The sequence below is a fragment of the Motacilla alba genome, chromosome Z (genome assembly GCF_015832195.1).
Source record: "Motacilla alba alba isolate MOTALB_02 chromosome Z, Motacilla_alba_V1.0_pri, whole genome shotgun sequence".
NCBI lineage: Eukaryota > Metazoa > Chordata > Aves > Passeriformes > Motacillidae > Motacilla > Motacilla alba.
In genome coordinates, this window is record NC_052046.1 from 62,965,909 (window position 1) to 63,254,266 (window position 288,358).

General features: G+C 40.9%; 5 protein-coding genes across 20 annotated transcripts; 3 read left to right on the forward strand and 2 right to left on the reverse strand.

Moving 5' to 3' along the window:
• Window positions 1-10,350: 10,350 nt before the first annotated feature.
• Window positions 10,351-12,358, reverse strand: FOXD1 (forkhead box D1). Its single transcript, XM_038125839.1, has one exon. It carries the CDS (start codon window positions 12,249-12,251, stop codon window positions 10,986-10,988), a length of 1,266 nt encoding a protein of 421 aa, XP_037981767.1. The 5' UTR covers window positions 12,252-12,358; the 3' UTR covers window positions 10,351-10,985.
• Window positions 12,359-21,608: 9,250 nt separating this feature from the next.
• Window positions 21,609-29,108, forward strand: BTF3 (basic transcription factor 3). Its single transcript, XM_038125511.1, has 6 exons — window positions 21,609-21,754; window positions 22,039-22,107; window positions 25,227-25,340; window positions 25,539-25,740; window positions 28,212-28,268; window positions 28,753-29,108. Exons 2-6 carry the CDS (start codon window positions 22,039-22,041, stop codon window positions 28,797-28,799), a joined length of 489 nt encoding a protein of 162 aa, XP_037981439.1. The 5' UTR covers window positions 21,609-21,754; the 3' UTR covers window positions 28,800-29,108.
• Window positions 29,109-44,683: 15,575 nt separating this feature from the next.
• Window positions 44,684-53,939, reverse strand: ANKRA2 (ankyrin repeat family A member 2). 2 transcript variants are annotated; one of them, XM_038125509.1, is made up of 9 exons: window positions 53,803-53,939; window positions 52,921-53,309; window positions 50,856-51,014; window positions 49,396-49,461; window positions 47,942-48,039; window positions 47,656-47,781; window positions 47,192-47,258; window positions 47,020-47,100; window positions 44,684-45,476 (listed from the first exon to the last, which is right to left on the reverse strand). In XM_038125509.1, exons 2-9 carry the CDS (start codon window positions 53,207-53,209, stop codon window positions 45,421-45,423), a joined length of 942 nt encoding a protein of 313 aa, XP_037981437.1. In that variant the 5' UTR covers window positions 53,210-53,309; window positions 53,803-53,939; the 3' UTR covers window positions 44,684-45,420. The 2 variants fall into 2 exon arrangements, with proteins under 2 accessions (XP_037981437.1, XP_037981438.1); XM_038125510.1 differs by having other exon boundaries at window positions 52,921-53,303; window positions 53,803-53,934.
• A 64-nt stretch (window positions 53,940-54,003) lies between these two features.
• Window positions 54,004-64,641, forward strand: UTP15 (UTP15 small subunit processome component). The gene is made up of 12 exons (XM_038125507.1): window positions 54,004-54,195; window positions 54,519-54,611; window positions 54,697-54,881; window positions 56,030-56,208; window positions 56,993-57,118; window positions 57,789-57,924; window positions 59,064-59,148; window positions 61,135-61,284; window positions 61,463-61,564; window positions 61,761-61,894; window positions 62,391-62,449; window positions 62,943-64,641. The coding sequence occupies exons 1-12, from the start codon at window positions 54,106-54,108 to the stop codon at window positions 63,164-63,166; spliced, it is 1,563 nt and encodes a 520-aa protein (XP_037981435.1). The 5' UTR covers window positions 54,004-54,105; the 3' UTR covers window positions 63,167-64,641.
• A 1,585-nt stretch (window positions 64,642-66,226) lies between these two features.
• On the forward strand, window positions 66,227-190,456 carry ARHGEF28 (Rho guanine nucleotide exchange factor 28). Of its 15 annotated transcripts, none has more exons than XM_038125501.1 (32): window positions 66,227-68,716; window positions 77,007-77,226; window positions 78,313-78,356; window positions 106,349-106,529; window positions 113,600-113,646; window positions 135,502-135,632; window positions 138,167-138,468; window positions 140,955-141,099; window positions 142,381-142,492; window positions 147,042-147,081; window positions 147,611-147,734; window positions 149,089-149,221; window positions 149,581-149,636; window positions 151,140-151,200; window positions 151,741-151,888; window positions 152,006-152,127; window positions 152,790-152,930; window positions 153,398-153,648; window positions 154,564-154,686; window positions 155,078-155,195; window positions 156,077-156,331; window positions 157,230-157,306; window positions 157,967-158,145; window positions 158,806-158,906; window positions 159,788-159,961; window positions 162,509-162,637; window positions 163,258-163,343; window positions 166,610-166,648; window positions 166,738-166,785; window positions 168,604-169,083; window positions 172,361-172,661; window positions 189,311-190,456. In XM_038125501.1, exons 6-32 carry the CDS (start codon window positions 135,582-135,584, stop codon window positions 189,469-189,471), a joined length of 3,957 nt encoding a protein of 1,318 aa, XP_037981429.1. In that variant the 5' UTR covers window positions 66,227-68,716; window positions 77,007-77,226; window positions 78,313-78,356; window positions 106,349-106,529; window positions 113,600-113,646; window positions 135,502-135,581; the 3' UTR covers window positions 189,472-190,456. The 15 variants fall into 15 exon arrangements, with proteins under 15 accessions (XP_037981429.1, XP_037981428.1, XP_037981430.1 ...); XM_038125500.1 differs by having other exon boundaries at window positions 77,010-77,226; XM_038125497.1 differs by lacking the exons at window positions 66,227-68,716; window positions 77,007-77,226; window positions 78,313-78,356 and adding exons at window positions 71,279-71,389; window positions 92,247-92,394; window positions 109,694-109,766.
• The last annotated feature ends 97,902 nt before the right edge of the window (window positions 190,457-288,358 follow it).

Sequence of the window (288,358 nt, forward strand, 5' to 3'; positions counted from 1 at the left end):
GCAGGGGCAAGAGACAAGCCTGCCTTTTAGACGGGGTGTGTGTGTGCCCTCTCTTACATCCTCAGTAAGGGGCCGGCGCGGCCCAGAGCCATGAAAAAGTCTCCTGGTCGTCCCCCAGGGGCAAATTCCTCCCTCTGACGGGATGGGGGGAAGGGGGGGTGGGTGGGTCTTCCCTCTAAATCCCGCAGGTGGGTGGATCTTCCCCCTCAATCCCGCAGGTGGGTCCCAAGGGAGTCTCTCAACCCGCGGTCCCCAGTGGAGCAGGGGTGAGGTCCTCCGAGAACATTTTATGAAGAGATGTGCTTTTTACAGCCGAAAAAAATCTGTCCTCTGAGCTGGACTCGGTTTTGGAAGGGAAAAAATATAAATAAATAAATAAATAAATAAATAAATAAATAAATAAATAAATAAATAAATAAAGTAGATTCTATGTCCCTAAGGGAAGTATTTGATCGGTTTTGTCCTTGGGACTCGTCCTGTTGAGTTCACTGGAATTAAACATGATACAGCGTGAGCAGCTCCCGTATGTTCCTAAGGGAAACATTTGATCGGTTTTGTCCTTGGGACTTGCCCTGTTGAGTTCACTGGGATTAAACATGATACTACGTTAGCAGCCCTCCGCCTGGCCGAGGAAGAGCTCGGCAGAGCCGGGACACTGCGGGAATTACCCCGCTTCCCACCTGCCGGCTCATCCGGGTCTCGAGCTAGTCCTGCCCCCGCTGGTAACGTCGCCTGACTACCGGGACGAAGAGGAGCAGATCCTCTCAATTATCTTCTGTTCCCCTCCCCTGCAGAGGATTTCAGGATAAGGTGACTCCAGAGGCTTGAAAGAAAAAGAAGATGTCAAGTGGATTTCTCTGCCTGCCACCCCGTACATCTTTCTCTCAGGAGATCCCACCTGCCAGAGGCTCAGAGAGGCTTCTCCTGGGGCAATACGGGGAGAATGGGATGCGGATATGTTTCCCTAGTAGATTGGACAGTTTATTCAGAACGCCCACCGCATCATTCACAACAAGAAGACAACAACAACATAATAATAATAATAATAAATTAAATCCCAACTTTATTGTCCTCTGTCGATACTTGGTGCGTTGTAATCACCAAAGGCCGAGGGGTGAAATCCGCAACACCCATCCCCTACCGACCCGATGGTGCCGAGGGGGCCGCCGCTGCGCCCTTGTTTGCTGCCACAAGGACAGTGAGCTTCCGCGGGTCAGAGCCGGCTGTCGCGGTTTCGTCGCCTGCCGAGTCATGAGTGTGAGCTCTTTCCAGGCGCTTTTGGTCATATCTATCCCTTAAATTGAATCATCTGTGTAACAGGCTTGTGTTAATGAAGAGAACATTTTCCTCATCCCATCCCCCTCCAGCACCAATCGTTGACTAGCCTTTATGAGGACAAAATGCATCTCTGCCGTACGGGGAAGAAACGGCACGGCAAATTCGCGAGGTGCCCGACACCACAGTGCTCGGCTGAGGCTGCCTTTCCCAGGAGCAGGGCCACCCGAGGGCTGTCCGCGCCCCTCCGCACATCCCGCGGGCGCAGAGAAATGCGCGTGTGCGCACTTAGGTGAGCGGCGGTGTTCTCGGATTGGAGATGGAGGCAGAAGGTACTCCAGGGAGGGATTTCCGAACAGCCCTTCCTTCACTCAGCCCGCTGGCCTGCTGGAAATTGCTGCTCTGCGTCGGGCTTCCTACAAGCAACGTCTGGGGGACAGAAGCCATCAGTTCCGTGGGTGACTTTCCCCCACCCTCCATCCTCCCCTGTTTTACTGCCCTGCTCTTTCTGAACAAGGGCAGCGGGGTACAGCGAGGAGGGCAGCGGGGCAAGAAGGGAGCCGGGCTACGCGCACCGCACCTGTGCGTGCGAGAGGAGGAGGGCTATGGCCTTTCCCCTTCCCCAAGATTGACTGGCTTGCAGCAGGCAGCGGAGAAGGAGCTGCCCAACCTTAACCCATCCTGACCGCTGAAGAGGAATCCAGGAAGAAGAGGCTGTGCCTGCCGTCAGGAAAACTGGGACCAAACAAAACACTTGGGGAGAAAGATTTTGTCCTAGCGCCACTTCTCTGCCCCATTCTTATAGCTCAGTTATCTTTTTCTCTCCCTTCCAACCGCCCCCCCCCCCCCCTTTCTCTTTTGGAGGTGGGGGCGGGGTTGTGGGGAGAGAAGAAATTCTGCTGAACAGAAAAGCCAAGCCCGGGAAGGAGTTCCTTTTGACTGCTCAGGGTGATCTATCCAAGCCCTCTAATTAGAGAGGGATCCAGGGTGGCATTAGTTTCCAAACATTTTAATCGAGCTTTAAGCAGAGCTCTTTTCAATAGCAGGAGATAAATGTAGCAACTGTTACCGTACCCCTGAATGGCCACCTCCCATGGCGGGCATTCAGCTTTCCTTTCAGAAACCCTAAGCAGTTTAGTCTATGGACCCAGCAACACTCCGCATATCTTCTAATTAGTCTAATTAGAAAGGTGGATTGATAGATACAAGGAAGACATAGTTAAGTTAGGAAGATGCTCAATGTGTGTGCTGGGAAGACGCTTGTTCTCAATGTGAGGAAAAAAAGAGATAAAGGGGAAAAAAGAAGAAGGGAAAAAAAAGGAAGCAAGAGAAGGGGAGAAAGAAGAAAGAAGAAAGAAGAAAGAAGAAAGAAGAAAGAAGAAATATCCCGGAGCCTGACAGGAAGAACAAGTCCAGAGAAATCCGACTGGAAGGAGTTGCTGTCTCCTAATTGAAGGAGAGACATAACTGAGGTGCTTCTCCTGGCTGATTTTTCCCTCAATCCAGGCTGGAAGCACTCCTCGCTGCACGGCACAGCCCCGGGCCGGGACGCGCCATCGGACGCCGCTCCGACCCCCGCTGGCTTTTTTCCTGGGACACGAAGCCCTGCGTTCACACAGAAACGGAGGGGTAGGAAGAGAAACAGAAGGGCCCGAAAAAAGGCCACTTCGACCCATCACCTCCCGTGCTGTCGCCAGGGAGACGTCACCCGCGGAGACCCGTCGAGGGGAGGCAGCACGGGTGGCTCGAGGAAGGCTGAACCTTTAATTGGGCGATAAATCAGGGAGAGGAGCATGGGGCAGTGCGCGCAGGTGTCAAAACAGAGGAAAAGTCGGCCGGTCAGCATGACAGGGCAGGGCCCCCCAGCTCCCCTTCCCCACCCCGTTAATGTCTCCGCGTTAACTCTACTGTCCTCAGACGGGCGGGGAAGAGGAGGAGAGAGGGACAAAGCAGAGCCCGCGGATCTTGAGTCATCTCGGACCACGGCGGGGAACGGGGCCGCACATGTTGTATTCTACGCTCTATGTTCCGAGCAGGCTTGCGCACCTGTGGGCCTTTTCTTTCTCTTTCTTCTGCCAGGCCGGTACAAAAACCAGCCAGAGAAGCTTGGGAAATGTTCCCACCCCTCATTTCGGCATTCTGCGGCACTCCTCTCCGTCCCGCTCTCCTTGCGCCTTCCGCCCCTACCTGCCTTTCTCCGTACTTGCTCGATTTATGGCAGAATGATTTACGGAGCAAATTATGAACTATTTCAAATTCGATACTTCTCTCGGGAAAAGGGTGTGTGTGTGTGTGTCTGTGTGTCTGTGTGTCTGTGATTACAATCCAGCCTGTCAAAGTCCCTAATCAAACTGCTGGCGAAAGGGGATTCGTAGACAAAAGGAAACAATGGAAGTCTCGTTAGATCATTTTTCTGGACATTGTTTATGGTCTGGAAGGGATCAATCGTTTCAAAATGTTACGAGTAAAAATGATCCTGTGTGGAATGCAGCTAATCCTTTTAAGTTCCTGTCAACTGTTTCCACTCAAAGAATCCGATTTTCCAAATCAAAGGTGCAGAACTCAATTGCCGAGGGATTTATAGCGTCGGCACCGGGCTCCCCTCACCCCACACGCCCCCGCGCGCCCCACGGTGGGCGTCGACGGCAGGACAGGACTGGGCCGAACGTTGTCCTCGTCGGGGAAGCCGTGAACCCAGAGCGCTCCGTCAATGGCAGCAGCGGTCTGCCCTACCGGCGGGCGGCCGAGACAGCCCTGCTAGGACGGCAGCGTACCTGGGGCCAGGAGGAGGAACAGAGCACGGTCCCTCCTGCCGGTCTGTCGGCAGCGCCCCCGGCTCCGCCCCGGTACGGCCGCGGGGGTTTGTGCCGCTTAACCGGGCGAACCACGCCGTCTTGCAGCCGCAGGCGCAGCAGCATCCCCGGGACCGGACTCAAAATCTTTTGTGGAAACTCTACGTTTGGCTTGCCCATGAGTGTTAGCAAGTTGTTGCGGACTCCTTCTCGGTAGGGAGGAGTCTGGAGGGGAAGAGAGTCTTTTTAAAAGCAAAAATATCCACTCCACACCTCTTGTCGGTAGCGCCGCTCCGGTGTGCGGGACGGGGCATCTGCCTCAGAGGCGGATGGGCGTGACTGGGGATTCCATCGAAAATCATGTCCCGGCCGGCAGATGTCTGAGCACCAGGAGGAAAAACATCGGCATGGAAGTAGTGCTGAAAGCGATTAAAAGCGGTTAATTTTCAGAGAAAGGCCACCCTTTGGCTTCTCATACAGAAGCGAAAAGTAGAGGGGAAGAGGTCTGCGGTGTGGTGTTAGAGGGGCCTCCGGCTGCCTAGCGCTTGCGGAACAGTGCGAGGCTACACACTTGGGTGCGCTGCCCCACAGGCAGTGGCGTCTGCACGGAGAAAGACAGGTTAAAGACTTCCATGAAGAAAGAAGGGATGTTTGACAGAGCCCACCGAGCAGCCCCAGACGGCACGTTGTGCAATCAGAAGCAGGCTGGAAAGAAAGTATAAATTATTTTTTTTATGGTCCGTAATTTCCGATCCCTCCACTTTCGAACAAAGTCACCTGATATATCTGTTCCTCCTCGCTCTGCACTGTACATATTTTTTCCTTTTTAATTTTTTAAAAAAGTTTTAAAATGTTTCCTCCCTCACCAGTGGTTCTTTTAATCGTTTATTTATTTGAAGAGGCTGTTCTTCTCTGCCCCCCTCCCCCCACGCCCTTGTGCAGCCGACAGGTGGAATTTCACGGCATACCCGTATATTAGAAAGCTATCTGTTTCGTCTGGTTGTTGCTGAATAAGCAGACGTGACAGTGTTTATTCAACGAAAAGAAAACCCAGGGAAGTCACCTCATTAATCTTGATTGTGTGTATTTAATTTATCTCGTGTATACAGGTGTGCATGTTCTCTTCTGCAATGGAAGTAGAGAAGCAGTCCTACGACCACTGTGGTATGAAGAGACACAGGTTTTAAAAGGTCTTACCAAAGCCTGGGCATTGGCAGGAGCGATGGCCGCAGCGCTACTGCTGTGCGGGCACTGGAGAGTGGTACCACCGAGTGCGAGACAAACACTCCTAATGGTTCACACGCGTTTCGATGCACTCACATGGTTTTCTGTTGCACTCAGGGGACAGAAATACCTTCGGATTGACCGTAGAAAAGGCTTTCCCAGTCTTAAGAAACGAATTATTGCAACAACGGAATTATCTAAGTATCCGTTTGCTTCTAACATAAATTGCATGGATCTATCATCTAAATATTGGGTCCCGCAGATTTCTTCATGCCGTTTTACTGTATCAGCGAAAGGGAAACAGAATCAATTCAACAGGTCTCCTGTGGCTTGGAGGAAGGGAAAGTTTAATTATTTTGATTAGAAAAATTAAAACCCCACAACCACAAATTTCCTTCTGAATTCTGCTCAGCGGTGGAATTCCTGAAATTGACGGGACACCGTGCTTAAAAAAAAAAAAATTAAAAGGCCCATTTCGTGCAGACCAGTCCATCTGTTTTTATATATTTTGAGCACTACGGTGCCTAGCCGATAGGTTTCTCCGTGGCGCAGAGCGCAGCGGGTGCCTCTGTGCCTCTCACCGCGACAGCTGGTGGAGCAGGAGCGCTGCGCTAAGGGCACATCTCCGTAGGCTATCCGTCTTCCGTGGGCTTCCCGCGGTGATTCCCGCCGAGACGCCGCCGGGTGCTCCCCCGCTCCCACGCGCGGGCTCGGCGGAGCACCGCCGCGGCGGCTCTGCCCCGCCGTGCAGCCGCACACAGCCCTCGGGGCCGCCCGCACTGAGGCAGCCGGGCTGGTCGAGAGTTTGGCCGAGGGGCTCCCCGTGCGTGCCCTCCCAACCCCGCAGCCTTTGCCTTTGTTGTATTCGGTCGCGCCGGTAACTGAGCGGCCAGCCGAGCCAGGCAGCTGGGAAGGGGCCGGCCTGCTTCCAGGGCCGGCTGCCCTCAGTACACCTCCAGGTGGGGACTGGCGGCCGGGAAGAGAGTTCTTCCTCAAGTGAAAAACAAGAGGAAGAGGTTTACCGACTCGGAACTCGCGTTCATTTCTCCATCTCCCCCCAAAATCGGCGGGCACTCACTCATCTGCACAATGAGGCACCGAGCACGGTTGTTGCCGCAGCGGGGATCTGGCGGCAGCTTGTTACCTTCTGAAGTGCCATTCTCCTGCACACACGTACACACGCTTCTGCGTGAATGCCTCCTCCACATCTTGGTCGTGCTTTGCAGCGCAGGAAGGGGCAGCAAACAGAGACCCAACGGCCGCTGTCTCTCACGGTGAGGGTTGCAAAGGAGGAAGGACTTTCGGAAAAGGGTGGAGAGGCCTTGCAGTCACCTGCAGCAAGTTACTGGGACTTGGAGGCGAGGAACGGTGGAGGCGGACACCTACCTGGTCAGGATACAGCCAGCTGCGGGCAGAGGGCAGCCAGTCCCCGCCGGTGCTCGCGTTCCGATGGTGCGTGCGGCCGGCCGTCGCCGAGGGAAGCAGAAGAAATACTACTGCAGGTGGGGGAGCCGCTGTGAACAAGCTGAAAAACGGATCTGCACTGGTTAGCAAGTTCCAGAGCAGAGAGGGCTTGGCCAAGATCATAATTTCCATTACTTCTGTCAATACGATATTATCACAGACTACAGCAGTACTTAGTGTAAGTACTGAGGAAAAGTATTACATACAGAGTGGAGTTTCCGGACAGTGCCCAGGGACAGTTAAATCAGATCCATTTTTCCACAGATCTCCCCAACAGGCCTCAGTCTCTACGGGGGCGACGGTGCGCTCTGCCCTTGCCACTAGCGCTGCAAGAAAGGGAGCAGCTGAGAGCAGGTGAGGGCCTCGCTCCCCACTTTCATCTTCCGGACTGGGTGATGGGGCCGGTCCTGGGTGTTTGAAACCAGCCTGCAAGGACGGGATGTGCACCCCGCTGACCCCAGGAGTGCTTCTCACTGCAGCTAAAATACAAAACAGATCGAAGGTGTGGTCCAAAGGAGGTGCGGATGGGGATGGTTTGGGTTGAGAGCAGCTTCAGGGCCGGGGAGCTGCGCACGGGAGCCACGGGGCTCGGCCGCACCCCCGGGCTGCGCAGCCCGTGGCAGCCCACGCCGGTGTCGACAGAGCGGGCACGATGTCCGGCCTCTCTGCACAAGGCAGCAGGAGCGCTCCAGAGGGAAGGGCGCAGTGTGTGGACGTGCAAACGAATCGTATTCTAAACCAGAGAGGGAAGGGGAAACCTCTTTTATAGGGGATGTGGGAAGGGACCTAACACAGTCCTGCTTAAGAGAAACGTTATACAAGATACTTGAAAAGAAACAATTTTTTAAAAACCTAATTAAAAGTATATAAATCACGCATCAGAAACAAAGAACTATGTGGAAGGAAACGTTTCTGGATAGAGACACTGTGTGTGGCATAAAAGACGATTGAATACATAAGGGCTTCATTAAATTCCCAATAGATAACATTTGGCTAAATCTATCCCTAGATTAAAACTCCGCATAATAGCACCATAAACGAAGAAGTTTCTTTTTGTGTGGTCCTTCAGGATGAACTGATTGAAACATTAGCCCCCTCATAGAGCAATCTCCTCCGAATTCAGATCCAGTGATTCGTCTCTCAGTCCAACGGGGATATGATGAGCAAGGAGACGGGTTAATGAATCCACACTTTGGGAGGAGAAGGAGGCGACTATACTGCGTGTCTTACCAGATTGTTTAGGGCCCAGACTATTTTGGAAGAATTGTTCGTCCGGGCTCAGTCCTTGCGAGGACTACGCGGTTAGCTTCTCTGTTAGTCTTGGAAGCCGCGGAGAGCACGGCGGGCCATTAGCATGCGAATGGGGCGCTGCGGCCCGGCGGTGCTGCGAGCTCATCAAAGGGCTGTGGGGCCGGCTCCTTTTCTGGCAGCACCTGCTCTGCGGCAGCAACGGGGAAACAGGGACCCTCGGGACCGGGACCGAGGCCAGGCGGCTTCCGCGCCGACTCGAGAGAACAGGCAAAAAGGTCCTTCACCAGGACCCTGGACCTCTTATTCGACCCCCTTTTCCTTACAGAAAAAAAACAAAAAAACAAAAAAACAAACAAAAAAAAAACCCCCAAAAACAAAAACAAGAAAACAAACTTTACCATCTACTACAATTTGCTCCTGTCACCTTCCCTAGCAACTCCCAAGGGAAAGTCTTGTCCCTTGTCCGCACGGGATGGAGGCAACCGGCGAAAAACGTGGAAGGAAAAAGTGGCCGAGCAGTTTGCTTGCCATATACCTCTGAGGAGACCTGAGGGACAGGCAGTGGGCACACTCAGACCCCACTGTCCACCGGCGTAAGCCGGGCTGGACTCTGCTTGGGGGAGGTCGCCGGGCTCTCCGGGGTCTACGGCGTAGAAGCCAAGAGAAACTAACACTTGGGTGGGTCGCCGGAATCCACCCTTCTCATGTATCTGCTCCTGAAGATCCCTAGGACTCGAGCAGACAGAACCCAAACTGAGGGCCAGCAGCATCCCTCCTCGGGGAGCCTCGCGAGGCCACAGCTGCCTTCTCTCCCGCAAAACATTTCCTGCTTGATTTTATCTGCCTCTTCGAGGGGAGCCTCAGCTTAGCTCAGTACTCCGCGCGGCATCGGCCCCTGTCGGTTCGGCCCATCCCACGGCCAGTCCCGTGGAAAGTGAATTTATCGATCTCTAGTGAAAAAGACTCACTCTCCCCGGAGAATACGTACACGGTGCGTCTGGGGTATTTTCCCTTTTGTTTTAGAAATCAGAACGGACTTTACTTCTTTTTCTGCTAAGGAACCTGGAACACTCAAAGAGGTCTTCCAGCTCCAGAGTGCAAATGGAGGCCAGCAGAGATCTCACGTCCCGTCTTTCTGCTTTTTGAAACCCACTATTTAAACACAGCATTGCTACAAACAAAACGGAGAATCACCACTTTTCCATCTACCAGAATATTTAAAACCCAGGCGACGAAATACTTCTACATGTAAAACCCCGCCTCACTCCAAAGAGAACTAAAAGGCATCCCTCCCTTTTTTTTTTTTTTTTTTTTATTAGGAAAATTCACAGATTTGATCCCCGAGTCTCCTAAATTTTTATATAAATACAGTCGTAGTTGAAAAGCGCCTCCCTGGTTTGAAAAACACGTATTCCTAGCCCACAACAAACATTCATGCGCCTACTCTTAAAACATGCAATTCTCTTTTCCATATATAAGCTCTGAATATTTGAGGCCGGATTTTTGGTTAATTTTTTTTTTTTTTTTTTTTTTTTTTTTTTTTTTTTAGTCTATAAAATAGATATCTATGGACCTTATGCTGTTAAAAAACCCGAGTGTTTGGAATCAGAAAAGCTGCTTTCATGATTTGTTTTGCACATCCTTACTTCGACAGCTTATAAACTTAATCAACTCATCACACGAGGATATTACAAAGCGCATTTTATATTTTATGTATTGAAAAGTAGAAACACATGCCACTATTATCATCATCACAGAAACATAAGTGTCTAGAACAAATCTCTCTTAAGTTCAATGTATGCCCTTTATTAGTAGTATTTTCCTTTGGGCCTCTTGGAAACCTAACTATGATGCAGTTGTGATTTAAAACACACCCAAAAGTATAAAAATAGTTTTAAACCGGCTTTTTAATCAATCCCCTGATTGGTGCCTTACAGAACTGGGCTTTACTCCCTCCAGAGAGACCTATTTCTATTTATCCCCTCTTTCGTTCCTGCTGTTTTTTGTATAGCATTTTTTTTGTTTTGTTGGGGGGTTTTTGTTGGTGTTGTGTTCGTTTTTTGTTTTGTTTTGTTTTTTTATTGTTTAGTTTGTTTGGGTTTTTTGTAATTCTTTATCTACTAGGGTTAACAATGCATTGACTGCAAAGATCGTATTTTTATTTTCTTCTTTGCGGTCGAATCTGCACATAATAAATTTCAAGCTAGAATATTCCTTGACTATTGTGCTATTAATCCCAAAGAAAAAAATAACAGTGTCCCAAAGAAAGGAGAAGTGCTAAGGAGGGAAGGATTCAAAGCCAATTGTTTGGCTGGGCTCCTTTGGTCTTTGGGCTTGGTTTTGATTTTTTTTTTTGAAAATTAAAAATTTTATTTTTGAAAATGTGTAAAAATTTTACATTAAAATGGTACAATAATACTTGCCAGTAATTTTAACAATATTCCTTGTAAAGAATACGCATAAAGTACAAAATAAAAAACTCCGTAAGTCTATTATAATACAAAACACAGGTTAAAATAAGAAATGATAAACTTGACTTTCTTCTGTGTAAACACGTTAATCTTTTCTTTTATAAAAGTACATGAGACAAGTGTACTAAATGAAAAAGTATTGCTCTGCTGTCCTCCCTCAAGCCTTTTTTCTCCTGTACATAACTGTTTTCAAGCTCCTAGACCTGAGAATCTCTGAACTTTAGCGGTTTAGAGACATTATTTATCACCATGTTTATTTCTTTTTAAGGAGTAGCGAGTAACTTTCCGATGTAGTGACCGCCTGCCCATGCAGTATCTAGATCTATACCTGGCTTTGCACTAGTGAAGGTCACAGGAGGTCCGTCGCTCGCAGCGGACGGCCCCCGAGCCCCATCACAATTATCCCCACGCAAAGACAGGCAGCCCCTGCGGGCAGCGTCCGCCGGGCGTCCGAGCGGAGGAGAAAGGAGATACCCCAGATCCTACCTTCGGAAATACTCCCAAACACTTAACAGTTAGAGATCCGTGCCGCGAAGCCGGGGGTGGCGGGCAGGGCGGCGGCGGGGGGCAGGCCGCTCCCGGCGCTCCCCAGCGAGCGAGCCAGCCCCGGCGCCGCGGTCGACTGCGAGGCGCAGCTGCTGCCCGCGCCGGGGCCGGGGCTTCCCCCGATGATGCTCTCGATGGAGAAGGGGGAGCGGGCCAGCGCCGCGCCGCTGCCGGGCTTGGCGGAGTGCAGCGAGGCCGCCAGCGCCGGGCCCAGCGGGTGCGCGTAGCCGAAGGGCGTCCGTGCCAGCTCCGCCGCCGGCAGCAAGGGGCCCGGCGGCGCGGCGGCGGCGGGGGGCAGCGCTGCACCGGAGGCGCTGCCGGGGGCGGCAGGGGGCTGGCGGGGCGGCGGAGAGGGGTGGTGGAAGGCGAAGAGGGCGGAGTGGGGGTGGTAAGGCTGGAGCTGGAGACCGTAGCCGCAGCCGTAGGGTCCGTAGGCGCAGGGCGGCTGCTGCGGGGGCTGAGGCGGAGGCTGCGGGAGGAAGGCGGCGGGGTCCACGGCACGCAGCAGAAGCTCGGGCGCCGGGAGCTGCTGCCGCTTGAAGCGCTTTCGGCGGCGCAGGAAGCTCCCGTTGTCGAACATGTCGGCGGATTCGGGGTCAAGCGTCCAGTAGTTGCCCTTGCCAGGATTGCCGGGCTCCCGGGGGATCTTGACGAAGCAGTCATTGAGGGAGAGGTTGTGGCGGATACTGTTCTGCCACGCAGGGAACTTCTCCCGGTAGTAGGGAAAGCGCCCGCTGATGAACTCGCAGATCTCACTCAGCGTCAGCCTCTTCTTGGGGCTCTGCAGAATGGCCATGGTGATGAGAGCGATGTAGGAGTAGGGCGGCTTCACCAGGCTGTTCTTGCCGCCACCGCTGCCCGCCCCGCCGCCGCCGCCGCCGCCCGCCCCGCCGCCGCCCGCCGTCGCCTTCTGCGGGCCACCCCGCGAGGGGGGCCGAGAGCCACCGGCAGCGTCTCCGCCGCCCGCCCCGCCGCCGCCGCCACCTACGCCTCCGCCGCGCACGGGCGACCGCGGCAGCAGAGCGGCGGCGTGGAGGTCGCCCACGTCCTCCTCGTCCTCTTCCTCGTCGTCGTCCTCGTCCTCCTCCTCATCCTCGGCGTAGGAGCGGCGGCGGCGGCGAGTCCGTGGCTCCTCCTCGTCCTCCTCGTCGTCTTCCTCGCCCACCACATCGATGTCTGTCTCCTCAGCCAGCGTCGACGCCTCGGACATCTCCGAGCTAAGGGTCATGGCGCGGCGGCGGGGCAGCGCATCGGTGGCGGCCGGCGCGGCGCGGCGGGCGAGCGGGCGCTTTCCCCGCCGCCGCCAGGCCTCCGCGCCGCTCCGCGGAGAGCCGCCCCGCCGCCGCCACGGGCAGGCGGCCCGCTCCGAGCCGCGCCGGCCCCCAGCGCCGCCGCCGCGCCTCTGGAGCGCTCCCGCCGCCCGCTCGGAGGCGGCGGCTGATCAGGGTTTTGTTTCGGGGTATTTTTTGCTGCCGTTTGGATTTCTCTCTTTCTCTTTTCCCCCTTCCCTTCCTCCCTTTTGGGGATCTTTTTCGGGTTTTTTTCGGTTGGGATCGGTTATTGTGGGCGCAGGGAGGTTGTGCCGTCTCTCCTGGAAGTCGGTTTCCCCTTCTTTCTCCTCACCTCATCCCCCAGACATTAATGGATGCGGGGCAGGAGGGAGCGCGCCTAGTCCTGGGAGGAGGAGAGGGGAGGAGGCTGACGAGGAGGGAGGGCGTAGGGGATGGCTTGCTGGGCCTTAGGAAACATGGTGAAAAGGCTGGGGCTTAGTCCCAGGGAGGGCAGCCTTCCTCCCCGCCTTATAGCGAGGGGGCCATCACATGGCTCCCAGCGTCAGAACCTGGCGAGTCTTTCCCCCCCCCCGGCCAAGAAGGGCGCCTCGCCACCGTTGAGCCCTCCCGGCCTCACCCCAGCCGGGAGGGGCTCTGGGGGGGGGGGGCCCACGGGGAGACCGGTGCCATATTTAGTGGAAAAGGGGGAAAATAAAGATAACACTTGACCCACTCCGGGGAAAAAAAAAAAAAAAAAAAAAAAAAAAAAAAAAAAAAAAAAAAAAAAAAAAAAGTGCAAGTCTGTCTCAAAGTTGGGAGCAACTTCCCAGAAACCCTCCGGAGGGTCTAGCAGCTTCGCATCTTCCGGGGATGCCCTCAGAGACGAGGTGCTGCTTCCCGTGGGAAGGAAGGGGGGAAAAAAATCAAACCAGAGAGGGAGATGGTGAGTTAATAAACTTCAGACTTCTGTCCGCGGAATGGTTGAGAGACATCCTTCTCTACCTCTCCCCATCACCCTCCAGAGTTTCATTTACTTTAGAATGAAAAAAAAAAAAACTCTAGCTGTCGACCTCACAAACTCTAAAAGAACAGCCTCCAAAACACACCACCATTCTCAGTTTAATTGTAAGGCTATGGTTATTAAAGAGAGCGAAGCAGCTCCCTCCATTATGAGAAACACTAACAGAGAATTAGCGTTACCTCCTTTGTATGTAAAGGAAATAATTCACTGGCCTTTAGAATGGGACTTTCGCTTTAAGTAGGAGCAACACCCCTGAGAAAGCGACAGAGGATTGCTTGCTTATTTAGTGGCACTGTTCCCTTTTTCAGGTGATCCAAGATACGACAGAAGACCGGGGCCCCCTTTATGTAAGGGCTGGCAGGGAAAAAAAAAAAAAAAAAAAAAAAAAAAAAAAAAAAAAAAAAGAGACAGAAACTCCACCGAAGAACCCAAGCAAAATAAACCCCCCAGAAATTTGGACAGAAATGCAACTACCATGGTCTTAAAAAGAGAGGCTTTGAAAAATCCCATCTTTCCCAGTTCTGTCAGGAGAAACCGCAATCAAGATCCGACTGGGATAGGAGTAAACGAGCATTTCGTTCTTAGGCAGAAATCGTCGTGAGAAGGGCGGATTGATGCATAAAATCTCATTGATCAAATCTCGCTTTGCAAACAAGGTACACATCCAATTTCTTGAAATACATTTTCGATATACTGTCCTAATGCAAAGCTACAAGCCACCCTGTTTCAAACCCAGTTCCATGGATTTACAACATAATCCTTTCTACTATTTCCAAATAATCCTATTTACATTTTGTTCACTAGTAAGGTGCCTGCAGGACAATACCACCAAAAGTTACAAAACGGGGGGGGGGGGGGGGGGAAGAAAAAAAACCCAACCCTCTAGACACAGCAAATGACTAATTTATTTTTTTTTCTGCACAAAAATACATATCACTCAGATTTACAGTTCCTGTAGTTCATAAAATCTCTCTTTGAATTAGTTTTAAGGTACTCTGGAAGCTACTAAAAGAAAGGTAGACAGGATTTTCCGTCTTTAAGAGGTTTCTCGTCTTTACAAAAAGTTAGTATTTTATCTTTCTGCTTCCTCCCCCGCCCCCCCCGCCATTCTTTATCTTCTCCTAGCCTGAACGTTTAAAACAGTCTTTAAAAAATAACGCTCTTAAGTATGAAGAACGGTGAAGTTTAAAAATGCACGGGGAAGAACGATTGTAGCGCCAGCCCAAAAGAGTCGGGGTCTGCCCGCGATCCTCCGCTAGCAGAACGCACGGGTGTTTCATTGATCGTGCGACATCGGCTCTTCCACAGCACCGAGTTCCCGCGAGCCTCGGCTGGGTGCGGGTCTTTCTGGACGTGGCCGATCGGGGTGGCGTCGGGGGGATGGCATTTCCCTTGGTAAAACCCGACCAGTGGCGGGGCCGCGGGCTTTGCCCTGTCCCCCACCTCGCGGTCAGTCCCGCTCCGTGCCGCTCCGCTCCGGGCATTGCTCTGCGCGGACGGGGGATGCCATCTACCGGCAAGGAGCGCCGGCGGTGGGACGCGCCGTGTGCCTGGGCAGGGGGCCCGGCGTGACCTCCCTATCCATAGCAGCCCCGAGAAAGGCAGGGTCGGGCAGGAATCCCCGGCTCAGCGACTGAGCGGGACCCCGAGACCCTAAAGAAAAGTAGAGTTTTAGAGCCACTCCGCGAAACGGCTGGAACTTCCTGGACCACCTTACCACCACCGTGACGGAGCTCCATGCCCACACCTCCAACCACCGAATGACCACCATTGACCCAGAAACTCGGGAGCTGTCTTCTACAGTTCCCTGCTAGTTGTGAATGATATAATATATCATGCATCTAAAACCACAGCTGCACAGGAGCAGGATGAGAAATACAGTTAGTTACTCAGCTAGGGTTTATATTTTTTTGTTTGGGGATATTAAAATCAATCATAAATTTTAAATTATTATTAATTGTAATTTAAAAAATATATTATACACACAATTCCTGCATGCATTTACAGAACATCCACAACCAGTGCAGCCCAGGCCTTTATTAAAAATCAAAGATTACCCTGAGCACGACACAGGGCATTTTCAAGCAGCCACACCGGCACACTGGCTGAAGTGCTCTAAATTTTCTGGAGCTGCAGAACTGGACTTTTTCTTAATGTATAGAACCATTTTTTAAATAATTTACATTTTCTGTGAGTGTCGTGTCTTGGGTCAAAGATTGGATGGAATTCTGAGCTGCTTGTTTCATAGAATGAATAAATGATCCAGGAATGACCTTGAAAAAGGATGGCGGTGTCCATGACAGAGACAGTAGTAACAGTGACAGTGATAGCTGTGGTCTTCTTTGCCCAGTATAACAGTGACCACCGTTTTATCTCCACTTTTTTGGGTGTTTATTTTCCTCTACTCTTGCTACGCAGTTTTGGGGAAGTAACACTACCTTCAAACCTCTGTGGAGGACAGGATTACAATGTCTGTGTGATCACAATGCATGAGAGAGGGTTGGCAGCAGTCACCTGAAAAACTGAAGAAAATCTGGGGTTCCAGCCATGTCTAGTGCTGAAGAAAGGTTTATCATCCTTGGAGGTGATCTCTACTTCTGTCAAACATTTTTTTCTCCTTGACCAGGTTGATTTGGTTTATTTGTTTGGTTGGGTTGGATTTTGTCAGGATTTTGTTTTGTTTATTGATTTGGTTGGTCTGGGGTTTTTTTTCCTCCTTGTTCTATAATTCTTGTGGGCCATGTACATTTGTTATGACAAGTGAAAGTGACTACCTCTAAGGCCCTCTGGGCTTTTAATTTCTGTAATATGTGATTTAATGTTCTGAGGTGGAAAGGCTGAACAGGGAAAGGGCCTTCCTCTTTCTGCAACAGCTAGCTGCTATTTCTGCTCAAGTCCTGGCAGGAGCCCATTACCTGCTGAGATCTGAAGAAGCATTTTTGCTAGGTTAGACCAAGACCCATCTAGCAGCATAAACTGACTTCAACATCAGCTGACACTAGATGTTTAGGGAAAAATATAGGAACAAAAAAAGTGTCTAAATTAATTCCTATCTGCCAGAAATCTAGGTTTCAAGCTGTTTGTTTGTTTTCTTTTAAAGCAGAGATAATATCTGAATTTAACAGCCTGTGAGAGAATTTATTCCATGAATTTGTCCAGTCATTTTTTGAAATCATGTACATTTACTCCACTAAACATATTCTGTAGAGAAATGCTCCTAACTTAACCATGAGTGGTAAGAAGCGTCTCTTTTCATTTGCTTTATGCAAGTCACCTGCTCATTTAATGTGATGTGCTCCCATTTTTGTAATGGAAGAAACAAGGAACAAGTGTTGTTAAACACTTCCTGCTGTTCATGACTCTGTAGATTCTATGTCAAAATTTTTTTCATTGGTCACCTTTTTTACATGCTGAGGAGTTCTCTCCTTCAGAATCACTGGAGTAGCACAGAAGTAATCATGTATTCCTGACAACCTTTGTCATTCTCTCCACCTTTTTCCTTGTTCATCTCACCACTATAATTTTCTTAACAGTCCTTCAAAACAGCATGAGATGTTTAAATTTGCTTTGCCAGTTTTAATTTCAACTTATTATTTCTACCCCTAAAATCCCATAAATATTTCCAATGCTGGTGGAAGGATATCAGATTTTAAAAATTAAGCACTGGCTGCTGGAGCTGATATAGCAGAATACTTTTCACATGAACAAATCATGCTTATTTGGGTTACCTTTAATTACATAAATATACTTCACCAACTACTGAAAATCTTTCTACCATTTTCCATATAAGCCCTTTTTTTTTTTTTGTTTGTTTGTTTTTGTAAACAAGCTTTAGCAAACTAGGAGGGAGATCCCATAATTAGTGTCTCAAATATATGAGATATTTTCTATTTCATTCTCTAGAGATGGAAGTAAGCCCCCAAAAGGAGGACAAACTCATTCATAAAAGCAGTGAATATTGGCAGGTATATTCTTGGTTCACTTAGAAATCCTTGGGGATAAGCTGTATTGTGATCAAAGACAAAGAAGATCTGTTTTTCCATCTAGAACTTAGTGGGTAATGGGTTCCTGCCAGGACTTGAGCAGAAATACCAGCTAGCTGTTGCAGAAAGGGGAAGGCCCTTGCCTTGTTCAGCCTTTCCACCTCTTGCTATGCATGCTCACAACTCCTGCAGAGCACCAGCTGGACCAGGAGGTCTAGAAAATCAAAGTCAAATCCAGAATGAATACAAATTTTGTAGCTGCCAAGGCATTAATCAAAGGTAGCATGATGGCACCGATACATCTAAAGTGGGCCAAATTTAGTCCTGATTCATCCTGGGCTAAATGTGATACATTACACATTTACATGTTGATGTTGGGTCATGTTGTCTCTACACTGTTTTGACTTGAGTTAATTGCTTAAAGACAATACAAAGACCACTGTCTTAGCAGAGATCAAACTATTTCTGTGATCATGGCTTGAAGGATCCAAGTTTTCTTGAATTCTGTGTATAGGATGCCTTTAGGAATAAACAGTTTGTCTAAGTCTCTAACATCCGTTAGGTATTTAAGGTATCGCCTTTTCCACACATAGCCAGTAAGGGATACAGTGATTTCTACCTCTTATTTATTTTCTAGCAAGGTATTTGTTATTGACTAAGACTAACAGGCAAGCCATTCTTGGTGAGCTTTTAGCAGTCTTATGAACTCAAATTCCCAAATATCCTGCAAAGCCCATGGTTTGAAGCATGTACAGTGAAGGCAGGGATGTAGCATTTCTCCAACTACTCCCCAGTAGGACTCTACAGGGTGTTACAGAGAGAGGCATCCTGGAAGTCGTAAAAAGCTTGTGATATGGTTGAAGCCCAGGTATTTTGGGTTGCTGAGTTTAAAAGCTACAGTCATGGTGAGAAAAGGACACTGTTCACTGGGCAGCAGCCTCTCTTTCTAGACATTAAAATCTATTACAGATCAACTCTGTGGCTCATGATATAACATGGTAATACATGAGATGGAAGCAGCACCAGACTCAGGTTGAATCTTTCTGGACTCCTATCAAAGTTTATATATTTTATATCCCTTAAAAAGTTTCTAATTCTCTGAGTGAGTCTAATGTCTAGATATCTAGAGATGATTTCTTTTCCATTCAGCTCTCTCTCTCAACATTTTTGGTTCTCTACTCCATAATGCTGCTGTTTTCCTCCATAAAATTGCTAACACACATGAGTATTTTCAAAATTACTTAGTGCTTTTCCCCTTATGACATGCAGTTAAATACAGCATTCTTCTGAACAAATATTTCCAAATGAAATTTTAACTATCAGATTTCCTTCACTGCCTAAAACCACATTTTTATCCCTTGTTGTTTCCGGTAATCTCTTTTTAGTTCCTAAGAAACTCTGTCTTCCCCAAACACCCCCTTCTCCTAAATCTACTTTTTCCCCCTCCTTCTGAATTATATACTGGGGTTGCTAGTTCAGATAACTAGCAGGCTTCCCCTGCCATCTTTTCTCCACAAACTGTTCATATTTTCCAGATACAGTGGACCAAATTTTTGGAGGTTCCCCCACCATCTTTTACAGTAGTTTGATCATCCCCTAATTTTCATGTGTGATTCACCTGGTGGGAGGCAGAGAGGCTGCTGCTCTTTGGCAGTACCTTTTGAATCATCATCTCCAGAAAAATTTCTATCCCCACCAGATGGAGTTGTCTTGGGATTATCACTAATTTTCACTAATTACAAAGGTCTCGATTTTAACAGGATCCGTATCTTTTGTACATATTATCACTCAGCTCTGGTGTAGTGAAAAGATAACATAAGAGCAAACTGAATTTACAGACACATGAAAAGTAGTTCCTTGGCAAAATCATGGCTCTAGGGATTACTAACAAGGGAGACAACGTTTATCAGTAAAGAAGGATAGATTAATTATTAACATAGTCTTACAGAAACAAGACCAAAGAGAATAGTTAACTAAGGATATTCCAGAGAAGAGTAAGTATAAAAAAGCATAAAAATACAGGGTGAGAAGGCAAGGTCAGCAGTATTTCTCCTGGTCCCAGTAGGGTCATCAGGTTCAGTTGTGGTGGTGACTGGGGCCATGGGGCAACAAGGCTCCTCCTCTCTTGCATCACTCAGTGAGCAGGTCTAGCACTGATGAGAATGCCAGACTTCTTCCCCCATAAATCTGCTCCTGCCCTCTGCTGTGCAACACAGCTCCTGCATCAACTGCTTTGCCTTCTGCTGGAGCCAGACATGAGTGTTCCCCACGGCTGTGAGATTAGTCCCACTCGTCAGAGTAAACTCAAACACAGTGCCAAACTTGTGGGGGACTGAAATTGTAGACTGTGAATGATCTCTGCCTCAGAAATGCCAACTGAGGAACAAGGTTTACATATACTCAAAGGCAGCAGCAACTGCATGAGTTAGGGCCTGAGAGGTGTGTGTGTTTGGCTCTCAGAATAGGACTTCGAAAACACAAAGACTGACAATACATAAAAAGGGTAGATTAAGGCCTCAGTGAGGGAAAACGGCTACAGGGGAACATCTCTGAGGGATCCAGCAAGGGCACACAGATGGCATCCAGTGACCAGCAGAAAGCAGCCGCATGTGGGTAGTTTATAAATTACAATAACATAACAGAGAAGGAAAAGCCACAGTGAAAAACACACAAAGTGGAAGAAATAAAAAGAACAAGGGCTGTTACACAGGCAGTGGTGACAGAAAAGAATTCAGTAGTTTGGCTGGGCAGGGGCAGCTGGGGGCATCGGGGGTTGGTTCACTTACGGGGTCCCACCACAGAGCTCTGCACTGGCCAGCTGGGAGGAATGAGGTGAGCTGCTGGGGGCATCAGGGAGAAGCACAGCCATGGGCTTTGAGAGAGGGCCTGCACTACAAAAGGGAGAAAGGAACATAATGCTCACGTTTTCTAGCATGAAAAATAATAAACACATAATTAGTGAGGCCAGATCTGGAGCACCATGTCCAGTTCTGGACTCCTCAGTACAAGAAAGACAAGGAACTACTGGAGAGAGTCCAGGCACACAAGCACAACTGCTGGGGCATCTCTCTTATGACAGACTGCAGGAGCTGAGCCTGTTTAGTCTAGAGAAGACTAGGAAGGGATCTTGTCAATATGTACAAATATCTCAAAGACAGGTGTCAAGAGGATGGTGCCAGACTCTTTTCAGTTGTGTGCAGTGACAGGACAAGGAGCAACGGCCGTAAGTTAAAACACAAGAAATTCCACCCCAACATGAGAGATAACTTCTATATGTTAAGGGTGGCCAAGCACTGGAACAGGCTGCCCAGGGAGGTTGTGGAGTGTCTCTCTCTGGAACCGTTCAAAACAGACCAGTATATGTTCCTGTGTCACCTGCTCTAGGTGATCCTGACTTAGCAGGGGCATTGGACTGGACAATCTCCAGACGTCCCTTCCAACCCCAGTGGTTCTGTGACTCTGTGATGCCAGACCATGGACATCAAGCCTGTGGCAGTGAACTTCCCTGGCAAAGCTGCAGGTAGTAGGGTGGGTAAGAGGGCAGCAAAGTAAATAAGGCATGGTCATCGGAGGCATGGTGAGGGCAGGCATGATGAGTGCTTTGCCACAATAACCCCAGGCAGTGCCAGAGGCTGGGCCAGAGTGGCTGGAAAGCTACCCAAAGGAAAAAGACCTGGGGGTGCTGATCCAAACATGAGCCAGCTCTGCCCAGTTGGCCAAGAAGGCCAATGGCATCCTGGCCCAGATCAGCAATAGCATGGCCAGCAGGACCAGGACAGTGATTGTCCCCTTGTACTTGGCACCGGTGAGGCCACATCTCCAGTGTTGTGTCCAGTCCTTGGCCCTTCACTAGGAGGACATTGAGGTGCTGGTAGAAGGCCAGAGGTGGCCAGCAAAGCCGGTGAAGGGTCTTGAGCACAAGTCCTATGGGGAACAGCTGAGGGAGCTGGGGTTGTTTAGCCTGGAGGAGACTGATGGGTGACCTTATCAGTCTCTAAAACCTTATCAGTCTCTCAATCTCTCTCTTCATGAAAGGAGGTGCAGCAAGGGGAGGGTCGACATCCAGAGGAATTTCTTCACAGAAAGGCTGACAAGATATTGGAGTGGGCTCCCCAGGGAGATGTTAGAATCACTATCCCTGAAGTTGTCTAAGGAAAGACTGGCCGTGGCACTGCGTGCCATGGTCTGGTTGACACGGCGATGATCGCTCACGCGGCGGACTCAACGACGCCGCAGGTCTCCCCCAAGACAGCACATCCCGGGATTCCAGGGCCCGCCAGGCCCGGCCCATCCCCAGGGCGGCAGGGCGCCCCCTGCCGGGCCCGGCGCGGCGCACGCGCGGCCCCGCGCGCAGGTCCTTCCTTCCGGCCGCCATCTCGCTGTGCCCGCGTGCGGATCCCGGCCCGCGTCCTGCCCGCCGCCTCCAGCCGCGCTCCGCGCCCCTCCGCTCGCCGAGGTACCGCGGGGGCGGCGGGGGGCGGCCGGGAGGGGAGCGTGAATCGGCCGGGGGCGGTGGGCGGCGGTGGTGGTTGGGGAAAGGGACGGCAGTTACGGGCCGGGCCTGAAGGGAGGCTCGGCTGGGCTCGGCGGCTCTGCCCGCGGTCTGACACCGTTCCGGCCCTGTGGCGGGGCGGGGCTGCCCGCGTGCCGCGGAGGACGCGTGTGGGTGTGTGTGAGGGGCGGCTGCGGAGCCCCCTGTGCCCACCTGGGTTCCCACACCCGCTCTGGTTGTTTCCGCAGATGAAGGAGACCATCATGAACCAGGAGAAGCTGGCCAAGCTTCAGGCCCAAGTGCGCATCGGTGGCAAGGTAGGAGCCGCCTCCCTGCGCTGCCGTCGGGATTGCGTGTCCCTGCCCGTATATCGGGCCTGGCACAAGGGGTCCCGGAAACGGATGTGTGGAGCAGCCCTGAGTGCTCTCAGCTTCGCTGGAGTGTCCTGAAGGGAATCTGTGCTCCTCCAGGGCCTCTGAAGTCACTTTTGTAGGTGCAATATGAAGTGGCTGAATCTCCCGGCGTTTCTCTCAGTGTATGTTTTGTTACAGCTGATTTAATATTCTGTATTAGTGTGAATGGGAATCTAATATTAGCTGGGTAATGGCAGCCCCTGGGGATGAAGAACAGGCTGGGGATGAAGAGATGCCCGGAAGGACTTGACTGTGCTGGTGGCTGAGAGGCTGGACATGACCCAGCCATGGGCACTCACAGCCCAGAGAGCCACACGTGTCCTGGGCTGCATCCAGAGCAGTGTGGGCAGCAGGGCCAGGGAGGGGATTCTGCCCCTCTGCTCTGCTCTGCTGAGACCCCACCTGCAGTGCTGCATCAGCTCTGGGGTCACAGCATGGGAAGGTCATGGAGATGCTGGAGCAAGTCCAGAGAAGGGACAGCAAGTTGATCAGAAGACTGGAGCTCTTCTCTTGTTAGAACAGTCTCAGAGAATTGGGGCTGGTCAGCCTGCAAAAAACGGGGAATGGGGCCTAATTGTGGCCTCCTAGTACCTGAAGGGAGCCTAGAGGAAAGATGCATCAAGACTATTTACAAGAGCATGTAGTAGCATGTCGAGGGGGAATGGGTTTAACTTGAAAGTAGGATATTAGGAAAAAATTCTTTACTGTGAGGCTGGTCAGGCACTGGAACAAGTTGCCCAGAGAAGCTGTGGTGCCACATCCCTGGTGGTATTAAGAGTTAGGTTGGATGAGACTCTTGAGTAACTTGGTGTAGTTAGAGGTGTCCCTGCCCATGGCAGGAGGGTTGGAAGTAGATGGTTGTTGTAGTCCTCTTGCAGCCATCCCATGCTAATTCTATGGGCTAGTTTAGAAAACGTGTGGGATTTGAAGAGAGTATACCTTACAGCAACTGAGTTTGGGTATAGTTTTCATAACAGATTGTATGCTACTGACTTGTCAAAAATACTTGTCAAAAACACTTAGGGTGCGCAAGGCAGTTTTTTGCCTTTCTGCACAAAGCTGAATATTCTATACTTGTTATTCTTCTGTAATTGCAGACTAATATAATCAGAAAAACTTCATTTTGTTATATCTGAATATATGTATTTGTGTTGTGTGTTTAGTTATAGTGTGAGAAAAGTATGTTTAATATAGTCATATGACAGCAAACATTTTAATTGCAGTGTCAGTTCTAATTCAGGAATTTTTCAGCAATCTTTCATACCTGAGGGAGTATACACAATGTTCTAGATAACAAATTATTCAACAGAACTCTTGCTGACAGAGTTTCCAGGAACTTTCATTCCAGTGTTTGTTTTTTTTTTTCTCCTTTTCACAAATTTCTGAAGATTTAGGCAGACGTAAAACAGGGTTTATGTAGTAATTAACTACCTTGCTAGTTTTACATATTCTTGGTATAAGTTAATGGTTAATTAGAGAACTCCTGTACTATTTTGTTGATAGCATGCATTCCGATTACAGTTCTTGCAGCTTGCTGGTCAGTACAGGGCTTTTATTGATATTAAGCAAACCTTAGAATGGTCATTTAGTTTTAAAATTGGCCTGTGAAATCGTTGGAATGCCTGAACCTGCCATATTATTATTTTTTATAATGGGAAGTTATTCCTAATATCTTCATTGCATTGTTGCCATGTAAGTTGAGACGGGTGTGAAGGAGGTACATATTCCTCCTTATTCCTTGATTCAAGACGTAATATTCTGAAATTTACTGAGAATTCTGTTGTCCAGAGGAACTTAGCATATGCCTTATCTAGCTCAATTCTTGGGTAGGCAAGGCACTAAAATAAAACATTTCAATTACTTGTAGTTTCCAAACCGCTGTGTATGCTAATCTGACAGTAGCAGGGTGTTTTCAAGTTTTCTAGACAAAATAACAAGTTTTCTAGACAAAAACTTGAATGTTTGAGTGGTAGTCTTCCAACTTCTTCTTAGTTTCATATGAATTTGTCACTAATGTTCCTCATTGTTGGTAACAGATTTATGTTAGAGTTGTTACTGTCCGCCAACTTTTAAACTCCTGCCAGTAAACTGAAAAGGAATTGCAGTTACTTATACAGCCAGGCAGCAACACATTATCTTCTTATTAGCACCTGGTAGGTGAGCAGCTGGAGTGGAAGGACTTAGATTAGTAGTTACATTATGTCAAAAAGTAGCTTAGTTTCACTTTTTTTACAGACATTTTATGTCAGATTTTCTTGAACCCTTGTGCAAGCAATTGGAGAATGACATTTTCTGCTTTTTCATATAGAAAGATGCATTCTAATCTGGAACATTTACTTCCCTGGAGAAATCTAGAGCTTTGGGTCTGTAGGACAACTTAACCTTTGCTGGTTTGGTTTCTAAACAGGGTTGGTCTAAAACACCAGAAGTATTCTTAAAAATGTATTTATGAAATATTTTGGAAAAGTAGGCATTCTTCAAATATGTAGATCTGTCAGATGAAAGATGGCTATTTAGAATAAAAATGTAGTATTTTGACTTTTCTCATATTCATTTGTTAATGATGTGTTCATAGCCTTATGGCCTCTGACTTTTACCAAAATTTGGCTATAATCTAAGAAAGATAATATAAGGAAAAACTAATAACTTTTGGAATTTGCTTGAAAATATTCATTCTTCAGTTTTATGTCTTGTGATGACTTGGGTTAATAAGGGTAAATTTGCAACTTCCCTTTTCTAAGATGTTGCAGTAAACCATGACATTTGTGGAATAAATATTCTCTGATGGCATTGCTTCCTAAAACTTTATGCTTCTCCTACGTGTACAAATCTTGCCTTAGTGAAAGAGAAAGACTGCTGTAGTGCAGTTGGGCAGCAGGGTTACATGCACTGAAACAGAGATGCAGTATGATAAGTTGATTTGTAGAGATTGTAAAGTAATTATGCAGCCTTTAGGGTTAGAGTTTGTGAGAACTACTTGAGCTTTATCGTGTAATTTTTTTTTTTTTTTTTTTTTTGCAAAGGGTACTGCCCGCAGAAAGAAGAAGGTTGTTCACAGGACAGCTACAGCAGATGATAAAAAACTTCAGTTTTCATTGAAGAAACTGGGAGTCAACAATATTTCTGGAATTGAAGAGGTAATTGCTTCAAAGGGAAAAAAAAGATATATTTAAATAGAAAATCTAATAAAATCAATTTTCTGGTAAGTAACATAGCTCTTAAACTTGTCTGTAAATGATCAACAGGTCTTCCTGGAGCTTTAAGAATTTTAATTTCCTGTTAAATTGAAAAATCCTGTTAGACTGCTTCAAATACTGGATTTTTTTTTCTTGCAGGTAAACATGTTTACCAATCAAGGAACAGTCATTCACTTCAATAACCCAAAAGTTCAAGCATCTCTGGCTGCTAACACTTTCACTATCACCGGCCATGCTGAGACAAAGCAGCTGACAGAAATGCTGCCTAGCATCCTAAACCAGCTCGGAGCTGACAGTCTGACCAGCCTCAGGAGATTGGCAGAAGCCCTACCCAAGCAATGTAGGTTGAAACTTGAATGTGTTTCATGCTGGCAGCTGACATGAGGCTTATTTCTGTAGCAGCAGTGCCCTCCTGTTGTCTGCAAGCATGTTATAAAATGCTTATAAAGAAACAAAAACCTTAAAATCAATTTTACTTATAGCTCAAACCCAATGGCAAGTATGACTCAGTAAAGCGAAGTCACCTGTTAGTGTGTCTTACAGCTGGGTTAGCACCCGAAAACTGTAGCCAGACTTGATTTTCCGGTACTTCCTTCTTGATATGGCTGCCATATTTTGACATATCTTGTTCATTATAGCTGGGTGGATTAATTACTCTGTAAGTGTTAGGTTTTAAAGAAGGATAAACTTGAATATATCTCTTGACACTTGGAATGGAAAATGTAATTAATGGGGAGAGGGGCATAACAGATACCTTCCGATTGCTTTTCTCCCTCACAGATGTGGTGAAGGTATTTCTTTGAAGGTGAAAGCTTTTTGATAACTAGGAAGAAATTACAGGGTATTTATGAGGAAGTACATTATAATTTCAGTACGTGTAAAACCATGTAGAGATCCGGGCTGATACGAGCATTTAGCCAGATACACCAACTTCCTATTCCATACTTTAAATAGTCAAAAAGTATGAACATTTGTTCCTTCTAAAACTGGGAGAAGTATAGGAAGGACTTAAATATGAAGTGTTTGATAAAGTTGCTGCTGCTACAGGATGAAAATCAGGAGTGAAAGACTTGTTGACACTGGGAACATTGCTTGTGTCCTGTGTGTACTTTCTGAAATATCGTAAGCCAGTTCCTTTAAAGATATGGAACAGCCTAAACATGGAAAAAACGAGATAAAATCATTGTGTCTGGTCTTTGGCTGTTCTAATTTGATTGTTAATTTATTCTTCTTCTTCTGCTTTGTTGCCAAAGCAGCCTCTATTTACATTCCTAAAATTGATGGTGCCCTCCTGGCAACTTAGCAATGAAAAAAATTTTGCTAGAAGCAGTCCTCAAGATGTGAGGTAAAGTATTCTTTATCATGATCCTCAAGTCCTCTCTTCTAATGTCACCTGTGTGATAGTAGTAGAGCTTGAAAAAAAGAGTACTTGGAAGGATTTAGAATGATTGCTGAAGTTCTGTTTGCTGATAACAATGAGAAACCAGTTTTAAGAGGCTAAGCTAATTTGTGGAGTTTTAGAAAGAGGGAAGCTTGGTTGAAGTGATTAATTTTATGTTCTAGTAATTGGCTGTTTCGTTACACTAAGAGGGGATGTCAGAACTAGTTGCACAAAACTTTCTCTTCAGCATTGTTAGCTAGATTTGGAAGCCTTAACATCAGTGAGTGAAGCATCTGTGATGATTGAGATGCTAAAGTAAACTGGGACTGGTCTTGGGGATGAGAGAGAATGCAGGTAATTTAGGATGAAATAACATGGTTTGCTTTTCAAATGTTTTTAGTGTTAAGACACACTTAAGATTTAACAACTTTCTGCTGATTAAAAAAAAAAAGGTCAGTGATGTCCTTGTCCTAAGTCCTTTCAAAACCAAGTTTATTTATCAGTTCTGGTTCTATGGAAATTAATATACAGATCTAGTAAGAAACCGTCTTTTTCCTCACGCTTTTCTTAAAAATGGAGAAGGATTAATTACAGGATTAAAAGTTAAGGTAGTAGAGAGTAAGAGACAATGTGACAGCACAGCTAAGAATAGTTGTAGAGTAGTGGCACAGGCGCCCAGACACTTGAGATACCTGTTCGTAGCATTGCACTTCTGCCCAGTTCAGCAGATGCTCACTGGTCTGCTACAATGGAGATGGTTAACTCTCACTACTTCTGTCAAATGCAGCAGGAATGGTTAAAGAAATTACTGAGTCTGCAGACATGTGGACTAGAACACTAGGTCACTTCAACTACCTAAGGAGCATAAAACTGCATCCAGTTCCATATTCCTCCAACTTTGCCTGGGAACAGTAATACCTTTTAAGTACTTCTTCTAGTTATGTCTCCCTTCATATGTTATGTCTCAGCTTCACAATTACACCTCAGCTTTCTTTGAATGTGTAGAATAATAAGATCCTTTCTAGTCCTTAAAACTTGGTGATGTAAAATATGTAAATTTAAGAGCCATGTGGTAGTTCATGGTAGTAGTAAACTAACCTACTTTTAGGAAAAACTGGTAAAATCAATCTCCACTGGTATTTGGAAATTATTGTTGTGCAGAGTACTCAATAGCTACATACAAGAGGGTGACTAGTATGCTGTTTAGCGTGCATCTTCTAATTTTATTACTGGGCTGTTAGAGCATTATCAGTAAAAAAGGGAATGTGAACTTCCTACATTAGATAAAGAGTTTTATTTACAAAACTGGATAAAGCATTGCAGCTTAGCCCAGAATCTTTGATAATGTTTTCAAAAACACAAAGCTAAACAATAACCCAAAATGCCTATGGTGAGCTTGAATGAAGCTTTTGAACTACTTGCTCTTGCAGCTGTGGATGGAAAAGCACCACTTGCTACTGGTGAAGATGATGACGATGAAGTTCCAGGTAAGAACAAAAATGCAGTGGAGGAGAAGGAACTGAATTTTGCTGAGAGATCTTACACATAGCATCAGATCAGACCACGGATAGTAAGAGTGATGTCTAGTGACTTCTTGTCACAGAATTTCTGTGGGCAGAGTATTTCATTAATTTCAGATACCATGAAAGACTTCACAGATTGAGCTAGCATTTTGTTCCTGTGTTGAAGTGATAGCTACGACTAAGATCATTATTTATTATTTCATGAGAAACTACCTTGTCAGAATCACTGCCCAGTTGTTGAAGTGAAGTTAAATGCTTTTAGAATTGTGCTTTTTAATGAACTGTCCAGAATTTCTTTGGTTGAGCAGTATTTGCTCTGTATTTTACAAGCTGTAAGTTTTTGTAGTAAAAACTTGATGTGAAGTAGGACTTATGAAAAAAATTCAAACCCAAAATGTTTGGCAAAGGGGAAGTGGGTCAAACTTTAATTCCAACAATCTTTTTCTAGATCTTGTTGAAAACTTCGATGAAGCTTCGAAGAATGAGGCAAACTGAACTGTCACCTCCTGAATAAAATTAAAACTTGAAAAAGCTATATGGAGCTGCTATTTTCTATTGTGACTGCCTTGATTTATTTCCTGATGAGATCTCAAGATCTGTGATATTTGGAAACTCCTTGAATCTACAGCTCCTTAGTTACTGCTTGTACACTATTATTTTTGTGGCCCAATTGAACAAACTTATGCTTTGAAATAAGTCAGATTGCTAACAAATTTCTGCCTAGACACATTTGTTGAGTAACTTCTATACAAGCAAACCCTCATCTTTAATGAACTTTGGCATACAATAAAAATATAAAACAAAGTTTCTGGTGTGACTTTTTGTCAGAAAATCAGGGATGAAAATATTAAACAATAGGTCCTAAGTATTAAACAATCTTAAAATATTTTGCTTTTCTGCAGAGCATCCTTCTTTTGCTGTGTCAAAGAACTGGCTCCTGAAAAAAAACTTTCTGTGCTAATGAAACCTTTTGGACTTAATTGGTGAATTTCTGGCATTGCAGGTTAGAGAGCTAGGTAGGCTATAAGTCAGGTTGTAACCTACTGGATTTAAGAAATAGAATTGTATTTTAGCAACAGTTAATGGTGGCTTAAACTAACACAAAACATGCAAGTCAAGGAAGAATTTTTACTTGCCAGCTGCTTGCTGCTGTTCTTTGTGGCCTTGGGGAGCTACAAGTGAGTGTTAAATTTTTATCTTCAGTGAGTGTTTAATAGATATTTGCATGGTGCAACTGTTTAATGGGTTAAACAATATACTTTTAATTTTATTTATCTGAAACCATCAGTTATATGGGGGAATGAAGCATGGAAAAGAGGAGAAGCATTAATAAAATTTATAGTGGCTCTTAACTAAGTGTATTTACCAGCTTCAGATCTATTAACTAATAATTTAAATGTTTCAGGAATGGGTTGTTTTTATTGCTTTTTGGGTTTTTTGTTGTGTTTCAGAGAAAAATATAAGTTTTTAGGGCACAAGAAAGACATTTTAATTTCCATTCTGATCTCTCTATAGCTAGAGTTTCCAAGGGTGAGAGCTAAATTTCATATTTGTGAGTCATTGATATTAATGATAGATCAGAAGCTTACATGACAGAAGAGCACCCAGCTGCTGGCCTCCTTTCTAGAACGGATACTTAAGAAAGTGTAGATTCACCATGAGTTGCTGAGGATAAAATTCAAGTTAGGAGTTGCTATACTCATAGAAAAGCTCTCCATGTGCCTGGAAAAGGGTGGGTCTGTGTCTGACTTGCCAAGCATGTTTGTCATGGTGTACATTGGGAAACAGTGGAGGAACTTGTTCAAGCCCTAAAACTCCTGTGGTTTGAGGTAAGACAGCGGACTAATGTGAGCATGTCATGGCTGAAGTCAGGTGCAAGAACTTTTAAGTAACCATTTTAGAGCTTGTGTAACTTGTCTTGGTTTACAAGTACTTCAGCAGTGAACTGTGCTTGTACCATTGAATTAGCTTAAAAAGTGCATTCACTGAATTGTGGCAATAAGGTAGAAAAACTAGGCCTATGTGAATTTGACTTTTGAAATAAGGATGGCAAATGTAATTACTGTATATGAGGGAAAAACCAAATTCTGCAGAATAGCTTGCCAGACTTCCTGTGACCTGTTGAATAAATAAATGACATGCTGGGTTTTATGAATATGTTACCTGTTCTGTGATTCAGATGTGCTAGTCCACATAAATTGCTTTAAGCCATTGTAGCCCTTATGAAATACTTTCTACTGGTTTCTGTCTTATGAAGTAATTTTGAGCCTTGCTTAGATGTTATAGACATCAGATGTTATAGACATAAGTGTTAGCCTTTTCCCCTCTAAAGACATACATTTAGTACTTAAAAAATAAGATCTTTACTAAAGCAGTGTCTTTGAAGTGCAATGTAAGTCTAATCTAGTGATCAACAGCCATGTGACATGCCTGTGGAAGTCTTTGTGCAAGGTATGCTCCCAGTACACTCCCAGTCAGGAAATACTGGCATAATCTGCATCTTCAGACTTAGACTGAGGATAAAGGTATAAGCAAAATATGTTCTTGACTATAGCAGAGTCTATATGGAGGTAAAGTATCTATCTGGTAAGTTTATAGTATTCTTCATGTGTAACTTAATGTTCAGTCCTGGACTCAGTGGTGTGATTATTTTTCTCTTGGTAAGGAGTTTACTTATGGTTTTCCTAATCTGTCATTAATTACTAGAAACTGAAAATAGTTGTGCTGATGTTTCTCGTGAGGTTTAACTTCTGGGTAACCATACTGTAATTATGCTATTACAGATTCGTATCTAGTTTTACTCAAGGAAAATGAGTAAAACTAAATGATTCTCCATTCCAAATATTTTGGACAATGGAGAAATAAAAACAAATGCCTGCGTTTCTACTGAGGTTTTATTTTTTAAAAGGCTAAAGGAATGTTCAGGTTCTGTCACATTAAGCTCTGAAATAGCTTTACTCAATGCAGTGATTAGTTGTTGTGAGGTTTTTCATAATGTTTGGAACAGATATTTGGAAATATTACCATAATTGTTAATCTTACGCTTTAAGGGCTTTGCAGTGTTTTAAAATTAGTATATTCTAATATCAGAACCCAAACAACAGAAACTTTTTGGGAGATGGTGAAGCTGTGTCTTTTATTAGTCGTGTACATATGAAAAGCTTCTAACTATGGTTTTAAAGTAATACTGATTTTAAAATGCTCAAAGCCACCTTGCATTATTATTACATGTTTGTTCTTATTATTAAAGTCTTGTGAGTCTGTGGTTGTGTCTCTTAGGAAAAGTAATTGTTGAGAATTCCATGTAATTTGTAGTGCACATTTAACATACATGACAAAGAAAGAACATGTGGTTTAAAATGTTCACAGCTCAATACTTAAAATTCAAAATCAATCACTTGTGTATCTTATATTGGAATAACAAGCTAGCCTCTCTTTTAAATGTGGGAATAGATTTGAACAAATTAGTAAACTGGAGAGTTAATATTCAACAGAGATATAGGGAAGGCCATGTTGATGATGACTAGATTACAGCCCTAAGTGACTGGCAAGATGGTGGTATATGTAAAAATGAGAGATTTCTAAGCCACATATTTTAAAATATTGATAAGTACTCAGCATGTCTTGCACTTAACTAATACATGCAATGTGGCTTCTAATTTTCTGAGCTATTCTTTCTTAGTTTTCTATAATTTCAGCCACATCTATTAGAGTTGCTGAAAATGTTTTCTACTGGATATGGTCGTTGTAAGATCCTGACCAGTAATAGAGATTGGACTCTGAGAGGAAGTCTTATTTTACAAAACAAGGAGCTTATGGTGCAGCTGAGCCAAGCTTACTTAGCTTAGGTGAACTGTCTGTAGCATGAGGAAGTACCTCGATGAGTTTGACTATGAGGTGAACTCAGTAACTTTAAAGATGGATGAAGAGTGGATGTGTATGGAAGCTCTGAGAATCAGGAGTATAATCAGGAGTATAACTATTTCTAATTGACTTTAAGTTGTGGTTTCTTGGCAATATGGTACCTACAGTTTCATCATGCAAGTTTTAACTGCTCTGCTAATACTCTGTCTTCATGCATGGATTATCATTATAAAATAATGTTACTGAATAGAAGGAAGACATTTTTTATAATACTATTAGTGTACTATCTTGCTGTAATCTGTTTTTTTTTAATAAGAGATTTAATAGATGTAATTGCCATTACATTTACATTGCAGCTAAGGTATCCTGGTAGTGAAAAAAAGCCATTTAAACAATGTTTGTGTAATGCAGGGATTAGTAATACTTTAACAGATGAGTTAACAGCCAATGTTTTGCGTTGCTAATGAATCCAAACAAATCAGAACAATTGTTGACCAATTAGTGTTGATTGGTATAGACTATAATCATTAGTGCCTATATCTGTAACCTCTTGCATGGGTAGAAGGCATGATATCTTTATGCTATTCAGATTGGTTGAAGCTCAGTTTGATCATGCAAAAGCTTTTGGTTTTGATACCCAATAACCAAGATTTGCAACATGTCCTCACACAAGGATTTGATGTGCACTGCAGGTAACTGACGGATAAACTGCAGGATATCTGCTGCACTTGAGATCCTTAGGCTGCAATTCTATCAATTCTATTGGACAGTGACCCCCCCCCCCCCCCCCTTTTTTTTCGGGCGTGGGGTGGGGTTTTTTTTGTTTCCTCTTTTTGGAAAAATGTAGTAATGGGTTGTATCTTACTCCAAATTTTTACAGCACACGTGAAGTTGAGTTAACTCTGTAAGTTGTACCTGAGTTAATGTCTATAAGGATTATGCTGGAGTCTCAAAAATTTCAGCTCTGCATACCTGATAAGTATCCTCCTTCACAGCCGACATGTAACTGTGGTAAGTGTTTGCACCTGCATGTTATCACTGGTTTAAAATGATGCAATAATATTAGGCAATGTTTGAAATTGTGGAAAGTATCAACTGAAACAGGGGGAGCTGTGGGTTTAAGCTGCCTCTTCAGGGATTGTGACTAGTCCTGCCATTCTTTCCTATTACTTCCAGTAACTGCATCAGGCAAATGCAGATGCAACTGAATATAGTCAGAACTCTCAAGAGTAGCATCTTGTGAGCTGCTGTTTTGTGATGGATTTCTAGTAACTGTGTGTAAGCAAGATTACACCCACCTTTGAGAACCCAACTGAGATGTACAAGGGCTTCTTGCCCTCTTGTGCCTGTAAAAAGAAAGATGGTTGCGTGTGCCAAAATCTGTTCTTGTGTGACATTGGTGTTTGACATAACATCTGTGGCATTACACAGAGACTGTCCCTGGTAGTCACAGTAGAGTAGAATGGTGTTAAAATGTATGGGGTGATGAATATGTTCCTTGTCTCTTCAGTATTGTTGCCTCTGCAGAACCAAGAGGAATTAAAAGTAATAATGCCTCATTAGAGCCACGTAGGTGAGTAATATAGCTAAGATGCATGGTGAGCAGACTTAAGTGGTTAGGAGCCATTTTTATAATACTTATAATGAACAATTGTGTCTTAAAGATTTCTGCATTTGTGATAATTTCTAATGTTTGGCTTCACCTGTCCAGGTCAGTCATCTCATTTTGTTGTGTTAGATTTAGATTCATCTGCCCCCAACAAGCATGAGCCTTATGTAAATATATGATGAAGATTATGTGAACATGTGTTTGAAGGATTCAAACCCAAACTGAAAATGAGATGAAGTGAAAAAATTGAACAATTGTGTCAGCAGAGTGGCAGGTTTATTGATTTGAGATGTCCATTACAAGTTTTTGTTCCAGGGACAGTTGGTGTTCAAAGCACCAGGGAGGAGTTAATTTGACAATTCCTTTTTTTTCCCTCCCAGCTGCTTTGCATCAGTTAGTGTTAGGAATCAGTAATGACTACAGTTCTTTCTGGTTTGGGAAAGCTCCTAAACAGTGTGAAACCAGCATAGCCAGCTCATGTAGCTGGGGTTTGCCTTTAGCATATGTTGGGGGCAACATTTGGATAAACAATTCCCATGTACATCTGCAGCATTTCATGCTCCAGTAATTACTACCCGGGGGTGATGATCTTTAAGATTTTTTGGGGGGGTTGCGGGTGGGTATGTTTTTACTGTGTAGAAGCTAGACTAGCTTACAGGTCTCAGGATTCACTGAGTCATCATCTTCCACCAGCATACAAAATTCAGACTTGCTCAGATGTGACCTTGTGCACGTATACACTGGTGTCTAGGCTGACCTCTGTCAGGATCTGTATTCTAGATGAATTGTCATTCTGCTTAAGTGCGTCAGCCCCTGCAATTGTACAACAGACCCTTTACTCACGTTATATTTGTTCCTTATATTTTAGCATTGTCTTATTTTAATAATTTTTACCTTGGAAATAGGTCATTATTTATTTCAAAACCTGGTGGTGTTTTTACTCCTGATTGTGTCCCACCTTGGCATTTCTCTGGTTTCATTTGGATATACACTATATTTGACAGACAAACTATGTAAGTAGGCTGTAAATTAAATTCTAGTGGGGATGCAAGGCTTCAAGGATGCACCGATACATTTTCCTGGGATGCTGTGGACCTTCTGGAAACAGTTTTGTGTGAACAGAAAATCATAATGCTTCTAAACAAAAGCCTTTTTGGAGACAATGCTGGTGTTGTTATGCCTGTGATTTTACTGTATATTTGGGATAGACATCATAACACGGTTGCAGAGTGGATAAGCAAGATATTTTTGTGATACATTTTCAGAAACAATTGTGTTGAATCCCTTAGATTGTAACATTTAAGACAGTCTAGATGTAGTCTAATGGCTACAAAAGCGGGATGGAAGGATCTAAGCAGTTTAGCTAAAGCTTGCCTGTTTTTCTGTGGTGCTAGAAGCCTGAGTAAGTTCTGGCACATCAAATGTGCCTGCAGACTACACATCATTCAGTGTCCTTTAGCTGACAATAGTATGCAAGGTTGAGTCCAGCCATTGGATGGTATGATAGGTCCTTCTGAAATGCTTGGCAATGGTGTATACTAGAATTGGTGTGAAAGTGATGCTGTTCTGTAAGCTTCATTTACTATTTATGACATAGAAATGCTGATGTGCTAGAAAATTTTGTAGGCTGTGGAAAGCATGTGATGTGATTGTATTTGCTGTGCTTTGATTTCAGTGCTAAAGAGCAGGTACAGTTGATTTACATAACGAATTAAAACAATATCTCCCACAATGCAGGTCAGGATTTTTTTTTTTTTCCAGAGGATTATTTAGGGATTACTTAGGTTTATTCTTGCAGGAAAATGATGAGCCATACAGTGCAGTCCCACAACTGTAATCCACCTTGTTGCTGTGTCCTTTCTGTTGGGGTTTGCAACCTTCCCTGCTGATTTCTGCATACATGGTTGGCCTCATCACTGCTCATCTGCAGAAGATGGACTGACATGCTTTACAGTCTTGTATGCCTGGAGAGTTGCTAGCTTAATTTGGTGACAAATAACCCTCAACAGAAAGATCTATTCAGACGTCATTCCTAGGACTATAATAATATATAACCCCTAACAATATCTTTGATCTTTAAAGTTCCAAGTGACTGGATTCCTAATTCACCCAGTTATACATTCATTGCCAGATGGAGCAGTGTACTTCCTGAAAGCATTATGTGCTGCACAGCAGGAGGTGCATGCAAGCGGAACTGCTATAACAATACTAATGATGATCATTCTAGTGATGGGCAGTGTCTGCACTCCAGTGATTTATACTGTTGTTGTAAAGGAAAAAGGCCTGGTCCAAAGTGTTCAGGAAAAACTACTGGAATGCCCCTAACATTAGCTTACTAGTTAAAAATGCAGAACATATTTGAGTATTTCATTTCAGTAAATACAGTCTGTCTTTTTTTTTTTTTTTTTTCTCATTCCTTCCAGAGAATATGGAATTACATCTGGTTGATGCTAGGTATAGGCTAGAGCTGTGAATGTGAACTGCTTAGCCAAAACAAGTCACCTAGAATTAGGATAAACTTTCACGGTTGCTTTGCTTCTGACATTTTTTGTTTCAAGTACTGCTATAAAACACTTATGGAAGATGAGTAATAGTTCTGGCATTGGTTTACAGCTGTTTCCTCAGGCTGAGCTAACCATCATCATCAGTGTTTAAAGAAGCAAGATTCAAGATTGTCTAAAGGTAGATCGTTAGACCAAGGCACAATGAAGTTGCTCTGGAAATGCAAAACTGGTGCATGCTGTAAATAAAAGTTTGTCTCATGTTGTTTCTCAGCTAAGAGTAAGGTCCAATGGCTGATTTTCATCTTGGAGTTGTGCAACATTATTTCTTATTGCAGGAATACCATTGGGTTAACAACTTGGGCGGAGGGGGGAAGTGTCATGGGGCACTTTTATCATGGCCCTTGGACAGAGTTTTCCTCTAGTGCCACAGTGAGGAGCCAAGATCATCTCCTGTGGATCATGGAAAAGGTGAAGAGCAGAGGCCCCGTCTTCCATCACTTGGCTTCCTGCTGTGGGCACCTGCTCCCTGTGTGGCATAAGGAAGTGTATGATACAGACTTTTTTTTTTAATGCCAAGGAAAAGCCCACAGGAGGGCTGAAGGGAGATTATGCTTTACCCTGGGAAGGTCTGGCAGGAGGTTGCTGCTTTCTGTAACTGTCTCAGAAATACAAGTGGGGAATTCAAAGTACAAGACAGATGAACAAAGAAGGCAACAGAGTGGAACTAGTAACAGCCCCAGGGAAAACCAGAGCAGACAGGGAAGAGTGTTACAAAGTGCTCATCAAATTTACATGCAAATAGTAATGCTAACATTGTACATGATTAACCAGAATACCCTGCAAAGTCAAACGGGAATGAAAAAGACAAAGACTTTGTGCAGCTCTGAAGCATTTGGCTGTTACTGCTACATGAAACTGCTGGCAATCTGCTTTGTGAGCAGAGTTCATGACATCTGTATTTACATGTTGCACATTGAATTTGGCAAAAATAATTTAGATAATCAGGAAAAGCAGTTTATTATATATAGATCTTAATACTCTGAAAGAGTGCATAATGTCATTCAAGTTCAAACTTTAAAATGAACAATTAGTGTAAGAAATTACATGGGCAGGAGCTTTTGGTAAAAACTTTGGAGAAAATCAGCTTGTAATTAAGATTTTGACTGCAGAATTTTCAAAGTCCTCTGGTCTTGGGACAAGGAAACACTGCTGCCTTTGGACCCATAGGTGTGGTTCAAAGATAAGTCTGTCTTAGTGTCTTCTCACTGCTATCAGATGCTACAGAAATCATTCACTAGAATGAAATCAGAAGACTGACCTTTCAAAACACTTAACCAATGCAGAACTTCCCACCACTTACAATTTTTGCCACTATAAACAAAGAAAAACAAAAACTGAGAAGTATTTACACCAAGAAAAACAAAAATTCATTGTTGTGCCTCAGAGAAACTAAAGTATGGGGAGTGAAGCATGCTGTTAATATTGCATAATCAGTAGTTGTCTGCGCGTTTTACATAGGGATTTTTTTCTTGGGAGTAAAGCTTTTTCTTTGCATAGATTTTTTTTTTCCGCTGTTTGCTAACTCTTGACTAAATTTTCCTCAGGGTGTCTGAATCATAGCTTATGAAATAGTGCTGGCTGGTCCCTGCAAGGTCCTCAGAAGAGCCACAGAAAACTTCAATTCCATGTTCCCTTAGCAGCGTAATGTTACACAGTAGAAAGGGCATATGATGCAGGAAACAGCTTCTGAAAAATTACCATCTTCACCTTTGTACTCACTCTTGTGGGAGGTGTTGTAATGACTATCTGACAATTACTTGAAATTCTGCAGCAAATACATGGAAGAAATTTAAATTGTGTTGTCTTAATCTACATTCCTCTATTCCAATGTCTTCACATATAATTAAAAAATGCATTTTTTGAGATATGTTTTGAGGCAATAGATAAGAATTAGTCAGTTTTATTTCCTATATGTTACCTCATTGCTGACTGAAATTCAAGACAAAATACAGAGCAGATATTGAAGGTTCATTATTTAGAGCAAGTACTTTCCTGTAACACAAATAATACAGGAAAAGGAAATTCTGTTATTTAAGCATACTGATGTAATTTTGTCTCTATATGAGATATCTTGCAATTTAAGAAAAAAATGGCTCAGGTTATGGTATCTCTAGGAAACACAGTATGCCTTTTATTTGCATTACTTTTCAACAAATGTGGAAATTCAGCATTTGTTTTTACAAAGGACATTAGATCTCAGTATTTTTAATATGCAGCTTTATAGTAATTGGCACTTCATCTTATTTTACTTTAAAATTACTTACAAGAGACATTTTTCTGGATATTGATTATGAAACATTTTTTCTCTCTTGTTTCCAAGGCATGCCAGATTTGTTGTTTCTTTCATCTGATTTAATCATGCATGATGCAATAAAACTGGTGTAAACGCTATGTAAGAATACAGTTGTCAAAGCCTGGGGGACAGATAATGGAGCAACAACACCTGCAAGGTCAGTTACATTTTTTTGCTTCACTTCCTGTAAGGCTGATTCCATTTCAGATTTCAGTGTCATGAAAGAAATGCATCTCTGCACTGGCTCTTGCACCCCTTTCAGAGGTTAATTCTGACCCAGTGTACACCTTCTATGTACCACAGATGTTTCAGTACATAGAGTCAGAGGGAAATTAAGCCAGAAATCCAGGTTTAATCCATGGAGGTTTGGAATTTTTTTCTACATTTTCCTCTTTTGTGTATTCAGTCACTTTGTTATTTCAAGGTTAGCATTTTTAATTCATTATTTCTCTGGCTCTGACTTGGAGAACCTGGCTGGCTTGTTCTCCAGCCTTGTTGTCCCTTTCATCAGAATCACAGTGTATATTCTTTAAATAGTACTCATTTTCTTTTTGTATGGATTTATTTTCAAATAGAAAAGAATTACCATAGTAGAGACACTGTACAAGAAATACAGGAACTTGGAGGTTGGGCTCACTACCCAGGGAGGAAAGGCAGGGATTAATGGTGTATGGATGTCAGTGGATGCCAGACCTCTAGTGGACACAATGGAGAAATGCTTGGAACTGTGAACATTACATGGGGAAAAACCCAAATACTGTTGGGGGAGAGCTGGTGAAAAGTCTCTGTCAAAAGCTTATCTGTTATTTGTGCAAAACTGTTAGTCCCATCATTCATTGTAGCTTTGAGTAAGTGCAGAAGTCCCAGAAAATCAGTTAACATTGTCTGATTTCAACTAATTTCAAAATCTTAATTGCTGTTTTGACTGAACAGCTACACTGGGGCATCCCCCAGACTGGAGGACAAGAGGCTGGAGAGCAGCCCTGCAAAAAGAGATGTGAGAGTTTGGACTGGGGACAAGTTGAACATGTCAGTGGTGCTCTGGCAGCCAGGAGGGCCAACCCTGTACTGGGGGGCATCAGGCACAGCATGGCCTGCTGGGCAAGGGAGGGGATTGTCCTGCTCTGCTCTGCACTGGGGTGGCCTCACCTCGAGTGCTGGGGGCAGTTCTGGGTGCCACAGGATAAGAGAGATACAAAACTATTGGGGAGTGTCCAAAGGAGGGCCCTGAGGATGGTGAAGGGCCTTGAGAGGAAAGCAGTATGAGGAGCAGCTGAGGTCACTTGGTCTGAATGTGTTTTTCACACGCTCTACTCCACTCAGAAGGATCTATCTGTTCATTATTCAAATCCCTATAGACTATATTTAGTGTGAAAAACACGTTCACTCTCCTGTGAAAATGTAAAAAGTTTAATAAAGGACAATAGGAGACAAGGACCATAGAGCAAGGGTTATTAGGGCCAGGTGCATCTTGGCACTTAGCCAAGAGCACGCTGTCACCTTCAGGGATACCCCTTACATACCTCTTCCCTTACATCAGCCTCTTCATAGACCCTTATGCATACCCATAAACTAGTTTACATTTTCAGGTACTATTTTACATGGCCCCTGCTCGGGTCTGCCTTTTTAGAGCATGCGTGTTTCTTAGCCGTGGTTTTGGCTCCTTCTCTTTTATCACTTCCTGTCTGGGCCTTGTTCCTCACTGTCCTCAGATGGTGAGTGCTGATAGCTGGCATATCTGTAGCAGGTGTCTTCATCCTATATTCATTGGATGTTATCCCATCCAAGCAGGCATTTTAACACAAGCATAACTATTTCACTACTATGTCTAAGCTTAATTAACAGCAGAAATAAAAACTGTATAGCAAACTTACTTTAACATCACACATATAAAATCCATTTTAATATTTGCAAAAAGCCAATATTATAATAAGTATCCATAACATTCAGCACAGTTAATTCTCTCAGATACTGTATACCTTTTTCTATAGCATTCCACCTGCTTGGGTGCACTACTAGATCATGCTTGATATAGTACTTTTCCTTCATGCTTGACAGGAGGCGCCTCCAGGGTCTGAGTTTCTGTCCTCTTCCCAATCCTCTTGTCAGTGCCCACATCCCAGCGTCAGGGATCCCAGTTGCCTGGCTTCACTACTGTCTGGTTTCACATCATGGGCTGCAATATCCCAGCATTGGGCCCGGCAGGTCATTAGGGGCTCTCCTGACTGCTGGCTGAAATCTTGTGCATCCCACAGCTCACCCAGGGATAGAAATGGGGTGATTATCTCTGGCCCTGTGTCTTCCTCCTGTTAGGAGGACCCTGCTTCCTCCTCATTCCTTCCTGCGTGAACTGATTTGATCTTGGATTTTTTCTTCTGTATAGGGGCGACTGCTACTGTCACACAAACTGTGAAAAACCAAAACTATCCGACAACATTTTTAGTGTTAAATAATCAAGGCATTACTTTACTTCTGGCCAGAATGTTGTTCTGGCCAAGATATGCAAGAGAAACAATTTCATCCACACATAGCCTAGGTGTGCAGATAATATAATTTCATGACACATGAATTTTACCAGATTTTTCTCAAACTTTATACAGTCAAAAAGAAAAAAAATCGTTGATTCAACGTTCATTGGTTCCAAATTACGTAGTTCTTAGTATTTGGTTTCTCATTGGTTACAAATCTCTTTGCCTCTGATGCTAATTAGGTCCTCATTCTTATCTCTGCTTGCCCTGACTAGGTGTCTCAGACCCTGCCAGGGATATTTGGAATTGATGTTCCATTAATGGTCCTTGATGGCCATTGATGGCTCTTATCTTTTCTGTCTTTTCTGTGCTGCTCCCAGTCTGTTGAGATGTTAAGCTCATCAGGCCTCACCTAGTGGGACAATGGCCTGAAAACAAATTATAGATCCCTTCCTCCGGGGCAAAGGCAAACAAATCTGACAAAAGTTATAAAATAAAAAAAATCTGAATTTATATATTATTCAACACTACCAGCAGAGGTTGTTCCTCTGGTTCAGCTGCAGTCTGAGTGGCCACAGTGCCTGGTGGTCTGCATTCTTCCCTCTCCCCTGGCTGTGTTGTTTAGGGTTGTAATAAATGTATGAAATTCGTGCTCATATAAATATATTTGTACTTAGGGAACTATATATATATATATATATATATATATATATATATATATATATATAAAATCACATTTTAGAATATGTTAAAGAAAGCACCCAGGTCTTTATAAATCTCACACAAGAGTTAGGAAACTGGTTACCTCACTAGATTGTAGCACCCACAGGTGTTCACTGAATAGGAGTCCAAATTAGCAAGTGAAGGGGGAGTAGCTCCTATGGAAATTCTGAGCAAATCTCTGAGCCAAGCCATCATCAGCCAATAATGACCGTAGATAACCAAGGACAGCTCAGTTCCCGTAACTTGACTAGCATGTCAATGCTCAACGTGTACCCGGAAGTATATTTGTCCCAAGGCAGCTTTCTCCAAGCAGGCGACAGGATTCCTCCAACACCGGATGGAGGACAGAGAACTACATGAGTATTCAAATGTTTCCCCGGCCACTGTTCTGTCTACTTGAAGATAGAATTCTAACACATGGGGGGATGAGGACTGCATGAATATTCAGAGAAAGAAACAAAAGAAACCTAGCTCCGGGCAAGAAAAATAGTATAAAACCTGGTGCTCACCAGACGGACTTTGTGAACTCACCAGATCTGATGCGAGAGGGGGTCAGAACTGTGTTCACCCAGAGTCGAGTCCCGGGCTCGGCTCTGTTCCTTTGATTTGCGTCTGGCATAGATTGTAATCCGATTTGCGAAATAAAATCTATTTCCTTTTTGTTAACTTTTAATTTGGCTTTCTCAAATTATTGATTTGGCCTAATCTGGTTGTTGTATATAACAGGGTCAAGCAGTGTCCAGGAAAGAGTAGCCAGGTGTTGCAGTGTGTTTTCTCTAGGTTTTATTAGCATGCCTACTGTTTATTGGTAATTTTATAATCCCTTTATATTGTCCTCCCCCTACCTTTTAGAGTGGTGCAGGTTCCCAATTTTGTATCCAATGTTCTGAAATTAATCTCGCATCCTCTTTGTTATTCAGTTCTGTTAAGCGTCAGTCCTTCTGTTTGTTACGGCCACTCCCTGCCAAGCTTCAAACTCCTCCCCTTTCCAGCTGTCAATCCCCTCTATCCCTACCCTTTTCCCCAGAACCTTCCTTGCTCCTCCTCCTGTTGGACGTCAGTCTTTCCCTGAACCTGCCCTGTCGTCCATAAACTTCCCTGTCAATTTTGTATCCCTTAGAACCCTATTGGTTTACTCAAGTTATTCCCCTCCCTGGTGTCCCTCCATTGGTTGAAGCATAAAATACCCTGCCTTAGACCCCTCCCCAACCATGCCCCTATTGGTTTGTTGCCCTAAACCCCTCCTCCCAAGACATGTTATAAAAGCATCTGTAAACCTTCAGTCTGGGTCTTGAGTGTCTTGGAATCCTGCACTTGAGGAGGCTACTGTGAAATAAAGCTACCCCCGTTCCACCCCAACACACAGGTTGCTGTTTCTTTGTTCCCGCGCCGGATCATCGCTGATAGCTGGGATCTGCAGAGCGTGCAAAGGGGTCTGTTGCGCCCCTGTTGGTGCCAAGCTGGGTCACCTTAACCTCAGTGCACCGCAACAGCCAGGGCCCAGCACATTGCATAACTTTGTGCCTCTCTGGAACTGCCACACCAGTTTTCCTCCACATATTATGTGACTTTATCACGATCTTGTAGTTGTTCAGGAGTGAGAGGAAAGATGCATGTTAATGTCTTTACAAACAATTTAATGGGTGAAGGTATGAGTGTTAATGTCTTTGAAATGGTCTTATTTTCTCTCCTAAATTCAAGGCAGCAGATTTGTTGCAGAGACTGGACAGCTTGGCCCGTGAGATAAACAAGAGTCTGCACAAGCTTGAACTTCTGAACTTTGGGGTAAAATGACAGGCTCACGGGGGCATATGGGGCGGGCGGTTTGGGAAGGCTGTACCTTCCTAGTACCTCAGCCAGTGGGGAAATGAAGAGGGAAATCTGCAGTCAGAAGTTTAGGATAAAAGGAGGCTGCGCCCTCTGAAACCCCAAGAGAGAAATCCCCATGGGCTTGTGCCCCAGAGGACTCTTCCCGCTTTATCTGAATAAAGTTGAAGGATTCCTGTGTCTCCTTTTTGGACATAAACCTCTAGTGTTTGTGGATTTTCCCAACATGGGTGAACTTCCAAACCACTGAAGCACAATAATCCTTCAAAAGCTGGCCCATTTTCTCCCACATTCCATGCCACTCATGACTATCTACCCTCAGGGCAGATGTCTGAATAACCTCCCTAACTAAACATTATGTAAACCGCACTGAGGAGACCTGCCAGACTTAGCGACAAGAACATGATCTTCTTAACTATTCAAAGGGAATTCAGAATTCTCAAAAGCTCTTGTAACAGGAGTGAAAAGATGGGGAAAATCATCCTCTCCAATTCTCCCCTGCCAGATTGGACATGACTATATTAATAGAATCCCAAAATGTAGTGCCTGAGGTATGGGTAGGAGAGCAGCACTGAATACATATCCTAAATGGCCCTCACTGCCCTTGATGTTAGTCTGCCATGAACTGATGTCACACAGTGCAGCAACAGAACAATCCTGATCCCTCTCCCTCCTCTGAAAAATAGCATCAGGAGGAGCACATACAGGAATATACAAAGGGTTAGGTACAACACCCACACCAACAGACGAAGCAACACTGTGACCAGTGGCTCCCCACCTAATATAGCAAATGCTCAGAGCTCAGATCAAATTTGTTTCCAATTCCCCTCATCTTATCTGTAATCTCAATCCTTCCTACCCCATAGTGGGTGCCAAACAAGACTGCTGTGGTTTAGGAATGGTACTGCCCAGCTTAGAGCTCCCACTGAGACGCTTCAAACGCACTGCCACTTGCTTGCTCACCCACTACCTCCCTTTCCCCCGGGGCGAGGTGGAAAGGGGAATGTGAAGCAAAAAAGGTAAAGAGCACAGGTTGAGATAAGAAAAATTTACTGGACACAGCAATGAGGTAAGAAAACAAGCATTAACAGGAACAATGTAGAAAAGAGAGAGCGATTCACATGCAAAATTGCTTACTGCAGAGCTCCAACGCCACTGCAACCAGTCCACCCTGGAAGGAACTCCTCCCTGGAAGGGACCACCTCCTTCTCTCAGCAATGAGGTGAGGTGATACAGAATAAGCTCTCTGTCCTAGACCCCTCCACTCTACTGCAGAAATGAACCCTGTTCTGGCTCCAGCCTGAATAAATATTAACTGGGGGTCTCAAAAACTTCACATACAGTCCACATTTTGGTATTATTAACAATACAGATATCTATCTTTTGTGGTGATATCCCTCAATATCTAAACACATTTCTTCCTGTGAATATGTATCAATGATGTGATGAAGTAGGACACTTGGCATAGTGCCTACTGCACTCAGTGTAAACATTTAGATGGTCAAAACTGGGTTTATTTACAAACAATTTCATGCATGACAACTGACTCTTCTAAAATTACATAAAATGTATTTAAGAAAAGGACGACATTGCACATTTGTATTAACAACACTGAAAGAAGAGGAAGAACACAAAAAAGCTTAACTAAAGCCAGCAAATAGTTGCACTGAGGTAAAGTTACAAAACAACCAACTCTTGTCACTGATTAGAGCTAAACAGCAGTTCAAATCTCCAAGCCAAGATGTGGCACTTGCAGAAGAGCCAACCACTATTCCTTGATATTTTGAAGTAGCTTTAATAAATGAGACTCAATAACCTGCTGAACTAAAGCAGAGAAAGAGATGAGGTTAGTATTTATTTTTTCTGTATTTTCAGTTATACTGTTTTTCTAGGAGATACCTGCTTGTCCTGTGCAATCATTTAATAAAAACCAGACATGTATAAATTCACTCTGTGAATAAGTCACATAGCATTCCTTCAGAAAATAAAAGCCTTATACAATGCACAAACAATGCCCCCAGATAGGCAAACAATGTTTTTGGGGGTCATCATCAGTTCTTTGGTTTGAATACACTGATAGCACATGGAAAGCAAATTTTTAGCCTACAAGCAGATAATAGGCAGAAACATTTATGAGAAACTTCTGTGAAACACTTGGAAATTGAGCTCTTGAAGCAGTCTTCTATGTAAACTCCTGTGAAGTGCTGTGCTGGTTTCAGCTGGGGTAGAGTTAATTTTCTTCTCAGTGGGTGGCATGGGGCTGTGTTTTGGATTTGTACTGAACACCGAGTTGATAATACAGAGATGTTTTTCTTATTGCTGAGCAGTGAGCAGGGCTTGCACAGAGCCAAGGCCTTTTCTGCTTTTGGTACAGCCACACAGGTGAGGGGACTGGGGATGCTTGGCAGGTTGGGAAGAGACACAGCTGGGAGAGGTGACCCAAACTGACCAAAGGGATATTCCAGACCATGTGGCACCAAGCTCAGTGTATAAAGTGGGGGAAAGAAGCAGGAAAGGGGGGGACATTTGTGGTGATGTCGTTTGTCTTCTCAAGTAACCACATAAGCCAGGTATGATGGGGCCTGGCTCTCCTGCAGATGGCTGAACACCTCCCTGCTCATGGGAAGCACTGAATTAATTCCTTGGTTTGTTTTGCTTGTGTGCACAGCCTTTGCTTTCCCTATTAAACCTTTTCTCTCCCTGATCTCTCTGGTGGGGAAGTGCGTGAGTGGCTGTGTGGGGCTTGGCTGCTGTCTGGGCTTAAACCATGACACTGGCTCATTCATAAGCACAAGGCTGTGCTCAGAGAAGCCACATATACAGTGCTGGGCTTACTTTTTGATTCTGTTCATCTCTGTAATTGCAGACATTTCACAGCTTTCAAAAAGACAGCAGCAGTGAGGGGAAAACCAATAAGGAGTCCCTTCTTTGCTTCTGGTTTCCATAACCAAGCCAGATATTATAATTCACTGATTACTGTCTGCCTCCAAGATAAACCAGATCTAGAGCTGATCTGACTGAAGGAGGCTTAGCGAACTACATAACATCATTCCAGTCAAGTAGGGTGACAGGTTCAGGAGGGCTGCAGGCCTTATCTGAATCATGGCTGCATCAACCCTAAATACCATTATTTGTGTCCAGTGATATAAAGCCAGGTCAGGGACATTTTCTTATTAAGTACCTGACTTTCTGAAACAAGAATGGAAGCTCCTACCCATTTGGCCTGATGCATTTAGGATTATTAAGACTTGCAGGACAGGTAACATGTCAAGAGCTACAAAACCTCTACTAGGCCATTGCAGCAGCTACATAAATGAGGAGCTGCAAAAATTAATTTTTTTAATGGTTTTACATTTGCAATACTCACCACTCCGATAGCCCAAGGCTACAGCCAAATCCATGGAATTATAGCCAGCATCTGTTTCAATAGTTGGATCAGCACCACTTTCTGTGTAAAACAGGGACAGAATCTTGTATTTCTGACAGTGAGAACTGATCGTACATTATTAATGATAATTTGGTTTGGACAGTCTGCTTACCGAGAAGAATTTTTACACATTTCACATGGTTCCCATGTACTGCATATAGCAAGGGTGTGCCTCCATTCTGCAAAAGCAGAGAAATGCCTGAGACACAAACGATTAAGCGTCCACAACTGTAATTCCTTAACAAACACAGATATGCTTCCATATACCAGTAAGAGACTTCCTAAGTTTTATAAAAATGAGGTTCAGTTTTAGATCTTCAGAACTTTGATCACTTTTGTATACAGTTCAAACACTAAGATCACACTTCTACAAGAAGTCAGCATTAGTCTCATTCTCTTTCTATCAAGAAGTCCAAACTTAGTAGCATCAACTTCTCCTATCCTATGAAAGTTTGTTTTGAAACTCTCAAGTATTTCAGAAGAGGTAGAACAAATTTTAAACTCAGGCCAGTGCTATGTCCTGCTTCAATTTTCTGACCAAAACACCCTCTGATTAAATTCAAGCTAGAATCTTACCCAGTCATACTCATTGACATCAACTCCACAGTCGAGCAGCATTTTGACAATATCAGTGTATCCTTTACTGCAGGCCAGTGAGAGGGCACTTTCTCGCCCCTTCCCCAGAATCTGAGGATCTGCACCCTGAAATAAAGTATCAATTAAAAAAAAAACAAATTCGAGACATAGACATAGAGCATAATTTAAAAACTTTTAAGCTTGTAGCAGCATTGACAAACTTAGGAATTCAAAACAAACTAAAGAGTAAATTAATTCAAAATCAATTGTGATTTTTTTTCCTTACATTCTGGAGGAGAAATTCCACTACTGCTATCTGCCCATGAGCTGCAGCCCACATCAGAGGAGTAAATCCTTCTTCATCCTTATGATTGATTAAATTTTCTGTTCAGAGAAAAATATATCACTTAGTAGTCCTTTTCTCACTGCACTGTATCAGCTGGTGAAATGTGTTGATGGTAACATTTATTCACCAGGAACCAGTGTGACCTAAATGTCACTCTCAACTTTAAAAACAAAATTCTGTCCCAGTGGTGGTGGTAGTATCTCTGTCCAAGAAAGAAAAACACATCCAACTGACCAAAGAAAAATTTCAGCCTTTAGTTTAATAGTTTTAAATTCACGTTTTTAAGCTCTATAAATCAAACTCTGTTTTTACTCATAAAATTGCAAGTTGTCTGTAATCTGGGCAGATAAGATAAAGATAAAGATTTTGTAAAGATAAAGGATGTTTGAAAAATAAAGAGGTACATCCTGTATTATACTGTAGACTGGTTTTTTTCAATAGAGTGAGCCACACAATTTTGTAAAGAATGAACTTGTACAGCAATATAGATAAAACAACTCAATTCCCCACAAAGTTTGTGTCATCAATAATTTGGTCTGTGAAAACAATTAAGGTCTACATCGAGTGCAGCTGGAAGAAAAGAACTTCTTTTAACAACTGGCTGACAAATATTTCAGCTGGATTTTATTTTAATATCTAAGTACTTTATAAATCCCATGCTTCTCAGAGCACCAAAATAAGCATTTTAACTGCTAACAACACTCCAGAGTTGATTTGCTTTTCATATACTTGGCTCATTACAAAGTATTTAGACTCAGTGACTACCTGTTTTCCAGTAAACATTTCAGTAAGGACACACTGAAAGCATGGGTGATTACTATTAGTCCAGTAAGAATATACTATTAATGTTACTAAATTCATAAATATGTTAGGGAGAGCTGAAATTTTGTACATGTACTATGGACACACAAATGCCACACTATTCAGAATATGTAATACTATTACACTGCAGGTGCAAGGCATGGCTTACATTAATGACATGCAGGTCTTTGTGCTGATTGATTAAATAGAATTGGAAAGCCACCATTAATAAAAGTATGTTTTAAATGACAAAATGACAAATTAAAAATAAAATTAAATAAACTGCTGTGACAGAACTAACATATTCCTTTCTTAGCACCATGGATTACCTATATAGCTAGAGAACAGGAAGAGAAAGGGATTTACCTACTGCTATTAACATTAATGTTTTATTTTAAAATGCAAATAATACAGGGAGTGAGTAACAGATTGACAGAAAATATTAGTCCACATTTGTAAAGAACAGATACTTCAAATGTCCTCCAATTTGTGCCAGAATTGAGGACTTTACAGCTTTGGTGAAAAGGTCAAACACAACAGCATACGAATGGCCCAAAGAAAAAAGGAAGGCATTTAACCTCCTTCTGTCTCACCTTGTTCAATACGTGTGGCCAGATACAACATTTCTCCCTGAGCAGCCAGCTGATGAACAGATAAAGCTGCAAAAAAGGAAGCAAAAGTCGTGCTACGTACACCAGTTTTCATTCTGCTCTATTTAGAGCTGAGCACACATGTCCATTGGATGCAGCCGAACAGAACTTGGAATCGAGAGTGTAGATGATTTTACCTTATGCTCTGAACTTAAATCACAATTAAACACTGAAAATTTTCTGAAGAGTTTCATAGATTTAGGTAACTTTTAAACCAATGCAGCAGTCATTCTTGAAAACAGGGATACTTTCCACACTGGCTCTTTACAAAAAAGTAACACGCTCTCTTCACTGCTGTTTGGTCAGCAACCCAAGATTACTTTAAGACCCATTTATTAAGTGAAAATAAACATATTTTGATAAATTAAAGGATGTTTAATTTAAAAATCACTCTTGAATCACTAGAAGACCTGTCCCACTAGTCAACAAAAAAAGCCTCTAGTGTGACTCCTACTCGCTACTAATGTGGAATAGATCAGACATTACAAAACTACACACAACTTGATATATATAGAGGCGAAAACAAAGATTGCAGATTTCTTTTGTTATTTCAGAGATTATGAAGAAATAACCTCAGATCCCACAGAAAACTGCATGAGTACCCACAGAAAACTGCATGGGTACATGTTTTTGATAACTGCAACTTGGAGCAGGCCTGAAATGTAATCAGGAGGCTAAATGTAATAAATTACCCACATGATGTAGTAACAAAATTAGCTAATGATTACATTAACTGTAAATGTTCACTGTCTTCCTCCAAGTCACCACATGAAAATTGAGTTTGTTCAGAAAGATGGCATATTTTGTTCAGTGGCCTACACTGCAGCTCCTGATTAATTTTTCCATGGAAGTAGCATTTTTCTTTAAAAAAAAGTGATTTGTAATTTATAGAGAAAATTTACTGACAAAGTAAATTACAGCAAATTAATTTAAAAAGGCAATGCTTGACAATTCAGAAAAAAACCCCACCAGAAATAATGCTTCCTTGATTTTCAAGATCTGTGACAATCATGACACTTGCACTATTCTGTATTTACATTACATCTTAAGTATCCTGCAGCATTTACCAATCATCTAATTTTAAGATACACAAGTTCTGAAAACACGGGCATGAAGTACATTAACTTACAACTTAGAATCTAATTTTTGATTTAAAAAGTACAGGTAAGGGTGTTTTTGGTTTTTTTCCTTCTGGGAAATAAACTTCAGTCATGAATTCCAAACAACAGGTGGATGACTATTTTATGGCTGGACCCATGTGAAATTAGACAAGACTATCTCAGTGGTTTTTTTCCTACATTTAAGTTCATTGCAACACCAAAGAAAAAAGTGCACAAATTTGTCAAGCATCCAACATATAGTTCACAAAACAATTATTAAGAGAAAGGCAGAAAGATACTTACAGTTTACAAGTAGAGGTGTTGTAGAGACTTCATTTCCCCTGTGTTTGTTAGTTAGTGTGGTTGATTGTTTTATTGGTGAGAAATGCTTAGTAGTTGATGGAGTATAAACATGTCTTACTTGGATACCAGGGGAAGGAGAAGTGTGGCTGTTGCATTCAGCTACATTGAACAAAAAACAGAGAGGATTTCAGTACTAATAAGAGCATTAAAAGCAAGACATAGATTCTAAGTCAAACTGTAAAGCACCAGTATCACGAGACCTTTAAAATCCATGTTAAGAAAGCTTTGTGACATGTGCTTTTCCCACTGTCTATTGTGAAAGCTGAATAAAGGGCTTCATTAATTTCTAGCATAAAACAATTATGCTACTTCTTAAGTTCAGTATGGCATAATGTCACCCAGAGACAAGTTAGTATTTAAATGAGGTAAGCCTCTGTCTTGATTTTTCAACATGCCTGGCATGTATATTACATAAGAAGGCTCTACTTGCCATCATCTTATAAAACCTCTCCAAGGCAATAACGTGATGCAGCTCTGGTCAGACATGCACTCAGGCACCTGCTCAGCCTTTGCCTGCTCCCTAACCAGTCCACTGCATGAGTGGAGACAACCTTCATTAATTTTCTTCACCAGGGCTCTTCCCACTCCTGGATAAAATTTTAACAGCATTATGAATGCCTGATGAGTACTTATCCAGCAGGAAGACAGGTTCCACACTAACTGACATAAAATGCAACAGCAGATCATCACTTAGAATTCAGTGATGTGTTCCTTCATACTAACTTTTCTTGCTTTCTCCTAGAAGCTAATGGCATTTTATTGCAGAATAAATTTATATGTTGTCTTGGCTTCTAATTCTCAAAAGTAGCTTTTGGTTTTGAGATTAAATACTTGGAAGACGTATTGAAGGATTAAACTCCATATTGGCTTAATTGATTTGACACCACTAATGACTTAGAAGCTAATTAACACACACACTGAATTAGAGAACTTTGTGATCATAAATGCAAGCACAAATTCAGGGAGACTAATTAAAAGAAGTACAGTGTAACAGGAAACAAAATTATGTTTTGTTTGCCAATCAAACAGATGCAGCTGACTGTACTGAATTAAGAGTCCTACCACACATTTTGACCTGAGGTCCCTGGATTTGCAGGTCTAAGGGACTGAAAAATGTTACCTAAGAAAAACTACCCTGTTGCTGATGGGTGTAAATCTGCCACTCAGACCTGCAGCTCTGCTAGTGAGCACTTGAGGCAAAACCAGAATTAAGTTTGAAAACGTCAATGGCTGAAATGCAGCCAAACAACACAAGTCAGTGAAACCATCAAAATTCAGAGGAGCCCTGTTTGCATTTGTTACAGGAAATAGGTCACATGGAGTTTGGGAAAAGGTGCACCACTACCGGTCTGAAATATGACAGCAAGGGCTAGAATCCACAATTGTCAAGGGGAAGTAGATGGCAGTCCTAATTTTGCTCTGTATCAATATCCTGAGCTGTGAAAAAGCATGGATCAATTCTGATGAAGCTGCCCAGCAGTGGTGGGATTAGCTGCAGGGATCCAGCCCTGGAGCAGCATTTGCTTTGGAGCAGCAGTGAAGCTACAGCGGCAAGCCCACAGCTAGGACCAGGGTCTTTGTACAGCCACAGTGACAGAACACTCGCGGCCTGTGCTGTCTTTCATCACCCTCATGAAAAGATACAAGTGCTGCTGAAAGTTACTGAACCGTTCATTAAGTGCTTTGTAAAGAAGCACACTGCTGTAGGACAGGCCATACAGAAACAGCTTGTTTTCCTAATCAGCATCAGCTCGTACTAGCTTAAAAGACTTTTTGTGCCCCTGATTTTTCAGCTGATATATATCTTCGAAATGTAGCATAAAAATTAATCTTGGAGAAAATGTTTATATTAGTAATCCATTAAGCATATGATAAAAACACTAGAGGAACACACCTTAGAAAACTGATCTATACACATATAACACAGAAGCTCTTTTTTTAGAAAACATAATAACTTAACAGGATGACACAGTACACAGGTAATATGTTGTACCATAAATTCAACCTTTAAATAAGACAGATGCCACTTCAAGGTCAGAGTTGACTTGATCTTGAATATTTTTACTGTCCTCCTCATTCAAAGACTTCACAAATCGCGAGCAGACATTCATATCAAATCTATTGGGCAAAATGAATTTCATGCCCATGGTGACACTCTGAGCTGGGCCTTCCTCTGTGCTGGTGTCAAGCTGATGCTCCACTTTAATGTCTGGCATGGGTGGAAGGCTGTAACTGGTGGTACATTCTTCCACAATTAACTGGGCCCCGACATCTAAGTTTGTTGAAGATGCCATGATCTCAGTCCTGTACAAGTTTCATGCAAAAGGATGCTTCATTGTTTCCAGCCAGGAGCAACTCTGGCTGGCCAAGCCAAATTTGCTGGACAACCTGCAACTGAACAGACATAACACTGGTTAACAACGTCCTGGTAAAACAAGGCATAAAAACACATCAAATTTTATTTAATCTTATGGCATTTAGTTTTGTCAGTCAAAACACCGGTGAAATATCAATCTTGTTGCTGTCAAAAGTTAGTCACCAAAACCTCCATTTATGTTTCAGCACCTGGATGTTTAAACCAAACTCCATTATTACGCCAGGAGGAGTTTCATCCCTGTGAAACAATGCTTCAGAATATTTGCCTAGTTGCAACAAAAAAACCCCACACGACAACCAGATTTATACAAAGCCAAGAACAAGAGATAATATAACTTTATTTCCCAGAAACATTAGATTGAGGGAAAAGTTAAAGCGACTTTAAGCTCCCGTGTGTCTTTTGCAACCTGAGTAAAATAAACTGCTTCTCCCACATACGTAGGATAAAAAACACAAATCCCTTTAAACCGATAAAGGCAACCCCAGAATACCCGTGGCTTGTTCACCGTACCGCGGGAAGTCTGGGGCGGTGCGGCGCTTCGCCAGCTGCCGGCACGTCAGGAGGCGTCCCCCCCGTGTCCCTGGAGACAGTCCGTGAGGACGGGCCCGAGGAAGGCCCCGCACCGCCCGGCCTGGCCCGGCCTCGCCTCTCCGCCGCCGCCGCCGGAAGTGCGGCCTCGCCGCCCCGCCGATTGGCCGGCGAGGGGCGCGCTCTGATGACGCGCTGCCGGTGCTGCCGCCCTGTCTCCTCGCGGCCGCGCGGCGTGTCGCGTGCCCCGAGCCTCCGCCGGCAGCCCGGGCCCGGCCCCGCGCCATGGCCGCCTACAAGCCTGTGGCCGTCCAGGCGTGCCCCAGGCTCGGCGAGAGGATCACGCAGGACACGCTGTACTGGCGGGGATACAAGGTAGGGGGAAGCGGCCCAACAGTCGCAGTTACTGCCCCAGAATGCCATATTTTACTACTTTCGTGCAATTATGATTTTTTTTTTCAACGCGTATGAGTTAGTTTTAAAGTTCAAAGCATAGTTAGTTGTAAGTTGTAATGCGTGAATTGTAAAAAAATTAAAAGAGCGGGAGTAGCCTATCAGAAGTGAAACTCACTATCATTGTACCTAAAAATAATTTTGATTCTAAATAAAAATATTCCAAAAATAACTTTTATTTTTCTCTTTTCATACTCGATGGTGTGCTTATGTGTTTTTAACGGTCTTTATCACAACTGTTTTAGACGCCTGTTCAGATAAAGGAATTCGGTGCAGTAAATAAAATTCACTTCTCTCCAGTCCCACCGTACAACTACGCTGTCACAGCATCCTCGAGGGTGAGTGGCTTTGCTGAGGCTTTTATGCTGCTGCTCTTCAGCTGGTGTGACACCAGGCGATGGTAATGCCCTGTCGTTCTGGCAGATCCACATCTATGGCCGATACTCCCAGGAGCCCATCAAGACGTTCTCTCGATTCCGGGACGCGCCGTACTGTGCCACCTACAGGGACGACGGGCGCCTGCTCGCCGCCGGCAGCGAGGACAGCAGCATCTGCCTCTTCGACGTCAGCGGCAAAGCACCGCTCAGGCAGTTCGAGGGTCACACCAAGTAAGGCCGAATTGGTTTGTTTTGTTGGCGCGGGAAAGCGTCTGTGCTGTATTTGCGCACCGCATGCTCATCGCAGACCGCATGGTTTCTTAAAGATGGTCTTGTCCCACCCCTTCTGCCACAGGGCAGGAACACCTACTGCTAGCCCAGGTTGCTCAGAGCCCCATCCAGCTTAACCTTGAATGCTGCCATGGAAGGGGCATCCCCATCTTCTCTGGGCGACCCGTTCAAGTGCCTCAGCAATATTCAGTATTTACTGAGTTCGATTGGAGTCGTATGTCTGCTTCACGTGCTGCTCAAAATCTGAGTAGAACTGATTTACGTTGCTTTTGACTGTCTGTTGTAGATCTTACTGAAAAGTAGATTTAAGTTAAATTTAAAATTGGAGTGAGTTTTAAAATAAAACTAAATATGAATCAAGTATATAGAAAAGTAAATACATTTTCTCTTTCGTATAGGTGTCTCTTAATATTTTGTGTAGATACTGTCTTGTGAGTAGATTGCATTGATAAGTGCATCTTATTTGATGCTGGTAGGAAAAGAGTTCTAAAATATGTCCAAACAAAAAAAAATGAAGAAATATGCCAGTAAAAGAAGGAATTCCTTAAAAAGTTCCAAAAACAAAACTGAAAAAGTGCATAATGGTAGCGCAGGGTGAGGAAGAAATTAGGAGTTCTGATGCATCAGTGAGGAGAAGACAGTGGTAATGCTTCAACAGACTTCTGTGCTATGAAAAAGCAATTTGTGTTTTATCTACGTAGAGCAAGAAGAATCCCCCTTTGAGTGGGAAATACCCAGACTGACCTTGAGAGTGTTTCTGTTTGAGGTCTGTTGGCTGATTGGGTGTTCTAATGGCTAGGTTAACTGCATACCTGTGCACACCTGCATTTGCCTACCTATGTGTTCTGCCAACACCTGTTGGGATATTACAGTGATAATAAAGACTTCAATAGTGATTTTAAAGGGCAAGAAGATTGTTCAAAGCAGCCATACTAGAAATTTGCTGTTATAAAGTGAGGCTTTGTACGTTCTGATATTAAACACTGCACTTCTAGGCTAGAATACTTTAATAAACTCTTCATACAAACTAACTCTTCTAGAAACATGAATGTATTTTAACTTTGGGTGTTGTGGACTTTGTTTTTTAGGCCAGTTCATCTGGTCGGATTCCTGTCTGATAAATATCGAATATTTTCTGGTGGTGATGATTATTCATCAAAACTGTGGGATATTCCAAGTGCCACAGAAATCATCTCTTACAGTGAACATACTGACTATGTGAGATGTGGTTGTGCCAGTAAAGTGAATGTAGATGTCTTCATAACAGGTTTGGTTTTATTTTTTATTTATACTTCTTTTGGATTGAATTGAAGAAAAATGCTGAAAGATAGTTTTTTGATACAGTAAGGTCACATTTATTGTATTGTAGTCATGAAGGATGAGTCTGCCTGTGCAATGCCTACTTTATTGTTTCATTTTCTTGCTTGCTTTTTGAGCTTGACACTGAAGTTCTAGGGGAAACTGCAGGAACTGAGTTTTAACATCTTTATGGTTTAGTCTGTTAGGGTTAACAGAACTTGTGAAAGAAAATAACTGTGAATGTATCCTTTGGCTGGGCGAGACTGAAATGTTGTACCAAGTTTCTGGAGCAGGACTAGTTTGTACAGCCCATAACTGGCACACTCAATAATGTGAGGTCATGTGGAGTTACTTGGAACCAGTTGCTTTTGGTTTTCCTAGCAGTAGCTTTGTATCAATCTGTGGAAAACTGTGAAAAAAACCCCTAGTATTCCTTTTTTCATGAGGCACAAGAAGCTAGGTTTGGTCAGGTTGCTTGATATTTATTATTGTAAGTACACTTCATTCATGGAAGTGAAATGAAATGAAAACAAATTACTTTTACAGACTGACATGTATCTAGGGCTAGAATTAGAAATTTGTTGCCCTAAGGCTATCTATAACTAATCAAGGTAAATCACAAGATGATGTTTTTACATGTATAATTTAAAACTATTGCTATTAGTCAGGAGCTCTTTTAGATGATAGGACACAGCTGTTTTAGTTCCTGAACTAGTTGAAATTATGAAACTGATTTATGCTGATGTTTGCAGGTTCCTATGATCACACTGTGAAACTGTTTGATGCACGAACAAAGAGTAGTGTCATGACGATAGAGCATGGCCATCCTGTGGAGAGCGTGCTTCTCTTTCCATCTGGTGGACTTCTAGTATCTGCAGGTAATTCTATAAAATCAAATAAATATCTTTTCTGAGGTCCTTTTTTGAGGAATACTTCAGCTACTTGCTTTTTGTGTGCTGTTTTAGTTTGATAATGAAGTGGTAAGTGATGTAATAATTGGATTTTTTAAGCATCTTCTGTAGGAATCTGCTTTTATGTGGTGGATGCCACATAAACGTGGAGGGTCTTAGGGGTCTTTCCTTTTTGTCTTTGTTTTAATATTCTTGTTGTTTCCACTTCCCTTCTGCCCCCAAAATAATTTGTAATAACAAAATGGAGACTCTAATTGGCCCACTTCTAAAGTGAAGGAATTAACATACTTAGGTTTTGAAAGGATGGAACTGTCTTTCTCATCATGTTGACAAGCCTTTTTAGTCTCCTGTTGCTATTCCATCAGAGGTACTATAACCCCATAGTTTAAAGATTTTTTTTTCTGTTTTGGTAATGAGTATGATTGGAGAATGGATGAATCATTCAGGTCCATTCAGAATGGCCTGAAAGAAGAGCAGGCTTGTGCCAGGAGACAGAATGGAAGAGGATGGTGAGTAGGTACAGAAGACTGTTAAGAGGTAAAGGTACTTGTGAAGAAAACTGCATCACTCTGTGAAAACTTCTTCAGAGAAGCATAAGTATATACATGCATGTGTTTTGTGTGCTTCCTCTTCACAGGAGGTCGATATGTCAAAGTTTGGGATGTACTAAAAGGTGGACAGTTACTAGTTTCACTTAAAAATCACCATAAAACTGTGACTTGTTTGTGCCTGAACAGCTCTGGACAAAGGTTATTGTCAGGATCCCTTGACAGGTTGGTATATTTTGTGGCTTCCTTATTCTTTAGGACTTTTTTTTCTTTGAAAGGTATTATTTCACGTCACTGTTAACCTCTGTGGGGTTTTTGGGTTTTATTTGAGAGTATGTTTTGGGGCCAAGGTAACTACTGCAAAGCTGTCCCTGCTTTTGCAGGGGCCTTGGTCTAAATGGGCTTTAAAAGATTCCTTCCAACTCAAACTGTACTATGATTCTATGATACAATTTACCCTTTTCCTCTCACTAATCTGAATATCAATATGGATTGTGTGTGCCATATGGGAATACATATGGGAAACTTCTGAATAAGTGTTCAGTTTTTTAAATCTCTAAACTGACCTTTCCAGTCTTTGGAAGTTAACTATTCTTAACTTTAATACAATTTAAATATCTGAAAGTGTACTAGTGTTCACTTTTTAAAAGCCTGGGTTTTGTGTCTCTCTGCTTTTGCTTCTTGTACCCAAGAGTGCTTGTGAACCTGACCTCCTTGCTTTTTTTCTTTGGTTTCAGTTGATGAGTACTGGTAGTTGGTGTCTTGTGTCTGAGATGTTAGACATTAGAAATATATAGTGATGTGAAATGATAGTGGATCTGTTTTCCTCCTCCCTCCTGTATTTCCTAGGCTGCCTCAGGCTTTACAATTACATAACACTAGCTTTTGCCCTTGTAAGAAAATATTTTGTTTTGCAATTCGTTAAATATTTTATGCTTCCAGCCAAATCCTTAAGGGGCAGCTGGATACAAGGGTATCTGTGGATTTACTCCCAGATATTGCTAGTAGAGCTTGTATTTAAAATTTAAGAACAAATTTGAAGAGATGCTGTCTTAGTGTTTTCCTAATACACATTTCTGAATTCAAATAATCACTATGCCTGCCTTCAATTTCTTCTTCTGTTCTCGCCCCATTTTCATTTTTTTTTGAGGTAAAGAGCACTCCTGACTTGACTTGTGGATACCTTTTAACAGAACGTTGCTGTTGCAAGAGTGATACCTAAGAAGCTCAGTGGTAGTCTGAGGAATGCATTGTATTAATTCTCAGTTTCCTTGAATGATCTGAAGATGAGAGTGATGAAGTTCCTGTAAGGTGACTACAGTAAATCTCTACTAACAATTTTTTATCCTTGCTCTTCTATGTAGGCATGTAAAGATCTACAGTACTACATCCTACAAAGTGGTCCACAGCTTCAACTATGCAACATCCATCCTCAGTCTTGCTTTGTCAGTAAGTGCATTAAAAGCCTTCCTAGACTAGAAGTGAATTCCTGGTACCTTTTAAGTCACTAAAATAAATAATTGTTGCTTTCATGGCTATTGGGTGTTCCAGAAGAATGCTATACGAGCAAAGTAGGGTTGAATATGTTTCTCCTGAGTAACAAACACTAAGAGGTTTTAAACATAATAGATTCAAATACCATGTTACCTGACTAGATCAATGCAATGTCTTGTGTTTATGAATGACAGTGTACATGATAGGGAAAGTATTCACTTTAGAAGGGAGGTCCTTTGACTTTAAGAGGATTGTACTCACCTTTTGCTATTCTGGAATGCTGAGTCCTTTCGCATGGCAGCAATAAAAAAAAAAAGTAGTTAATTTGTTGAGAAATTCAGAATAGGGTATGAACTTGATTTAAAAGGTGGTGTCAGGTTGGCCTGAGGAAGAAAGAAGAAGGCTGTGAGCGTAAACAAATTTGTTTGTCAAGGCATGCCTTGGAAGCAGACAGCAGAGACTCTTACTTCTCAGAAGCACTTGATTTCCAGTGGATAAATTATCTGCTGGCCAGAAATTTGGAGGCTAGCAACAGTTTTTAAGCAATACTGTTGTCATGTAGTACCCCCTTATGTAGCCTCTGAAGGACATGTGAATGGGCCTGTGAGGGATCTTTACTACCTTTGCTACTTTACTATTGTCCTGCTCTGCTGGAATGTAGGGGAAGGTATGTGTGGGGAGTGTCTTAATTTCCTACTGTATTACCTAGGGAGCTGAGCTAAAATAAACTTGGATTTTTTTTCTTTTGAAGTAAAGAATCCATAGCCTTTTAAGACCCTATGGCATCTGCAAAATATGCAATATCTGTAGTTTAACATCTATAGAGTGTATTTAATACATCTTTTGAAGCATAATCTTGTTTTCTGATGACTAAACCGTTTGCATTTTAAATGGTCATATGGGAACATTATAATACCTTTACTGAGTCAAATCAAAGGTGGGTCTAATTCCAGACGCTGCTTCCAGCTGTAGCCAGCCATAAGGAAATATGTATAGAAAACTAAACACAGGGCAAGTGTGTTGATATTCTCCAAAATTCCATTTTCAGATGAGAAATGAACTCATTGAAGTGTAGTTTCAGTGTAATTCAATGAATTACTATTGCATAAGCCTGTTCAATCTCTCCTTGAGCTTGATTAAACTTGAAACCTTGCCTAGATTCCTTGATAAGGAGTTCCACATTTCTGATACTTGTGTGAAGAATTGCTCCCTATTGTTCCACTTGAATCTTCAAAACCTTCAATTGATGCTCTTAAATGAGCCCTTCATCAGCTGATCTTCATCTCTTCCTGTCATAATTCTGTAGGCTTCTATTATATAATATAATCATAGAATGGCTTGGGTTGGAAGGGCTATTAAAGGTCATCTAGTTTCAGCCCCCCTGCCATGGGCAAGGACACTGCTAGACCAGGTTGCTCAAAGCCCCATCCTGTCTTGAACACTTCAAGGGCATCCACAATTTTTCTGGGTGAAATTTATACCAGCTTAGTTATATAAGTGAAATTACATCTACCAATGACTGGTGTCTTGAACAACTTTCAGTTGTTTCTCAAAATCCTGCTGTTCCATGATAGCTTTGCTTTCTCACAGGTTCTCTTCATGCCTCCTGTATGGTACCTAATAGCCAAAGGTACTTGTATGCTGTTGGAAAAAACAAAACCTTACAGTTACAGAAGGGTGTTATGCATAATTGAGCTTTATTCACTAGTCAATCTATAATGTCGCTTATGAGCATAGTCTGGAAGCTGTCCCTGCTTTGATCAAAGTATTCAATCGTGGAACCTCAAAGAGGTGCCTTCCACATTAAGTAATCTATGATACTGTGATTTGAACCTTGTCATGAAACATAAAACTATAAAAATGTGTATGATGGAGCACATACATGCATGATAGAGCACAAATAAAACACTTGGTCCTAACTCTGTGATTTCTTTGTGCTAGCCTGAGGATGAAACCATAGTTGTAGGCATGACCAATGGGGTGCTAAATGTTAAACACAGAAAACCAGAAGAAAAGAGTGAAAACTCTCAAAAGAAGAGACAACCAGCATATAGAACCTATGTGAAAGGAAGAAGTTACATGCCAAAACAGGTATGATGTGGTAAGAAAATATGTGCTGAAACATTTCTGAAAAATTGGTTTATTTGAATTGCTAAATTGGAGAAAGGGAAGGGAGGGAATATATGAAATTATTCATGGTAATGTATCAAATCCATTATGTGAGTGTCTGTGTATTTGTCTTACTCTGAACGCTTTCTTTGAATTCTAGGAAGATTTCTGTGTCAGTAAACCTGTAAAACGTGTTTTGAGAAAATATGATAAGCTGCTGAGGAGCTTTCAGTCTTCCAAGGCTCTTGATGCAGTACTGGAGGTGAGGCATTGGTTTTTCTTCTTGTCAGAGTTTTGTGCTGTTACCTGATGTTAATTTTCCCTCTGTGTCATACTAATTTTATTTTAGTGTATAACTCAACAGGAGTCCAAGTTGGGTTCCATTTTGGTTTTTGCTGACACCAGTGTTGTGTGCAAAGATGTTGCTTTGGTACTAAACTCTTCTTGTATGTGTCCAGCCACCCATCATGCTTCATACCCCTGAAGTCACGGTTGCAGTTATGCAGGAACTACATCGCAGAGGAACACTGAGAAGTGCACTTGCAGGCCGAGATGAGAAGCAAGTTAATCTCCTGCTTACCTTCGTGGCAAGGTATTATTTTAACAAGAGCTTCATGTGACTATTTTGACACTTCTGTTTCCTAATAACTTGACACAGAGTTTCAACAGATCACTGGTAGAACACTGGTACTTCTGAAATCTCATGTGCCTTTTGCATTCCAATACCAAGGTTTTGGGATAAGTTTGAAACAGTTTACCTGTTAGCACAGAATGGTTTTGCTGATGAGCTGTTCTACTTCTTTGCCAGACACTTTACCTTTAGTCTGTTATTTTCTGTCTCCTTGATGAAATTTGTATTTTTATGTACTCAAGGCTTTTTGACACTCCTCCACCCACCACTGGCTTCCTAAAAGGAAGAGGATAAATACCACATGTGTGGGTTTTTTTGACTTGCATCTCTGACTGCTGTTCTGTGATGTCTCTTCGTCAAGAAAAATTTGTCTGTATGCCTATGTGAGAAAGCTGCTTGTTGGTGGTGGAGCAAGTTGACAAAACCAGTAAAATAAGAATGTCTTCTAATTTTGCAGGCGTGTGATTGAGCCTAGATTTACTCCTGTGCTGGTGATTGTTGCCGATATGATCACTGGTAAGACAATACAAAAAAGATTCTCAAAGCCATATATAGCTAGCTTGCAAATTAGATTGAAAGTGCTACATTTTTAAGAAACCAAACCTTAATTGCTCTGTTTATATGTGTGGGCTTAGTGTCAAGAGAATGATCCAAAAAAGAGATATTTCCAGATAACTTTGACCTCAGTCAGAATTTGATTTGCATAGGCTGCAGGAAGCTCCTCGTGGTATCTAAGTACCTTTGATACTTCATGTTTCTGTGTTGATGTAAGACAAATAGCCTCCTCTTATTTAGTGAGGTAAAAATAATATTTGATGTTCTAAAAACTTCTGTTAGTTTGGCATACTGCTACTGTAAGTACATACAACCTGTGCTTTCAGAACAGACAACATTATTTTTTCTGAATGTTGGACTTCTTCTAGAATCCTTAAATGTATCCCTAACTGGCTAATATAATTTTTGCCTTTTTATCCATCCATGGATTTTTAACTGATATTTTTCTTTACAGACATTTATCAGCCTGTGGTTGGGCAGTCAGCAATAGTTGATAAACAATTCTTGAAACTCCAGCAAGCTATCGGAAAAGAAATTGACTATCAAGAAGAGCTACTAGAAGTTTTAGGAATGATGGATACACTGTTTGCTACTTTTACTAAGAAAAGAGATACGTGTCTAGAAGAGAACAAAAGTAATGGTGTCACGGAGATCATTGAAACAAATAGGAGTTACTGACACCCATCTGAACAAATTGGCACGATTGTGAACTTGAAAGACATGACCTGTTCTCCTTCTTATAATAGCGACTCCTTCACTTCTTATAATAGTGACTTTCAAAATAATCCTCTCTATGTTGAAGTTCTGTCTTTTAAACTGTGTTGCTGAATAGGCCTGATACTGAAGATAGAGGACATTTTCAAGATTGTCCCTGCAATATTTCTCAAACAGTTTAGTTTTAAAGTTTTATTTCAGAGTTAAATAACTTCTTACCTTTACATGGGGATTTACATGGCTTCATATTTGGTAGCAGCAGGGCTGCAGGGGTGGCTTCTGTGAGAAGCTGCCAGAAGCTTCCTTCATGTTTGGCAGAACTAATCCCTGGTTCCTCCAAAGATGGACATGCTGCTGGCCAAGGCTGGGCCAACTAGAAATGGTGATAACAAAGTTATTGTGCATTTGTAATTGTGGCCAGAGAAGAGCAGAGTGGGAACATGTGAGAAGAACAACCCTGTGGACACTGAGGTCAGTGAAGAAGGAGGGGCAGATGTTCCAAGTGCCGAGATTCCCCTGCAGCCCATGGTGAGACAGCCCTGCCCCTGCAGCCCATGGGGATCCCTGGGGAATGCAGAGATCCACCTGCAGCCCATGGAGGAGCCCATGCTGGAGCAGGTGGAGGCCTGGAGGAGGCTGTGACCCCGTGGGAGGCCCATGGAGAGAGGGGCCCTGCTCCAAGGCTGGAGCAGCCTGTCCTTGGAGGACTGCACCCGTGGAAGAGTGACCACACTGCACCAGTTTGGGGAGGACTGTTGCCTGTGGGATGGACCCCATGGAGAGGTTCATGGAGATCTGTCTCCCACGGGGGAGGAGCCCACAGTACAGCAGGGGGAGGACTCCTCTCCCTGAGCAGTGGGAGAAGCCACGGGTCATGAACCCCCATTCCCTGTCTCCCTGTGCCACTGGGGGAGGAGGTAGAACTGGGAAGGAGGGAGGGGTGAGGGGAAGGTGTTTTTAAGGGTTTATTTTACTTCTCATTGTCTTGCTCTAATTTTGTTTAGTAATAAATGTAATGAATGTATCTTAGTTGAGCTTGTTTTCCCCATCATGGTGTTTGGTGAGTGATCTCTCCCACTCCTTACCTCAGCCCATGAATCCTTCATTACATTTTCTCTGCCCAGTCCAGCTGCAGAGGAGTGGGGGGCTTTGGTGCCTGTCTGGTGTGTGGCCAGCACCAACCCACTACAGTTCTGTGTCCAGTGCTGTCAGCAGTCAACAATTTTCAGTTTTTATTTACCAGAAAATAATTGATGTTTGTGTAATTTTGATGTGTCACTGTCTTTATTTAAAGTTAATATCCAATCTCACATCCTTGAAAATACAAAGAAAACAGCATACACATTCAATAACACTTGATTACATTGTTTTTTCTCTCCCTGCTTCATCTCCATTTAAGATTTTCATGAAATCACAGTGCACAGCAGAATGACTCAAGAAGTGAATGCTTAGGTATATTGAAAAAGTTTAGTTTACTTTTTTGTAATGATGCGTATGTACTTATGAGTTACAATTTTCTAAAAAATAGGTAATATTTCTAAAGGGGAAATAATTTGAATTAAATTACTGTACTGACTGAAAAAATGTCAAGTTAAATATCGAAACTCAATTTTTATATAATTCTGTCACTTTCAATGTGCAGTAGGTGGAATTTGAATCTATTGTGTGAATGCTAGGGTAATGGTTTATTTTAACTTCAAGCAGGATTGGATCAGTATGTATACAATGGAAAGAGGTGTGCATGAGTACATGAGTATGTTGACTACATGTCGTATGACATTAGGGTAGGACTTTGTTCTTAACCTGTTCAATGGCTTGAATTCTCCCCCCAGGCCTGGAATTTGGTATGTAATAGGAATTTCTTGCAAAATTAATTTGCTCCTTTAAGATATTGAAAGGCAGATATCAGTGGTAGAAATAGCTAGAACAATTTTGAACTTCCCAAGTTCTACCTAAAATCTTAACAATTGTGACTGAAAAGCATGGAGTGCTGTTAGGTCTGCCCTTAAATTGTGATGTGAGCAATGTATGTTCCTGAGTACTACTGTTACTGGTTTTGAATACTTAGAATGATGGCAGGTAATGGTGAGGAGCAAACTTCAAACTTCTAGTTTTCTAGCTGCTTACTTAACTGTTTTTGTTTTTTATTTTGTTTGTCTTAATAGACTGAGAACTTCTTCTACCTTTTAGGAAATCAGTGTACTTCTTTTAATTGTATGACTTAATCAGGCAGTATCACTTAGATTTCACACAGAATTAATTTGTGGGACTGGGGATGGGAGGGGAGGCTTTTCTTGGAGCCTCCTTATTCTGTGAACTGGTATTGCTTGAAGGAGCACATTTCTCTTGGCAGCATAGTTTTTTTCCTATGGCTTGAAAACCACTAACCTTGACATAAAACATACTCTTAGTCCTTACTGACAGTATTCATGCCATTGTTATGTATCCATTTCGGGGCTTTAAAGTTTGATGTGTGGCTAGCAGAAGCATAGGAAAACATTAGACTAATAGAGAGAGATGGCTTTGATGGTTGGACTCTTAAGTGGATGAGAATTTGGTTGGTTGTTTGCATCCAGAGGGTAATGGTCAAGGGCTCAATGTCCAGTTGGAGATCAGAGATATGTCAGCAATGTCCCTTAGGAATTCATCTTGGAACCAGTACCATTAAATATCTTCATCAATCACATGGACAGTGGGATCCTCAGCAGATTTGCTGATGACACCAAGTCAAGTGGTGCACCTAACACACGTGAAAGGTGGGACTGCCGTTCAGAGGGATCTGGACAGACTTGGAGAGGGGCCCATGTGAACCTCATGAGGTTCTACAGGACCAAGTGCAAGGTGCTGCACCTGGGTCAGAGCAACCCTGGTACCAGCACAGGCTGGGGATGGGCAGATCACAACAGCCCTGCCCAGAAGGGCTTGGGGGTGCTGGTGGCTGAGAGGCTGGACATGACCCAGCCATGGGCACTCCCAGCCCAAAGAGCCACACGTGTCCTGGGCTGCATCCAGAACAGTGTGGGCCAGGGAGGGGATTCTGCCCCTCTGCTCTGCTCTGCTGAGACCCCACCTGCAGGGCTGCATCAGCTCTGGGGTCACAGCGCAGGAAGGACAAGGAGATGGAGCAAGTCCAGAGGGGGCCATGAAGGTAATCAGGAAACTAGCACCTCACCTAAGAGGACAGGCTGAGAGACTTGGGGTTACTCTGCCTGGGGAAGAGAAGGCTCCAGAGGGACATTACTTGGCTTTTTTTGGCACTTGGTGCAAGCTGATAAGGAAGATGGGGACAGACTTTTTAGTAGGCCCTGTTGTGATGGGACATGGGGTAATGGTTAAAATGTAAAGTGTAGATGTAAATGGAAGTTCTTTACAATGGGGCTGGTGAAATGTTGGAACAGGTTGCCTAGAATTGGTAATTGTTCCATGCCTGTAAGCATTCAATGTCAGGTTAGATGAGGCTCTGAACAATGTGATCTAGTTGAAGGAGTGCTCTGCTTATTGCAAGGTGTTCAACTAGATGATCTTTAAAGGTCTCTTCCAACTTCCAACCCAATTTATTCTATGTATCTGCATCTTATGGCAATTTGATGAATTACAACATTTGCTATTCATGTTTTCTTCCAAGTGAATTTGCCAAAGTAGATGTGGAAACAAATGTGAGATATTCTCTACACAAATCAAAATGGAATGAAAATACGAAAACTCAAATGCCATTTAAGATCTTGGTGTCTAAGAAGACTAGTAAAATGAAATTTGGAAGACATTTGGAATGATTAACCAGTTGTATTTTAAACTCCACTGGATTTCCTACCTCTGCATTGAAATCTAGTATTTGTTCAGGTGACAAACTTGCCAGACATATCTGTTCTTTGTGAATGTTAGTTTTTGTTCTGAAAAATAATAGCTTCTTTTTTCCCATTTAATAAGATTTTTTTACATTATGGAAGTTCTTCAATACTGACATAACTAAGTTACAGAGGAGCTAGGAAAAGATACTATTATTACCAGTGTAGAGCCAGCTGTTCATTTTCTGATATTATTTAATTACAAGATTAAAGCTTTACTTTATACAATACAATGAAGCTTTTTTATTTTCTTTTTGAAGTAGGCTGCCGCTTGAATAAAATAGGAAAAAAAGTTCCAGGTAAGAGTTTGTAGTGGTCTCTTGTGCTGGTGAATATTTGAAATGCTTTACAGCAGTGCCAAACATACATACTTTGGTTCTACAAGTTAAAAAGTAATTTATTTATATGAAAATGTAGTTATTTTTCCAGCAGTGCATTATCTTATGCCCCAGAATCTAGTATTTTTAAGTATTAGATGGAATGTAATAAACTGGAATACTTAAAATAGTTAAAATGCACTGTATTGCAGGGGAAGTAGTGCTGGCTGTCCTGTTTTGGGAAAGAATATTAATCTGCTTATATGGGAAAGAGAGCATTTATTGCACATGGCATCATCCTTGACTTGTAGGTCATTTGGAAATAGCCAGGTTGAGTTGTCTTTGAAATATAGTTAATAAATTACCTTGCTGCAGAGCAGTTACAGACAAAAAGCGTCTTTTATTATTCTTTTAATGTACTTTTCATATGGAACATTCTTGCAGCTCTTTGTTGTGAAGAAGGAATACATCCTTATCCCTGAGTATTCTTGTGGCTAAGGAGCATAGTGTGTAACCAGAAAAGAGCCTTTTTTAAACAAATGCAACCAGAATTAGACTGGAATTCAAAAAGAATAGTGAATTAAAACTTCCCTGTCCTGTGTTGAGGCATCTGAATTACATGGGAGAAATAGAGAGATGAGGTGGTTGGTCATTTTGCTGCTTTTATCAAGGCTTCAACTGAACATTCCCTGACAAAGATGGTGGTATCTTCCCTGGACTAATTCTGCCAAGAAGTGAAACTTTTATAGCTATATCATGTATACATTCTAATTTCTTGAGGGTACAACAGATAGGCTTGAAGACCATGCTGCTAGAATTTACTAAGTTGTATTGTTCTAGTTGTTCAAGGCTGAGTAACTAATGACATGAAAACTTTTAGTATTTTGGAAAATACTTAAATTCTTGTCGTCTAACATTATGATTAAGCTATAGAGTGTTTAAAATATAAGAAAGTGAAGCAAACTTGTAAAAAATGAAAATCAGAGATAACTGGTCCATTATTTGATGAGGCCAGTTACCTCACAAATAGGGATGTAGACAGAGCAGAGGCATTTAATGCCTTCTTCACTTCTGTCTCCAACACAGGTCATAGGCTGTGGATCCACAGAGGTGTCTCCAAGAAGGCCATGACTAGAGGGACAATGAACTCCCCAGCTGACTCTGAACTTGTCTGAGGCTTCTTCAGCTGGATGTGTATAAATTTATGGGCCTTGATGAGATTCATCTCAGAGTACTGAAAGAAGTGGCTGATGTTATTGCAGGATCTCTCCCATACTACTCAACTACCTTGGGAGTCTGGAAAGGTCCCAATCTACTTCAAGTGGCAAATACTGTCTCAGTTTGCAAGAAAGGTGAGAAGGAATGTTGGTAATTATTATGTCTCACTGCTGTGCTTGGTAAAATTATGGATAATTTTACCAAGGTAATCCAGGAGTTACTGAAAAACAATGGTGTGACAATGCTGTCATTGATCAGCAAGGGCTCATGAGGGGAAGGTCCTCCTTGACAAATTTAATTTTCCTTTATGTCAAGCTCAACCATCTAATTAATGATGGAAAGCCAGTGCATGTAAGTTCACTTGGGGAGGTTTCTCCAAGCTGTGGCACTTGGGGAGCAGGGTGGAGTTAGAGGAGGAGAAGTAGGAAGAGTAGTAGTAAGCAAGTACTAAGTAGTAATAATACTACTAAGCTCAAGAAAATACCTCACTGCCTCCTTGCTGATGATACTTTCCATTTTGTAACATTACTTTATGTGTGTGTGTTGAAAGCTAAGCATTCATCTAAACATTCAAAACCTTATTAATTAAGATAGTAGTTGTCAAATAAGATTCTTTTCCTTCAGCTGTTTAAATAGCCAATATATTCAAGCAGAAACCATATGGCACATTGTGAAAAACTGAGTAACATGACCCAGTGACACAGAAGCCCTAGGCAACAGTAATTTGATAGATGCTTCGATGTTTTATGAATCAGAAGACAGTCTCTGCAGTGTATATTTTTTTCCTTTGTTACTTGAATGTGATTTATAAAAATTTACTTGTCATAAGTTTTGCTAAATAATCCCAACACATACAAAAAGCTTGCCTAAGTCCTTATTTGCATGATAGAAATGCAGGAGGTGGTTTCCTCTGAAACTGAGGCCTGACAGTATCTTATAATAATATTATATTGTTGCAATGGAAACTATGTAAATTAACCTTTAGATAATAATTCTTGCATCTTTTTCAGTTATCAGTATTTGGCATTGACATCCTAGGTCTACAGCTGCTGCAGATGTGCCTATGTTTGTATTCTTTTGTAGGATAACATGCAGGTGGATAGCTTGCTATATTCAGCGGTGAGTGAATGTAGCATCTGAAGTAAAGCAATCCTTATCTATGCTTCCAGTAAAGTATGCTGAGGCTGGATGTAGAGGAAAGGTGCTGTAAGGTGGTTGCAAGCAATCCCTAACCTGCCTGCACCCCATCAACCTGTACCTCTTTTCCTTCTGGCAAGTTTAACTTTTCAAAGTCCTGATCACCCCATAAACCAGTAGCTTCTCTCTGTAATTTTGTCCCTGCTTCCTTGCACAGATGATTTTTTTATGTGATCAGCCACACAAAGCAAAAACAATTAAAAGTTTCAAATTTTAGAAAGGAACGCATACCTATGTAAAGCCATTAAGTTCTTGCTGAAAGACACGGGAAGGTAATGGGGTTTTATTGGCTTCTTTCTCTCCTTTAGGGTTTTGAGAAGTAACTCACTTTTCCACAGAAATGAGAGGGGAACACATCTTCAAAGCAAAAATATTCATATGAACGAGTTAGTTGAGTCAGGCAGGTTCCCCTCCTCCCGTAGATGAAAACACAACACACTTGGCTTCAATGGCAAACTTTTTACACCCTTTCGAGGCCTCCCCTGACCCGTTCCCCATTGGCTGGGTACTTAGGGACTTAACAGTCTCTCCCCACCGCCTACCCTTCTTTCATCTCCCCTTTCACCTTTCTCCTTTTTTGGTTTTGTGTTCAACATCGCTTCTTTATTGGTTCCCAACAGCACTTAACAGGTGCAATGAACAGATCAAATAAACCATACCTAAACCATAGGTAACAGCAAGTAGAAAACAGAATTAACATTTTTCCTTCATTTATCCGATAGCTCTTTTGGGCTGAAGGAAAATCCTATTTAATCTTTCACAGGGAGGTATCTTTTCGACCTCTGTTCTGTTACGGCAGTCTAATTTGCTTAATATTAGTCTAACATTGTTGTTACAAAGAAAATATGCTGTCCATCTACAGCAGACAGGTTATGAATTAAGTTAAAGTGCAGCAAGAAGAAACTTTCTTGGTTTCTACCCCCAGTCTGATACTCATAACCCCACACCTTCAGTGCTTCCCTGACCTTAACCAGTGAAACAGGTGGTCAGAAAAGCCTTAAGGAGTCAACATTAAATGGTTTTAAGGGCACGTGAAGTTACATATCATGTATACATGGCAGCTGAGAAGTTAAGATGTGGTAGTTTGTCGGGGTCTATGCACTATGCAACACGAAACACGCGTGGAAGGGCCGGGCACCAAGCTGATCAACCAACTCCTTGCGTGGGCGCTCCCTGCCCAGCGCCGGCGGCGGCGCCGGGAGCGCGGCCCGGAGAGGGGAGCGGAGCGGGGCGCCCCGCCCGGCCCCGCATCCCGCGCTCCGCCGGGAGAGGGCAGCGCTCCCGTCCCGAGGGCGCCGCGGGCTCCCCGACTCGTGGCCGGGGCGCCGTCGGGGCCGCGCACCAGTGCCCGCAGGGCTGCCGCCGTCCATTCCCTGTCCCGTCGAGCTGCCGGCGAGGACCTGCGGCGGCTGCCTCGGGGTGTGCTCCCCGAGAGCCTCCCATCGCCGGGGGCTGTCACAAAGCGCCTTTGTTGCCGCGGGCTGCCGGGGCGGGGGCGGCGCATCCGCGGCCGGGGCGCGTCCCGCAGCGCTCCCGCGGGCGGCTCGGCAGCACCGCCTCCCTCCCTGCCCGGCGGCGGCGGCGGAGCCTCCCCGGGACGCCACGCGTAGGTAAGGCGGCCGCTGCCGCGGAGGGCGAGCGCGGCCCGCGGCACCTGCTGCCCCACAGCCCCGGGGCCGCTGCGCCGGGCGGGGAGCGGTGGATTGTCCCGAGCCTTCGGGGCGCGCAGCGTCGAGCTCCGAGGAGCTGCGGCGATGTTCCGCCGGCCTGGACCGCGCACCGGCGCCGCCGTGCGCGGGGCGCCTGGGCGGGCTCCGCTGGTGTCCGCGCAAAGCCTTTGCGTGCCCTGTCTTTCGCCTTCAGAGCCCCAGAAGGCGGAGAGGGATTTGAGTAGGGCTTTGTTGTAGCTTTGTTCTTGTTGTTTTTAAATACGTGATGTTGCTTGTTGTACTGTTTTAAGTTCACTACTTTGCCATGAAAGCTGCTCTTATTTTTTTTTTTTTTCCTCCCTGGTTTTTGCCTCGGTGGGGAAAAGGTATTTGGTCTTATTCATAAAGGTGCTTGTCTTCTTCATACAGAGCAAAAGAAGTTTTTAACTACGTTACTCTTAACTTTTTTAATAGCCAAGAGTGTCAAGGAAATGAGGGCTTTCCTAATAGTAAAATTCTGAGAAACACCTTTCAGAGCAGTTCTTGTTGGGGCACTGCTGTGCACAGCTTAGAGATGTACCAGGCTCTAAAAATCCTTCTTCATTTTTAGGGACTTAACTCCTGCCTCTGTATCTGACCTTATACAAAAATGGATGAAGTTCTTCTCATAAATCTTTTAAGGCACACAGATGTTACTGAAAATCTACCAGATGTTTTATTTTACAGAAGTCATTTGCTCTTAAATGCACGTTGTGAAAATCGGATATCAGGGGGCATTTTACTAAGAAGGATTTTTCCACATAAGTAAAGATGGAACTGTATTCTGTAAACTCGGTATGAAAAATTGACAGGAGAGCTTCTGGTGGAAATATTGAACTCCTTAAATGCTTTTGTTTTTCCACATGGATTTGAATATTAACTGAAACAAAAAAAGTGATTGTGTAGGTGTATCTTGGTAGTAGGCAACTCATCTGGCCTTCTCAATTAACTTGCAAATTAGACATTTTTGCCAATAATTTACAGAATTTTCAAAAACTTACAGATTTTCCTACCAACTAATTGAGTTGTATCTTTCAGGCTTAGCATTTTTAAGACAAGCAGATAACACCAAGCTACATTAATAGTTAAAAGACGGCTATAAGGTGGAACTCTTGGATTATTAGAATTGTGTTTAATTAATTTTGGTATAAAATTTTTTTCTGGTTCTTAGTGTAGCGCTTGTTGCGCAGTTCTAGCTGTCCATGAAGGCGGAATACCAGTTACAAAAGTATCTTTAAATACATAGAATAACTTCTTGCTTTGGTAATTATAGCAGTTTGGTGGATGGTCAAGCCTGAGGGATGATGAGGTGTCACAAGATAGCACTGGAGCCCTCATTTGAATGTATTTGTAGAAACAAAAGTTTCTGGTCCGTTTCTTTGCTACCTTGTCATTCAGCTGTACAATTGTGCTGCATAAACTATTTAAAGGGATTGCTGCTGCTCTGATCCCATGGGTTCACAGTGCCCAAATTAGGGAGTAGTATATGGTAAAGCCATTAAAAATTTCATAATTAAAGCTACCGTCTCTTTCAAAACAGATGTTAAAAGGAGTGAGGTAAGACAGGTGTCCCACAACATTATCAAACATATTTTATTTGTTTGAGTAACCTTAGTAATACATTTGATTTTATTTTTGTCTTTTGATGATGTATAACCCACATTTCACATTTTTAAGGTTTCTAAACTCTAAGGCCCCATTTTCTTTTTAGTTGAATTGAAAACACTACATTAACAAGGTTAATACAGGAATACATAAAGAATGTATTTTGCCAACCTCAATAGCTGGCTTTTGTCAGAAGAGAATTTTTTTCTGTTTTTTAAAACCCAAAACTTTTCTTTAAAGGTGAAGAAGTATTGTCCTTTTTTGGACACTCTTGAATTCCCTTCTAAGGATCACAAAATGGCTGTGCTTTTAACAAATTAATTTGTATATATTTTGGTATTTCAATAGCCCTGAATGGGGGATTTTTTTTTAAAGAAGATTTGAGCTTCTGTTTGTCTCAAATTGTTGAGAAGAGTGACATTTTAAAAGGTGGTTAGCTGCATTTCTTCTGTTCAGTTGCCTTCAGGAGCAGCTAATGTCTGGTGAAGTAGTCAGCACTAGTGCAAACTGCTTAATGATAAATATGATAGGCAAAGGTTTATTTCACCTCTCCGTTTGAATAGTGTTAGAAGCCAGTAAATGAATGTGCTTGTGAAGCTGTGAGCTGAGACTTCTGCTTTGTCCCTTCCCTATTCCCCAATTCTCTAGATGTTCAGGAGACCCTTGGAAAAATGGAAGATCTTGTCAAAAACCTGGCTGTAAAGTTAAATCTCTGACTTTGGGAATGTAGTATTTATTATACATGCATTTTCAGCTGGCTGTTTTTTTCCCTTTGATTTATTTTGTCCAAGATCTTTTTGTCAGGTTCAGAAAAAAGATCTGTACTTAAAAGAATGTTCTGTACCACATTTGACCTGATGGCTGTGCAGTGTAGTTCCTGGTGCTGGGGAAGCTGTGAGCGAGCCTTCAGTGTACTAACATAACGTAACTCAGATGGAATCTATAAATTCAGGAACACAGTTTAGTTCTGTTACTGTGCTTTTATAGTGGGAGCTGTGGGATGAGTGTTGTTAATGGACACTGGCTTGTCTGTGAGCACCATACTGAAATCTCACAGGTTTTGGAGAGTATTAAGATCTGCGAAATATAAACAGACTATTTGCATGGTGAAAAATAATAAAATGGTGGTAATGGTTAGTTACATAGTCAACAAACAGAAGAGAGCTCAGTAGAAGACCTCTTGATCTGTGCTGCTAGACTTCTACAAGACATTTTGCTAAGACAAATATGTTGGATTTTAAAGCATTAGAAATGATGCTCTGAGGATTCCTGCTTGCCTTCCAGTGGCCTCTGGGCAGGATGCGTCCTTGTTTTATTGTTGTTTTGGTTGACCAAAAATAGCGATTTTATGTGTCTTTATATAGTGGTAATAAGACTAATTCTCAGCATTTTATAGGCTCGAGTTTCAGTGTGACCATGACTAGAAAGAAGCATAGTTAAAAAGGAAGAATTGAATTCCAGGGCACCTCTGCAGCATCATTTAGGGTTTATTTACATAGTATATTTTTGGCATTCAGTCAGTTGCTTTGCTGTTACGAACCAGCAGGTCTGTGGCACACAGCTGGGGGATTGTGATCTGAAAGGAGAATGTAGCAAACAGAGTACAAGCAAAGACCTTATGTTTTGTTACCTTTGAATTGATATATAGGAATATGAAATTCATGTTTTGTACCACTGCTTACACTTTGCGTCTGTCTGTAAGGCACAGTATTTTTGCACAAACTGATCTGGTACAGCTTAAGGAGCTGTGGAGGCTTGCTGTAGCAGCTACAGAGCATGAAGTTCAGTGAAGTTTGTACAAGTGACTGCTGGATTGCAGAGCAGCATCAAAGCCGGAGTCCTGTCTTCATCTTCTCTGTCTCTGTCTTCCACAGTGATATACTTTATTTACAGGGAAGAGGAGAGAGTCATGTCGCTGGTTATGAGCTGGGTTGCTATAGGATCAGGAAGTGCCTTTCTGTGTTTAGGAAAATGCTGTATAGACAGTGAGTGCTAGGACAGCCAATAGTAGTCACAGTGTTGGCTGGAGGGGTCACCTTGCCAACTGGTAGAAATGCCTTTCTGCTGATACTTAAATAATGCTTCTCCTTATCTAATTTCTTGGTCTGTACAGAGTAAAAATGTTTGATAACTGACATCTTACAATGCAGTTAAGTAAATAATGGATGTTTTTATTTTCTATTGGTTTATTTTCTTATGGTGATCCTTCTAATATATTATGGTAATTGAGGAACCCATGCTGTAAAATGCTAACATTTATAATGTTGAAAAAGTTTGAATACATGATGGTCCCATAATTGACAACCAGTAAATAAAATATTGGGTGAAGAAGATTGGAATTATATACTACAAATATGACTGAAATCTCTGCTGCAAGTCTTTCCAGTTTGTGTCACATTACAAGATATGATTCTGTTAAAATAACTACTAAACGGGATGCTGAGAAGGGTTTTTTTTTTTGTGTGTAGATGAATTCTGCTACTGCTGCCATTGGCAGTGTGGGCAATGCCTGAAACCAGACCTGTTTGTTAGATGCCCATCGTGCTGGTTTCTGTGTCAGAGGCACAGATGTCAGAGGAAGGGATCAGGTGTTGCTCTGTGAAATTATGTGCATTCATGATGTCGGGAGCTTGACGCTGCCCTTGCTGTGTGGAGTAGGACTCCGCCTTAGCACTGGAGAGGATTTGTCTGCGTGGCACCTTGTGTGCACTGGGGGCCCTGCCTTTTGTGGACGTGGGCAGTTCTTTGCTGTACAGAGGAGGTGAATGGTGAATAGTAAGTTGCATGTGTGTGGTGTCTCTTTCAGTCTCTCGATGTGAAACGGAGATTGCACAAGCACTGTGCTGTAGCCAGAGCTGAGTATTTCCTCCCTACGTGCATCCTCTTCTTCCTGCCTCTCCCAGCCACTTCCAGCAGCCAGGCTGAATTACTGTAAGCCCCAGACAGAGGAAAGAGTGAGCCATTCATGTGAAATTTTTTCTAAACAACCAGCATTCTTCAGAGCCGTTAGAAAAGCAAAAGAAGCCGCTTAGTGTGTTGATATTTATTGATTCTTCTGCAGAAAGCAATGAGTACCATTAGATACTCCTTTGCATCCAGGAATCCATTATGAGCTGGTTTGTCAGGCAAGTACGCAGAGAAAGTAGTGGTACTCTTTCAGCATGGTTCTAGTCAGTGCTGTATGAAAAACCTTGGTTAGTTCTGATGAGCTTATTCATCCACTCATGTTTCATGTTGAGCGAGGTACTTAATAGTCCCGATTGCTCAGGCTCCCAGGGATCCACAGTGTGATGCAAACAAAGGGTGGAGGGAAGCCAGGATGGCACCATCTCTCCAGTGAGTTGTGTTTGTATTTGCCAATACAAAACAAGTTTGTTGTGCTGGTGATGCAAGTTTTATCCTCCAAAGGAAGAGCTAAGTTGTTTTCTTGCTCACGCTTTCTGTAGAATAGGTAGAGTAGACTGGATACCTGCCTATCTCATCCTTGCAGAGGAGGTAGATGTTGAGATACATCTCTTAAGGCTTTGGAGGTCAGAATAATCATTTGAAAAATGCATCCAAGAGTAGTTCTTACTCACTTGGCATGGTATAATTATTGGAATGTGCTCATGTTTTCTTGCAGTGGAGATGTTAGATTTTAGTTTGGATGTGTTCCTTTAAAGATTGAGAACCGTTGTAGCTGGAGGAATTTTATACATTGGAATAGAGCTGTGGTGTCAGATGGCTGACTCATGTGTCTCTTGTTTCAAACAGCCATGAAGTCATGCCCACTTCAGAAGAGTAGTAGTAATTGTAAGGTCTGGGATGGATATTAATGTGTGTCCTCTATTCTGTCAGTTAACACTTGTGAAGGGCTCTACCTTAAACTACTCCTTGTGGCACTAATGTTACTGTTTCTTAACTTCTCTTGTAACCCTGTTTTCTTCTGTACCAGCAGGGCTGTGCTTCCTGTGCTGGTGCTCTCAAGGTTGGGCTCAGGATACTGCTGCTGGAAACTGCAGAGCTTTGCCTGTTGAAGTGAGATGCCTTGGAGTCAGCTGGAGGATACCTCCTTTCTGCATAGGAAATAAGAAACCCCTCTGTCTGAATCTTGCTGCTGAATAGGCTGGCTGGATTATTGTTCGCCTTGATATCTTCTATTTACAGTATGAAAGGTTTGGATGTTTTTTGGCTGAATCTTTGTGACCAGTGATTTTGTAAAGGATTTTGCCTTGTTTTAGAGCTGCAGGAATGTGTGGATTTGTGAATGTACTTGAATTGATGGGCCTCTGAAGATGAGAATTAACAAATTTGAAGTCTAAAAGGACTATATGCATGGATAGTAATCTTTGGTTTCAATTGAAGCCATGCATTTAATTTCTGTATTTGTAGGCAGGGAACTTCTCAAATCCTATCTGACTCATACAATGCTGTATATATACGTTAACATGCAATGAGCTGCACAACTGTGTTCTTGGAAACTATTCAGCTGTAAAATAAGGCCACATCTGAGCTGAGACAGCCCTCTCTTAAAACGGGCTTCTTGTTTTGTAGCTTGTTTCAGCAAATTGAAGAAGACTTGTGCATAATTGTTGAGCCTACCTTGCAGCTTGTAAAGGTGTTGCTTCTGGTATGCTTTTCCCATTTGAAAGGAATACTACTTTTAGACTATGAATTTTGAGGGTGTAGTGAATCTAAAATATAATTCTGGAAATCAGAGTTGCTGTGATGACTGTCATTGTATTAGATCTGGTGATGACTTGTCTCAGTAGTTTGCTATTTATGGTAGTTACGGCTACCTGCCCTACAGATGACTTCTATGAAGTTGCTGAAAAAAATCAACGCCAGACACTTGGGATATTGATGGGGAGTAAAGGTTGCTACAATGCAGTTCAAGTTCAATTTTTTACTTCTAGGGATAAATGCTGAAATTCCTGCTACTTAATTGGCTGCATCTAGGACTGTCTCAGCAGCTGGGTTCAGCCTGACCTGTTTTGTTCACTGTTTCTATTATCTGAAATGCTGGCAACATGTTAACTAACACCAGCCACCCCTCCTCCAGCCTTACATAGGCATTATTTCTCCAGTGTTTTCTCATTCTGGGGAGATTTGGGGCAATTGATAAGCTTAATATCCTTCCTCCCACCTTTCCCCCTCCCAATTCTGGAAGATGTTGACCTAGTTTGCAGACATTAATTGTACATTACATCAAGGCCTCATCACGGGTGTGTAATAATTCCACTGGTTTATTCTGTTTGTAGATGCTGTGACAATGGAGTTAAGCTGCTCTGAAGTACCTCTTTATGTAAGTCCTACAACACTAGGCTTCTGCCTGGAGAGTTGCTTTCTTTTTAGTAATAGCTCATTCAAAATCAGGGTGAATGGAACTAAAATCCATTCTCTGGTTTTCTGAGACTGGAGGCTGTTGAACATTGCTGTCTGATGAGGCATGTGCGAAAGTGATAGTTTCCAGTAGTGCAGCTCAGCTCTCTGAAGGAAGTTTTAAATTATTTTCCCATTGTGATAATTATTTTGTTCTCCTTCAGTATTCTCAATTTCAGTTTTCCAAAGCAGTTTTACTGCCTGTGGAGAGACACCTCTCATTTGCTTTCCCACAGTTTCTGTTTTTTTTTTTTCATTACAAAATTCCAAACTACCATTCTCTCAGTTTCCACAATGCAGAAAATTTTGTGTTATGTAAAAAAATAAGTTGAAACTTATAACTGAGTGGATTTTTTTCTGCAAAACCTGAAATAATTGCTTAAAATAGATGAACTCCAAGTTAAAAAAAGGTAGTAACATGAGTGAGGACATACATTAAATTTTTTTGTGCCTTCAGGGGGATGTGATTGTGAGTATTCGAACTTGGGAACTCTTAAAAATTATTATTAAAAAAAGTTATTGTGTTTTTTATACCTGTTCTGCTTTGCAGTGAGGGTAGCAGGAGTACATGGATGATGCCTAGTGGGAAAATTAGATGCAGTATCTTTAGAGACATCAGGAGAAAAGTATTTTTGAGGCCTGCTCATGATGTTTATTGTGTGGTGCAAGGCTTTAAAAACAAATTTTTACTGGAAAAGTAATAAGGGACATGGTGATATCTGATCTGACTGATCTGGTATCTTCCCATAATAAGGTAACTGACCACTTTGCAAAGGGCAATGCAGTGGCTTAATCCAGGCTGCTGAAAATGAAACATTTGATTCTGTGTCTCGCAGGAAATTCTTATGGACGATAAAGAAGGGGAAGATTAATATAAAGAGATAAAGATGTATGGGTACTGCGAGAGCTCTTAGGGTAGAGAGAAAGATATTACAAGTGATAGTCCTTAAGTATCATACTAAAGGCTACTTTAGTACTTTGATTATAACCCTATGAGTCAGATGTAGGCTTGCAAAATATATGTAAATTTATTTACAGCATGGTTTTGGGAGGTGCTGGTTAGTACCGAGAAGAATTCAGTAATTATGTGGGAAGACTGAATTTTCCCACCTGTTATTTATGCCAGTAAAAAGTGGAAAGAATGGTAAAAAAACTGTGTATTTGGAAACTAATAATAGTACATTTCTTATGAACAAGGGACTCACCAGGGGGAGGCTTGGAATGTTTTAGTCACTTGTAGTGTGTTGGATGAGAGAATGTGATTTCAGTTGAGAACATTCACCCCAAGCTTTGCACAAGTGAGAGTCTGTACCAGATCTAAGCTTTGCTGATCATCGTCCTGTGCTTTGGTAACTTTCTGGTTGTGGTCTTTAGCCTCTCACCAACCCAGGTGGACAAATCCCAGGGTGAGGCTCATAACTTTCTAGAAACCCAGTGAGAGCAGTTTGAATTGTTACCAACTCATTTTCTTGTGGGGGCAGGAGACGGAAGTGGTGTCTTTCTTGTGGGTCCTAACATGCCTGAGATTAGTGGAGAAAAATGGACTACCAGGGACTTGCATTGGGAGCACCTGGGATGAGTTTCCCAGAACCTGGGATTGTAGTAATTTTTTAAGTCTCCTGTATTTATTTCTGTGTGTATGTGTGGGAAAGATGGAAAGTTTTCTTTCAATTCACATTGGAAACTTAGCAGGTCTTATACTAACCATTTGAGGTTGATGTAGTTAATCTAATGAGTTGGTGCCTGAAGGTGTTGCAGCTCCACAATCTTGCACATCACAGTATTGTTCATAATTGGATTGCCTTTGCAGTGTGTTTGGGAAGATCAAAGAATTCTGAGTGTCCTGAAAAAGTCCTTGAGTGAGGGCAGTTATCTTCTTTAGTTAGATCCAATTATTTAATAAGTTCTGGAAACTCCTTCCAACTGCTTCTGCTTTATTTGAGTGACTTTGTTGGAAAACACAGTCAAATCAGAATTTAAATTAAACATGAAAGCCCTTTCTGATTATTCAGTTCCTTTGTCAATTTTCATTAAGCAGTTCTCTGACAAACTGATCTTGTCTAAATGCTGTTCCATGTCCATCACCTGAATGCTGCTTTCATGTTCCATAAGCAGGGATAGAGAAAACATCTTTGGAAAACTGAGGAAACATGACAAATACTTGCACTGCTGTGAATTTAGGTATCTCTTTGATGTATTCCAGTCCGTTCTAGAGGGCCACAGTGGAACTCCAGAATACCATGTCATGGCAATTGTGCACTGTTCACATACAACTTTAAAGATGCCACCATAGGTTCTAACACATTATTTTCCACAAGAAAAGTGGAAGAGATCAAAAGATAGGAAGTAATCTCTTCTTTCCAGCTTCTGTGAAAGCATAGGTTTGTTCATTGAGGGAGGGAGAAATCTGCTGGATGCCGGGTCCAAAATTAGGATGCTTTTCACACTGTACGTAAACGTACTTAGTATCTGTATCCACTGGATTTTACCTTCTTCTTTGTGGTAAGAATGCCTGTTTTGAGAGGTTTGTATTTCATGTCACATTATCTGAGAATAACTGCAGGTTTGTGTTTATAATACACATTTTTAAAGATTATATGTAGGATATTTTGTTGATTCACTGTATGTGAGCATGTGTCCATACAGTGTGGCTACTTCAAACTGTCACACTTCAGCATGAAGTGTGACACTGAATTACTGAATTTCTTGGCAAATCTAAAAGAGTATATGTAATCTTGTTGGCCTAGTGATGGCTGTTCTGTTTTGTAACCCAAGAGGGAATGCTTTCTGGAAGCCCAAGGACCTTGCTGATTTGATATAATTTTTGTGAAATATCATTTAAGACTACTCTATGCAATTACTCCATATTGAAAGTGCATTATTTAATACACTTCTTCTGTATTTAATTTTGGTGGCAGCAGTATATTAAATCTAATTACAGCACACATCAGTGCCATGATTTAGAAAATAAATAGTAATGAAACAGAAAATCAAGTATTTGAAGCACATTTCCTCAGTTAATTCGAGGAACCTGTTTCTGCCTTCTAGACAGCAAATTACTGTTAACCATTCTATACAGTTACTCTTTCTAAGGCAATCTAGTTTTTAGGATTGAGTAGCCAAGAGTACACCAACAGTTCATAGACATCTCTTTTTTCAATGCCAATTATACATCATTTAAGTGTATAGAACTTGAATGTAGGTAGCTTTTGCCCTCCTAAATTATGCTTTTTAAAAACTGATACAAATAAAGTTATATTTAGCCAATTCTATCTGTAAGAGGAGCAGCAAGCTGAGTCTTTAATTTCATTGTGTACTTAAGACAGCATGTGGAATAAAACCTCACTATCTTCAGGCAGACACTGGTCTCATTGTAGATGGAAAAAAAGCTATGCATGAAAGATGAAAGATAAAAGCAAAATATTTGATGAAGCACTCTTCAGATATTAGAGAATTTATATATGGCAGTTGTTCCTCCTTTTGTAAGCAGTTTTTAGTGTGGAGAAACAAATTTCCCTCATGGAAAAGCATTCCTTCTTATTTAATAGTAGGTACCTGGTTTTTGTTAGTTTTAAAGAAATGTTATTGATTACCAACTTGATCTTTGATATTGGCAAAGAAATACCTTACTGCCATGGGGCATACTGTGGAAGTAGTGAGCTCCCAAGAGCAGCAAGTAAGTGTTCTCAGAAGTTTGTAAATTATTCTCTGCTGTGAGCCTTATGAATGTTTCCCATGGGAGCAGGAGAGATAAATAAATAAATGCTGATTCACAGGGTATATTCCCAGCAGTTTTGTGGAGACACCAAAGGGACCTTATCTCCCTAAGAAATGGTGCTGAAGGTTATGTATCTGTATTTCCAAAGGAACTTTTGGATGTTAATTCTCTGTGAAGAGAGAGAAGCACAGGCTCCTGCCTTCAAGACTCAAAATCTCCTGAAAATTAAAACTTCCATTTGTTCTTGTACTGCAAGGTGCTTGCTATTCTCAAAGTGTACATTCCTAAGGTACTGCATGCTCCTATGTAGAGCCACTGGAGCTGGCTTAAAGTCCTCAAGGTCTAATCTCAATTAACTTCTCTTGTGTTCTGTTACACAGAGTCTCCCCCTTAAGGTGTCCCTGCTCCTATGTTTTTACTTTGGGACAGTTATGTTTCTGACACTGTTACAGCTTCCTAGGTGAAGTGTAGGTGCCAAGGAGAGAGGTGCTTAATACTGATGTGTGCAAGTATTCCTACAGGGAAGTTTTGTAGGGATTCTCTGGCTGGGTTGGGAAGGGCAGAGAGTAGGATGTGGCACCAGGCTGCTTGCAGCTACAGTATCTGAGGACCTGGAGACTCTCAGAGTTTGGGTAAGCTCAGTGATAGTCTTTGTCTGAGCTGGCTCTGCAAAGTGCCAGACACTATTCCAGCATGCTTTTGCGTGATTTGAGTGGGAAGTGGCAGTAGGACTTAGGTATTGATTGTGAGTAGTTGTTTGTCTTCTTTGCCAAGCTGTCTGCCTTGCTAGTTCCTCCATGCTGTAGCTGATGTTTGAAGAGGGTTGGAAAGGGATAATTTTCCATGATTGGATACAGCTTTTGTATTTGCTGCTCTTGCCAGGTATTTGGTATCTTCTAGCCAGCCCTTTGTGGAAAGAAGATGATTTCTAGCCTGTCTTGTCCATTCTGTGCTTTCATGTTCTTTGCTTTTGCAGTGGGTCTGGCCATAATTCTGGGCCTATCTGTGTATTCAGTTAGGCTGAAATGACTGCCTTACTTAGACTTCAAAACACAAAAAATAAGTGTGGTTTAAAATGTAAATTTGTATCGGCCTTTCAGCATGCCTTTGCTAATGCACAGAGCTGTGTTGCACACAGCTGATCCAGCTCTGTCTGGAGTTAGGAGTAATTTGTTGTTGTCTGCTCTGGGAGCCTGGTCAGGTCCATCATGGGAAGCCTGCATGTGGATGCACAAAAGAGTATGCACAGGCTGGCCTCTGGATGCCGGCTTGCTGTCAGAATGAGACTGAGAAAATGTGTCTGAAAGAATGGGACCTATTTTAAAAGATATGAAAGAAAAGAATGGATGCTTCAAAGGGTGTCCATCAGCAGGCAGATAATTTTTGTTCCATTAGTATATTAATTTTTTCCCCCTCAGTCTTTAAATTGAGATTTTTCTGGGCAGGGACTTTTTGCTTACAAGTTTTTGTGTAGTGTCTGCAATAGTAGAGCCCTGATATTACATAGGATATGAGAATAATAACTAGTCTGGTTTGTATATTTTAAATCAAGTCAACTGAAAGAGATTACTCCTTTTCTTTTAGTCAGCAGTTTTACAACAGAAGGGAAATTAATTTTCTTATTGCAGAAATTTTCTGACCTATGTTAACAGCTTTCTTAAGCTTCCTAATTCCTCTGTGTTACTTTGTGCATGAACGTAAGTTGTTGTGTCCCTGACAGCAAAACACTGAATGATATTTTCAATGATAGACAAGCAAGAACATCAATGTATGTTTTGGCAATGAGTTTAAATTTTTTTCTATTTCTTCTGCTTTCCTTTCTCCCCTCTCCTTTCTGATAAAAGCATTCCAGATATTTTTGTTTTTAACCAGTGGTACCAGAATGAAAAGATATCCCATTTATTTATTTATTAATTACTTGTTTGTGTTATGTTGTTACAATATGGGATTCTGAAAATTTTTCTCCAGCTTAGCTGTTGTCACATTTTGATAATAAGGTAAACACAGCTTTAAGACTGGTGGTAGCAAGGTAAGGAAAATAAAGTCAGTTTGATGTAAAGTGCTGATTTGCTATAGACTTGCGCTGTGGTTCAGATGGTTTAAAAACACTGGTAGATTAATTCTGCACTAATGGTCAGTTCCATGTCTGTCTCTTATACTGCGGCTGACATAGGGCAGGCATAAAAAGCATAAGCTCTGTGTCATGTGCTCTCACTGATGCATTAGGATTTTAGCTTTTACATTTTTCATGTATTTGTAATCTTGCAGTTCTTTAGTGTATAACTCTAAACTCCATATAGAGTGTTAGCTATTGCTTTCCCATTTTGGCCGTACAAACCAATTCCTCTCCAGGCCTGGGAATCAAGGACTCCTTGCTGTCTCAGACCCTGAGAAATGCAGACAAAAGTGAGTTGTGGGGAGTAAACTTGCAGTAAATGACTTCATTACCTTAAGCTGTGATTGGGGGATTAACCCCCAAAATGCAAATGGACCAAACTTACATAAGTATGAAAACCCGTGACCTGTTGTCCGTTTTTTGGGTGTAGTCCCTGGGAGGGCTTTGTCTGCCCTAAATGTACCTGAGGGCCCACGAATAAATATAACTGCTTTTTGTTCCCTTAATTTTGTCTACCCTCTGTTTTTAGGTAGCCCCACCAGGCATCATCACTAATTCAGCAAAAATGAGGTTGTGTTCCCAGGTCTGACATCGGTCAGGTTAGTGTGGCTGAATGTTGCTTATGGCGACACGGAAGTGGTGTTGCTGCTAGCTGTATCTTAAATTGAGTAAAGGACTGGTTGAGAGGAACTGGGGCTAAACAGAAGAAGCTCCTCAGGACTGAGGAGAACAATTCTTTTGTGGTAAGATAATGCCATAGAAAATAAAGACCTGGAAAGCATCTGGACATAGTGCATGTGCACTGAATGAAAAGCATATGTCTAATACATGATTTTTAAAGTTGATAATGTTAGAGGCAGCTTAATAGTGCACAGTAGCATAGAGACTTGCAGACATATGTATGTCATGACCTGTTACTTTGTTTCTTCTTTTTAGAGGATTTTTTTTTTTTTTTTTTTTTTTTTAATTCAGTTGGATTCTAATTCCTTTTGCTGGAGGCAAATGTTTCAGTTCTCAACAAAACCCCTTGTTTTTCTGTCTATGTCTCTGAAGAGAGTGAACCTTTGTTGAGGCTAGTGAGGACGGAGAAGGTGTAACTCATTTTGAGATATCAGCTTTGGGTAAAAGCCAGTGTATGCAATTTCAGAAACTCCCAATACAGCAGATGCATATCAGTTTGTCTCTGAAAGGGAAGTATTGCAATAAGCTTGATTGAAAACCCACAAGGTTTAAGGATGGTCTCCTATTAAACCCAAACAACATAAAGCAATCCTTTATCTCTCTTCCCCTAATCAAGGCCAAAGACTTGTTAAGCCGTTAAAGAAGCTCAAAGTATGTATCAGGCACAGACGGTGGGAGAGGCCAGACAGGGATTGTTTGAATGGGAGGAAGTTCACAGTGCTGTGTGTTAGGGGACTGTGTGAGTGGTGTTTTCAAGCAAGGTGGGGAAAATCCATCTCTGAGGAGTAAACTTGGGCAGCTTTTATCCTGCTGTGAGGCACGGGAGTCACCTAGTAAATTTGTCAGTACTTCTCCACCCTTCTTTGCTTGGAGTGTACTTTTGTGGTCAGTTTGGGTGTAACAAAGTACTTAATTTTTTCCAGTTTACGTGCGCTATTTACTCATAAAGGTGGCTGTAACTTCTACCAATACTTACTTTTTCTTTTAAAAAGGCACTGCATCTGAACCAAAATGAGGAGCGTCCTGCTTTTGCATATCAAAACAGAAAAGCTTATCTGTCTTCATTAGGAAATTTCTCTTTTAGTGCTTTTCTATTCAAGATAGTGCTGGGATCTTGCTAGAGGCATCCTTCAGATTTTGTTTTGGTGGTCACTGAACACTTTATTTTCTCACTTTTTTGACAAGAACACAGAGCTGCCTCAGCTGCTAGTCCATGGACTTCCTGTGTGCTGTATTGCCTTAAGCACCTGTGGGGGTGATGCTTCTTACTTGTGCTGGAGGTATCTGTGCAAATGCACAAATGCATCCTCTACATTTCTCAAAAACCTGCCACATACTGAAGAAATACCTACAGGTAGTTGATGCCTAAAGCTGATGTGGCTTGGAGAACCTGTTGTGGCGCACTTCCCACATGTTGGCAGTGTCTTTTCCACAGGTTCAGGGGTTGAAGACTGGCCTTGTGCAAATAAGTGAGGTTCTCTGGTGGGGTTTTGCACTCTGAATCTACAGAGGACTGGCTCTGCTAGTAGCAACTCTGCATGTATATTTAATTTTTATGAAAGTGTATATGTGGGCTTTTGGACAATATGTAATATTGAATACAACTCTATCAACACATACTTGTCTCCAAGTATGTATGTGGAATTATGCTTATTGCATTACTCTGGATAAAAAAAAATCATACTCAGTTGCTTCCTCCTTAAAGTTATTAAATGGGGGGAAAATCCACCCTGTTTTTGTTTAGGATATTTTTAGCTATACAGTTAGAAACCTAATGCTTCTAGAGAAATGTTCAGCTTTTATCTCCTTTTTTTTTTTCAGTTTGTAACTTCTTTCATTCCCTACATGCAGTATTGCTGTTTCATTGTGTGCTGAACCCCATTACATTCAATTCAGTTGGAGTGCATGCTTTTTTAAGCAAGTCCATAATTGCATTTACTGCAATCTGTAGACAAGATCTGTCTGGTGGACACTATGAAAACATCACAGAACATTGGAAAGGCATATTTATAACTTTTTCTTGCTATTAATGTTTTGAACATGATTGATTTGGGTTCATTTAGAATTTCCTTACTGCTAAAATTTCCCTATTTTAGCATCTTTTGTGTAGAAGTGTTCACAGTTGCAGGTGAGTTGCAGAAGGGTCATTAAAACTGTATGGCTGCTACTGTTCTTGTCCAGGCACAAGTGAAATATAAACATTTTCTGAAGTGAGTCTTCTCAACAGTGATAAAATATTTGTGTGAAATTGAAGTGGCCAGTAGCAGCTGACATAGAGGAAAATATTCCTGTTGTTGCTGACAATACTTGGAGATCTGCATTTACTTCAATGTATTGGGACTTGTGTTTTGGGAACAACTGAGCCATTGTTTTACCCCAGCACATAAATATTTTTCTTACAGCATGTAATTACAAAGCTGGTATTTGTTTGTCCTATTACATTTAGAGATGATATGCCTGAAAGCCCTGGATAAAACATTACTTCTCAAGCTATTATGCTATATGCTTAGTTTGGTAAGGAAATTTTTAGCGTACTTTAGAATGTGATATTTTATGGTAAAAAGCTGCTTGGAAAGTAGATTTATCCAGGCTATGTATACATAGATAGATAGCAATTGTTGAAATTAAGCATGGTGGCCTGGATCTGGAAGTCCTCTAAAGATTTTTTTTATGTTGCGCCTGTTTAGCTGGGGCAGGTTTCTTATGAGGAAGATGGTGGTTTTCAAAGTGGAAGAAGCTCAGTTCACGTTAATGGCCAGTTATTTATTGAGGCATGAAGTGTCTTGCAGCAGGCTAGTGATGAGGCATAGTGGAAGTGCCATGGTCAAACCTTCAGCCCCTTCTGCCTGCCTGGATGCTGCTGTGTTTTGCCTGTGAGGGATTCCTACCGACATTGCTGTCTTCTCCTCACAAAGCCTGCCTCAGTCCTTTGCTGGGATGCAGAACAGGGTCAGGTGAGTGTCAGGAGGTGGAAGCTCTCCCAAGTCTGGCCTTTGCTGCTTCCTACCCAGGACATGGGGTTCAGTGGACCCTGCTGCTGCACGCCTAACATGGTCACTAAAATGTATGTCTGAAAAACTGATTGGTGACACTGAAAGAGTGCACAGACCTATAAATCTTACTAAAAACACAAACCTTGCTAATGTCTTCCTTGGTGCTAGTGCCAGGACAATGTCTTCCCTGGTAATAAAAGGTAGGTTTTACTTTGTGGATCCCAGAGAGGTAAAAACTAACACTTCCTCAGCCACAGGTTTAATGTGTTTGGAGTTGAGTCTGTGTCTTGCTTAAGGTCCCCTTGACTGCAGTGACTTCTCCCCAGTTCCCGTGTATGCTTTTCTGTTTTTTGTTTGAAGGATTACAACGACAATCATGGCTTTCTTTAAACCGATGTCAAAACTCCTCTTGGCTGCAGTAGGCTGAGGACTATAGGCTGAGTCAAAGGTGTTGATGCAGTTGCCTGAAGTTCTCTGCTGTTACAGGTCTGAATGGTGTTTGAGAGATCTCCAGTTTCTATGTGTTCCTGTAGTGGTTCTGTAGAGATGAATACCTTTTTTTAGCCATGACTGTGTAAATCTAAGTAAGATAATGGCTGGTTGATCTCAGTAAGTGCTCTTTGACTTAAAAATTAGTTTTCTCTACAAGTCCACCAGAATCAAAACAGTGTGAGCTTGAAGCAAGGACCTTCCCCTGCACCTACCTGAGAAATGAGCTGTGGCCAGGGGCTGTGCTTATTTGCTGAGGTGGTAAAGTGGTACATCCTTCCCCTTACTTTGATTAAGTGGGGAGTGAACTCTCGGAGGTTCGCATGGACTCTGGAAGCATGCTTAAGCATACCCACACATAGAAATCAAGCTCTTTCTGTTACATTTTCCCAAGTCTATGAGGATACAGGTAACCTTATTAAGGCAAGGAAAGAGTTGGGAGAGGGGTTAGGCTGTCGTTAAAGAATGAACCTATTAAAATGGTTTCAAAGACATCTAGCAACAGGATTGTCAAGAATCTGGCTCTTCTGGATTCATGCTCTCACAGCTGCTTTGTATTCAGTGTACTTGGCCACTTTTCCAAAGATGAGGTGCCAGTGTGACTTATCTCATTTGGGTTTTGGTATCTGGAAGATAAGCTTAAATTTTATATTTAGAAAGGTAGAAGAAACACTTGGGATGTGTTTCCAGTTTCAGTGTCTGGAAGAAACTCTGGACTAAACATCATTCTGTAGAAGGCCAGTGTTCTAATTTCAGGTGGTGTGTATACTGTAATCTATTTCTGTTGATTTTGTTCTTTTGTACCGATATGTGAGTTAGGGCTTAATTACTTAAATGCCAATAACTGTAGTTTTAGTTTCTTTGTGCTTTAGTAGTAGGTCAGTGCCAGGGGTTTTTTTCAGACTTGAGACAGTGCTTTGGTCATGCCTTGCAGGGTTGTAAAGCCTTGGAGAAGACTTTCTCTCACGTGTCATAACAGTGATGCTGGGCAAATGAGTTTCGTAAGTGTGAATTTCTCATGGAACTCCCAGAAAAGTGTTTCATTGTTGTTTATGTAGACCATTTAATTGCTGTAATAGTTAAGTGAATATGCTTTAATAGAAAACCTGGATTGAGCACTCTGCCTCTGCCAGGAAGCAGTGCTTTTACAAAAGAGGTGTCATCTCCCAAAAAACTCCAGGAAAGCCTTGTGAAGTAGACAGACATTTTTTTGGTGGAGGACTAAATTACTGCATCTCATTGCAAGATCTAGCCCAGTCCCCCTTGATTGTGTGCCTTGATAGGAAAGGAGGAGGAAGATGGGAGCTGGAATTGCTCCCAGTCCTGTGACTCTGAGTTAATTTGTATGTGGTGGAAAGATCTGTTCAGGTAGTTCCTGCAGCAGCCTGCTCCTGGGAATGGACTGACCTTGCCTGAGGGACTCAGGATATAAATACTTCTGTAGGGATTGGGTATAAAACTTGAATTACTTTCTCAAAGTATTTTTCTACGTAGGAGTTTTCTAGAATGGACTGCAAGTGATCTTTTTAGAAAAAAAGGAAGTGATGAAATAGGTCCTTTTATATATTTGGCTTCACACAGAGACAATTTGAAAGTAAACTGGTACATGTTTTAGTAACAGCAGCAGCAGCAAGAAGAAATATGTTTGAATGGAGCAACATGAAACAGGAATATCTGAAGGCAGGATAGAAAGTGCTGGAGATTATGATAGGAGCTTGCATGAAATAACTGTTTCTGATGCCAGGTGTGATAACCATACAGCAGCAAAAATAATATTCCACTATTACTTTCTGTGTTATCTCTGAATCATATACTGTAATATAGGGTTTAACCTCTTTTTGGATAATTAAGGACTTTCCAATTGAATCAATTGTTTTGCCAGATACAAGGTAGCTGCCAGTTTGTCTTCCTTTTGTAAAATCTTTGCTTAAATGACCATGACTTTAGTTTTCTTTAGTGTTGTAAGGAGTGAGCTCTATAATACTTGTTTTTTATTATGTACACATGAACTTTCCACTATCTTTTTCCTTTAGACAAGGATTTGTGAAATTTTCCCTCATGCTTATACGTTATGTAATGTAATTAGTTTAAGACATTCCTCTATCCTTTGTGAACCCACTTTGACATTTTTTAAAAAGGAGCAGTATGGCTAAAATTTAGCTTGAATTTTTTTCCTGCCAACAGTGGCAAATTAAGTGAGAAATGTTTCCACAGAATATCTTCCTTGTTTTGCATAGTTAGGGCGAAGAAAACATGAAAACTGTGTGGCTGTATACTTTCTCTTACTCAGGGGTCCAGAGGGCATAGAGATGGTTTGGGAGTTATGGCCTCAAGCACCCATGTGGAAGAAATTCTTCTGTGCTCCTGTTTACCAGGCAGCTATCAGCTGAACCCAGTGGAGCAGACTGTGGAGGACCTTCAGAGACTTACCCTATTCCTGTCTCCCCACATTATTAGTCAACAGACCAAAATGGTTAATCACAACTACAATAAATTCTTAAAAAAAAAAAGATTGTTTCAATAACAACAGTAAAAGCAGCAATAATAATAACACATTCTGGTTATAGTAGTGCAAAACCCAAAGAGAAATAGGAGAAAACACTTTGCAGCTATAATCACACTTCAGGCCACTAAAAAGAGGGGTGTTATCAGTATTTGGGGATGACAGGCATGTTTGCTCCTGATACTGAACTCATAATGTTTTTTACGTCTGTCCTCACGGGAAGAGTCCTATCTGAGGAAGATTTTGTGCTTGAAACCAGCCTTTGCGTCTTCACCCCAGTTCATTAGATTTGTCTGCATTGAAGAGGAAAGCACATGCAGAATTTGCATTGTTACGAGTGATAAGAAAGATGTCCTTGACAAGGCAGGCTGAGATGTGAAGTTGTTGAGGGTGGCAAGAGTCACACCGTAGTGAAGTGTTTGGCTTATAATGAGGAGGGTAAGGACAGTCAGAGGCATAAGTGTGGTCTTCAGCCACAGAATTTTCTGTGCTACTGTGTTGTGCTTTGTTTTTTACAAGACTTGTTTATGGAGCCGGTGGAGTCAGTGCTGTGGTAACTGTTTGAATAGAGCAGGGCAGGCATCTTTGGAAATACGGCTCAGATATTCTTCTGTAGCATGCTTTCTGCCAGGAGTTGGGGCAATTCTGCCTTATTTAGAACAACTGTGGCAGTCAGGAACTATGCTGTAGCACACTGTCCTCCTCCTCAAGGAAATGCAGCTTGATCTAAATTTCCTCCCTCAGACTTGTCAGGCATTTGTTATTGTTTGCCGCTTCTTAGATCCTTTTCCTGTTCATTTTTGAAGCTATTGTATGACAGGTTTTTCTTGGCTGGGAACTTTCTATTTACTATAAAGAAACTCACAGACAGATATCTGGGAACTAGTGTTCTTTAAAACCATTTGTAGAATTGCATTGATTCTTCTTTTTGAAAACTAAGTCTAAGGTAAATCAAATCACTTAGGATTTTTTATTTTTTTATTTTTTAAAACAAAACTTGCATTTGTAAATTACAAAATATTTGGGTTCAGGTTATTCTGATGCATTTTAAATAAAAAAGCCAATTATATTTGTATGGGGTAAGATGAAAGGAATTGCTTTATACATTATTTAAAAAGCATTTTTAAAAATCAGCTTTGTTATAACAGGCATAAAAACAGTGTTGTTTTCTAAGCGGAAGTAGGGAATGGAAGATTTGTCACTGTATCAGAGCCTGTAGTAGAGTTATGAAGTTTACAATAAACTTAGACCTGAATTATACATCAATGGGTCTGTTGAAGATGGGATGTTTCAGAATGCACTTTCAATTTCAGGGACAAGTGATTGTACATGCAAAATTTGACAAAGACATTTACCTCCAAGTGGATGCTGAGTTTTACTTTGTTTATGATGGATCCCTGAAGAGACACATAATGTTTGCTGAGCAAGTTAGTGACAACACTCTTCAGTCCATAGTTCCAGGTGAGCCTTAGTTCATGTTTATATTTTTCCATTCTTTGCTCTACCCCAACCCCATTTCAAAGCTCAGCATGACTGGACAGGTTGATAAAACTGTTTTATGTCTCTGTAATGGAGAAAATGCAGGGTTTTGAATGATGGGCTTTAGGATCCAGGCTGAGTTTGACTCTCCATAGGTGAACCTGCCGTTTGTAGCAATCCATGCCAATTCAGTATTGGATTAAGTTTTACTGGACTTTCACCACGGAGCATGCATTAAAGTGCAGTCTTCAGGGATGGCATAATTTTTAATGTGACTTGATTCTGTGCCACAGCTGTTTGCCTCTGGTAATCCTAACACCTGCAAAAGTCCTGTTATTTCTGAGCCTTCAATTGGTGCAGCTGTCAGCCTGGCTTGCAAGACCCTCCTGCTTGTGATGGTCAGAGCTCTGCTGGAGCTGCGCATGGTACAGAAGTGTCTGGGAAACTGTTCCAGGGTGCCTCGCTGGAAACGGGACATCTGTGTTGCCTCCCAGCTGGCTCTCTGCCTTGGGCTTGTCTCTGTCATGGATGTAACATACACTCTGCTTGTCTTTATTATGTGCTTTGTGATCTTTTCGTTTGTGTGAGTAGGAGGCCATAAGATACGGTGTACCTGTGCAATAGGATCTCCTTATTTTCTCTTGTGTTCTAAAGGGGACTTAGAGTCTGAAAATAAGTGCAGAGTATAAAAAAGGGAAGTTCATTGCTGTTACACAGTGGCTCCTCTGAACCTGTAAATGCTAAATAATTGTCATGGATTACAACTGGGGAAAATACAGTGCTAGGCTTGTTCCAAGTGGATTTTAATTTTGTTTTTAAGATCTCAGCATATTCTGTGACACTGTTAAATGATTGCTTCTGGAGCAGGAGCAAAATCAGATGGCTACAGGCAACCTTTAATCATGACAAAAGCCATGAACAGATTACAATAAAATGTGAGGTTAAACTATATCCCTGCTAATATTAGGGTTATTTTATGGTAGCCAAATTGCACATAAGGGAATACAGACTGCTTTAAAAACAACTAGTTGTGGTAAGTACATGCTTCCTTCTGCAGTTACTAGATTGCACATATACTCATAGCTTTGCAGAATACATTGGAAAATTTAACCTTGTGCCCTTAGCACATCATGTTTAACTCTCCAGTGAGAGGTACAGCTTGCACCTCTTTTAGATATCCTCTTTTAGGCATCCACCCTGCCTTAAACATCAAAGGAGTAGGAGGGAAAGACAAAATACTGAAGAGGTTAAAGTGAAAAACTCCCTTGGACTTTGAGGGTCCCAGCTGTAAATAACAGAATTGACACAGCATTTAATCAAGTTTGCCAAGACCCTGAAGACTGCGTTAGTTAAAAGCTTTTGGGTTTTGGCCTGGGTAAATGCAAAATCAGTTTTAATAAATAGATGCATTACTCTGAATTCATTTTGCAGGCCACAACTCCACTCTTTTCAAGAGCATCTAATTTTTCTTTAAGCTTATCCAAGAATCTTCAATTCTTTCTACTGTGGTTAAAATACCCTCACCTAAAAAGACTGATTCTAGAATTAATCAAGTTGGTTAAATGGGGAGGACTACCAGTTCAAGTCTAGTTGAATCCAAGTTCATCAGTATAAATGCTTGGTGGATGTCCTAAGACAAATCAGTGTAATGAAAGGGAAGAATAAAATAATTCTGAATGAACAGCCACAGCTCTTAGAGGCGGATGAGAATGAAAAATAACTGATGTATTTTCTGAACACAGATGATGTTAGTGATTAATTTACATTATAATTACAGGCCATGGATACCAAGAAGCAGTGTCTGTGTTGATGTACACAGTGGGTTTCTCACCTGTGGTCCTCAGCAGCTGTCCCATCATTTACAGAGAGAATCTGTCTTGCAAGTTGTCTCACTTTCTGGTTGATCATGCAGAATGTGTCACTGCCAGTAGTCACAAGATGTTACTGGATAAGTTTGGGCTAAGGATGAAAGATCTGCAGTCACTGGATAATGTCTTGATGATGGCCGTTGCTTATGAAAAGTTGCCTTCAACCTGGAACATCCTCAGAAGCTGCCCACAAGGTGGTAGAGTTGTATTTGAAGTTAGAAAGCTTTTAACAGTGGTTGGGTGCACAATTCAGAGCAAAATATCTCACTGTTTGGTCCAGTTTCTCTACTCTTGTGCTTTATTTTGTGGTTAATATGAAAAATTGTTCAAGTGCGAGAGGGGTATTCAGAGATTTGTTTTGTGCCAGAGAGTTAAGAAGGATGGTCATTGTAACTCTGTCTCTGTAGAAGGTTTTTCTGCCTTGGCTCACTGTGAACGCAGTTCTTTGTTTATAATTAGAGCTGTTTAAAAGAAGCAAGAACTGTATCATGAAGCTTTGCAGTCATAATTCTAACCAAGTGAGATATTTTATCTTGGGAGAAAAAGGTGATAGAGAAGAGTATGTTACTGTAGGCATTCCAGTGTGCAGAGTGAACATATTTTTTGCCATTGTTCTGTCAATGTTTATCCTTAATTTATGACTATGGTCATTCTTTGGGGAAAATATCATTAAATAAGTTTAGTTTTGTTTTTTTTAGTTGTAGAGGAAGTGGGAATGAAAATCACAGGAATGAAAATACCTGTGAAACTTTTATGTTAGGGTATGTTACTGAAAAACTTCATAACAAAATCAGGTTGGATTTTCTTAGTTTCAGGTTTCATTGCAAACAAAAAACTCTAGTTAGGTTTTGCTGAAGAGTATATTTTTCTTTTGCAGAGTCAGCTGATATATAGCTGAGGGTGGAAACTGTGTTATACTTGATAGCTTCACATGTTTTTCATTGAAAATTTGGTAGTTTTGGCTGTTTTCCTTTAGTACTTTAAATTGCTGAAAATTAGAAGACAATCAGTTTCCATGTCAGCCAAACAGAAGGAGATAAATGCAAGCTTTTGGAAAATAAAAACACATCAGTTAAGCTCATTTCTTTGGGTAAGGGCTTTTTTCACATCTTAACTCTTTCTAATTCTTAATGACAGATAATTTAAAATCTGAAGAATGTTTTTTGTCTGGTTGCAAACAACCCCTTTAACAGATGTAAAACCAAATACCAAGTCTCATTCAAATATTGGCTAGACAGGAGAGGAAAAAATAAAGGCTGTTAGTTGTTTCATTTTGATGTGGAGTAAATATTTGCTCAGCTTATGGAAAAACTTGTATTTTAGCAATGGGGACCTTGTATCAAAGCCTGAAGAAATCAGCTGTAGTTTTGTTCACAGGCTTTCAGCATTTCATCAGCTGAAACCCAACCCAGAATCATCATTAGGATTCCAGGGGTACTGAGAGATGCTTGGGCATAGCCAGCTGGGTACCTTCTTGCTTGAAACATGGGGAAAGGTTCTCCTGGTTGTGTTGTAGGCCCAGAGAGTCAGAGATCATCTCAGCTGGTATCAGAGTAAGCTCTGCCAGGACAACTGCTATCCACATAGCAAAATTCTTTAATTTTCAGTTGTTCTAATTATTAATTTTCAGGTGTACTGCAATGTTTATATGGAAAAAGAATATGTTGCCCCTGCAAGACTTTTATAGATCTTGTATTTCTATTTTCTATGTATTTCTCATATTAGTATTTCAGATTCAAATACTCTACGTAAATGAAATTTCACTACAGCCAAAAAAGTTGGGATATGTGCCCCTATTGCCATACAGAGTCTCTGTGAACATTTGAAGTGTTAGACAAGCATGTCTTCAGCATAGTGTGGTGGGATTGCCTCATGGGCACAGTTGCACTTAAAGAAGTGACATCTCTTTTTGTACAACAAATGGTGTGCTTAAATGAAGCCAGGGTCTTTTGCCTGGTTTCTGAATAAGCAAAACAAATTCCTGGGACCTGGTAGTAATGCTCATTTACAGTGGGATCTGTCAGTGCACTCCTGCCTGGGCAGTGCTTGGGCACACCCTTGATGGGGGACTCCTGAAAGCTTTCTGGACAGCTTTTCCTTCAGCCCAAGGGAGCCTACTCCTTCCCTGTGCCGCTCTCTGAGGTCCAGGCTTGGGTTGGGCCTCATATCTATTTTGCTCTCCTCTAGGCACTTTGTATACTTTTTCTTTAACTTCTGTATCCTTTCTCTCTCCTTTCGGAAAGTATAGTTTTAATCCTCTCTCCTGACTCTGAGAAGCACTGACTGGAGTTGCTTCCTTGTGCTGTCCCCATCACTGTATTTTTATCCCCAAAGCCAAGAATGCCAAGCAAAGCTGAGAGCTGTCTGTGGCTGAGGGAGGCCTGTGCACAGAGGGGAAGGAGAGGGGGGGAGAAGAGGATGGACTGAGTCTGGAGAGCTTCAGATGTCTCAGGATATGAGGAGAAGTCCTTCATCTTCAACAGTGAGGTGATCAGGAGTTATCCCTGTACTCTTCTACGTGCTCTGAAAGTTAAAAAGAGGTGAGAAACAGGATCTAGAAATTTATCAGTATTTAGAAGTAGAATGAGAACTTCCCCTACCTGCTGTCCCTACAACTCCTCGTACCAAAGATTGGAGGAGTCTTGACAGTTGACATTGTCAGGATGCTCTTTTTAATATGAATGTCATGAGAGATAGGGGTGCTATCATCCATCACTACTTAGGGCATAACACTTTTGCAATTCAGTCAGTCTTCAGAGCTGCAGGGCTATTTTTGTTGGAAAAAATACTTTTGAGTGACGTGTTGCTGGAGAAAACTATTGCACCATCTGCTGCTTTTTTACCTCATTGATTTTTATGAGGATTTAGAAATGTAAGAGTTGATGGAAAGGTAGAGGAACTCTTTAGTCATAGGAGTTTTGGTATTCAGGAAAAATGTTTGTATTCCTTTTATAAGGTATAAGAATGATTGGATAAAGAGAGCCAAGAGATTGTCTAGAGAGCATTGCAAATAATTCAGGAATTTAGTGTAGTTGCACAGGTCAGGAGTTACTGGCCACATTATAGGAAGTTGAACAAAAGAAACAAGAAAACATGACCCTTTTTGTAATCTTCACTTGTAATAGATGTCTGTGTGACAGCTGTGACAAGAGCTGCTCACTCCCACAGAGTGGTCAGATGCTGAGATCAGCATCTTGGTGCTAGAGAAAACTGGGGGCTCAGCAAAGGTGCTATGCTTAGACATTCATTTTTTGGTGGGTTTCAGGAAAGGGGAAGGAGGGAGAGGGAGAGGCCAATTTTGTTTATTGTACCTTGATAAAGGATATTTTCCTTCTGAACTGGATTATTGAATTTATGGAGACAATAATAAGCTGAAGAAATTGTTAGTGCTGCCAGCAAAAAAAGGAGAAGAGAATTTTCCCACAGTATTTTTGTTTACCAAAAAAAATTTTAAAAAAGGGAAATATGCAAAGAAGGAAGGGAAGAAAGAAAGACTAAGAAAAGAGAAAAAGAGAGAAAGAAGAAATTAATCTGAAAGAGAAAAATGCTTCCAACTCTCTTTTTCTTAGCACAATCAGATTTTGGCAGCCTTCCAGTACTGGCAATCCTAAGAACTGTCGGACATAGGTTCAGAATCTTCCCTGCAGCTTTTTTATCCTTGACAAATACAGGTTTACATTTCTCAGCTGTCAGAGAGCAAATGGGAGTGCAGGAGGGCACTTTGCAAGCAGTGCACTTTATGGACAAGAAGCTGAGAGCATGTTAGTTTCTGGTTGTTTTGGACACGCTGTAAAGAGAGTTCATGTTGTCTGGGTTACTTAACTGTGCTGGTAAACAAAGAACATTTGCTGCCAGCTTTGCCACCATTTACATTTATTTTCAAGAGGAAGACTGCTCTTTTAGGTTTTTGTCTATTAATAGAAGCAATAATGTTACAACCTGAATTAAGAAAACTAATTGTGGATCGTAGAGAAGGAATCAGTGTTTAGTTCCCTTTTGTGAACAAGGAGATTTTCCATTTTTTTTTTCATAAATGCATTGTAATTGTTTTCTAGGGATAGGTCTTGTGGAATGAACTGAGCTACTGTGTTGCTTTATGGGTTGCTTTAGAGTCTGCCTTTGGGGGACACTTTCCCATTTTCTGTGTCACTTTTTTCCTTTATGGCCCTTTCCCTCCCCTTTCCTTCGTAATTAATGTTACTCTTTTCACTTAGTATTACACATATTCCTTCTAAAGTGCACAAGCTCAAACCTGACTGATGCATGTCAGGGTTTTGATGTAAATTAAAGAAATTCTGTCTGGGTCTCCTCTTCAGCCTGGAATTTTTGATTTTTTTTTTTCCCATGGAAGGAAATGGAGAGGAGTGAAAAGTGCCTGTTCTCCTTCACAGAATTAGGAAAATACTGGGAACAGTGGATAAGTGTGTCTAGGTCTGGTGAGATTTGTGAGGAGAGGTAATTGTATTTTGGTCAGAGAATTCAGGAATTTAGAGAAACAGATAAACCTTTGGCTCAGTAGGAGTTTGTCCTTTTGGAAACTGTGCCTGGCAGAGGGAGGGGGATGCTAGCCTGTGTGTTGTGGAGCAGATGAGTGTCTTCTAGAGCCTGCTGCTGACCCAGAAACCTGCATGGCGCAAGATATTGTCAAGCACGCTTCAAGCTGTGGGTTTCCAGCAAGTGTATGATTCTCATCTCCTGGTCAGTGGAAATAGTGCCAGAGAGGAGGCATTTGAGATCCCTTTGACCATGAAGAGGCTTTTCTGGGAAAAGCACTGAGCACTTGGAGATATGCAGAATGACAGGAGAGTGAGTACTCCAGGAGATACAGAAGATAAAGTTTCCTATTGAAGGCAGTATAGAGAACTGGGGCTCTGAAACCACTGCTGCTGAAGAGACCAGATACAAAGCTGTGGTCTGACCCAGACCTCAGCCTTGGATCAGCACTGGGCTGGAGAACCCTGCTCTTCTCCTGGCTGAAAGAATGTCCCAGCTGGTATTTGCACTTGGGTGGTGCGCAAAATGCAAGTGTCTTAGACCAGACACCTCGAGGGAGTGTTTGGCTGCAGTACTAAAGGATGAGGAATATCCCTTCCAGCAACAGACACCATCTCCTGTAGTGTTTTGCATCATAGCTGGGGTCACCTAATCAGTAGAGTCAGCTGGAACTTCATCTGAGATGTAGATGTGGCACCATGATGCATGGGGCTAGTGGATGGGAGTTGCTAAAACTGCTGGGGCAGGACTCCCTTTGCAGTGGACCTTTATCTTCTCTCCTTTTCTTCTGTAGGATTGATGCCAGTCTCTTGGATTTGGTTCACGCGGGTATGCTCTCAGGTGGTCTGTCACGTACTTCAAGCATTGTAGCCTGATGTCCCTTAACAAAACCACTTGTGTGGGTTTTTGCAGAAGTGGGGTGCACTGGAGACAACTTTATAAATAATCTCATTCTTAATGGAGAAAAAATTAGCCGTAATGTATAAAAATATGAAGCCAGGAAAAAAAATTCAATTTGTTGGCCAGTTTTGATGTCTACCCCTGCTTTTCAGTCTTGGAGTTTTTAGTCTCCTTCCAGGAAATGAATGAGATTCAGAGCCCAGAAGGAGCTTAGTCATTTCTGTCAGAGAGAAATATTTGGTTTTAGTTTGTTTTTTTGGACATAGGAAGGGATTCAGGTGCAAGGAAGAACAAAAGGATTTTTTTTTTTGATGTTTAAAACAGACTGTTTGGCTCAGCTCTGTGTAACCCAAACAGAATGTTTTGGTTGGAAAACAAGGATGCAATGCAAAACAGTCTTGATAGTGCCTGTCATTTACAGCCTGGCCTACCTTGCAGTAGCTGACCCTGTCTGAATCAGCCAGCAGCATGTCCTTCATATCATAGGAGTGATTTTGTTTGTACATTCATGGAAAATGGCATTTTATACCGTTGAAATTAAATAGTATTTTATACCATTTAAATATGAATATGTTGAAGAAGTCCTGTGTTTTCCTTCTTTTCTTTATTTTGTACCAGCTTGCCACAGAATGCAGTTGAATTATCTTGGGTTTTTTTCCACTATATTGGTCTGTGTGTATGTTTGTTTCTGGGTAGTTTTCTTTCTGTCATGTTTTCTTTGTAGTTTCCCCATCCCTGCCTTTATGCCACACTTGAATTCTTCCTCAGGGGTATGGGAAAACAAAGTAAGAGTGTAGGAAAATGTCTTCTTCCACACTAAGGAAGTATAAGAGAAGGTGGTAAAAAAAGAGAACTGAAACTAGAAATTGTTTTTTAAGGTAAAGAATTGCTAACCTCATGTTGTTTCAGAACTTTACCATCTTTTAATTAAAATCTTTTCTTTATAGGCAGGTGTGTTTAAAAAGCTTATTATCAGTCATCATGTCTTTTTTTGTTTGTTTGTTTGTTTTAGTGTTGCTGATTCTGGAATAGGACAACAGCAGATTTTGCATGTCAGTGTCCCTGGAGGTGACCAGGTCCATTGTCCCCAGAGGTGATCTGGTCCTACCCTCTACTTTGGGCAGGTAGAGTTGTATCAGGTTGCAAAGGATCAGGTTTTGAGCACCTCAAGGACAGATAGTCTGTAAACCTCTCTGGGACACCTGTCCCATGCTTCACCCTCCTTGTGGTGAAAAATCCTTGTACTGAAGAGGATACCTGCCTTTCCATTTATACTTCTGAGTAGACAGTTTGAATTTCAGATTTTCCTGTCGGGAAGGAATTAGTAATTGCTTTATGTCATTAGTTTCTGCTCACTCCTGGGCAAGCCATGTGGGACTAGTAGGAAGAGAGTAGCCCAGCAAACACATCATCTAGAGAGGTAAAGGATGGGGAGGAATGTGGGTGCTGTTTCTGACTAAGTGTATCAGGGCTGAAAGCAGACAGTGAACCTGCTGGGTGGTTCAGCTACCATGTGCATTCAAGCTGGCCATGAACAAATTTAGCATAAGGTTAGATGGAGGTTGTTGGGTTAGGCAGATAAAGATCAGTTACTAGACTGTATGTGGTGAGATAGTAGAAGTTATTGTTTTAGATGGCGGTTTCCGAAGACAAAGATTAATTACTGTTATTTTTAAAACTTGTTCTTTTGCAGCTGACTTATTCATACTGCATTGTTTGTAAGAAAGATTTGGCTGCCAGAGTAACTTTATTTGCTGCAGTGTTGGAGCAGAGAGAAGGTTATTCCTCATCAGGGAGAGGGGTATCTAAGGCCTCTCTTTTTGCTGAGTGAAAAAGTGCTAATCTTATCATCCTCAGAGCAAGCTTATCTGGCTTTTTTTTTGCATTGTTATAGTATACATTGAAACCCAGTGGCCACAGGCCAACGTTCGGAGTAAAGTTTACCTTTTTGTCTCAATGCATTTAGTCTGAGGATTAGGGTTGCATCTACAGATATTTGGCATGCTTAATATTGAATGATGTGTTTGCATGTGTTTTAATTAGATTAATTTGTCTACTGTCTTGTTACTAACAGTGCAGTGTAGTGTAGTATGGTCTAGTTGGAAGCATCTGAAGAACACAGCTTGGTGTCTTAAGTGGGACTTTAGCAGAGTTTCAGTATTCCAGATCAAGGAGCAATTCTGAAAACTTTCCTTTTTTTTAATGCATAATATTTGTTCAGGGTCTACATTTTGGACCACATAATTTTCTGGGTATTTAAACGTGAACTCCCTGGTGAACATATAAACACTCCAGACAAGGTTTTCTGCTGGGGATCAGATGGGTGACGCAGCCTTGAGTCTGCTGAAGTCCTTTCAGGGGAGACTCTGAAGTACAGAAATAGCACTGGGGCCAGTACTGTCTATGCAAAGCACAGATGATGTTATCAATCTCTATTCAGATATACAGTTAGGGAAAGGGGAGATTCTGGCACACATTTTCATACTGTGTCTGAATTGTTAGGTCATTCTCCGAGTGAGAGAGAGATATCCAGGCTTTGAGCAGTGTTTTTCACTTTGGACGATGGTATAATGAGAAAGGCATCCATGTCTAAACAAAACTAGCTGATTGTTTAATTGTAGTCAGTCTGCTGTTTTCTTGGTCTTTTGCCCTGCATCCCCTGGATTTCCCTCTGCACCATGCCCTATTTTCAGTTACTCTGCAATGGAGGGAACATGGTATGCTTCCATCAGATGAAAACAGACTGTTTTTTTGAAACAAAAAATTTGAAGCTGTGTGTGTTCAAATCGCATCTGGCTGATGGGGAAATTGTACTGTGGTCTCTCATTTTTCAAGTAGCACATCATCCACAGGTTTTGAGAAGCCTTAACTGTGCTTATTTAAATGTTCCTCCATAGAAGAAGGTCTCAGATCCAGGCAGACCACGGTGTTTGATGAGTAGTGCTTGACTGGGCTTTGGAACAGTGAGTTTCAGTCAGATCTTCCGGGCTGTGTTGGTCAAGGCCAGGTTAGATGGTGCTTTGAGAAACTTCCTCTAGTGGAAGCTGTCCCTGTCTATGGCAGGGTCTTTGGAGTAGGTGGTCTTTGAAGTTTAATTATGATCCAGGCGTTTCTGTGGTTCCATGTTGCTTATGGTTCTGTTTAGCAAAGCAGTCTGCTTGAGTTGGATTCAGTGGCATAAAGGTTGCTATATGCTCAAAAACTTGGAAACATCTGTACTATCTCGTTCCATAGATGTGTAAATGCTACAGATCATGTTAGTGTTGGTTACTAAAATGTAGCAGTGATCATCCTTTCCAAAGACTGAAACTTGAAACACTTTTTAGACCTTGGAGGAGAAAAACACCCCATGATTCATTACTTTCCTCTGTGGCCCTGGATCACAGATTCTGTGATTCTGTGCCCAGATGGACATGTATTTTCCTATAATCTGAAATGGGAAGACCAAGAAAAAACTTTAAAGACTGAAACCTGTGAAGAAAACTGTTGCATAGGTAGGGTTAGCAGGTCACATATTGGCTAGCTACAGTAAGATGAAGTTTAGAAAAATAGTGGTGTGACATTTTATATGTATGTTCCACAAATACTTAGGTACATATTATGTAAATGTTTAGTGATATTCTGGTATAAAGAATTTTCCCTGTGTTTTGTTAATGTGTCTACTTCTGTTAGAACTGCAATAAAAATAGTTGTCAGACACTACATTCAGGTGTGCTGGCGTTAAAGTGCTAAAGTCTGTGCCCTGAAGCTCCCTTTTACTCTGATGCCTGGAATTTCTTCCATTTAGAAGGAAGCATGGTGTGTTTTTCTGGGATTTGACTGTCTGGAAGTTTTGATTCCACTTGAAATGGAAAGGTCAAAAGTGTGCATGGGTTGCCACCAAATGCTCAATACCGAATACTCGGGGAAAAAACTGTATCACCAGCGGAGATCCTACAGTGATTTTCCCTCTATAGTGGTAGGGAAAGTTCCTTAAATTCCTTGCAATTCTGGCTCTATGAGATGTGGAGATAAAGAATTTTTTTGAATATAATAACACTCTAAGTCCAGCATTTTCAAAAGAGGCTAATGACTTTTCCCCCATTGCCTCCAGGGAAGACATTCAGCTTCATAGAAGGCAACTCTTCTGTTAAAATGTCCAGAGAGGATGTATTTGGCTGAGACATGACAGCAGCCTTCACTTATGCAAAAGGAAGCTGTGAAGGGAAAGAAATGGAAATTTCAGTGACATTTCTTGAATCACTGGAAACCTAACATATTTTAGCTGATTGTTCTGAAATCTGTAGAGCAGGGGTCTCTAAATAACCCTCGTGGAGGAACGCTTATGTTTAACTTCATACCAAAATATCAGTGTAAGAAATTGGTTGAGTGGCACTTGAGAGTATTTTATTTATTGCCTTTAAATTGCAGAGACCTTTTGTTTGAGAATATATGTATTGAGGCAAATAAATCCTTCCTTGAAGACAAGCCAGGGAATGGTGTGAATGATGATTCAGCAGCTAGTGACTAAGTTATGGTTGTGTACTCCTTTATTTTAAACTTAATCCATTGAACTTGATAATTATGTGCTAAAAATGGAGAGGAGAGGAAGGATTGGCACATGAAGTCACCTTTTGAGAAGAGAGAAGCAGCAATTATCTGGCATATTCTGTATATGTGTGTGTTATTTTATAGCTTACAAGCTTATATGGATCTCTTACTGTCCTGATAAGCAGCCTGCCTTGAGAAATCATACCCTTTTAAAAATATTTTTTAATTTTTTAGTTTAGATATTTGGCTATGCTGCTGGATGTTTTGTGTTGCTGAGGCAAGGCAAATTGCAGGAGAATTGCTTTTTAACTATCTTCTCCATTGGGACATTTACTGGTGCTGAATGCTATATTACATACAGAGAATGAGAGAAATAATAGTTAATTAACAGCTGGAATTATCTAATTCCAGCTAATTTCCAGAAGAAATTAGATAGCATTTAGCTATTCTTTAGCTCTGCGTATGCAATTAAGTATGTAAATGCTGTTTTCAGTGAAAGACCTGAAGTCTTCTGCCAAAAGAATTTTGTAGGCCTGAACCTGAGCTGTGTTATTTCTGCAGATGATAGTGTCTTTTGATGCTTACCAGCAAGTAAGATGCTGGGGTTTGTTACTGATGATTTTCATCTGCTTGCTGTTTTTTTTTTTTTAAGAGCCTAACAAAGAGAAACTCTTCTCCACCTTGTGATGAGGTTGGGCTTGGTTAAGCTTTCCCTGTTCTTGGCAGCCCAGCCTCGAGGGTCATCAGCATTAGCATTACCTAATGAGGATGGAGCAACACTAAGATTTGGCTTTACAGAACGGACACTCCAAACTTGTTGAGATCTTTACAAAGTGTAAAGATGCATAATGGTTTACTCTTTTCTATGAAAATGTCTTGTCATTTAAGGGATGTGGGGAGTATTGTTGTTTATCTGGAAAAAGTTGCCTATTTTGTGCTGGTTTCTGCTGCCTTTTGCCAGTATTAAAATTTAAAATGGTAAATTTGCATTTACAATTGTGGGAAGTTTATTATTTGTGTTGTTCATTACATTTGAAGTAAATTAATAGTCAATTAAATGCTAGGACCAGCTGCACCATCAGGTACCTCTCTCAGCACTGTATCAGCTGAATCCTGACACACTAAAACAAATAAAGATATTCCTTAAAAATATATATAAAGAAATATTTATATATGAAGAGAACAATAGGACCTGACTTCCGCAAAACCTCAGCAGACTTTGTGACCCCTCTAAAGCTCAAGTTTGAACAAAAAAATAAGGAAGAATCAGCAACAAAGACAGTGCTGCAGTTATGACTCTGTTTTGCCCGAGAACTGCCACACTGACAAATAACTTAAACGACAAGTGCCTTCTGGCACGTTTCAGCTGTCTGGAGCTCTGTCTGTACAGTCCTGAGGAGTTGCATGGGGTGTTTGTATGTGTCTCAGGATACTAAATGGTTAAGTATCAGATACCCCTTCTTACTCTTGGCTTTTCTTTGCAAATAGAAATATGCAAGAATTGGGATACATTTTTTTTTATTTTGCTACGTGGTTGTTTCAGTTTTGGCTCCATGCAGCCTATAGTTTATGTGAGACTTATCTGTACTTCAACTTTAAAAAAATACAGCATGGTACAGTACATTATGTTATGACTGTCTCATTTGCTTGTTATGTCCAAACTATACTGTATTCCCTTGAGATGCTTTCTGTTTTTCACTCCGTGAGATAACAATTCTGCTAGCTGCCAGTTGTGTCGTACTGCTATATATGGCAACATTGACAGGAAAAGTACTGTTGCTCAATTACAGCAATAAGGAGAAATAGGTATTGTCACAGCTTGTTCATTCTGGCTTCTTTAAGTAGTGACTAACTGTCTAGAGCTAACATTGTTTTTTTCCCAGTTGATAGCTAGAAGTAGCTCTGTGTTCTTAATGCTGAAAAGAGTCATTGGTACATTTCTGTTTGCCCAGCTGTGTTTTCAGTGGATGTTTCAGATTTTCTGACTCTGGTTTTTGTGGTGGGTGTGTTGGGATCCTGACGGGTTGTGCTGAAGGCGAGCCGGAAGCTCACTGTGGCAGTGCTTTCATTCTGCCTGTGCAGAGGGCATCTGCTGTGGCTGTGCAGAGGGCATCTGCTGTGGCTAAAACAGTTTGTCATTTCAGCTTCCAGGGCAGTCAGTTGCTTGACATTTCAAGAGCAGAGATCAGCGAGGATGCCTGCATACAGTTTGTTCATTCATCTGGAGCTCTGGCGCTGACATTGAGTCACACTGCACAGCACTTGCTGGAGTCAGACATTAAGCTCTTCAGAAAATACTTCTGGGACAGACCTGTTCTTTACCAGGTACCACAGATTTTCTTCATGATTTCCAGCTGTAGACTTTTCAGGCTGGATTTGTTTTCATTTAATTAAACTTGAACCTTTTAATTTAAGCTGCCGTGTCACTGATCACCAGTATAATTTTGTGATTACTGTTGTGGGTTTCTACTTTGTGTGGGTGTAGCACATTGTATGTCTGAAGATGGAACATAAGAGGTGTTGAAAACTTTGTAAAAGACTCTTTTGCCTCCCAAGTTGTTTTCTAATCATGGAGTATCTTTCCCTGAAATCTCTGTGTCTTCAATTGCATTGCCATTGTATTCATGCTTGTACTTTGAAATATTTAATATAGTTCCATTCTTCCAGTAGTGTAATGCCTGGGAGCTGTTATCAAGAGCTAACCCTGGTCTGTTATGTGCAGCAGAAATACAGGCTACAGACTTTTTCTACGGAGTTTAGCTTAGTTTTTTTCATTTTAATGTAAAATGTCTGAAGCGCGTTGTCATATCCTTCAGGACATCTCTTGATTCAATAAAGTAAAGAGAATGCTTGAATGTGTAAGTTCTTTAATAGCAATGCAGATGCTTACCTGTATTTTTAGATTGAGACTGCACAACATACATAAAACTAGTGAGCTAAAATCACACAAAAAGTTGGCTTTTCTTCTGGTCTTGAAATTCAGCTTTTCTTTTCCATTCTTAGGTTTGGATTTCCTCATTTGTGCACTGATTTTCCTTGTGTTACCTTTATGTCATGCTGCATTTTTTTAAACTTAGAAAATTATTTATATGTTATGTTTAATATAGAAACTTAAGGTGCAGCATACAGTATAGTCCTTATGTATAATCTTACGTAACTACATTCTTGAGATTTTGATTGGTTTCAATACAAAAAAGTTACTCTCTGTAGTTTGCAGAGTCCCTGCAATTTGTGTGTGGCTTTTCCATTAACAATAATGAACTCAAAAGGAAAACCAAGACTATAATCAAGAATGCATTGTTATTTATATGATTGCCTTTTTCTTGCCCTCGCAAAGTCCTTGTTTTTCATTCAGTCATTGAAATGGAAAAAGAAAGTGTGGCATGTTAGGTATTCTCAAAGACTCTGAAAAGCTAGAAAATTCTGCATTTGGTGTATTTGGGAAGAAGCCTACTGCCCTGGATTTGTTGGTTCCCCTTTTGCCATTCCTCTACTTGCAGCAGTCTAGGTCCTGTTGTGGAGACCTTATCCCCTCATGCTCAGCATCAGTGTTGCAGCACTTTCAATCAAGCAGGAATAGACCAGAATAATTGGGAAGATCACATGGTTTATTTAGTTAATTTCTTATACACAAGTTATTGTTTTTAGACTATGTATTATGTCCAAAAGGAAAGGTAAAATTAATTTTCCTTCTGTTGCAAACAAGAATTTTGAGCTCTTTGGTTGTCTCCAAAGCATGAAAAGCAATTATAAATTTTTGGTAGGTATTAGAGATTTCACAGTACATAGTCTTTTTAAAATAGAGGTAGAATTTACTGCTGTCCTAGAGTATTCATTTCATCTACAGAAGACTAAGGCTGTACATGTGGTGTCTTTAGACTGTATAAATGACCACATTGCTACGTTATGCTTGAGTCAGAAAGTCAGGAACTGAAGAAAGGGAGCTTTGTCTCAGTTATGGTGGCATGTAGTGTTGGATCTGTGTGAGATGATTGCCTCAGACAGCAGCACATCTATTCATGCAAGAAAAGCATGACTCTTTCTGAAATATATTCTTCACTCTCTGCTGTGTCGGTTCTTTCAGTTAAAACAGTAATGGAAAAGTTAAAACAAGCTGTAAGCTAAAGTCGCTTTTATGGGAGCCATGCCTTCATTCAGCAGTTCAAAAAGTGGAACCCTGTGGCCACTCTAGGCGACAGAGATGGGGGAGATAGTTGAAATTGGTGAAAAAGAATGTGAAATTGCAAAATTCTGTGTGACCTTCTTGGGGCAGAGGTTGCTGTGTGGTAGTGATGCCTGCCAGTGCACAATGTGATTGGTTCATTGTGCACCTTCAGTGGAGACCTAGATGGCAGGAGAATGTGATCTACAAGGCAGTCTGAGCTGCTGCAGGCAGCACAGCCAGTACAGGGCACAGGTCCTCTGTGAGAGGAAGAGAGCTCTGGGGACTGATGGACACGTTTGAAATGTGTCAGAGTAATAAAAGAAACCAGGCAAGCCAGGCTAATCATCCAAAGTGATTAACATAGTTTATGATCATTTAAGTAATTTTTTTTTTTTTTTTTGTGATGGACAGATTTAATAGTTTCCCAACTTTCTTTTGACTTTTTCTGCCTGGCAGGTGTTCAGGTGGAAAACTGCCTAGCACAGCAAGAGATGAGCAGAAAAAAATGTAACTTGCCCCACTGAGGTGGGGCTTCATGGCTTTCAAATCAGTTTGGCTGCAGTATTCACCCAGGGTTTTCCCTGGCTTTTTCCTTTGTGTTCAGGTTACCATGTTTTTTCTCTGTTTGCAGCTCTTGGTAGTTGGCAAATACACAGACAGTCTACTAGAGGGAGAGACTAGAATCAAGCAGAGTAGTAGATGAAAGGACACAAAAGAATCCATTCTTTCTTCCTCCCACTTTGTTTTTAATTTCTGAGGGTAACTTCTAAAATAGGAGACTGTATCCCAGCCCCCTCTTCCTTTTGAGCTGGAGTGATGTAGTTGGTGTGTATTTGAGTGAGGGAGCGGCCTGGCCAGGGGCTACAGACATGGGGAGTGGAATGTCTCCTGGCTTCCAGACTGGGTCCATCTCTTTATATTACCTATCCATCAAAATTACTTGCTTTACAGGGATGCTGTTAACGTAAACTAGAATTCTGAATGGAGCTGTTGTGCAAAGCTGTTGTGCTGCTTTTCTCATAAAAAAGAAGGCTGTAACCCGTGAAGTGCAAATGGTAAATCTGTTCCTTTAGATATTTCATGTATTGTAAGCAGGAGGTGATTTCTCTCTGTAGTTAAAAATAATTTATTGGTTTTCCTCTTGAGGGATTGCTATCAGTTTCCTCTGGAAGGTAGCCAATAAAATATTCCTTGTGGAATATCTCTCAGTCATTTTAGTATTGCTCATAACATAAGTGTTTGTCAGTCTCGATATTGTTCTTGAGTTTTCAGATAAATGTCCTGGACATCAAATACAGTTACTGTAATTTTGATTTTTTTATAGAGTATTAATTCATATGAAGTTGAGACAGTGGAAGGTCCAAAAATGCCCTGCAGCACAACATGCTCTGTAGAAGGTACAGTGTTTTTATTCCATAATGTTGCAATCTTTCAAAGCTCTAGAAAGTTGGCACAGATTCATACAGGATTTATTTATTCAGAAAGATAATGTTTCATATGGTTTTAAAGACCTGTTAGTAGAGAACAGTGGAATAGGTAAGTAATACATTACAAGAGTTTTGTAAATCATGATACTCCCTACAGAGCATTGGTTTTCCAATGTCAGACTGAAACTGTTCACAAAATATTATGATGTTTATAGTGACTGGAAAAGCCTTAACTGATTCCATTTTAAGAGCTAGAAAAATGTCAGGTGGTTCCAGGAGAGGGCAGTGTTTAACTGAATGAACTCTCCTGCAAATTCCAGTAAAGCTTAATAACTTAATAGAGATAGGAGCAGAGTAATGATTTGTATGGATAGTTCTGGGATCCAGCCTAAACTTCTTAGTGTGGCAAAATCCTCATTTGTTTCCATTAGATGTTTTCTATTTTGGTGAGCAGTTTACCTTACCTCTGCAAGGATTGTGGGACTGCTCTTGCGTGTGAGAATGCTCTTTCATTACCAAAATACATCCCTGTGTACCTCAGAGCAAGCATGTCTTAGAGCTGAAGGGAAAATCACAAAAAAGTATCATTCTTCACCATCAGAAGTATGAAGCTTGGGGACTTATATGTGATTCTTAGGAATGAATTAATTTTTTTTATCAGTTGTCCATTTGTTTATGTGGCTGGCATTGTATGTTTGGATAAGGCAACAAGCTGAAAACTGAGAGCTCTGTGGGAGGCTTGGTCTTGCTCTTCAGCATCTGCTGGGCACAGCCGTACTTGAGGGCAACAGAAATCTGAGCACCTGCACAAGCTGCTGACAGGACCCGGACCTGATGCAGGGAAAGAAAGGATGGGGACTAGTTTGAGGGCATCAGCTAGTAACTTCAAATGAATGGGTAAAATAGAGACACAGTCATGAATTTAAATATGTATGCTTCCATTGCTAGTGCTGAAAAAATAATTTTATACCCAGATTTTCTGTCCATCTTCAGGCAACAAGTATTCTGCCATTAGAAGTTAAATTTGCAGAGAAATAATAAGCAGTTGTTAGCAGTTACAAGCTACATATCTGTTATTGTAAGTGCAAGTGAGAATTTATTATACAGGTTTTGTGAATGACCTTGGTGATACAGTGTGAAAATGCATTTACTCTGAGTGTTCACCTGAGTACTCTACTCTGATCAGGGTGGTCTTTATGCTGCTCCTTAGGGGTAGAAAGTGAATGACCTTCACTGGCTGTACTATATGTGGCAGTCACTTGACCAGTGTGACTTGTAGGTGATGATTACTTCCATATTTTGCACAAAAAGCAGCTTCAACTTGGTCTGACTTGCACAAGCAGAATGCTAACATCAGTGGGTATTCATAGCCCAGAGAGAGAGCGAGAGAGTCTCTGGTTCAGGACATCTACTCTCATTTTGGATTCTGATAAGCAGCAGAGATATTTGGCATAGGTACACCTAGCTATATGTGTTTTCAATGGAAGCTGTATACTTTTGTGCCTTCATGCATCAGAGTTACTTTGCACATGTATAAAAATAAAAATAATTTCAACATCTGGAAAAGCAGGTTTGTAAGTGTTGTAAGTACATTTTGTAAGTATTCAGGACCAACACAAACAGATTGTAGTAAACATGTTGCATGTTCCATGCTCTGTGATATCTATTGTAGACATGAGAAGTCTATAACTACTGTTTGTGTGGTCTTAGTCAACAAAGTCTTAAGTCAAAAAAAGTCAAAAGTCAAAAGTTAAAACTTGAGTCAAAAGTCAAAACTTAGTATTTTTCATCTTCTGATATTTTAATATTTAATTGGTTACCATATTTCTGCAAGGAAGACTGTTTTCTAACTGCCAAGTCAAAAAAATTAAAAATCACTGAATGGTGGTTACTGGTGACTAGTGGCTTGTCTTAAAATTTCCATTTTCCAGCATTCAGGAAATCAAAAAGAATTTTGTTTCAGATTGAGTTAAAATTGTTGCTGCTGGAAGCAAAAATTATATGAAATTATTGTGCTTTTTTACTACATTCTGAGTTGCAGGCACCTTTATAAAGTGTCTGCTAAGTTCAGGCCTTTATTTTGGCACACTCATGTCATGAAGGTATCCCCCTCAGATTTTAAAACTGCTGCCATTCCCAGAAGTAGTAGCTACTCACTCCTGAAGTAGGAGTGAGGCCAACAGGCCTTTAAAACCCCATGCTATCAGAACCCCAGAGCTGTTAACGAGAGGAGGCTGATATAGCCAACCTCCTCCATTTATTGTGAAATGCCATCATATGAAAGCAGTGGGTCAGTGGAAGGTGATGCTGCTAGCTTGATCTCCCATAGCAACTTAAATTCAAATATATGGAGTTATATGTTATCCTGATAGGATGCAGAACAAAAAGTGAAGTAGGTGGTATTTTGGCTAATTTTATAGTTTGTACTTTTCTCTTTTCTGACTTTGAAATTCCATTCCCATGAGTTGACTGTTACCTGGAAGATAAGCCAATTGTTGCTACAGTATATATTGTCTAGAGAAAATGGCTTTTTATTTCTGACAATTGTGGAACTGAATAATAATAATAATGACAAGTGCATGTCAATACTGTAGAAAAATCTTCTTATGGAAACTTTAAAGTAGGTGTCTTCATGTACAGTTACAAAAGAATTAGTCTGTTCCTACTAGCTGAAGGGGGGTGTCTGGAATCTTTAGTTTGACAGCAAACAGAGATTTTGTGCTCTGTGGTTGTGCCGTATTAGAATGCAAGGGGAGATACATGAGTGCTGCAGGAGTTTAATTGAAGAGAGTGGATTAATTCAAAAAGAATGATTGTGGTACTCATCAGCATGGACCCAGTCCTAACTCCTGCCAGTGTCCAGGGGCCCTGCCGAGGACAAAAACCACAGGTTGCAATGGGCACATAACTGCATCTCAGAACTTGTGTGATTTAGGTAACAGGCAGCTGTCTTTGAATTGTTTTTCCCGAGATGTATTGATAGAACTCTTTTGTTAAAAACTTTGAGTGTATACTTTGTTCAGTGCCAGTAAAGGTCCCCAAGCTCCATATACCTCAAGGCACCCTATGCTGCCTGCTGAAGCATACTTAGTTTAACTGTTTGCTGGAGGTGAAGAAATGAAGAGGATATCTGAGAACAGATATGAACCTAGAGCTGAAAGATTCAGTATAAAATGAAGCTAATTTACCATGATGACTCTGGAAGCATGAATGATGCTTATGTTCATTTACATTCCTGTATCCAAATTATTCTTCTTTGCTGTTTCACAGTAGTCCTTCAGGCTGCATTTGGGCAAAACTTGAAAAGTGTGGGAGGTGTTTTTTTTTTTTTTTTTGGTGTTGCTGTCTCCTTCTCCACATCTCTTGGAAGAAAATATAAACCAAAACCCAAACAAACAAGCGAAGTGAAGATATTTTTTTACTTTTTGGATTAAAAATGCAAAGTCTAATTTCAGAAAATGCATGACATCTCTGCAGAAGAAAAGCAGAGTTCAGCTGCTCTATGGCATTGGTGTGAGGCACAGTCCTTGAGCTGTTGATTTTCTGAGTGTGTGGGGGTTAATCAGCCCAAACATAAATGTGACAATAACATAGCACTTGTTGTGCATCCAGCTTGCATGCTGCCCACGGGATTGCTGCTGCAGGGAGATGCATGGGCTGCCCATGTCCATTGTTCTGGCTTGCCTGCGTGCTTCTTGTGTCCCCTTTCCTAGCTGAAAAAGGAGAAAGATCAGCAGCAGAAACCAAAGCAGACCCAGACTGAATTTCCTTGTTGTTAAAGGCAGCAATCTTTGCTCTTGCAGGTCCTGTGAGCTTGGCTTCTGATGAGTTGTCCCAGGATGATACGAAGGTACAGATTTCTCTTTTTACCAATAACTAAGCTTTATATATTTAGTCTAAGAAGCAGCAACCTCTGCATGCCTATCTGAGCTAAGAAATAAATTCTAGCTAAGAAATAAATTCAACACTTCCTGCTATTTCTGTGCTGCAGGAGTAGTTATGTGTGTAGATCATAATTATTTGAAAGAACCTGTTAAGTAGTTGTGGGTTGGAAAGCCAGGTTGCAGAAGCAAGCCCTGCTATTGGACCAGAAAGCTCTTGTATTTATGGTGAAGCTTAGTGCCTTTAGGGAGCTTGCAGCTGCCAGTTTGGGGTCAGCACCAGACCTATGTCTAGCATAAGTTTCATCCTTCAGACAGTATGGTTCGTTACATCTGAGGAGTTAGTCTCTGAGGGAGACCTTGTGGATAGCTGTGAGTCCTTAACAGAATGTAAAAGGGAATCCTGCTTGATACCAAAAAATACTGCAAGTTCCCATTGTCATCTGCTTGGAGGTATCTAAACAGCTTTGGGGAGAGACCAAAATATGTGGGAAATGCCATTACAACTGTATTTCTATCAGTTGTATTTGATCTCTAGTCTTATATTCTCCTTTTTATTTATATGTATTTGTTTACAAAACTGGAAAATCTTTGTCTTAGTATTTCTTAAACACCTTTGAAACAGGACCTTGATTAGTACCTCGGTGGATATGAAGCTAAAATAGTAATTTAGATTGAGGGAAACAAAATCTGGTCAAACCAGATAAATCTGGTAAAAGTAATAGCAATACCAAGTGACTACTGTTTGTTTTGAGTTCTATTAATAACATTTGAATGCAGTGGAATATTGCTGAGCTGACATGTTAGGTAATTTTTATAAATGTGGTGACCTCTTTAGGCTTTTTTTGTTTGTTTGCTTGGTTTTTTTTTAATTTTTATTGCCAGCTGTGAGGAAGATTGACCATTTGTTTGGAACTTACATGTTGGTATTGTAATCAGTGACATCTCAGAATCAAATCTGCAGTATGCACACATTTTGGAGTCTATGCTGAAAGTGTGTGTTGGAGTGGAGTGTTGCAGTTCATGAATCTTGCTGGGGGGAAAAGATTCTGGTGCCATACTGATTGTCTCTTATTTTGATCTAGCAGAAAGGCTATAATGAATCTGTAATGAATGAACTGAACTGTGACATTTCTACAGGTGTGAACAGCTCAGACATTAGAAATACTTCTAATCTTAGAAAATATTGCTGTTTTCTCCACCGCACTGTATATTGGCTTGTCAGAGCACAATTAAACTTTGTAAGAGGCTGAAAATGGAAGTTTGCATGCGAAGTAAGATATGATTTGGTCTCTGATTATGGTTGGCATTTGAGTAGTTTGGGTTCATTTGCATATGGAAGTAGCACGCTGTATCGATTACATTTTTGAGAATGGCTAAAATGAAGCGGCTGCTGCTTGATTGTGCTTGAACTGAATTCTAAAAGCCTATAGCACAGTTTGCAACTAAGCATAAATACAGTACAGTGTTTGTCTTCAGAGATATACCTCAAATTTTCTGTTTCTAGCCTTTCCGAGACTCTGGGGTTCCTTCTAAAGAAAATGAAGTTTATGTCTTGTTGGCCATAGATAGGAAGAATTAAAAATTTTTACTTCCCAAAAGCTGCTGGTAGGTAGTGGCATGTCAGTTACACTCAGGACATTTCTTTTAAAGAGGTGAAGGTAATTGACATTGTGGAGTAACTTGCTGAAAGATCACCCAGTTGTATCTATGACAAAGAGGGAACCTCTTTTGTCTCTAGCATACATAGATGGTGTATCCAACAGTACTGTGATATCAGAACTTTTCAGGTAATGTGTTAGGTGTTGTAGGAACAACCACCTTGAAAATAATATCTGATAGAGCAAACATATGTGACTGAAGCCATATATGTGACTAAAGGTGAAGTAAAGTCTGTAGAAATGTTTAAATGACACAGTGAGTTGTGGGCCTGGTAGGATAATATAGGCAGCTGTGCTAGACAGCACATTTATAGACTGGAACTCCACTGGAAAGGTGTTTTCAAGCCTTGTGGAAAGCTACAAGAGCAATATACAAACATGGACTCATGGAAAGCTCAGCAAGTTGGAAAATACAATGTGTAACTAAGCTCTGCAAGTGGGAGCTGCTGTGCCAGGCAGAGACTGCCAATCTGACATCACTGGCCTGTGGTCCAGTACTGAGCTCAAAAAGAGCAGCCCAAATGGAGGCATTCTGTATGCAGATTTTGGTGCTGCAAAGTGAAGATTCACTTTGTGTGTGCAGAAGGGAAGGGGACAGATGTGCATGCATAGAGGGGATATGCGTTAGAGGGAAATGAGCTGACATAAAATCAGAGACAGTTCTAAGATAAGAAACTGGCAGATCATTTTATTACCTCTCACTAAATCAGCATCTAGTTATCTATTGCTTTAGTTACTGTTAACGCCAAATACCTGTACTTCAACTATTTGATGATTTTCTCACTGTCCCATACAGGTAATATGAGAGCACCATGAGGGAATTGGGACTAGTAGCAAAAACTCTAATATTCACAGTCATTCTAACTTCATTGCTTTTGAGAATAGGACACTGTACCACACTTTGCCTTGCTCAAAAAAGCAAGGTACGTAGGATGTTAGTGCCCATGTGTTCAAATCTCTTTTGTCAAGCAAGACCTAAGTACTGGACTGTATCTCAGTGTAGGAGTGTGTGAAGCCATTAGGGAGTGATTATGCTTTGTTAATATGAAAGCCACATTTGCTCTGGTCTTTGTTCCAGTTATACCATGTAGACAGAACATAAAGTAATTTAGAAGCTGACAAAGTAGAAAGTTCTCCACCCTGAAATGATAGCTGATATTTCTTTTTCTTACTCCTGAAATGCTTTTTCCTTCTAAGGCATCGTTCACACAGAATTGCTATTGACAGCTGAAACAGAGGGTCTGGCTTCACACCTGCTCATTCTCTGATGCTTGGTTGGGCAGATACATCAGATCCTGAGTCCTCTTGCAGGAGCAAGCAAGTGACTTTGGCCATGGTTCATACTGTTAGGAGTGGTAGTGCAGATTCTTAGAGGAGCCAAGAGGGTAAAAAGATTGGTGAATTTGAGTATGATTTGGACAAGTTTTTGGTGCCTAAAATTTGATTTAAATAAATTTTCTTAGGCATCTTGTTTGCATATAAAGTAAAATTATAATGTGTAGATATACATATACATGTTCTTACATGTGTGTATGTGAAGTGTGTCCTGAGCACAGGTTTATCTTGTATTAAACTAAGAAAAATTCCTCATTGTAATGCCTATATGAGAAAGAAGCAACCCTCTGTTGCCCCCTTTATCTTAATTACTTTAGAGTACGTTTAAGAAGTTGACTTGTTTGTGGAAAAACTGCAGTGAAATCAGTTCTACTCATTTTAGAAGTCTCTGTAACTCAGATTTTGACTGCCCTGTGTAAGGACTGGAGCATGGACTTGCTGCTGGCCATACTGTGGGCTGTCCTTGCCCATGTCCTTGGTTGTGCACTCAAGTTGGTAAAAACATTCATTACATAGACATCCAATGGGATTTTGCCATTGACCTCAGCAGGGCCTGAAAGGCTTACTGTGGGCACCGTGTGTGAGATCTGATGGGGCTGAATTGCAGGCTAGGGAATGGGCTGTTGGGTGTGCAATAAAAAGTGGAAGTGGGGAGGGATGAAGAAGGATGGAAATAGAGTTTGGTGACCACCAGAAATTTTTAAGTTTACCAAAGCTGTTTTTACTGGTTTATGTGAATGTAAAAATCAGCATATGGTCTAACCTGACTCATTTAACCATATTGCTAAATATAATATTTTTCTTACCCTGAATTGATTAAAAAAAAAAAAAAAGTTTGCTTGGCAATGCTGTTAAATGGCAGTGGTTTTGGCAGGAAAAGCACACAGTGGGGGATAAGAAGAGAAATTCAAATAGTTGTCAGTGGGGGAGAGGGAAACAGCTAAAGGGGATTGAATAAAAAAGAATGAATAGATACAAGCAAACTCTGGAATCTCACTAGTAGCTGGATGTGCAAATCAAAGAGCACTTGTACGAGTGAGAATACGAGTGCTCTTTGAATGGGGGTACAAAGTCCCCCACTTCTGTTTCTCACTTCTTTTCCTACATGGTTCTTGCTTTAGAAATCTCCACAAAAATCAATGTTGTCATGGAATGGTTTTCATTGGAAGGGACCTTTGAGGTAGCAGTGGCTACTGGAAGGGCTCTCCTGTTCCTGCTCTGTTCTTCCTCAGACATCCCTTTCAAGCATGTTGATCATTATGGCACTTTCTCCACAAAGTTTGGAAAGTGCCTTTGCACAAGTGCTTTCAGCATTTGGTAGGATGCTAAAAGAGCACCAACTCTCCTTGCTTCCTGTTTCTTCGTCTTTGGACTGGGACCTGGCTGCCTTAGGCATCAGGTCTAGTACTGAGTAGTAGTGAGTCTTGTAGTTTAGTTTTGAGAATTGTAGTTTGATTTTTTTAATGCAAAATGTTTCTCATCCTCCAGGATCTCTGAAGAGCCCCAGGGATATCAGTCCAGGGAGTGTGATGGGTCAATAAGAAGCCAAGAAGATGATGAGTTTTGGGTTTGCACTATTTAAGAATGGAAGGAATAGGAGTAGGGCACAACAGGATGCTAGACCATGCTTAACAGGAGGCTGTAGGAAGACTCTCCAGTGCTAGTCACATCTGCCAGTGTTCTTGCCCCTCTTTCTGTCTCCTTTGGAAATTGTTAGAGATCTGTTTTGTGTTTACAAGAGATAAAACTCCTAAACAAAACTCAAAACCAACCAACCAAACCTCACCCCCCATGGACTTCTTACCTTTTTATCATTTAAGGTAAACATGCTGGAAACACTGAGAGAAAACCAGTATCTGTTGGGGAGAACAAATAAAAGAAATAAATGGAAAGCAAAAAAAAACCCAACATTTTTTTTTCCTTTCAATATTATGCATGTGTTTTACTGCCAGGCATTGTCATCCTCAGAATCAAGAACCCTGTACATTTTAGGAGTCTAGGAGGTGACAGCTGTATGCTGTTACTGCTGGGCATGTAACAGTGTGAGAAGGGCATGGGTTTTTAAACATTTTTAATTCTTTCCTGTTCTTCATAGCTGGTTGGGAAAGATAATGTTCACAGGGCCATTTATAAAGCTGCAAAAGTTTATCTTTTCCATTAAGAAAAGTGACCCAAACACCCAGTTTTTCTTCCAAGGAAATACAGCTTTCCTCCTCGCCTCCCCTAAACTTCAGGAATGGATGATGATGATAATTTTTCAAAATAATTTCCATGATCTCCATGTTACATTGCCAGCAACCTAGTGGTGTCTGTCTCTTCTATTCTGTTTGCTCTGCCAGTGATGAAAAGCTCCTGGAAGCCATGTCTTGCCAGAGATAAAATTACTGATGCCAAATTTTTGGCAGTTCACTGTGTGACCAGGCAGCTACAAAATATTTTTAGTAGAGTCTGCCCTTTGATTTTCATGATTCCACAGAAATCCCCATTTAACTACAGATCAGTATAAGGAACAGAACATAATTGCCATAATGATCTTTTCTGTATACCAGTGGGCCTGTACTGAAATATGCAGAAAAATCTGGTTTCAGTGTTGTTGTTTTGTTCTTTTCTTTGATTAGATTTCCTCACCATGGTGGGTAAGACTTAAAAGTAATATTTTTTTTTCTTTTAAGGTAGAAAAAAGCATGATCTAGAGTTCTATCTTTGTGCAGTTTTTGTTCCGTCTGTAAAATTATTATATTTTGTACTTGCTGCGGTCACATATTTTGCTCCTTTTTTTTTCTTTTGTTTTTGTTTTTTGGGATTTTTATGTCAGAATGACTGCATTTTGGAGGTGTTTGGAATCAAGTGTGCCTGTTTTAACATTGGAACTACAGGAAATAATTTTATGGTTACTGATAGGTAGGAGTGAAAGTTAGTGTGTTAACTGTTGCCTATTTGAGACAGTTACAGGAGTCCTCTGATTCAGGCTGTGCAGATCTTCTCTGTTTGTAGTCAATTTTATATTCTTCTGGCAGCTTTCCATCCTACCTTTGCTTTATGTATGCTTTGAGAGAGGCAGAGTGTTCCAGAATAGCATTTCTAGTCCAGGACCTGCAGACTTCTGCTTCAGTTTCTCTCCTTAAGAGATTTCTAAGAAGACTTTTGGCATATCACTTATCTTTTCTCTGCAACTCCTTTTTTTCCTGAAAGAAAGAGGACTGTAGAGAGTAAGGTGATAAAGAGGCAGTACACTACTTGGATGATTTGAGATATGCAAATACTCAGACTGCTTGTGCCAAAGAAATTCAGTTTGTGGTAAAGGAAGATTTAAAACCCCTAATTTTTAGTCAAATGGTAGATGATTTGAAAGTTGCAGAGAGAAACAGCAACTGAAGAAAATTGCACAGTTACCACTGCAGCTAATGATGGTGACAATTGCACTCTGGGATTTTGGGCTGCAGCTTTGACATCTTTGTGCTGCTTCTTCCACTTTTCAAAATCTTTGCATGGCTTCTTGCAGTAGAGGCGTACCTTGGGGTTAGCCTGTCACAGTACTGCCAGCACAAACGTTTAAACAACATTTAAACATGACAGTAACTTATTTCTGTAGATAAAAATAGTCACATTTGTTTGGAGTGTCGATAAACAATGCAATATTGAAAACTGCAGAATAGTTAAGAGCTGCAGAAGATACAGGAAATCACATTTTCCTGGGAAAATGTTCCACACTTCAGGCTCACAGCCTGAACTGAGTTTAATTAAAAAGCTAGGGAGAAATCTGAAAGAAGCAGCATTAGGCATGGAAACAAGATTGTTCTTGTTGCTTGGAGTTTCCTCCACTCTTGATGTTCTGAGGCATTATAATTCAAGTTAACCTCAAAAGGAAGAAAGAAAGAAAGAAAAATCAACAAGCTACAAACATATGGTTTCTGGCTTCCCAGTACTTGTTTTATTCCTCTGCCTAAAATCCCAAACAAATTTGCTCAACAAAATAACACTCCAGAAAGGTGTTTTTTAAAAACTGATGTTTAAATTACCTTTTTTTTGGCCTGTCTTCTGCCCAGTTTCATTTCATGTTAACATATGTGAGCAATCTGGGATGTATCTAATGTCAAGTTACTCTACAAATGTGAAATATAACCCAAAAATATATTATGAAGTAAATAGTTGTAGTCTTGAGAGTGCACCCAAAAAAGCATTTCTTAGCTTTCTTCCTCCTCAAGAGACAGCCTTCCCTTGAAGTCTTCCCTGAAACATAGAAAATTGGATTTTTAATGAGGTGGGTCTTCAGTGAACTTTTTGGCATCACGGTCTGCCAGTGTGAGTGTAGACTCAATAACCAAGTCACTGGCACAGCTTAGTAGAAACGAGGTCCAAGTCAAACTTCGGTTTGCTTTCACATGAGGCAATATGCACGCTCCCTGTTCCTGCTCTCACAGGCCTCCATGGAGCTGAAACAAGGAAGACTAATCCCTTAGTCCTCCTGCTTTTGCAAATAATCTTTTGTTTCATCAGGATACTGAACAAAAAAGTGGCCAGCTTTCCACGTTTGTTCTGTGCTTCCCAGCTAGTCTTTTGATCTGAATAGATACTGGACAAGGAGATCATTTAGGCAAATTATCTCTATATGTGCTTTGCTTACTGGTTGTTTCAAGAGTCAGGGCATACTGACCGCTGCCATGTGAAAGTAGTATTAATGAGCTGCTTATCCTAAACCAAGCTTGCTTGCTACCCTACAATGATTTTGGTGTTTCACAAAAAGGATAAAAAAAGTAAATATCTGCCATCAGCCATGAACCAGATATCAGAAAAGTCTGGGTTGGAGGAATGCTGTGAAATCCTAATGGCGTGTGAGTGACCTGGGCAGCACAAAGAGTTTGAGACAAAACCCAAGATGATGCAGTGTGTCTGCCCATGGGCTCTTTGAAGCTACATTGAGTCAGTATTAGGCACAGGTCATGTTCTTGCCTAAGTTTTGTAAAAATGTTGAGCCCTTCTCTATCCCAGTCTGGATAGACTGGGATAGTCCAAGGATCTTGGAGTACTAGTATAGTTAGTGTAAAGCTGTTTTGTTTAAATTTGTGAAGGTACATTGCTTTTTAGTTTATCAGTGAAACAAAGCTAAAGTACCACCACTTACAAACAGCTGCTTTTCAAAAGAGGTACCTATGGCTAAGACCTCTTTGTAGGAGAATGCCTCATTCATTGAATACCACATATTCCACATACCACATACCAAACATAGTATTTTTATCATTTATAACAATATTATTATTATTATAGGTGTTCTAAGTGTAGTTGTCACCCTGCTTTCAAAGAAAGCATTAAAAAAGTAGCCTCACCTCAACAATTAATTCAGTAATTTACTTTACAATTAGAAATGTATCTGCTGGGTAATAGTAAGGAAGTCGATAGAAATTTAGATAGCACGGTCTTCTCTCAGTCTGGATGCTTTACTGCAACACAGTGATTCCATATGCCTTGTCTGGGAATGATAAAAAGATAGATCCATTTGGAAGTAAATGCAATTAAGCATAAAAACTCTTGGACTGGCAGTCCAGCTTAAAGCAATCAGGAAGGCAGTGCACACATATTGCCTCTGCTTTTGCTGCAGCCTGCCATGATTGCAGAGTGTTTCAGTAAACTTGCTGTGTCTTAGAACAGTGCTTTTGGAGATGGATAGGATGCTCTGCTGCTCTCAGCAGAGTGTCTGTGAAGGCAGCAGCTGTTCTGTCTTCCTTTCAAGGCTAGTGTCCAAAAATTGCACAAATAAGTAAATGAAAAGTTGCCCCAAATTTCTAGTACTGTATTGTTGTCTTATATGTTTTACTTTTATTTCTGTTATCTGTCTACACAAGATCTACAGAAGATCTACTTGTTACCATAAGAAAGGTCTCAAATGTGGATGAGTTTTGTCATCACCTGTTTGAATGGAAGAGTGAAGAACAGAGCATGAGGGGGACATGTGAGCAGGAGGTTTATGGGCTGACGGTCAGGGCCATTTAATCTCATGTCAGAATGTACCTGGCTTTGATACCTAAGTCACCCAGGACTGTGCTTTTCTGGGAGTGCAAATTCTGCTGCTTTAAACTTGTAGTGGGAGGAAGAGGCTCTGTGATGCTAAATGGTTATGATCCTCCACCCTGTTGAAACCTGTGGCTTCATCAGGGCTGAAAGCATGGAAAACAAGCATATACCTCATTAATTTGTATAAGTTATGAAAGGGTGGATGTCAATAGGATGGACCAGGCTCTTCTCACTGGTGTCAGGCAATAGGACAAGAGGCAGTGGGCAGAAACTGATGCTCAGGAAGTTCCACCTGAATTTGAGGAAGGACTTCTTTACTGTGTGGGTGACTGTGCACTGGAACAGATTGCTCAGAGGGTGTGGAGTCTCCCTCACTGAAGATACTCAAGAACCATCTGTGCTCAATCCTGTGCCATGTGCTCTGGAATGACTCTGATGGAGCAGGGAGATTGGACCAGGTGATCATTGTGGTCCCTCCCAACCTGACCCATCCTGGCGTTCTGTGATTCTGTTTGCAAGGAAAGCATGCAAGTGCAAGGAATTCTGTGTTCTTACTTCCCCTGCCCTTCCCTGATCTCCTCTGGGTGATGCAGTGTGGGAGGGTTGCCACAGGGTGCGGGAGAGGGAGATGGAATCCACCAAATACTTCCATAACATTGGGTAGTGATGATGGACAGGGTCTTCCTGCCTGGACCATTTGAAATCCACTGCTGAACAGTTTAAATGCCAAACTGCTGTTTTACTTGTGGGAGACCTCTGCTTGCAGAATAAGAAAATAATGGGCCAGTTCCTTAAACAAAATGCCTGAGTCTCCCATCAGAAACTTAGCAATAAGGAGGATCATAAGAACAGGTGAAGGAGGTTATCAACTAAGATCTCAAGGATCTGGGCTTGGTCCTTTATTCTTTAGTGATTGGTTCATCAGTGATTTGGGAAAAGGAAGGAATAGTGATGTGGCAAAGCTTTTCCAACTATTCCTGTATAGACTTTCATAAGAAAGACCCTGGTCTTCACTAGAGAAGAGAAATGGTAAAACCAATGTCTGTGACAAGCCATCTTTCGAGAGATGAGGATGTTGACAGCCACAGTCTGCCATTGCATCATTGTTGTGGGCAAATAGAATGTTACAGTTGGAGGTTGCTTGGTGCCTGGCATCTGGTTGGTAATGTTTTCCTTTTAGTTGCCTTTAATTAATATTTGCTGAGTCTTTTAAAGTCGAATGTAGGGTAAAGCAGATAGTTTGCGTAGGTACATTGTCTGATCCTCTCTGTGGGAAGATATGCTCTAATTAGTAAGAACAATGGAGTGAAGCAGGTAGGCAAGCGACATGTGCCTGTGGATCACAGGCACCAGTGGTGGAGATCACCTAACCCTTTCTACTCCATCTTATCTTGTCAGATGCTTTGATGTACTTTGGGAAAGGATTGCAGGCTCTGCTGGGCTCAGGACAGAATCAAGCTGGTGGAAGTAAATTTCATTGCTAATACCAGGGGAGATTCTTCCCAGAGCATAGTGAACAGGGTGTTTTTGGCAGAGCTTTTGTTCAAGTGGCTCTCATTCTACCTGTGTCCAAAAGTGACCCTCTCCAGCTATGTTAGTGGTCGTTAACCACATTTTCCATCCTGTATATGTCCCTTCTCCATTTAGGGAGGGGATGGTGGCTCAGGGTTGTCCCCTTCTGCTCTGCCTGAGAGAGAGAACTGCCAGCTGTGGATTAGCAGTGTGTGGGGAAGGCAGCCCACCCAGTCAGTACCATAGAGCTGTACACTGCTCTTGCGGGGAGGCAGCAGTGCTCTTGCATGGAGTCTGCGGATGTGGTGACATTCCTTTGCTTCCTTCCGTCTTGCCATGTACCACAGGAATGGTCTGACAATAGACAATACACTGTACTATCTCTGAAAAATATTTAGATTTTATGAATGTATTTAGGAAAGCATTGGTTGAAAGAATTTAAGGCATTACATTATTTATCAAAAGTGTTAGCCTTAGATAATACACATTAACCTCCATAGTTGTTCTTTATCTTCCCATCTGTACCTTGGTTTATATAATGAAAAATATTTTGTCAGTGGAAAGAGAGGTTAATATTTTCCAGCTAAAAGTACCTTTTATCTTGTAAGTGGTCAGATCTCTGCAGTAGCTGCCTGCAAATGCCACTACTTTGGAAGGAAGGAGTGGCAGGTGAAAAGTGCGTTGGATCACCCTACAAAGTGCAAGAAACAAAATATTTTTAGTCAAAGACTGTAGGGCAAAGCCCTTCTTTGTGGCAAAGAACAGCATGACATCTTTCATGGTTACATAAAGGAGTTTTACAAATAAGAAAAAGGACGCCTTTCACAAGGCCCAAACAGAGCAAGTAATGTGAGTGATATTCTATTAACCCTTCAAAAGTAGGGGTTAAGGTAGGTAATATATCTGCACTTTCAGACTGGCATTGTCAAATTCCCGTGCAAGATCCTATTCAGGAGAGGTTGCAGAGTGCAGGTGAAAAACTTAAGAACTTGGACAAAAAAGAGATGATAAACAGCAGGAATGCATGATCAGGGTTTTCTCACTGCAGAAATTTAGTTGTTGGATTCTCTGAGAATTACATAATAGGGCTGCTGTTGAAAAATTATTTAACTATCTTAATTACTCTTTTGTGTTAGAATGTTAAATGAATGCGACTTGTTTAAGGAAGGGAGGACAGGTAATAATTGAGCAGTCAGTGCAAACATTTATGCAGTGTACAGAGGTCATTCAGGAAAGTAAATGTCTCGGCATGTAAAATATTTTAATGCCATTAAATACATTGGCTGCATTTCCTCATGGTGAATGTTTTGTTCAGCTCTAGTCACCCCTCCCTAAACTAAACAGAAGTCCAGAAAGACCAATGAGAACGAGTTCTTTTAGCTGAATCTATAAGTAAAAAAAGCCAGATTTGCAGAAAATGTTCACAAATGGAGGTATCACAGAAGTAAGCAAATTTTACCATTTCTCATGAAACAGAACAAAAGAATAATTGATGAAGTTGAAAGGTGAGAAATTTTATAGCAGCTCTCTACATTTAAACTGCCCTTTGTCCATGGAACACTGCCATTTGTACATGTCTGAAATGAAAACTTTTATTCTGGTTGGCTTTAAATATATCCAGTGAACCAGACAGCACAGTTGTGTAGGGAAAATTACTGTATAGAGGGGAAATCTTCTCTGTTGGAGCAGTTGGGAAGGCTTTCCTTGATATGCTCTGTCCTATCCATTTCTCAAACCGTGGCCATGGTGGGAGGTAGGCGAGTGCTCTGCGTGGTGTGCAGGTGGGAAGGACTACATCAGTGCCTGCGTTCCTGTATGCCCAGGGGATTTCTCAGTGCAATTTGAACCTGACATTCCAGGGAGTGGAGATATTTTGAAGTGGATGCTTAAAACATGGATTTATATCCTCCCTGTATTTTCCATTGTCTGTTGTAATTCCCTGGGGCTGTTAATTATACATATAAATCAAACAAAGTCTCTGAGAGTGTCTAATATTTAAAGTGAAAGTCTAAGTCTTCCAGTGTCTGGCATGAATTATTCTTTTCAGGCCTAACAAAGCTGGCAGAACTTCAGTTAAGGGAAGGGCAGAACAATGATGTGTTTCAACTGTGTTTTATGTAATTTGTGCACTTTATGAAGGGCTTGTATAATTATTTTATCCCTGAAAATATGATGGATATTTTTCTAATGGGTTTTGAATTAAATTTGCATTTGAATCGCGTTATTTCCTTCAACAAATACATTGTTATCTCTGACTGAAATGTGGATCAAAGAATCACTTGAAACATAATACAGAAGTAGCGCTGCAGACCCTAGCAGCCTGAAAAATAATTGAAGTGAAGTAAGGAATGTTAACAAGCTCAAATGTCATCATCTTCCAAAAGCTGACATTTAAGCTGATCCTCATTCCCTCTCCTCCTTTATGTGGAATACAAAACCACATATATTTTGGGGTAACTAAAAGAAATGTTTGCTGGAGTTGGTTAAGAAACAGTGGACATGTTATTTTTGTACTAGCTTTTGTATAGCCACATATAAGCCTGTTCAAAAAAAAAGTAGTTTGTGTAGCATAAAGATGTTGGGGGAAGGGATAATGAGTTCCTACTGAATACTAATTGCCTATGAGTTGTTCAGGGAGACTGTATAAGAATGGAAGATTTGTTGTAAATTAGTCACTAGCTGTATTGTGCATTGCAGTGAGGTTAGACCAGAGCTGTAAAGGTGCCAGCTCTACAAAATCCTGATGATTCACTGTCTAACTTGGTGACTGTGTGAAGGAGAAATTGCTGTGCAGACTAAATATTATTGGAAAAAATGCTCCTCTAATGACAGTGTAATCTTTCTTCACGACACTTAAGTTTTAAACTCATTTGAGCTAGAAAGATGGGAGTGACAGATTTTGAGTGAGTTATCACTGCTTTTCCAGCTGCAACATCCCAAGGTCTGCCAAAATTATAAACGCTGAGAGGAGGGGTATTGCTCCGGAGTGATATAGAGCCCAGCAGATTGATTAATCCTCATAGCTTGGTGTTCATCTTTGGCTTCCTTAGTTCCAGCATTTTGCCTGACCTTAATTTGAGATCTTCTAACCCCCACTTTTAACATGGAAACAAAGCTTTGCAATAATTTATTTGCTTTTGAGAAGTATTTTCTCATTCCTTACCTGGCTCCTATTGTTTTCATTTGCATCAAAATGGAAAGGTGAGTTAATGATTCACTGGCACACAGTGACCTTTCAAATAGCTCTGGACCACGATGCAGCAGCTCAGCTCAAAGCTTTCACCCTTCAACCTTCTTGCTTCTGCTTTAATATTTGCAGCCTGATGTGTCTACATGCCTGGACGCCTGAAGAGAGCAAACATTTACAGCTTCTCCCTCCCCTGTGTTTAGTGGGCAATTTGATCCTTCTTTGTCCATTCGTTTATTCCACATTACTCTTAGGCTTGACTTGCTATTGAGAACAACACAGTGCAACTTTGGGAATCTGCTCTCTATTTATTTAGCACAAAAATGGACTCAGACTCTGATTCACCTTTTAATTACTCTTGGCCTTCCTTACCTAAAATGAGGATTCGAAGAAGGGCATCCAAACCAGGTAGAAAAAGCTATCTTCTTTTACATGACTCTTGCTTTACAGGTCTGCCTCCTTTTCATTTCCTGCTTCTGTGAAGGTGGCTCTATAAACAGCTTGTGTGAGGTAGATTTTTTTTTTTCTATCAAAAGTCCATCTCACTGTTTTTAATGCTTTTTTAGATAATGGAGTTGGAATTCTTTAAGTAAAAAGAAAGTATTTTTTTTCTCCAGATGATGTACTGTTCTTTACAATTGTTTTTATTTCCTTACTCTCTTAAAGCTTTTTTTTCCTCTTCTTGATGTATGTGTAGCTCTAACTGAACAATTATGACACCCTGGAGCTGCATGGGATGGCAGCAGCTGAAAAAGTTCTGCTGGGTGCAGTTATTTTCATTTAGGGAGAATTTGGTAATTCAGTTATGTTTCAACAACTAACAGGTTTTTGTTTTTGTTTTTGGTTTTGGTTTTTTTTGGTTTTTTTTTTTAATGATGAGAAAAAGCATACCAGAATGAAGAAAAAAATGAAATGGGTCACTTACTGTCTTTGCACAGTTAGACATTATCCTTCTTTGTGGAGAAATCTTTGGGAGGTAGGGATTATGAATACTGTCAGTATGAGAAAGTGGGGTTTTAAGGAGGCTCAAAGACACTGACCGGTAAATTTATGTAAGGAAAAACTATGATTGGAAGTTTTAATGAGGAAAGAAAATTTTTTACTACATACCAAAGGAAAAGAATGAAGAAAATAATGGCAAAAATATGATTTCTGCTTCCTTTCATAGAATTGGGAGGTTTTTTGTGTTTCAGAAAGGGAAAAAAACAAATCAGAGAAGTAAGATGCATCAGTGTCATTAAATGCAGTAAGCCAAGAGACTCATTTTTACACAGACTGAGACTCTGACCTAGTTTAGAGGGAAAAATGTGTACAGAATGCATGTTGTAATGTGCAAGGCACTTCCTCAACTTTTTCCTTCTTTTCATGAGGAAATCCAGAATTTCCCAACTGCACATGAGTTTCTGCAGTGTGTATGAATGCACATGCAATTTACAGAGATGAAATGAGTTGCAAGTTGCACAGTTTGTGTGTACTCCATCTCAAAGGAGGACTTATTTTATCTGTAAATGCTGTAGCTGTGCACTAATCCATCATTCACTTTTGTTTAGACAGATCTTTTTAAAATACTCGACCAGTTTCTAAAGCACTGGATACAGATGTGGTGTTTGTGTGTTACAGTATTGCACCTTATTTTCCATCCCTGTTAATAGAATACCAACACATGTGGCTTGTACACACAGCTGACCTTATATGTGGGGTTTTTGGAGCGAGAAGGTGCTTTTGGGTACCTGTGCATATTTCAGTGGTAAAGTTCAAGGGTTGGTTTGTGCTTGGCAGATTGAAATTCTGTGTGTTGATGTGGTGGAAGAAAGGCCTTTGCAAGGGGAGAGCAGGCTTATGATCTAAGCTCGTGATCTGTGTTTTTTTTCTCCAAGTGTTTAACGTGACCAGTTGATCCTGGCATGCAGGCGTGGGGCACCTAGCTTATAGCTGCATTTCATTCCTACAGAGGTTCAGGTCTCAGTGAACAAGAGACTTGCAGTGCCTGGCAGGAAGCGGTTCTTCCAGCCACTCCACAAATCATGAAATCATGAAATCATGTATCTGTGCTGGGTACTCCAGCCATTCTGGACTTTGAAATTTAATTGTCTACCCTTCCCCTCTGGGACATCAGGCTGTTGGCATCCTGACCTAGGGTTGCTTCTCTTGGGAGGCCAGGGAGCTGTGCAGACTGTCCCTCTCTTCGGAATGGACAGTCAAAGTTATCACACACCACTTCCGGTCATGTACATCAGTGTTTTCATATTTTAAGGCCCAAAGGTGCTCAGGCACCTTTCAGACTGTGTGTGCAGCCCTTCCCTTTCCCCTGAGCTGCTGGAGTCTGTCAGGAGCCAAGTGCAGACTTCTCTCCTTTGGGACATGCATTGCAGATTGCCCCCTCCTGCTGAAGCTTCTGGGCATGGAATATTTAAAGGGTAATTAGGCTATACAGAGACTGTGAACATGACTCTGTCTTAGTGATTGGACTGGGGAGAGGATTTTCTCCTTGTTGCAAGACAGCAAAGCTATTTATTTTGTTATTTTATGTGAAATTGTCACGAGGCATAGTCCTTACTCTGCACAGTCCTACCTGCTCAGAGAAAGCGACTCTCTCAGCCTTTTTTTGTGAGCTTTAAAAACCTTCAAGGGTGCTGAGAATATCTGGAAAGTCTGTCTTACTGCACTGGGAGGTGGGAGTTACACACTGAGTCCACTTGTGCAGAGGTGTGAAGTGAAATCAAACATCCCATATAATGGGAAAGTTTTTTTTTTTGTTTTGTTGTTTTTTTTTTTGTTTTGTTTTGTTTTTCTGGTTTTTTTTCTGTTTTTTGTGTTTTTGTTTTTTTTTTTTTTTTTTTTTTTTTTTTAATACTGTTCTCTAAAATGAGACACCAACTTATTTCTGTTTGTATATTCATTTGTGTAGTAGGTAAGGTGCCTTTTTCAGGGAGGGAGCCAGGACTGTGAATCCTACATTGAAAACATACTTTCTTACAGCGCACATTTAGGTGAGCAAGACCTAAGTCAGATTGACAAGTGATTTTATTCTTAGTGGCTACTTTAGGACTACATCTTGAACATGTTGGCATTATTTTCCAGCATCTATATGCCGGATCCCCCTTGTTTAGTATATAGGTAACACAGTGCTTTAGTTTCCACTTTGTAGATTTAAGACAGTTAAATGTTCATCCATGACAATAGCACTTCAAAGCCTACCTAATTTACCCTCCATGTAGGCTTATTCCCAAGTACTTGCTTAATTTTGCTGTCAGGAGAAGTTGTGCTGAATGAAGGCCTAAGAAACCTCAATTAATGGTGCAGTTCTTTCCTTGAAATTGATTGTATGGTGCATATCGATAGATGTGCATGTCATTTCAGTTGGACCCATGCTGTGAACTTCTTTCTAAAAATTCAGGTGACCTGTTTTTAGAGCAGCATATCTGCAGTGCTGCATGACCCATGCGCTTAGCTGTCTGTATTTTTCACTGACTTCCGATTATACATTAACCCTGCTCACATTGCTGGGGGTAAATGTGATGAGCTGTCTGAAAACTGTTCACTGTATCTAGAGAAGGGAATTTGTAATTTCTTTCCTGGCTCTTGGCTTGGTCATGTTGATGTATATAACTGCTCTTTTGCTGTGTGTTCTCCCATGAAACAAATGAAGTTTTGATCTTTGTGGAAAAAAAAACAAAACAGTGTTGTGTTCTTGCCATTTTCTGACATGGGCCGTTCAAGGCTATACATTTTCTTTCACCAACATAAAACATGTTTTTAATTACTGCTATGATGATAATGTGTTTCTTTAAAGTTATAGTATTTGTATAAGCTTTGTGGCTGGCAAAATACACAGACCTTGCTGTATAACTTTACAATATTAGAGAAGATGTAGAGAACTTGTGCCTAGTTAGTCTTTGATCAAGGTCTTTTATTTTACCTATGTTTGGAGATTATTCTTTCCAGCATGACATCTAAATAACATGTACGTCTATCTTGACTGTTCATCAGGCAGATGGCAGAGAGCCACAGGGTCTTCTAAAGAAGGCATGTCTTTATTCTTTTTCTGTGATCACAGTGTAGAGCCAGAGGGTGTTCAGTTCGGGCAGAAGGATTAGCTTGTTGAGCTATGCTTGCTAGGTTGTTTCAGTAGCAACGGTAATTCTCTGTTGTATTCAGGTCATTCTTACTTTAGTAAGTAAGTATTGGAAATCCATTTCCAATACCTTACAGAACCTTAACCCTTCTGGGGACACCTTTGCCAGTTTGCTCTGGTAGTCCTGTCTTTTCACAAACTATGCTGAATTTTTGCATCTGCAATGTGAATAACCTTTTTGAATGCCCAGGGGAGATTTTTGAGGCACTTTATTTGAAAATGGATTTTGTTAATATTCTTCATCTTTCAGGCAAATGCAGCCTTGCTGCATATTACTGCTGGTGCCCAGTACACTGAGCTGTTACCTGCTACTATGTTAACCTGGAGGAAAAGGTCTGCTGATGGTCCCTGTAAGATCAAGAGCACTTGTACCCAGCAAGGCAGGCCGGAGGCAGTTAGTGAAGCTGTAGGAATGCAGTGTGTGATTTGGACATTTGCAATGTTTTTGTCACTTTTTAAACTACGTGGGCCTTTCCAGTGGAAATAAGTTACTAGCACAGTCAATGTGTAATTAATATTGCTCTCCCTCACATTCAGCAAGGCTTTAAACTTCTCATGTTACAAAGTTAGTTTGATGTTGTCATTCCTTCATGTGTTTGAAATTGAGGGGGCAGAGTGGGAGTAAAGAAGTACAGTGGGGTCATACTGCCATTGCACTCAATGATCTCGAAGGTCTTTTCCAACATACATAATTCTATGAAGCCTGAAATAATTTGTTACCATGTAAAACCCCAATGAATATTTATTTAGTCATCTCACATTTAACCACAGGCCAACTGGAGCATCTCCAGGAAAACATATGGCATTTAATGCAGATAATTAATAAGGTTTTACAGACTGAAGATACTGCAGGTAGCATATTGAGCTATAGCTTGTACTTGCAGCATCTTTCTCCAGAAATTGTTACTTAGGTTTTTACTCTTGTACAGAATTTTAAAATAATATAACAAGTTATTAGAAGGGGGATTTGGGTTCTTTCTGGCTTGGGATGTTGCAGTCCCCTAAGTGACTGTGAAGACCTAATGTGACAGGCCACCCTTGAAGGGGAAGAGATCACCCAAGATGCTTATAGATGCTTATGGTCAAAATGAATGGCAAAAGTCAGAGAGCCCACAAAATTTTGGTAGTAAATTACAATGTGGCATGTAAATTGTTATAAGGTAGTTCCTGATGTCTTCCCATAAGCACACAGCAGTGGGCTTTTGGTAAAGAGGTGGGATGAAAGCGAGGGGAGAGAGAGGGAGATGTACTAAAGAGAGGGAGAGAGAAAGAAAGGGAGATCACCAGTCCTGGCTTCAATGTCAATCCAGCTAGTGGAGTGTCCAGAGTCCTGGGGCTCATGTACAGCCCAGCTTTGGAGGAGTATGTTTATTTAAATAGTTTTTTTTCACACCCAGAAGCTAAATTTCTTGCTTTCTATACAAATGAGTTATCATGCACAGTCCATTTTTCTAGATCTTTCTTGAACTGGGTAAGAGGGCTTTGGGGGTCTTGGGTTGTCTTGACCTCTCCCCTACAGTCCATGCCTACTTCTTTATCTTGTTCCTGTGCCTGAGCTGTATTGTGTTGGGCATATCTCCAGGATCCAGAAGAAGGATATTTATCTGAGAAAAGTAGTACCCTACCTCTTGAGCCACATCCTGTTCCTTCTCACAGCATGTCATTATGGACAATCCTTGACTGGCTCCACAGCTGTCTGTCTATTGGTGTTTGAGACATACACATCAGCCCCCTTATCTGTGAGGTTTCTGCGCCCTAAAGGTAGGGACTATTGCTGAAGTCAAGAAACTGACTTCGTAGGCTCAGGTTTACACTGTGATGTGGGAATCCCTAATGCCTGGGCTGTTTTTTGGGGGTATGTGTTGAACATTTGCCAGCCTAACACTGGAGATGTACACCACTCTTGCCCGTTGTACCCCGTGGGTTTATATAGGAGAGGGAGTGCAGGCTGAGAAAGGCATTAAGCATACAAGAAGTGATGGAGACTCTGACACTTTTTTGTCTGGTTGTTGGTTTAAGAGCAACCCTTGGAAAGCTTTCTTTGCCACAAGAAAGTACTGTCAATTTTGCCAAATCACATTTCCATATGATGTGAGCTGCCAGAGTTTGATGAGCTGCTGTAGAAAACAATGCTTTTATATTATTTATAAACAAAGGCTTTGGGACCTTGTCAGGCATAAGGAAATGGTTTGCAGCTTTAGCAGCTCTCAATATGAGAGTCACTAAAATCATATTAACATTCTTGCATTGATGGAGAAACAAAATTAGATGTGTAAGGATGTTTTAATGGTATGAGATCCCACAAGGCCTGCCAGGACTTGAAACCAAATATTCATACTGTGCCATTTCTAAATGGGAATTTCCATCTTTCTATAAGTATAGAGGTTACTGTTCTTAGGCTTTATGAGATAGAATCTTAAAATTAAATAAAAGCTTTGGTGTATCATTGCAGATTTGGCAGTGGTCTGAAACTCTTTTTTTTCAAAGCAACAAATGCACCAGATCTTAATAAGTATTGTTTCTAATCCAGTTGTATTTTTTTCATTATGAATTTTCTTGCAATCTGATTCCTATAAGCATCTTGGATGGGCTTTGAGCAACCTGATCTAATGAGAGATGTCTCTGGGCATGGCTAGGGGGTCGGACTAGATAACCTTTAAACTTCCTTTTCAGCTGAAACCGTGCTATATGGCTCTGTGACCTTCCAAAAGCAGTTACGTTGCTATATTAATATAATGTGAGGAAAGTCTTTAATGGTATCTTTCCTTTTACACGTCTATAGAAAACACATTTCTGATGCAGCATAAAAAATATTTTAAAAATAATATTCAGTAACAGACAAACTCAAGTTTATTGAGTGGTTTGATTTTGTATATTTTACTGGGTGCAATAGTTTTCCTCTATCGCATCATTCTTATGCTAGTGTGTCTCCATTCACTTCCAATGGCAATGCTTGCCTTACAGCTTTTTAAGGAAAACTGCATTATGACTGGGATTTTTTTTTTTAGCCTGTTTTCACACAGTGTGCAACAGCCTGGTTTTGTGCTTTGTTAAATTTTGCTTGTTTTACATTCAGAAGATAACCCAGCTCAAATGCTGGACTGGTACGTGCTCTTCATTCTTATAGCCAGTTTTAAGAGAAGTGGGCCTGCAGGACAGGATTTCTGTTGCTTAAAGGCATAAAATACACAGCCTGTCAGCTTTTTTTAATATTTGTAGTCATGAGCACGCTTTCGAAACTAAACTCTGGGTTTCTGTTAGTGATTTCTGGTGAAACTGTTCAAAACCAGATCAGATGCAGTATTCATCCTAAACATCCTCTTCATGGATCAAGTCTTGCTTGATTGCTGTCACTCTGTAAAGACAGTATTAGTGGTATTTTATTTATATCTCTTTTGCAATTTTATTGGTTTTTATTTTAATTTTGGCTTTTTGTTTGTTTGTTAGGTTTTGTTTTAAGAACATTAATCTGATTCCTTGGTCTAAGATTAGTATTTATGTGGCTGCCAGTAGGCAGAATGCTTTAGGAGAATCATTATTTGATTGTAATTGAACTGTATTTCATTTATTTAATGTATCAGATGTCAGGTATTTAATGTATAGGCAGGATCATGCATAATTCTTCCCAGCCCATAAATCTTGTCCTATGTTCTTCTGCAACCACAAATCTCTGCAAAGTTCTACTTAGGTGGAAAATAGAAGCTTTTGCTACCAATACAAAGGAACATTTATTTTTTATTTATGTGAATGATTCTGTGGTACCCTTGAGAGTCTTGTCAGCTGTAGGCTTCCTGGCTCATATAGCAAATGTTGGGCAGTTATGAAATGAGTACATTTTGCTGCGGTCGCACAAATATTACTCAAATTGTAATGCTAAGATTTGGTTCTTAATGCTTAACTTTGCCATTTTTATGGTAATATATATACATGAGAAGGAAATGGTTTGAGATTTAATGGAAAATTTCCCATACTTTTTATTTTCCAGAGCACAGACACTCTACCCTTGATGTTCTTAGGAAATTGAAGTCTGCCCATACTTTCTTTGCTGCAACCAGACTTTCTCCCATGCTAAGTGGAAGTGATGAAGTATATGCAAACTGCATGGTAGTAGACCAAGTAAGCTTATATTTGAATTTATGGCTAATTTTTCTTCATCTTCTGTTAATTTAGTTACATAATAGTAGGATCTTCTGGATCTGTCAGCAGTGCTGTCAATTAATAAAATTTTAAATTAAAACCAGTAATATCTTACTATTCTCAGCTATATTTTGTAACCTTTATATGAGGTCTCTTTTTACAGATTCAGTCAATTATAGGAATTATTCTCCCTAGCCTGTAGGAAGAACTCTAAGGCAGACTGTCTCTTCTGTGTGTTTGTGAGCTAGACAACATGTGCTTCTTAACAATATTACCTATTCGTGTGCGTTTCAGATTTCTGAATCCTATGTACATTCACAGTACAGATGAATTTGCTGGATAATTTTAGAAGTTAATTATAAGCTCACAGGGAGGCTTACAGGCTCAACCAAAACAAGACATTGGTGAAAAGATGAAGCTGATGTCCTACAACTGTCACGGAACATGCTGATATTGGAGATCCTCACTAGAATTCCCATTTCTGATTTGTCACCTACACTGGAGATGACCTAAAGTGACATTTTACATCACTGTGTTGCAGCTGGAATCTTTCTTTCATGGTCATACTCAGATACCATAATTTAGGATGTGGGCATGAGTCTGACTGGTCACAACTTGTGTGTGGTGGCTGGTTCTAGATAAAGAGATGCCAGATTCTGGTGGTGTGTAGCTATTTTTCAGTGATGCTTTAAGATGATTATTTATTTGTGCTTTGAGCTCTCCCTTGCCTGAAAGTTAGAATATAGGAGTAAGAAATTATCAGATAATGTTAGAAGTCTGAGATTTTGCAAGTGTGATTTTTCCCCCCTTTCTTTCCCTCCTGCCCACCCCTACCCCCTTGCCTGAAACACTTCACCCAGTGCATTCACTGCAGATCCAGTTAATGTGACAGCTGAGATGGAAGTTTTAAGTCAGAGGCTTTTTTGTGTTCAAAATGCTCTGAAGAGATGTAATACATATTACAGATGTATATGTAATATATATTACATCTCTTCAGTGCATTTTGAACACAAAAAAGCCTCTGATGTATTACACATATATCTGTAATATAGCTATATATCTATCTATATAAATCTATCTTTCCATCTGTAATATGTATTACAGATGAATGTAAGAGATGAATGTATGTAATAATGACACAAGTGAGCATCTGTCAGGGGATTATAAAGTGATTTGAACGATATCGAGGTTGTAAGGACAGAGCTGCAGAACTGCATCTCCATTACAGATGGAGATGTTTGCCAAGTGTATTGCTCAGGGGGCCTTCAGCTTGGGTTGCTAACCTTTGCTCTATGTGGCCACATTCTACTTTTTAAAATTGCTGACTGGGGCCAAATTCTCCCTTAAGCACCACTCAGCAGGAGCCAGAGTGGCTGCTGGAGAAGGTCCCTCTGGTCCTTCTCTGGCTGAGGAGGAACACTGCCCAGACAGGAGTAACTTTTCAGGGAGGAACAGCTGCATAAGACCTGGGAAAAGCATTTTACCTTCGTGCATGTCATGTGCACAGCACAACAGAAGTATTTCCAGACTTGCATGTGCTGTATCTTTGAATGCAAATGTGGGCTGCTGTAAAAATGCCAGCAGTTCTTCAGTCTTTTACTAAGAGAAGCATAATAAAGATGGGGATGAAAGCGCATCTCAAGAGGAACTGGAAAAGAGGAAGGAAGTCAGTAATCAGAAACACCAGGGCTTTGGAGATGCTTGCAATCCTTCCTTTATTCTTTCTTTTGTACAGGTGCTTTTTGGAGATTGAGTGTTTTAACTGGCAATGTGACTTTTCAGTATTATTCAGTATCTAATTACATGACTGTTGCCTCTAGCTAAAAGACTAACAGTGAACTGTATTTTAGTATCTTCTGCAGAGTCAGCAGAGAATTATTTGTGACTAGAGTCTAAATCATGATCCCTGTACCTAAGAAAATAGAATTTCCAAATCTGTTCCTGTCTTTGTGCAAAAGGAGAGGTGCTTCAGGCCCCAAATTGCTTAATGGCAAAAAATAAGAGTAATTTCCCTTCCTTCCCTTGAGAAACTCTGTTCCAGGTCATATATATTTATCTCAAAGCTTAGGAAACTGGTGCTGAAAAATTAAAAGTGCATGATGTGTAGGCTGATTTTTCCAAATTAAATTGCACAATGTTTGAATTCTCTTCCATATGTCTCCCACACTAATGTATTATGCATATTTTTTGCTCAACTTAAGGGTAGTTTTTAAATAAAAATCTATAAATATTTGTGTCAATACATTTAATAAAAGGTATAAATATGAGTGAGAAATTCAGAAGACTTGGAAATACCAATAAATTGCTGCTCTAATTAGGGAAAAAAAAAGTAATGCAAAGTCTAGAATCCCTTAGTCATATAAATTACATTACATTCATGTGGTGTAAAAAGTAATAGGGAAAAAACCCACAAAACATATAGCCATAAATAAAATGGCAAACTTCTCAGGTCCTTGTTTCCTGACAATATGTATTGTTGTTGCCTCTTACCAGCACTCATTTTTTACCTGCAGGCTGGAGACCTAAAGACTAACTACATTCATGGAGATGGTGTCAGCAGTGAAATGTGTCTGAACCCTACCAACTCAGTCCCAATGGATAAGAGCTCTTTGTCTCCCTCCCTTGAGGAGAATGATCAACTTATGTATCTCCCAAATGAAGAAAGTCAAAGGCCAGTAAAAAAAGAAGAAAACACAGGATTAAGACATGCCATTTCACCTTCTCATCTGTATGTAGCAGATTCATATCTTCCATTCAAGACCCATAGATTTATTAAGGATCGGGGCCAACTTTATGCTGACATGAAAAGAAGAAGGTATGGAATTGACATGATGGTATGGCCAGAATAAGAATTATTTATTACCACCTTTCTGTTTAAAAAGGTGAAGCAGAATCTGAAGCAATAACTAGTATTATTAGCATGAAATCTGGTTTTTTTCACTAATATTTATTGTTCTAATAATCTGTTTTCATAAAATAGCTGTGAAGACATTTTTAATGCATAAAAGTGTCTTCTTAATAAATGTATCTTGAATGCAAATGGATACTTTTATACCTTTATTTCTTGTATGAAAATAGTCTTAACAAAAAAAAAAAGTCAGCTCTTCACTGTCACTGCCATTGTGGCATTTTTGACAGATAACAGAATTTCACCGTGGTTTTCCTCAGTTATATTTTCCATTAAGAAAATCGTCCAAAATCTGTTGAAGTCTCTGGGAGTCTTTCAAGTCTTTAAATAGGCCTGTAGAAGGCCTACTCCTGATTGTGTAGGTATTTATTTAAAAAGACACAGTGCAGAGTGTAGCTGCTGTTTATGACAGGTTCAGACTGTTTTCTTCTCCATTGCTGGTACACAAGGTTTGCTGCCATTTGTCTGAAGACCCTCCTCCAAATGGCTTCAGAAATGCAGAGAGCTTTGAAGATGGAACTATAATTTTGGTCATTAAACTTAGGTTTTTAACAATTAATTTAAAAATTAAACAATTTAGCAATAAATTTTCTTGATGAAAAAGCTTTATCGCTTCTCTGAATAGATGAGATTCCTTCTTACGCAGAAGGAAATCTGAATCTTGCTCCCACCTGTTGGAGAGCATTAGGACTAGTTGGAGATAGAGCATCAGATCTGCGTAAAAAAACAGCAAGAAAGAGAAAGGCCAGCCAATTATTATTTAAAATGGGCAATAAGATTTTCTCTACCTTAATTTTGAGTTTCTTATGCAACTATGAAGTCCCACTAGCAGGAATATTTAACACAGGTTATATAATAAATGTCAGACAGAGTTTTTCTTTCACACTCCTTTTTTGGTGTTGTTGTTTGGGGGTTTTTTGGTTTGCTTTTTTTCTTGCTAGCTATAAGGATGTCATGTAGAATACTATAATCTTCCTGTGCCTCTAGTCAGAAACATTTTTATCCTATGTATTTTTAGAAAGTCCCACCCTTTTTAAGACCTTGGTTAGGTACCTGTGTGAGAACTGTGTATAAATATATACACCTGTATGAGAGTGTATATAAATTTTCAGAGACATGTGATTTGCCTTAATATGTCATATGACATATGTAATTGATCCATATATTAGGCATAAAATAAGACTAGTAGTATGTAATTCTATTTTTACACCAGCTTCTTATGTCAGAGAAGTTTCCTAGACAAGTCACCACAGTAAGTCATGGATACTTGTCTGTTGACATAGACATGTATGCTTTTTCAATTTTAACATGTGACGGTAACTGATAATGCATTTATATAAGTTGTTTCTGATATGTCATGTGGGCTGTTATTCAGAAACATTGCAAAATATTGTCCCCAGAACTGTAATAAGGAAGTAGTTTCAGACAGTAGTGATAGATTTGTGCTTCAAAAAAGTAGTGGTGTGTGAAGGAATTTTTGTGCTATTATCCGTGGTAGGAACTCTGGCTATTTAGAAATACCACACATAATTTAAAGTTTTATGTTGTAAGGCTGGAATGCTGTTGCAAGCAGTCAACCATTCCTTTCAGACTCTGATGAAGAGACCATGAACTTGCTCTTGCAGGTAACAGGCCTTATCTTGGGAAACTCTGATACTGCTGAGCAACCTTAGTGCAATCTCCTGCTGAGGAACCCTTTCCAATAAAATAGTTTCTACATGTTTGACATATTGATTTAGCCAGAGATTTTTCAGTCTGCTTGTTGCTCTCTATGTTTTTAGATGTTTGTCTTTTGAACTCAACCTCATAAACTTCTCAAGACTCTCCTTAATCTCTTCTTGGTGTTTTTCTCTTCCATCTTTTGTCATGAAGTCATAGATATAGATAAAAATATGTCTGTTAACAGCCATGTCATATCTTCCAAATACACACACGTACATAATATCCATCTATACTCACGTATATTGAAATCTGAGGTAGTTCTCTCAGTTCCCCTTATTGTCTGAGTTCTCCTTATCTTCTTTGAAGTGAGACAGGTTTATGCCTGGAACAAAAAATCTCATTTTTTTGGAGATGCTGAACATGTGTCTAAAACTCATGATCCAGAGGTGGCTGGCTGTGGTGGGAGTGTGCGTGATCATGGGTGATGCAGGTATCTGCACGGTAGATCTGCGAGACTGTGTCAGAGGGTCCTGGACAGGGAAACTAACTACCTTGACCAGGTAGCTGCTGACCTGAGAGACACCTCAGGGCATGGTTCACCTGACATAATCTTGGTGGTTTGGGCTGCCATTGGTCAGAGGATTCAACTGTATCTTTGCTTATTGCATTAAGGCTGAAGTAAATTGCTGTGACGAATTCAGGGAAGTTAAAGACTTTGTTGTCTTCTTAAGTTCAAGTCTCGATGACCTTGAAGTAGACAACGAAAGTGGAGATGTGTCAGACAGATCCCATGTTCACTACCATCCCCTCAGCTCTTCAGTGGCCATGGCTTCTAGCAGAGATGGATTGGACTTACCGACCAGTCTGCAGCCCAAGGTATTTGACCCTGTCTTGGTTTGAATTGTTTACCTTTTAAGTAAATCATTGAAACTGTGAGAGAAACATCTGAATCTGAAGGGGAAAGATGAGTTCCCAGTTGGCAGTGCTAGTCTCTCCAGGGACCACTCACATTGAGTTGTGAAGCTGAAACTCCCTAAGTGTGGCTGAGCTGGGCAGCTGCCATAGAAAGAAAGTGTCCATCAGAGATTTACCTCAGCTTTAAAAAACACACCATCTACCAGAAGTGTTTCAAAGGAAATATTTCAGGTTCAGTGAATCAACATTTTTTAACCAAAATATATTTAGTGTGAAAATGTTTAACCAGCTCTAGTTATGTGAGAGAGTAATGCTTTGTAAAGTGTAAAACTGGCCTGCTGCCTGTTTTGAAACAATGTCTGCACTCAGGGAAATTCAGTTAGGGTGTCCATTGACTGATGTAAATCTCTTTGTTATGGTTTTCTGAAGTGTCCTGTCTACATTAATTTTCATTAGACCATGGTGCCATTTCTGAGATCTATGAGACACATACGTAGAGTTATTTCTTGTTTGCAGAGATTCTTTATTATTTTTTAGATGCACTTGTTGCCACTGTAGAACTTTATCTGACCTTCAGCAAATGATTTCATGAAGGGAGAAAAAGAGTTCAGCAAAAACATTAATTATGGTAGGGCTACTTTAAAAACAAGCACTTTACAGGAGTTTTAGGAATAGTCTATTTAAGTGTAAATGATGTATCAAAAATTAGGGGGTATCCTTTCAGGTCTTATTGGTGAGATATTTGGTAACTGGAAAATGTTTTCAGATATAATAATGATAAAAAAAGCAAAAAACTACATAGAGAAAAGAAAAAGAGGTTAGGTCCTTTCTTTGGAAACTCTGACATCAATAATTACTAAGGCGTGGCCAAAGTCTCCATGAAATGTTCTTCAAGTATTAAAGTACTAAGATTAATGCCTTCCTTGGTAAAAGAAGATAGTTTGGTCATCAGAAATAATGGCCAACAATACTGTGTGAATGTTGCCTGTTACCAAATTGGAGAAGAATATAAGCTTTCTTTTATCCTCTTAGTCTAACTTGCACCCACAACTTATTTCCTGTAGCACACAAAAATTTATCATGGTGGAAGTATGACAGACTTCCTAAGAATTCACATGAAGTTATCAAAAATTCAACTTGAAGCCAAGAAAATTTATGCAAGTGGTCAGTTGATTTATTTTGTTTCTATTGCTGATGCATTTCAAAATGACACAAGATTTCACTTGCTGCAATTTCTCATAGGAATACACGGTGTTTGGGATTCGGTCACGCTCCTATTCCTACTCCTCATCCAAAGGTTTGGTAGGAAGACCTCGCATTCCTCGCGATTTTGCAGTTGGGGACTCAAATGGAGGTCAGTTCTCTGGCTTTGCATTATTCAATACCTGCCTGCTTCAGGCCCAGTGCTGATGATGTTACTTTACAGAGCTCACCAGTGTGTATGTTTGGTAGCCTTCAGGGCCAGTAGTAGGTACTAAATGTCAGCCCTACCATCATCCCTCAGTTTTCTCCCATCTACAGTCCTGTCATTGCTCCCATCATGCCCATGATACAGTGACTGCCCTTGACAGGGCATACAAACGGAGAGAGCAATAGCCACAAAAACGAATGCAGACAAGGGCAGTAATCCTCTTATTGGAAGATCCTTACCCTAGCCTCCTGCTAAGTGTCTGACAGAGACCAGGAGGAAGCTCAGAATGACACAGAAGAGACATCAAAGAGGACAGATGGTTTTAGCTTCCCACAGATTCTAAGCAATCTCTGAAACACAGGTGGGCTGTGGTATCTCTACAGGCTGGGAAGCAAAACCCACCCACTTCATCAAGTGGAGTCAGAGATGTCTCTGAAAGAAGCTTGTAATTTTTTATGACTTGTTTCTGACATGCTTTATTTCCAGACACATAGTTTCATATTCAGAAGACAACACACACTTTTCTCAGTGAGGATATGGGTTATATTTAAAAACCATGCAAAGTGTGAAATACATACTGTGCTTTTCATACAGCTCACATCACTTAAAAAACACCTGCGTTTCATTTAACCTCTGTCTTGGTAAGCCTGTCCATTGCCATACTTCCAGCTTGTTTCTCACTCCAATATACCTTCAGTTTTTCACTAGTCCAGGGCAAGAGACAGGAATGTGAGCCACAGTGAACAAAATGGATTGGACACCTGGAGAAGTTTTGGATCCTGTATCATTGGAAGTGTTCAAAGCCAGGCTGAATGGGGCTTTGAGCAACCTCGTCTAGTGATGCCTGTGCAGAGGGGTCGAAGTAGATAGAATAATGTAATTAAGGTTGGAAATGACTCCAAGATCTACCCATTCAATAATTAAATTCTTCCTGATGTCCAACCTGAACCTTCCTTGGAGCAGTTTGAGGCTGTTTTCTCTTGTGCTGTTACCTGCTGACTTGGAGAGCAGGCCAACCCCCACCTGGCTGCACACTCCTTTCAGGCAGTTGTAGAGAGTGATAAGGTCACCCCTGAGCCTCCTTTTCTCCAGGCTAAATAACCCCAGCTCCCTCAGCTGCTCCTCATAGGACTTACTCTCTAGACTCTTCACCAGCTCTGTTGCCCTTCTCTGGACATGCTCTAGCACTTCAATGTCCTTGGAGTGAGTGGCCTAAAATTCAATACAGGATTTGAGGTGTGGCCTCACCTATGCTGAGTACAGAGGAACAATCCCTGCTCTGGTCCTGCTGGCCACACTATTGCTGATCCAGGCCAGGATGCCATTGGCCTTCTTGGCCACCTGGGCACACCCTGGCTCATGTTCAGCTGCTGTCAGCAGCACCCCCAGGTCCTTTTCCTGTGGGCAGCTTTGCAGCCACTCTGCCCCAGCCTGTGGCACTGCCTGGGCTTGTTGTGACCCAAGGGCAGGACCCAGCACTGGGCCTTGTTGAACCTCACACCACTGGCCTCAGCCCATAACCCAGCCTGTCCAGATCCCTCTGCAGAGCCTTCCTGCCCTCCAGCTGATCAGTGCTCCCACCCAGCCTGGTGTCCTCTCTGAACTTACTGAGGGTGCACTCGATGTCCTCACCCAGATCAGCGTTAAAGACACTGAACACGACTGGTCTCAATGCTGCCGCCTAAGGAGCAGTGTTGCTGACAGACTCAAAACTGGATATAACACCATTCACCACCACTCTCTGGGCCCAGCCATTCTGACAGCTGACAGTATTTTTTATCCAGTGGAGTGCACCTGTCCAAGCCATGAACTGCCAGCTTCTTCAGGAGATGATGGCTGGGCCTGATGACCTGGTTGTTGTGTATGTGCCAGTCATCACACTCAAGATACTCTCTTCCATAACCTTCCCTGGCATTGAGGTTACCAAGGTCAGGCTGACAGGCTGTAATTCCCCAGATCCTCCTTCTGACCCTTCTTGCAGGTGGGTACCACACTTGCAAATCTCCAGTTATATGGGGTGTCCCTGGTTAACTAGAGCTGATGATAAGTGATGCAGGGTGGCTTGGCAAGCTCTTCTGCCAGCTCTTTCAGTACTCCAATGATCATTGAGATACTTTCCTACCCTAACCACTCTGATTCTTTCACATTCAATGTGAATAAAACATACAAAAAGTGTGAAAATGTTATCATTAACTTTGAAAGCATTTAATGACTTCAAAAACTGTTGTGGGGTGAGAGATACAATGTCTGCAGGCTTCTTTTTTTCCTAAGAAACTGAATTAAACAGTGCAGCAAATAACTTCTTTGATGTTACTCAAATTCACTGTATGATTTCATGTCCCCTTATAAGGAGGAGTAAGTATTGTAGCCTGCAGCATGCAGCTGCAGTGTTTATTTTCCTCCATCTCCTAAAGTATTTATAAGCATTTATATTCAACACTTTAGGTGAGAAGTCTTTGAAAAAAACAAGGCAGAAGAAAAAGCTAGAAGTATTAGAAGTCACAGAATTAAAACTAGCAGAATAGTAAAGCCCTGTGTGATGCTTAAAGTTAAAACAGAATTCCTTTAACATCACAGCTAAGGGACTTTGTTGGTGTCACAGCCCCTTAAAGTTTCACCCAGACACCATTACTTGCCTGGACTTCTTATGGGCTTAGGTCTGTTTCCTTTTCATTCTTTCTCCCCTTCCTACTGGGACAGTCATTGTTGGACCTTTACATGTCTTCAGAAGGTAGAAACCCATTCTTGTCCAGACTTTAGAAGCAGGATGTTCTACACCTGCACCACAGATACAGTGTAATGCTGGGAGGGAGGCTGGTGGTCTGCTGAGTTTCCTGCTGGCACTTCCTTCCACCAGCACCTCCTGCATTATGCCTCTTTTTGCCAGCATTTAGCAAGGATGGGAGCATTGAACACAGTGTTTGGCAGCTGACAGTGGTGATTATTGTGTGAGGCAGGCACACCTGTGCTCGCTTTGAGCAGTTTTATCTAGATATGGAACTAGCCTAGGAGCTTGGTCCAAAAAGCTGGCTCAGATAGTTCATCCTGATCTCTGTGGACTGTAGCGGGATTATGTCTGGGCCTGTGCAGGAGTCTCCACATGGAAGACTTCCCCTTCATCTCTGCCTAGCTGCCAATACTTTGGACATCTTGCTTGGTTTAGCTATGCAGGAAGGAGGTGCAGCTGCCGTTGCACATTGCAAAAAAATCTAAGCCAAAGCTGATGAATTCAGAATGACAACAGAATGGTTTTTTTCCACACAAAATATGAGAAAAAAAGAGGCAAAACACCATCCCTTTCTTGGGGAAACTTTAAAATATGCTCAGGTTTAAAACATATTACCTGTCTTTATTTGAGAGGGTATTACCAGGCTCTAACAGTAAAAGATTTGTGCCTGCTCTGTGGATGGTGTGCTCATGGGCAGTGGTTCATTCCTCCTCCAGGACCTTACACTCTCTAAGTCAGTGTCTAAGCTCCATGGTGCTGTTTTGTATGAAGCTGTCTTCATCTCCCATGGATACATGGCGTTGGTTTCTTACCAAGAAGCGTCCTGTGGCACAGGTTGTGCCTGACAACTAACTGAAATGCCCTTTTTGTTTTGCTGCCTCTTTGGTAAATATTCTAGCTCTTGCTAACCTGATGTCTACATGTGTCTGAAGAGATGTGGATTCAGCAAAGGGTGTTTAAGCCTGTATCTAACATCAAAGAAAGCATAGTCTGGTGCTTTGACTTAGGCAAGCACTTATCTTACTGAACCATACCTGTGGTAGCTTTGCTAAAAATGTCTGCAAAAGGGAAGTGGCTTTTAATTTGAAAATGGTAGTGTTCTCCACAGTTTTGGGTTTATTTTCTTCCAAAACAACCCAACGGAGTTGTTTATCTTTTATTTTGCTTCTTAGAGAGCTTGTGAAAAGTATCTCCTTGGGTCATTTGTTCATAGGATCGTAGAAGATACAAATTTGTAGCACATTAAGCATCCTAGGCAGTACTTAGAGGAGCAGTATTCCTCTTTGTGTGGAAGGATTTAATTTTTTTTTTATTAAAGATGTGTAACGTTTTTTAATAAAGATGTGTAATTTTTTTATGAAGATGCATAAAGATGCATAAGATGTGTAACTGCAAATGTTAGAAGAATGTCATTAAGATATTTTTTAGCAAATTATATAAAAAGCAAAATGAAGGGAGAGTCATTCAAGTCTATGTTGTTAGGAAAAACAAAATAAATAATTTTTGCTGTTCTTAAAAACAGACAGTTTGCATTCAGTGATAGCCTTCTCAGTTCTGTCAGAACTTGTCAACTAAAAGCTTAGTAGCAAGTGGTCTTAACCTAGAAAAAGCTGTTTCTAATGTGTGTATGTTTTTGCCTTCCTAATTTTCAAATGACATTGCAAACCCTGAATGGTAAGCTTATGGCTTGGTGGAGGTCGTGAGTTTAAAATAAACCTGATGACCTTGCAGTCTGAGTGCCCTGTGGCTGTTTATGTCTTGCAGAGCGAGTGTACAGCCTGCCCGAGCAGTCCCGGGAGCAAAGGTACGGGTGTGTGTCACTGAGGCGGGAGCGGGTCTGTGCAAGAATGCCATCTAGGGAGCCGTGTGGGGAAGAGACCTTCCACGTGGGCTTTGAGCAGTTGGGGAGAGGCCCCTGGCGTCTGTGAACTCCTGTCTAAACCCTGTGCCAAGCTCAACACAGCTCTCACCACACACATCCTGCAGCAGGGATTTACTGGGACTTGCTAAGTATGGATGGGCTCCTGCCTGCTGCTGCGGCTCCTGTCCACTGTAGGAATGTCCAAACCACTGCAGTAAAAGCTGGGGAGCTTTTGATACCAACTGTAATGTAGGCAAGCTTGATACACATTGTATGTACAGAGTGCTTATTGGCATGTGTTACTTCTTTTTGTATAGGGATAGCAATCTTTTTCATAATATGTTAAACCCACAACAAAGCATGTAATTGTAAATGTTAGGTGAAACAAGCGCTGTCCAGATTCTGCTATATGTTAATTAAAGGAGTGTTGCCACTGGAATAAGGAACATTTTTTCACTGGTCTCTGTTTTAGGATTCAGGAAGAGGGATGGAATAAATATGTTGTACCCTCAAAAAATGAGTCTGAAAAATATAAAGTGAGTCGGACTTTCAGCTTTCTGATGAACAGGATGACCAGCACACGGAATAAAGGCAAGGTAATTTGGGATTTATGTCCATTTTGTTATGTATGATTATGTCACTGTAATTAAATCAATTATAGATGGAAGCTAATTTTTCATGTAAAGAGAAATTGTATATTACAAAACCACAAAAGTCCTAGGAAGACTCTTTTCACTTTTCTTTTTTTAAATTTAAAACACATGCAGGTTACCCTGAAACGGCCTTTGTATTAAAAACCAGCTTTCCTTTGATGTCATTTGTAATTCTGTTTGGTGATTTAGGCAATATTTAAATGTATGAATCACATTTAAGAAATATTTTCTTTGGTAAATAAAATTAGGAGATATGGACCTGTTCTTGGAATTGCTCTGAAAATGTAATTGAGTATGTAAGCTTCTACATTTGGGTGTAATTAATTGCATTTGCCTTATTTGAAGTTAATGGGAATTCTTGCATAAGTAAACAATGCATAGTGTTAAAGAGTTTGAGAATTGAGGCCTGCACAGTCAAACAGGCCTGCTATGGAAGGTAGATTACAACATTGTAGTTTAATTCTTTGACATCTTAATTTTACATTAATGACATCAGTTAGCAGCTTGAAAGACAGCTTGGCCTACAGGCTGTATCCTCGAGGCCTTTTGACGGTTTTGCAAGCTCCCTAGTATGCCCTCCTCTGCCCCAGGACATCTTAACGTACACGGATGTGAAGGTGTTTGTCTGAGGCAGTACCTTCAGGAGTGTCAGAACTGACCATGAACATATGAACATGTATGTCTGGTCGTGCAGCTTGTGTCTGTGTGTTCTCCTAAAGTATAACAGTCAGTAACTATAAGTATAAGCTATATGTGTAGTTATGCCAACAAAATTACTGGAAAAATAGGGAGAATTTATTAAATTTTTTTACCACTCATTAAAAACAGGTTGTTTCTAATATCTAAAGATAAGATCTAAAGATAACTTTTCTAAATTTGCATAACTGCACCTCTATCTGCAGAGGTATGAGCTATATACGTGTAGAGGATATATACAGTGTGTACAGTGAATGAACAACACTTCTAAAATTTTGTTTCCTCTCCCCCCTCTTTTTCTAGATTTCTATATGTATTTCTGCCAGTCTTCCTTGATAATGTTTCCAGGCCTAGCTGCCAGTAAAAACAATGCCTATGTGATTTTAGGGCTTCAGCAATACTGGGTGTAAGAGTACAGCATGCTGTTGCAAGTCTTCCAGGACGGGGATTAAATATTCTAGAATCATTTGTTTTTATAACGGAGTATTTTATTATTTTTAAGATTGAATAAATTTCATTTATTTAATTATCTTTAATTTATTTATTTATTTATTTGTTTGTTTATTTATTTATTTTCCTGCCTCTGTTTTTGGGGATGAAGACAAAAAATAAAGACACCAAAGACAAGGAGAAAACAACCAGGCACAATTTTACAAATGGGACTTTCCCAGGAGTTATCCCATGTATGGTCTGTGAAAAGGCCCTCCTAGGAAAGGAGTCACTGCAGTGTTCTTGTAAGTAGCTTTTACTTGTGCATTTACAGTGCTCTGAATGCTGTTCTGACATCCTGGTTCAGTGTGCTGTTTGAAACCTTGTCATCATTTGGATGTACCTGCTTTATGTAGTCAGCTGAGGTTGACAAGGGAGAGGGGAGGAAGGACAGCAGGTAACAGATTCAGGAAGAATTGCTGATCTCCTAGCCCTAGCACATTAGGCAGAAACTTCCTTCTAGCCTATATCTGTACTCGAAGAATCCTGAGGATCACTTTTATTAGTGAACCTGACAAAGGGAAAACTGAAGCCTCAGAGTACATTTTCTGCAGACTGGGGACCCTGTTTGGTGCCAAGCTTTGAAACATACCTTCTCTTTCAGATTGCAGCGTGATTGTGCATAAAAGCTGCAAGGAGTGCGCTCCTGTGTGCACCAAGGTAACCTCCTACACTGATCTAACTAGAGGATACTTGCTTTCCAAGGGGCTGGAAACAATAAAGGAAAAGAGAAAATACACACAGGCTGCCCAGACCCAGTGTGTCTGTGTGTGAAGGGTTGTAAGGGTGTCACAATGGCTAATGTGAGCAACAGAGCAAACACTGTTTGCTCTGTGTGTTTGAATAACAATTTTTAGTAGGGGGTTCAAAAATGAGTTTCAAGAAGTATTTATATTTTTGAAGGATTGCAAGCTCAGACTGTGAAATGGTGTGCCTGGAGGGTTACAGAACAGATTGAAAAGAAAGGCTTCTCAAACTCCCAGAGAGAAAGAACCCTTGTTTACGGGGGGATTCCATATGTTTGGAATCTGCTTTGGAAAGCAGAGATGGAAGGGACTCTGGCAGGTGACCTCATCTACCTCCTCACCCTTGGGCTGGCTCACTTCTAGGTAACAATTTGGGCAGATGTTGGTTTCATTCATTCTGGGAAATCTCTGGAGGAGGAGACTCCAGAGCTGCCTGCCTAGGCAATTGCTCCCAGTGTTCAGCTGCTTCTGAGCAGGGCAAAACCAGCACTAGAGCTGATGGATACTCCCTTAACGGTTAAGAAGGAATGCATGATGGTCATGCTACCATAACAAAGGCATAATCTTGAAAGCAAGATGTATAAGGCTACTGCCCTCAAGAAATAAAATGAGACCCGAAGACAAATGTGCCTTGATGATGCAGATTGTTTTTCACATTTGTGGAGCTTGTCTTTCTGGTGTAGCTGGGTCTTGCATCATGGTGGCTTTCAAGGAGAGCATGATTCCATACTGATTCTTTAGCATAAACAGGCCTTAAAGTGTAAATAAATCTTAAACTGTACATAAATCAAGTGGGTTTAATTTTGTTTATACTTTTCACATCATGGTCTTGCACTAATTTCTGGGAAACTTTAGGCATTAAGACTGCTGAATTGGCAGCTTTGGTTCCTGGGGATGATGGGTTACTTGCAAGAGGACACAAGAGCCCCCAACTCATCTCAGCAAGAATGCAGTGAAGGAAATGTTCACTGACCCACCAAAAGTGAAGTATATGCCCAAGTACAGCAGGCGTTTGGCACAGATTTTGCAAAAGTCCGCTTGGGAAGGGGGAGCGGTTCTGCCTTTGCTACCCATGCTTCAGATAGTGTACTACCACAATTGCTTTGATCTTATTTGAGTGTAAAGCCCTGACTATGCACTTTTCTTGCAGCCTTTGCAAGCAATACTCATATCAAGAAAGTAGAATGTTTTAACTCAGTCTGTTTAGAGGAAATAGTTTTGTATTGTAGTACAAATAATATTCTACTTTGAATATTATTGTCTACCAATAACTAATAAAAGTAATTATTGGGAGGAATTAGTACCGTAATTTAGGACCACTTTCCTGTAGCCCTTTGATGGTGTATGTGAATGAGTTACTGAATTGACTGTTAAGTATATTATCAGCTATGTGATTTCAAAAAATTATTTTTTTCAGAAATCCCAGGAGAAATACCATAATAAAAACAAGCTCCAAGTTGGTGTAACAAGTAAGTTAGGTATAAACCTAGTATTTCCAAGGTAGGCCTTGATTAAAAATCATGGGGCTGACAGCATGAACTTTCCCATTAATTTCTCTGTTTTTAATTTTTGTTTTAATATCTGTAAGAAAGGTTGTGTGTCTCTAATATGAATGGATTTTTTTCTGAGAGATCACTGTTGAATTAACTTGTCCTCTACTAAAATGAGTGTGAATTTACTATATTTTCAGTGAAAACAACAAAAAAGTAACCAGTTGTGTCTATGTCATTTATCTTGTGCACAAATATTTGCACATCTATAGAGCATGTATGATTTGAGATTATTTCCTTATTAAATGATAGCCACCCTGAGGCTATTCTGCATTGCTTATTTTTATATTCCATGAGAGAGCATTGTGGTCATGTACCTTGGCAAATGGGCATTCTTGATGCCTGATGTAGGTCAATATGAACACCAGATAGCATTTCTCAGTGTAAGTGTGCTGTTGATGACATACTCTGTCAAACAATGACAAACTCATTGTTTGTCAAAATGTTGTGTTGTACTTTGCCTCACAGATTCCCTGCCTGGAGACATTTCACAGATGGTGCTGTCCTCAGTGCATCCTTCTTTCTCTGTGCCTATTGGACTGTCTCCTGGAAAGAGGGAAGCCTCACAACAGCCCTACCTTTTGTCCAGAAGTGTCCCCAGTGCCAGTTTGGAAAGGTAGGGGGGCAGTTGCCAATGGACTAAATACATCCTTCAGGATTTCTAGAAATATTTAAACCATGAAATAAATTTGGGGTTTTAATTTTTTTTAATTTTTTTTTATTTCTGCTCTAGAAGAGCTACACAATTTTCTGGGCAAGACTCTGAGACCAGCACCTGGAAGTCCAAGTCACAGTCTGAAGAGATGTTACAAGCATTAGGGACCTTTTCTTCAATAGATGCTTTTATGATGGAAGGTGAGAATATTGCACAGATGTTGCATCTTATAGCTATTATTGGAAAGTAAAAACCAGAAAAACTCCTTAGCTGATTTAGACACTTCATCCTCTCAAAGAAGAGCACTTGTTTTTGATAATTACAGTTGCATACCTCTTTAAAATGAACGAATCAAACACATTAGTCTTAAAAAAGAACTTTTCCTTTCTTCCTTGTAACTAACTATTTTATAACTTTTGGAATATTTTAGTATGCTATTACCATTTTAAAGTAACAGGGATAAATGTACTGGCATCCTTGCAGAAACAGAGCAGTAATAATACACTTTTCTTTTGCATTTATTCAGTTGACTCTGTTGACAGTGTCCATTGCAAATTGTAAACCTGCAACACTTGTATTTCCTCAGTAGCCCAAATTCTTAACTCCTACTGGTAAGCTGTGCTCTTAAAATAGCTGCATAGCCTTATGAAGCAAATACAAATAGATTTTTTGGTAGCTAGGTGTGAGACTGAATTTGAAAGCTGAAGGGCTTTCACTTATGTAGGATGGTGCACATACCACTCACTGGTTTGCAGAAGATGAACCTATAGTTCATCTCTATATGAATAGATCTACATGTGGTAAGGGACTTCCCTTACTCTTTATATGTGTGGTGTTAAAGAAATGTAAATTTTGTTTCTAGATGATGTGGATTTGTCTCAGTGGACTGATCTCTGCACAGATGCAGAAGAGTTTGAGGCAGACTCCTGGAGTCTTGTTGTGGATCCAGTGTTCTGTAGCAAGCAAGAAAAGGATGTCGTCAAGCGGCAGGATGTCATATTTGGTCAGTATTTCAAAGCTGTGTGTAGGTTTAAATGTAATTTGGTGTATAAAATAGAGAGGGAACCTACATGGTTTATGGCCAGAAGAATGAATGCTTCAACTCAAAACTACAAGAAGGTTCAAAGAACATTTTTATTACAAAGTGCAATGTCTCCTAAACTAAGGAAATTGATAGTAGTGGCTACCAGAGACATACCTAGCCTGTTCACAAAATGGTTGAAATTTGGAAGGAGCCTCATCCAGTCCTCAGCTTAAGCTATTACAACCACAGCTTGTTCAGTGGGATACAGAGAGAATTGTGTCAGAGACAGATAAATTCAGTCTTTCTATTGACATAATTGATTAGGTTTGAGGCTCACACCGAAAAAGGAATTATGACTGTGTATTTGGTAGACTAAAGTCTGTCTTATAAGGTGTGCAAAATATCCAGGTGATTACTACACTATCCTCTTTTCTTTTATACTGCAGAGCTGATGCAAACAGAAGTACATCACATCCATACCCTGTTCATTATGTCTGAAATATTCAGGAAAGGGATGAAGGAAGAACTGCAGCTTGACCACAGCATGGTGGACAGAATATTCCCCTGCTTAGATGAGCTACTGGAGGTGCACAGGCAATTCTTCTGCAGAATGAAGGACAGGCGGCAGGAATCATGTACGGCAGGGAGCGAGCGTAATTTTGTCATCAGCAGAATTGGAGACATCCTTGTGCAGCAGGTAGAAGCATCAGTTCTGTTAATCCTTTAAGTGCTCAGAGTTCCAAATTTAAACAATTTTTTTACTCAAAACTTCTGAGGGAAAGAAGACAATTATGGTTGCCTCAAAAAGATTCAAAACCTGTCCTCCCCTGATTATTTCAGGATGAAATAGCAATACGAAAAAGTATCATTATTGTCAGGTAACTGTGGTGAACTTGGGGTGGATTTCTCCCTGTGTGGTATGAGTGACAAGGGAAATGATGAACTTGGTCATGTTTGCAGTAGAAGGCTGCTGTCATAAAAAATGGAAGTAATAGATTCACTTTATCAGCTGAGGAGAGATGTGAAGAACTGATGATGGAAAGGAAACTATCCATAAATTTCTTGCGGTAATCTGGCATCCCAGATCAGCTACATCCAGGGATACTGCTCAGTAGGGAAGGGGTGGTTGCAAGGTGTTTCCTGTGGCTGAAGAATAGCTAACTGATGGCTTGGCATTCACACCTCAGTTCCTTTTGAAAGGGTGGTGTAGCTTTTCACCTTCTGTCAGTCTTTTTTCACTCCACTGAAATAAAGAGCTGAGAAGTTAGCTTATCTAGAAGCAATGTGGAGATCAGACAAAAGCAAATGAACCTCAGAGGGTTGTGTTTCAAAAGAGGTGAAGGAAATGCTGTTATAATGTTCGAGCTGTTACTGGCAAGAGTACAGTGGAAGTTGCTTGTGCTCTTTCCAGCCTGTGTTCCTCTTCCTGCTCCTAAAAACAGCTAGCATATTTTCATTCTGTAGTGATGGGCCTACAGACAGGGTAGTGTAATTCAGAGAACTTGATAAACCAGTAATGTAAAAGTTCCCTATTTGTACAAAATTCACTAGATAAAATTCACTTTCCTGTCAGATAGAACGTTGAGCACGATTCACGTATTAATTTCTTCAGTTTTCAGAGGAAAATGCAACTAAAATGGAGAAAATATATGGAGAGTTTTGTAGCCATCAGAAAGAAGCTGTTAATCTCTTCAAAGACCTGCAACAAAACAAGAAGTTCCAGAATTTTATTAAAGTAAGTTAATGTGGAATCATGAGCACTACTGACAAAATGTTCAGGAAAAAGGTACATAGCTATTACTTAGATTTAGGGTTGGAATTATATTCAGTAACTCACTTTAAATGGCTAATAAAAATGGCAAAAGTTTTTTCTCCTTAGCTAGTGAGCTGATAAGTCACAGTTTTCTTTCAAATTTTAGAATGCTTTGGCATCCAGTGTGTATTACACACATGTTCCTGTTACAGTACGCCTCATCCCTCAGCACAGCAACTGTTCCTTGGGGATGGTTCTGATTACCCAGCATTTGTTTTAACTTATTCTAATGCTTTTAGATCATATTTCTTATCAGTCAATTGGTGGTTTAATATGCATTTACTACCTAAGGTATATATTTACATCTGTGCAGCTGAGAAATAGCAACCTGATGGCACGACGCCGAGGAATCCCTGAATGCATTTTGCTCGTCACCCAGCGAATCACCAAATACCCTGTTCTGGTTGAAAGGATATTGCAATACACAAAAGGTAAATAAAAGCTAAAATATTGCTTAATGTCTGAAATCCTAGCACACTTCTAATGTAAGGAATTTGCACAGCTACAATATCACAAAAGATTAAACTCACTGCTCTGTTGAGATACAACCAGAGCAACATAAATACCTACTGTTCAGGCAGATGTTACCTGAACAGGGCTGCCTGGTCTATATAGGTCTTGTAAAGGGTGGGTTGTGAAGATTTCTGATATTCCAGCTAGGTAGGCCATAGAAGTCCAGAAGAGCATACTTGTTTTAGGAAAAGACCTTGACAAAAGTATGTGAACTTGCTCAGATACACATATGTACCTTTGGAATTAATTCTGGAGGAGGCTATTCTAAGTATGGGTAGGCAAACATTTTGTAAATTACTCTCTGTTTTTTGAGGCAAAGTTTGAATGCCCTCTGGGGCTTAGTATAACTTTTTACAATTACTGTTAACTTACAGATATTGCCCCCTAAATGGGCAGTAAATGAGCATTGTAGAAAGTTGCATATACAATGCAAATCCTTTGTACTTGCAATCCTGCTTCCAAGGGTACTTTAGTTTAGCCAGAAAAATAATATACTATATAATTTAATTAGCCACTAATTTTTTTAAGTGGTTGCACCTCATAAATATGTCAGAAACTATTCAACGGGTTGTTTTGGCTAATGAATAAACCTGAGGTATAGGTCATCTTTTAATAGGTGAGTGAAAGGTATATATACCTTTGTATAATTCCAGCAAAATGGTTGCAAGGTTCAACTTAAATTAAAAAATATATTAATTTAAGGTTTGCATCATGCTGATTGTTTCCAGAAAGCAAGGAATTATATCTTCTCTTGAACATGCTGACTAGTGTCATGTTGTTTATTTTTTGTTTCATACAGAAGGAACAGAAGAACATAAAGACTTGTGCAAAGCCCTTCGTCTAATTAAGGCTATAATAGCTACAGTAGATTTGAAAGTGAATGAGTATGAAAAAAAGCAAAAGCTGTTGGAAATTCTCTGTAGAACTGAAAACAAAACATATACAAAGTTGAAAAATGGCCATGTTTTTAGGAAGCAAGACTTGATGAGGAAAGAGAGGATACTTCTTCATGAAGGTTTAGTGTATTGGAAGACAGCGACTGGTCGGTTCAAAGGTATTTCATCTGAGCAGTAAAGTCCTTTAACTCTTTATTTGGAATTAGCACTCAAAGACCAGTTAAAGAGTGAAAATACTTTCTTGTGCTATATTGCAAATAAGAATGTCTGAGGTAATGGCAATGCCAATGCCCCACTAATTTCTGGATGATCAGTTCCAGAAGCTGCCATGATTTGTGAGCAATCTGCATAAGAACACAAGTTAATATACCATACCATCTGCATTTCTTCTTCCAATCCCCTCCTTCTAGTTTTTTGTTTTTCTATTTCATTTCATAATATAATGTTTTCACTTGTACATTTTTATTGTTCACAGTATTTGCCATTGAAAATAGCTTATTAACAACTCGATGGTAATGAGACATCCGTAGTAGAAAAGAAATTCTGAAGCTGCATTTGGCTGGAGCACAATTTTTACATGCAAGCTCAGATTTTGATTTTTGGTGTTAATCATGTATGAGGGGTTGGGGTTTTCAAGACTCTACTAGTTTTTGCTGTACAACTGTATAAAGCTATCTGTTGATCATTACTCTAGAAATGCTTGCACGAGTGTAATACTGTGCTATAAGTGTATGTTACAGCACAGACAAAGAAAGGTTATGTGAGATAGTCTTTGTCAGGCTGAGGGAAGTTGTACTGCCATTGGTGCAAGGATTTCTCCTTTCCCTGAACCTATGTTCCAGCATGGTGCACCTTCCTGGGAGATACAAAGCAGGGATGTGCAAGTGCTTCATGCAGACCATGGGCTAATTCAGGTATTTCCTGTTTAGTTTACTGTAGGATTCTACAAGGTATTTCTTCATCGTGGCTTCTCTCTTCGTAAAGATAAAGTAAGAATTTAACACTGATTGCACTAATTTTTATTAAAAGCCATTATTTTCCATTTCTCATTTTAAGACACTTTAGCTCTGCTTCTAACTGATGTACTACTGTTCTTACAAGAAAAGGATCAAAAATACATCTTTGCAGCTGTTGTGAGTATATTATCAGATATTTTAACACATAAGTTGCTCATTTATTTGTATATTTCTCAAAAATTAGGTCCTTATCCAGCTCATTCCCACATAACTTTTTTTTTTCTAAAATCCTGGTATTGTATGTCAGTATATAGAAAATTAATTTTTTTTTCAAAAACAAATTTTTTTTTGTGGAGAAGGATAAAAATAACAGAATTATATCTTTATTGTTGTGCCTTACATGGCTGTGAAGGTGGGAAGTAATGCAGGCTCTTTCAGTTGTCTAATATAGATTTTAATTTTTTTGTTCCATAAAACAAAAACCAGAAAAACAATTGTTACTGAAAATATAATAGTAAATACACATAAAAAATGAAAGGTCATGGAAAGAAGTTCCCAAACTATATAAATATAAATTATATTAATACTGTGTCTCAGTATCAGTGAGCCTCTGAGATTTTCTTTTTAGCACATATCTAGTGCATAATTTGTTTGTTAACAGTGTAACATATTTTAAAGAATAGTTTAAAAGGATGTCTGATTACTCAAAACTTTCAGTAGTCTGACTATACCAGGACTAGTGTTAGTCCAGTGAATTGAAAAATCAAGTTCTTCCTAGAGTGTGGTGTTTTATAAGAAAGTAATTTACTATGCATGTTCTTTGACTGTTTCCTCCAGGACCGGAAGCCTTCAGTTATCTCCCTTCAGAAGCTCATAGTAAGAGAAGTAGCCAATGAAGAAAGGGGGATGTTTCTGATCAGTGCTTCATCTGTGGGGCCTGAGATGTATGAGGTTCATACCAGCTCCAAAGAAGAACGTAACAACTGGATGAGGCATATTCAAGAGGCAGTGGAAAGGTAGGGAAAAGGGGTTTGGTTTTCATGCTGGTAGTCCAAAGCAGATGGGAGGTTGGTTGGATATTTGTGGCAGCATGTTCTTTGTTCTGCATTGTACTGGGTCTGTCTGTGAATTTTGGTTTTCCTTTGAGCTCAAGGTGCCAAAACCTCTTCATCACTCCTGCCATACTTCCCATATTCCTCCTAGTTTCCCACTGAATCAACAGACCCTTTCTGTTCCTCATTAGACATCCTTACCAGCCATTGTACCAGCCTTCCCTCGCTTTTGCCTTTGGCACTGGCTGCCTTCCAGGGTCCTTCAGGTGTCCATAGAACCATTTTGAGGAAATCACAATTCATGCCTGTTATCTTGGCATCAGCTCATTAAGAATGGTGGGGAAAACATTGCTTCTGATGGGCCCAAGCTTATGCTTGGGACAGCAGACGTGTAGGCGTGCACCAGCCCCTCTCGCTGCGCAGTGCAGCCTTACCAGAGTAATAAGGATCTCCGCTTGATGTCCACTTACTGCTTCTTAAAGAGGCAGACAAATGGCATGCTTCCAGATTGTTGCAAAAAGTGCTGGTGTTGTGTTCTGTTTATTGTGAACATAACATTGTATTTAAGATGAATATATGATGTGCAGATTTTGCTTTATTCACCTTTGTCTTTTATCTTTGAAGTTGTCCAGAGGAAGAAGAAGAAGAAGAAGTAAAAATGAGTGAATCTGATGAGGACAGACGTATTGCTGAGGCCAAGGCATACAGAATTCAGAAATATCAAGGTGTGGTACCTTTCCCGTTGCTCTGAGAGCATCCTCAGCATTCAGGATGAATTAGTCATGCACCCATACTGGCTGGTGTGTTCAAAGTGGCTCAACAGGCAGAGTCACAGCAGAGGCAGATGAGGTGGTCTGATGGTATAACATGAGTGTAGTAAAAGAGAAGCATATTTTTTCCAAACACTTTAATGTTTTTGCTACATTTCTATAGCTAAAAAATAATAAAAAAAAAAGTTTTCAAAACAAACACTGAATTTCAGATTAGCATCAGGACCAGATAGTTCTGAGTTTGTGAAAATACCTTGAATCTTCGAAATTGTGTGGCTTCATGCTTGTTTATGGCACTTTGTCCTTTGCTGCTATTATTTTTATCTGCAAATATAGCTAATAAGGATAAATTCTGCTTCCTTGGTGCCCCCTACGCCTAACTCCCACATCTTTATACTGCTGTGAGGAGAGAAATTGCAGCAATGTCTATCCTATGGAGAGCCACAGGGAAGGACATCCTCTGCTGAAAGTAGGTTTTCTCTGAGGTTGAGGCCCTGAGTTACTAGCACACATGAGTCAAGTGCTTTTTCAGAAGGTAGAACTAACAGGTTGTTGTGAGAAAAGAGCAGTAATGAGGGCCAGAGAGGGCAGCCAAAGCCACCTCATCAGGGTAGGGCTTTGGCCTAGACTCTGCAAGGGTGTGTGTTCGCTTCCATTTGGACACACTATGGGTTGAACTTGGATGAATCTGGGTCCTGGCCACTTAAGCTTAACTTGAATTAGCACTTTCTACAGGGCATAAAGATTAGAAAGGTGAATGGGGAGCATGCTTTCCCTGTAGGATAAAAAATGATAATACAGTTTTTAATTTTGCACTGTTCAATTTTGGTTGACAGAATCACTGAGTAACCAGGACCAGCAAATCTGCAGTTATTTAGAAGAAAAGTTGCATATCTGTGCAGAACTGTGTGGGTTTGATGATGTCCATGTAGAACCTCACCTACTTATCAAACCTGATTCCGGAGAAGCTCCACAGGCTGCTTCACTGCTGGCAGCAGCACTCGGAGAAGGTGAGTTTGCACAGGAAGAGTGGATTAGTGGCTCTTCATGTGGGCATGTATTTTAAGGTAACCAAGTGCAGACATGTGGCCTTGCATTGCAGTTCTGTCAAGTCTCAAGAAGTGACAGTGTCAAAAATTGCTGAAGAGCGTAGAAAAATCTGTTGTGTTTATTTTTGTCATATACAGGAGATGGTTCCTGCCAGATTGTAAAATAATAGATATGTTTAGGGCATAGCATCAAATATAAGCAGGCAGGGGCGTGGTGTTAGGTTCTTAGCTGTCCTCCCAGTACAGCTCTGTGAAGCACAACAGGGGAGAAGCTTGTATGCAGTGTGGTATTGCACCTGGTCCCCAACCTTCACCTACCTTGGCTGATTTTGATGTCACTTCAGAATCTTGTATGATCACATACAGAGCAAATAAAATTTCTACCAAGAAACCCCTGCCACAATTGCTGTAGGAGCCCTGTTTTTTCTGCCTGCCATCTGTTGGTGCACCATCTACAGTGCTGTCCTACAAAGGAAGGAAGGGAAAGGTATTTGTAGATACCTTCCCTAGCTGGATCTTCAACTAAACTTCTAAACTCAGTGGAAAGCAGCCCTGGTAAACTGAGTCCTGATTTTGCCATCACCTAAATTGAGAACTCTTGTGCTACTAACAACATTGTAACCTTTAAAGCAGTGGCGCTTGGTCTTCATTATCATTGTAAAGTCAAAGAGCATTTTATTGATAAAATTGATTAAATTTGTGTGGGGCACAGTAAGTCAGTGATGAAACAGAAAATACTTGAAATGGCAGCCTATACATATTACACACCTTATTCTGCCCACTTCTGTATTTTTCACTTTCTCTCATGCTGTTGTTGATGTTGATGATGTCTTGGATTTCGGGACTCTACAACACTCTCTGTGAGCTTACAGTTGTTTATATTGTAGACAATTTGTGGGGATAATTTTCCAGAATGGAAATACTAAGTTCCTCAGCTAATAGCTGTATGGGAATTAAGCATTTCTCACAGTACAGAAAGACAGAATTACATAGTGCTTAAGCAAATTAAGTATACACAAATCCATGAGATGAGATGGGATAAATCCAAGGCTGCTCAGCAAGCTGGCCAATGTCACTGTGAGGCTGTTTTCTGTCAACTTTGAAAGTCACAGTGATCAGGAGAGGTTCCTGATGACTTGAAGAAAGCAAGCCTCACACTCCAAGAAGGAATATATAGAGAACTGAAAAACAGTCAGTCTCACCAGCATGTCTGAGATAATCCTCCTGGAAGGCACTGCCAAGAACCTGAAAGACAGGAAGATGATTTAGAACACTGTCACAGATTAATTAGGGCTGTGTCTGACTAACGTGACAGGTTTTATGGTGAGAGAAGGGTGCATGTTGGTTACCTTGACATCTCTCAGACCTTCAACACTGTTTGTGCTGGCTGTAGTGTCCTTACATCTGAATTGATGTAAGCTGCTTAACTGAGTGGAAGACAGGCTGGACTGCTGGGCTGAAGGGGTCAGTCATATGACATCCAGTTGGTATCATATTATTAGGGAATTCTCTTAGGGGGTGTATCCTGAGACCAGTAGTGTTCAACATATTTATTAATGCAGTTAACCTTGGGATTGAGTACACTCTTAGCAAGCCCATGACGGTCTTGGCGAGAGGTGGAGCATTCAGTGAACTAGAGAGACTTCTGCAGACTGGGAAAATGGTAAGAGGAACACTTAGACATTTGGCAAAGACAGATGCAAAGTCCTGCATCTCAGGTGATGTAATCCTGTATGTTGGTACAGACACTGATGACATAGAAAATACCTTTGTGGAAGTGGACCTTGGAGTCCTACTTGACAGCACATTAACCAAGGGCAGTTGCCCTTGGGGCAAAGATGGCCAACTGCTTCCTGGGCTGCTGCAGTAGGAGGAGAGTTGCCAGCAAGTTGAGGGAGGTGATTCTTCCTCTACTTAACCCTGGCAAGTCCTTTCTGGGCTGCCATGACGAATGCTGTGCTTTCCCTGGCCAAGAGAGACATTGACACAGTGGAACAAATCCAGTGAAAGGCACCAGAATGACTAAAGGGTTGGAGAACATGATGTCTGAAGACAAGCTGAGGTAGCTGGCTTGGTGGGATCTCATCGCTGTCCACAGCAGCTTAATCGGAAGATACAGAGAATCCGAATTTTTGCAGAGGCACATGACAACAAAAGAACACATGGACAAGAGACAGTAGTCCTGTGGTGAAACACAGGCAATTCCAATTAACTAAAATTAAAAATGAAATGCCATGAGAGTGTTAAAAAACTGGAACAGGTTGCTCAGGGAGATTTTGAAGTTTCCATCTTTGGAGGTGTTAAAGGCTTGTTGTTGAAAGCTCTGAGCAACACAATTTAGACTGACCAGGTTTTAGGGAAGTGCAGGACTAGGTGACCTCTGAAAGTCTCTTACAAGCTAAATTATTCCATGTTAAATAATTTTTATGTCATTGAGGAACTTAGTGCATTCATGCACTAAGGAACTATTTAAGAGGTGTCTGTAATTCTGCATGTTTTCCTCTTTAGTTGAAAGTCTCCACATTGCTGTAACATCACAAGTGAGTGAAACAGACAGATCACCAGAGGAAAGTACTGGGGAATTAAGTGTGAAGCATAGATTCACTACCAATGAAATACTGGAATCTGTTCTGGGTGGTGAGTAAAATTTGATGCTTTTACACCTTTAGAGTGCTAAAATAATTGATACCAGATTAGTTTTTCAGAAAGCCTTCATGGTCTAGTACAGAATCAATAGAAAATAATGTAATAAAATGTGTCTTTGGGCAAATGCTCAGGTAGTGTAAATTGTTACATAACTTTGTTTCTTGTCATTGTTGTTAAGCTCTGCACAAAGTCTATATTGCAATATAGGCCATTTCTCTTATTGTCAGGGGGCTTGAGAACTGGGATTAATATTCCAATAATTTCAGCTGCAAAGTGTAGCATTAATTTCTCACAACAAAATTGTGACTGAAGTTGTGTAAAAAACACTGCTACAGAGCATTTTTAGTGTTATGGTTACACTTATCTCCAACCTTTTGTAAATGAAATAATGCTAATTTGTAAGGTAGGAAAACTGGGTTGAGCCACATGTGCCATCATGGCTTGCAAATTTATTTTTCCCCAGCCTAGGATCCATTATGTAATTACAAACTATAAAAATCACTTTCTCATAGTCCTGGGTAGCTGGGTAAAAAAAGCATGCTCTTTGTTTTTATAGTTAATATATGCTTTGATATCTTTCTTATGCATTTTCCTGGGGCTTTATTTGTTAGATGCAGAAAGAAAAGAAATTGAAGAATCACCAGAAATTGATCTCAGTATTGGAAAGGAAATGGCAGGTGCCGATCTTGAGGATAAGGTATTGTAACCAGTTTTTCTTCCTGCATTGCACACAGCGGTCTGGGCACTGTGCATGTACATGCTTTTCAAATTTTTATGGGGATTTTCACTCAGATCCAGGTAATTCAGTCTAAGAGAGGTCACAGCAATTAATAATAAAATTTTAAAAAGCAGTTATAAACAAACCAGCACACAATGATTTTTCTGCAAGGCTTAAGATCAGTGAGTTGTAATAACAGGGAGTGTTTTCAAACCACTTGTATGGGCTGTTCCTGTTCACAGGATGATGAAAGTCTCCTGCAGTGACAGAGTCCTCAGCTAATGCAAGGAACACTTGTGCATTGGAAGAACTTCATCCTGAGAACAAGCACATAAGATAGGATGAATGTTTTTACACCAGCTTGCTTCAGAATTTGAATCAAAACAAAATGGAGAATAGAAGAGAAAGCGCCCATTTTGCAAAGTCCTATAGCTGATAAGCAAATCTGGGGTGAAAAGTGAAATCAGACATCAGTTCTGGACAAGACTAGGAATGACAAATTTTATGTAGCAGCAGAGTGTTGGAGTAAGCAACATGAATTACTGTGTGAAAATAAAGTGGACCATAATAGTGTAGTTCTTAGGTGGAGAATAAGAATCACAAAAGGAATAAAGGGGAAAGACAAGAATGTAATATACAGACTTTGAAATGGAAAGAAAACTTTGCTCAAAAGTTTAGCATTAATGAACTGTCTTTGCATCAGGTCTGAAAGAGGGCTTGTGTACTTGAAACCTTGTGTTTGTTTGTTTTCTATAATGAGAATACTCTTGCTAATACACTAATCTTTCTATAACCTCACCTTATGCTTAGCACTAGATCATCTTACTTATCAGACTGCTGATAGAAGGGAGCATGAGGAACAATGTGAGTGCAAAAAATTGTTTGAAACAAAGTCCAAGTGAGGGAGCAGGTGAAGAGGAATAGAACCTAGAGAGGGTAGAGGGGCTCAGATACAGCCCACTAAAAACTGCAGTAGCTATACATGAAAACTTTGCCACTGGGGTTATAGAGAAGTTTTTTCTCAGAGGTGCACAGCAAAAGAATGAGTGTCCAAGATTACAAGTTGCAGCAAGGGAAATTCTGAGTGTATCTAAGGAAAAAAAAAATCAGTGCAAGGATGATCAAGGAGCAATGTTTGTCTGAAGAGGTTGTGGGGGTCTCTACCATTAGAGGTTTCCTGGATTTGACTGGAGAAGGCCTTCAGCAACCTCCTCTAACTTTGAAGCTATGCCTATTCATAAAGCTGGAGGGACCTGCACCCAAATCTTCCACCCTAAGTCATTGTCCTGTTATTTATAGCCTAGTGTTTGGGCAAGGCATATATCACATCTTCTGATACTATGTCAGAATCAGACTTACCAGGAGGTGGCAGAATAAGCAAAGAAAATAGGCAAGACAAGGGCTTTCCAGGGAGGTGGGTGTGCCGTCCCAGGGTTGTGGAGTGATGGCTCTGGACTCAGCCCAACTAGCTTGGGAAAACAGGAGTTGGATGGGGGGGGGGCAAGAGCTCCCAGCTTGGAGGTTAGATGCTGACTAGATACTGGAAGGAAGAGCATTCTCCCTGCAACATGACAGGTCCCCAGTGGTCAGCTGTGAGAAGTGATCCCCATCTTGTCTCCCCTGCTCCTGCCTTTTAAGTTTATCTCCACAGGCATTGTTCAAAGCACAGTGCAGCCTGCCCTGGAATCTGACCATCCTCATCTCTCTGAACCAAGGTGATCAGGAAGAGAGGCAGAGAGGCGGTGGTGGTCTTCAGCACAGTTAAACACCTGAAATTACTGCTTCACTCCTAGCTGGACTTGCAGGTCATGTGCCAGCTCAGCTAAGCCTGCCTCAGCCTCATGTCCTAGCACTCAAGTGGTGCTGCAGTAAGGGTACCATGGTCACTGGGACTGGCCACTTGCAACTCCTTGGTCAAGCCAATACCAGACAAACCTCCCTGTGCGCATCCATTTTCAATTAAAAAGGGCTTAAAAATCTGAAGGAAACCCTGCTCTTGTTCAGTGTGCAGGCTCTCTCTTGTACACCCTTCCAGCATTATCTTCTTTCTCTCCCTCCTGGCCCTGTGCTGCCTCCTTACCCCACTGCTCACCATCCAGCTAAGGAAAAGCAGAGCTATCTTGAGTCCATTCTTGTGCTGCACAAAGACATCTGTACAAAATCCTCTGCTTTCACAGCAGAGCTGAGCTTTTCTATGGCTTGGGGATACAGTGAGGAGGAGGAGGTGAAAATGTGGAGGGGGAGTGGAAGGAAATGCTGAAGAGATATAATGAGAGAAAGAGTAGTGGAGGAAATGATGCAGCTGGTACTCCCTTTGCCCCAAGGGTGTCTGTGTTGGGTTGTGTTTAGGGGGCTGGTCTTTCTCATTTTCATTTTCAGTTATTGCATCTAAATGTAGCAGATGCTTTGCTCTCTGTGGTGGAAAATGAGACTCAGTAGAGAACTTAAGAGAATCAGAGAGAAAACAAATATTCCCAAAACTCTCCTAATCTTTGGGGAAAAAAAAAATAAAAAAGAAGGAAAAACCATACAGGAAGTATTTTCAGAGTAGTTTCAGAAGGGATTGTATATGAAACAGTCCTCAACATTTCATCTTATCTTTCTCAGAGGAGCTGTTCTTCATGCTGAAGGGATTATGGGTAGCTTCACCCCATAAATTTAGAGAGCTTCTTAGGAAAATAGAGCAGGATGGAAAGTGTGAAGCAGCTGTGCCTTGCCACAGACGACAGTAATGACCATGCTGGTCCCTTTTGTAGTGTGTACAGGGCACAGCATCTCACAGGGCACCTAAGGCATTTTTTGTGATCCAATAACATTACTTCTTGCTAGTTTCTTGGGTTTTTGAAGAGTCTTATGCTGTTTTGTCCTACTGTAAGTAATCTTAACCCATTGTGCTGTATACACAGAAATCTGGTTACTGTATTTCAAAACCCTCAAGTAAACAAAGAATGAATTGAAATGTCTTTTCTGTGTAGCATTATTCACAAGGGATTAAAATTGTGGATGAAATAGTTTTATTTGTACAGTTGCGTTCAGAATCTCTAGTAATTTCCATGGAAACTCCGTAATTGATGTATTATTAGTCTTCACAGATTGCTGCTTCTGTCTTTTTAATATACCCACATAAAGGATTCACTCGGTACACATTTCCTAGCCACATGTCCCCCCAGTTTAAAAAAAATTACCTTGATGATACAACTTTAAAATTTAAAACAACTTTTTAAAGCTTCATGTGTTTATTTTAGGGAGCAAGTAGGAATTTTTCAGAATCTACAGGGACAGAGGTGAGTTAATTTAAACTTCAGACAGAATATAGTAATTATTTAGTTAACAGTGGTCAAACCTTTGAAAATCCTTCTCTTTTATTTTCTAGATTGTACAAGCAATCCAGAACTTAACCCGTCTCTTATACAGCATACAGGTGACTACTCCACTACTAACTTCAGAGAGTAATTAATTTGTCCAAATAATTTACTTTTAAAGAGTGGTTTTCATGTTGTCCTACTTTTAGACATTATGTTAATTGATCCTGATCTCTTCTGAGTGTTCATAAGTTGTCACAGAATACAGTTCTATTCTACATCAGTGGTAGGTTTCTTTTAAGAACTGAATAATACTAACCTGCTTGGAGATCAGCCCCTCCTCCCAAAAGAGGATATCTGTACAGTCCAAAACCTAGCAGGAAAGTAAAATGATGGCTCCACTTGAACTGATGTCATTCCACATACAGATTTCTGAAATTATAGTTCAAGGAATTGAAAAAAAAACATTGTACTTTGATTAGATTGTTCTCCTGGCTAGTAATAAGCAGTAATTTGGCCAGATAGTAAACTGGTAGCAAACTCAGCCCATTTTAGATGCTTAAATCTCACTTACTTTGGGCCTTACTTACTTTACTTACTTACTACACTTACTGCAGGGCCTTAGTATGAAGTATTTATATGTGCCTCTTTTATGCTGAGCTTGAATGTCTTAACTTACTTCTTCTTATTTAGCTGCACTTTTATAGTTCTATTTTTAGATGTTTCATCTGAGTATACTTAATTTTTAGACCCTATTGACCTTAGCATATTTCATAATAATCCTGGAAACCTTGGGCTTAGAAGTTAAGTGTATTGAAACAATACGAAAGCAAAATATAAATCCTGTAATTCACACAAAAATTTTTGAGTAATTGAAAAACAAATAGGGACAGTAAAGTAAGGTTTAGGATCATGCCTTAACTGCTCAGACCATGAATGGGCAGTCAAGTGCCGAGAAACAAGCAGAGGATCTTGTCCTGTTTCCAAGTCACTGGAACTGACCCAGTACTGGAGGAAGAGCCAAGGAAAGTGCACATGGCACATTGCATGAAGTTAAACACTTTCTGCAGTGGACAGCACAGGGCAGTGGGGCTACGTGAGTTCTCTGGGAATATCTCCTGAAATAGATTCCCATGTCAGCTCTTGAACATAGCGCTGTAAGTGCCTCAGCAGATCGAGGGTTTTCTTGCTTTTCTTTCTTTTTAATCCCAGCTATTTGTTTTTGCGTCATTGGAGGATGTCACAACCTTTAATGCAAACAATGTCACAACATCCTTGTAAAGGATGGAATATAGAACTCTCGGCTGTAAAATAGGAACATCAAACCTGAAACCATTACTACACTGCAGGTTTATGCTTGCACTGACACCTTGGTCAGGTGTGTGTAGTGGTGCATGGTCCTAGTGGCATGGCTGTGTTGGCAGCTGCCTATAGGATTGTTGTTAGTTGGACTGCAGTGTTGCAGGTTAGCAGGGAGAGCCTTAAAGCCAGAGTGAACTCACTTGGAAACAATACCATTTTATGTGTAGAAGTCACAGCTGTGTTAGGAACACTTGGGTGAGTATAGCATTCCCAATGCCTTATTGCCCTCTTCAACCTTGAAATATCATTTTTCCTGTGTGTCTTTACATCCTCTGACAGAACAGGACCCCAACTGTAATTGAAGTGCATATGCACAGCTGTAACATAAACATGTATTGTAATACTAAGTGTAAACCAGAAGCTTTGTTAAAAGTGCTCAAAATAGTTGAGTTTTATTTTAGAAATACCTCTATGTAAAGGCATTATCACAGAATTTTATCTGTTTGCTTGAGAAATAGCCTCCCAAAAAAGTTCAAGCAAGTTCAAGTTTTTATATAATGATTCTGTCTAAAAACACATAAATGGATTAATGCTGATATTTAAACATTTGTGTCTGACTTTGTTGTGGTGTCTAGGCAGCACTGGCTATCCAGGACAGCCACAAAGAGCTTCATAGGTTACTACTGCAAGAGAATGAGAAGACCAGTCGGAGCCATGGTTCTCGGCTGAACCTTGTTTTGGAACAAGAGAAATATCAGAATCTAGAAAAGCAAAGGGTGGAACTGGCCAACATACACAAAATGAAGCAGCAGTTTCAGCAAGAGCAGCAGCGGTGGCTGCGTGAATGTGACCAGCGGCAGCGGGAGCAGGAGGCAAGGGCGGGCCGGCTGGAGCAGCGGGAACGAGAGTGCCAGTGCGAGGAAGAGCTGCTGGAGCAGAGCCAACAGAGACTGGCGCTGCAGCTGCAGGAGTACCAGCAGAGTCTGGAGAGGCTCCGGGAGGGGCAGAAAATGGTGGAGAGAGAAAGAAACCATGTGAAAATGCAGAAGAAACTCGTGTGGCACTGGAAGCATGGTCAGCAAAGCAACCTGTTTTCACACACAGGGGACTATGAGGTTTGTTTTTGGGTTTCCCCATTGTAATTATACCCCTGACTGCATTCCCAGAAACCTGCCTTGACGAATAGGCCAGGATGTCTGGGTTTTGTTGGTTCTTAAAGTAATGAGTGAGCATGTGGGAAGCTGAGATTCGGGCATATCCTAGCATTTTCTTTGAATGTCATGAAGTTTAAACTGGGAAAGTGCGAAGTCCTGTCCCTGAGAAGGAGCAATCCTAAGCATGGGTGGATGCTGGTGATCACCTACTAGAAATCAACTTGACTCTCTACAGCTGCCTGAAAGGAGGTTGTAGCAAGGTGGGAGTCAACCTCTTTTCCCAGGCAGCTAGTAAGAGGATAAGGGGAAATGGCCTCAAGCTGTGACAGGGAAGGTTTGGTTTGGACATGGGGAAGAATTTCTTTGCTGAAAGGGTGTCAGGTATTGAAAACAGGCTGCCTAGGGAGGTAGCGGAATCACCGTCCCTGGAAGTTCAAAAAGTGACTGGACATAGTGGTATGATTTTGTTGATGTGATGGTGGTGTGTTGGGTCAAAGATTGGACTTAATGATCTTGGAGATCTTTTCCAGCCTTCATGATTCTATGATTCTGTGAAAAGGACCTGAGACTCCTGTGGTAGCACATGAGCAAACAACGTGCCCTTCTGCAGAGGTGGCACATAGTCTTCAGGGCTGCACTGAGTAAAGTATTGCTAGTAGGTCAAATGAGGAGGTTCTTCCTCTCTGCTCTGGACACACTTGGAGTCTGGCTCCCCCAGTACAAGAAAAACATAGAGCTGTGGGGTGGAGAGGAGGTAGAGAAGGAGGATGGATATCTGGTGAAGTGCCTGTTTGAGAGGAAGGGACATCTCCAGTGAGGAATCCTGAGGCTGTTCAACCTGAAGAAGAAATGGTTCTTATTAATGGGGGTTCTTTATTAATGGAGGTTCCTTTTAATGTATAAAAACACCTAAATGGAAGTTCTGAAGGAGATGGAGCGAGGTTCTTTTCAGTGGCACCTAGTGACAGAACCAGAGGCAATGGGCACAAACAAAACCACCAAAGATTCATTTTGAACATCAGAAAATTGTTTTTTCTTGTGGGAGTGATAGAGCCCTGGCACAGGTTGCCCAGAGAAGTTGTGGAGTCTCCGTCATTGGAGATACTCAAAAGCCACCTGCACACGGTCCTTGGCAACTGTCTCTATGTGGCCGTGCTTCGGCAGAGGGTTTAGCCCAGATGTCTTCTAGAGGTCCTTTCCAACCTCAACCATTCTGTGATTTTAAGCTCGATACCTACAAAACCCAAACTTAGTCAGATGTTTATTAAATTGAGAATACAGACATTATAAATATGAGAATCTTTGTTTTATTCTACTTTACTACTGTGTTTGTAAGATACATTGTGTCTCTGCATCTTGTAGAAAAAAATAATTATTGTAACGCTTAAGCATATAAAACACTTAATGAAGTTTTTGGTTGCTGTTCTTTTTCCTGGACCACTAGCTCCAGGGAGGAAAAGATGCACCTCCAGGAGTAACAAACATCAGGCTCTTGTGAACCCCGCATATCATATGTTCTGTTCCCTGAAACAACCAGCCCCCTAGGGGAAGAGGTTGGTTTGTGACTCCATCCCTGACAGTATGAATCCTTGGAGATGCTTATTATTTGGGGGTGCAATTTAAAGTAGCCCCAAAGCTGCTCAAGTATTTAATAATAAAAATTATTACGTTTTTGTTGAGAGTGAAGGATGCAGTTTGCCTCTGAACTCAGCTGTCTGGGTGCTTACCTGCCAGGTAGGTCCTCATCTCTAATACGTGCTTCACGGTTGTGGTCTTGATTTCCATAACTGTTCTCTAAAGCACCTGAAAATCAAAACATTTTATCTGGCTTTTCCACATATGGAAAGCTCACTGACCCAAACAGCTTCTTTTTCCCCTCAGGTTCTTGTTTTTACAAGAAAATCTGCAGAGCCTTTCTTCAAGCCATCACCTCCATAGTTTTTCAGCTGGCAACTCACCCATAACCATTTGGCATCTAAGATTGTGCCTGCCTGAGGGGTTAAAGGATTGGCCTCTGACCTCCCCCTTTTCATCCAGCTTTTGTGAACAATGACTTACCCATATATGCTTTCTAGCCCAAACAACAAAGACACTTTTTACTGGCATAGCATGTGCTGCAGTTTTGACTTGTTTGGCAGTACTTAAGAAGTGGATGATAAATCCAAAACTGAAGTTTCCCATCAGCTTTAAGGAATATGACTTCAGAAATCTTTTGAGGAGGGGAAGTTGAAGGATAATAGTCTGATACAGGGATATCCGGATTGCACAAAGAGGCAAAATAATTCAATGCTGAGTGTCAGAGAGTAGTAGTTTTTGTAATGTAATATTTCATTTGTAAGTCTACCTGTATTTTTTTTTTCAAGTAGACTACATAGCTTTGAATCCATCCAGACCTTAAGATTGTTTTTCTCCTGTGTTTCCGCTAGCATACTCCTTGCAGCAGTGGAACAGGTTGAGTGATTGTCAGTCAGCTGGTATTCCCCTCCCAATGTTTTTGTATTACACACAGCCTAGATAACTTTGTGTGACCAAACAATGCAATAACTCACTGTAATACTCCTGCTTCTTTTGGGATATTGGCCTTAAAAAACACCTGCAGACCAAGAGTCTGCAGGAGTTGCATTTTCCATCCTTGGGAGCCTTGGCTTGCTTGCTGAAGCTGTTTGCCATCCTCAGTTTGACTGCTGCAGCCCTGTTCTCTGTGATTGCCTGTCTATGTGAGGTGCAGTGTTATTTTTGGATTGCAGAGTACACAGATTTACGTATGAGAAGTGGCACCTTGTTGAGCCATGAGGCAAAATATTCATCCACTGTAAGTAGTCAGCAGAGCTCAATGCATCTCAGATAGTGGTCCTTTTTATCTGTTACTTTGCAGTTATTACTTCTTTCAAGGTGAGCTAAGACCAGATCTGCTAGGTTATTTCTGTTTATTCCTGAATGCACATCAAATGTAATGTGTTTTAAGGTTAACTTCTGGCAGATTAGATGACTATTTGCTATGAATCCCCATTCTGTCTGGCAGTTAATTTTCTGCATCCTGGTATAACGATTCTTCAGGATGATGCTTATAGTTGTGCACTTCAGTTTTACAAAGTGACAAGCAGGGAGTTGGACTCCATGATTCTTATGAGTCCTTTCCAACTTGACATATTCTGTGATTCTCTGGTTCTGTTACTTGACAAAGGTGAAAGTAAAATTCTCTGTTTTGTTTTTTGCTGGTTTGTTTCCCCTTCTGCAGATAATGGGACATAATCAATTGGACAGCTTACATGGTGAAAATGCATTCTACTTCAATGAAGCTGTAGTGTGTGTGTCTCTAAGAAGACTCAACAGATCAAATTCTTCTCTCGTTTATGAGGATGGTGTATATGGGATGAATATCTCAAATTCTGATGTGGCAGGGACTAGTGAAACTCAGGTGGACTTCAAAATGGACACTTCTTGTCAGCCAGCATTAACTAGTGCACTGTGGAAATCCACTAGTCCTTACCAGCAGATGTCTTTTTCCTGCAAAAGCAACAAGGATTCCTTTAATAATGGTAATTAATACTTTATTTAATTAAAAAGTAGTACAGGCAGTTTGTCCCCCTCTCTGGCTGAACAGTCCTAGGAACATAGACAGCTTGGTAGTTGTGGAAGCAAGAGATTTTGATAAAACCTTTGCATGTTTCTTTGCAAGATTTCTGATGATAGGTGAGAAAATCAGCAGAACAGAAATACAGAAAATTTCTGAAAAACCCCAAAAAACTCCTTTTTGTGTCTGCATAATAATACTCAGAATGTGTCTCTCAGTCTTTTCCCAATGCTTTTGGACCTATTTTTTTGTGAGCAGAAATCACTCTTCTTAAGTGCATTTTATTGATTGTTTGAGAACATATGTGCATTACTTGATGATTTCTGGTTGGAATAGTTTTTTTATTTCCTGTCTTAGAATGATAATCAGTGTTCAAACATCCTTTTCTTGCTTCATTGAGGAATGAAAATATCTTGAAAGATCTGTGGACAGACAATGGTATCACTTCTAAGGAACAATATAATGTTTGAAATAAGTTACATCAGTAACTCTTACTGCATTGCCCTTATTTATTCCTGCATTTTACCAGTACCCCCAAAGATACGTAGGCTGCATGGCAGTTACTGATGGTGGCTACCAAAATGAGTGGAAGAGGCTGCCTATCTGAGCACTGCATGCACTGAAAATTCCTTGAACGTCTTAAAAACTTATGAGCAACTCTAAACTATCTGGGGTTTATTTCTCATTTTGTACAATATTAGTTTTGATGTAACTTCTTTCATTAGTGTGAGTTGTTGATAAGGATGTAAAAACACAACAGCTAAAAGTCTCGGGGCCAATGGTGCACTTCTGGTGTAAGAGATTAAATGATCTGGTGGGGTTTTCTCCACAGTTGTGAAATTCAGGAGACGTGACATGGCAATGCTGCAGCAGTGCCTGAGCTCCCATTTTTGTGCAGTTGGCAGTGCAGAATAGCTTCTGTTCTCACACCAGCTTCTTGCAGGTCAGGTCACAGCAAAGACCAGAATTAGGAATTGAAAACATACACATGGTTAATTGTCTTACATTGATGATTAAGGAACTTGCTCCTTAGTACTCCTTGTAATGAATTAAACAGACATCCAGTACAGCCTTACTAGTCTTTGGTAGGTGGATTGCCAAAATAGCATGTTATAACCAAAGGTAGGGCAGGCTAGTCACATCACTACAATCAGCAAACCAAGCTGATTAGTAAAACAGATTAATATTTCTAAAAATGCCTAAATAAGTAGCCTGGTGAAACTTGTTCTAGTTTGGCTGTGGTTGTCATTTTAGTTAGTGTGAATTTGAAAAGGAACACATATGTGGGTTTAAACCTCTCAAAAGCGGCTTAGCTTGCACTGGCAAGCATACAGTTAGAAACTAACCAGGATACTTTCTGTTGAGCCCACATGAGAGCATCTTTTTTAATTAAACTGGCTTGTACCAGTTAAATTGCACTGATTCTAAGATAAGTTGGTGGAGCATCTGTGTCTCAAGACACAATGGACCAGTTTTGTGATCAGCTGTTGTCAATGCATACTGTGTAGACATCATTATCTTGCCCTGGAAACAGGGCACCAAGGCAGTCCTAGCACTCTTGCGGACAAGCTCTGGCTCCAGAGCCCGCCCAAGAGGCCACTGTTAAGTCTCTGTGACCAAGTTGGTGTTGGCAAAATATGCAGTTACTGCCTGAGTGGTGCCACAAGACACCTTATGCAAAGGAGCAAAGCAAATCCTTGCAGCATTCTGATAGTTCAGGTGATGCTGTGAAGCCTACCACTGCATTGCTGGAGCAGACAGGGCTGGAAGCCTTCCCCCGGAGAGATGTGGCATCACATTCCATGGTTGCATTTGTTATTGAGAAGGTGACAAGAATTTTATGCTGTGATCATGCAGTGCATGAATCTGCATGATTCAGACTTGCTTCTGTCTTGCATCAGGACCACTGTACAGGGAGGGACTGGGGATTGAGAAGAGTGCTGAATTTCCCCAAGGGGACTATGCACATGGAAATTATGCAAATTGCTTGTTCCTCAGCAGTGTCAATCAAATCGAACAATACAAACATTTCATACTAGGAAACTGATTTTCTTTTTCTTGAGTATTTTTGGTCATGTTTTCTTCCCCAGATAATTTAGCAGAGTTTCAGAAAATCTCCAACCTTTGCCTCCGCTTTCTGACACCTCTGCAGGATATAGTCAGTTCCAATCACTTTGAAGGAAAACCAGCTGAAATCCAATGAGGAAAAGAACTTCAAAGTTAGCTGAAATCTTCAATATTTTCATGTGGATGAATGTTTCATGGCATTTTCATGCGTTTCCATGCATTTTCCAGCTAGCTTTGTGTATAAAGTCTCATAATCATCTTTAAAAAAAACATTCTTAAATAATTTGTCAATGTAGAACTAAGAAACAAATACTGAGTATGGTTTACTGCATACAGCCATGCACCACATACATACATAGCCAGACCTAACATATAGTTAAAATTTTGTGTGTACAGAAGAAATTCCTTGGGTTTGATTAACTTTTACAGAATTATTAGCCATTTTGTAAGAAGTCTGCTGTGTCAAAAATACCTGCTTAAATTATTTAAAGAGAAGCACCATCTAAACTCGTTTCCAAGGAGTTAATCACACTGCATTCTACTGTATGTTAAGTACTATTCAATTAAGCTTCATAAATATACAGAAATGGAAATGGCTACATTACTGTGGTGCATAATTTTCCATTCATATTTCCTAAGGTAAGACATAGGTCTCTTCCCATAGCTATCATCATGTTTATGTATCATTGTTCCATGTGTATGGGAGGGAACTTCAGTAAAGAGCTTCAGGCAAGTTCCCACTGAACTGAAACTGGCATAAGTAACCTCACTAGAAAAGGTGTGTCAGTCAACAGGAGGAAAATATGATTGAAAGAAAAATGTGTTAATGCTTTACAGTAATGGTTGTGAAATTATCTGCATGAAAGAAGCAAGTACTTTGGCTAATTAAGAAGGAGTGGAAGTATAGGTTTTGTGTCAGACTAGACTGCGAATTGAATAAATTAGTCTTGCATTTAATTGACATGTCAAGTTAACTAGCCAAAGTGATGCCTGAAGATTTACCTATGGATTCACCTCTTTGATTTCAGGAATCAGTGCAATTTTAATTCTTTTAAGCTTTGAAGTGAACAGCATAGTTTGCTGCTGCTACCTTAACTTCATTTATTCAGACATTGTATCTACAGAAATAGAATTGAAAAGTGATAGATCTGGAAAACTGCTGAAACTTGAATGTGGGAAGGTTTTACCTCAGACATTTAGTGTGAAGGATGTGACACAGTAAAAAACATAGTTTAGATCTTTATGGGGAACATAGGAAAACCTGTGATCTTAATAAGCAGCCAAATGCAAACCCAAGGGGCAAAAACAGGATTCTATTTGACTAATGTAATTTAAATATTTTTAAAGGTCAGAAATTTGTACATATATGAGTATAAGCAAGTGAGATCGTTTGATTTTGGAAAAATAATTTATTTATAGCGGCTTTCATCAAAGTAAGTGGTTTCGAGAGATGTAGAACATTTAATTTGCAACAGAAAAAGCAAAGATTCCAGAAACAATGTGTAGTATCCTATAACTCCATATAGTTTATATGAAATTTCCTTCCTATTCCCTAAGGCAGATTATGCTAATGGTGATACTCTGTTTAAACTGTTCTTAAAACTGTATATCAGATTCATTTGCTTTGGTTTCCCATTGTTAATTTAGATGGCATTTAGAACAGTACATTTTTTGTTTGTGCTGGTTTCAGCTAGGGTAGAGTTAATTTTCCTCACAGTGGCTGGTATGGGACTGTGTTTTGGATTTGTGCTGAACACAGAGTTAATACAGAGATGTTTTTGTTATTGCTGAGCAGTGAGCAGGGCTTGCACAGAGCCAAGGCCTTTTCTGCTTTTGGTACAGCCACACAGGTGAGGGGACTGGGGATGCTTGGCAGGTTGGGAGGAGATGCAGCCAGGACAGGTGACCCAAACTGACCAAAGGGATATTCCAGACCATGTGGCACCATGCTTAGTGTACAAAGTGGGGGAAAGAAGCAGGAAAGGGGGGGACATTTGTGGTGATGTCATTTGTCTTCCCAAATAACCATTTTGCATTATGGGGCCTAGCTCTCCTGCAGATGGCTGAACACCTCCCTGCTCATGGGAAGCACTGAATTAATTCTTTGGTTTGTTTTGCTTGCATGCACAGCCTTTGCTTTCCCTATTAAACTGTCTTTTCCTCAGCCCATGAGTTCTCCTGCTTTTTCGCTTCTGATACTCTCCCTAGTCCTTTTGGTAAGAGAGGGTGTGGGGGGCTTGGTTTCTGGCTGGGGTTAAACCACCACTAAGGCTACCTTAGCTGACCTAAGTTAGTTAAGTTGCGGCCTAATGACATCGCATAAAAGTATCTGGTCTATGTTTACATCAGGGAGGCTGAGAACAATAGGCCTGGCTCTTTTATCATGTTTGTGTTAAGGTGAATTTGTTGCAGTCAGGAGAGATATACAATGTAAAACTGATGCAAGTGTGATTAAAAATAGGTGAAATATGCTTTGCACTACAGTGTTAAAAAGCCATCTGAAGGCTCTTTTTCTATGCTTCCAACTCAACACTGGATTTTGGCAAGGAGGAAATCTCAGTAACTCAGGGCCTTATTCAGATAGCATAGCCACTGCTGCTGCCAGTGCTGGAGGTGGGTGATGGGATACCATGATGAGGACTTAGTTGAGTAAGATTACTTTCATCACTTGGAACCTGGTAAATAATGATTAGCAGCACCCCCCAAAAAGTCAGCACAGTTCTACATATGTAATCATTATGAGTTAATTTTTTGTATTGTTATTGCTGAAAGAATTCCTTCTGAGTACATCTGATTTTTCTAAGCTGGAATTTTTCTAACTGTGTCCCATACAGCACACACTTTAAAACAGCATCCTTTGGAGTCAGTGACAGGACAGCCCCTTACCACTTGCAGAATTGCATGTGAAGATATGTTTCAACCTATTTTTTTCTGGTATGTCTAGTAATATTTTTAATAGTGCCATTTTTTTTTCCACTGTCCCATAGTGACCAAATTATTTCTGATTTTCTTTCACTTGGAAAGAGGGAAATTTTAAAAAAACCAAGGATGGTATGACCCATGGACCTCCCAGTTTGTCAGGGAGCCTCCTGAGCAGGTGTGATATTTTGAGCTACTTTAAATTTTTGGTCTTTTTTAATTGAGTAGATGCCACATTAAGAACAATTCTAAATTGATTTTTCAGAGTTTAATGTATCCCTACCACTCTAAGTGTGAATGGCTACACAGGTGAGCACATGCCCATTCAGTGCTCAGTGTAAGTTATAATGAGAATAAAATTAAATGGAAATATATAAGAATATGAGTTGAGGAACATCAGCACCAGCATCTTCCAACTTCAAAATCTCATTGATTTATTAGAATAATTAAGCGGTTACTTTTGACTCTGCAACAGACAACAGCAAATTTGCCTCTTCTCCATACGACAAAACACTGATTTCATGCTCTGCTGGAAAATTTCTGTGTCTCAGAGATACTTGGAGGAAATGAATCAGAGAGGAAGTATTTTTTTTTTCCTCTTGGGAATAACGTTGCCATTTCTTTAAAGCATATGGCAAAAGGGATTAAAATCACATGGCAATGTGATACTAAAGTGAAATATATGTCATTATATGTCACCTGCAATTAGTATATTTCAAGTAACACTTGCTTTTCACCTCTGTAGAAGTCAGATTTTGTATTTCTGTTACTGAATTTCTCATCTCAAAACACTTTTCTCATTTCTGAAAATAACCACAGTAGATGCAGCACTATAACATAATCCTTTAATTAAGGCAGCTAATGATATTCTGGTTTTATTTTGTTCGTTAATGTAAGTAATGCCTATCCTGTGTAATGTCTGTCTGATTTTATTCTTCCTATTATCTTCTCCTTTAGGGTTCATTCATTTGTGGAGGGAAGTTTAAAATAGTGCACATCTTTAAGGTTATGAATGGAGTAAAAATTGCCTGACCTTCTCTTTTGAGGTACCACTGGTGTTGGTGTAAGTCTGCACACCATATTCAGGCTTTCATTGACTGCAGACTTATTAAGCAGCAATAGGATGATGGCTGAATCTTTCTCATTTTTCTCACACTTATGGTTCCACCAACTTCAGTGTAGTGGTTTGTGGAGTCAGTGGAATTAGTGGTGTCAACGAAATTGGAATTTTGTGGATGATCCCCCTTATATGCAGATTTATTCTTTACATAGATTGTGTTTTTCCAGTAGGTGGAGGTTTCAGGGAAGTAGAGGGATGAAAGGAGAACGTTTCAAAGCAGAAAACCACGGGCATGAGGGTTTTAGCCAGACAACTAGTTTATAGCGAGCTGGATCCTGAGCTCCAGCTCAGGGATGTGTGGAGATGTGACTTTTGGTTAGCAAGTCTTCAGGGAAAGAGGCGATCTCTCAGGAAAAGGGCCACAATACAACAATCTTGCTGGTTGTTTGATGTTACAAAGATTCCTTGGGAGGTCTTCGTTTTCCTTGGGAAATGCTCTCTGTGGGTGGAGACCTGGCTGCAGTGCCCTGCTTTAGTACATTAAAATATTTTGTATGTATTTGGTAATGAAGTTAGAGCCTGAAACAGATGCACTAGTGTAAATAAATAATTCATTCTAATAGCTGAGAGAAGCTGTTTATGGATGATCAAATTTTGCAAGATACTGAGTATGCAAACACACCCTGTAAAACCATGTAGCTGAATCACCAAATGTATCTGTCTGGCTTATTTTGAAAAGTACAATCTCATTTTAATTATTTAGTATAATACTTTACATATTCCACGAAATGGCCTGTAGCATGTTGTACAAAAATAATGAAGTGTTAGTAATATGAAACCTCCTCAGCATCATCTGCTGTTAAATATTTATTAAGACACTGGGGAACATTGTCTGTCTTGTGCTGGTATTCATCACAGGAGCATCCAGCTGCCTTCCAATAAATTTCATTGGCTGTCACCCAACTGGTAAAGAAGATTTCATGAAGAATATTGTTCCCCCTTGCCAGATGCTGTAGAAACTTTCTTTTGGGTGTAAATTTTTAGTGGGGCAGTAGAGAGGAGGAGTCTTGGTGCTGGTGTGGAAGCTGGTTATAGTTTAATCAAATAGGAAGACTTCCAACAGTCACCTGCTGAGATTCCTTGACTGTTCCTTGGAAGTTTGATCTAGATCTGGGACATAAATGATAAAAAATAGATAGGATTTTTTAATATTTGTTTAGGGTCTGTTGTAGAAAAATCAAACCCATATAGTTTAAAAGTCATTGAATATATTTAATGATAAAGAATATATGAGAGACAGGGAAATCAGGGTATTTGGCAAGGATGGTGTTTTTTTCTCTTTATTAATTGAATTTGAAAATATAAGGATAATTGTTGCTGACAGAAAAACTGCAGGGAAGGTGTCTTCTGTGCAGAGCAACTTGCCATTGAAGCACAGTGCCACTGGGGAGGTGATGAAGGTCTAAGGAAGGCATTAAACACAGGCAGTTTAGAGCTGAAGTGAAAATGAATACAGCTGGGTGTTTTAAGACCTGTAGTAAAGGTGAGGTAGAAGGAGGAAGTGATGAATTCAGGCTTAAGGGTAAAACCAGTGTTGCTCATACGAGGGAGAAGTGGGAGCAGAAGTGAGGAAAGTGGATCCAAGTGCTCTCTGTGCACTCGTGGGATGGACTCACATGCTTATTTGATAATTGTGGGGTTTTATGGCTTTTGATGTACAATTTTTCCTTTAACTCTTATGCAGACTGTTTTCACAGCAGTTACATGTTCACAGAGCTTTTAGCAAACAGTTAAAAAGGACATTAATACAAAAATATTCAATCTCATTTAAAATTGCTATGCTTACAATGCAAAATATGGGGAATGTGCAGCTTTTCCAGTTTTTTCTTGATTTTTTCAAGGACTCCAAGAAGAAAACATGAGTGCATATACCTCCTGCCTGAATAAAAATGGCTGTGCTAATACTCAATATGCAGTAAAAAATAGTGAATATTTCCCTCAGTTTTGACCTTGGGAGAGAACAAGTATCTCTGTAACTGTAGATAAGAAGCTTCTCTCATGAGATGCTCACTCATGTAGTCGTGCTTCTATTTTTTCCTGTATTAATCAACAGCAGCAGCTTCTGTTAAAGGGTAAGATTAGCATGTAATTGATTTGAAACAGGTGCTTTGCCTGATTTTTTTCTTCTGCAGCAATTCTATATATTGACTTAGTGCTCTTCTGCTGGTCTCTTTTGAGTTTTGATCTTGTCAGCTTTTATGAGTAAGAAGTGGTGGATCTGGTCTGTTGTTGGGAATTTACCCTATAAAACCAAAGTGCTTAAGAGGAGACTTGAGTGTTTTATAAATTACCTCACCCTTTTGGCTTTTGTAACAGACCTGTGCCCTTCTGCTGCTCAAGAAAATGTTTGCCAAAGTCCAGAGCCCACTTCTTTATGTTGCACCTGAAAGACTGGCCAAATGCTGGGGACTAAATTGATTTTTTGCCAAGGTCTTTGATTTCATGTTTATTTCAAAGTGAAAAAAAAAAAAAACCAACAAAACAACCTGCAACCAAAGAGCGTCCATAAAATACGAGGCAGAGTTAATCAACACTAACATCTGTCTGTGGTAACAGCTCAGAAGAGGAGTTTTGATGTGTAAATGTCCCCTTTTGTTTCAAAGGGAATGACTTCATGTTCTAGAGACTGCTTTTTCAGGGTTAATGCTAGTTGTTTCTCTTTTTTTGGGGGGGAGGGAAGGCGATAAAGCGTCGCTGCAGCTTTTTATCTTCAGGGTGCAAATTGGGACAGTGGGTGAGGGAAGTGTGGGGATGTGCTGGCAGGCAGCAGAAAGGGGAGCTGGTTCATTGTCCCTTGAGTCCTTGGTAGTGCTGTTTGTGTCTGAAACTTTATGGGGTTTCTGTTTCTCCATTAAGCATTCAAGCAGGAGCATTCCCTACTGATGGCAGTTTGTTCTGCCTTCAGCCGGCTGGCCAAATGACTTCAGCAGATGATGGGCTAGGAGGAAATGATTGCAGACCACTTAGTTTACACCCGCATTGAACACCTGAAAAAGGAGGCTGAGGGGGTTTTCAGTGCTTCCCCACCACTGTTGTCAGTGGGCAGGCGAGCAGCCCTGCCCCTGGAGAGGTGCTCTGCGTGGGAGTGCGGCTGCCCTGGGTGGGGCAGTGACCCTGCGGCGGCAGCTGGTCACGTTCCTTATGATCCTGTGTAGGAAGAGTGTTCTTGGGGTTTTATGGTTCTTTCCTCTTGATCATATGAGTGCAGCTGCGTTTAATGAGCTGGAAAAGAAGTAGGTCAATAAAACATGTGTTCGTTGTTAGCAGAATACCTGTTGGACCACGTGTTTGTCTGTAATTGACCATCTAAAGCTTCAAAGCTTAGCACAAAGACAATTTAATAGGGAATTCATACTTAAATAAATTAATAATAAGCAGAAGCAGACAGCTGTCAGGCAGTCTGACCTCCCAAGGTGAGACTGCGGGTATTTAATGTGCAGACAAATTATGATTTCAGGTCAGACCTATTTTTAAATCTCTCTTATTGATATGCATTAGAAAAACAGCATGACAAAAATAGCTTAGAACCTGTGTGCTCCAAAAACCGATACAACTGATGACATAGCCATGTAACTTAGTTAAAATTTTAATCAACCTAATCAATTTTAATCAGCATGCTATGAATTTGATGTCAAAGGGACACTATCAGTATTTGAGCTTGAGTTATTTTTTAAAATATTTTCTTTGGTAAACACCAGTAATATTATGTTTACTGGGCCTTAATAAAAGAAGAGTGACTGTATCATCACATTACTCCAAAACCTGGAGTATGAGTTGGAACTTTATGATAAATGCCATTTCAGTGGAATAAATATGTATTTTGTGTTTCTTGAGCCAAGAATTAGGTCCAAATTGTCTAGACAAAACTTCTCTGAAGACTTAGGAGGCAAAATCTGAAAATGGACCTGCATTGTTTTACCTAAGCCAGCCAACTACAAAGAGTAGAAACATGCAGAATGATGGCAACCCCAGTAATTTTACCATGATCAAAAACGCAGCACACAGATGTAGAGAAGAGTTACGTTGCAGACCTTATTCATCATAGACTTTGAATTCCTTCTGTTCTCTGTCTTGTAAAAAAAAAATGCACCAAAAGCTGCTAAGACTAATTAATGTAGGATATCTTCTGAAATAATTTCTCATCCGCATTTTGTGTAAAGATCTCTTACTCATGAAGGTGGTTATTTGCTTGAGAAATACAGTGGCTACTTTTTCACAGGGTTAGGATGGTCAAAAGTAAATAACAGCATTACAATTCCCAGACCTATTTTCTTCACTTATTTAGTCAGCTGGGAAATGGATTAGGCTCCTCTTTCCTTGGTAGCTTTAGGGTCAAAAATTTTTTTCCCAGTGTTTTTTTGAGACCCAATACCAAATTCATTTTCTGCTGTGAAGGGCCTGGTTTGTTGATGGTATGTGGGATCTCAACTGCCAGCAAAACTGCTGGGAATTGACCTCAAATCATCAAGGCTCACATATAGATTTTCTATAGTAAGTGTTCTTTTCTAGGTTGGTAGCAGCAGTATCTTGGTTGTTCCAGGTGATGCCCTGGCGTTCCAGGTGCCCAATACCACTGCATGGTGTTCCCTTTCTTCCACCAACTTTAAACAACTGAACCTGTAATATGGAAAATCCGTTGAAATCTGGGAAAGTCTTAGTAGGCATTAAAAAAAGCAATCAAAACTGGTCATGGTACCTTTCATGGTGAGGAAAGGGAGAGAGGCTGAGGTGCTTGGATTTCCCGGGGGAATTGGCTGTCTGTTGCTAATGAATCTGCACGGAAACCACTGGGAGCATCATTAGAGACAAAGAGCTGCTGTGGGATTTTCCAGTGGGTTTTTCAGTGGACCCCATGGGAGTTAGGCTGCCATTTGCTGTTGAACTGTGGTGGCAAATGAGAGCCTGTTACCCTTGAATTCCTTTGAATATCCCAGACCCGGTAGACTTAGCACTGGTTGTTAGGTGTCTGCTTGTGCTTTGCATTATGCATGAGTGCCAGTGTGGGGATTAAATAGAGCAGCTCTGCCGTTTCAAATAGCTGTGGCCTGAAGCTGATGTGTCAGCTGTCAGTCCAAATGAACTTGGTACCAGTTCTTATAAGTACATGTGAAACCGAAACCTAACTCTATTATTTCAGAACGTTAGTGTTTTTGTAACTTTAAATCTATTTGTTGCTAAAAGTGGCATAAATCGCTCTTCATTTAATGCAGTTTTATTATGCAGTTTTATTTTGTAAAGAGGGTCAGTGTGACAGATCTCGAAGAGTCACAGAAAGGTAATTGTCTGCAAAATCCATGTGGTGGTTCCTTTTACCCTCCCCCCTCCACTCCCCCCCCAACCCCTTTTTTCTTCCCTTTTTTTTCCCCCCTTCCTTTTCAGAAATGACTAAAAAGTAAAAAAGTATCCAGCCTGGCCTGACCTTAGAGCTAACCCAGCTGTGAGGAGGAGTTTGAAACCGAGGCATTCTGAGATCCCTTCCAATTTGAATTATCCTGTGATGCTGTGAAATCAGGGTCAGAGCTGAAGGAGGAACACTAAGGACTTTCTGTTCAAAACACAGAGACTTGAGAGGTTTTTTGTTTGGAGTGTTTCTCAGTGCCTTGGTTCTCCTGTCCTTCCCACAATCTTCACTGTGTGCAGTCTAGCCTTAACATCAAGAGCTCTGATCCTGGGGGAGAGAGAGGAGGGGTGAAGAGGGTGAAGGAGAAAATCTGTGGCATTTATTTGATGTGGAAGTGCTTACATCCTATGACAACAGACAGGAGGTGAGAATCAGTGTGACTAATGAGTTGTTTACTTGGCTTTTGTATCCCCTGCCCCCCCAGGTACATGGGCTGTGTTTGTTTTTATATGTATTGATTTCAGATTCCTGCAAATACCATTCCTTTGTCCTTCACCTTGTCAGCAGTTTGTGAGATAATGCTAATCCTGTCTCTTAATGCTGTGGAAAAGGTAGGGTAGTTAGGATGCAGAATGCTACTTGTTTTTTCTTTCTTTTCCTGTACAACAGTACCGTGTTTTTAACCAGGAGCTGTCTTTTGTCAGAGTTTGGACTCAGACCCTGTTTGGAAAACTGAGGTCCCCTTATAAACTCCCTTGAGAACTGATCCCGCATATTACAGGCCTGCCATCTGCCATTGTTTTTATATTGAGGTGGTCTAAAAAAGTATGGAAATAGTAGAGTGCCTCTCTGCAGTTTCCTGATGCTTGTCCTCATGGTACCAGACCTAAACCCAAGGAAAATGGGGAGAAAATTGAATTTGTTTTTAGTATTGAATTTGACAGTATCTGTGTGAATAAGACGATTTGTGATTGGATCCAGAATTCATTAGAAACAGCCTTTTTGAATTTGTTAGAAACAGCCAGAATTTGTTTGAAATGCGTTTTGCAAAAATTGGTGGGGAAGACTGCTGGGAATGCCTGGGGTTTCTTTATTCAATGAAATGGTCTTAGCTGAGATTAAAAGGAGTAAAAGCTGTACTTTAGGAGTATTTAATACTGAGGTGTGGCACAGGCTACAAGTCCCAAAAAGGCTGAAGTGCTGTCATAGATTACCTAATATTTATAAAGCCTCAAGTGCACTCTTTTTTTGCCTTGGGTGTTTGACCAGCCCAATTTTGAAAAAGTGGATTTCTCTTGTCTGCTGTTCACTTTTACCTAGGGTATCCATGATGCAGCTGTGGATCTGGCTTGTTCTTAAGGAAAGACTTACCTGGAATATTGTAGGAGAAATATATTTTATATAAGTGAGAAACAGGTGAAGGGAGCTTCAGTTTTCACATAAATTCTAGGGTCCAGGGGGTACAGAGAGATGCTGACAGCTCTTGGCTGGTGCAAAAGTGGGAGGGAGCAGAAACCTGTGTCAAGAACAGACTGTGGAAGGATCTGAGCTACAGCTCAATTTTGTTAAAGCTTTGGAAATAGTCAGGGAGTATTTTCTGCATTTATCTAACTGTGAAAGAAAAACAGTGTAAATGAGCAAGTGGATGGCTACAGTCCTTTGGTTTGTCCTCTTCTGCAAGGGTGTGGGAGCACAGCAGCAGGCAGAGCCCAGCCCGGGCAGCAAGGGTGTGGGCAGGGGCTGTACCCCAGCTTTTGCTGGATGCTGATGATGTGGGTGCTGGTCTGGTGGGCGCGCTGTTGAGCCAAACACAGACTGTCAGAGTGAGCATCTCTTGGTAGCTTGGAGGAGAGCAGAAGAAAGGGTAAGTAAATGCTGAATTTAAACAAAGGGGATAACACAGAACTCATTTTATGGCTGATTTTGACAGATGAATTACAGTCACGTTGACGGAAGATCATAAAAGCCCAGTGGTCTGTATTTGCTTGACTCTCGATCCATAGTGAATTCTGATGTTTGCCTCAGTGCAGCAGAGAATGGGCCTGGAGAGGGACTGGGGAGTTCCCATCGGTGCCCCAGCTGCCAGGGTATCATGGAAGAGCTTCTTGGGTGTCACTTTCTGATAGCAGCCCCTTTGCCTTGCTGTCTGCACAAATAATCAGTTTGTTTTCCTTTTTTATTTTTATTAAGCATCCTCAGCTCTCAGAGTTCTTTAGTAGACATCAGCTGATGTTTTCAAGTCTGGTTTCAGAAGTTTCCTCCTTGTTTTGGGAGAACGTTTCAAGAGGAAGATTTCTCCCACCTTTTTCCTGCTCAGCGACAAGGGCAACTCAGTTTCCCCATGCTATACCAGAGAGGTCAGAGGAGGCTTCTTGGCTGCTCTTACTGTTCTGCATTACAACAACCAAGGTTGACTGGCAGTTCAGTCCACTTTTCCCAGTCTCCTTTCACCTAAAACTGTTGTTACCATTTCTAGCACTTCTTCCACACTTCACATGCATCTACTCTTGGGGCACATCATGCCTGTGATAGCAGCTGGTCTGCTAGCTCAGCTGCTTCCAGCATGGTACTGGGCAGAGAGACAGCAGCCATCCTCCCCGATGGCAGACTGAGTGTGTGTTGGCCTTGGGGACACATTGTGCTTTTATTAGGCAGAGTCTGTGTTGAGTGCCACCTGAAGTGCATCCAAAACCAGCCCCTCCCCTCCTCAGTTAGATTAAGCACAACCTTTCCAGCCTGAAGTGACTAGGCGCCCCAGCAGCAGCTGTGCTCTTGCCTCCTGGATGCTCTCCTGCTGTTCAGGTTGTCCAGATACAATGTATTTAGGGAAAAAAATAAAAAAGAAGCTGAACTAGTGATAAATCATTTATTTTGATAGTGACAGGATCTGATTTGTTTTTCCCAAATGCTGAGAGTTTCCATTGCTCAGCTCTGTTGCTTGTAGTTATAACAGTTAATGAGAATGGTTTGAAAACAGCTACTGTTTTAATTGCTGGAGCAATTACTGTTTGGTTTTGATGGTGGAAAATAATTGCATGTAAGGTGTTTCTTTTCTGTGTATTTTCAAATTTGTAATTAGGCTTCTCAAATTATGTACTTCATAAACTTTGGAAACAGATCTTTCAAGTAAGTGTTTACTCCCTGGTATTCTTATGTATATAACTTGGGTAATGTGAATAGACTCAGAAGACTTAAAAGAAATATTAATGTAGGTTAAATTACCTGAAAACCTAAGTGTTTAGAAGTAGAGGAACTTCAGCTAGTAGTGCTCTTTTTAATAAATAAACAGACCAAATGCATCCAGTTTTCATACAGACAGGTAGATATATTTTTGCTTTCTTCTGTTGGCTGCAAATTGCAATCTTTTTCTAATATAACCATCAAAAAGAAATAAATGCAGACATCATTTTCAAAAAATCAGGCCTGTTTGACTAAGTTAGGGAGTCAAGACTTTCTATGTTATGTATTGCAAATAACTCACTTGCAATCAAGGCTTACTCCGGATTTTCATCAAGACTGAAACTTAATCCAGTATAAAACAGCAAAAGAAAGACAACTGAAGACTAATTTTTGTAACGTTCTGTGTCATACCACTATGACTAAGCTCATTTATAAATACCTTGCTCCTGCCATTGACTCTGCAGTCTTGGCAGCAAGAATAAGATGCATGTGGTTTATGCTGGGAGCTGTAGCCCCAAAGCCTGTTTGCTCCCCCCAGCTGTGAGAGTATCAAAGAGGGGAAGATGCTGAAGGCAGAGGCTGTGATACGATGTGTTCCCACATGCCCATTGCATAATCATACCACACTGCTCTACACACCCCATGCCAGGGAGCAGCCAGAGAGCCTGGGTTTTTCAGGGTGCCAGCAAGTTTGTTTTGCCTTGAACTCCTGCTTCAGTGAACAAGACTGATGAAAGTCACATATATTTGGGGAATGCCAAATGTGGGCATGTGCCATGATGAATTGCCACCAGCTAAGTGACATGGTGTGTAAAAGTGCAAATGGATCCTTCATAGTAGATTTCCATTGCACATACATGTGAGAAGTAGGGACCAGAGCAAGCATGAAATGTCTCTTCAGCTCTGCATGAATGATCAAGGCTCAAAGAACCCCAGTTCTTGGTTTGCGTGCTTCTGGCATTACCATGCTGTACAAGGAGTTCAAAATTCCCTTTCTTTCTGCAGAGTCCTTTTATTGAGAGGGAAGAATGAAAATTTAACCCTCATGATGTAATAGAGTCAGTCAGGCTAAGATTACAGTGAGAAGTATTGCAGCATATCCGTTACAGACATTTTTCATTACTATGCATGAGGATACACATTCTTTAATACGCAGCTTATTTTCATGGTAAAGTTGCTTTGAAGAAGTACAGATGTAGAAAAGCCAACTACTGAGATGCAGGTCCTGAGGGCCCAAAGCACTACCAAATAGTGACTAGGGATAAAACCCAACTGTAGTTGTGTTGTTTTGGTTTATAAAGCTATATATGGATGGTCATAGAATTGTTCATTGTGGAATGCTGGAAAACAAGTACCTGATTCTCTGCATTGTGGGAGAAAATTGAAAAGATAACAAGATCCTTGTGAAATAATGTTCTAATGTCTGGATGCAAGTGTTTCTCTCCACGTCACATGAAAAAAGATCAAGTCAGAATAGAGTAGGGTAGTTTGTGTCAATAAACACAGGTAAACTTTGTAGAAAAAGCTGAATGCAAGTGCCAGCCATGTAGACTTTTAACTTTGCTTACTTAATTCTTTTGCATCTATAAAAGGAAAGCTTACAAATAAAATTCTGTGTAATGGTGAAAACTGTATTAATATTACAACTGTATTACCACTAACGAAGGTACTGATTACATGCTGTGTGTTTCCCTCCAGCTCAGTTCTGACCTCGTTTATGTCTTTCCCTTATTGTGTGTCTGTTTAGTAAAGTATGGCTACACATTTAAAATTATTAATATTATTTTTATTACTTGAATAGATTTCACTAACTTTGGGTAAGGTACCTCTCACCAGGCTGTAGTATAATTTGTTCCCAGAGTACTGTTTTCCTTTCCAGACAGATGCAGCAAACTAGAGAATGGTGCTAATGAAAAAGTCAGAATTTGCCCTTTTTAATGGCATGGGCATGGCAGAAAATGCATTGTCCTTCTCTTGTGTGTTACAGATCTGAATACATCACAGACCCAAGGTTCCCAGACAAGTGTTCCAAACTCGGGATCCATCCAGTCATCACAGGTAGATGAACTGCTGCTGAACCACAAGCCTGAGAGCCTGCAGGATGCAGAGAGTGGAGCCAGAGTAGAGGAAAAGATTGTTTACCTCTGATAACTTGTTTTCTAATCTCAGTAGCACTTTGGAAAGATAACTGTGTTTGCTTTTCTAAATTTCTGTAGTTGTTCTCTGTATGACCATCTGACTTTAAGTATTTAATAGTAAATGCAAAATTTCCCCTGTGATAAATATAACAAGTAAGTTATTTTGAAGCCATTGTTGTATAATCTCTAATTTATGACATGATTTCAAATGCTTTGCAAGAAGCAATGAGTAGCAGGAGAGACATAACATTTTGAAATTGTAAAGGTGGCACTAAGGACTGTGAAAGCTAGTGTTGATTTTCGCGAATCCTCTTCTTACAAGAATGAACTGAGATGGGTCTGCTACTTGAGATTTCAGAGTGTGTATCAGTAACAGCTGTGATATAACATGAGAAGACAGCAATGTAACAATGATGGCTCGAGTCTTTGCTGAAATGTGCTATATACCCTTAGCTGTTGGGTCATTTTCCTTATTGTCTAGCTCAGGAACTGCTCAGAAGGGGATGTTTTTTATGGTCTGAGCATAATTGCATAATTAAGTGTTTTTTCATGTCTCAAAGCTTATTACCATTTTGATACTACTGCCAATTTCTGTGCAGAGATGCACTAAATCAGTTATTGCATTATAACTGTTCCTCATTTCAGTAAGTGTCCTTACACATTAAAATTTACTAGATAAAACCATCTCACTGGTCAAAAGAAAAGAAAGGGGATAAATAGTAGGCTTCAGTTAACTGAACTCTTCTGAAACTCCACTGCTTTCCTGTGTAGAAATGGGATAGCTTTCTGCTTTCAGATTTCTGGGATTCTGTGTCTTAGGCAGTAAGAAACATGTTTTGTTCCTCTAGTGCCTTTTTTTCTTTCTGAAAAATTTGTACACTTCTGTCAAACTAAATAAATGTTCTGTGCATTTCTACAAAACTGTAATTTTGATTCATTATGAGATCCTCCAGAGAAATAAAAAAAAAAGGAAGAAAAAAAAAAAAGGTGTCCAGGTCTTGTTTGCACTGAGCTCTGCTGAAGATGTGTGTCGCTGGTCCAGCATAACCAAAGCTGTGTATTTCAGCTGGCAAAACCAAGGATGTGCCTATCACCGCTTAGCATGGCTGATGGCAGTGGCAGGGGTGCAGCAGAATTGCAGCTGCACAGCTCTTGGATGCTCCTGCACAGCTGCCTCACATCTGCCCAGCTCAAGGAGCAGAGGAGTGCAGGATTGCTCCCACCCATTTGACTGGGTCAGCCCAGTAGTTTCCATTTTACCCTAAGCCTTGTGTTGTGCAGCATCTTTTGCAGGGCACAGAGTTTTAGATGTGTGCATTTGTCAGCTAGGGTTTCCTGACTGAGAAGGATTCTCTTCCAGGGACTTGGATGCTTCAGGGAATACCCTAAAGCAGAGCTTTTTGAGCTGCATCTTAACTGGACTCCAGAGTAGTTGTTCACTTGGTATCTTGGGCAAACAACCGAGCACCTGGCATGATGAGCAGGAAGTGATTCTTGGCTGTATTACCTGATGTGCAAATGCCATCAGGGAAAGACTGGGCCTGCAGATGTGGTTTCCGGTGGCTGTGTTCAGCTTTCAAGACTCCTGCTAACCTGACAACACTTTAAAAATATCTCTTTATAAGAGAAAAAAAAAAAAAACAACAAACTTTTTTAGAATTTCTAGAACTGTTTTATCTTCCTTACTTTTCACAATTAGATTAAAATTAAAATGTGGATCTAACTTCTCTTAAGGGCCCAGCAGTGCAGCAATGAATTCAGGGTTGCCACCTGAGCAGCTCTTTGGCAAGTTTCTGAGTAGCCCGACTAATTTCTTGGGATGCTGTATACCCCAGGATATGTGCCTTGCCCAGAGACCCATGGGAAATTGAGAAAAAAATGAGCCGTTTTCTCCACAGTTATTCTCTCTGCATTTTATTATGCCTTGGCTGAAACATCTGGTATTGGTTACTGTCTAATCCAAACTGTTGGATGGATTGCTCCTTTCCCAGTTGGGGTGGGAATTCCCACATAAGCATCTTGCCACTGAGAGAGTAAGAGATGGTACTGCTTCTCTCATCAGTTTTAATTGAAGGGCTGGGAGCTGAAAAGTGGCTGGCCCAGACTTCAGCTCTTGTGCAAATTCTTTAAGTCCCTTAAAATCAGGCAGCATCTTATTTTGCTCACCTGTGTTTACAGTAAAACTTCTGACATTTCAGAAAGGCGAAGGCAGGAAACAGGTGGCCTCTAGATTTAGGTATTTTAATTGTAGAAAATGTTTAAAGTATAGGCCAGTGTGTCTTGGCAGGTGCTCTTTATAACAAGATGTATTATGCACCCCTGAACTCTGTCCATTATTTAGGCATTTCTTAATACTTAGCAGAATTTAAACACAGCCCCAGTGAGACTCAGCTATTTTATCAGTCTTTGTTTTCAGTTACCATCAGGCATATATTAATGCTGGGTCGTCTTTTTTAATTAGAAAAATATATTCAGAAATTCTTTTCACCTTTTGAATATAATTTTGAAGCTGGCTTACTTGCAAAGCCTGTTGTTTTTCACTCATCCCATATATTGTGTTTTCTTTTTGCTATGCTTCTCAAAGCATCTTGCCTCTGAAAACTCAGAATCTAATTTAGTCATTCATTTCAGTGCTTAAATTAAGGGAACTATTGCTGTACTACAAATATCCATGGTACCAGGATGAGGTTTGTTTATTTTTTCTTATTTTAAATTTTTTCTCCATCTTCTAACAAAAAAAGTGATTTCTTTGCTGTAATGCCTTGACTTTTCCAGCATTTTCTCCTTAATGTTGTATGCTAGTAAAGTTATCATATCAAGCAACTTTAAAAGACTTTTAAGAGAAACTTGCAACAAACTTGAACTTTCTTCAGCAAGCCTGCAGTAATGGTAGAGAAGAAATTAGTGAAGAGTTTGAGCTTACAGTGTGCTGGATCCAGACCCTTGGATTTGTGCATTCAGTCATTTGTAGAATGAGGCCAAAAGGAAGCAAATTCTTCACTTGGATGCTGTTTGAGTATTCAGGTAAACAACACACTTAGCTGCGTTTCTAAAAGATTTTTCACAAAGGTCATACATGTTATTTTCAAATTACTAAATTAAATACAGTTTAAGCTATCAGCAAAACTCCCCAAAATTTGTTTACTGAAATGATTGAAAAAAACATGTTGATATTTCATGTAAGGAACACAAATCATTTTACTTAGAGAGGGCTGTTAGCTACATTAATTTATATGCCACCCACTTAGTTCAAAAAAGTCAGTAAGGTTTTTTTGTTGCATCTTAATCAAGTAGGTGCCAATTTTGTAATATGCCATGTTGCTGCTAAAAACATTTTTGCAGTGTGATGGTGTTCTTTCAAAGAAAAAGACATTGTGCTTTGGTAAATAACATGTGTAACTTGCTCAGGATGAATTTTGAAAGCAATGGAGAGTTGCAGATGAGGCAGTTTTCCTTGTATATTTGATGACAAAATGGGGAAATAGTGTGACTTTTGATGACTAATGGGATAATGTTTGGATAACTTCTAATGAATATTCTCTTTGACATGAATCCAACCCCAAATCCTTTCCATCCAAAACCTTCACTGTGCCCAGTTTATATTACAGAAGTAGAAACAGCGCAGGTTGTGGAGCATTAGCATACTGGAACAGGCTGGATGTCTGCTTTTACAGAATTGTGGACCTGCAGTTGATTTCTTCCATTTTTCCAAGGCAAATGGATACATTTGTTGTTCTCTCATCCCTCATAAAGGTTTGTTTGTAGAAACACTGCAAAAGTATCTATGAGTATTCTTGATAATCTTAGTCATAAGGACAGCTACATGTTAATCTCCAAAAAGATTTTTCTGAATTGCTGCAAAAGAGTAAGATAAGTCTGTGAGGATGGTCTGAATTCAATGGCTTGAATTTTGCATAAAGGCTCCCTTTGGCAGGCTGATGTCAGAGTGTTTCATTTCTTTAATATAAAGGAAAACCCTCAAAGGATAACCTTAGAGGCATTATTCTAAAGTGAGGCTGGCATTATTCTAAAGTATTGGCGTCAATCCAGACCTTTGCTCTGAAAAAGTGCATCAGACAATAATCTACTAGACTTCTATGAGGAGCTCATCAAAGGCTTCCACATTGTGGAAGAACTTGCAAGGGTGTGAAATTATCCAGGTATCTCACCTAGAAATGTCAATGTTTTTCTCTGACATGCAGAGCAGAGTTGGAAGCAGCTCTATGCAGGTTGGTAATTGGCTCACAAATTCTCAGAGAGCTATGTTTCTTATTCCATGGATCATCGCTGCTGAAGTTTCTTCCTCTTCTCCTCACTCCATCTCAGACCCAGATCAGGATGTTGCCACCTCTTACATGGAAAGGTTCTGCCAGAGGGAGGTCTGCAGCACTCACCAAATTCTGAGTTTGAGTCTTGAAATATCCTGGGTGGAGACCAGGAGAAGAGAAAAGAAACATGAAAAAGCTGCTCTGGGTGTAGAAAAGACAGGAAGAGTGTCCACTCTAATTAGATGTTTCTAAGCTCCTTCATGGAACAAGCTTTTTTATTCAGAGAAAAAACAAATCTATTTATCACAGTACTATTGATTCCAGTGCCAGAGAGAGCAAGTACCCTACATGTACGAAAAGGACAGTGAAGCATGTTAAGTTCAAACAAAGAATTTCTTAAACAGAAAGAAATTCTTAACAGACCCAAGGGAAAATTCTTATCAGATTTCTGTAAAACTGCCAAGCCATATTATAAGAGCTATGCAGAGGCATGAACCTTCCAATCACCCAGGTTACCACTGCTAATAACAAAGACTGACATGAGTAAATAATTGCATGAACTGAAGACAGTGTGTGAAGATCAATGTGAGCCCTGGCCTTCCCATACAAGTGAACAAAAAGGATGTCTGCATTCCCTGTGTCTAGGTCATTGAAGATGCTCAGGCCAAGCTCTAAATCCACTTGTGCTCCTTTTGAGTAGTACAAGAAATGTGAGAAGCTGGTGTTGCTCCTGATTAAAGTAAGTAATGTCTCATTTGAAATGAAAACTGTCCCCATTTCCTACATGCACTCAGCTGTACTAGCATTGTTGAATGAATGCTAAAACATGCCATTATAGGTCAATTCCAGATAAAAGCAGCCAAGTGGACAAAAAGAACTTCATTAGTACTGACTGAGCATCTCCTGCTTTCAGTCAGTGGAGGCTAACTATCCTTATCCTCTGGGATTTCTTTTCAGCTTTTAATTAAGGAGCAAGTTTTCATAGCATCATACTCAAATTGTCAGTGAAAAGAAAAACAGTAAGAGTGAAAGCTACAAGGATATTCCTCTGGATGGCCCCTAAAAGAAATGCTGGGTGCTGAGGGAAGGGTTCCAGCTCCGGGGTTTGTACATGGATATCATCAGTTCAATGGTGCTGGCAGCTTGGCAATCCGGAAAACCAAATCTGGCTGTGGTACCAAGCTATTTGTTGTCACTGTAGCTGATGCCTGGAAGCATGGCTGCATGTTCAATCCTGCTTTGCCACACAGCAGAGTGGTGGGGCCCTGGGGTAACCTGTGCATCAGTCAGGTCACCTCCCTGCCTGGCTCCCATCCCTTCAGTGCCCATCTTGAAGCTGAATGGTTGTGTGCAGCCTGTGAGAGATGGCTTGGAGCCTTGGGAAACCTCTCGGCATATAAAATTAATGCTGAGCACTGAAGGATATTTCACACAAAGTAATTATTGACAGGAGGTAGGATACATCTGCTGTTTTACTGGAAGTCACCATTTGCACAGCAGAAGTTCAATTTCTAATCCTGACTCCAGCTGTTCTCATTTAATTTGTGGCGTAATTCTTCAAAGGGATCAGGATAACAACTTTCAAGGACAAGATATGGACCCACTAAAAGGCAAAGAAGTTTAGTTTATTGGTAAATGTTTGGTTACTTCTGCTTGTCGTACAAGCAGGACTGTTGCAGTCTCATGAGCTAAAATCCCCATGAAATGGCATACTTCCAACATGTTTCTAAAGGGCACTCATCATGTGTAACAGCATGGTTTGCCAAACTCAAAATATTCTTCTTTCTGGGAAATTTGAAGAACACCTGGACTACTGAAATTCACCAGAATGCAGTCCTTCCATCTGTAGTTTCAATTAAATGGAAGTCAACTCTGCTCACCACTTAATTTCACAATTGCCTTCTGATAAGCAGAAACATTTCCCTAAACATTGGTCAGATGCTTCCAACCTATTATTTCTGCCACTACCATCAACAGTTCTGGGGTAATTATAGACATGGGCCTGAACATAAAAGAGATATCAGATATTTGGAACATGCAAACCTGGATCCAAGCTTGACAGACTCAGACAAAATGCTTCACTTCTACATAAAGTTAGATTATGAACTGTCAGACAAAGTGATAGGGACTCAAAAATAAGTGACTGTAGACATAAGCAGCAAAAACTATAGTGGAAACTGCTTCTTTTGTGCAGCATTCAAGGAGTCACTGACAAAAACACCTGTTATAGGTATTCTGTGAAATTACATTATTATGACACGTCTTATTATTTGATTAAGGATTTTGTTAATGTGTATTTAGTGTATAATTAAACTGCTGGGTAGCTCTAGTGATGAAAGTAAAGCTGACTAAGATAGACTGGGGTATAAAATTTTATGGCCAGGTAGAAGGAAGTATTTTCATGGATCAAGAGCCCACAGTGGGCAGAGAAGGAGAATGAGATTACATTGCCTAATCTCCTGGAGATAGTCTTGCCTTTTTCTGTCCACTGCTGTGTCACGATTGCCTCCCCAACACAAAATCGGGGTGCTCTGAGCCCTTTGCAGCAAGCGTCTGGCCTGGGTTTGTCTCCCCAGGGGCAGAGATGTTAGGGTGTGGGGAGCCCACAGATGTGCCCCATTCTGGTGAAGATGGTTTCCCCATGCTGCCAGCAAACCCTCTCAGCTGAAAGAGGGATTTTACTCTGTATTGCAGAGAAACTGTGCACTACACATATCACACATTCAGCCTTCTCATATATTTGGCGCTCTCTTTCATGTTGCATGTAATAAAACACAATTGACAAGGATATTAAGTACTGCCTTCTAAAACACAACATCTCTGTGAAAATTCAAAATGTGTTCAAATTTTTGCGAAGTAACAAGGGTCAAGTATGGTTATAATAATTAACAACATGTGTGTTGTTTAATCTTCAAAGCAAGCTTTACCTTTAGATGTCCACAATTTACTCAGTAAATATTGTTCCTCTTACTTCAAAAGGAAGCAGTAATTAGATTATGCCTGGACTCAGATTAACATTTAATTTGTGCATAGTTTCAGACCAACATAGTTGTCTGCATACAATAGCAAAATAATTATATTTAACTCTGTATGCTGCCAGTGTTTAAAGTTGTAATTCAATACCCAGAGGAAAGATATGGCAGAGTAAGAGATTCAAACACTCAGAGATTTTCCAAGCCAACATTCCCTCCATCCACTTGTCACCTGTGCACTGTCACAGACTAAAGTTGCCTGCTCCTGCCTTCTTCCCATCCACTGTTTTATCAAAATTCCTACTTGAGTCAATTGTGAGGGGTTTTTTTGGAGGTTTTTGCTGTTGTTTTTTTTTTTTTTTTTTTTTTTTGGTTGGTTGGGTGTTGGTTTTGGTTGGGCTTTTTAAAGTGGGTTATTTGGGGCTTTTCTTTAATGTCCTGCTCTAGCCCCACCAAGGAAACCTGGCCTACAGACACAGGAGTCCTGTGCTGGCCTCTTCCTACAGCTGTCCCTGAGGAATGGGCTAGCTGGTCATGTGCAAAGTGGAAAACAGCTGAGATAGCAGTCCTTCCTGCTTTGAGGCTGACCTAAGAGGATTTATCTAAACAGCCTCCCAGTGCTGTGCTGGCTATGGGAAAAGATGGCTTGTGGGCAATAGTTTGTGACTGACCTTTGGCCATCAGGACTACCTTTCCTAGGTGGGGCTGAGACAAGATTTTAATTCCTGGCAGGGAGTCCTGGCACCGTCGAGGTGGAGAAAGGCAGGGAGTCCTGGCACCATCATGATCAAGAAATCCAATCCAGTGCCTCTTTCAATGTAGCTGAGTACAAAAGAGAACCAAGAATGGGGGCCCATTGCCCACAGAATAACTGAACTAAGCATATTTTCTATTAGCTGAAACAACCTCTCTTACTCCAGCCTCTATTAGCATCTAAATGATGGGGATCACACCTTGCCAAAACATGTATTTGGAGCCTAAGCTGACAAGATAAGAGGATTAGTGAGATAAGAAATACACCAAAGAAATTCTTATTTGCTACAAATATTTTCATAATCACCTTTATGATACGAGTTGCAGATACAGCACTGCAAAACATTCTTATCCATTTTATGAAGCCCGAAATTTTTTTAAATGTAAAAAAGTGGTAATGGACTTCTTTCTAGGCTTTGAAAAAGAGCATGTCTGCTTTAATGTGACTAAGCTCGAATGCTATTATACATTTTAATGAGGTAATGTATGAGGAGGGCTCAAGTAGAGCAAGGATTCATTCTGTTCACATCAGGACTGACACTACTTTGCTGGCACAGGAATAGTTCTGCCACAATTTGAATAAAATATGGAATATAAAGTGCTGTATTGAATATTCCAAATCAGGGCAGTCTGATGAGCATTGTTGCCATGGGGACTGCATGAAGGTTGGATTAATTAAGGCCTGAGCAGATGCTCTGGAGTATGTGATGTCATTTGTGCTTTCTGCTTGTAATTAATGTGCATGTGTGCAGGGTGAGAAACAGGGGAAGAGAGAGATACCCACCTTTATTTGTGTGTGACAGCTTCTCAGGTAATATGAATTATTGGTATATGAAAAGTGATTCCTCTACACATACTAAAAATGCAGATTAAAAAAGAAAGGAAAAAAGGGATAACCAAAATCAGCATCTAGCTGAGTCACTATGTTTAGTATGAGAATGCCAGAATCAATGACACAAACTTCCCTCCTTGTTACTACAAGATTTAGTTAGGAATTCAAAAGAGCCACCTCATCTCTGAAATAGACTAAGATTAAAGAGTATCTTTTAATGTTATCATGTAAAGTTAAAACTTGTCATAGGCTTGAGAGGTATTTTTATGCATACACAATTTTATGCACGCAAAGAGAAAGGGGATAGTTTATTCTAGGAGTGTGTATGTTAAGTTAGGTCTCCTGTCTGGTTTTCAGAAGTCTGTTTGAGCTGCTGAACTCAAAGGAAGCAGTGAAATAAGATTTCGAATCACTTTCCCTATGCTCAATAAACATTTTCTGTTGTCGTAGCAAGGCTTGAAACCTTCACGACAATGTTAAATCTTTTCTGCTTTGCCTGATGATGGGAGAGTAATGTCCAGTTCTTTATGAGTGCTTCAGCACATGCCCTGAGCTTCACAGGGAATATTTTTGGGGTATAAGGGACCACACATAGGAGCAACACCTTCCAAAGAGGGTGGTGAATATGGCGGTGGTCACCTACTCTTCCACAGCCACTCCTGTTCTCTCTCTACATTTGCGCAGGGACATTGAGATTCCCAGTTTTTCAAAGCCTCATTCAAAAGTAGGAGAGAGGAAAAAATTCATAACTTATCCCATGAAAAAATATTGTGTGAACTTTTTCTCTTGAGCTTTTAGAAGTGGGAATACATTACCTCAGAGGAGCCACAGTTGAGCTGTTACTACCTGGTGGCACTGGAATAACAGCTGCTAGAAAAAGAAATGCAAAAAAGTGCTCACAGTGTTTCCTATGAGTACTCAATTGAAAAGAAATCAACCTCTCAAAATTGTATATATTTTGTACAGTGAAAAGAAAAGTCATCACAGTGCTTCCAAGTGAAATTTTGCAACAGCCCAACAGCTCCCTGTTTTAGGACAACAAGTTTCCAGTCTTTCATGATTTGAAGATGGGTTCCTACCATTCGTAGTAGTAAGACAAAATTAGGCATTTTCATCTAAATATGTAGAGGACAAAAGCAAGGATATTAACTTGCTTAGTGCTATTAAATGAAATATTTCTGTAGGACAGTTATCATCCTGGGTCCTATTTTAAAAAATCATTTTCTAGGCACTCTTGGCAAACTTTTGTACCTGAGCCTGCTGCTTATATAGCAATCAGGGTCTTGAAATACTTATTTCAAAAAATAAAATTATTTGTAGTGTAAAACTCTCTGAATTGACTGTGTGGCTGTGGAATGAAAAGTGATGGATGTTTTCCTCCAGATTGTGAGAAAGAATAGTCAAGCTAATGAATGCTGAAGCATGTTTCTTTCCCAGGTGCTCAATACTCTCTCTCTCTCTCTAATTTGCCTGCTAAATCTGTTGCATTTTCCTCTCGTTTCCTAATGTTTAAGGATTATCTCATATGCTCTCTTGGGAAATGTGGCTTGCTTAGGGTTATGGAAGTAATTAGAAAAGATTGCAGCCTGCTTTTTGAATGAGTCTGGATTTATTTCTGTTTTTCTTTTTGCTAATGAGAGGCTTGCGTGTTCTTGCTTTGATTTAGAATTTTTTTTTTCAGAAAGAAAAGTATAGTTTAATTGTGAAAAAATAAATGTTTGAGCGAAAGTTGAAAAATCCACAGAAATTGCTCAATGATTTTGACCAAATGAACATGCTTAAATTAAACATAGACACCCTTTTAAATAGAAAGGACTGGAACAGACTGGAGGTATTGATTCAGTTACCATGTCACTAGGAAAGTAAGAAGATAAATTAATAATCTAGGAAGAATATTCCCAGATTGTGATGAAATCCAAGTAAATTTACACTTGTCTCTGTCCCAGCTCTGAACCTTGAAGCAGATGAAATCTGTACCCTCTCTATAAGCACACATAGACTTGTCTCTTTAGACACATAGGACAGTTTCATCAAGAGTGTACTTTCTTAGTCCAGGCTTTCCTTATGTGAATAGTTTCTGAACATGTATATTTAGTTACCACCTTGATTTCAATGACAATTTAGATATTTTCTTGTTTTAGGTAAATGTCAAAATAAAATTTTGCCCTGGTCCCTGCTTCTTGACTCTGGGGTTTTGTGTGTTGGCTGGTCTTACAGATATTTGCCATTTTTTCTGTAAAGAAGCATTTTTCTCTTCCATTAGTAATACACAGTGGGATACTGTTAATGTTTTTATATTATTTTCAGGAAAGCCTTTCTTGAGTTCATTATTAGATCACCCTCATGTACTATTCTTCCTTCCTGGCCTTCAGTATTTTCCCTGAGGTCCTTATTTGTCTGTCTTCCTGAATGAAACAGTAACTGAATGATAAGTTTTGAAATTAACTGTGTCTGAAGATCCTTGAAATATACCTGCACCAACCAACACCTTTAAGCCTTCAGCTAGGTATAACTCAGATAGCTCGTAAACCAGAAAAATTGCAGCTGTGACAACCTCAAGAGGCCTGTGTGCCTTGGCAGGGAGAATGAGCTGTAGTGAGTGCCATACAGCTCTATCGGCAGTGTTTGTGGTATCCAAACTAACAGGCTGAAATAGAGCTTGAATATTGGCATGGCATTTTTCATCTTACATGTGAAAAAAGCCCAGGGATATCTCAGGAGTTGTTTGATGCTAAAACTGTTACATAGGGCAGGCATTCATGTTCTGTATTTATGCCTTAATTTCTTTCCCTGGCACTTATTACTGAATTTATGACTTATGGACTTATTTATCAAGACTTCTGATATGACTTCTCACATTACTCCTAAAATCAAAATAGATGGGGTGTTTGTCAATAAAGAAAAATTCAAAGCCTTGCATCTGTGCTGGAATAATGCTGAACAGCAGCAGAAATCTGAGAGATTCAGACCCAAGGGACCTGGAGACCCAGAAAAGGAGTGGTAGGCCCCAGTGGAGCAGCCAGTAGGTTGAATGAAGCAATTATTTTTCTCCATTTGATACTTGCAAGGCCTTTTTAAGATACTATGTCCAGCTAGGGGGCCCAGCACAATGTAGTTACTGGAAACTGGAGCTCAGGAGTCCAGAGAAGGATGCCGTCGGTGCCATACAAGAAGAGTCTAAGGTAACCTCAATGGCTTGGTCCATGGACAACAGACCTGGACTGGGATCTTACTGCTGTCTTCACCTGCCGAATGGGGAATAGAGAGGAGGGGGAGCAAGATTATCTTGCAGAGTTGCCCAGTGGAAGAACAGGAGGCAGCAGATGGGAACAGCAGCAAGGGGAATTCCTACTGCATTTAAAAGAAAAACTTCACCAAGGTGTAGAACTCATGCTGAAACAGCTTATACAGAGAGGCAGTGCCATCTCTATCCCTAGATATTTTCAAAATGTCTGTAGCCAAGATCATGGATAGCAGGACCTAACCTGGAGTTAGCCATACTTTGAGAAGGATATTGGATCAACAGCTTCTAGAGAACTCCTTCCACGAAGATTACTCTCTGATTTTGTGAAAATTGCTATTAAATTTAATCTGTCCCGTCTCATGTGTGATCATATCAAAGCTTTATTTTCTGTATTGCTCCATTACAGCCTTAAGGTTCCATTTTGGGCTTTTACCGTTTCCATACCTCTGATTCTGATTTAGACGCCTTTTAGCATACATTTACTACTGTGAACAGGTAAGTCTTTACTCTCATTTCAAATCACATCCTCTGCAATTACACAGAATTATTTTTTTAATCAATACAATTCTAGTGGTCACCATTCTTTACCCTGGATTTTATTATGCACTAGCTGGTCTCTGAATGGGACAATATGTATCTGGGTTACCTTAAATATAACGCCAAAATGGTGATTAGCTTCTCTGGATGATTTGTTCTGTTTCACCTTCAATTTTGCTAATTCTGAGGGCAGTAGATTCAGGAAGTGGACTAGAATATTTTCTCTTAAGATATCCTTTTTAGACTCAAGAACACAAGCCTTGGCTTCACATGCTATATAGAAATAATACCTAAGGCAATCAAGGATCTGTAACATGATAAACATCAGTCTACATTGTTTCACTGAATAAAATCTTAGCTAACATAGACTTTGTTGCTGAAAACCTATGATCTTAATAGGTATTTTTGCATACCAGCTATGGTATATACTCAAAGCAATTTGTGCCTCTTTTTATCATTTAAATCCTACTAATTATTTTCAAAACAGAGTGTTGAATTTCAAGTTCTTTCACTTGCACCAACATGTAGTTTGAGGTTATGTAGGGTTTTCTTTAAGCTTTTAGAGAAATCTAATGAAACAAAGGAGAAGAGTCACACTGACTTTAATGAGCCCAGCACACATACCTTTGTGAACTTTTGGGAGAGTGTCAGCCAGATACAGAGTTGTCCCAGGGACAGAAACAGTAGTAGTGCAAAAGCCATGGCCAGACCACATGTGTCACCCGTAGGGGTGACAAAGACAGTAGGGGAATTTGGTCCTTCTTCCATTGACCTTGAAGGGGGTGCCTGGCACTGCTGGCTGCAGCCAGAGCTCAGGGGTGAGTTTCTGCCTCCCCAGAGCAGCACAGAGATCCCTAGCTCCCATATGGAGCTGCCAGAAGGGGATGAAGTCATGTTATTTAATAACCAGATGACCAGTGTGTGAGGAATTGGTTTTTCAAGGAGGTTAAAGAATTTGACAACTTCTGCTGGGGCCAGTTCAGAAAGACAGATCTTGACAGCTGGACCCAGCACCAGTAAAAGGAATGTCTGATCCCACGTGCTGAGCATGGGGAGAAAATTTTCAGACTCCTCCTGCCACAGTGTGCACCTTCTACACTGGGGTTTAGCACATAGCATTAGGAAATGCTGCTTAGGCCCAGGGCCTGTGAGCAAAGACTCCAGCGTTTGGGTACTGCACTGTTCTTAGCTGATGCCTTAAAGATAGGCTTTAGGAGTGGATGCAAGAAATTAGCAAATCATAGCAAAGAGATGATGAGCTGTTTGACAGACAGACAGAAAATCAAATCACCTCTACTATTCTTTGGTATGAAGAGTAGGATGTTAGCGCTGCACTGACCTGAGATGATGTATTATTTGGCATTTTCAATATGTTTTTTCTCATTAATAATGAAAGTTGGGGTTTTTCCACCTTGCTAAAGGAAAGAGCAAAGGCTAATGGGGGTAAGTCTGGCATCTGCCACATCTGAGGATAATGTACCCATTTGTCCTGTTTCTTAAATGTTACCGCTTCTTTTGATATTCTAGTATCAGTATCTGGGTGACTTTCCCTTTTGACAGCCAGGAAAAATTATTTGGAAAACAAAAGCAGTTACAAACTCTAAAGATTCCTGGGAGTATGAGAGCCAACATAACTGTATGCCTCTCCACTTGAAGCTCAAGTGGGCTAAGATGTGAGAAAGATAGAAAATTGGCACTGGTTTAGTGGTGGTGCATCATTCCAACTGTCCATGTGCTAGACAGAAATATGGGACATCATGCTTCCTGTCTTTCTGTGGTCATAGAGAGTCAGTAAGGGTAGGGTTTGCCTCATTCCTGACTCATTCTGGCCATGCCTTGTTTGACCCTTCTCACACCAGTTCTAGTCTTCTGTGGGAAATAGGGTGTATGATTAATCCTCCATTGGGTTGCAGGTTGCTGACCTGGGTGTCTTGATGCAAAAACAAACTTTATGCAACTGCAGGAGCAAGGGAAACTAATTTTCACTTTATGCTTGAGAGTTGAAGAGCTGATTTACTGAAGCAAATAGTGACAAAGTTTTCAGCCCCTATGACTGATCTCAAAGGTCTGGTCCTATTCATTGCAGAGCAATATGATGAATAGCAACACTTCCTAGCACAGAGCCACTGGAAGGCCATGAATGCTGTAAAAGCAAGGGCCTGGGGAAGCTTTAATGAAGTTCTTGGGGCCATCGAAGGGCTAACAGACAGGAAATCTTCTACATGGATTTCCCAAGACTCTCCTATCTGCCTGATCACAGCCTAGCTCTTTAGCATGCCAGACTAGTAATTTTTTGGGAAGCACAGAGATAAAGGTACACTCAGGGAAACAATTAATTCAAAGTCCTGCAGGTGTGTCCTTTCACACAAGCAGGTGCATTTTACTAATAGAGAGGGAATACATATAAACAAACAGACAAAAAAAAATCAGAAAAAACCCACAGCCAACAGTAAACCTCCTGTACTTCCACTAGCTGCAAGGGTTTTAACCTGCTATTTGTATAAGAAAGCTGATAATTCTTCCTATAAGCGTTCTCCCTTCTGCTGATTCAAATCAGCATTTGTACTGGTCAGCTGGACCTGCTGACAGAGGAGGTACGAAAATTCAGGTGTATTGCTCTCTCTCTCTCTCTCTCACTCTCTCTCCAGCTCTCTCTGCTCTCCTCTCTTTTCATCTCCTCCTCTCCTCTCTTTTCCTCTCCTCCTCTGTATTTGCTTGTCTGACCATATTTCACTGAGCAGATATAGGACCAGTCTTGATTTATGCTGGTGTAAACCTGTAACTCTATCTTCGACCTCCATGCCCATCTACATCTCTGGAGAGTGACACATTTGTTCCAATAATTTGGCACTTCTCAAGCTACCTCCTGTCACCTCACATGGGAGACATGAAATAACAGACTAGTGTCTCTGCTGAAATGCTTTCCTTCCCTTGGTGAATGTATCTCAGGCTACAGGGAAAAAAAAAGAAAAAGAAAACTGTTTCTGTTTTAGCAGTTTTTAGTTTTGTTGCCTTTGAAAACTCTCTGGAAACAAACACTTCTTTATTTTCCTCTGGAGGCTTTCAGGAGATCTGCTTTCAGGAAGTTTAATGAGAAACAAGCCCCTGTTGACAGTGTTTAAGGAATGTGATTAATTGCTTGATTTGAGAGTTGCAGCATGCCTCCATCAAATACCTAGAAGAGCAGGAGTAAGGGGCAGGAGTGTTCCTTTCCAGCAGTGTATCTGTTCCTTGGTGCAAAATAAGCCCACACATCCCCTTCTTCATATCCCCAAGCTCTACAATGTGATGCTACGAACAGACAATTACTGCCCTGTTTGGGTCCCATCCCCACATCTTTCTCTTGCAGATTTTCCACCTGGACATTTCTGTGCCTTGAAGACTCGGAGCTGTGCCTGCGTACTGAATGTCATGGGGAGGATGTGCCAGGTGTGTTGCAGCAGCCTTGCTACAGGGAAGTGAACAACAGCTTAAAAATCCTGTATTCATGGAGAATAGATGGGTTCTTGGTTCTCCCAGCTCTGCAAAAGCAGCAGGGCAGGCTCAGATCATGGCCTCTAAATTTACATGGGTTTGAGGATAGACTGAGTAAGCTCATGGTCCAGGATCACAGGATGTGAGCTGTGGTTCTGCTTGGGGCTGAGACCATCTGGCTGTGGGATCATTCCAGTTTCCTAAAGCAGAGCCTGGCACACTCCTCCAAACAAGTGCCATGGAAGGAAAGAAGGCTAGCACTGGGTTGGCCCAATCACCATTTTAGAGACTAAAAAATCCTGGAAAATGCTAACAGTAATTTGATGACCTTGGGACCTTCAGGGCATCACTTCTGGTACTCTTGCTTTCCTGATACGTGATATCCCTCGTACTCCTGAGATAGAGGAGACCCTTAGAAAGGGTCCTTGATATTTCAGAGGCCGGTTTCCTCCAGGAGTCAACTTCTCTCCATCCATACAAAGATTTTCCACCACAGAAGCTGAGTCAAAAGTTCTGGGGTCTGTCAGCAGGGTTTTAACTTCTTCTAACCTGTCTGCCCCCCTCCCTAGAGCAGAGATGCATGCACCCTGCACCTCAGAATTTTCTCTCCACATGTGTGAGCACTTTTAAAATTAATTTATCAGTTTTCTCCCTCTTGTGACAGCAGGGCAAAATGGCTTAGTGTTTGTATTTGATTGATGGCCTAGAAAATAAATGGGGCAGTTATGATTCTTCTGGCCTAAACCACACTGTCAACAGAAATGTTGCCACTCATTTGCATGGGGACCAAGTCTTTGCCTTTGCCTGAAAGGAAGCGATCAAGCTTCGAGCTGGGTCTCTGAGGTCCTGGTTTTACAAGTCAGTTTCCAGCCCCTCAAACTAGGCCAGATTTGTTTCCTCCTGAGGAAGTGTCCTTCTGTGTGCTACTTTGGAGCTGGAACTGAATCACAGCATTACTTTCCAAACAAGAACTCCCGAAGAACATGTATATATAGGTTGAGAAAATGATAATTCCTTCTTGAAAAATTTGAGAGAGACACAGTTGGGGGAAAAAGTCTCTTCTAGTTTTCTGCACAATTTTAAATCATCATAAGGCACAAGAACATGAGTCCTTGCCTCTAACATAACTCTCTTTAGTTTTCTTAGGGACAGTCTGAAGTAATTTATTTCTTTTCACCACATGTATTATGCTTGAGGGAAAATAAAAAAGCAAGAAACAAGTCTGCAAATATTCACTGGTTTTCACATTCGATTACTGGATGCACAACATAATATGGTTCTTAAAATGGTGATTGACCAATTTGGGTTGAGGAAATATGTTGGAAAAAGAGCTTCTGAAAGGGTAACATTTTCTCTCTTGCCACTGCTGCCACTTATTGACATAGAAAGCAAGAACTGTTATGAGGGAAATGCAAAGGCTGACATCTGACATTAATAAAGCAGGGTGAAAAAACTCCAAACACCGGGTGTGAGGGAAAGGGAAAGGTGTCTAACATTGTTTGTCTCTGTTGTGCTGGATTGACTCACCCTAGTGTCTATTGCATGTATTTTAAAAATAGAAATGAGATTGCAAAAATGCTACTTGAGCAGGCAGGAAGATTTTCAGAGCCAGGTTTGCTTCATTCATGAGACATTCATTAGGACTTAGGCATGCAGTAATTCTTAGTTATTAATATGTGATTCATTCTTCTGGTTGTATCATACAGACTTATTTATGCTTTTGGGAAGAGTAAGTTCTGGCTCTAAAACATGGAGAGGTTTTACATTAATTCTTTTCTTTCATTCCATATGGATTGCTCTATGGCATGCTTACAAAGCTTTGATTACTCATCCCACCCCAAGCTGAGAAACTGCTGATCCCCACAAAAATAAAAAGGGAAGACTTTGAAGTCTTCCAACATTGGCTTGTCATGGAGTGAATGAACTTGAAAGAGAAATGTAAGCCCTTACTTCTGATATAGTAAAGAGCTAGCAAGTTCCTACAGATTTTTACTCCCAGATGACATCACGTACTCTCCAGCAACTTGCAGCTTGTCTAGCACTGCAAGGTAAATATAGCCATGCCACATGGTGCTCATCACTTCAGGAAGCGTCTTCATGTCTTCCCATTCTGAATTCAGGATACCAACAAGCTGCAGAGCAGATGTATGAACCTGCAAGGGCAGATCTACAACCAGTGGGCATTGGCATATCTCCCATGTAGTGGAGACAGAAGTTATGCTCATTTATACCCTTTGAGATTCTAGCCCAAGGTAATGGCATCTTCATTTCTGACTTTAATAGGAGCAGGCACTGGTGCTGGGAGTGAGGCTTCCTTCCACTAGAGAAAAACACAGCTGGAACACAAAGTTGAAGGAAGAGTAGCATTAAAAAACTGCCACAACAGCAGTGGTTAGATTTAAACTGTGCACACCTTTAATGTTCCTAAGAGCCAAGTTTCTGATGTGTAAGTGCATTTTTTGTCTGATGCCAAGACAACAGATGTGAGAGTTATTTCCTAATAGCCAAAGGCATTGTCACATGACTAATTCAGCATCTTCCAAAACTGGTGCGCGCCTAGGCATGTGATGGAAAGATGGGAGGAAATTGCCTGGCTATGTGGATTCCTGTGGTAAGGCAAATTTAGCTCAGTGAAGCCCATGACTAACAAATACCAAGCACTCAACTTTTCAAATTATAGAATCGCAACACCCTGAAACCTGTTGATAAGCTTTCACAAAGCTTAGAATTTTTGGATGAAAGCAGAGCATTACAGGATTCAGAAAGAGAATTTCATGGTGGCAAATAGGTGTGTGCCTTAGATGTTCTATTTTGGAATTAATCCACAGCAAAATCCATTTAAGAGAGTGTGTTCTGCAATTTTAACTGGTTTAAGAAGTAATGTTATAAAACAGCGACTCTCTGCAGGTTATTCTCTGTTTCGTAACTGCCATGAAACTCATGTGAAAGAATTTGATGGTACCACCTTCTGGATGGAGCTGTGGGAGTAGGTCACTCTCAGAATAAACTATTTCATAGAGCATTAAACGAAGGTTTTTTCATTTTAAGAAAATATCTCAGCATTAATGATGGAACTAGAACATCCTCCTCTGATTACCTTGCAATTTGTCATTGTCTAATTAACCAGTGAGGTACATTCTGCTGCTTCATCAACTCTCTGCAGCACTCTATATAGCTCTGCTGTTGGCCGCCTTTTTGTTTCTCTGCACCTCTTATCTCTGGCAGCAACAAAAATTTAATCCTGCCAGTTCTGCAGTGTTTCCTGAGCTATGTCTATGCTGCAGAATCACCTCCTTCAGTCCAAGCTAAAATTTTGACTAGAGCTCTTTAAATCTGTACATTATTATGATCCACAGTGTACTCTTGTCTCTATAAAACCAGCACTTATTTAAATATCTTTTGTCTCTTGTTTTTATATTTGGATTGCCAGGTTTTTGTCATAGAGTGTGTGCTAGCTGAGTCCACCACATGGCTCTTGTTTGAGGATTGCAACTTACAAGTGCTACAATATTCACAGATGACAACAAGCAATATTAAGTTTGCAGTTGAAGTGTGTATACCTAAAGAGTGAGTCAAACTCATAGTGAGAAAGTTTGTTGATCTACATTCAGGTTAAATGCAAGGCACTTTTCACTGAAGCTTATTTCCAAAAAGCCTAGCCTGTGGACAGGCTTATATTACGCCTGTAGGCATATGTTTAAAAATATCTAACCTTAATGCAAAGAAAAGTTAAAAGCCTTCCCTTTACTTCTTTTTATTCTGCTTTTTAATTTTTATTCTTGCTTTTCCATGTTTTTATTCTCATTCAATAAAAATGAGATATATATCCACAAATCAAAAATTCACCCAATATGATCTGACAAATCATACTTTTAAAAGGTTCTTGGTTTCACAAAAAAGTCCATTAAAATAGCTGATAAAAACATTGCAGTGGCATCAATTACTTTTCAATAGATTAAATTCAAGTCCCTGTAATAACATCTTTTGGTCAGCTAGCCATAGAACTGCTTGTGGTATAGAACCCTGGTACAATTTTCTTTATTTATTTACCTTTTATTTATATCAGATAGGTTGTGTAAGTCCCATGCAGGAGGCGAATGAAAAAGACAGGCTGAGAAATCCCACCCATGTCTTGAATCTGTGATCTTTTATGAAAAAATGAAGTTAATATGCCAACGCTGCTCTGGGCATTTGGGGGACCCCTTTTGTAAGGCTGGTGGATCCTGACAGATGCAATGAGATTTTTACACCTAGAATTGTTGAATTTTGCACTTCCTGAACTACCTGCACAGACACACAAGCTGGACTGGGTCTTCACCAGGACAAAGATGCAGGTGTGAACTGTTACCTACAGGAGATGAAGGGCTTGGGGATGGTGTTTTACCAAGACTGGGATGAGGTGGCCTTCATGTTGTCTGAAGGAATAGAGAAAATAAAAAATTATCAACCTGAAGACAAAGAGAGACAACTAAAGGTATCACTCTGAGGAGCACAGGGGAAGCTAAGGACATAGGGGAAGCTAGGGACACAGGCAGGTATGGGCTTGGTGACCATAAAACATGGTTTTGGCTATCCTTCTAAGCTGGAGAAGGCAGGCCCTTATGGAGTCCCAGGGATCTTGGAGAAGAGCGTAGCTGGTTTGGGAGATTTTTCACTTAAGGGATATACTGTTTTTTGTAATGGTATCTGACCTCAAGTGTTTTATTTCATAAGGAAATGTAACAGTATATTTACACAGTCTCTGGAAAGGTTATTTATATCTGCGTGTCTGCTTCCTTCTCTCTGTCCAAGGCCTCACAAAGGTATTTTTTAGTATAGAAGATTCAGCCTCTTGTAAGCTCAGATGAACTTTTGCTCAAGAGGCAGGACTGCGTCTGAGAAACAGAGAATAGGAATTCAAGTGCTAGGCAGAAGTTGTATACAAGAGACCCCAGGGTTAAAAGGAAGGTACCTAGACATGGCTGGACTCAGAAGCTATCAGACACCTTGGGAAACAGGGATTGGATCTCATAGTACCTAGGTGATGAGCAGTAAGGACATTTGGACAGATGCCATCACAGGTGAATCATTATGTGCAAAGCTGAGTTATTACTGGTCTCATTTATAAAAGTGGCTACTTCAGGAGCATGTACAACACTCCATTTAAAATTCTCCATTTAAATAAACATATTGGCAATTGAAAGAACTTGTAGCTGCTTATGTTTTTGCCCGGCTACACCATTGTGCGCTCGATTAATATGCATGAGTCTGGTAGTCACTTGTCAAGAAACAGACTGTGCTGCTCCTGGAACTGCAGCAGCTATCCTCAGTAATTTTTTGCAAGAAAGAGACCAAAAGGCAAAGCTCATCAAAAGAGAGAAGTGAATGCAGTGCTAATATCCTCCATGTCTGTCTTCCCTGCCTTCTTCCTGGTGCCATATCCTCGGAGCTGCCACATCAGTACAGATCCTCTGCAAAGGATTGTAAACTGGTCTTGCATGTCCCAGCAGCTCATAGCCCTCCATACCATTCTCAGAGCCCTGGCAAGGGAGACAGATCTTCTGCAAAATAGCCAGAGAGGCTGGGTAGTTCAGTTTCTATTCTTTTAAGCCCTTTTAAAATATGCTGTTGGGTGATAGGACAGTAACTTACATTTGTTGTAACCCTGATGGTTTAAAGGCATGGGCAGAGCTTAGGAGAGACAATGCAGTGAGGCTGTCTGTAGAAGGCTTTGAAGTGAATAACACTTTTGATTAAATACAGAATTCACACCCCACCAGTTTTACTACTGTTTTAATATTGAAAAATCTATTGATTCATTAGGAAGCCTGTTGGTGTAACCAGTGGCATTTGTTGTCTCTTGGTCCAAAGACATATCACTCTTCTTAAAGAAAATGCCTTTAATTTTGGATGAAAACTTTGAGGTTTCTTTTAAAAGTACTACAGTGCCCTTGTTTAGGTAGGAGATTTTTTTCTTGCAGTGTGTTTCATCATTTCTGCTCTCATGCATCATTTTTCAAATCTTCCCTCATCAAATTACCACAGCTTTAGGGGTCCTGAAGAAATTAGTATAATCACTCACTGTAATTAAATGTTTCATATTTTATTAGACACTGCATGCAATATGCTGCATGGAGATCTCATACAAAGCCTGCCATATCTTTATGTATCTCTCACACTCCTGATTGAATCAGTAAGTGCAAAGATTTATTTCCCTCACATCTTTTGTGTTGTGGAGATGATGTATTGCATTGTGTCAGGGAGGATTTGTCATAGAAATTGGCAGCTGTCATGAATGGCCTCATCTGCATCAGAATATGAGGCAAAGGGAGACAGCATGAAGTCATGTTGTATAGACAATAGCATACTCTTCTTCAGACAGAGAGATAAAAAAGGACTGAAAACCACAGCTGCTTTGTCGTGCATCTTGGTACAACCAGCAGACCTCAGCGGAAGTTTTGAACATCTCTAAAAGGGAGTTTTCTTTCTTCATCCAGAACTTGGTCATCCAGGCTAAACAATTAAAATTGTTCACGTAAGTCTTAGAAAACTGTCAAGAAGTTAAGAGTTTGGCACTAAATTATATTTCTGGGAGGATTTTGGTGGTCTCAGCTTTCAAATGCTGAAGTGTCATTAGTGAATTTACAGGGTACTGTGGAAGGAAATCTTCGTTGTTGCAACATAAATTACTGAGAAGCCTAAGAGAGCTAGTTCAGAAATAAACTAAGAGCCCACAACCATCAACTCATAAAATAAGGAGAGAGTGATGTTAGCTATAAATTCCTCATCTCCTGTGTTAGTCCTGAAGGACCTGCCCAGGAGTTCCTGGGAAGTGATGCTGTTGCTCCAGAGGGAATGAGGCCCTTCCCCACATTTATTTATCACTTTGGATATTTTCTTTGTTTTCCAGATCTAGTTTTCTTTATCTCCTGGGTGTAAAATAAAAAAGGAGAAACAATGTGAGAGCCACAAGAAATGTATTACTTGAAACCATGATCTCCAGAGAGAGAGGAAACCATGCAAGCAGACCTGTAAAAGAGAGGAAAACAAAAGAAAATTTAATAAGTTGTAACAGAGCAGAAAGTTCAATGAAATCAACAACAAAATGAATAAAAAGAAGAAAAAAAAAAGAATTAGAACTGTAAAATTTGGAATGAAAGCAAAGGAACAACATGAAATATTTATTCCAGAACAGAAGGAGAAAAAATAAAGGAAAGAACAATAAAGGAGATATATTACAAGTTACTTTAAACATAATGTTGAATCTATACCACCACACTAGTTTGCTCAGGACCTTTATTTTGTGACATCAGCACATTAAGCTCCGGATATTGCCTCAGAAACCTGAGCTAGGGTTGTGTACTCTGGCAACTGTGTCCACATCATTGCTCCTGAAGTCCTGAAGTCCAGACTGTGCAGTGAGAGGGCTAGTATCCTCCTCTTTGTGCATTGCCAAAGTTCTCAGCCCTTTTGTGCAGCAGGGGAAACAGTCATAATTTAATTACAGCATGCTGCTTGAGTTACAGGTTGCCATTATTGTTAACAAGCTGCTTTCCCATGATACTAAAAAATGTAATCCTGATGACAAGGCTGAACTGGGAAGCAGGGAACCTGCCTGCTCTACCCAGACAAACCCTTGGCCTGTTTTGGGATTATGGGTACATTTTGCCCTCTTCTTAGCAGGATACATGTTACGATTGTGCTATACATAAAATAGAAGGACATATATAAATGTCTTTCTGTGGATGCATATATATACACATAAATGAATGCATGAAGTGTTATGTTTTTTGCCCTCTTGATGCTTAATGCAGGTTGCTTGTATGAATAGAAAACCAAATTGCATCACCCATTGTTGTTTTTGATCTAGTACCTCTTCTTAAATCAGTAATACTCAGATACAGGAAAGATATAGGTCATGTCCTATATACTTGAATCTCAGAAGCCATCAGATCATGCTCTCCTGCAGTTCTGATCCATTCTGCTGTCTGTGCTAGTTCTGGCTGCAGATGTCCCACTTCAGCACTGATGCCCATCTGTTCCTCCACACCTGGGTAAAGCAGGGAACAAAGATCAATTACTTCCATCACTCACTCCTTCACAGGTTTTCACCCAGAGAAAGAAGTTGAAAATGTCTTTCCTAGGTAAGAAATCCCATTTTCAATGTCAGTCCCATAATCAGACAGGAGAAAAAATGATTGGTCATTTCAAGCTAGGCATGCACCTACCAATGCCACTGCCAGCAAATCTGCCATAGGCAAAGACGGGCTGGGAAAGTTACTGGCTCAGCAGGTACTGATAAAATTCTAATTTTAATAGATCATATTTTTTTTAAGCACTTGAAAATTACATTGTGGTCAGATGTCTTTTGAGAGGGTTTTAATAAAACCTACAGCTTTACAGCTTTTCCTTATTATTTGCTGATCAAGCTGAGACCCAGTTTGTCACATGTTTGTTTCTATATGATAAGCACCTAAACACCGACGCAGTACACTGGAAACCTCAGTTGCCTTATAGAACAGCCCTGTATAAAGCTTTCCAGAAGAATTCAGGGCCAGCAATGTTGAGGCTGTACAAATGATATCATAAATTGATGGGTACCTTTTTTCCTCTGTTTTTGTATCACAACACATGCACAGACAAGCAACCATGCTAAAGCACGTTATTAAGATTGTTCTATCAATTAACCCAAATGTACAAAATGCCAGAATGAAGATTGCCTGTGTGGTCTTATTTCTGTTGCTCTTTTACCTTATGCAGCATGCACAATTTTGAGAATATTCTGTATTAATTTTTCCATATACCTATGCCTCCTTAAATGCACAGTGCAGATGAGTCCCCTTAGTGAGCAATTACTCAGTGTTTTATTCCAGCCTTGCTATTTAATATGAGGTTTTACACCTTATTTATTACTCATCCCTATAAATCCTGCTGCAAGAATGAAGTTATTAACTTCTTTATAGGCTTTTTTGTGGTACGTACAATTATGAAGCCTGAATATTTTGCAAAGAATAATGAATATATTCTCCCATTAGCTCTGTAGGATAATAGTAAGAGTTATCTCCATCTTAGAGTGGGCAATTTGAAGTACAGAATTAGTAGAATCAGAACTAAGTTTAGAGACTTAGTTTTGAGTATATGAACTACTACACTATCTACTACAGGCTTTCTATGTCTTTCTATGTTATCGGAACAACATGTGTTTCACCCTTGAGGGTGAAATGTGCAAATTAGATACTGTTGGAAAAAACATATTGTTACCATGTACCTGAGGTTTGTACTGTGTTGTAGTTGGTGCCCAGATGGACAAAACAGCATTCCTTAAAATCCCCTGCTTTCTGCATTAGGTTTTTTTATTGGGTCCCCTTACACAAAAGATAAATTTTAAAATTTTTTGCAGCCAATATGAACAGTGGAAAATTCCAGCTTAAGGCTTAGATCATGAGCCGCTCACCCCATCTCCACTTTCTCCCCACACTGAAATTCCAGTCTCTCTTTTTGAGATCCTCATGCTGACTCTGTCTTTAACATTCTACCAGTATTGCTGTGGCCTACAAATGCAGGCAGGAAATGCAGCTTCTTACCCAAGGTTAAAAGGCAGCATTGGTGTGAGAAAAAAAATATTTACCAACTTCCCACATTTAGGCTAAAATTTAAAGAAAGATGCCTAAGTATCAGAAAAATATGCAGTATCCTTTTATCCATAAAATGGACAAAGAAAAGATCTTCTAAGATGAAGTTGAGAGAGATTCCAGATGAGCAAGTGTGTCTGTGGTTTCCCCAAGATCTGGGGTATCTTTCATTACTATGGGCACTAGTCCTTTGCTCCTGCCTCAGCCAAAACAGGTTCCTTGGTCTTATCAGGTCCCTTCTATCCCAAGCAAGGTGAGGGCAGGTGCTAAAGTATGTGCATCTTGGTAGAGATTGTCTTTTTTTTGCTTGTATCTAGTGTTCAGGGTTCTGAGTCTGTGGACATGGCAGGGAGAATGAGAACTTTGTTCCCCCACTGGATTTTGTCAGTCAGCCACTGTCAGAACCCAGGACATCCCTCTGGGTGCCCTGGATGGCCCCAGCTGCTGTCAGGGGGCTCTGAGACCCTGGCATGCAGCCCAAGACACGTAGGGTTTTGATCTTAGCCCATGGAGCAAGTTAGTAACTCTGTATGAAGAATTACAAGCCACACAAGTTTAGGTAGTATAGTAGAGATAATCACAAAGTGAAAGGAAGGATTTTTGAGTGCTGTACAAGGGGGTTTTAAGCCTTATACACAGGGGTCCGAGTTTTGTACATGGGGTTAGAAGTTCTAAGATGGAGGAATCAGGGCATGCCTTGTCTTTCTTCCTTCTTCTTCCTTGCCTCCATGATTTGGGTGATGTTGGCACTTTTAGATTGGTTTAGAATAGAAGCTGACTGTCTAACATAGGTGAAAGGTATTGGAACGGAATTGTAAATACAGTACATGTAGTTTTTAATATAAAAGATAGCACCAGCCTTGGGGGCAGAGAGTGTGCAGAGTGTGGTGTGCCTCTGGCTGACCTGCTGAGCAGACTGCAGCAGCCCAGGAGAAAATCTTCAGATAACTTACAATAAACAACCTTGAGACTGGACAACAGAAGACTACTGAGTCTTTGAAGGCACAGGTTGGAGCAGAGACTTTTCCACCTTTTGGGGTCACCCTGACCTGGGGGAGCTGCTGACAAGCCACTGAAGATGGGTGGACACGGGACCCAAGAGCTCTGCAAGTGTGAACACACCATAATGTGTGCAAGACAGTTTTTGTTTTAGTAGTTTTCAGAATTTCACAATAAATAAATAAAATTAAGGCCTCCATTTGGTCAGGGTGATTTTTGTCCACTTACAAACTGGACCAATTTGGGAACAATTTCTCAAGAAGGTAGATGTGTAGGAAGAAAGCAATCTTATTCAACTTGTCAAATCTTGCCTAAAGGTTACAACATCTTGGTTGCCCAGGGCAAAGGGCTTAGAAACACTTTTTTAACAAATGCAAAGATATCATCCCTAGTGTCATGGTTTAACCCTAGCTAGCAACCAAGCTCCACACTGCCCCTCGCTCACTCCCCCACGAGTAAGACTGGGTAGAGAATTGAAAGGGTAAAAGCTGGGAAAATCATGAGTGGAGAAAAAGACAGTTTAATTGGGAAAGCAAAGGCAATACACACAGACAAAGCAAAATAAAAAATTAATTCACTCCTTCCCATGAGCAGGGAGGTGTTCAACCAAGAGAGCAGGGCCCCATCACATATGATGGTGATTTGGGAAGCAAACACATTGCTCCAAATGTCCCCCCTTACTCCTTCTTCTCCCCACTTTACACACTGAATTGGTGTCACATGGTCTGGAATATCCCTTTGGTCATTTTGGGTCACCTGTTCTGGCCACATCTCCTTCCAACCTGCCAAGCACCCCCAGTCCCCTCATCAGTGTGGCTGTACCAAAAGCAGAAAAGGCCTTGAATCTGCAAGCCCTGCCCAGCAACAGCAAAAACATCTCTGAATTATCAACTCTGTGTTCAGCACAAATCCAAAACACAGTCCCACACTAGCAACTGTGAAGAAAATTAACTCTACCCCAGCTGAAATGAACACACCTAGTCATGTAATTTTAAGTGCCTGTACCACAGCTTTCTGCAATTTATACAACTGCAGAAACCATTACTGCAGAAACCTGATGCAAACATCTGGCATACATGTCAATCTGGCAAATGTCAATCCAGGCAGTCAACATTTGGTGTACAAGGAATTGAAAAGAGGGTCTTACAATGTAAAACGTCTGGTAATCTTAACAATGGGTGGAGTTACCAACCATATCTGTAGCATTAAATTTCATTGCTTCAAAGCAAGTTGCAAGTGCTCTGTGTCCTTGCTGTATGTCTTGTCCTGTTGTTACACAGATCCCTCATGTTATTACAGTAAGATCTCTCATTCTCTACATGATCAAGACACTCATATGAAGATTCACTCTGTATGTCATTTTTGGGGTGTAGTTTATCCAGTGGGGTTCACCAGCTGTGCACTGGATCACAGTTCCGTATGTACTGTGTGAAGGAAATGCACGTGTGTGTGTATAGATGCAGATTCATGTGAGCAGGTGTGCAAGCATGCTGGTGATACTTACCCATGACTGGTTTCATTCCAGGGCTATGACTGTGTCTTGGCATTTGACAACGGGTTTCAGAGCAGAGGGTTTCACCCTGCTGTTCCACTCCCCAGTAAATACATGCCCCTTTCTGCTCAGGACAGTTTTTTGCAGTGCCCCTGTACACCAAAGGTGGGGGCATGGCCTTGGGGTTCAGAAATTTCTCCCAAGCAAGGAGGCATAGTGTAGCTAAGGCAGCAGTGTACTGTATGTGTCAGAGCCTGTCCTCACATAGGCCACAGTTCAGAAACTGCAGAGAGAATTTCCAAGGTAAAGTGGCAATGGGATGACATTTGGGCATCAAAGACATTGCATCAGAGTTACAGAAATGTGGAAATACCTTCTGTGAGCTGCAGCAAAGTAAGGCACAACAGCAGCATCATTCAAAGCAGTGCAGTATCACTGTCAAGCTGATAGTAGTTGGGAGGTGCACCAGTCACAGCCTGGGGAGACTGAGCAGCAGGTGGGCAGGCAGAGCATCACCACGTGCTCAAGACCCTGGTGCCCCAGGCTTTCACGCACATTGTAGAAACCATCCCAAAGTATGATCCCACCTTTAAGCAACGACTTCACTGAGAGCCAAGTGGCAATATTATTCATGCAGGAAGGGAGATGTTCAAAATTTCTTCACAGAGGTATGAACCTTTGTTCTCCGCACCTCAGGAGACTGTCCCAGCCAGTATTCTCACTCTAGGCAATAGGAAAGCCAGTGACGCTTTCCTCTCCCCTGTGCCTGGTGCAGCTGCAAGGAACACCAAGCCCCTCCTGGTGAGCAAGAGAAGGGTTGCATGCTGAGGACTTAGGGAAGGAAAAATCCCAGCCTCTGCTGCTAACACTGCCTCTATGTTTCATCAATGTCTGTTCAATGCAAAATGCAGAAATAATGCAATTTTTACTTACTTTACACTTATTTAAACTACAACCCTAAATGCTTTTACTGGATTTGTCTGACTCCTATAGAAGATTCTGACCAGGTGGTAAATGGGAAAGAAGTCTTTGACAATACCCTCCAAAGGCCTTTTTTAAGACAATTTTTATTTTTTCTGCAAGAAGACTATATCATAGGACTTTGTTCCTAGCACAGTGACTATAAAAACAGCCTGACCTTCTCACTCTATAAACTTATAGCAAATGAGAAAAATAATTGCTTTAAAGGAGATTTTTTATAAAGCATCTACTTGGGATGGCCTGAAATGAAAAAGAATTGCTTTATCTAATATTGCCAGGAAAAGCATTTCAGCACAGAGGAGTATGAAAGTGAATACTTGACCTTCCTTGGAGACCAGTTTCCATATGGGGTCAGGCAGAAAGACAGAACCTGATGATAGCTGATGATAAATCCAGGATAAAACAAGAAGGCTGACTGAGACTTCAGTCTTTGTGGTTTATGCTTGAGCCTTATCACCGCTGAAAGAAAATTGAAGTGATTATATAGTACTTTGAACTTAATGGAAAGAAGAAAGATAGTGAATGCTTGATTACATCTCCTCTTGAAGTCCTTCAAGTACAGGCCAGTGCCCATTAAACTGTTGCCAAGGCAGCTTTAGCTGGCAGCTAGATAGCTCAGGGTCCTCTCTCTAGCCTTCTCTAGGAAAGATTAACTATATCATCTCACTTGCCTTCATTCTCAGAGCCAGTCAGAGCAAAAAGTGCTGCAGGAGATTTCTGCTCTTCTCTGTTGCCTTCAGCCAGGATCCACTGTAGGCTGCAATTAAAACAGTGGGACTCCTGGGCTCCTATGGGGATGGGACAACCTGATTCACAGGAACATAAAAACAATGCTTCCTACATTTCTATAAAACAAGTTGCAAGCTGTAACTCCCCAAGAGTTCCTCAAGAATAAAATTATCAAGGATTACTGATGTTTTTCAAGAGACTCTCACACAGTGTTGAGGCCTGACTCATGAGTGGGAATGTTCGTGCTTGGCAGGATGCAGCATGCAAGGAACAGCCAGAGGCGTGTGTGTTGGGTACCCTGAGGTGCTGCAGGAAGGTGTTTTCCTGGGACCTGATGTGAAAGCATTGCTAGGAGAACAAAGGTGGCAAAGTGTTAGCCACTACTAACAATAAAACAACTTGTTATGCAAGTTATACTGCTGCCACTGATTCAGATATGACAGATTATGCCTATAGAACTTGCCTATGATGGAATTTTGAGAGTCATAATGAAATTTTAGTAGAGTGGACAGATAGCAGAAAGAGAATAAGTGATGATAGTCACATTGTGACTGTGATTAAATCACTGCACTTTCCTCCCCAGAATCACCATGTAGGGCCAGCTCAATGCCTAATAATGGTACCTATTGTATTAAGCATTAAGGTTGTCGCTGAAGATGCTACAGACGGTGGTTTCCGGTTTCCTCCATGGTTCTGCAGGAGTGTTGTAGGTCTCCACAGAAAAATGCTGTCCTGGGATAAAATAAAACTGAAGCTTGCACTAGAGTACACATCACTAAGAGAAAAAGTGCCCAGAATCCAATGACAGCAAATAGAATAGCTTTGTGCTAATGCAGGCAGAGCCCTAGTGCTGAAAGTGATGTATGGGCAGGTATCAGAGCTTATCATGAGTGGCAACAGCAAAGATTTAAGCCTGTCAATCAGAGACAGCAAGTGTTAATACATCCACTTTCACACAAGAAATTCAGAAGTATTGGTGATCTTGCTAGCATTGGGTTGTCCTGTTTGTGAAAGACTTGATCTGGAGCTGATCTACCAGTCAGCAATGCCCTCTTTCCCCCTGTTTCAAAAGAAGGGCAAAAAAGACACTTTTATAATTAAATGTAGTACAAGAACCTGAAGTCAGGAATCTGGTGAGAATTTTTTTCTTCCACTGCAGAAATACACTGAAAAGAGAGAGATTGCTGGCCTGCATATAAATGAACTGCAAGTTTAGCCACAGGAAGCAGGCACTTTTCTGTAATTCAGCCAACCAAGAAGATACATATAAAGTAAAATTCCTCTTCATTCAGAAATAGAAAGATACCTTCCAAGTGGTACATTTTTCGTTTGTTCCTAATAATAATGACATACATGGGAGTTTGTTTGGTGGAATAGAAAGAGTGTCTGGGAACAGTTTAGGTACAATAACACTATCTTTGAAGGGAGTGTGATACTATTTTCTTTGCATGTTTACAATGTGGTTGGATTGTGGTATGTTTCAGCATATGAGAACACCCTACCCTTACCTCAGAGCAACACCACCAGTACCTCACAGTCATGGTCCCCCAAAAGATTCCAGCTTCTTCTGCCCTCCATGCACTCACTCCCTGGTCCTCCCTTCTCAACTCCTTGCTACACCCCGCCAGCAGAAATCTGGGGGGGCTTGGTGCTCAGGAGAACACCAAGCTGGCTGGTGGAGGAATTGGTTCCCCTAAAACACACCTTTACTGAAGAAATTAATCTTCTCCTCTAAGTAGGTACTGATTTTATCAGAACTAGGAACTAAGACTTTCTGTCCCTTTTTCAGATGTGATTTCAGTGGGCAATGAATGGAAAATCTCAGAGAAAAGATGGTCCAAGAGAAAAGTAGTAAAATCAAACTTTCTTAGGACACGGAGAAATAATGATAAAAATAACCGTCTTTCAAGCTCTTCAATTGTGACCTGTCATATGCAGGCATACATTCTGATTTTTAGGTATTAAAAGAAGGCAGTTCTATAAAAAAGATAGAAAGGAATGTATATCCATGTGTTTACATAAGCACATATGAAAAAAATGGTAGAATAACTTCAAAACAGAGTTTAGACAGTGAAGTCAAAGAGCAAGATTTCTTAAGGCAAACTCAAACCTAAGTCCTACTTAGAATTTTTTTTGGTCTTTATGGAAAAGATGATACAAACCTAGATTCATATTTGAATGCCCTAACTCAGTAATGAACTAAACACAGCTCACAGACCCTGACATGCCTGATGGGATTTTACTACTCCTCATAAAATACTCCAGATTGAAGCTAAAAATCACATCACTAAGACCATGGCTCATTCCTCATGATGAGCTTCTTAGTTTTACAGTCATATTTGCACTTCCAGAGAATGTCCACCTATCTTGACTCCTGGAATCCAACACTTACTATCTCTTCTGAAAAAAAAATTTAAAAAAATCAGGTGTTTATGAAACTGCCATGGCCCTGGGCCCCATTAAGTTAAGCAATGTGTCATAAATACCAGAGGTGTTTCAGGGTGTTGTTCTTGTAGCAAGAACTTCACCTTGGCACAAAGGTCATAGGAGGCATAAGAACTCTGTAGCTTAAAACAACCCTCATAAGGGTGAAAAGTTGAAGAAGGAAAGGTAAAAGACACTTCTTTGTTTTCTGATGGTACCTTTGCAGTGCTGTGCACTTCTGTGCCCATACAGAAAAGATTGCCACTAATCTCTTCCCATCCTGGTTATTGGGTCAGACTCCCACAGTGTGCAGCCTCTGATGGTGGTACAAGAATTTCTACCTGAAGAGCACTGAAGGCTTTGATATTGCTTTTCCCTGTGAATTGTTCTGAGGTGAGTTTTTTTCAATCAAACTCTTTACTCAAAAGCTTTCTACTGCCTTGGAAAATCCTCTCCAGAGCATCCCTGCTTCTGAGATATCACAGCACATCCCACTGTTATGGCAGCCTGCAGGTGCCTTGCACCAGACATGTGTGTAGGCAGTAGATGCACGTGCTGGGGATGTTTGGAGTGCAGGGATCCCACACACCCAAATGGTTGGTTTTTGCTGCACTGATCCCCAGGGCTGCTGCATTTGTGCTCTGTGTGACAAACACCAGGGCAGGCAGGGCTCTCCTCTGGATGCACAGTAGGTGGAACAGCCCCATAACGTTCCCTCTTAACATTTTCCTTGTTAATGTACTTCAGCTTCTTCTAAACCATGTTTTTACCCAATGAACTTGGAATTATTTGGCTTTAAGGAGTTAGCTCCGCTTAACTGTTTTTTCTTTATATTTGACTTATTCCTGGATTTGCAGGACTCCTCTTTGTATATCTCTGTCTGCTGAGCACTGTTACACAAGTGCAAACAGGAAAATGAGTAGGTGTATGGTAAGTGAACTCCTGCATCAAACTGGAATGTGTAATTACTTCGTCATTTCCTAATGGGAGGATAATGAAAAGTGAACCGTTAAAGTCAATGAAAAAATCAGGATAAGAAATCAAGCCCTGAAACAGGAATGATGTTTCTTAAATGCATGATGCCAGCTGTAAAATAATAACAATCTTTGTGGTCTTGCTACATGTTGATGATAAACACATCTCACAGAGAGGAAGATCAATAGGACAAAATTATTTCTGCAGTGGGGTCTCTGATTCTTGAGATTTCCTGGGATCTGAAAACTCTCTTTTTCACTCTTAATGGTAGTTATTTACTTCAATTTTTTTTTCTGTTTCAAAGGTTAAAGGATGGAAAGGAACATCTGAACTACTTGGCACTCATAATACATATGTCCCATTGGCTTAATCTGGTCACAAAGCTTACAAGTTCCACCAGCTACGCCAGGAGAGCTCATAAAATTTCTTTTAAATGAAGAGATTAGATTTGCTGAACATGCAAAAATCTATCATCTTTGCCAATGGAGCTATTAAACTCTTTGATCCACAGCTGCTTGGCCTGAAATCTCTCACAGGCAAGCTGATCTTCATTCTCTATCCTGCCTTTTGCCAGATGCAATCCCCAAAAGCATCTGAACTCCGGAGGAGCCCAAGTTCCTGTGACCAGGAGCTTTGCGTGTGAAGGTGCACATGGTAGGATTTGTCCCACCTTGGTGGTAGCTCTGACATGGGGTGTGTCATCTCAGCTGGCTTTCTAGCTTTACCTGTAACCAGCAGGGATAACTGTGAAGAGAGCAGGCTTGTCTCAGTGCGGGACACTGATCCTGTTCCACCTGGAATGCTGAACCCACCATCTCCTTTCACTGGCGATGGAGACACCCCAGTGATAGGTGAGGAAGTCCAAACTCTGTAGAGAACAGGAGGTACCTTACCAGAGAGAGGCAGACACCAGCAGGTGTATACCTTTCCTCAGGTCACTACCACTCCAGAGATTTCTGAGGAAACTAAGACTAGAAGATATGGACTAATCCATAGGAAGACATAAAAACAAGGATAGCTGTTTTATGAACCCAAAATGAACATTGATGTTATACACTCAATTAAGTCATCAGTATTTTAAATCACATAAGAGCCCTTGGTTTGGTAAACAAATTGAGCTCTTTGAGTCTCTGCACAGAGGTAAATTTTGCATCTTACCTCTGGTGTATGAATTTCTTTTTCCAGGATGTGAGGTTTTTGCCTTGTTCTTGATATTCCAATTAATGTGTTGTGCAAGACTTTGAACATTTTCCTATGTCTACTGGAAGTACTTCCCTAACAAAGGCTATGAAGATATTTGCATTTTGTACAGCCCTATCATCCTGAGCTCTCATAGTTACTCCTGTAAGTGAACAAAATAACTATTTCTTTCTCCTTCTCTTTGACTTCTCCAAATTCTTGGAGACATGTAGTAGCAAATCCCCAGACTACTGCAGAAATCCTCCTGTTAGATGTTAAAGACAATATCTTGAGATGAGTGTTACACTTCACACTACCATTATTTTTCCAGATCTGTAGGTTATCTGTTTCTACCTGTACCATGTTCAGATGTCTTTCTGTGCCATGCTGTCTCCTACAAATGTCTTAAGGGCAAATTTCATTAACACACACACCTACTTCTTCCACCAAAGTTCTTTATGGATACAGCTGTGAAAAGATTCTGGCTCCCAGAAAAAGATGCAAGTTGTCCTTTAACACAACTGCTTGCCATCTGCTTTTAGAGCCATTTCTGACTTTCTTGCTACAGTTTGTGTGTTTTTCCTTTTTGTCTTTTCCATTTTACCTATAGATTTCCCATAGCACAAGTGCTTCTCAGATGTTTGTATAGCTTATCTTTGCTGCAATTACCTTTCTTAAAGCAATCAATCAGCACTCTTGCAGGCAGAAAGAAGCTTTAGGCTGGCCTGGTATCCTCCAGCTGGCAGGCACAGGTTGTTGTCCTTTCTTTTATTTTTCATTAATCATAATATCATTAATTATTTCTTTCACTTAAAATCCTCCATGTACTCTTGCATACTATTACAATCAAGCTAACAGGCCTTTAGACGCAAGTTCACTTTCTTAATTATGGTTAATATATTTGCTGTTCTCAAGTCATGTGGATCCCTCTCCTGCACAGCTTGATAAAATTACATAGACTGGCTGCAAGGTATTCAAGTGTCCTGTAGTGAAGGATCTGCTCCCTGCTGGCTGAGCACATCCAGCTCTCAGAGTTTTGTATCTCCCCTGAGGAAGTATTTTAAATTTCCTAACAATCATCCTATATCTGTCCTCCTTTTCTCCAGAGTTTAATGTTCTTACAGAAAATTGAAGCTGAGCTTCACTTAATGTTTTCACACACCTATGCCAGTATTAATCCTCTCAGGATAAAAACATCACTTTCCTTGTCTAAAATCTTTTTACTTCGATAGCTAAATAACTTTTTTATGTTTCCCTTTTATTATTACTATTTAATTTCCTCTGCAAACTTCTAACTTGGTTTGACTTTTGGCAAGTTTACCTCAGCCCTGTACTTCCTGGCCTCCAAAACTAAGTTTTCTTTGCTGATTAACTGTGCTGGACTTTCTAAGAATCCATTTTGGTCCATAGCCCCTTTCTGCAAGTTTTCCTCCTTTTCTTCTGAAGTGAATTCCACAGAGCTGCTTGCAGCTTTTATTGAATATAAACCACAGGTCTCCTTCAGCTAAGTACCCTACAACTCTTTGGATTCCCTGGATTCACTAATCAGCTCACTTTCTGAAAACTGTTCTTTCAGAACTGGAAATCTGACTTGTTTTCATATATGCCTCCATTTCATCTAAAAGCTTGGCTAATGGCTCAGTTTAGCTCTGAAATTATTGTTAGTCTTTCCACTGGCTGTAGAAACTTGGATCTATCCTGTTTAAATGTTCTCTAGGGCTGAGGGTGTAAACACAATGTTATGGGCCATGGTTTCAGCTGCTTTAAATTGTTAAAGCTCTGCTGGACTCTGGCCAATCAAGAGGAGTCTCTCTTGTCTAAGAAGCTGAAGTTTTCATGAAAGTACTTTGGAAGAACCTGAAGTCTCTTAAATTACTAGAAAAGAGATATTTTTGCCATCTTTCCACAGAAGAAACTGCAATAAGATCTGTGTTTTCACACCATTTATAGTAGTCTCCAAATTAATTTACTATACCTGTCACAATGTATTATTAATGTCTTCCATGTGCATTACCTCATTTGAGAGCCTCATATTGTTGCATGCAGCAAATGGCAAGAAAAAAACCAATGTGGTACCTACTGGTACAATGCGTACAAAAGGTACAAACCTTCAGATTGATTCAATTCTGCATGCCTATACTCTCCCAGTCCTCCTACTTGCAGTGATTGCAACTTACAGTTGCAGCAGTAGTGAGACTGGGAGATGAGTGCCAATCTTCAAAATTTCCAGTGTGCTGAACAGAGCAGGCTACAATGGGGCCAGAGGCTAGTTATCATACTAAAGTTTGACTAAGTGGTAGCATACTGGATTGGACAGCAAGATTACACAGTCTATGAGTGGGAGACTTGTTTTGCATCCTCCCCTCCACTACATTCCACCACATCTCTATCACCAGGTGTGTCTAAACACATGCCAGTGGAGAGGGGGGAGAGAAGCCAAAAGGACCATAGCACAAATTAAGTGTGCCAGTTACCTCTGAAGACACTTTTTATGCTAGGGCAAAACTTCTGTAAGGTTAAAGGTGAAGTTTTTTCACACGAGGTCATAATAATAACAAATGTGCAATGGCTTTCTGCCATCCACCACCCAATGTTAATAATTTCCTGATAGCGTGCTGTTAGTCATTCAGTAATAACAGAGCATTAGCTGATGCTAAATAGTTGCTTACACTTGGCTCCTCCGTATTGGGATTTAAACAAAGGGAGGTATGAACAGCAGAACTCAGCTTGTCCCTTCCTTTCTGCATCTCCCAATTTATATCTACTCTGCAACCTTACCAGCCTTACCAGGGGCTGCTCACTTCATTGTAACAGGCAGGCTAAGAAAGAAAGCATGGTCTCAGGGATTACCTGCCTGGCACAGGAGCAGAAGCCAGCTGAAAAACCAGTCACTTAATTTTTGCACTTATAGATTACTGAGGAAATAAAAAACCCCAGCCATCCTTCTATTTTTTAACTCTCTGATTGACACTGTGCTCACTTCAGATTGATTAAAAGCCCTACTGCTGAGCACTCTGCTGATGGAGAAGCAAGTGCTGTAGGACAGAAGGAGGGAGCTGGAGCCAGCAATGCAGAGAGGAAAACAGAGGCAAAGATGAATCCCTAAAAGGCAGGGGCATTCCTTTCAGTGATGGATGCCTGCTCAGACTCTCTATATTCTTCAGTGTCGTCAGAAAGGAACAGAGGCTGAGCTGAAGAGAAATAATGGAGCCTGAAAATGTGTCCATTTCCAAACTGTTCTTTGCTTGAGGAATACAGTTCCATGTTAGGCTAGTGCCACTTAAATCACTTGCACCACTCCAACACCAAGCTCAACATTCAGTGGTCATGTCCATCTCTTAGCACATGCAGACTCTCTGGGACACTGGTCACACACAGTTTTCTCAACATTGAAAATCCTCAAATTAGAGAAAAGTCATCAAAACTCAAACACTCCTTGATAAAGTATTATACAGTTTATACTGAACTAATTTCTGACATGGGTTTTAGATTATTATTAACCTTAAAGAGTGCACAAATAGAAAACCTCACCATCTTTTTCTGTCTTATGTGCAAAACCTTGTTTCGTCTTTGGAGGTAAAATCCTAGGTACACGCACACTAAGGCAAAACAGGTCATTGTAGTTTATATTTAGGCTATAGCAGTTTTTAGGGTTGGTTGTTTTGGGGAGTTGTTGGGAGGGGGTTTTTTGGTGTTTTTGTTTAATTTTGTTTATTTTGGTTTTAGTGATTACACACATGCATATATAGTAAATTTCAGCCTGCTGACATAGTCTTACTTTCCTTAGTTGCCTTCTGCAGGCTCTGTAGAGGTAATCCATGCATTTCTTAGGGTTTCTGGGGTCCTCAGTCTAAAGAAAGTACTCCCTGTACTACGCAGCAGCACAAGAAGAGGCTTCAGTACACTGTGGTTCTAGATGCAATGCAGCAGTAGCAGCAAGGCAGAAATCTGCATTTTAACCCCTTTTCACGGGTAAAACACTGTGAAAAAATGAAGAAAATGATATCATTAGGATTTATCCTAGATAATTTGGGAGACTAGGAAAGTCTGACAAAATAGAAATGAATTGCTTAATGTGTTTGTTTTAGGACCTTGGCATAAGGTATGTAGGGGACTGTTAATGTGTAAAAGGCAAAAGTGGGAATTTGAAATTCTAATAAGTATTCCTACACTTGTGTTGATCTGGTTCGTCTTCACTGCTATGCCTTATAATCTGTATATATCTTAATGTATGTAATATTTATGCATATTCTGTATATGCATAGAGTTTAGCCTGATATTTTCTGCCAGGCAGCTTAATCCAGTTTGGAAAAACCAGCAGAATACACTGAAGTTAGTTCTGTGCTGGCTGTTCCCCACCGACGATCATGCACTTTCTTCCTGCTCTTCAGCCAGAACAAATATATCAATTCTTCATTTTCCCACACTGGTGCCAGCTGCAGTGCCAGAGAAACATGCAGCTCTTAAGTAGAGCAAATGAGCAAATGTATCTCTCAGCTGAAGGCTTACAAGTGATGGCTGGACAGTACTGTCCTCAAAGCCACAAGCTTTGGGAAGCAGTGAGACCATGGAGCCTTGAGCACTCTTGGCAGTGGCAGGGTGGAGAATGCATCAAATTCTGGCTGGAGCACTCCTATCATCTTCTGTCCATAAGGAACGTTACAATTGCCTTTTCTCCTCAAATAATTGCTTATGTTTTGGAAAGACATGAAAATGTTGGTATGCTCTCATGTGGTCAGCAAACAGCCTTCCTTATTTTACAATTCACACTCAGCAGTAGCTCTTGGAAGGGGAATAAGTCACTGTGGTGTAAGGCAGGGTGTGAGCTGGCAGTGCATCAGCTGTGCTGCAGAAACACAGCATATTCCTGTCTGCAAAAACACAAGGTAGACCCTCTCTTTCTGTTATGATGTGGGGTCTGGAGAGCTGCCTGCAAGCTCATATAGTCATGATGGCAGCTTGAAGCCTCACAGTCCATCTCTGATGCCCTTTATTGTCCTATTCCTATAGCTTGCTGTGATACTGTCATACTTCTTTTTTCATGGACAGTATTGGTGCAAATTTTATGGTGGAAATTTCCAGCTATCAGGCTTGGTCTTGACTGTTGTCTCAAACTGATATTCCAATGCCTCATTTTAGTCAGCATTGCTAGAGGGTTTTTTAAAAAAAAAAAAATCATTTGATGCAAAAATTCACTGATTTATAGAATAATTTATCACATTAAGATTTGGCTAGTTCTTTTAAGGCCTTCTTCCTTGAGAGGAAAGGTATTGTGACTCTGCAAAATTTCCCATCTGCCTACTCCCAGTGTAGAACACAACATCTGAGCAAGCAAACTTTGCTATCTATCTCCTTCATGGCCTTGTGTTTATTCATAGATCTGAGATAAAGAGAGGAGGAGGCAGTCAGAGAACTGCTGAGCTTGGATGTTCATAAATCCATGGGACCAGATGGGATCCATCCCAGGGTGATGAGGGAGCTGGAAGATGAGCTTGCAAAGCCACTCTCCATCATTTACCAACAGTCCCAGCTTACTGGTGAGGCTCCAGAGAACTGCAAGCTGGGAAATGTGATGACCATTTATAAAAGGGGGGGGGGGGGAAGGAGGATCCTGGTAGTTACAGGCCAGTCAGCTTGACCTCTGTACCAGGTAAGGTTATGGAACAGTTTATACTGAATGTCATCACACAGAACTTACAGGATAGCCAGGGTATCAGACCCAGCCAGCATGGCTTTAGGAGGGGAAGGTCATATTTGACCAACCTGGTCTCTTTTTATGACCAGGTAACCTGCCTGGTGGATGCAGGAAAAGCTGTGGATGTTGAATATTTGGACTTCAGCAGGGTCTTTAACCCTGTCTCTCACAGCATCCTCCTGGAAAAGCTGGCAGGACAGGAGCACTCTTTGCTGGGTTCAGAACTGGCTGGATGGCTGGGCCCAGAGAGTGGTGGTGAACAGTGCTGCATCCAGCTGGCAGCCAGTCACCAGTGGTGTCCCTCAGTGGTCTGAGCTGGGACCAGTTCTGTTTAATATCTTCATTGACATGGATGAGGGGATTGAGTCTTTCATTAGTAAATTTGCAGATAAGCCTAAGCTGGGAGCATGTGTCAATCTATTGGAAGGTAGGAGGGCTCTGAAGAGAGACCTGGAAATGTTGGATGGATGGGCAGAGTCCAATAAGATGATGTTTAATAAGTCCAAGTGCCAAGTCCTGCATTTTGGCCACAATAACCCCCTGCAGTGTTATGGATTGGGGACAGTGTGACTGGACAGTACCAAGGAAGAAAGAGACCTGGGGTACTGATGACAGCCAACTGAACATGAGCCAGCAGTTTGCCATGGTGGCCAAGAAAGCCAGTGGCATCCTGGTCTGTACCAGGAATGGTGTGGCCAGCAGGAGCAGGGAGGTCATTCTTCCCCTATACTTGCCACTGGTGAGGCAGCACCTTGAGTGCTGTGACCAGTTCTGGGTCCCTCAGTTTGGGAAGGACGTTGAGATGCTTGAACACATCCAGAGGAGAGTACAAGGCTGGTGAGGGGCTTGGAACACAAGCCCTGTGAGGAATGACTGAGGGAGCTGGGGGTGTTTAGCCTGGAGAAAAGAAGACTCAGGGGTGACCTTATCACTCTCTACAACTTCCTGAAAGGTGGTTGTAGCCAGGTGGGCTTAGTCTCTTTCTCCAGACAGCAACTGATAGAACAAGAGGACACAGTCTTAAGCTGCACCAAGGGAAATACAAGTTGGATATTAGGAAAATGTCTTTTACGGAAAGAGTGATAAAGTACTGGAATGGTCTGCCTGGGGAGGTGGTGGATTCACCATCCCTGGATGTGTTTAAAAAAACGACGATGTGGCACTCGATGCTATGGTTTAGTTGAGGTGTTAGGGCATGGGTTGGACTCAATGATCTTGAGGGTCTCTTCCAACCTAGTGATTCTGTGGTTCTGTGATTCTGTGAAAAGCTTTCCCTTGGAAAATATTGGCTCTTTCATGAGATCAGTTTCTTTCAACATGGTAAACAATATACCCAAAAAGGAAATTGTGCATGCTTTCTATTCTTTCTATTTTGCTACTATTTTATTCTGCTCCTGAAGGACCCCTGTGATAGGTCACCAGTCTTACGTCACATCATTCACTGTAACCCTTTGTGTCCAATCCACCAGCAGTTTACCCGTCCTGCATGAAGTATCCAGAAGGATCCTGTGAGAGATAGTAATGAAAGTTTTACTGACGTGTTACATCAACTGAGTTCCCTTGATCAGTTTGGTGGATTATCCAGTCATAAGATGAAATCAGATTCAAAAAGCAGGACTTATCCCTCATGAAGCTGTGCTGGCTGTGACTGATGACTTGCTCTTCAGGTATTTTTCAATACCAGAATAATCTTCTCCATACTTGTACCAGTCACTGAAGGGAGACTGACAGGCTTGTAATTTCAGGGTGATCCCTCCCCAAAATTGGTACAACATTTACTAGCTTCCAGTTGGCTTAGATCTCTCCATATTCTCAAGAACATTCAAAATTTATTGAGAGACCGTGTGATGACATCAGTCAGCTTTTTGTGTATTCTAAGATGAATCCTGTCAAGATTAATACATTAGCGATTATTAACCCCTCCTTAGACTGTTAAGTCTCTCCAGGTGAACCACTAGAAACTGAGCACTGAGCTCACTGTATTGAGACAAGGTCTAAAATCTGACATCATGGTTAGATGTGATTGGGCCTGACCGGTTAATCCCATTTGTGTTGATGGGAGATCAGACACTGGAAAATGAAGGATTCACATGCACGCACTGATGTTAACAAGTCCTCAGTCGGATGTCAGCTATGAAAGGAGTAGAAGAACTCTGTACTGGAGTGATTATTACTCTCCCAGACCAATATGGCTGACTGCCTGAGAGCAGTTTACACTCATGAGGCAGAACAGGGATCTCACTCCCGTGCAAATTGTGTCTGCTTTGAAGTCAAGGAAATTCCATTAGCAGTGAAGAAGTGTGAGATCAGAATCAAACACCAAAGAGTTGTGATCTTCCTGCTGCTAAGAGGCAAGCATAGAGACTGCATTTTTCAGAGCTTGCTGCTGTGTGAGCTGACTTTTGCTTTGCATAATTATAATTGACTACAGCCATAGCCAGGGAAGGGAGTGGTCATGTTCAATGCAGGCACACACAGACAAAAGCCAAGGGCAGACGCCTGCAGAATATTGATAACAGAATAATGCTGGTTGGCAGAAGAGTGGATGTATAGCAGCAAATCTCTGAATCTCATTCACATGCACTTTGAAGGCCATTGGCATAGCTGGTTATGGAAATTAAAAGAATTATAACTCCGTGATTTTCGTCTCCTTCCTTCTGGGTTTTTCTCTCAGACCAAACACTGCACATGTGCCAAAGTACCAACATCAAGTAAAGAAGTACAAGCACAAAGAAAGGGTCCCCTTTTCATATTTTTTTCCATATGTGGATTGTGAGAGAAAACATGCTGTTGCATGACAGCATATGAGGGAGGATCAAAGTCACGATGGCAAATCCCAAGATTTAGCATAGAAAGGTCAGGTGCAGTGCTGTCTGAACAGCCTGTTCAAACCCAGCAGCTTTAGGATTGTCAGAAGCCATACAAATCACTGAGTAGGTAGGTCTGAATTCTCTGCCACCCTGTTCCTGTACTGACAACTCCTGGCTGATGTCCCACCTTTATGCCCAGTGTGGGAGGTAGAAGCACTTAAAGCCAAGAAAACATATTTTCTTGGACATTTTACAACTCAGCTCCAGGGACTCTTTGTTCCTGATTGCTCTTCTCTTGCATTAGCCCTCCCGTCAAATGTCACAGTTGGGAGAGCTGAGGGAGAATTTAGTTCTGTCTGTCCATATTTTTTTCTCATTTCTTTTTCCCAGAAACTCAAGAAAATGAAATGCTGGGCTCTTCTCCCTTTTCAGATTACCAGAGCCAATACAAACACCAGATAATGGCTTCCTCATCTGGAGATCCTCAGTCTTGGCAGAGCTGTGGCTGCTTGCTGATGTTCCCCTGCAGGGAGGGACCTCTCTGTTTGTGGGATGCTGGTAATACTTGGTAATGGCAATGGTTAAAAGCACCTTGTACACCCCATTTTAACTCACAAGAAATAATTCTTCTGTTGACCGGGGCAGTGACAATATATTAGATTATCCTCTAGATTGTTCTAGTAGTCTCTGGGGCTCCTGCTAAAATGGCCTGTTTTGAGAATCATCCGAACATAAAGAGCTTTTAACATATGTTTTCTTTTCCTCGGCTTTGTTGGGGAACAGAGACTGTCCTTCAGGCTGACACATCTGCTTCAGGAATTAAGAATGGAGATCTTTATATTATCCCAGTAATGTGATGCAAAATCAAGGTTATCCAGCTAAAATCAACTCTGTTTTTAAACCCTCAATTATGGTCTAGAGTTCCTTATGTTTTCTTACTGCTACACAAAAGCAGTCATTCTGACACCCAAACGTAGCATCCCACTGGGGTGTGTGTGCCACTTCTGCTTTTGGTCCAACCCTGGAGTGACTGACGAAGTCATAGAATATAGAATCATAGAGTGATTTGTGTTGGAAGAGACTTTAAAGATCATCTCCTTCTAACTCCCTCCCATACCTCCCACTAGACCAGGTTACCAAGAGCCCCATCCAACCTGGCCATAAACACTTACAAGAATGGGGCATCCAAGATTTCTCTGCTGTGTGAGTTTCCACCTTCAGTGTCTCACTACCCTGTCAGAAGAGTTTCTTTCAAATAGATTATCTAAAATAATTTCCACTTGTCTTATCAGAGTCTGCCCTTGTAAAAAGTTCTTCTAGAGCTTCTCCAGGCTGAGCAACCTCAACTGTCTCAGTCTGTTCTCCTAGGAGAGATGTCCTATTCCTCTGATCATCATAACTGTCCTCTTGACTCACTCCAATAAATCCATGTCCTCCTTTTGTTGAGGACCCAAGAGCTGGATGCAGCACTGCAGGTAGGGTCTCACCAGAGCAGAGCAGAGGAGCAGAATCCCCTCCCTGGCCCCGCTGCCCACACTGCTTTGAATGCAGCCCAGGACATGATTTGCTTTCTGAGCTGTGAGCGCCCAAGGGTGTGTCATGGTAAATTTCTTGTCAACCAGCAGATCCAAGCCCTTCTCCTCAAGTCTGCTCTCAATCCAGTCTCCATTCAACATATATTTGTGTTTGGGATTGCCCCTACCCATTTGAAAGACCTTTCACTTGGTTCTTAGTACCCGCAAAGGCTGGCAGCCAACATCCAATATCCTGCAGCTGTGAGGCTTCTGCCTTCACCATTTTGAATCTTCCATAGCCAATGAGAGATGGTGGGTTTCCTTGCTAAGAGTAGAAATACTGAAGGGGCTGTAGGATGGTAACAACATTGTATGGTATGAAAAACAAGACTATTAAACAGTCTTGTCATTGTGCATGTCACCATGGCTTTGAAATGGGTGATGTTACAGAGTGGGGCATGTGACCCAAGACCCGTGATGATCATCAAAGGACAAGCACTGACCACTCTACTGCCGCCCACTCTGCTGCAGAGGAAAGAACAGCCATGGGGGTGAGTCCTGGGGAAAGAGCCGATGGTACACTGCTAAAGACCTGCCTTTACTCACTGGTCAAGGGCTTCATTTCAGAGAAAACCAACAAGAAACTAAGAGCCCATATTGAAAGAGAAATTGAACCAAAATGATAGTTGTATTAAATTTGGCACTGACTTGCAGAGTCTATCAAGAGCGGGGATCACAGACATTGGCTGTAATATTGTCACATTTTCTGAAGCATGACACTGTGTAAATTATTAAAGGAAGAAATATTGACTTATTCCTGCTGTCACCATCTTAAAATATTAGGCCACTGAGAGTACTTTCACTGCAATTTATGATCCCTCAAATGAAGATCAAAATGTGATTACAAAAAAAATCCAACAATAAATCAGAGGACAGTGAAATCTAGCTGCCTGAGAGGCAGCTAGAGTCTCTTTGTACCCATGTGCCCACCTGAAGTCAGGCAAACACCACAATCTGGCCGTGGCTCCTAGACAGGAATATTCATCTGCAGAACTCAGCTTTCCTTATGCAGGATTTTCTTTTTTTTTCAGTCCAGAAAGTTTGCTTGTTATTAGTCTAGTGACCTGACACACTAGCGAGAGGTCTTGCTTTAGCAAGTTTCTTTAGACAGAACTGAAGTTTGTCTATCTCAGCCCAGTTGCACACAGGATTGCCACCCTCCTGCATACAGCCTCAATTGCAAGAGGAGAGTTTCAGAGTGTCCTGCTTCTTCCATCCATGCACATGGAAGCTCATGGGGTATCTTAATGCAGCCTCCACTGGGTTATGGGGGTTCCCAGCAGGGCTGCATAGAAGCTGGATAGCTCAGCCTTGCTCGGCATGGCCTCTCGAGTTCTCAAGCAGCACCCAGCCGCAGCCTACCTTAGCAAGCTCCAGTGATATCAGCTCTTTAGTGATTATCAGCTTATTTGTGATTTCAGCTCTTTAGCTTGCTAGGTGCTGCAGGCAGACGCAAGGTGAGAGAGGAGAAGGCTGTGTGAGTTTCCACAGCAATGTCTTTATTGCTCTTCTGCGAAGGTCTCAGGGATAGCTCTTTCTGACAAACTGGGCAAAAGTAGCCCTTTATATAGGGTAGAGGGGTTTTGGAAATTGTCCAATAGTAAGGGCCAGAGGCAAGTGACCTACAGTCTTACAGAGAGATAAGCAAGGGTCTAAAGGCGGAAGAGAGAGGCTTCTAAGGTCCAGTCATCTTGACTTGGCATTTCCTATCTTAGGCTGCTGAACGCCAGGGATGCCTTGAAGGCCCTGGGCCTGCTACAGTATCTCACACTATTTTTTTTCATTGTGAGGAGTCTTTCTAGCTGGTAGGAGCAACAGCAACAACTCTGGCACTTTTACAAATAGGATGATGTTGAAAACATAAAATCTACTACCCAAACTACTTTCAGTGAAATTGATTTCTTTCTAGAATTAAAACACAGATGCTAAGATCCTCTGCAAAAACACAGATGAAGATGGGATTTTAATGATACCCACTATGGTTTGCTATTATAATGAACTCCTGTTCCCAGTGACTCAGAAACAATGAAGGCTGGGAGCAGCCTTGACAGTAATGACCATAAGATAGTGGAGTGCAGTATTGGATGAAGAGGTAGCAGGACAGTGAGCAAGCCTAAACCCATGGATTTCAGGCGAGCTACCTTCAGGCCCCTTCTTCTTCTTGGAAGAATCCCATGGGGATAGATCCTTCAGGCAAGAGGGGTCCAAGAGCATTGGTCAAAATTCCAGGACCACTTCCTCTGGGCCCAAGAACAATGCATCCCAATGAGAAAGAAATCAGGACAGGAGGGCAAGAAACCCCTATGCATGAATAAAGAACTCCTCTCATCACTCAAGTATAAGCCAGAAATACACAGGAAGTGGAAGCATGGTCAGACCACTCGGAGTGAATGTAGACAGATGATCAGAGTAAGTAGAAATTAAATTAGAAAGGCTAAGGCTCACCTGGAATTAAATCTGGTCAAGGATGTCAAGGATAAAAAAGGGCTTTTTCAAATACATCAATAACAAAAGGAAAATGATGGGCCCATTTGTAAAAGAGGGAATCCTGGTAACAGAGAACACAGAGGAGACATGAGTTACTGAAAGACTTTGCATCTGTCTTCAGTGACAAGACCAGCCATCAGTATTCTCTGACCCAGGAGACCAGGGTAAAGGAATGTTGGAAGGAAGACTTTCCCTTGGTCAAGGCAGATTAGGTTAGAAGCCATCTAGGCAAACGTGACATTCACAAGTCCATGGACCCTGAGTGGATGCATCCACGAGTGCTCAGAGAGCTGGTGGACACCACTGCAAGGCTGCTCATGATCATCTTTAAAAGGTCATGGAGATCAGGAGAGGTGCTGAGGACTGGAAGCAAGCAAACAGCACCATGGCCAAGAACTATTTAACTTGTTAATTCATGACTTGTAAGAAGGAATGTGTGTCTCCTCAGCAAATTCACTGAGGACACAAAGATGAGAGGGGTGGCCAATACCCTGGAGTGCTCAGAAGGACCCTGGCAGGTTGGAAAGATGGGCAGAGAAGAACCATCTGAAAGTCAACAAAGGCAAATGAAGGGTCCTGCACCTGGGGAGGAACAGGCTCAGGCACCTGGGGCTGACCTGCTGGGGAGCAGCTTGGCATAGAAGGACCTGTGGGTCCTGGTGGAAAACAAGCTGTCCATGATCCAGCAGCACATCCTTGTGACCAAGAAGGCCAATGGTATTCTGAGGTGCATTAGGAAGAGCATTGCCAGAAGGTGGAGGGAGGTGATCCTATCCCTCTACTCAACCCTGGTTAGGCCACATCTGGAGTGCCATGTCCAGTTCCAGACTCCTCAACACAAGAGAGACACAGAGTTCCTGGAGGGGGTCCAGAAAGGCAAGAGAGTTGACTAAGGGTCTTGAGCATCTCTCTTACAAAGAAAGGCTGCAAGAATTGGGCCTGTTCAGCCTCAAGAACAGATGATTGAGAGGGGATACCACCAATGTCTGTAAGTATCTGAAGGGAGGGTGTCAAGAGGATGGACCAGGCTCTTCTCAATGGTGCCAAGCTGTAGTTTTGATGAAGTTTTGCTATCCCCGAGTCCTAAGCACTTCTGACTTTTGGTATCCTCTAAACACAGAAGTCCACCTGGAATATTTTGTACTGGCTACAGGATGTGGTTATAATGGAAAGGACAACATATAAAAGATAGTTCAGAAAATAATTTGATTCTGTATTAATAATGTAATTCCTCAATTCTGTGGGAGTTCTATTTCTATAGAGCGGCATGCCTGTAAGGGACAACACCAGTTTTCCACAAAAAAAATTCCATGTTTGGTACAATTATCTGCTAAAGCCTATACCAAAAAAGGTTCCAATCATTAAGCAGTATTACAAACATACCTGAAAGTTTTCGCTTTAAATTGCCATTCTTAACTCTTATACATGTGCCTGTGTGACCAGCCTGGGAAATTGCAGGGCAACCAGCAACTCACATGGGATAATGGCAGATGACATGAGATGTGATCTGTGCTGTGATTTCAATTGCAGCCCAGCAGCAGTAGTTACATCTGGAAAACACACAAGGATAAACTAGCAGCAGCTTTTCCATTTTGGACGGTGTTTGGACTAATTTAATGTGGTCATCATCCTTGTGGTACTGCAAGTGACAATATTTCCATGGGGGATGAGGGGAGATAGGGTCATGAGAAGCAATGGCTCCTAAATTACAGTGACATTTCCCTATCCCCAAGACCTTGTGATTTTTTTACTATTTAAAAGCCAAATTACAGGTCAGCATTCCATAGTAATGCTTCAGGTACTTGAAGCGGTGAGACATGGGTGTGTTTTCCTTTGTTCTATTAATAAACACTGAATAGCTTTGAATTATACATTTCCTCATATTATGAGCAACACTGTGAAGAAGCTAAGCTGCTGGCCAACCCTATACATCAAAGTGAAGGTGTGTTACCTTAATTAGCAGGTAAAACAGACAGCAGGTGACGAGATGCTGCCTGCTTTGAAGATAATTGAAAATCGTAGCTCTGTGTCAAGCCAACACCCTTCACTTTACCTCCTCATGACTCTGGTTGAGATGACAAAAGGGAAGGGTAGGAGAATTCTGCTCTGACATCTAATGCAAAGAACACCCCATCCTTCTGCCTCAGGAAGATGAGGAGGATGCTCTGTGGTTAGAATAGAAACTACATTGAAGCAAGTTCACCTGTCCTCCCTTGGGCTTTGGATTGCTCTAAAGGCATAAGATGTTTGTTTACCCAAGGAGGAGAAACACGGAGTACTTTAATGTTTCATGACAGGAGGTTATTCTGTACTTTCTTATGAATATAGAGCTTAACTGAGAGGCAGCTTTGATCAATTATACCCACAGGGAGAGATTTTAAAAATAGCTGACCAAAGTAGACCCTCTATATGCAATTTTCCAAAAAATTAGGTATGATAATGAGTCAGGAACATCATTGTCAGAATTAGCCACTGATTGCAAAAGGAATAATTATTGATAAAAAGTGAGTTAACCCTGAAAATCTCATGCCTATTTACTTCAGATTTAATTTATTTCACTGACAAAAAGTGGAATAAAAATTCTTCCTACTCTTTGTAGCTTTTTGTAAGACTTATACGAGCAGGTAGAAACTGCACCTTTCAAACACAGATGAACTATCATAATTCCTAAGGTGAACACACGTCTGATGATTAGTAGAAGTTATCTTCAAAGGGTAAGCAAAGAAAGGGATTCTCTTGAGCCACAGAGCATCATTTTTATTGGAGTTGAGCTTGACTGCTCAAAATTTCTTTGAAAAACAACCCTTTATAATTTTTTAGATTCTGACTATACTTTGCAGAATAAATAAAAACGAAGGTCTTAAGATTTGTGTTTCTGGGAATAGTTTGTTCCTTATTATGGACTTGTGCTGCAGAGTTATTAGAATCTGTTATTGTGCAGAAATTTTATCTGGGTATGGTAACCCTCTCCAGTTGCACACAAGGCCTGTTAAGGATCTGATTCAGTTGTGAGGACAGGATAAACCCTTGCATCAAGATAAGTGAACTGTCTTATTCTTGGTTCTTATGTTGTTACTGTAAGAGCTAGGCAAACATGTGAGAAAATATTCTGGTAAATTTTTACAGAGTGTTTAACAGAAGAGAGGTACCTATGTCTATTTTAAAAATGGGTCCTACAGACAACATATGGTGAACTACTGAAAATATTTTCTGCACAGACCCTCAGACCCTCATACAGGCTTCTATTGGTAATGTTTCCATGAGCTCTGGTGTAGAGGTCAGGTTTTGAATGCATACTGTTAATTTACTTCCATGGTTTCTGCAGTGCAGCTATATCTGCATTAGGGCCTGAAATGAGTGAAATAAGTGATCACAATGTATCAAATTCTGTTGGGAAATTTAAACAAACATTTTCTGAGATGAGAAATGTATATTTATTTTGCTTTTTACTTTCCATAACAAATTTCTAATGATTTGTTAATGCTGTTTATTTTAACTCCTGACTGAGTCTGTGAGACTGAAATATTCTTTGCAAGCCTGGAATAGTGAGAGCAGCAGTACAAACCTAAATTTTGACAATGTGCAATAGTTTGTTTGATTTATATAAGCTTTGTGACTTTTACAGTGTAGGTGCTAAGACAAAGTTTGCTCCGTGGTAATCTAAAGATGCTTTTCATTTATAGTGGATCTATATGATCAGGCTAGAGGTGGACTAGGGTATTGCTTCAAATGCATGAGGAAAAGTCATAGATTATTAAGAAATTCAATGTCCGTGTAATTACGATTGTCACCAGACTGAGATGTCTTAAAGAGAACCTTCACTGACACTTCACTAGTCACTTGATAAATTATTATAACTAAAAACAAAAGAAAAAATAATCATAAATAAGAACTAGTGGTTCTTTTTAAAAATCAGGTCTACAAAAAAACTTGCTCTGTCTGGTACCACCAACCTACCTGAAAGTGAGAATATGTCCTAGTCACCTTCATACAGCAGGTTTGGTTTCAGTTTCAGTGAAATATTTCTTATGGTTCTTATACAAAGCCAGCACAGTAGAGTTGCATATGACTGCTGTACCTGATGGCAGTCCTCCAAGGATGCTTTTGCAATCAGATATATTTTCAAATTAACCCAAACAAAGAAATAAGACAATTTGCTGCTACTCTGCAAGGCCTTCTTTGAAATAAATGGAGCAGATGCCACCTTAGCTTCTGAGCTTTATTGATTGTTTTATAAAATATGCTTTTCTTTTAAAAATACACTCTGAGTTGGCCTGCTGACCCTGGGAATTCAAACCTTATTACTCCAGTTTAAACACTTGCCAGTGTATAGACAGTTAACAAAGCTAAATCCTCTCCCAGCTGAACACCAGATTCCCTGGGGAATTCAATCAGGCTACTTTATTCTGGTCTTTTAAAAAGTCAGGTCAAATAGCTGTTTGAATTGTAATGATCTCCATGTGAATTCTGGTTTTGATAGCAAATGCTGATACCTCTTTGCTTCCAGACAGATTTATTAATTGGATATCTTCTGCCATATGCAGTGTGATGCTGCTGCTGCTGCTGTGTTGCTGGGTTTTTACTCACATCCAAACCTTTAATTGTGTAAATAAGATAAATGAGGGAGCCATGAGCCCTGCTGTCTTGAGACACCAACTGATACCGAGTCTTCTGCTACACTTAGTAGATGTATTAAGATTATGACAGGATAAGTTGCTAAAAGGTACTATCCATATCTATATATATGCCCTCATTCTGGACCAGTGGGAGCGGGCAGGACCAAGGTTTTGTGTCATTCTATACCATCTTACATCGTTACCAGGGGCAGGGAAAGGGACTCTTTCTCTTTCTTCCAAGAAGAAAGGGTGTTCCTTTTTGGTCAGGGGCAAAGCGGGTAGAGGTTCTGTCCACTATTGTTTCATTGTCCTGGGCGTGGTGAGCATTTTGCACGTAGATCATCCTCTCCTTGTACCCTTTTGTTATTTAGTATTGTTCCTGCTACTATTTCTTATCTTATTGCTGCTTCTGGTAAATTGTTCTTATCACAACACATGATCTTTGCCTTTTGTGCTTCCATCTAGAGGGGAGGAGAAGTGAGTGCCAGCACAGTTTCACTGGAAGCACTAAATTGGGGAATACCGTTCCTAAACCACAACCATCCAGAAAGCTGCAGGTTGGAAAGATTCAGCAGAACTTCTTGAATAATTTCATTCTCATCTTCTTGATTCATTCATTTCCCCTAGGCATGGTGTTAAGAATTATGTTACAGAAGGACCCCAGTACGGCTATAGCAATTCTTAAGAGCTTCTCAGCAGACTGAATGCGTAAGAAAGCATTTAATTATTACTGGTTTTGTTGTTTTTTTGTTTTTTTGTTTTTTTTTTAATTAATTCTTTGGTTTTTTTATACCACTTTCATCAACCCAGCAAATGAAGGAAGATAAGCAGCAAACAGACATTGAGAATCTGACAGTTTTCACTCACTAGGTCAACCTTACAGCCTTGAAAACAGTAGTAATTTATTAAGTCACTATGGCTATTCCCACTCCCAGCACGGTTAAATTTTGTTCACTTTTTAAAAATTATCTCACTGTCTATTACAATATTTCCTCTAGCAATTGTCACCATGGTAATATTCTTCTAGACTAAAATCTAATCTTCCTCAATCAAGGACAATGGCTGCCTTTTTTAACTCAAAACCTCTGGAAATTAACTACAATTCAGACATATAATAATATAATTTCTTTTTGAATGGTAGAAATAGATACCCTTTTCTCTTTTTGATTTTTCATTGGACTTAGTCTAATTTTTTTTCTGGAATAATTATTCTGATCCTTCTTCAAAGGAGTACTTTCACTAGGTCTATTTTGCCTGAGTTTTACCCCAAATCTTTAAAAACAACAGCAGTACATATTTTCTTTAATTAAGTGGTTGCTTATATGCTTTGTTGAACAGCATTCTAAATGAATTGATCATGGTTTAAATTCTATTGCAGTAAAAGAGTGGGTCTGAACTTTCCTCCGGTAGATTTTGCAGCAGTACAGCCAGTAGGACAGTTGTGTAGGACAAAGGCACCTCTCATCAGAAACTGGCACCTAAAGATTTAGGTATTGGTCCTTCATGTGCAGGGGACATTTATGCCAGTGGGGTGTTTGCTGCATTTGCCTCCTTGTTGGGAAGGATTCAGAGCATTCAGTGGTTACCTAAAACAGCTGTGTCCAGTTGCATACCAAGGTTAGTAATGAACTAACCTCACTCATAATGAAATGCCACTTTTGAGGAACAGTGTTACCATTTTCCTTGACGTTCCAGAGAAAACCTCTAGACAATGACCTAAAGACTTACACTGAGACAACTGAGAATGTTGATAATAAATTTATATAGGAATGCATATGCTGAGTGTTTTCCTAACTCACTGTGCTGCTATACCTTACTTGGAGTGAATTCAGTGTAAATCAAGAAATGTGGAGACAGAGGGTAAAATATATTGCAGTGCTCTGTTGTTTCATTTACAGTGATCTCACACATGTTTAACCGGCTGAAAGGCCATAAAAACAAAAGTCCCATACAGAAGCATATCTTGAAGGGCTTTCTAAGCCTGAGCTAGTGTCTGTTAAATGTTATTTCTGCCATCAGGTTACATCAACACTGGCACTGTTAGGGCTCAAGTGCTGGAGTCCCACCACCTGGAGCAGTGCAGTCATACCCTGTATTTCCTGTGGTGGTCAGCAGGTTGATGCCCGACCATTCCTTCAGCTGACACATATACTCCTCCCCTTTCAGCCCCGGTAGTGGCAGAAGATCGTGTTAAAAAAACTCAAGAGGTTGCTGATTCCCTGTAAAAAGTGACCTAAATATAGAGACATTCAAAGTCTCAGGTTTTCGGTTGTGTCCATTGCATACTCTGCATGCCCCTGTTTCCACCTACCAAAGACCCGTATCTCAGAATTCAGGGGTGGCAGGAGTGTCATGCATCCTGTCAGCCATCTGTGATACAATCTGTGCCTTGTCTCTTCGAGGATTTTACAAAAGTGTGCTACTATGGTTGTGCTACTATGAAAAGGAGGAAGGAAAAGAAAAGGAGAAAGAGGGAAAGAAAAAAAGAAAAAGAGAAGAAAGAAAAAGAAAAAGAAAAAAAAAGAAAGAGAAAAAGAAAATCAGGGAGAATGAAGTACTCTCCCCTCTTATTACCAGTGTACAAATGAATTTTTAGCTTCCAGGTTGTTCAGTTTGGGAACAGTAGGATAGCCTGAACAGTCATTTTAGCAGTCATGGATTTCTGCCCTGAGGATTTTGTTCAAATTGAAGCGACTCACTTCTCACCCAACCCTCTGTGCTGCATAATAGTGGCAGATGGAGAGAGGAAAATCTGGATTTTTTTGCTTTCAAGGAACCACAAAAGTTAATGAGGTAATGTTGATTGTTCTGTGGCTGTAACTGAAGGAGGTCTCTGCACAGCACGTACATTGCTTCCTCTTTCTCTTGTGAGTGAATAGAACAGTGTATGAAAGAAACGCAGATGAATCATTATGTTAGGGTGTGATAAATCAGATGTGAGAAATTATGTAGTGGGTTAAGAGGTAAGGAGAAATTTTATTTGTTCCCATTGGAATAGGAGTAGCATATAGGAGTGCTTCTTGAGTTCCAACAAATGGCTGTAGTTCCAAGAAAAAAAGAGTAACCTAAAAGCTTACATTAGTACATTTTAGATATTCTTGAAAGTATTTAAGGCACCATCTCATAGTATCAGTGACATAAAATCCAGTTCTTTGCTCACTTATCACTCAGAGCAATTTATCTGTGCAGTATTCTAGCCAAACACAGGAGTAAATGTTATTTTTTGACAAAAAATCCTCTCTTAAATAACTGTTTTGCTGTCACTGCTTTTTACCATGGGTCTGTGAGCTGCAGGTCTTGACCTCTTCTAAAGATCCAACGAAGTTAGTGCTATGGTACATAATTAAGACTGATGGTTATGGTCAAAGTAACATTTCCTTATAAATTTCATAATTTTCTGATCTCTTTGGAGGCATGGTGTTTTATAAAGGATGAAGTGTTCACCATTAATAAGCATTTTCTTTGTTGTTTCCTAGAGAGCCATTCACCAGATTAACAAAACAACAGTTAGGAGCTAATAAAGGTCCTCTCAGCTCGACTTGAGAGGAGGACGTGCTAATGCCCCCAGGCAAAATGCCATTGAAACCAAAATGTCAGGACTGGTCACAAAGATTTTGACCTGTAATTGCGTCCAGAGAATTCAAAAGCGTGAGAGTTTCCAGGGGAGGAGAAGGGAGCAGTTTTGCCAGGCCATTCACTGCTTGCAATTAGGGACAGACTTTTTACAGAGCGAGCAGGCCCCACCAGATCCTGATGGCTCTTCGTGGGGGCTTCTGAAAAGCCTCCCTTCAAACTCTTTGGCCAGGAGAGATTGAAGGCAAATTTTGGAGACTTAAGGAGTGAGTGCCGTTCTCACGTGTGTCTGCAATGCCCCCCACCAAGCTCCCCGGGGGAACACCGGCAAACCAAATTAAGGATGAGAATGGAGTAGCTCCTTCCCCTCTGTGTGCAACCGCCAAGAATAATGGCTCCATGTGTTTTTGTTTCCTCTGTTCTAAAGGTTGTACGGCATTTCTTATCACCTGGGGATTTAAACCCTGAGGGTTAAGAGCAACGGTTCCCACGAAATAAACACTGACTGGTATTTGCATCCAAAATTCAAACCAAGTTGAACATTAGTAACATTTTAGCACACAATAGGCTATCGATCCTATATACTTTTCTATGTGAAATACTTTAATCATGAAAGTACAGCCAATTCCAGCATAAAATATGGCACTACAGCAATATGACAACCGATGTTAGAAAAAATAGGCATGAACACTAAGTCGGAAGGAGGTTTGAGATAGAAACTGGTGCTCAGTTACAGTTTAGCCTGGTCACTTCTGCTTGCGCTACAGGTACCCTTCAAAATGACTACAAGTAAATATAACCTTTTGGCCACTTTTTGTCAAAGCTGGCGTATCAAAAAGCTGTCTTCACTAGCCCCATGCAGAGATAATCGTCCAATATAAATCTCAAGAAAAGACACCTGATAAAGTACTTCCGGCAAAGTAAAGAAACTTAATCCAACCAGGTCTATATTTGCCACTGTTCCTTTCAAGTGCTACTTAATTTTTTAAGGCCCTGTGTCCTTTTCTATCTTTAAAATTACGGTTTGTATCGTCACATTAAACTTCATTTCTCCTAATTTTATTTTATTTATCTTTCTAGATGGACTCATGCTGCTTTTGTTGAAGGATAATTGAGTTGTTAAAACTCCAGGTTTTCTTCTGGTTTTCTTCTTTCTATATTTTGCAGCACTGAAAAAATACCTTGTGGAAGCCTCATATTCATAAATATTCTCAGTGCTAACCCAGACTTGGATGCAGGTTTCATTTTCCCTTTAGATTCTTTCCAGTATAAAAAAGCTTTGGAAATTTTTAACCCCATCTTAACCCCCTCCAGTCCCTGCCTCTTAAACACACAAATGACTTGCTTAGGATTTGCCAATAAGTAAAAGGGAGCATATTATCTGCAGCATGCCAGATGGTGCTGGTGAAGACCAGACACAGGAGGTTCCTAATTAAAGCTTTAAACCTAGGGATGAGAAATGGCAGGTGCAGTCTGGGGGGGTGTTCAGATAGTGGACACACAGGCGAGCTGCCTATGGACCTTTTTGAGAACACCCTCACACTCATCCTCAGGGAACTCATAATGACAAGAGGCAGTTAATTTAAAGCTAATTGAGAAAACTCTATCCAGTCTTCACACAATACGAAAAGGTGCCAGACCTCAGCTGGCATTTGCACCCTGACAGGAAGAAAATGGCCATTGTGGGGCTGCAAAAGCTGCCCCACTTCATTCTCACCGAGGCACACAAAGCAACCAAACCCTTGAACATTTATAGTTTCAGCAGCAATTCAGCCCATAAATAAAAACTCCTGAGAGGGAGCGCTCATGTCTAGGAACAGAAATGAAGCCTGTAGCTTCATAAAGGCTGTTTCTTCAGCAGTAGGAGTTCACAGAGTTGAGGAGTAAATGCAGTGCTCTGCATGGATGCTCATCAGGATAGGCTGATGCCAGCCCTGCTGTAGGCAGGAGGGGCCTCTGGAGCCATTCTCTAGGTTTCTACAATTCCCTCATCTGCTGCAAGTGTTGAGTTTTATCCAGGCCCTGCTGCCCTCTGACGCCTCTCCTAACTTTTCTATGATATAGAGTGATGTATCAAGTGTTTCTGCTTCTACTGCTTGACGTTTGAGTGCAGTAGACAAGGAGAGAAACTTGCACTTTCTTATAACACACAACTACCATTTAATCCCACAAACCCAATGTCAGCCACTCTAGTGCAAAGCCAGTTCCTACACTGGATGTAACCACAAGTGGCTGTAGGGCAGGAGAAAGGCCTGCAGAAAGCACAGTGTCTGTATAGCCATAATCACTTGGCTGGTTTCAGCTGCCCAGACATTCTTCACATCTGCTGATTTGCCTGGATGCAGAGCACCTTGATAGGTCTTGTTGCTAGGTCTTGACCTGTGTCACTGACATCCAAGGCAGCTCTTACAACAATGAGTAAGTTTGGTCTTATTCTTCTACAGCACTGCACTCTTAAGAACCAGAAGGACCTGCCACCCTTAGTATTCCACTAGGGTCCAGTTTACCTCTTCAGTTTGTACCAGCTGAACCGCCAGAAATCCAAATTCTCCAGGAAAGCCCAGCTGGGACAAGTGGCAGTAATCAAAGGGCAAACAGCTCAGGGACTGGTGCCAAAGCCGTACCAAAATAAAGTGGGATATTCTGCCCCACCATAACTCATTGGGAAGGCTGTTTAGAGGCATCACGTGCTGGTATCACAGTGTAGATGAGGATCCCATATAAACATACTATGTTCTTTCCATATCTCTGGTCTGATGGTGAGTTTCTTTCCTTGTTGGCCTCATCTCAGTTGTGCCCAAAGTCATGTACTTTTTGCCACTGTTTTGAACAAACATTCAGATTTACTAGAATAAAGTGTTCTTAACGGTTAGTAAGCGCACTTAAAAGAATTTCTGTATTGTGATAAATCACTAGTTTCACAGTTACATACCCAAATACCAATTTGCCTAAATGCCTCAGCTTTCAAAGAGATGTTGCCCATTGATTCCCAATCACATGGGTAAAATGTCAGGAGATTTCTGTCACAATTCTGGAAGGGATGGCAAAATCTGACCTATATCTCTGCCTCATGTCATGGACCAGTTGCAGCTGCTGGACCATGGGTGTGTTTAAGCTAAATCATTGGCACTTTGTGTAACAGAGAAATGGCTCTCTGTAAGTGTTTCAAGAGATTCCCACCTTTTCCTGCCTCTGGCAGCTCATTCTGATCCCAAATAACATTTAATCTCACACCTTTTTGGGCCAGTCGTACAGCGATATGTGGGACTACAACTGATGCTAGGTCAGAGATTCAGGCTGAGCCCCACAGTCCTCTGTTTGTTTTGGAAAACACAATATGGAGCAACAATTTTTTTTTAAGGTCTTAAGTTAGTCGCAGCTACTGCACACAGATAAAAGAATTGGAAATTACTTGGGCTGCATCTGCTTTTATTTGCTGCAGAAGTTTGCTCTGCTTCCACTGAAGTTATGGTCTGGACACCAAGTGTTTTATGAACCTTGAGGAGTAATCTAAGAAGTAGGTGAATGTACTCCCATCCTCATTTCCCCCACACTGATTCTTTGGCTAATGCTTGTAGAATTATGGGTGTCCTATAAATACTTATTACTGCTGCATAAATGCACCATAAACTATGCTATAGCAAATGGCAACATTTATGAAATTGAGTGAGACAAAGGAACTTCGTTCCTTTTGAAAAGTTTAATTTCTTAGAAGTTTGGAAATCCTTAAGAACATGATGGAGAGAATTTGCAATGTGAGTAGATTCATAAAATTCCTATTCTAACAGAGTAAATTAGCCATGAAAGCAGTATCACAGAACTGAAAAAGCCTTTCTCATCAGAGAGCTGGAGAAATGAACAGCAAACTAATCTGCAGGGTGCAGAAAGTGTGAGATTAGTTTGGCAGAACAGGAAGATTTAATTAAAGACATATACAAACCAAATTGTCAAGCATGTTTTATTCTGCTTTTGAAGCACTTGGGAAAGACAGCCATTAGCAAACGGCAGGAAAGAATGCCTGAGAGCTGCAGAATAGCAAGGATTGACAGTCACTGGCAATGCTGAGGGCTGACTGCTCCTTCAGGGAACACTGAGACAGGGTAGAGTCAATTTAGGGTACAAAAGGGCAACTGAGGTAAAGGAGCCTAAAAGAAGCTTCACAAATTCTTAACCTGAATTTGACACTTATCGCTGTCCCTCTAGGGACAACCCATTCCTCTCAAGGCTGAAGAAAAGAGCCCCCAGGGGCAAGTAGCAGAAGGAAGCAGAATAGCACTTGGCTCCAAGCAGAAAACAGGCCAAGGGCTGTATTTCTTGGTTATAGAAATGCAGGCTCATTGGTTTCACTCCAGTCAAGAGCCGTATTTTCACTCTACAGTCAAAGGAACTGATTTGTGCATTCTGATAACACAAAAATTAGCTGTTAATTTATCCTGGTCTATAGGATCTGATTGCACAGTGGTTTGCAACCACAATTTTCTGGACACTAATATTACAACTGCTGTGACAGCATTTCAGTGTCATCCGTATGCAGAAGGATCAATGCTTCATTTTGTGTAGTTTTACTAGTAATAATTTAAATGCTAAATTCAGCAGATCTCCTTCAGTATTACAAGCTCAGCTGTTTCCTAAAAGGAAACAACCATTCCAGCTATAAGACCCTGTCACTGAATATTCATTCCTTCAAATTTCCTTGCACCTTGGCTAAAGGTGCAAGTGTGTGCCTGTTGAGCTGCATTTCTGTGTGCAGCCCTTCTTGCCCCAGAAAGCTTTACTGGTTGTTTAGGAGAAGGAATGGCCCACAGGTCATCAAAATTGTGTCCCTTCCAGACAGCTGATGGGATCTGGGTGAAGCACTCTGTTGCCAGTTCTTGCATAGTAAACAGCATGAGGAAGGGCATGTGGGGAGCCTGCTTGTGCAAGATTTTCCTCACTTTGCAGTGAGTCACTAGCTAAGATTACTAATTCAGCTCAAATAGTCCTCCTGATGTCATTCTCTGTCAGGAAGAAAAAAAAAGTCGTTTCTGTAATAGTGAGGAAGGAAAATGCTTGGTGCTTGCAAAGAAATCTTTATGAAGTGAAAAGAGATTTGTCATTTTTGAAACAAAGTCTTACAGCTATTTGTTTGAGCTGTGAAGAACAACCCACCAGAACAGAAAGCAGAGCATGTAAATGCAATATCAAGAAAAAAACAGCTGTAGAAAATTAAATAGAAAATACCTGAGTCAAATTCCTCAGTGTGAGCAAAGGACTGAAGAGCATACTGATGGGGAAGTTAGCTGTTTCTGTGGTGTGTTGGTGGTTGGCTTTGGGGTTTTTTCCCCTCCCTTTCTGCTCAGGAAGGCAAATTGGATTTCTGCACCTTTTCATTTTCCGAGTGTTAATCCCAAATTATCTTAGCTTATCCAATGTCTAAAAGGTTTTTTTGCCACACTGTTGTGTTAACCTGCTGTTACTGCTTTCAGTAGAATAGATCTTACTGGTTTACACCTGGCAGATCAAAATGGGCTACATTTTGTCTGTCTGACAGAGTTCTCTTTAAGCTGATGTTAATCGCAGTTGTAAAACTGATGAGTGTGTGTGTATATGCATGAATGCAAATGAGATCAGGAATAATAAGTATACAACTAGGTAAAAAATGCAGCCTTTTAAAAATTGTCTCAGAGAATTTGTACAGTTGATTTACAGTTTGAGGAGACAGAGCACCATATGTCAAGGAGAGGAAATGTGGAAAGGGAATAAAATGACAATGTCAGTCTCTGTAAAAAGCTGGCACAGATTGGAAAGAAGAATTCAAGCCAGCCCCTGTGAGTATGGTCTGCCCCAAAGGGCATCAGGAAATGCTGATTTCTTTCGGGGAAAATCCCAGCTACTCTGTTTAGGATTGGCTTCATGCCCAAGGGCAAACGGCTTTTGCAAGGTTGCGGGCGGAGTAGGGATTCTTCAGGCTGGGCATGGAAATACCCACCATACGCTCACAGAAAAACACATGTTTTGGGGCTCTGTTCATCCTCACCCTCCTCCTGTTGCTCATTCTCTTTCATTCATTTGACACAGTCACCTCCAGCCTCAGGCTCATCTCACACACATCAAAACAAAGTCCTGCTCCGATTGACTTCATTTTCAGCAGCTTCGCTGGCTTATGGCTTGAAGACGTTTGAATTTCCTGTAAGCGTGGGTGCTGCCAGAAATTTTCTTAGGCTTTTTTCTAGACTTGTAATTAAGACGGCACAGTGGTCCTTTGTAAAAAGTCTACTTTTGAGATTCTCCTCAGGTGAACAGTAGAAATGGTACAGATGGTGCCTGCAGATTTTTCTTCTTGCAGTACTCTAGGAATTCAAGACTATGTGCTGTCTATATTTGGATAATTTCTATTTCTTGTTAAAAGTTACACAAAAGCAACAAGTTATAATAATAAAAATATAGATATAGGCTTTAAAAATTTTCTAACATTTAAAAATGCTTTTTCAATTCTGTTGTTTCCATTTTTTCCCCCTCATGAATGTTGGAGGTCAGAACTGAGTCCTTTCTGATCAGAAAACATTAACTGAGATATCATATCTTGTGCTACTTCTTCTTCTACCATCAGGTAAAGAGATTATTAAGAAGGCCAGAATGACACAAAAAGGTCATTAAAAAATCAGCAATTTCCCATCATCACCTAGATAAAAGAAAAAATCCATGATGCTATTACTACACTGAGAAAAGAAAACCTGCCTGAGGTTTCAGAGCAAAACAGGTTCAGACAGTATTCTGAAATGGCTGAAATAGATGGTTAAAGAGAAAAATGAGAGCACTGATAAATATCACAGTTGAAGTCTGTGACATTGGATGGAGTAATGTGCTAAAATAGGACTGGAAAGGATCATATTGTGTAAAGCCACTGTAATTTAGTGTTCACATCTGAACTGAGATTTGGGCCTAATCCTGTCAAAATTTCAAAATCTGGATTGTCAGATTTCATTCAAAAATAAAAACATGGAAAATTTTCAAGTCTGTGAGAGTTTTGCCATCCTGAGAAGCAGAAAATCCCTCCTATCTCTTTCAGTTTTGGTCTAAATCTGAAAAAGAGACATACAAAAAGATTAAACTGAAGCCTTGAGTTCAAGAATTTCTGACCCTGACCCAGGCATATTGTTATGTATGTAAAGAGCATTCAAAACCTGGTATTTTGGGCTTGCTTGCTGAAGGAAACAGTGACAGCTGTGAAGTCCAGAACCACATCTGGATTTTATTCAAATAAAACTTTTCCTGGCTGGTGTAGATCAAAACATTCTTTGAGGTTAAAAGTGATGTTTATTTCACAAAATACTACATGGGTACAAAAATGTGTATGTTTATTCCTAATTATGCATATAAAGAAATAATAACAGACATTTTGTATAGAATGTTAATTTCAGCCATAATTATGAGAAAAATCAAGCCTATTTTTTACACTGATAAAATATCACCCTTCCTTATGGAGCAGCTTAAAAAAATGCTAACTCCTAGCTCAGGAACGACTTGTAACAGTGAACCAAACACGAGTTACCAGGGAGGAAAATCTAAAAAAATTGACACCAAGCTTCACATGGCTACACAAATATAAGCATTGAGCTGTGATACACACAGCCTATACTGCTGCTTACAAAGAAACTCTGTTGTTTTCACGTTTTATTTCCCTCAACTCTTGATGTAGGCAGAACAATAACCTCCATACAGCTAGTTAATTGCTTTCACCAAAATCTCTGAGCACAATGTCATCCCTTAATGGCACTCCACTACTAGTTCATAGATGTTATCATAAAATTAATTTTGTTCCCTATGAGAACCCTTAATGTTGATTTTGATGTCACTCTTATTGATTGGCTATTGAACTCCTCATTGTGCTGTTTTGAGAAGGTCCTGGCCTGACTATCGAAAGAGCTTTTGCCCTGGGCTAGCTGTCAATCTCCACAACAAGGCACATTGAAAAGGTCAGGGCTACCAAAGGCTGGCCGAGGGTGTACTGCCTTTAACTCAACTGAAAGAAGACTTAATTAGGACAGAAATAACTAATTTGCTGAGTTTCTTTTCATGGGGTAGCTATCTAGCTGATGATAAGTAAATTCAGGAGATGGGCTGCCTGTTCTTATCCTTCATAAGGATTAACACTGAAATGTCATGGCTTGACCAAAAAACTCCCACAACCCAAACTGGCAAGCAAGGAAAGGAAAGCAATGCTGGCAGAGGAGGTGAAGGCAGAAAACATGTTTTCAGTCACTGGGCCCTATAAACAAACCTCTCCAAGGAGCAGCTCCCTTCTTCTTCAATAACAAGTGGCATTGAAATAGAAAGGAAATCAAAGGAATGTGATCTTCAGTGTCAGGCACAGAGCACAGCTACACTGTTACACAGTGTACACATACACAGAGAATGGCAGGACCAGGTCTGGGCAGACAAAGGCATCAGGGAATGCACAGAGTGAGCACAGGGCAGCATGGCGCATGCTGAGCTGGTGCTCTTGTGTTCTATCAGTCCAGAGTGCAGAAAAGAAACCCTAATTTTGAAAGGCTTTATCACTGTGGGACATTGATGTCCTAACAGCCACTTCACCTGAGCTGGTGTTGAAAAAAGAGCTCCATTTTTTTCTGATGCAGGCATCCACCCATGCTCTCAGGCAAAGTGTGGCCTTAGTCTCCCAATGCCTGGCCTCTGCCTCCACGCTGGAAAGCACCAGCTTTCAGTGCCTCAGCAGGCAGTGCCATGGTCTCACCTCTGCATGGGGGTATTTTACCTCACCTACACTGAATATTGATAGTCAAGGACAAATAGCAGAACATAACACCCAGATGTTTTTACCTTCAGGACAGCACATTAACAAGACTAAGCTGTCAGTTAAATGCAATTCTGTGCTTTTAATCTCAGCTCTGTATAGTCCCTGGGATGTTTCCCACATCACAATTGCAACTATTGGCACAGAATTCTCATTCTAGCCATATCTTATCACAAGTTTGTTTCACAGAAAACTTTTTATGAGCTTTTGACTGTTAAAGGCAGGGAAAATGTTTGTTTCCTTGTACATAGGCCCTCAACACTACTATTTTGTATTAGCCCTGTGGGTTGGTTTTTACAGTCTACTGAAAGTTCTTGAACAATCAGAAGACCATAAACAACCTGAAAGCCAAGCAGAAGCAGTAGCCTACTTGATTTTACATACTGGTCTCAGTAGCCACTTTTCCATGGATTTAGCTATTTAGCTGCGGTGTATTGCAGGGCTGTTTGGGCCAAAAGAGTAGGTGCAGAAGGCACCTGAGTAGAGGCTGCAGGAGAGTTGCTGGGGCTTGTCCTAGCAAGAGAAGGTGGATCACTCCAGTCAGAGAAGATGTGGCAGAAGAAGATTTGCTTTGTGCCAGGGAGGAAATAAGGACTGGTATGTGTGTGTGTGTGTGTGTGTGTGTGTGTGTGTGTGTGTGTGTGTGTGTGGGCGTGTGGGTGGGTGGGAGGGTGGGTGCAGCAGTGGAAGGGAACGTCACACATATCCTGTGGCAGGAAGTAATTTCAACCTTCTCCTGGACTGTCGGAACCCAGGATTCTCCTCTGGGTGTCCTGGATGGCCAGAGCCGCTGGCAGGGGACTCTGAGACCCTGGCATGCAGCCAAAGACACACGTGGGGTTTTGATCTTAGCCCGTGAAGCAAATTACCAACTCTGTATGAAGAATTACAAGCCACACACACACAAGTTTAGATAGTATAGTAGAAGTAGTCACGAAGTAAAGGGTAGGATTTTTGAGTGCTGTACAGGGGGGTTTTAAGCCTTGTACGCAGGGGTCCAAGTTTTGTACATGGGGGTCAGGAGTTCTAAGATGGAGAGACTTGGGTGTGCCCTGTCCTCTTTCTTTCTCCTTCCTAACCTCCATGTCTTTAGTGATGTTGGCACTCACAGATTGGTTTAGAGTAGAAAGTCACCATTCAATATAGATAGTAGGTATTGGAGAAAAAGCATAAACATGTAATACGTAATATATGATATAAAAGATAGCACCAGCCCCCTGAGAGGGCAGAGTGCCTTTGTCTGAGCTGCTGAACGGGCCACAGCAGCTCAGGGAGAAGAATCTTGTAGATAACCAACAATAAACAACCTTGAGAACAGACAACAGAAGACTACTGAGTCTTTCTTCGAAGGCACGGGTTGGAGGAGGGACTTTTCCATCTTTCGGGGTCATCCCAATCCGGGGGTGAAACCCCACACTGGACCAGCAAAATTGAATTTTTGTGTATGGTACAGGGACACTTGAGCTCTCTCTGCTAGAGTAATATAATTGAGTGACAGCAGGCTGAGACTGAGGTCCAGCTATGAGAGTACGACAGCCAGCCAAGTGTCAATTTTCCTTTGTTGGTGCTACCAGTATGTTGAAAAAACACAATAGACATTGGTGTCATTTGTAGGTAAGTGAGATGAGACACAGCTAGAAAGTTATTTTTGTAGCAATCTAAGCAAAAGAGAAAAGGACATCTGCTTTGTTGCTCTTTGTATACTCCCTGGTATGGAGTGGTCATAATGACAAACATGGGGTTTTTATTCATCCCTTCATTTCTGAATATTCATCTTAATTTCATTCTGTATGGAGAGATTTCATTCCTCTCTTTGCTATTGTGCTCTTTTTTCCCCCCACCAAAATTATAAGATTAATTGAAATCTAAAATTAATATCTGATTGCAATCTAAATGGAATAGAGAGCTACAATTTTCAATTTTCCAGTTTTCTGCAATCATAAAATGACATGGTTGAGAGAACTAAATCTAATTGTGTGTGGATTAAAAAAAAAATTCCTGCTTCTGCACTTGACTTTGTATTCTAATAAGCCCAAACATAGAAGGCATTTCTAATCAAATACCTAGAATTTCATGTCTGATTATGAATGCATATTTGTAAGAAGAAATAACCTGGGAAACAACTGGGATTGGAGAAGCATTTCTGAATTATATGTATCTGGTTTCTTCCAGCTGATAACATTTTCAGCATTTCTTGGATCTGTTAGTTTTTAATTCAGTTTTAAACTTTAGTGGCACAAGAGAATGCATTGCTAATCTTGCAGCAGAGCAGTAAAAATGTCAGCAGCAGGTTTGACACTCAGTGCTACAGTGCTCTATGTAGAAGCTCCAGTGAACTGGGACTGGGTCTGTTCCAGAAAGCAATTTGGTAAATCCTGACCATTTTTAAACACACATGTATTCTTATTAATTTTATGGAAAAAGTGTGCCAGAGAAAATCCATAGGAAGTCCCTCAGTAGTGTGGGCATGAGGACTCCTTTATAAGCAGCTGCCACATTTAGTAAGGTGTGACAGAAAGCCATTTTACGACTACCTTATGTGTGTTCTCAGTTTTGTAGCCTGAACTGGGCAGCATGGTGTTGGTGACAAAGCTTCTCTTGATTTAATTGGTAGTAGATGAGTGTAGGTTCTCATCTGAAGTTCTTGGAAGAAGCATTTATTGGCTTCAGTGGGTAGAATAAGACTGATCCCTCTGTGGGTCAGTAATTTAACTAAGGGGCCTATTTTGAGAGTCTGGTCACTTGATTCTTTCTTTGAGAAACAACAATTTTTATATGAGCACCTCTGGAGGCTGCCTGAATGTGCAGCTGAGATAACTTGCCTGGTTCTTTTGTTTGGGATGGCTGGGGCAGCTGTGGGCCTTATTCAGGAGCCTTGGTTTATGGGTAGGACTTGAGGCTGACTGTGGATCTTGTGAGAATCACTTTCTTCCGTTGGTATGGGAGAGCCCAGAGACTCTAGCACTTCCAAAGAGATGTACAGAGCCCTCCTGGAAGAAGCTTTGCTTGATTTCTGAAGGGGGTTTTACTAAAGGTTTACTAAAACAGGTTCTTCATCAGTTTTTCAGCTATAAGGTTGGTAAAAAATTGTCACTGCTTAATGGTAGACTCATAATCCTAGCATCAAAGAAAATTGTCACTTTCTTGTCATCTGCATGCAAAATTGCTGACTCTTATTTTGCAACATTATAAACTAATTATTAAATTTAATCTGTATAAATACTCTTGGGATGCTGTCTGCATCAGATTCGATTCTCGTTTCATGCAGATTACAAAGACACACAACTACATTCCAGAGGAGGTGGAAAATACTGTCAGTAGTTTCTTTGCTGATCAAGTGTGCTGGTGGTCACAGCCTCTGTCCCGCCCTAGTTGTGGCTCCATAGAGCCCTAAATTGGCTTTTTTAGACAAAGGTCACATTGTGGTATCAATTACTAGCTACTACCTGGAAAATTTAATTTCATGCCCTGTAGTTGGTCTGCTTTCTTCTCTGCTATGATTGGCAACTGTTTCCCTGCTGGTAACTAGAATTGCTCATTTAGATTAAGTGATTGAAATCCAGAAGGTAACTGATTTGGAAGGACAGCTTTAGGTTGCTAGCATAACCCAGTGAGCTCTTGCATAAATGCATTCAGATGAATAAAATGAAAGCTTCTTCTTGCCTTTTACAAAGCCTCTTAAAAAAACTGCGTTGTTTGTGATTTGTGTCATGTCAATCTGTTCCTTGTCCAGTAGGTATTTAGTTGATGCACTTCTGAAAACTGGAGTGAGCTAAGAGGTGCCTAATTTTAGATAATAAATTATCACGTCTTGTTAATATTACTTATTTTTTAACCTAAAAAATTTGCTTGAAGATCATCAAATCTTTTATGTCTTCTTGAAGACTCTTAGGAGCTTCTTAAGTGCCTGGTTTGCAATTTAACACATTTCAGTGCTATTTCTATGTTCCAGAAAGCTGGATCTTCATTTATTCTGAGGAATTGTTTCCTTCCCAAAGGATACATTATGTCATTTACTTTGAGGTGGAGCAGCTAATCAAAATAAAGGGACATTTCTGCTTTAAAATTCTTTATGTAATATAGTAAGTGAAAGGTTGAATTGGGCCCTGGGTAACCTGGTCTAGTAAAAGGTGTCCCTGCTCATGGCAGAGGGTTTGAAACAAGGTGATCTTATGGTCCCATCCAATACAAACCATGAACCATCATAGGACTATGATTTTAGGAATCTGATCCTTCTCATGTGTCTTGAAGAACACAGTTTACCCTTTTACTTGCATGTTTACTCAAGGTAAGAGGACTCTATAAGTCCTCTTCTAAAGAATTCTAAAGACAAGACCTGTGAGGAATACAAGGAATTCTTAACTACTATTTAGGTGAAGAAACCTTATTGTTTTTGTTACTGTGACAGTAGAGTTTTGCTAGGCCAAGTACTCCAGGACTTTCACAGTTCAGATTAAAAAGAATTCAAACAACTATCACTTAATGGCTGTAATAACAGCTGTCAGCCTGCAGGTGCCTTGCAGAGGCCTTTCTTGATGGACATTTTGGCATAATATGAAACAACTCAACATTATTTGAAAATTATTTATACCAGGTTCAAACATGCATGTGGTGGAGGAGGATCAGAAGATTTTATAAGGTAGCAAGTTGGAATTTGGCTAGCTAAAGGATACAGGGCACCGAGTTCTGGGACTCAGTGTTTCTTTACTTAGGCATCCAAGAGGTTCTTTTTTTCTTTGAATTCAGATGAAATTGTCTAATCACTTCCCATGCATTTTTTAACCTTTTTTGCCTATAATACTGTTGGAGGCAAAGCTGTTCCACTGCAGGTAAAGTTTACTAAGTAGGGGGTATATCTCTACCCCAGGAACTGGACAATACAGAGGTCTGCTCATCACTAAAACTCTTTGTGAAGGTTTAGGAGACCCAAATAAAATTTCTTTTAAAATAATTTTTAATACAAAGTACTACAGACATACACATTACTTCTTTTCTGAGAAGTGTGTTGTTCCCAAGGGTAATCCAGCTGCTAGTACCAGATCCTGAAGTTATCCACTGGCATGTTGGAGGCTAGTGATGACCACCTTCTTTTTCATCAGACCCTTAGAACTAACTAAACTGCACAGTGACAGTGTGCAGTGACTGAGATACACTCATTGCCTCAAAAAATAAGAGTGAAAATGGTATCATTAAAGTTTTCAAAGTGCATTTAGCTTTTAAATCCTTGGTGCAGCATGGGCCACATCTCATTGCAGATTTAAAGAAACAGGCACTTTTTGTTTTCTCTGTCGGATGAAATGATGTTGACTATCATGTGTGAACTGATACTTTTGGAATACTCTGTTTCTGTAGCATTTTATAAATATCACCAAATCAAATGCCAGCAAACATACAGACACTTACCAAGCAATCCTTGTATATTTTCGTATCTTAACTTCTGTACTGATTGATGAAGAAACCTCCAACCAAGTTCTAGCAGTGAGGCTTTTTGAAAGAATCCAAAGGTGAACTATAAATTCAGTACTTTGCCTTTATTGAGAATTTCTAGTATCATAAATCCAACATCAAATTTTTCAGAGTTCTTTGGTTATTTGTCTAAGGAGGGATCTTCACTGGAATGGAGGGGATTTAAGCACTGGGTAGGAAGTAAGTACCCAATTCCCTTTTGTGACTTTGTAAAAGTTTCTCACTGATGCCAATGATGAAAACAACTGGAATAGCAGGCCTTACTTCATGCAGTCTGTAGGGATACTCTAGGCACTGTCAATATTTTTTGACATCCTGATAAGTTTTTCATGTAGAAAAGGAATTCTTGAACTGTGAAACCTAAATACTAAGAGGACATCAAGGATTGTACTAATTTCCAGGGGCAGGAAGTACAATACTTTAAAAATTAATTCTAATTCTAATATTTTATTTTTTTCTAGTTCTTCTTTCACCCTGTATTTTTGTCCCTTCTTTCTAGCTGGAAGTCAAGATCCACAGCTGCAGGAAATAAAATGCTTTAAAATTAGCATGGTTCAATTCCAGCTCAGAACTAACAGAACTTTTTGCAGAAGGTCTTGAACCTCTTGTTTTGTTCATCTGTGTCTTGTATAATGAAAAGAACATAAACAGCTGCCCTATTGAAAAAAAAATCAGAGAAATTCACCACTTAGCTTTTTCCCTGCACTCAGGAGCTAGTGGTCATTCTAGCTTGGTAATGAAAGGCAATTCTAGCCCCTCAGCATACATTATCAAGTAGCTTCGGGTTGTCCTTAATTGCCTGATTACTTTTCTCTATCAAAGTTTAGACTGAATGATTTAACAATGCTCATGTGATTTCCCCATAAAGACTGTGGAATTGGTAGCCATGTGCTGTAGGTTAAGACACACCAGAAGGGGAAAGCTGAGCATACGTGTTCCACTGCAGCAATAACAGCAAACTTCCTTCTCTCCCTGCTTTCCCCTGCCATTTGACAAACCCTATTCTCCCAGACCACATAACCGGATGGTCAAGGTTATAAAACATAAAGGCCTCGGTCACTTATAGCAATCCCAATAAAAAAGCCAAGGTAGAAGCCTTCACAAGGCTTAACCTTCATTTACATCTCATCCCTGGAGTGTTTAGCTCTGCAGTTTTTAAACACTGCTCATATCCCCCATAAAAAAATGTTTCCTATTTAAATAGTAAAAGATTTACTACATGAACATCCTTTTCCCACTCTGTTGGATTACATCTCTCCAGGGACAAAACACCAACCAGGCAGGGTAAAACACCTGCCTTATTAATACCGTTAATCATGAAACAACAATGAGGAGCCTGACATGCAAAAGCCTGGCCCCTCTTTGAAGTCAAAAGCATTTCTGCTCAGCCAAACAGACTTCAGCTAGGAGTAACAGGTGCTTTCCCCCACAAATGATGCTGTTCTGCCTCAGGATAGCACAAGAATCCAGAGGACTGCACTGCTCAGAGAGCCAGCATTCATTTCCATGCCATCACCAGCTCTGAGGAGGTCCCAAGAGCTCTTTTTGATAGGGCAATATGCATCCTCCCAGCCCAGGCAGACTGAATTAAAGAGACTCCTTAGCATCCCACAATCACACACCTTCTTCCTAGGCAGGGCAGCAGCCTTCCTTGGGCCAGCCAAAGTGGTACTGCTGGCTTGCTTTGTTAAGGCCAGACCATATGTCTGATCTGCACTAAACCTGTCTAAGCAGGTGCTGTGTTTGCTTTAGGGAGACTGTATTTGGGTCCAGCCTGCATTTTCATCTGTCACAGGCTCTCCCTGTTTCTGGTATATGATGGAGGTAAATACTACAGTGCCTAGGATGCCCAGATGGCTTATATGGCACAAGTCTTTGCTCCAGGAGGACTGCAGAGAAAGGCAGATCATTATATTCTCAAAGCATCCTAACTTGGGTGAGAATATCCTAAGCATTACTGGAACTAAAAATTAGACCCTTGTATATTGAAAGGAGCTAGAGTCCTGTGGAGAGTGTTTGCAGCAGCTTTACTTAAATCCAAGTCTAAGCAAAAAGAGGGACCTCCAAAAATATCAGGAGATCCTGTAGAAAATCTGTGGTTTCAGAAGTTGGCATGAAATTTTGTCCCTACTGAGGCTTACTCACTACTGCATTAAAAGACTAGCTGTCCACTAAAAATAGATTTTAATGATCCTGCATCTTTTTACTTTGTATTGACAATTATACTGTTCAGTCTTCAAAATTCTTTGTGTATCTGTCATGATTCAGTAAAAATCTAGCTGTATTTGCAGACCCATTTGGAAAACACTCAGCACTGAAGCTCACCAGTACATCTATAATCTTCACCTCCATTCTCATTCCTCCTCTTACTGTAGTCAGCTTCTGCTATTTCTGTACTGCAGTAGCATTTGCTGACATTTCCATGGGGATGTCATATATTAGGTAGCACTCCAGACTTTGGTTAGCAATACATGGTACATCTTGAAGCAGTTAAATTCCTCATGCCATTTTGAAGTTAAAACCCTGTTTCATTTAAAAGCTGGACTCCTGGTTGGTAACTTGTCTGGAATAGTGGGTGGCAGGTCAGTGCAATTTGAAATGGCTAGGACAGAGAAGGAAACCATGAAAAATGGAGCAATTACATTGCAGGTCAAGGTTTGTTATTGGGTGGCATGCTTTCAATTTGGTGCTGAAGAATGGCAACAAGTCTAGTAAGCACGTTAATGCATTTTTGTTATCTGCCATTTGTAAGCAATATTTGAAGAGGGGGAAGGGGGAACATTTAGGAGTCCAATACAGCTATCTTGAAGGCTTTGCCTATGATAGAGCCTTTTTTTTTTTTGTAATTTTTTTTTTCCCAAGGAAACCATTGTTAACCTAAAATTTGGAATAAAAGGATCCACATGCAACTTTGAAAACTGTGAACTGTTTGCCAAGTTGTAGATCAAAGGTGCTTGAAAGAATTGATTCATTTTTTTTTTAAATAAAAAGTGCACATCTGGCCTGAGAATTGGTCTGCCAAGTTTCAGGCTAATGAACTTTGAAATCAGCCTCCTACCAGCAATTCTCTAGACCCAGATTTCTTATAGAGTATCTGGACAATTTTTATAGCCAGAAGGTACTCAGATAATGACTATGCTCTCTGCTGGCAAATAATTGACAGATTCCTGATACAGTGTTGTTTCAAGCAAACAAAATCACTTTTAATTTGTCCTTCATCATTTATCAGCTGGCATGTAAAGTCTAGATGTTAAACTTTCATTGCATCAGAACAAGTAAAAATAGCTGGACTTAGGTCCAGCAGTGGAATGCACATCAACAACAAACTGTTTATGCAGCACAGCTCTTCACTTTTTTTTCCCTTCCATTTCTTTTGCTCTATTATGGCGACTCAAAGTTGGTTGGAAACCTAAAAACTTTTGCTGAAGCTGGCATTTGTTGGAAACACCCTTTTGTTCTGCTCTTTCCTGATTGCCAGATGGGAGAAACTTTTGACAGTTTAAAAGTAACAAAAGATCCTTACTTTTGCTCAGCCCAGAGAGTTGTAGCCCATAGAGCCAGAAGCTCATGCAGAAAGAAGTATTTCCTGCCATAACTAAAATGAAAAGCATGTTTTTCCCAAATAAACCCATTTGAAAAATCCTTAACCATTTGAATCTCCTATAGAAACTAGGTTTTGTTATTGAAAATGATATTGTATGAAAAACTGAATGCACTAGCTTTGCAGGCTGACCCTTGCAAAAGCCCAACCAGAAAGGGGGCATTTAAGTTCACAAAATTTCCTTGTCCCCAAGCAGGTGAATATGTATTTCTCCAATAATCCTTTTGGCAAATGCCCCCTGTGTGGACCAGCAAAGCTCTTTTGTAAGTGCTTTGTCTCAAATGTGAACTCTGGCAGACTTGAAGTGAGAAGGTAATTAACCCTCAATACCATTTGTTTGGGTCCAGAAGAGTGATAGCATGCACAGAAGAATCTCTATTATTAAATTATTTTTCTTATTGCTTCTCTACCATTATTAAGGCTAGAAATGTCTTCCTCATGGCTCCTTTGATACTAAAACTCCAGATACTCCTAGCAAGTCATATTTCTGAATTTATGGATGTCAAAATTATCCTGGTTCAGTTTAGAGACACTGCTCAAGACAAGATGACAAGCACTTATAACTCCATTGATTGTATTTTCCAGAGTTCCACTGATTTTAAAGACAAGCACCCCTCAATCAGACCCCCTGATGGATCCCAAGTGCAGATCTCTGTACCTGGAGACATCAGTACAAACAAAGTCGACCAAGAGATTCCCACATAATGTCACTGGTACAGTATCCTCATAGTACATGGTCCTTGTGTTGATGGGCAGGATCAATCTCTGGCTGATTCCTTGAGCACATCCACCCTCCTCAGAGTGACAACACTGTAGTGACTCTCTGAGCTCTCTGAGGAGCTCTCTGAGATTTCCACCTTATCCTTTATTGGTAGACCATATGTCTTAGAATTAGAATATAAGCAGTCACAGACAGAAGGATTGGGGAATGAGCTAATCCTGTGTTCTCTTAGAAGCACAGTGCATTGAGTTCATACACTTTGTTTCTGCAAACTATTAAGATCTTTTTGATACTGAGCATATGCAAGAAAGAAGCTGGGAATAAGTACTGTATAGGAAAATAAAATATAGAATCTTGGTATGTGAAAGGCAAGCATACCTTTTGTGTTTTACAGCCACAGCTTTTGCAAAGAGCTGAGTATGTAAGTGGGTAACAGACTTTCACACTGGCACTACTATATATTCTGGCTAGAGACATCTAGCATTTAAGTTCACAAATGCCAGATGGCAGTGGCAGTGGCTCAACCACTTGAAATCTCTCCACAGACAGAATACTTGGGGAACTTCAATCAGATCCCATTTGAAAAATCATCAGCTGCTTCCCCAGTGATCCAGAATTATTACCCCCAGGGCACAATGCAAACTTTGCAAAGTCTCTCTTTTGTAGTGTAGACATTGAAAAGAAAATTATTCAGTTATACTGTTTCTACCTTTTGGGTTTCTTGACCCAAAAGAAGAAAGCAAGATAAAAGGAGGGCGGGCTAGGAAAGGTTTCCAAAACCTGTTATGGCTATACTGTTCTGACTACAATAAAGAATTTATTATAGTGATTTCCAGACTTCAAAAGGTTCAACCAAACTGATTCAATTAAACAGATACTGTAACTTAAGCCAATGACATGCTTCTACAAATCACTTTTGTTAACAGATTTTTTCCTTTTCTGAAAAGCTGTTGCCCTGATTGGGAATTTGAACACCCCAGTTCTAACATCCACATTTTAAATTGTTCTCACACAACAATGCAACAGCAGGCTATAGTCAGAGTAATTCAAGCCCTTTACTTCTCTCTTCAGACAGTTACTAAAAATAAAAACATTTTGCTCCTTTTCTCAAAGTTATAAAGTTGTGTGGGCACCAGATGACCAGACACATGTGAAAAGGAAAAAGAAAATTAAAAGTTCTTTGACAAAGAGAAAGAAGATAGTATTGCTGCAGGCACGTCCAGCTGAGAAAAGCTAACCTATTATTTTCAGACAGTAGCATTTCCTCCTTTACATACTGGTACTTCCTATGCTGAATGGTAAACTCTGTACTTTGCTGTCACTTTGAGTATTGCTAACTGTAAGAAATTCCTGGGCTCACATCAGGTATAAAGTCTTCCTTGTTCTAACAGATATACAAAAATGGATTCCTTTCAGAATCACTCACTCAACAGAGTTTGCATTTAGATTACAGAGATATACCTACAGATGTTGCAATAAAAATCACAGGAACCTGGAGGACCATATCTTTCTATGTATTGAAGAGTATAACCTCCAGTGTCAGTTGAATCTGCATCCCATCGAGCTCGCAGATATACCAAATATTTGTGAAATTTCCTCAAAGAACTTACTGTTACCCAACAGTTCAGAGAGCACATCCTCTGTGGGTGCTAACTACAGAGAAATAGAGCAATGATAATCTGAATATCTGCCTATGTGATTTTTCGCAACATTATGAAAGAGAATGATAGCAAAATGAGGACTGTCAAGAGTGATTACCATTTTCAGAAACACTTATGAACAGCTGTAGCAAGCAGCAATAACATACTCATCAAGGGAAAACAGATCCTATCTTTCAAAGAATATTATATCTGAATGCACTGAAATCCAGCATCTGCAACAACTGTGACAATAATTTTCCAACTGGCGCTGAACTAGTTCATGTCCACAGAGCACTGTCCTGCTTAAAGTCTCTTCGTTTAAACATCTACTCAAAATGTCTCCTGAAAATGGAAACCAGTATATGCAAAAAGAGTCTTGAGTGATCTCTCACTCTTCTAGTGTTCTCCTTCCCAGCCCTCAATCACAACTGGGTAATTAGCATCCTTTTTGCTGTGTTATGTCCAATCCAGACTGGAAGGCACAGGCCTGACCTTTTTAAAAAATATTTTTAAAGCAACACACACACTTCTGGCTTTTTATTAGGAATAACTAGATAATTGCATAAACTGACTATTTGGCCTTTTCAAGAATAGCAAAAGATTTCTAGTTGCAAGTATACCATTTGCATATAGGCAGCCTCTTAGCTGCACTGCTGCTGATACAAGCCTTAATATTTACTGTGACACTGACAGCAGAAGATATTATTAATGCTTTCCAGGTCTTTAAAAGGAATTGTACCAGCCTGTGTTGGAGACACAGACATCCCTTATCAAAAGTATGAAGGCTCTGCACTTCCCTGCCTCAGGGCTGACTCTACAGTGGTGTTGTCCACCCCCTGCTAGCAAGAATCTCCACAGTTTCCTGGTGTGGAGAGGGAGTAAGTAGACTTCCACTGCCTTCTTGCATTACTTTGGGAACCTGGGACAAATGGCACATCTCAGCTTTATATTCTCTATCCTACGGAGCACAGTGTCACTCCTCCATGTTTCAGATGTCTTTGAAAAAGCTGGTGGGGCAGAAGTGTTTTACTACTCTGCAAGAATGCACATGGCATTGGTCATACCTGCTTCAGAAAATTCCACACTGAGTATATAAAATGAGCATTTCTGAAGATGAACTCCCCATAAATATCTGGAAAATGTCACCATCAACTTACAGTTAAGTCAAGACATGAACCTTGGCTGACCTATTTGTATAGTTCCCTCTAATCCCTCACTTCCTCACAAAACTGGGTGAATGGTCTGAGAAACCCATGGACCTCTCAGTAAATCATAAATCCACAGGGTTTTTAGTTTGGAGGATTTGAGGAACAGATTTCAGGAAGTAGTCAGGAATAATGATGCTCTGGGGTATTTAATAATTTTCTATTCCAAGAGTTTATACATGTTGTCTGTGACTTCCTCAGGTGATTTGAAGGAAGGAACTGAACTATCTCAATATTTAACTTTTGAATGATATTAATCAAAATTTTATTTTAAATGATAGTGCTCCATAATGTGAGTATTGCCATATCTCCAATAAAGAAATAAAGTCAGACCTGATTTAGATATAGTCTGGCAGAAATATATTCTCGACCGCAGCATTATTGTACTATTTCACTTTGTCTTCAAGTGTATTATTTTCTGTACTTTCAAGATGCAAATGGCTGGCCTGATTTAGAGTGTGTGTGAAATTCAGAAAGATATGCAAGGGTGTAAGTAAGGGTACATGCTGTGACATCGTCAGATATGTTCATCCATTTAGCTCATAGTTTTCTGCTGTTTGCTGCTTCCCAGGGCTCCAGGGACTCTGGTTGTTAAAGTACTCACCTAAAGAGCTTTGAAGGGTAATGTGCTGTGGCACTTTTGGGCATGTATTTGATCAAAACAGACGAAACAAAGAGAGTGTGAGACCATGCCTTTTGAAGTTATTTAGACAAGAAGAGAGGAATGGTGCAGTGAGTCTGAGGTAGCTTCAAATTAAAGGTTTGAAGTTGATAATAGCCTGATCCTGGCAGCTCAGACCTTAGTGCATGTTAGCGTATTCTGCTAAAGTGCAATCAGGATGCATATTAGTAATCTGAAATTGTATTCATTTTCCAAACATATCTCTGAATTATTTGCATCTGATTCAGTCTGATTTTTTCATCTGCCACCTTCTAGAGAGCAGGGTCCTTCAGTGCAATGGCAATACCATGGAAGGACTTCTTCCTTCAGCATTCACAGCATATTAGAAAGGATCTGCTGCAATATTTCATCCCTGTACCAAGGCAGGATTATTTCTGAGGAACAGCAGCTGGGATGTCCTGCCAAAATCGCACATCTGTGGAGCTAGAATTGTCTGGGACCTCCTCTAGAGCTCAGGAGAGGGTCACACACACAATAAATGATGTGGAGAATAACAGATAGATGACAACTGACTACAGAAACACAAAAGGATGTGCTAAAGGACTATCTATCATGCTTGTCATTTTATGAGGTTATAACAAAGAGAGATAGATTTAAGATTCAGTTGGGAAAATCTATCATTATTACTGGCCAGCATCTACAAATCTCAATGGCTAGTGTTAAGCTCCTAAATCTACTTTCAAGTATTTAAAGAAAAATCGTTCAGGTTTTCAGAGGTGGTGAAAAGTTGCCTTCTCAGTCCTCCTTTCCTGCTGCAGAAAGCACAAATCCCCCTAATGAGAAAACTTTCAAACCCGTGAAAATTTTAATCTCCTACAGACATTTCTCCCCTTTACTCTGGTAATGTGCTTCTTGTTCTGTCAACATTGTCTCATTAAAGGAATTGGAGTCCTTTTTACACACATGGGCCAAATATTTTCTTGGATGGCTCTCACGTGTTTCTGCAGTGTGCTCTGAAGCAGGAGCATCAGCACGTGGTGACATGACCGTCTCTGCTCTGCTGTTAAATTGTGGTATGAGGCACACTAAAACCGAGGGCTGTAAAACTCCCTGCTTGATAAAGTCATATCCTGCGGCCATGTGTGTACAATCGGTGTGTGCTGCCAGATTGTTAGGTATACTAAGTAAATGCAGAAGAAAGTTGGATTCTGGACCCATCTAGGAAGTAAGATCTATGGGTGTACGAATTAAAAGGAAATTATGAGGTTAAAAACCCCCACAAAAGTAGATCAGTGTTTTTGTCTGATGGAAACACTGCCAGATGACCTTGGCTCAGATGATTTTGAGCTGGTAGGCCTCTGAATAAAGCGTTGCCCTTTTTCTGCAAAAAGTGAATAAATCTTTTCAGGCTGCATCCTGCAGAGGTGACATGGCAATCTGTTGGGTATGTGCTTGGACATGAGGTAAAACCACTTCTTTATTGAAAGACCACCCACCTTGTTCTGTCAATACACAGCCTGAATGCAGATTATGTGTGCTGAAGTTTGTACCACCATCTAGTACAAGTGATGAGGTTTATTTGTTGCAGAGGCTATGAGAGAGAGTTATTGACAGAGTTGGTAAGCAAGAGGGCACAGCTTTCTTCTGCTGGGGTGGACAGTCCCACTCCAACAAACAACACTTCTGCCCTTTCAGTTTCTTCTACCCACCTCTGCATGATGGCCTTTGGGTGTAGGTGCCAAGGATTCTTGTGGTGCTCCCTTTCCTTAGCTTGTGTTTGCCTGTACCTGAGACATCACAACCCTCATTCAAATCCTTGGTGATACTTAGGAAATGGCAGAGACCACTTCCCTTTCCCACCCTGGGGCTGAACTCCAAACCCTGTGGCTCACCTCTGCCTGGGGCGCAGGCTGCCCTGGGGTGGGTGGCAGCAGCTCTTGGGAAAGCCTTGTGGCATGGGAGATGGCCACGGATCGGGGTCTCAGGCAAGAACTCAAGACGAGACCCAGGTTGCACAGTCATGGTGCTGAAAAAACTGCCTAAAGAAAACCCCGACAAACAACACTCTTCTCCAGTGTAAATCCAGTTGCTTTCAACTTTTCCAGTTGCCTGCATGTGGTGCCTGTCCTTCCTTCATGCTATTCTAAATGTTCTCCACAGCCAGTGCCCTGCTGGGATCAGAGGTGAAGCGCCACTGCCCAGATGCAGTAGGAGCTGGGAGTCCTGGGGAGGTGACATTGCCTCTCCTCCTTGGATCCCTCATTTGCACTTCTTCTCAACAGCGTGTGAATCACCTTGCTGCCTCTGCTCTTCCTTTTGGAGAGGACCTGAAAGGGAATGCACCCTATGCCCTGAGCTGCACCTTGCTGGTGTGCTTATGTGGAGAAAATATTGGATACTGGGAACTCATGAAATTGGGGTTAAATTCCTTGTTCTGCTTCCCACAGGATTCTGGATAGCAACAGTCTGAAGACTTCTATGAGCTTGAAGATACTCATCCATGTTGAGTGAAACGCCTGGCTAAAGACTTCAGGATCACCAGGAAACTATCAGCCACTTTGGGGGCTGAAATTCTGTTTTAAATACCAGTTTTTAAGGCTATGCTTCAGATCCTTTTACCAGCACAATTGCAGCAAGAGTTGTAAAATGCTCATATGCTCTGTTATGACAGACACATAAATGGAGAAGCCTAGCCTTTTTTAAGAAGTTTTCTTAAAAAAACTTCAACAAGCTGAGTTTCCCTGGATTTAAAGGGCCAGTTTCCATGAAGAGTTATACCAAACAGATCTGGAATGAGGCCCCAGATCCCAAACTTGTCATGCTTCTGCATGTCCCATGCCCAAAACAAATGAACCAAACAATGGACAAGGTGTGTTGTCTCCAGCCATCTGACCATCTATCACCTCTTCCAGAACCAGACGTAGAAGAGAGGTGCTTCTGTGCCAAGGGATTTCCTGCCTCACCTATTAGGATTTATTCCATAATCTGCTGGCAAAAGCATGTCTGTCCATGCAGAGTGCAATAGCCTGCCTCTGTTGGCAGCTGCTGCCAGGAGTCAAGGATGATGATCAAAGCAATCTGTGTGAGCTCAAACACTACATACCTGTCCATGAAAAAGCAGCATGTACTGGCTGCGTGCCTTGAGTGATTGCTGACTTTTAGGGAATTTTCTCTGTGGACCTGATGTTTACCACTTAGTAGACAGGTACAAAGAATATATTTTTGATAAATGTGGAGTGTTGCAGTGACTTTATGTAATAAAACAACTTTAGAAGCAATTTTCCTTGTAGAATCAAACCATAGTTTGTTATTTATAACCACTTTTTAAAAAATAAACAATTTATCTAGTTTTAGAATTCTGTTCTCTTTAGCTGTTCACTTTACTAGTAACTGATTTAAATAAGGGTGCTATAAAAAGAAAATTGTGATTAGAGAGATGAATATAGACACAGGAAAGAAAGGAAAACATATACGTACTTCAGTCTCAAAGTATTAAATGTACTATTTTAAGTAACATATTTACTACAAGCAAAAGGACAAGCAAATGTTTATTGCTTCTATCAGCACTAATGCAGAGTCCCTTCGGTTGTTTCTTTAATCCAAACAGCTTCCTGGTAGATCCAAGATGTGAGGCCTTTCTGTAATGACTTGGCAAGAGAAAGGGTCCAGAACTTCTCTGCAAACACAATTAAGCTGCCAAGACAAGTCCCGTATTTGAATTAAAACTATAAATCTTTCATCTGTACCTAGCCTACATCAAATAGCAGGAAAAGAGGCCCTCCCATCTCACAGTCTTAATTACCAGAGCACTGCAGCCTTTGAGCATGACAGAGCCAATGATAGCTGACCTTGTGCTCCAGCCCCAGAGCGGGATCACTGTGATGAATGGGAAACCCTGCTTGAAATATCACAGCAAAGGCAACAGTCTCAGATGGCAAATTAAGTGCCTAGCACACTCTTCGGGCTACACAAATATATAATAATACCCTTTGCTTTGATCTGTTTATACTGGAATGAGCAGTATGCTGAAGGCTTCAGTGTAAACACATCAAACTTTGTCTAGTATTGACCAGCCCTTGACACCTCCTTTCCTACACAAATGTGTGGTGGGATGATGGCTTTTCCCCTCTCAAATACCACTTATAATACTGTTGTGCTTGAAGTAGGAGAGATAAGCACTGTGGGTTTGTTACTGGGTCTCTAATACTCCCACATAATTGCCCATGGCCAGTAGTAAGTAAAATAACTGTGGGTCTCCAGGGAGAACACGATTTATGAGGCTTCATTTTCCTTTTCACAGTGTCCAGGTAAATTCAGGTAAATCTAGGTAAATCAGGTAAAGCAGGTAAATCAAATACTGTGACAGGTGAGTGTTTGGTTGCCTTAGAGCAGCTGTTCCCACACTGTGCAGTGTGGGTGTTGAGCAGCCCTCAAGATCCTCAGTAGTGTTTTCTCTTCAACTCTGAATGTTTTTTTGGTCAAGTGTTGTAACAAGGAGGGATGGTGGTCCATGTACAATGCTTACAGTATTTTACTGCCCCAAAACTAAGCAAATGAATTTTCTGGTGTTGTGTCTGAAACAACTACTAAGGATAGGTTGCCCCACTTTCTGGTGTACTGATGTTTCTGAGACATTTCTCAAAGTCTTTCTTCCTAATTGCTATACTGACTGCTAAACATTTCCTTTCTGGTCTTACTTCTATTTTGTATCTTAAGGTTTCACAGCATATTCCTTCCGCTAAGGGGTCTTGCTAGTGCAGTTATCAATTCTGTCATGCAGAAGATACCTTGTCTGATTAGCAGTATCAGTTATGAAGGAGAAGAGCTCATATGAGATATAGTATTTCAAATACAGAGTTTAAAATGTTTTAATGTTTATCTTTTAGTAAAAGATAAGAATACAACTTCTTTTTTCCTTTTGTTTTCTGGGGGAAAAAGCCTTAAAAATAAGGTATTATTAATTTGTATGTTTAAGATGGTAAAGCTACAAAAATCTGCTTGTGAAAAAGTTTGGTAGCAGATGTTTTACACTGGTAGGGAATTCTTCAAACAATATTTTCCAGAGGTAAGGCAAAAGTGTGAAAGCAAAAAATTTCTAGTACACAATATGTTTATGCATGTAAATAATCTACACTTACAATCTTATTGTATTAGATTTCTATGATAAATAGAATACACTATCTTGTACCATATAAATATGTGTCTGTATATATATGCATACATGTGCTTTTCTTTTTTCATTTGTATTTGTTATGTTTCACAAAGAAATCCATCTGCATTTAGTCTTATGCATGGTACTTACTGTGTTTGCTACAAAAGCATTTGAAATTCACAACAAAAGCACATTAAACCAATCAGGAAAACAAAGAATATGAACCCCGTAGAAAATTTATTGGAGGTATATTTTGAGTCTGCAAGCTTGTCAGATTATACCCACAGGCAGTACCCCAGTGTAAAAGGGAACTATCCAGCATAAAAGCAGACATGAACAGCAAGAAAAAAGGTGACAGAGAAGTTAGTGCTGTCAGATCTGCATCCTTCACATATTTCACAGGAGGTATTCTCTTCACCTTTTATGAGTTTAGGCAGTGGTGGATACAGGGTTGTTTGCTGCTCTAGGGATGTCCTGGGGGAGGCATCTCCTGATGGATGCTGAATGACTACAGTCAGAGGTTAAAGGTGCAGGAGAGACTGTGAGAATCAAAGGATATAGCCAGGCCTATTTGCTTTGAGGAAAACCGATGTGACTGTTTTAGGGTTTCCCTTCCAGAGCAATTAGTGGAGCTGCTTCATTAGCAGAACTGTGTGGTGGGAATTCAACAACCCTGGTGGGAATGCAGCTTTCCTGAATGCCTGGGAGGCCTGCCACTGGCTTTATCACAGGCTGAATTTCACCTCATGAGCTTGTAGTCTCTTGATACAGAACATGAATAATAAGGATGGGAACGGAGTATACATAATGACATATTGCCGAAAAGGGGCAGAATTTTATTAAAAGCAATCCACTTTTGGCAGGAGAAGAGTTATCATGGAATTTAAAACAGGAAGTTGTATAATTAACTGCACATTTCAGGGCAATATTATGCTAAATACAACAAAATACAGCATGAAATAAGTGGGCCAGATTTTCAGGATATAAATGGGTAGAAGACCAATTTGCTCTATAGCCTCAATGGAAAAAGGTACCTTCATATAAACTGAAATGACTGGTATATGCTCTGTCCATGCAGCATTTGCAGAAAATAAAACTTGCCCTGCTAGGCGCAGCTTCATTTTCATGTGTACTGTGAAGGACATATTTTATTTTGTCTTTTTTTAGGCTTTACTAAGTATTTCAGATTTAAGGACTGAAACAGAAGAGTAACTCTAAAAACAATTGACAAAGACATCCTTAGAGAGAATGAGCATGACTCTGACACTGTTAAAACATGATCTATCATCTCTTAAACTCTGTGCATGGACATGTTTTTGCTTGAACTTCCTGTCCACACTGCTTCTGTACAGAGTTAGCATGGTCTGCATGTTGTGTGTGAACATGATCAACATTCAGTTTGTATATTTTAAATAATATCTCTTGTGTACATAAAGAGTTACTACATTGAAATGGAACTGTTTGGAGAGAACATCCCCAAAACTGTGTGCACTCAGTTATGAAGAGAGTTGAGATACCACAGTCAGTCCCTGTGGAACTTTTGTGCATTATATTTACCAAGGACTGCTTTGATGGAAGGTGCACTAGGAATATTTCTAGGATATGAATATGCATGTGTCTGTATTTGCAAGTATTTGGATCTGCCATGGATATAAATCATCTTGCATTATGTACATTTTGTAAGGATGAAAGTTCTTTATGTTCTCCAACATAAAGGAACTTTGTCTCCCAACTGTAACATTGAACTTACTAATGTATTTTGCACAGTATACACAATTCTTTCACAAGGATTGCTAGTGAGCTGTAATCTTTGCTTTCTGTTTATCTTAGGGAAAAATTACTCCAATACTGTAATTATTAGGGGTTATAATTGCTCCGTAGGGTATGAAAAATTGCAGTGGTGAGGCTGGACACTGAAAGGTTACAGAGAGGATGTAGATAAGGAAATCTGAGAGGACTGCACAGGGAGGGATTTGCACTCATAAAAGTGCCAATTTGACTCCGGCTATTTGACTACAATCTGCAGTCCTCTTTAGTTTCCATGTGAAAGGATACTAGTAAAAATGAAAGCTGGAGAAGGCATGATTTTTTTGTAATTTAGCCCTTCCCTACACAAGCTGACATATGCTAGGTGTTTGAACAGAGATTTTAAGCCACCCACCCCTCCCTGGAGAGCGTGGGAGGAGCGGGAAGCTCAAGGGACAGAGAACCCTGGCTCCCCCCTTCTCAGACCAGCTGCCCAGTCTGCAGGATCAGCTCTGCCCACAGTAACATCCATGTGCATGGCACTTGACACAATCTTGTGCTAATCCAGCTTGCATGGGCTGAAATGTTGAGAGTTTACTTAATGGTATCAGCTTGTTGGATGGGCATGAAGAGAGTGGCCAGTAACTTCCAGCTGCTGCAGGGAGTGGCAACCAGTGGGCAGAAATGCGAAGAGAGGTCAGGTTGTAAAAAGATGTGAGACTACAGATGGGATGTACAGCCCTGAGGAATTTAAAGCTCTTGAAAAACATTTGTTAAAATAACATATCATAAGACCCAGATATCGCAAGGCTAATGTTCAGACTACTTTAAAAGTTTTGAAAAGGCAGGAAAAGAATACTCTGACTTCTGTGAACAGCCAATACACAGCATTTAGACCCAGTCATTGGCAGTTATGGCAGACAGAGCATGAACTCCAGAAAAAATAGGGTCTGGCCTATGATAAAGTGTTCTATCCCCTAGGAGTGAATGACTAGAACAAATGTAAAAGCATAATGATTTTCACAAAGCTCCAAGCAAATTCTTTTAAGGGTAGGTAGTGGGAGAGAGAGGAGTTAAAAAATAAATTTATCTTACTTATCTTTTTCTTGAAAGTGGCTATGTCTAAAATTTGAAACCCAGACACTCAAGGATATTACTGTGATGTTCCCTTTTGCAACAGAAGGTAGAAGCCTTATACAGGTAGGATTGTGTGCATGCAGTATCCAGCCTGTTCTCTATGCTCAAGAGATACTTACACTCTGGCTGCACGACAGAAAAAGAGTCAAACTGTATAAAAAGACCTTTTAAATTTCACTGAACACTGTATATTGTTGCTTTCAGTATCCTGGGTAGAGTTTTTATCTGAGCTACATACTTTGTGAAGCACAGTTTGTTTCATCTCATGTCTTTCACTCGGATTGTAGTGGAAAAGGCGGTGGACGGCCAGCATCTTTGCCCTCCTGTTCTCTTGGGGTCACATTCTTCTCCCGGTTCCTGAAATCACAGCTGGTAAGGACTGAGACTGAGCAGGAAATTATGAATTCAGCAATGAAAGTTCTTTCACTGCAAGAATTTCTTGGGCTTCTCTTTGACTCCTGCTGGAGTTCATGTGTTCAAAGGGATAGTGACTGTAAATTAGAAAATGGGTAAAGCTCATTCAGTTACTCCTAGTCACTCCAGTTTCTACAGCCACACAAAGCAACTGCAGAAACCACGCTGGCTGACAGAAAACTTGGTGAGTGAAGGGAAAATGAAAAGTCACCTGGATTTCTATTAAAAAAAGATGAGTTACACCAGCAGCCTGCTTTGGCTCTGTTCTTAGTGAGACCCATCTGTTCTGAGGAAGCTGAGAACATTTCAAATAAAAGCATTTGTAATTTCAAAAACCCCTTTACACTTTTAGGGCAAAATGTCAGATCTTACTTCAACAGATCTTTGTCCCCAGAGTCAGAACTTGAGTCTACCTAAAGGACATTAGTCATCTCATAACAAATGCCCATAACTCAGCAATTTCCACCCAAAACAATTGATTAGAAACAATTGGATCCAGGTGGAATGGGCAGACCACTTGTTATTTCCCTCTTCCATTACTTTTAACTTATTGAATCTCTTCTAGAAGATAAAATATTGTTCGGTACCTAAGCAATCTTTCAGCTACAGCTGGTAGTTAGATTTAGAAATAGATGATATGTGATATGGTTCATATTTCAGGTGGCAGTGCCTGAAAACTAATCAAAGAGATGCGGGTTTGTGTTTTGATGTTATGTTAACATCATTTACGGTGTTACATTTCTAACAGCAACTGGATCTTGGATGCCGTTTAAACAGTTATATTCTATCTAGTCATAGCATGGTAGTCTCAACACTCACAACAGTATGCCAAGAAATACTTCTGTTTAGTTTTCAAGATTAAGTTCAGTAGAAGGCTGCTCCAAAGTTTTCCATCAGGACATAAAGTGTAATGTCTTATTTTTCATTTATGTTCATTGTCTTCCTTAATAAAAGAAGAAAGGAATTGTAGGAGAAAGTTGTAAAAAAAGATAAAGAAAGTGTTTTACGAAAAGAGAAAGGTGAGTAAATTAGAAATTACTGAATAGGCTTACAGGTCATTCCCCCCAGAGTCTCAGAATGGCATCACTGGAGCCAACTCCATGCTGACGTTACTAAGGGCTACAACAGTGAAACTCTGAACCTGCTGAAACAGCTGAACCTTCAATGTGGGAAACATCCTTTAACACTAGCAGAAATTGAAACAGATGAGCTAAAGCAAGGTGAAGGGCATCTGGTAAAAACACTAGGTGTAGGCAATGAATGAGTGAGTCATTGTAGGGTGAATTAGAAGGTGCACTCCCAACATATCTACTGACCATCTGTAATTGCTTGTGTTACTAGCTCTTATTCTTCATACACACGGGAGGCATGCTGCTCTTCTACTGAAAGATACAACCTTCAATTATCTGTCTTTCAGTGTGGGTAAAACCCGCCACATTGGCAGGTAGGGGGGCTTGTTCTGATGCTCTATTCATGCATTCTCTTTTTACCCCACAATTTGTTCAAATGTCTGTACCCACAAACTAGCCATATCCTGTGCGCTGATACTGTAGTTATTCTTGTCTTGTATACTGCAAAGTTACAGTACACAGCATCTTCAGCCCTCTCAAGTTGTCCTGAATGGACTAATCCATTAACAGAACAGCGAATTCCTGGGGGTGCTTATTAGAGCAGCCACTTCATAAATAGCGTCCCACTAGCACTGACCATTTCCCACAAATTTATTTCAGCTTCCCCAAAGGAGAGAAGGGAGAGTCCCTTGAACAGAAAAACATTCTTTCTCAACAGGTCAAGGTCTTTCATGGCCTGTGAGAGAGAATGAGGTGGGAGCCTCTCAGGTTTCATCCTTTACCTTTCTGCTAAGTGACGCTGGCTGGCAGGGAAGCAGCATGAGAGCAAGCTCCTACCACAAGACAGTATGCAGCTTCTGTATGTTCCCATGTTCTTTCACTGATACGGGTTTTGTTCAGTTTTTTCCCATCTGGTTTTCTCTCAGAGGTATGCTTGTAGTATGCTACCGCTTATGGGACACAAGAGGAACTCGTTACATCAGCAGAGAAGACTTGAGATGGAATGATGTGAAACCCAAAAATAGTGAGGAACTTTGATCCAGAAATATGTCAAGTATTAGTCTCCCTCCTCAATATGAACTATGAAAGCCCAGCAGGTCCTAGAAACAACATCAGCTGTGAGACAGTGTTGCAGTGTGGGTTTTTCAGGTTCTATTGCCATGCTCACTGTTTAATTTGTGATTCTACCATCCCTTTGTATTGTCCTCCCCCTTCCTCTTGGAGTGGCGCAGGTTCCCCTTTTTGTATCCCCTGTTTCTAACATTAGACTCGCACCGTCATTGTTATTTGCTTCTGTTAAGTGTCAGTCCTTCTGTTTGTTTCCCCGCCACTCCCTGCCAAGTTTCAAATCCCTCCCCGTCCCAGCTGTCAATCCCTCCAATCCCTACCCTTTTACCAAGAACCTTCCTTGCCCCTCCTCCCATTAGATGTCAATCCTTCCCTGGACCTGCCCTGTCATCCAGAAACTTCCCTGTCAATTTTGTATTCTTTAGGACCCTATTGGTTTGTTCAAGTTATTCCCCTCCCTGGTGTCCCTCCATTGGTTCGAGTATAAAATACCCTGCCTCAGACCCCTCCCCAACCATACCCCTATTGGTTCGTGACCCTAAACCCCTTCTCCCCAGAGATGTTATAAAAACTCGTGTTACCCTCAAGTCAAGGGCTTGGGTGTTTGGAGTTGTGAACTGGAGGGAGAGTGTAATCAAATAAAGCTACCCCAATTTGATCCAGAGACCCGTGCTGCTGCTTCTTTGTTCCTGCGCTGGGCCATCACTGGTAGCTGGGATCTGCAGAGCTTGTAAGGGGGTCTGTCGTGCCCCTGTTGTCGCCAAGCCAGGACATAGCGCACCACGACAAGACAGCAAATTTAATTTTCTTCAAGTAGAGAGCAACGACTTGTTGGTCTATGTACTATCAGCCCAATCATGAGATCTTTATCTCGGGCCCTGCCCAAGTCACTCCTGAAAACCCAGCTCAGGACTGTTCAGTTATTTGCACATTAATACTATGAAATCCCACAGAAAATTACTATGAACTTTCCAAAATGCAACCACTCTGTTTTTCAGAGTGTGACAGGATCTCTGTTCCATTGAAAAGACTCTCTTCTCCAAAAAGTCAGGATCTGGCAGTTTTGGAGAGTACAATGTATGAACTGCTCACTGTGGTCCTGAACTTAAACACATTGGTCTGTAAACTTATCTGAAGCATCAGACTCCTCTAATTCAAGTTTCTTGTGGTCTGACCCTTTGTAAGTCAGCTACCTCAATCAAGATAGTGTATCTACACTGAGTCCTTGTCAGCTTAGAAAAGGTTTCTTTCTGAACAAAAGTCAATTCTCATCTTACAACGTTGCATTGCTGAAAAACTTTTTTGGAAGTGCTTTCTATTTCAGGTGAAGATGTCATTTTAAACTCTTCCAAGTCTGCATATCTGTCTGGTTTAGTCTTACCTCTTCATGAGAAGGTCTCTGAGGAGCTGAGCCTCTGGCTCAGGAGATCGAACCTCCCCTTGTTGTTGCACCAAAACTCTGTGAAGACTGTGCTGCACCCTGTTTTCCATTGAAGGAGAACAGAGGTTTTTGCTTAACTACTGCTTCTAGGAAAGTCTTTCAACACCATCTAACTATAATAATGTGTCTGTGATAGAGTTCCTAAAGTCACAGGCTATGCTGTATGGACAAAAGGACATTTAAAAAAAAATGTCCTAAATTCCCACCTGAAATGTGAAGTGACTTCAGTATCACACTGAGATTTATGGCTACTACCAAAGCTGGAAAATGGAAACCACAGTTCCTGTTTCCCCTGCTGTGGTGTTGTTGTATCAGGACTGCTTAACAGAATAAAATACAGAACTTAAAATTTACATTTCATACAAACCCACACCATTACTTATCACTCTGCATTTCAACATATTGTCTTACCTGAGTATGAAGGAACAGGCATGTAGTCCAGGAAAGGATCCTCTAAGCCTATGGAAAGATAGGATTATTCATATACATGGGCATGGATGAACTATTTGCCGAGAAGCACAGTCTTTTAAAGTGATGGATGGTAGGATTCAAAAAAGGCAGACATATGGATTAAAGTCCTAGATTTTTCCCACATGTACTGTGAGGAAACACTGTTTGTTCTTCATATTTTGAAAGAAATTGAGTTTTTACAGGAGTCTGAACCTGAGATTTAGAAACCACGAGATCATTATGGGTCTCCCTGCGATCATGCAGAGCTTGACTGAGACAAAATCCTGCTATCAACTTGAGCAATTTACTTTGGACTAACTAAAATTCCCACTGCAAATGCAAATGGAAGTCCTGGATAGCCTCCTTTTGTATCAGTATGAATACATATCATAGTCAGCAAGGTTGAAGGGTTGAAGAGAATGTTTTTTAAAGATCTATGTATGACTCACTACATGAGGTGAAGAGACCTGATTTTAATGTGTTGTTTCATGGGGGTTTTTTTTTGTGTTGTGGGGGGTTCTTTGTGGGTTTTTTTTGTTTTTTTTTGGTGGTGGGGTTTTTTTGTTTGATTGGATTTTTTTTTGTAAAATCTGGATTTCATTATGGACAGTTTATAAAATTTCAAAGTGGCTCAGATACAAGTTTTCAGCCTAATAACACGGTACCCAAACCAATGTGGTAGTTTTGAAAAAAAAAAAAAGTACCTTAATAATCTTGGAATTTGAAATAACATTGAAATAATCTTTTTAACCCAAATCACCAAAGCTTTAGTCAACATATGGCAGATGTTAAAGAACAGCAAAGTCTTTGGACAAGTAAACCTGTAAAGGATATGATTACAGACATATCAGATTACAACACCAGGAAGAAAAAGTTACCTGCATTCAGAAATTGTTGCTTCAGATTTAGAAACAGTGCCATAAACCTTAAAATACATAGCTCATTCATACCACAACTACTAGTTATGATCAGTAAGTGTCAACACATAAAACAGTGAAAAAGAAGGGGTAAAAATTTTCAAATATCTGTTTAATCTCTTCAGGAAATTTCAGTCTCATTTTGAAATAATGACTAAAAAGTGTAAAACTCTTACCTGAACTTCACCTCAACTTTCTGGCTTCATTGAAAGAACACTATACTGTAAAATGGTCACCCATTACAATTAATTGTTTGAACTCAAACAGAAAATCTGAAACATTGAAATACTGAATAGGAACTGAGATGGCTGGTTCTCTTATTAGTCTAAAAAAGCCAGGGATCATAGTGTGATAGTCTCCTTGGTCAAACCCCAAAGCTGCAATATTTCCATAGACTTCTCTAGATGCCCATCTCCTTCATGGCAAGGACATGTGCTGTTGAGAGCAGTCTATTTCTAAGCAAGCTGTAACCAAGATCTTTGAGGGATATCTTGTACCTGAAGAAATGCAGAACAATTCGCCATGCATAAATATGAAATACAAAATAATCACAAATCTGAAGCTAACCGTCAAGTATTTATGTTACTGTGATCATCTCAGCATTTTTTTCTCAATTTAAGAAAATTTAACATTAAAACAGTGAAATCATGTGGAGCTAAGAATCTTTGTTGATGATGTAGAAACTCAGATAACTCAGATTTTGGAAGGTCAAAGTTTTTTGGGTTTTTTTGGTTTTTGTTTGTTTGGTTGGTTGGTTGGTGTTTTTTTTGTTTTGGTTTTTTTTTTTTTTTTTGTTTTTTGTGGGGTTTTTTTGTTTGGTTGGTTGGTTTTTTGTTGTTGTTGTTTTTTGTTTTTTGTTTTTTGTTTTTTTTTTTAAAGGCCGGGAGGGGTTTTTTTTCACATAAAGCATTTCATGTCAAGGACACTACACTTTCCAAGTCCTTATAGAGTAAAATCTATCTTATAAGATTGTACTACTTAAACTAAATGTTTTCGAACTGAAGACAGCAGTAACACAATAGTGTGACATTATGTTAATCTATATGTCCAGTATATAAGGTTATTTTATCTAATCTGAGATTTTAATGTAAAAGTCAGGAAGTCTGATGATACATACAAAAATTTAATTAGATTCAACCTAAATTGTGCTATATGTATTGGAGTAACATTCATGAGAATAGGGGGAGAGTAGAAAAGCCATTTCGTTGAACTGTTCTTTAAATGTCTATTCTGAAAGAAGCTCCCACTATCAGTGAGGCAGCAGTTAGGGCACTCATCAACCTATTTATACATGAGAAAGTAGCTCTTTATGCAAAGCAGAACTATTGCAACAGAGAAGGTGAGGCCCAAGGCATGGACTCCTGACTGACAGGAGACTTGTACAATGGTCCTGAGCAGATTCTTTCACTCAGAGATCTCTTACGCTCCAGCTGGAGAGCAGAATCTGAAGCTTGAAGTGTGAACAGAAAGGGTCAAATTTAATCATAGAGGAGCTTCATCTGTCTTAGTGTATATCAATTATACTGATTTTCTACTTCCACCCATTTTCTAACCATCTTGCTTAATAAACTAATCCAACACAGATTTTAGATACAGGAAATTCTTTTAATTTACATTAGTTAGTAAGAATGCAAGACAATATAAAGCATGACACAATGGTTTTTTAAAGGACTTCTTACAAGTCCTCTTGATTTTAATGAAACTCTAGTAGGCCATGTATTTGCATATGTAGATGGCATGGGGATATTGAGGGAGTCTACTAGTCACACTGACCCAAAGAGGACTAAAAACAGGATAAAACCAGAAAAGCAGGAAGTAGCACACAGAAAAAATGGCTCACTTGGTCAAGGTCCTCACCTTTCCATGTTCCCTTTCCTTTCATTTTTAACATCTGAAAACTCATCAGTCACAAGCATTACTTCGAATTTTGTACATGGAAAAGCTTGCAAGACATTGCTTATCAGTTAAGATTATGTAGAGGTGTAAGACCTTTGTTTGTTGCTTCCCTTCGAATACTTCAGTTCACAGAAACTACAAAATGCATGTGCCTGCTTAACTTCCTTATTATTTCTATCACAGTGATCTGGACTCAGTGTTAACAGAAGCTGTCGTATGCTTTTGTCAAACAATCATTTCTCCAAACAAGTGTAAGTATAAATAAGTAGCACAGTGCATTTTTCATATATCTTTCACTTCTTTTGCAGTTAACTGTTCGTACACAGCTGTATAAAACCAGAACCATTTCCCAGGAGTAGTGTAAATAGTTTTGAATAAATGACTCAATTTTATATGGCTTACAAATAGTTTGTGGACAGCAAGTAAGGTGAAGTACACTTTCATGGGGTCCTTTTTACTTTCAGCTTCTCTTCATGTGGATTTGCATGGCTGCTGTCAGAAATTCAGCACCAGGTGTTAATTTCTCATTACCATAAATTACTTTGAATGTGTTGTCAGAGATCATACACTATCACACTTATTGTATTTGCTATTTCTCAGTAAACTGACTAAATTTTACTTGCAGTGAGCTTCAAGCTGTGATTTATGTTACTGTCAGACCTAGGAAACCAATTGCCTCAAAGTGAATTATCTAAGCCCGAAGTGTTGTAAATTCCAAGTGAGCACTTGCAATTGTTTTCTTTTTCTCAGCTGCACAAACCTATTATTCCCGTGGCGCACAGATAATTTGTAATGGGCTGCTAGATGTATTTGTTAATGCATTCACTCTCAACTTAAGCAATGTTCTTCAGCAAATCCAATACATGAAAGACTGAAAATAAACATAAAAGGTCTTCAATAGTATTGACTTGGGTGTCATATAAAAACAATTTGGGTATTTCAGTGTGGAAACAAGTGTTTTGTTACAGAAGCTGATTGTTCCCTGCTCTACTGCATGCTAGCAATTTCTTTTCGTATGTGCTCTTTTTTGAACATTCTTCTCAATCACACTGCAGCTCCATGGAGCCCATATTTCCTCCTGAAAGGCATCTATCTCTCTTTGACTCCATGTCATGCAATAGGTATCAGGAAAGTAGCTAAAATCATGTGGTTTACTCATGCTCATAATGATGTGCCCAAAGTGTGTCAGCTGGTACCATCTGCAGTGCCTGGAGCAGTGTCTGGGAGACTGTGACAACTCAATTGCAGGCTGGCGGTTTTGAAAAACAGGCAATAATTACTATTCCCGCTTAGGCGAGAGGTCTCCTTTGTGCAGCATTGGGGAGGCCACATCTGTTACAGCGATTACTAAGTGTTTGCCAATCATCAATATTACAATCAAAATAGTCATCAATATGGATAAAAATCACCATTTCTTTTCAGTTCCAACCTGCTGATCTGATCCAGTTGTAGCTAATAAATTGATGCTTTGTCACCCTTTCTTTTCGTGTGCTTTTTTTCTCACTCTTACTGTTTTTGCAAACCATGCAGGATGCTGCCACAAACAAGTCTTTGTCAATAAAGTAAGAAGGCAAGAAAGAAAGCTGCAGTTAACTCTTGAATAGAGGAACTGGATATTTTAGAAGAGCATTGAATTCTCAAGTCCTAGTTCAAGAATTTTCTATAAAGCCACTGCCTTCAAGTAAGCCTAGTTTTTAGTTATCTTGGCTAACATCCTGACTTTCAATTATCTGGCTGATAATTGCTAGTTTGCATTTTTAGAAAAAGTATCGTTTGTTTTTTAACATAAAATTGAGTAAAGTATTGCAGGATATTTTCTCAGATGAAAATGCATGTCATTTGACTGTGAAAATTCAAAGCTTATTTTAGCCAGCTTCTTTTTAGCATAACCTATGACCTAACTGACCATTCATTACTCTTCTGGGATCTTTCTTAGCAGTAAGCCTATGGTTTGACAAACTATGACATTCTTCATGCTTTTTGTCCGCCACTGATATGTGGAAACTTGATACTGTGATTACTATAAGACAACCCTCAAATACTCTTCCTGTGAAAATTTAAGTCTTGGATATGATATGGATTTCTACCCAGATGGTTCAGCTAGCCCTTCATTCCATGTTAAACCTATCAGAAATAACATGACAAAGCTGGGTTTCCAATCAGCAGAAATGAAATTTGAGCTTGAGATTGTGAAAGAAGATGCATTTTGAAATGGCCAGTGATGGAAAACATGCAAGAGAATTTTTTACATTATATAATTCTGCATTGCCACGAAACTGGTAATCCCTGAAGGAAGGTCTTCAGTGCCATATCAGATATCGTAAGACAATGGTTGCTGCAATGTTCCAAGCTTTGTTTTTTTTCACACAGTCTAATAACAGACATAACAACAGATAAATATCAAGACAAATTTGTTAATACTGCTTTATTGGCAGACGAGAAAAGATCACCTTACATTGGAATGCTGAGCTCCTGCCATCCGCCAACAAGTAGATAGCTAACTCTGTTTTAGAACTTGCTGCTAATGGGAAAAAAAATGTTTTGCACAAAAATAGAAACAATCTGAAGGTATTTGAAAAGGTTTAGGTTCCATTCTGATAGTCCCTCAAAAATAAGCTCTTATGGCAGAATTTGAACAATATTGCTTGTGTAAAGGCAGCAGCTTTTTATTTTTTCACAGCCCTTTGCATCATTTCCATGTTTTGAGAAAAAGAAGGACAGTGAATCTGGTAAGTATTATTAGTCTAACTTAGAGATTCATACAAAGAGCGAGAAGCTTACCTAAGACCACCCATAAGATGATCAGATACCAAAATGCATGGCTTGGGAAGAGACAACATGGAGTAGCAAGTCTGGTTTGAAAAGCCTGAGGGTCTGAAATGGAAAATAAGTTTCAATATGTATAATTAAGGGATGAGAAGTATTTAAATATGTATTTACATATGAAAAATGTTATAGCAATTTTTTTTTATGGTGCTGCAAATATTTTGGTGTAGTGAAAAGAACACCTTAAATGTGAGAAACTCTTAATAATGTGTGGCTCAGGTAAGGGCTCATGATGCTTCCAAGGAACCTGGCCCTGTCAAATTGCTGGCAATGGCCCTGAAGGAAGCAGACTTAGACTTGTGGTCGTATATTTAGATAAGGATCTAGGAGGTTTCCTGAGTTCATATAAGACTGATGTTGGGAAAAAAAGAAGTTATTTCCACCTCCTCATGTATGTCTGTTCTGTTTAGGGAGAAAGACTGTCCAGCTTTCAGCACACAACACCCTTTTTACAGCATGTTCACTGAGCTTCAGGCCTTCTGTGGTGGTGGCCTTCTTGGAATGTGTGCTGAGACCAAAACATGGGATTCCATGCACTTCTTGCTCTGGAGTTCTCTTAACATCCTTAGGTTGCTTTTGGTATCAAGTTTTAGACAGGCCTATGGATTAGGCATACTATCCATTAAAGTGATGAGGTAGATCACACACTTAATGTAGGTGTGTACATTCCCATCCTCTATTCTAGCAGACAAATGCACACAAAGAGGAAACTGGGGAAATGGATGCATTTTACAGTGATGAATGAATGAACTGAATTATCAAGATCCTGAGCCCACCCATCCCTTAGGATCTTCAGCCAGGAGACTGCAACAGCTCTCTCCGTGTGATCTCATCATGTGGAGTGAATAAAAATTCATCTTATAAATTATTAGATTTTGGATGCTCTTTTGTTTTGTTTTCTTCAAGCTACTGAATGAGAAGAAAGGAAATAAAAGGGAGATTTTGATCGATCTCGTAAATATAGATGTGGCTGGAGCCAAGAAGAATACATCAGAGAAGTGACTGATGGCCTTGATTATGGTCAGCATATTGAGAACATTGGCTTTCACTGTGACTGTGAAGTGCAGCTTACTATTCCCTCACTTTCTGTCTGGCACAACTTGTGCTTTTTTAATTTAAAAAGGGCTGCAGTCAAATAACAATAGAATTGCAAGCACACTGCTTTTAATTCTGGTCAGATGGCACTGTCAAATTCTTCTGGTCCCATATTTACTGGACCCATACTCACATAGTGAGTCCAGATGGCAATACTAATTTGCCCATATTTGCTTTTTAAAATTGCACCAGAAAAAAAATCAAGATTCATTTCTATGGACAGAGAGGAATATAGTTTCTGATCTGCTGCTGTAACAGAGGATATTCTTTTAATTTGCCTGTTTTACAATTTTTTTTGGCTTTTCAACCAACATGACTTTAATGGAATAGATTAAAAGAACCTCCTGCATATATCTGTGTCCTACCATAAACAAAATGCTTGTCTAATGCTGGAGCTCTGTTTCATAGGAGGATATTGCTGTGGAATTCTCAAGTGGGAGTCTTTGGCCAGTGAATGCAGGAGACTGGAGAATATTTTCTATATTCTCAGATAAATAAACATGTCTATCATATATGCAGCTAGTGAAGGCTACAGACAGGCAGATTAGATGGGAAAGAGAAATCACAAAGGTGACAACCACAAGAATAGCAATGGCAAGGCATATGAATTGCTCTTTTTATTTGTTTTCTTCACAGCCTGACTGTCAGTAGTGACAGAAGGAGGTGGTTGTGAGAGCAGCTTTGGTGAGGACAGAGAAAGAGGGGATGGATGCTTTTGTGAAACAAGGGAGGTAGCCAGCATGACCAAGTAGAATTAAAGGGGTGGAAAAAAGAAATTAGATTTTGCAAGAAGAGCTGCACAGCAGATCTTCAAGACTAGGATATCACAACTCTTTAGAGACCACTAGGGAAACAGGCCAACATCCAGAGAAGCAGTTGCCACAGCCAGAATAAGAAAGATGGCTTTGGCAGAAACACCCTACTGGCCCAGCAAAGGGAGGAAGAAGTCCTGTGAGGAAGACTGCAGTAGTTGAAAAGGAAAGTGCTTAGGTGTGTATAAGTGGCTTGGCTGCAAGGCTGAAGTGGAAAGGCTTGATAGCTAAAATGCTGTTAGCAGGTGTGGCGCACTTACTTCATCCTCTCACAGGAGGTGTGCTGGGAATCCACAGAAAAAGACTGAAGATCAGTGTGGTGGAGGTAGTCAAACACACTGCAGGAGGTTCATATAGGATACTCTGTTGTGCTGGTTTTTTTGCTGCTTGTGAAAGTCAGCCAGAGGGAAAGAGTAATGTGGGATGCTTATCAGAATGGGAGCACTCTGACAAAGACTTTGTAGAGTGTCAGCTCATTTTCTAGGCTTATCCAGCTCCTTCACCCCGTTGATACAATGCCACATCAACTACACTGTTGTGCAGAATAAGCTGCTCATTATTTGTGCAGAACATGCACGTTAAGACTGCAGTGGCATAGTAGATATATGACATTTGCACGTAATTGCTGTGACCTGATACTTGTGTAACTAGATGATGAAAATGCGTTGCTTTATCTGAAGTGGATTTTCCATGTAATGACCATATAACTAAATTAGAGATGGATAAACTTGCTGAGATTTAATATGAGCTCATAGCAAAAAAATTTGTTTAAACAAACTTTATGTTCAGATGGGTTTTGACAACCGGCAAAAATGCTATTTCTCATTCTTTACTAAGATATGATCTCATTACACATGAGCACTCTCTGCAACACATGCAGAAAATGGCATAAGAAAACCCCCTTTCTGATATCATCTCTGGTTGTCAAGTGTTAGATGCAAGGCTAATGAGCTTTGATCCAAATGCCAACCAATTTAATTCTCTCCATTATCTTGGCTGAATGGGGATATTTATTAAGTTTCCCCACACGTGCTTGCTGTGGCACAAAGGCAATGAATCATTCTTATGCCACGATAACATGTGCTGTCACTCTCTTCACCAAGTACCAAAGGTGACTCCTGCTTTGTGGGAAAAACTCAGAGCATGGAACATAAAACCAGGTATTCACATAGGGCCACACACAAGATCTTATTCTGATGGTAATCTGGTTCATGGAGAGAAAGAAACTTGACTTTCTTAGTCTGCTAGTGCTGCTGCCCCAATTCCGATGCTTTTCTGGTAGGAAGGTGCAGCAAACCCAGCCTTATCTTCGGATCACAATTTTTTCCTTTGGTATGGAACTAATGCCTTACACAAGGCTGCCCTGTGATCCACACTGGAGACTCATTAGCTATAGTAGCAGTACCTACTGTACTGTGTTGGTGAAGTACACAGACCTGTCCCCTATGGGAAATCAAAGCAGGTGGTGTAATCTAAGTACAAATGGAGGGTGAGGGAGGAGAACACTGTTACCCAGGACCACCCAGAAAGAAGAGTGAGAAGTAGTTTGGGTTTTATAAAAGTGAGCATGGTGAGAGTGGAAATCTAGGACACAAAAAG

Bases quoted from the DNA above. Each gene is read 5' to 3' on its own strand.
- ARHGEF28 (XM_038125491.1), top strand. From the start codon at position 70,795: ATGGTTTTAAGGGCACGTGAAGTTACATATCATGTATACATGGCAGCT. The intron at 147,082-147,610 runs GTACGGGTGTGT...TCTCTGTTTTAG, and splicing joins GAGCAGTCCCGGGAGCAAAG to GATTCAGGAAGAGGGATGGA. The intron at 166,786-168,603 runs GTGACTACTCCA...TGTGGTGTCTAG, and splicing joins GTCTCTTATACAGCATACAG to GCAGCACTGGCTATCCAGGA.
- FOXD1 (XM_038125839.1), bottom strand. From the start codon at position 12,251: ATGACCCTTAGCTCGGAGATGTCCGAGGCGTCGACGCTGGCTGAGGAG.
- UTP15 (XM_038125507.1), top strand. From the start codon at position 54,106: ATGGCCGCCTACAAGCCTGTGGCCGTCCAGGCGTGCCCCAGGCTCGGC. The intron at 56,209-56,992 runs GTTTGGTTTTAT...TGATGTTTGCAG, and splicing joins TGTAGATGTCTTCATAACAG to GTTCCTATGATCACACTGTG. The intron at 61,565-61,760 runs GTGAGGCATTGG...GTATGTGTCCAG, and splicing joins CTCTTGATGCAGTACTGGAG to CCACCCATCATGCTTCATAC.
- BTF3 (XM_038125511.1), top strand. From the start codon at position 22,039: ATGAAGGAGACCATCATGAACCAGGAGAAGCTGGCCAAGCTTCAGGCC. The intron at 22,108-25,226 runs GTAGGAGCCGCC...TTTTTTGCAAAG, and splicing joins AAGTGCGCATCGGTGGCAAG to GGTACTGCCCGCAGAAAGAA. The intron at 28,269-28,752 runs GTAAGAACAAAA...ATCTTTTTCTAG, and splicing joins TGATGACGATGAAGTTCCAG to ATCTTGTTGAAAACTTCGAT.
- ANKRA2 (XM_038125509.1), bottom strand. From the start codon at position 53,209: ATGGCATCTTCAACAAACTTAGATGTCGGGGCCCAGTTAATTGTGGAA. The intron at 51,015-52,920 runs GTTGAATTTATG...TGTTCAATGTAG, and splicing joins GGCATCTGTCTTATTTAAAG to CTGAATGCAACAGCCACACT. The intron at 47,101-47,191 runs GTAAGCAGACTG...TGTTTTACACAG, and splicing joins ATGTGTAAAAATTCTTCTCG to AAAGTGGTGCTGATCCAACT.